Here is a 288358-nt window from a genome sequence, read left to right as displayed (position 1 = left end):
CTAGTCACGACTGTTTCCCGAATTCGTAGTAACTATGTCTCACATCGATCGTTCTAACCACATTGTTTCATCAATATAAAGCTGTTGTTAATGACGTTACGCAGGGGTGGAGTAATGGCTCATTTACATGTGCTCCAGAAGGCATGAAAGCTGCGTAAATGCGACAGATACAGCACATTGCTCTGCAATAGTGGGGTTTCCCTTTACATCAGACTTCGGGGGTTCCCCCCATGCACTTGAGCACATATGCACATGCACACTCTTCAAAAACATATAAGAAATGGAAGCGCAGAGTTGTTCTAGCGGGAAGACTAGCAGCTGTACATCATCACATCATTAGCTGGGTAACTCCTAGCCAATCGCATGTAAGCCTTTGCTTTATAAGTCTGCTCACAATCTATCACATTGCTGTTTCAGTGTGCTAACACGGCAACCTCCACCACCCCACCACCACCAGTTGAGCCCCGTCCCGCATGGGGGTAGGCTCCTCGCCCCTGCCTCCTATCTCCGGCAGGATATGATGGTTCTGAGTACAACTGCCTCGGACCGCCAGACTGGGCCTACGCCAAAGAGAGACATTACTTTTCTGTTTTACATTCATCAAATAAATGGCATCTTTAACCTCACTCAAGCCTGCGTTAACATGGACACATAAGCTGTGTTCTCCAACAGAAACCGTATGCGTTAAAGCACGTTCTCTTAACAGATTTGAATCCTTAAACGGCTGCATTTGCCTTTACGTGACGTTTCCGAACGCCTCTTTCTGCAAAACCCTGGAATAAGTTGTTTTCTTAACTGCATGTAAACAATGTCAAAGTCTTAAATGAAATATATCTATTGAATAAAAGATATAGAAGACTCAGCAAAGTAAAATGATGTCCACACAGCAAACTAACAGGGAACTATGATTCTAACCACAGGGGGAGAGCTGTAGTTCCAACCACACAACTTTGCAATGCTGTTTGCGAATGTTCGTTGGAACTAGTTTCGGGAAACATCAAAATGTTAAACTGTGTTGGTAACCATTGAATTGGGACCACAGTTGACCAACGCTGCTTTTGGGAAACACACCCCCGGTCAGGATAAAAATGGATTTAGGGTACCTCCTAAAGGCACCCCTTAAGGAATTTTTGTTCATGTCACAAATTGTCTCAAGATTGGAGAAATAATTGTCCTTTTATTGAAAATTGAAAGAGCAACATAATTAGTGTGAAAAGAAATAATAATGGAAGGTTGTTTAAAGGTGCATACAGTAAGGGCCCAGAGTTCCTAGCCTTGGCCCGGATTGCAAGTGATCAACACTTGGAATCTCAATAGACAGAGTCATAACAGACAGCAGCAGTAACAAAACTGACACTTCGATGCTGTTAAACATATGCCAGGAAACATCTACAGTATTTTTGTTAAGAAATACAGTAGTATTAGTCTACGTGAATGACCATTCCCAGGAACCCCAGGTGTCTGAGCGAGTCTTGACAGATGGATTTATGGCTTTCACACTCTCATCTGTTAACCTTGTTTCACAGAGTGTGTGGGACTGAGTTAAGGGTCAGAGACACGTAGACCTGACTGCACAAGTGTGAAGAGAAAGCACCTGACACAACTGACATGCCAGTTCCTCTGAGTCCTCCCCAGTCACAGGGTTAAAAACAGACTGGCCACAGAGAGCCGCAATATCAGTGATTAAAGGTCACCTACATCAGTGGCGTGTGGTGTACTTCTGAAATAGGGAGGCAAAGTCCTCTCTCTAGACTGATCTCACAGTGAATTCAGTGACAGTAGGTTGAAAGTTCTTCAGATAAAACCGGACTGTGCTTACCAAAGTACAGTAGCAACTACTGGCCCCATTTGGCCAAAGTGGGAAATGTTTTTGAACATACGGGCATGTATGATCTCCAGTTTCTGGCTAAAATGTCCACAGAGGGGCGACAAAAGCGAGGTGTTTTTAGTTATAAATGATTTGATACAGTGAAGAGAAATGCATATTTTATTAACTATAACCCAAAGTCTTAACCCAAACCCCATAACTAAACCTAAACCTAAAAACGTAATCTTGGAAGGAAAAAAACCTGAAAGCATAGATATATCTATGATTGACAAGGTAGTCAGCCTGTCAGCATTGTAGAGGCACCGCTTTCTCTCACGTGACTTTTCGTCTGAATTTTTATGTTACCCTCTCATATTCACGCCTTGCATTAGTTCTAAGAAAGCAAAAGAGATGCTGCTTTATCCAATGGTGCCACTGTTGGACGTTAGAAAAACAAATGCTTTACACATTACTAGATGCCATATTTAGTAGCCTAATATTTCTCATTTCATTTTTTGTACATTGATTATTTTCATTTATCAGATTTTTTGGGATGAACGCTCCTGCTATGATTATGTTATGCAAGTTCTGATTGTGTTGAGAATTGATCTGCTTTATAAGGATTCAAAGATGCTTGAATAATAAAAGATGAAGCCATTGTCAACCCTGAAGAGACATTTAATACAGTTTCAGATATTAAAAGTTTAAACAAGTCCCACTTATGCATAAAACAGTCATGGCAGGAGCTGATAAAGTTGTTGTTGACTGCGCTGTCAGATGTGTGATGAGAAGGGAACTCTCCAGCCTGTCTGTTGCTGTTCTGCAAATATGAGCATGTGTTGAGACAATCATTTCAGATGGGAAAGATCAGCTCCCTTTGCAAATAGCAATTTTATTGCCTGTCTGCTTTATCTTTTTATTTACTCAGATCCTGGTGGCTGTACTGTCTTATCAAAACTGAGTGTAACACACCATTATACATTAAGCACCACAACTGGGTTGCATGGGGGGAAACAAATTCCAGTGACCATACTTCCCATTCATTTCTTTGATTAAAAATGAAGAGAAATATCAGGAACGCTGGAGAAGAGCTTGTGCGCATTCTTGTGATGCACAGATAGACCCCAGGTGATGCTCAAGCATCTGCCCTTTTGGCCTCTGACTAGATAATGCCCTTTTCCCCCCTTTTTTCTATTTCTTTTAAAATTTTATATTTTCATTTTTAAATTTGGCCAATGACATCAGTTCTCAATTAAAAGTGTGTTGTAATGCCCGACAAATGCATTTGAGTTCTTATTCTGTGAGACCACATGAGCCCATGCACCTCCCTCTTCGACTCCACTTGTCACAGCCACCAAAGTAAACGCACACAAATCGAGCGCTCTGCGGAGCAGCGTCCACGTCTCCCTGACCTGCCTTCATTGGTGACAGCCAGGTAACAATAGTGTTTGCCCTAAGCTTTGGCATTGTTTGTCACTGTTGTGAAATTAAACCACTATTTCAATACAGCCAGACTAACTTTATACCCCTCCATTAAGCTTAACAACAAGCAAGCTAGTCTGGTATTTGTGTAAAATAGTGCTGTGATGCCATCGTCAATGAAAAACAAGTGAACTCCGGTAGGCTAGTTCCTTCGTCAGGCAACTGAAACAAATGAACATACATCGCTTGGTTAATAGTCAATCATATTTGGATATCAGAAATGTTAGCCGACCTGTCACCCACCCATTTTCCACTGTTTACATGCTAATAATGATTAGCAAAAGCTTTAAGATATTGCCTAGCAAATGATCGATTCTTACTCCTGTGACACAAAATGAACTGGTTATTGTAGGCAAACCAACTGATTATCATTTTAATACAATAGTCTACGGCCTTTACAAGCTCAGATTTGAAAGTTTAACTGTTCATCTCATTTTAATTCTAAAAGCAGGTAGAATGATCATGCTCCCTTCACCTAAGTACAGTACACAGAACGCAATTAGCCTAATTGTTGCAACTGAACATAGGCCTACTTTGTAGATTAGAGGGTAGATTGGTTGGTTTATTCTTTTATTTATTCAGAGAACAGCCCTTTTCAATTTTGTGTAAAGATTTTATAGACCACTATAGCATGCGCAATGTGGCATTGCTTCTTTGTTGTTGCCTGTTCTTGTGATAAATGTAGAAATAGCAGTGTTTCACAATAATTACCTAAACTCTGGCTGCCCGTAGCATCGGCAAAGCATCTCTCACTCCCAGTCAGCATCTGAGGAGCAAGTTCAACACAGGTAACCACTTTTGCTCAACAAAATATGTTGAGTATCAAACATTTGCATGAGTGTATGAGTGTTGAAATAAAAAATTATGTAAGTAAAAGATGTGCTACTGTATGTGACATTATTTTTTTTATGAATAATTATGAGAAGGATGCTTTTTTTTCCTCTCGCTTGTGCACCTTCTCCCCAAAATATCTGTGCATTACTATGGAATCAAAATCCTGTCAAAAGTATTGCGGTCACAGATCAAAAAAATAATAAGCGCAGATCAAAAAATAACAAGCATGAATCAAAAATATATAAACACATTTAAAATATGCTGCAAAAAACAAACAAAAAAAACAAAACACAAAAATTAAAGCAAAGTCATCAGAATTGCAAACAAAATCATGTTTTCCTTGGTTATATTACTGTTTTTGTGCTCATATTTTCATTTTTTTGTATACTTCTGCTGTATTTTTCTTTGCTTTAGTTTCCAAGTTCTGCTCTTGGTTTTCCAAAACTTGTGAGTATAGTTTCATGTAAATCAGGTGGCATTTTGCATTCCTACTGGTCCACTAGTTCTTGATGGATAGCTCCTCCTCTAGCCAGTCATTCGAACAGGGGAGGTGATGTCACTCCAATGCGACTCTGATGGCTGCTGCTCAATATTATATTATTTGTGGTTTATAGATCTACAGTGCATCTGGAAAGTATTCACAGCGCTTCACTTTTTCCACTTTTTGTTATGTTACAGCCTTATTCCAAAATGGATTAATTTAATTATTTTCCTCAAAATTCTACAAACAATACCCCATAATGACAACGTGAAAGAAGTTTGTTTGAAATCTTTGCACATTTATTAAAAAAAAAAAAAAAATCACATGTACATAAGTATTCACAGCCTTCGCCATGACACTCAAAATTGAGTACAGGTGCATCCTGTTTCAAATGATCATCCTTGAGATGTTTCTACAACTTGATTGAAGTCCACCTGTGGTAAATTTAGTTGATTGGACGTGATTTGGAAAGGCACACACCTTCACGAAGCTATGAAGTCCGAGGAATTGTCTGTAGACCTCCGAGACAGGATTGTATCGAGGCACAGATCTGGGGAAGGGTATAGAACACTTTCTGCAGCATTGAAGGTCCCAATGAGCACAGTGGCCTCCATCATCCGTGGAGGAAGAAGTTTGGAACCACCAGAACTCTTCCTAGTGCTGGCCGCCCAGCCAAACTGAGCGATCGGGGGAGAAGGGCCTTAGTCAGCGAGGTGACCAAGAACCCGATGGTCACTCTGGTTGATCTCCAGAGATCATGTGTGGAGATGGTAGAAATTTGCAGATGGACAACCATCACTGCAACACTCCACCGATCTAGGCTTTAAGAAAAACTGATGACTTTGCTTTAATTTTTCTATAGTTTTTTGCAGCATATTTGAACTGTGTTTATATATTTTAATTAATGTTTGTTATTTTTTGATCTGCACTAATTATTTTGATCTGCGATTTTTATTTATTTTTGCACTTATTTTTTTATCTGCTCTTATTATTTTCTGATTCACACTTATTATTTTGATTCACACATATTATTTTTGGATCCGTGACCGCAACTTTTGACAGGATTTTGATCCCATACTACATGACCCTTTTGTGATGCCATCAGCGAACTAGCATTGGCGGTATGTGGCTCTAGATTGATTAGAGAAAGAAGGCATCATTTAAATTGTGTTCTTCCAGGTCGTCATTCACCAGCCGTTGATGAATGGGAATGTTTACAAATAGCTTTCTATTTAAATTGTAGATGCATCCTCATTATCATCTTTCTGCTGAATTGCTTGTATTCACTGCAGTCTTCTTTTACCTTTTTTATTAAAGTGGCTGGTGAAAAAAAGTTATTTACATTATATAAATTGCAAAAACCACAAACAAACATTTTGAGTGCTTCTTTTTTTTTTTTAAGTCTCATGGATGGGCTGGGCCTCATAGCAGACTGTATAGAAACAGGTCAAAGGGTGTGCACTCTGCCATGGAAACAGTAAATATGCGGCTTTAGTTGGTGGTTATTAGAGAAACTGATAACCAGGGGCTGACTTGAGCTCGGGATGTCATTATCTTTAATGAGACCCACTATTTGTCTTGCTCTTTTCTCAAAGGCTATTTAGTTTAATTGTGTTTACTTTTGGTTCTGGTCATACAGTGGTTGAGAATAAACAATCCACTGTTTACTCAAAACAAATTTCACAATTTCAAACTGTGAAGTGTTATTATTGTTATAATGTAATATGTAGACATAAGGAGGCAAATAAAAGAATATTGTGTGGGGAAAAATCCATACATATTATAGCCTATGGCGTATATAATACTTCAAAAGAATTTTACACAATATCAACTGCTGCATAAAATATAATCTCCTCATTGCTGTGACTGATTATGCTCTCAAATGTGACCTGTCTAGTTTCAGAAAAAAAGCAATATCAATGTAATTTCATCTAATTCTATATGAGAGGACTTTATGTCCCCCAAAGTTTGCACATTTACTGTTTGTTTGCTTTATATGTCTTGGAATTGTGCTTTATTTATTGTCTTGATATCAGAGCAATGTGAAAGCGCTTAGCCCAACAGAAATAGGATGAAACCAGAATTAACTGTTATTTAGGAATGAATTGTCCATGGTGTGAGAAAAATGCGGTGTGACATGCTAAACTTAATCTAAAACTATGTTAAACAACATTTAAAAATTCTTGTATAATTATAATACATGTTGTTTTTATGTCCAGATATTAATTGAACAAATACATGACATATTTGTACTTTAATAAATGTCATGCTGTGAAAAACCTCTGCTCGTTTGGGAAGAAAGTAGAGCTACGTACACATCCAAATGTAAGACATTTATTTTCACACTTTTCTGTGTCTTCCGATTCACACATTGCTTTTCAGCATCTCACACCCTAGTGGCTTTTCAGCTCACTGACAACGCAGTTGCTCTGCTTTTCAGCAACAGCGCTCAACCACACACACAGCTTAATTGCATCTCTCTCTCTCTCTCTGTCTCTCCTAACTGCAGCTCTGTTTGCTGCTTTATCTCTCACTCGCCAACACTCGCCCGGCTCAGGCCGGAGAACTCTCCGGCTTGTGCCTTACCCCCCCTCCTATTTCTGGAGAGGAACTGCTGCCCTTTCAACTGAGCCAGTGCTGGATGGTTTTCCCCATGTCCAGGAAATAGGATCAGCTCTAGGGGAAGGAGAGGGGAAGGAGAGAGAGAGAGGAAAACAATTGTCCGCACCCGAACGCGCTGCCCACCTAGTCCTCAACCAATTGGAACACCTCAGCCTGCTGGAACACCTCTGTCAGCGATACCGGGTGATGGCACTGTACTCGCTTATCTGACCCTTTTGGTAGCCTGCTGATGAACCACTCCAGGACCACCAGATCGTGTATCCTCTGCGTCATGTTCTTGAGCCATCAGCAAGGTTCCAGGACAGCGTAGTCTTCCTCCAAAGTCCTGGGTTTCGGCACCAATGTGAAAGTCCTCTTCTCATTTGGGAAGAAGAAAGCCAGAGCCGGGTGCACATCCAAATGTACAACACTTATTTTCACATTTTTCAGTGTCTTTCCATTCACACTCTGCTTTTCAGCATCACACACCCTAGTGGCTTTTCAGCTCACTGACCACGCAGTTGATCTGTTTTTCAGCATTAGCTCTCAACCACACACACACAACTTTGTTGCACTCTGTCTCTCTGTGTCTCCCCAGACTGCAGCTCTGGTTGTGGTTTAATCCCTCGCCCACTAACACCACAATCACCAACAGCTGGCCAAATCAATTCGCCCCAGGTATCCATCCCAGCCTTACTCCACACCATCGTCGCTTGGCCCCGCCCCGCTTGCCACACATGCAACTTCAGTAAAGCTATAAAATGATTAACATTGGTGAAAAACTTACCAGCCCCCTAAATTTTACAGTGCATATATTATCTTACACAGTACATTCATACACAGTGTATTCAGAATGTACTCAGACCCCTTCATTTTTTTCACATGTTGTTATGTTGCAGACTTATGCTAAAATTATTAAAATATTTTTTTTACACTCCATACCCCATAATGACAAAGGAAAAACCAGATTTGTGATAACTTTGCAAATTTAATCAAAATAAAAATCTGAAATATCACATAAGTATTCAGACCCTTTGCTATGACACTTGAAATTTAGGTGCATCCCATTCCTCTGGATCATCTTTGAGATGTTTCTACACTTTGATTGGAGTCCACCGGTGGCAAATTCAAAAGATTGGACATGATTTTGAAAGGCACACACTTGTCTATATGAGATCTCACAGCTGAAAATGCATATCAGATCAAAAACCAAGCCATGAGGTCAAAGGAACTGCCTGCAGAGCTCAGAGACAGGATTGTGTCGAGGCACAGATATGGGGAAGGCTACAAAAATATTTTGGCTGAATTGAAGGTTCCCAAGAGCACAGTGGCCTCCATAATTCTTAAATGGAAGAAGTTTGGAACAACCAGGACTCTTCCTAGAGCTGTCAACCTGGCCAAACTGAACACTCAGGGGAGAAGGGCCTTAGTAAGAGAGGTGACCAAGAACCCAATGGTCACTCTGTTTGAGCTCCAGAGATCATGTGTGGAGATGGTAGAAATTTGCAGATGGACAACCATCACTGCAACAATCCACCGATCTAGGCTTTATGGCAGAGTGGCCAGACGGTAGCCTCGCCTCAGTGCAAGACATGCAAAAAAGCACCTAAGGACTCTCATACTGTGAGAATCAAGATTCTCTGGTCTGACGGTCAAACAAAGATTGAACTGTTTGGTCTCAATTTCAAGCGTCATGTCTAGAAGAAACCAGGTACCTCTCATTACCTGTGCAATATCATCCCAACGGTGAAGTATGGTGATCATCATGCTGTGGGGGTGTTTTTCAGCGGCATGGACTGGGGGATTGGTCAGGGTTGAAGGAAAGCAAAATTCAGAGATATCCTTAATAAGTGGTGGTGGCATAGTGGGCTAAAGCACATAACTGCTAATCAGAAGGTCGCTGGTCCGATTCCCACAGCTACCACCATTGTGTCCTTGAGCAAGGCACTTAACTCCAGGTTGCTCCAGGGGGATTGTCCCTGTAATAAGTGCATTGTAAGTCACTTTGGATAAAGTGTCTGCCAAATCCATAAATGTAAAATGTAAATGTAATTAAAACCTGGTCCAGAGTGCTCAGGACCTAAGACTGGGCCGAAGGTTCAATCAAACATCTCTGGAGAGACCTGAAAATGGCGGTCCACCGGTGGTCCCCATCAAACCTGACAGAGCTTGAGGGGATTTGCAGAGAAGAATGTCAGAAAATTCCCAATTTCAGGTGTGCAAAGCTTGTCGCATCATAACCAAAAAGACTTGAGGCTGTAATCGCTGCCAAAGGTGCTTCAACTAATACTTATGTCTATGTGATATTTCAGTTTTTCCTTTTTAATAAATTTGCAAAGTTTAACACAAGGCTACAACATAAAAAATTTGGGAAAAAATGAAGAGTTATGAAAAGGGAATACTTTCTTGATGCAGAAAAAATTCATTTCTTTTGTAAAAAATAATAAGAGTTGTGATAAAATATTCTTTTAAAAAATAAATGCAAGCAGCAAAAAAAACATTTCTAAAAACTATAAAGTAGACATGTGGGTAGGTTGCCACCTTGGCCCTGAAAAAATCCTGGACACTAGATCAATGACCAAATAACTTGTAGCAAGAAAAATTTTGTTTTTTCATGTAGGCCTCATACAAGAAATAAAACATATAATTTACGATTGTTTACTCTTTGTTTGATATATAAATTACCACATATATAGCACATCATTCAATCAAACAACATCAATACACTGCAGTATTATACATGCAGACGAATTGAAATTACATGATTTAAATCTAGGAAAAACCCAATGCTTTTAATCCTGGAATTCCTCAGCATCATAAATTAATGGACCAAGCATCAACTTCCTACTGAAGGCCTGTCTTTGGACAATAAAATGGTCAAGACACTCTAAACAACATAATTTAAAGCAAATTGGTCAGAAAGGCCCCTCAGCATGACCTTCTGAACTTCCACACAGAGTTAAAGAAGACTTTTCTTTGAAAGGTTTCCAAAAGACCATCAGATTTGCACGACTCCAATACTAACACATTTAATCTTAATTCTGGATCATTCTACACAATGTCACAGTACTTTACCGATTTAACCTTCTAAAATGTACAGAATGCATTTAAATCCACGATTTACACAATACCTAGTCTTGCTAGATAATTCTGACAATTGCTTTGAACTGTGGTAACTTGTATAACTGACAAATGAATGATTATAGACTGATGTACCTCTTTAAAATGTGTGTAATGTTTTATCCTTGTTGTATAACCAAGGAATTAACCAGTATGATTTGTAACCAGGGATTTTCATGTTTTGTTACCTACATATATAATAGTCGTGAAAGAATGGAAAATTTGGTATGCAAACACTCGCTTGGTTACATGGAGGAAGCTGACGACAACGAATACTATGAATATAACCATTCTCAAGATATAAAAGTTCATGATTAAATATGCACTATTTTTGAGCGGGAGATTTGTAAGATTCAGAAACAAAGGACCATAAAATCAACTGTCGAAAAAGACAGCCCAGTTGACCATGTGACTCTGAAAAGTCACTTCTGATTGGCGCAGGACACCTTTGGGGATACAGCCAATTTCAGTTAAAATGTTTCCAAACAGAAAGAACATGCTCTCTCTCTTCTCTCATCTCGTCTCTTTTGCTCTTCTGACTGCTCAGACTTCGCTCTGACTCTTCCCTTGTGGTCTTCTCTGGATCTCTTCGGAACCAGATCCATGCCATGTGAAGTCCAATGAAGCTCGGGACTCAAAGGCCCGAGGAAGCCTCTCACTCTCCATAATAAGGCCTTGCTTCAAAGCAAACCTCATCATTCCTACAGACAATAACTCTCCGATTTTACAGAGGTCCATAACATAGACGGAACAAACTTTCAACCAAGAGCCAAGAACCAAGCAACACAAAGAATGCAAGGAAACAGAAAGACACGCAAGTACATCTCCAATTTTGTTAGTCAAAGTGCTGGTGTATTAGTTAAATAATTTGGGTAATCCGATAGCAAATCGATGTCGACTCAAAGAAGGATAAATGGTTCTTAAGGCATTGTCAGCATAAAGTTCATTTTCACTGTATTGATAATTAATTTCACATTCTGTCACTCTTCTCACCAACCTGTCTCATGTATATATCTGTTAGATTAGCTTTATGTTTAGAATAGCAATAAAGTTAGTCTGTATTCAAAGAAGATCAGAAGATATGTGGTATATTTTGATAAATAATCTCATCCCTGTTTCTAAAAGATTTTGCTTCAAAGATGTACCTAAATACATGTGATATTATTTTCAATAAGCCATGAGAATAATATTAATCCAATAAGTGAATTAATCAGAATTCCCTTACAGTAGAAATTGTGACATTGTATAACGAATTTAATGGTGGAGAATTTTATTTAGACATATAATCTAGTTATTTGTCATTTATCTAATTTATCTAATGGGTGTCGAATGCGTTGCTGAATCCATTATAAATTGCCTTACATAATAATGTAGAATCAGGACAGTTTAATTTAGTTCATAGCTCACATATTCCGAGATCCTAAATTCTCTTACATATAATGGTGTGAGAATGAGGGCACCTTAACTGTTCTCTTCTAAATTTAGCATACCAAATACCCCTACATATAATGGTGTGAGAATGCAGGCACTTTAATGGTTCCTGTCTAAATTCATCAGTACCAAATATCCTACAACACCCAAAAAGGAGAAAAAAGTAGCCTATTTTTAAGATTTCAATTTCATTACAAAAATTTATTCAAATGAATTTAACAAAATTAACCCTTTTTTATTTATTTATTTTGTTTAAGATTTAGCAATCCAATTTGAAGGAATTTTGTAATAAATTTGAAATATGTAAAAAAAAGTATTTATTTATTTATTTATTATTTTTTATGTGTGTACAGTTTAACATATTTACTTATTCTGGCCCTTAGCAGTTTTCTTGAGTTTGCAGTGACGGATCCTTTTTCTGTGAAGCAATAATCTGAGAACGGGTAGTTTAAAGAATTAAAACTCTCCGACACCCTCTCTGAGTTTTTGAGGCTAGACTTTTGTATAGACTTCAACATTACCTTAGGTTCAGAAATCAACACACCATTAACAAAACTTTCTCCCACACAAGTGTCAGCCAAAGTGACAACGCCTGTCATTTTTGATGCCTGAGCATGCGTAACTGCGCATGCGGGGAAAACTTCAGGACACTTACTAGATACATCACCTGAAAATAAGCATGCACGTGGAGTGTCTGTTACTTTAGGAATTGGTATGACTTTGCCTCCCGCCAAGGCATTCCCCAAAATAAAGGTGATTCCTTTCACAGGAAGTGAATTACGGACACCGACCTTTAGAAAACCAGTAACTAGTGTACAGTCTAAGTGTACACAATGCAAAGGAACTTGTATCACTTGCATTTCGATGCCTCAAACTAGGATACTTCAGCCGCAATATGACTCATTAGAAAATGGCAGAACATCAGACACCATCAATGACTGTGCAGCCCCCGTATCCCTTAGAATGTGTACTTCTCTCTGATCAACTGCCTCACCAGACAGAGAAACAAGTTCTGTCATAACAAAAGGTTTGTAATTTGCATCAAGAACATCACTAGATGCTTCGGGTATCTGAACGGTCTTCACTAGTGCAACACTTTTAGAATGCTGTGTCTGCTGTTTGCGCTTTAGCACGAGACAATCAGGGAGCAAATGTCCCTGTTTATGGCAGTAAAAACACTCTCTTACCTCTTTTGTCAGTGAAGGTCCAGACTTTAAGCAGGTGCTTTGACTTTGTGATGGGGTACCGGTTACTTTGTTCTCAGAACACGCTACTGAAAATACACTCTTATGTGTAAGCACAAACTCATCCGCCAAGACAGCGGCTTGGGAAAATGAGTTTACTTTTTGCTCATTGATGTATACAACCACACACTCAGGTGAACATTCCTTAAATTCCTCAAGCAAGATTAACCCTCTCAGTTACTCAAAATCGTTAGCTTTACTCGTGCTGCACCATTTATCAAACAAGACACTTTTCTCTTGTGCAAAATCTACAAATGTCTGACTGGAATTCTTCTTATGGCCCCTGAATTTTTGTCTATATGCCTCCGGAACAAGCTCATATGCACGCAATATTGCTAATTTCACAGTTTCATACTTCAAACTGTCCTCTATCGAAAGAGTGGCAAAAACTTCTTGCGCCTTTCAAACCAGCCTGCACTGAAGTAAAAGAGCCCAAACATCTTTTGGCCAGCGAAGCGACGTAGCAATGCGCTCGAAAGCAAGAAATAGGAGTCAACCTCGGTCTCTCTAAAATGTGGAACCAACGTAATATGTTTACTAACATCAAATGACTCAGTTGATAGCGATGGAACAATGGCTGGTAAGACATTAGGAATTCGAGGGAGACCTGGCTGCACAGGCGAGCCACCCACAATCCTCATTGCCTCAAGCTCCAACTGCGTTACACTGAACATTTAAATGTTTTAAAGTGTATAAACATGTATGTATAATGTATAAAATTATGTATAAAAAACATTAGGACATTTAAACCAAAGAAATTCAAATAAATACACATTTCCTCAAAAAATATTTTCAACTTATTGTATGCATTTCAATTTCATAAAAAATTTCCATCAAATTAAATTAAGTAATCTTTAACAAAGTAAAAAAATAAAATAATGTATGTCATTTAGTTAAGGATCACACAAAATTTAAATGTGAACATTTTTAAAATAGGCATTTTTTATTTTGTGTTCGGTGTTATGAAATTCAGGGAGATTTTGCATCCCAGAATATAAAAATAATAAAAAAAAACTCTGGAATATCCTGGACTGGTGGTAACCTTATGTGGGCCTACTGTGTGTGTGTGTGTGTGTGTGTGTGTGTGTGTGTGTGTGTGTGTGTGTGTCAAGTCAATTTTATTTGTATAGCGCCTTTCACAACACACATCGTTTCAAAGCAGCTTTACAGAATATTAGCATTAACAGATGATAAGAACTGTAATGTCTATAAAGTCTATTAATCATCATTGTGTAATTTAGATAAAATACGATTTTTAATAGTGTTTATAAATAATTAAATGATAATTGTATTAATAACCCCAGTGAGCAAGCTGTAGGCGACTGTGGCAAGGAACACAAAACTCCATAAGATGTAGATTAATGGAGAAAAATAACCTTGGGAGAAACCAGACTCACCGTGGGGGCCAGTTCCCCTCTGGCTAACATTATGAATGTAATGTAAATATTAATTATGCATAGGTAAAATCATGATTTAAAATTCTTAAACTAAGTGATAAGGGTCATTGATTAAACATAGATTGTGTTTGAACTGTAAGATTAATGACCAAAGTCTTTGAAGTCCATCTTGATTAATTGCAGAAGTTCACATAGATGCAATTGTCCTTGTTAATTGGCTGATGAAGGCTTTTGTTGGCAATTGTTAGTCTAAGCATTTCATTTCAGGATCGTAGTCCATAAATAGACCGAGGTGATGCAGGTTGGAGTTGGCATAATTTCATCCTCTGAAGTCCGTCATAATAGATTGAAGTGATGTTTGGCTGGCACCGGCTGCATTTAGTCATCATCATTCTGCGACATGTAGCAGTGGAGTTCAACATGAAGCAGGAATGGTGCTGGATCCAGCCGGTTCTGGTGACCTCAGGATAGGAGTCCCGAGGTTGAGACAGGGAAACAAATAAAAAGATGTAAGCGTAGATGCCATTGAATTTATTGCAGAGTTAGAGATCATGCTCAATGTTTCTGGTTTCTGGTTCCGCAGACCCAACTAAAGCAGCCTAATTGTGGGATAAATTAGGTGTATGCCTGGCTAAATAGATGAGTCTTTAGTCTAGACTTAAACTGAGAGAGTGTGTCTGCATCTCGAACAGTGTTTGGGGAGACTATTCCATAGTTTAGGAGCCAAATATGAAAAGGATCTTCCTCCTTTAGTGGATTTTGATATTCTAGGAACTATTAATAGGCCAGAATTTTGCGATCTTAATGCACGTGTTGGAATATAGCGTGTTAGAAGATCACTTAAGTACTGCGGAGCTAGACCATTCAAAGCTTTGTACGTAGTTAACAGAATTTTAAAATCAATACGGAATTTAACAGGTAGCCAATGTAACGATGATAAAATGGGGCTAATATGATCATATTTCTTGGTTCTCGTCAGCACTCTGGCTGCTGCATTTTGAACCAATTGAAGTTTATTTATTGATCTTGCTGGACATCCTCCCAGTAATGCATTACAATAATCTAGTCTTGAGGTCATGAACGCATGAATTAGTTTTTCGGCATCAGCAACCGAGAGCATATGCCTTAATTTAGCAATATTTCTTAGGTGGAAGAATGCTGTTCTACAAACATTTGTAATTTGATTTTCAAAGGACAGATTGGTATCAAATATAACACCTAAGTTCTTTGCTGTTGAAGATGATGTAACAGTACATCCATCTAGAGTCAAATTATATTTTAGTGGCTTATTTTTAGAGTTTTTGGTCCAATAATTAGAACCTCTGTTTTGTCAGAATTGAGTAGAAGGAAATTTCTGGCCATCCAATATTTTATTTCATTGATACACTCTGCTAATTTTGAGAATTGTGAAATCTCATCAGGTTTTGAAGAAATATAAAGTTGTGTATCGTCAGCATAGCAGTGGAAACTTATTCCACGATTCCTGATAATATCTCCCAGGGGAAGCATATACATGGAGAAAAGCAGAGGCCCTAAAACTGATCCCTGTGGCACTCCATACTTTACTTTTGTTTGGTTTGACAATTCCTCATTTAAATAGACAAAGTGGTAGCGGTCTGCTAAATATGACCTAAACCATGCTAATGCCACTCCACAAATTTCAACATAATTCTCCAGCCTATTCAAGAGAATGTCGTGATCTATCGTGTCGAATGCAGCACTAAGATCTAAAAGCACTAGAAGAGAAATGCAGCCGCGATCAGATGATAAGAGCAAGTCATTTGTAACTCTGATAAGTGCAGTCTCTGTACTGTGATGAGGCCTAAATCCTGATTGAAATTCTTCATATATACTATTTCTCTGTAGAAATGAACATATTTGGGAAGATACTACCTTTTCTAGTATTTTTGACATAAAGGGGAGATTTGAAATCGGTCTATAATTAGCAAGTTCTCCAGGATCAAGTTGTGGCTTCTTAATTAGTGGTTTGATAATTGCCATTTTAAAGTTTCTTGGGACATGTCCTAAGCATAGCGAGGAGTTAACGATATTAAGAAGAGGTTCTGATATTACAGGAGATACCTCTTTTAAGAGCTTAGTTGGTATAGGATCTAACAAACAAGTTGTGGCTTTTGATGTTTCGATAAGTTTTGTTAGCTCTTCATGACCTATGATAGCTGAAGGATTGAAGTTGCACATGAGGGAAATTATTCGACACTGTTTTCTGAGGTGCTATGACAGATGATTGCATAATTCCAATTTTATTTCTGATTATTTCAATTTTATCTGTAAAGAAATTCATGAAGTCATTACTCTTGAGCTGTGACGTAATATCTGGTTCGGTTGAGGCTTTATTCCTAACCAATTTAGCCACAGTACTGAATAAACATCTAGGATTGTTGTGGTTATTTTCTATGAGTTTACTAAAATATGCTGACCTGGCAGCTTTGAGTGCGTGTTTGTAGCATCTTTCCATGCACCCTGAAATACTTCTAATTTTGTATTTTTCCACATGTGCTCCATTTTCTGAGCTGCTCTCTTGAGAGCATGAGTGTGATCATTGTACCATGGTGCAGGGCTTATTTCTTTAATTTTCTTTCATCGAAGTGGGGCGACAACATCAAGGGTGCTAGAGAAGACTGCATTTCAATTTTTTGTTATTTCATCAAGTTCTTCTGGGCTTTGGGGTTTATTGAGTATATGAGATAGATCTGGAAGAGTATTAGTGAAGTCATCTTTAGTGGTCGAAAGAATAGTTCTACCTGAACGATAGCGTGGTGTAGATTGAGTAACATTAGCTGATTGCAGCATGCAAGAGACGAGGTAATGATCCGAGATGTCATCGCTCTGCTGCAGAATTTCTATATTATCAACATCAACTCCATATGAAAGAATTAAATCTAGCGTATGATTATGGCGATGAGTTGGTCCTGTTACATTTTGTTTGACTCCAAGAGAGTTTAGAATATCGATAAATGCTAATCCCAATGTATCATTTTCATTATCTATGTGAATGTTGAAGTCACCAACAATTAAGGCTCTATCTACAGTAACTACAAGATCTGATAAAAAATTTGCAAATTCACTAAGGAAATCTGAATAAGGCCCGGGTGATCTATACACTGTAGCAAGGGTAAAGGACGACAGAGATTTTTATTTATATTTTATTTGACGGTGTCACATTAAGCATTATTAGTTCAAAAGACTTACATTTATATCCTGTCCTCTGAGTAACACCAAAAACTTCACTGTAAATTGTAGCAACACCTCCTCCTCGACCCTTCAGACGAGGTTCATGTTTATAACAATAACCTGGGGAGTAGATTCATTTAAACTAATATATTCATCCGGTTTAAGCCAGGTTTCAGTCAAACAGAGCGCATCCAATCTATGATCTGTAATCATTTCATTGACAATTAGTGCTTTGTTAGCAAGAGATCTAATGTTTAGTAGCCCTATTTTTATATGATGTTTATTTTTAATTTGTTTGTTTTGTTCAAGTTTGACCTTAATCAAATTTTTTCTAAATGATTTAGTGAGGGTATTGTGTTTGGTAGTTCGGGGAACAGACACAGTCTCTATGAGATATCTAGGTGATACAGTCTCTATGTGTTGTAGTTTATGTGACCTGTGTGACGTCTCATGGCAGCTAGCAGACGTTTGGATTAACCAGTTTGTCTGCTTCCTGACCTGGGCCCCATTTAGTCAATTAATATCATTATTAAGTCTATGAGCCAAATTACTAGAGAGGAGAGCGGCACCTTCCCTGGAGGGATGGAGTCCGTCTCTTTTAGCAGGTCAGGTCTACCCCAAAAACTTTTCCAATTGTCTATAAATCCTATTTTATTCTGCAGACACCACTCAGACATCCAGCCATTCAGTGACACTAATCTACTATAAACCTTGTCACCACGACGAGCAGGGAGGGGACCAGAGCATATTACAGTGTCTGATATCGTTTTTGCAAATTTGCACACCTCTTTAACATTATCTTTAGTGATCTCTGACTGGCGAAGCCGGACATCGTTAGTGCCGACATGGATAACAATTTTAGAAAATCTACGTTTAGCATTAGCCAGCACTTGTAAATTTGATTTTATGTCAGACGCTCTGGCCCCCGAAATGCAATTAACAATAGTGGCTGGAGTCTCTATTTCCACGTTCCTTACAATAGAATCACCGATAACAAGGGCTCTTTCAATATGATTCTCAGTGGGTGTATCACTGAGTGGGGAGAATTTATTGGAAACCCTAACAGGAACGGGACAGTGGTATCTCTTTGCTGAACGAGTATGCCACCGAGACGTCACCCAAATGCCCTGCTGCAGGGGCTCTATAGCCGGAACCAAAGTGTGTGTGTTGCTCTCTGTACTGCCCGCATCCGAAACAGTATCTACCGGCTTCTCTTTCTCACTGACCTCTACTAGCGTTCGGATGCGAGTCTCTAACTCATTAACCTTCTCCGTCAGCCTGACTAATTCCTTACATTTATCACAAGTGAATCCCTCACTGCTGACGGAGGAGGCTATTTTAAACATGTGACATGCAATGCATGAACAAATAACATGAGCCGATGCCATGACTTACCGCAAATTGTTCGTTGTTCCTGAGCGGTGAGGGTTTTGAGGTTGATTTGAATCCCTCACAAAATTGTTTGTTGTTGGTGGTGGTTGTTCTTGGTAAGCGGTGCTTTGAGATCGATGCAATAATCTGTGTACCGCAGAGGAGAAAAAACGGGTGCGTGCTGAAAAAATACATGCAGTTTAATCGCGATAAAAATAGAACGTGGATGCAGGTGGAATATACGCGCAGTTGAATCCCGATAAGAGAATAATACGGGAAGACCTGATGCGTGCTTAAAAATGGCAGATGTTTAAGGATTAAAGGCTACAAACACAGACTCTCAAGACTCTCAATACACACAGACTGTGTGTGTATGTGTGTGTGTGTGTCAGAGAGAGAGAGAAAGAGCGAGAGAGAGAGAGAGAGAGAGAGAGAGAGAGAGAGAGAGAGAGAGAGAGAGAGAGAGAGAGAGCGAGTGAGTGAGTGTGCTCCTCACAATTGTCTCATGAACAGAAAGCGGGCACCTCCTTTAATCACTGTTATTCATCAATCCGGTTGGCTACTGCTTCACTGTGACTTTCTTTGAAGTTGGTCCATAATGCTGTTGTTTACACAAAATGGCCTCATGTCATAGATGGTTGTCATTGGAACACCACATTCAGCCCTGAGGCTTTGTATTATGAAGATGAAGGACTAGAGTATAAGCTGTGTTGTTAGGACTGTCTCTTACATAAATGGATTATGCTCTGAATAAAACAAAAAATTGATTACATTCGCTCCACAGCTAGAAAACCAATCACAAAACATGAAGGAAATCGCTCAAGTAATCATGCCGCAAGCTAATAATATTTTCACGCAGTTCATTTTGGAATCGATTGTGATGGAGTCAGTTTTTGAATCGTCCTCAGATGAGACTGTTCCCTGAATATATATGTTCTAAAAGTGAGTCTAATACTGCATGTGTCTTACCTGAAATCCGGCAGTTACACAACCAGAATGATCCTCTTTAAAGATGACAGCTATATGTTTCTCCTTTCTTAGTCATTATTTTCAAATCACACCACAAATAACACATTATGTCAGAGATGTCAGTCAAAATGACAGAACGCATCAGAAATATTAATCTAGCACTCAACATTCTCAAAATATTCAGCATTTAGAAAGTTTTGCTAAAGCTAGACTTGAAATCAATACACATTATACAGAGAAAGGACACACTGTTTCTTTTGTTCCCATTTTTGGCATAAAATGATGTATCAGCAATTCAACAGTAAAATGTATTCTACAATTTATTTTAAGTTTTGACTTATTTTGACATTTAAGTTATGAACTTACAGGCACGACTCCTGAAAGTCTGACAAACACTAATTTTCTCCACAAAGGCAACTGATCAAAACTTTTCTCATGATATGTTTTTTTTAAAACATGCAATGTTTTCCCCTAGGAAAGGAATACGACAAATGAGATCTCTTTAACATCTTACTTATCTCTCCTAGACAGCAATGAGATGACATGGAGAGCAAATTAAGGCTTTTGCTGAAGTCTCCTACTTTTTCATGCATCAATAATTGGAAGATTTTCCTGATGATTATCAATATATGTATCAGCATTTTCCAGATATAAATTGGGCTGCTAGTTACTCAATAGTTTTTGTGTTTTTTAATATATTTCTCAACACAACTTTGGTACAGTGTGAGCAGCAGGGTAAATTGAAGTTGGTCGCTCACCGTTGGACGACAAGGCGCATTCTCAAATTCAACCAATAATTTTCTATGAAGGTACGCACATCGCAGCTGCCGCCACTTGCCGTCTCTGGCGGCTGCTCGAAATTCTGCATCACCATGGAGTGTAACTCATATAGTTTTCCAATTAAATTTGACCCAAATCATTATCAAAGGACAAAGATTATTTACTCTAGCCATCACTTGATGATATATTGTGTATATGTATCTTTCATACACAATGTATTTTCAGTTACAAATATGTCTACAATAAAAAAAATTGTATAATAACATTGCCATTTTTAATCATTCCATTTGCGCAATTACACCAGTTTCATACACTAACCTGCAAATTCATCAACGCCGCATTGTTCATTCTTGAAGAAGAACAAAATCTTCATAACTTTGGACTACCATCTGCTGTACTGCATCAACACATCGTGTGTGTGATACCTGTGCCATTACGACCTTCAATGGCTTCAGTAAATGTTATATCACCCTCTTGTGGTCTCCCAACGCTATTACATCAGCCTGTTTAACAGAAAGCCAATTGAATTGGAAAGCATGCAAATTAGGCTTCTAATTTAAATGTCAGTTAATATTTGTGACAGCGGGGGCGTGATCGAGCATCCATCCGGAGAGAAAGCGGAAAGGGTGCTTACACCTGAGGTAAATTGTGTCTAACACCTGTCTCTAATTCCAGTGAGCATGGGTAGAGCAGCATATAAACAGCCACGCCACCGCCAGAAGGCAGAGAGAGAGAGAGAGCAAGTTAGAATGCAAGTCTGGGGTATCTACTGCAAACAGACTGATTCACTGTGTGGCCATGAAGCCTGATTATTATTATAGATTAATTTACTGTGTGGCCGTGGAGCCCGTGTTTTCTTTAAATAAATAAGCGACTGACCTTGAGAGAACCTGTGTCCTGGGCCCTCCTTCCTTAAACTTCACAATGTTAAAATATCAATATCTTGAAAATATATTGTATAAAATAACGTGCAATCAATAATCAATATCTCAATATTTTATGACATCCCAATTGGAGAGGCATATGGAATACTATTGCTACACAGAAAATCAATGTGATACAGTAGTCATTTTTATGAATATTGTAAATTGTCTTGTAATAAACAAAGAAATAGATTTTCTCTGATAGCAAACTTTTAAAAAGATGACACAGGCAAAAAATATGATTTAAGGAAGCAAAAAAAAAAAAAAAAAATTGCATTATTATTATTATTATTATTACTTGCAATTTTGCTTTTGTTCTGTGGTATAATTAAAAACATTAGCTAAGAGAGTATTTATTTAATATGTTAGCAAAGTGGACATTATAACTGAAATATACCTACATTAATCACATCAAACTTTTGCGAATATAATAAAACATTCCTCTGGAATCAAATGATAATCACATTCTGTGATTGTACCTTCACCACATGACAAAAACTATCACAAGATTTATGCAACAGTTGATTGACATTTTTAGTTAGTTTGTTTTTCATGTAGTAAATACTCCAACTGGCTTGAAGTGGATGTAAAGGTTCAGTGATCAGGGGACAAATAGAGTCCGAATGGTCACCTTTCATGTAGTCACTTGAGGGCTGCTCTCTCGCTGATTATGTGCTACACTGACACACTTAATGGCAACTCCAGCATTCACTTTGATTGCAAATTGAGGACATTGTGACCCTCATCAGCACCATATGCCACGTAGGATCAACAAGTCATCCTTGAGAGATTAAAAACATGACCGTAAAAACAGAACAGGTCCATATAAGTGGCCTCACATTTAGAAAACTTTAGTTTTTTCATATATAAGGAAGGATGACCATTGTCACAATTATTAATCCAGTGACTATTTCTCAGTAGGTTTATTTTTGAAAGTCAATTTCTGCATAGCCACAAACCTTGAAGTCTTGGCTTGAAAAAAGGTATTGAATATTTTCACTGTTATTGCTTAGACAAAAAGATACAGTTCACTGAACACACAGTGACCTTCTTTGACAACATAAGAGCAGGGCATATAGTCACAGAATATGGGGCAAGTTGTCACCATGGAACTTGCCTCTAAAACATTGGTTTAGGTTTCATGTAAAAGTTCATCATAAAAGTATTATAAAATTATCTGAATAGCATACTTCAGATGAGTTGATATTGTAAGAATTGAATGAATCTGTTTGAGGATTATATCTATATCTAAAAACTATAGAGGATTCACATGTGACATTACTGGGGATAAAAATCTAAGAAGGAGTAGACTTTAACAAAGCCATTTCCTTTCTATTTAATCTCATTGCTGTAGGAGAAACAATTGAAAGATATGGGATTTTTCTATTCTATGGGCTATGCACACAAGGAATGTAGCGTGTGTATTTGAACATTTTGATATCTCAAATACACACGCTATTGTGACTGATACTCAGGATGTCTCAGTAAATGACAAACTGTCATGTCACATTTCACACTTTGTTAGTGCTGCTGCCAACATCTTTAAGATGGAGAGAGGGCATGATTGAGATCAGATATATACTGCAGGCTGTCTTGATTTTGTGGTAGACGCATATCTGCATGTTGTTATTTAGGTCTAGCATACCCCTTTATAGAGTAAAATGATTCTAACCACATTCTTTTTGCGGTTTAAAGAGCACAGACACAATTTAATTACTGCTATATTTCTTTTTTTCCACTGGGTTGATTGACATTTCTTATTTATGCATGGGAAACTTAAAAGTATGTATGCCCCTTCCCTGGACATATGGATATAAAATGTGGGGACGTGCATACCGCTCATTAGGTTTTGTGCTGAGGAGCCGAGAATAAGGTCTCGGCCATTTCAGCGGGTAGTTCAGTGTTGTGGCAGGAGGGACACAACATCTCATTCCCTCCATCAGGGAACGGAGGTTACGGAAGTAACCAGGACGTTCCCTATCTGTCACTCACTCGATGTTGTGTCGATGTACTTACACTAGGGGTCCCCTACAAAAATGCCACAACTAGCTGAATTGAGTAACGTGGGCCAGCGGTGTGAGATGTGCTGTTGTGTGCCGCATAGCCAGTGTACCGGGCCGGCCTGTAACCTCCCCTGACGCTAGTCTGAGTGTTGAACAACCCTTTGTGCGACGAGTCGACTACCCAAAAGGATAGGGACAGGCTTCTCCCCAGAAAAAGAGAAAATTTGCTAACCGACCGGGATGCCAGTGTCCACACTCCCAAAATTCAAGGAAGACAGGAGCCTGCAAGGGCACAGGTGCACCACGACCACCTTATCCACTGGGGGCATCACCGAGTAACCCCTGGCCGCTCCGCCATCGAGGGTAGTGAGAGTGGAGGAGCTGAGTGATCAGGAAAACGGGCAGCTGTTTCCTCGTCAGACAGGATGAGCCGACTCTCTGATGCTGCGCTCGAGGGCTCACCACCTTCACGGGCACCGAATAAGAGGTCGAACATGCCCTGGGACGATCATCCGAATGCCTAACCGGAGCAAACGAGTGTGCCGGGGAATGGGAGGTCCACAGGGATTTAACCGGCGGAGGTGGTCCTATTGTGGTTCCCAAATCGCCCCAGTGTTCTCTGCACTGTCATTCTCTGCTCCTCTTCGTCACAAAGGCTTTTATTCTTTTTTTAAAGGGATACAAGGGATAGTGCACTTAAAAATTACTGCTTTGGAACAACATGCGGGTGAGTAAATGATGACAGAACTGTATTTTTGGGTGAACTGTTCTTTTAAAACAATATAGGCTGAAATAGAAAGGCAAGTGAGGGAAACTGGGTTTATGTAAGGCTCATCATTGACACTAGAAGCAAACCTCTCTAATTTCACTCTTTCTACTGTCATTTCATGCTGAATTATTAGTGAGAAACCAGAGTATGCAGTGTTGTTGCTCTCACACACAGCTGCACATATTTGGGGAAGGTTGCGTAACCTTATTTTGCCACTCAAGCAGATATATTCCCTCTCTATGTGCTCCTGTTCTCAATTTAATGATGGTAGAAAAGAGTTTGGATCAATTTCATTAAACGCTTTTGCCGCAGATATTTCTTAAAGCAACAGCACATTGTTTTCTCGTCACCTCATACCCCAAGGGCTTTCCCCACTGAATTATTTAATCATTGAGCAGGGCAGCGTGGGTAGCAGTAAGTTGCTAAAAAAAGACGCCCACCCCTCTCTGTTTTCTACCTGAGTGATTACTTGCTTCCTGTGTTAGGACTCACTCAGGCAAATTGACTTATTCTTCTGACCGGTCTGACCCTATACTCCCTCCTGCAGTTTCAAACCCCTGATGTTTCTCACAGCTAGTACACATCACTGACCATTGGACATGGCCTCTTCACTCTCAACAGAACTGCAGACAAAGCACTTTGATTAAAGTGAAGTGCAACGCCCACTGAAACCCTTTGAATTTGGTCACAGTGTTAAAGTTAGTATCTGAAAGTAGCTTCCAGAGCTCAACCATGGATCCACAAAGCTAAACTCTCAGTGGAGGACTTGTTTAAAGACGAAGTATGTCATTTTATGATTAATTTAGAACTGTTAATCAGTTACTATTTCTAATTGAATTAATTACATGACATGCCAATTAATTAATCAAATTAATCACAATTAATCACATTCAATATCTGCAAAGAAAGGCTGCAAATGTTAATAGTAATTATACACAAAATAACAAGAATTCCATATATAATGATTAAATAATTAAATTTTAATAATTATATATATTATAAATAACAATAAAAAATACCAGATAATTAAAATCAATTACATTATTGTGGCAGATGAGTAAAGCAATGACTAGCTAATACATTACGTGACTTTAGAAGGCAATATATTGTTTATATCCATTAAACATAAGCCTGTCATTGGCCTACAGTCCACAGCAAACCATTTTGCAAGTGAATTTGTCAATCTGTCCGAGGTAGGTTTATAACAAGGGCTTTTAAGGATGCATATGTACACATATTCCATATAGTCACTTTTGGAGAATACCACTTTGGTTGCATCATTTCATAAACACAATGTTTCTAGGACACTGTGTCAAGTTAAACATAGTTTGAAACTAAGAAAAACATGTCTTGAAACTCCTGCATTCGCAGTTGTGCTCCAGCTGTGTTAGAACGCAAGAACACATCTTTGTCTTGTGCTGTCTGCTGTAAGTAAGGCTGCGTTCCACTTCACTTTAAACTTGCTAACTTCCCTAAGCACTTTCCCCCGGGAGAATCCCAGACACCATTTTGGAAGTCCGTTTCACTTCATTAAGTGGGCGAGGAAAATTTCTGCTGGCCGACCCTCAAACCCTTAATTTTGACAGAGGGAGCGAGCCTACTCTGATGTGCACATCAGGCAGCTCTATATCCCACAATGCAACTTGATTGTGACGTCACAGCAGATCACGCTTCATCAACCCTAACCCCACACAACATTAGTGAATGATATAACAGAATGCTGTTTACAGCTGTAAGTGAAACTTGGTTTAACCACATAATACTTGTAGCTACCTCAAACTGAAACAGTCCTAGCCTATGTATTAATTGATATGTTACCATTTTTGTTTGTGTAATACTTGATTAATCTAACAATCAATTCGAATTAAAAGTTAATTAATACAAAACACGTTTATACATAAGCATCTGAAATTACAACTAAACTTTATCTCTGAAAACGTTGTTTTCTCAGGTGCAAAAATTGCCACATAATTCCACATAATGACATTAGCTCTATTGCAAGAACGACAACGAGCTCCAAGTGATAAAAGGTCATGTGAGACAAGTCTGTCAGATGGTAGTTCTTGAATTAGAAATAGATAAGTGTGATCTGTTGTTTGTACAGATGCACATACAACCGGAGCTGTGCTTACCGCCCCCTGCTGACTGGGACTCTCAAAATAAATGAAGGTGATGCTTGAATTTCTCAGATGGTAAGAATATTCCTTATCAACATTGGGTCAATCAGGGGTGTGAGTTGAGGGCAGGAATATCTGTTGGACTGCCAATGACAAACTGAACAGTGTTTGGGAAATCTGTTTGAAAAGTCATAATTTTTGCAGTTTTCCTTGATGAAGCCCAAAAATGACACCTTACGAGTTTTTGTTTTGTTTTTTTATGTGAAACACAAAATGAGGAATATTTGAAGAATAACATAAATGACATCAAACCTGCATTAATATGATTTCATCTCAGATCCATTGCTAAATTAAAACCGTTTCTCTCACTGAAGGTCTTGGAAATAGTGATTCATGCTCTTATTATATCCCAGCTAGATTACTGCAATGTCTTATATGTGTTTGTCTCAGTCTTATTCACGTCTGCAAGTAGTCCAAAATGCAGCAGCTAGACTTCTAATAGGTACTATGAAAAGAGAGCATATCACTCTGGTTCTTGCTTCCCTACATTGGTTAACAGTTAGTTATAGAGTTAAATTCAAGGATGTGCTGTATGTTTATAAGGCCTTGCATGGTTTAGCCCCTCAGTATATTGCTGATCTACTTCAACTTCATTCCGCACCTAGTTCTCTTCGATCATCAAATCAGTTACTCTTCTCTGTTCCTCAGTCACGTTTGAAAACCAAAGGTGATCGGGCGTTTGTAGTTGCGGCCCCCAGGTTGTGGAATGCACTTCTATTTGCTGTTAGGTCTTCTTCCTCATGGGCTATATTTAAATCTAGATTGAAGACAATTTTTTTTCTCTATAGCCTATGATGTTGTTTGAGAATTTTAGGGGTTTCAATATGTATGTTTTACATGTTTTATTGTTTGTTCTGATATTAATGTTTTTTTCTAGCACTTTGGTTAAAACATTGTTGTTTTTAAATATGCTTTATAAATATCTTTTTCTCAAGTTAGAAAATAAGAAAAGTGTCCATCCATCCATCGTCAACCGCTTATCCTGTGTACAGGGTCGCGGGGGGCTGGAGCCTATCCCAGCTAACATTGGGCGAAAGGCGGGGGACACCCTGGACAGGTCGCCAGTCCATCGCAGGGCATAAGAAAAGTGTACTTAAGAAAAATTTAATGTAGAATGTTTCGTGAATCTGGCCCCCAAAATGTCAGCAAATATGATATTAAGTGAATAATGACTTAACATTTCTCACATTTATGGTAGCTTTATGGCTGGGTTTTTTGGGAGCTTGAGAGCAGTGTCCACTAAGAACAGTTCTTTTATTGATTCTTATACAGATTTCCCAATTTGATTAGATTTTATGTGGGTATATTTCAGTTATAATATCCATTTTACTTACGTATGAAAATTCTCTATTAGATAATGTGTTAATTATGGGGATCTTCTTACATGGTATATTACGAAAATATTAATTTCATAACATTTTATTTTCTCATTCATTTTGCATCAGTTTGATCACATTTTAGCTTTTTAAAAATACACAGATTTCATGTAATCCATCTGTATGATGACATGAAATTGCATATATTATATTACATAGACTAAATATATTTTGCTACATGTTTATTGGTGTTCCACAGAAAATATAACAGTATAAGGATTTGGAACAACCTGAAGGTGAGTAAATAATGAATTATTTTTGTTATATGGGTGAACTATTCCTTTAAGGACTTTGTCTAAAAGCAAACTTGTGTTTGATGGCATTGTGCTACCATGCCATGTGCACCTACTGATACTTGTAGGAATGATTTATTGCCGAGCAACTGCAAATGCAAGAGGACACAAGGCAGTTAAGGACACTGGTACAACAAGGCCAAGTAATGCAGTGAGTTTTACAAAAAAGAAGAAAATAACCATTAGATGCTTGAGAACTTGGGAGCAATGACATGGTTCAAGTAGGTCTAACGTCAACTATATATTATTTTGATAGCTCATATTTGCATACTTGTACACTTAAATCTGTTAGATTCTGCATTTGTCGACCAGTGAGAGCTTGCCATTGATGTGATGACAGACAAATGCGAACCACAACAGATTTTAAAACCAAGGACTCCTCTCCAGTCTAGCTTCTATGTTTCAGGTGTCTGGTTTGTGAAATAAAAATGTATTTTCTGTTGGTGAGTTTTAGGTTGCTAAGTGACAACTGGCTGAAGTGTTTGCAATTAACAGTGCACTCTCAAATTGAACCTCACAGCAGAACTGGCAGTGATTTTGCTAGAAGCTATTTAATTTGACCCCTTTCTTTAGTCTGTACTCTGACTCTTTCTGATCTATGGGTGGTGCATGTGCAGCTGACCCTCTATCCCATTTATTTATGTAAATGTTTCTGTTCTATAGTGGAATCAGTGTACTGAACAGTTGATGAATTTTTAAATTTTTTCAATGTAGAGTTTGACAGGGTAGATATTGTCCCTGTATGGGCATGTTGTGGAACTTAAGGGGGTTTATTATTCAATTATTAAAGGAAATCAAATTGAAATTCATCATACTGGTCAAACTGACCCTACACTCCATTGTTTGAACTCTGCTAACTGTCCATAATGGATTAGAGCAGCAGGTTTGTACAGTGCCATATCCCAAATGTTTGTAGAACACTTTCTCAGTCAAATTCGCTAACTGGAAGTCATTTTGTTCTATTTCTCTATCTTTTCCTATGCAGACTCGCAGATAATAAAAATAACATCTCCCCACTCTTCTTATAATTGCTTTTGTTTTTGGAGTTAGACGGTAAGCCTACAAATGACAGTTTCTCATTTGCTGCAGCCTTTCAGAATAAATTTGCTAAGAGCTGTTGTGTGGAGTTGTATTACATTTTAAAGGCCAAAAGATCAGACTTTCTTTGAATTTTCTCCACTGTATTATCGTAAAAAGTCCCTTTTTAGAGTGTTCCTCTTTATTGTATTAATCGTATTATTCTAAGAATTAATTTAAATAGATTTAATTTGAAGTACATCAAATTAAATCTATTTAAATTAATTCTTACAATAATACGATTAATGTAATGTGAGCACAGCGTATAGTTCTAGCGGGTAGACTAGCAGCTGTACATCATCGCACCATTAGCTGGGTAATTCCTAGCCAATCACATGTAAGCCATTGCTTTATATGTCTGCTCACAATCTATCACATTGCTGTTTCAGTGTGCTAACAAGGCAACCTCCACCACCCCACCACCACCAGTTGAGTCCCGTCCTGCATGGGGATAGGCTCCTCACCCTACCGCCTATCTCCGGTTCTGAGTACAACATCTTCGGACGACCAGACGGGACTTAAACCAAAGAGAGACATTACTTTTCTGTTCCCCTTCTGTCGCTCTCTCCACGTTGTGTCAGAGAAGCGACACTAGGGGTCTCTCTTGAGCGCCGATATTCACCTCTGAACTATGAAAAAAGGCCAATGAGAGTTGGCAACCAGTATTTGCATGTCCCGCCCCCGAACATACGGGTATTTAAGCGGCGCAAATACGGGAGTTCATTCAGAAAATTTCTTCGGAGCCGATGGTCGTGTCTGCAACTGCTGCGTACTATACACCGAGTTCCTGTCATCCCTCTGCTGCATAATTGTTGGATTCCATGGCGCACAACAGCGGCTTTCTCCTGTTTGCACGGCTGTGCATTCCTGCCCCTGGGCGCATCGACAGTGCAGATTTAAAAACTCTCACGAGTTTTTTCCCTAAAAGAGTGATTTTATTTAAAAGAGTAATTTCCTCTAAAAGAGCAAAACACAGCGTCCTTTTAAGGACGCGTCTTTATAAAGATGCCTTCCGCCCCTGTGTTGTTTCTGGATGCGGTAGAGTGCTCTCCGCTTCCGACGGCCACAGGCGCTGTCTCGTGTGTCTGGGTAGCGATCACACCGAGGCTGCGTTTGTGGACGGTTCATGTTCTCACTGCGAGAACATGACCATGACAATGTTGTGGTCGCGGCTTGCTTACAGCCGTGAGCAAGCCACTCTAGCCGCCCCCCGTATTGCTCCTTCTTCCCACGGGATTGAGGACGATGCGGCTGGCGATGGAGGCGATTTGGGGATGGCTGCGGGTGCAGCTCCGCCGGGTATGCACCCTCGGACCACCCGCGCCCCAGCACGCACGTTGATTCCCGTCGTTCGCCTCACAGCCAGTCAGCCGACCCTCTTGCGATGGCAGCCGATGAGCTCGCCGCGACATCGGAGGGCGCGGCATCTGATGCAGAGGACTCCCCTGGGCTGCCGCCTTCGGGCTTGCACGCCCAGGCTGAGGCTGACGCACAGATGTCCGACATGCTTTCCCGGGCAGCCAACAGCGTGGGCTTGGATTGGAACCCTCCATCCTCCCCACAGCCATCACGGCTGACTGACTGGTTCCTGGGGTCTGCGCGCCGCTCACAGCCTCACCCCCCCCCCCGGTTCCGTTTTTCCCGGAAGTGCATGACGAGCTGACGTCTTCGTGGAGAGCACCCCTCTCCACTCGTCACACTGCCACAGGCTCGTCCGCCCTCGCCACCCTCGACGGCGGAGCGTGCCACGGGTACGCGGCGATTCCCCAGGTGGATAGGGCGGTTGCGAGCCATCTATGCCCCGGTAGAGCAACCTCCTCGCTGACAGCGAAGGCCTACAGTGCCACCGGACGCGCCGCTTCTGCCCTGCATGCCATGGCTCTCCTGCAGGTCCACCAAGCCAAGTCACTTCGCAACATACACGGGGGTGGCCCTGATCCCGACACGCTGCAGGAACTGCGCTCAGCGACCAACCTCGCCCTGAGAGCGACGAAGGTCACAGCGCAAGCGCTCGGGCAGGCGATGGCCACGCTAGTGGTCCAGGAACGTCAACTGTGGCTGAACATGGTCGAGATGCGTGACGCCGACAAGACTTCCTCAACGCCCCTGTCTCCCAGTTCAGCCTCTTCGGCAACACCATCGAGGACTTTGCCCAGCAGTTCTCCACAGTAAAGAAGCAGACGGAGGCCATCTCTCACATCATGCCTCGCCGCAAGCCTGCCGCCACGGCCCATGCCCCGTCTGCTCGCCGAGGGCGTCCTCCCGCGGCCAGAAGACAAGCTCCTGCTCCGCCTCAACCCGGGCCCAGCTCTCAGCCCCAGCGTCGAGCAAACCGCGGGAAGCGCACGCCCCCTGTCTCACGGACCCCTACGAGGACCCGGAAGTCTCCCAGGCGCTCCTGAGACAACGCACCCAGAGTCCAAGAAGTTAGCTCCAGAGGTGGTAAGACCGCTCCGTCCCCCGGTGGAGGGCTGGGAGGAGAATCCTTTGTTTTTTCATTTGCCGCACCCCTTAACGGGGGCTGCGGTACCCAAATTCTCAATAAAAGAGCTATTTCCTTTGTCTCTGGGGCATATGGCCTGCAAATGCCGTTCTCACAGCACTCTGCTTTCAGGCCTCAACAGTCCCGGCTCCATGGACGCGGTGTCCCCGCCTTCAGCCCCACGACTGTTCCCCGGCCGGCCGGTTCAGACGAGTCCAGAGGACGCCAGCATCAGACCTCCTCCTCAGTCACGAACCCACCCCCTGCCGGGTGCGCGGAGCAAGGTAAGTGCTTTGAGTTTATTCTCAGCACCAGAGTCTCGGGACGCCACAGCGCCTCCCGATGCCACGTTACCTGTTCCGCACCGCTGCGAAGCCCTGCCGGGTACGTCCAAAAAACCCGTCCCTTTGGTGCCCCTAGCACGGAGTTTAGAGGCGTGGCTTTCACTGCCCAACCCGTCACGCTGGCTGCAGCGGACCATTCGACTCGGTTACGCAATTCAGTTTGCCAGGTCTCCGCCCCCCTTCGTGGGCGTACATTTTTCCGCAGTACACGGCCAACATGCCCATTCCCTGCACGAAGAAATCGCCTCCCTTCTATTAAAGGACGCGATAGAGCCTGTCCCTCCAACCGAAACGAAGAAGGGTTTCTACAGCCCTTACTTTGTTGTACCCAAGAAAGGCGGCGGCTTACGACCGATCTTGGACCTGCAAGTTTTCAATCGGACCTTGTCCAAACTCCCGTTCAAAATGCTTACCCAGAAACAAATTCTATCTGGCGTCCGGCATCTAGATTGGTTCGCAGCGGTAGACCTGAAGGACGCGTACTTGTCAAATAAATGTCATCGTAAATTTCACTTAAGTCTGCAAGTCTTCCTGATATAAATTATTTTCTGTGGCAGATCTGACTTGGTCTTTGAGTTATAGAATTTTACTACACTAAGACTTTAAACCAAACCGATTACACAAGATAATAAGTGCACTCAAAAAATCTGTAAAATCAGCAAAAACTATTTCTCATGACCTGAAAAAGGCAAAAAATTATTGGCAGACTCTTACTACTTCATGTTAATGAATTATGCCTTTGAGCATTCAAGCTGCTGTCTGTATCTTAAGTAATTTGCTTACTACATCCAGTATGCTTTCTAACTTGATTGATGACCAGTCGTTGCCTGCACTCAGGATGCTGACTAGAGAACACTAGGATGAAAATAGAAAGACAAGCTATCCACATTTACCCTTTTTTCCTCCAGGGGAGAAATATTACTGGACTAACAAGCAGTGTAATAGAGCACTCAGGCCTTATTGTATTTTCCTCTGTTAGCAGTTTCTCATGTTACCATTTCATTCATGTATTTGTCTACGTTTAGCCACACTCTGCCCTCGTCTTTCCTCTGATCCACTGAGTATCTTTATGAAAAAAGAAAGGCCGCAGGGTCAAACCCAAAATCCATTTCAATGAAATATGATGAATCCATCCTAGATGATACCGCTTGATCTGTTCGGTCTAAAGTCAATCTCAAATAGACTATCATTTTATTAAGCTTCTAACAGGCCAGCTAGATCACATCCAAACAGGCAGTTAAAAGCATTAAAATCTGAGGTGTTATTTGAAGCCCTGATCCTCCTGACATGCAGAAGTCTTCTCTTTCGTCAATCAAGTTGAAGAGGAAGAGTGCAAAATTCTCAGCATGAGAAAAAAGATAGCTTTGAGGAAACATACCATAACAGAAAGGAGTCAAACCAAGCCTACATTCTAATCAAATACTGTCATAGACAGAGATGTCTTTTCAATATGTTGTATTCCTTTTAAAAAGTGTCTCCTCACAACTATATTTTATGCTTATGGTTTCTGCTCAGGGAAGATGATTAAACAGACAGCAGTGCATCCATTCAAAGCAATGGTGTCTTTTCATTAAATGATACATAAGTTTTCCCAATTTGTAATACAAATCTATCGAAGTTTACACTTTTATATTCAAGTATTTGTGCCTCCCTATCTCTCAAAGACAAGTTTGAGATTTATAATTACATTTCCTAATGTGCCAGCAGAAGAACTCACTATTGAAACATGAAGTTGAGGACGGCCGCATTCTTGCGCAAATTTTTTTTATAAAATCGAAAATTAGATACAGCACAACAAATAAATAATGCATGTGTCAAGTGACCCGCTTTTAAAAGTTGACGTTCTTCTTGCCTTACACAGCATTTTAAAAACGTTCCGCTCTTGTTCAAGATGGTGCAAAAACAGCTGGATGTGGCGCAATTGTCCATCTACAGTAGCAGATGTTTTTTACTTATAAGAACAATGGGGAAAGAGAGCAGACGGACACAAAACCAGTTCTGTGTGAACAGCCCCTTGTGTTATGAGATGCTGATACGAGAGCAGGACGCAACGACCAAAGAATCAATGTCTAAAATTCGAATGCAGTTTTTGCTTTCAAACAAAGTCTCTCTAGCAAGTCAGTCCACCGATGGCCATTTTTGGAATGCTCCTGGGAAGCTATTTCCAGTCATGAGAGTGGAGCTCCTTTCTACTTGAATGATGGAACACCGAAATCTCAATAATGGTTGAGAGTTACTCTCTACATTCGTTGACCGTTGGGCGTTCTAATTTCTCCCATTCATTTTAAAGGGGACCTATTATGCAAAATTAATTTTTACATGGTGTTTGTACATAAATGTGAGTCACTCCTCTTTCTTATATTTCTATTAATCAAAAACGGTTTTCGTTTCTGCTCTAACGTGACGTCACTTTGGCGCAGGCCTTGCCCATGACTGGTGACGGACTCCACCCTATCATCATAGATCCTTCCCTGAGTGATCTACACATGTCCGCCATTTTTTCCACTAGAACAAATACAGTGAGAAGAATAATGTCTCAGCTTCGCAAGCGTCAAGTGTTCTGTTGTTGGCTGTAAAAGTGAACATAAGTGTCTTTATGTACTCCCAGCATCAGAGCCACTGAAGACGCAGTGGACAAGTTTTGTTTTTGAAGGAAATGTGCCCCAAAACATACAAAAATGTGTGAATGTTTGTGCAAATCATTTTACACTGGACTGCATTGTGAATGTGTGTCAATATAAAGCATTATTTAAAAAGAAATGTGATTCTCAAGCATGGATCAGTAGCAACTGTTCGTGTTCCAGCTTTATATCCTGAAGATGTAAGTATTGCACTTTATATTTTGTGAATGTTTGCAAATCGCCTTTCCGAATGTGCTTGTTAGCTGATTCCACGTCTAATGCAGCTAAAGTTACCATTGACTCTGATTGTATTCACAGAGACCAGAGCTACGTTGGGCAGGGAGCAACAGTTCATTTGCATTTAAAGAGACACACAGAAAAACTGTGTTTTTGATTCCACTCAAAAAGAGGCATTTACAACATAGTATAATAAATGATCCGTGGGGTATTTTGAGCTGAAACTTCACAGACACATTCTGGGGACACCTGAGACTTATATTACATCTTGTAAAAAGGGGCATAATGGGTCTCCTCTAATAGAAGTGGCCCATCTCTGCTATGTAGTATCTGATTCATTTTTTATTTTAAATTTGATGAATATTCAAATTTCTAATTTATAGCTTACATCACAGCCATGCAAAACCTCACTTGACAGTCTCCATCATGGACGAAATCAATGAAAACACTTTCAGTATGAATACATTTCAGCCACTTCCTCAGAAATAATGGATGTTTGGATAGAAAATGAAGTACTATGGGTATAATTGCAGTTGAAGACAACCAAACAAACCATGTTTTGCTTCCTGCTATTGCTCGTCAGAAAAAGGCGGTACTTAAAAATTAGGGGATGGAGCGTTTTCATTCTAGAGTACTTTATTGGTCAAATATGTATAGTGCAAGGTGAGCCATCAATATTTTCATTTTCCTGGAAGTGAAAACTGTACATTTTAAATGTGCTAAATGTTTGCCAAAGTACACTAGCATATTGTCATGTTCATTGTTGTCCTTTGTTCTTTTGTGTACTTTTATTTTGAAAATTCCTGTTCAGTTCCTAGTTTTGTCACATCCTGTTTTCCCTCCATGTTTTGTATCTGGGTTTTATTGGTTCATTGTTTGATTACCTTGATTCAGTTCTTGTTTGTCATTGGTTTTAGTTAATTATCTTGTTATCCTGTTTCAGAGTTCTGTTTGTTGATTGGCCTTGTTACCCTTGTCCTTGTGTATTTAAACCCTGTTTGTTCCTTCATTCCCTTGTCGGTCGTTGAATGTTGTTGTATGTGAATGTTATGGTTGTTTCTCCTGCCTGTGGATGTTTTTCATGTTGTCTTCCCCTCGTGGATATTTCTTTGTTCCTGTTTGTTTGCCCTCACTTTGATTTATAATAAAGAACCTGCTTTTGGATCCGCACCTCCTCGTCTGCCTTCACTCCTACATTTTTTTTACACATATAAAAAAGCTAATAGGCATAGACTAAAAGTAAAAAAAAGAGTTTGGGCTTTATGGAGCCAATAAGCTACGACAAGTTTATGGAAAATGGCACTGGAAACACAGTCATCTTTCAAGAACAAAATAAACATGTGTCACTACTAAGCACTCCTGCTGATTAATGCTTAATTATTTATTGTTTTGTGCAAATGAAAATCTCCACTCAGTCACTTTGATTTAAATGCACAGTAGAAATTACATACACTTTGACGAAATTATGCTGTCTCTGAGGTGAAAAAACAACAATGTAGTCAATCTTATTGAATGAAAAAGGTAAAATAGAGGTATTTTCCTGTGAGCAGCTGTCTATGGATATGTGCTCCAGTCTACAAACTTGCGTACCTTTCTGCAGTAGTTTTCACAGTTGAACGATTGCACCCTTAGACCCCACGGAGGCAGGTTTCTGAAGTATTGTTTTGTTTCCTTCTTTGATGTTTACTTCTGAGCAGTCAGACAGCAAATAATTGTTCCCTCTGAAATTGGCGAGCAAGTTGGCCATTTAAAAATCACTCTGCACATTATCAGTTGTCAAAACGGACAATTAAAAATCATTTCATTTTCCTGTGAGCTTTCTCAGTGGAGGATGCAACAATTTGGAAGAAACCTGCCAAAGCGAAAGAGGAGAGCCTTCATTCCTTGGGCTAAAAACATTAAAGTCATATAATACAGTAGCTTTGAATGGTGTTGTAAAGTATCAAATCTTTAGCCAGATAAAATGCCCTTTTAAACATAGTCAGAAGATGTCTGGTATTCTCTGCTTTAGCCTAGAGCTTTTTGAAAGACCTAGTCATGTTCTCTGCTTCCTAACAAAGGCATTAATTAAGCAGGGTTAATTAATGTCATACTGAAGAGAGTCAGTTTGGTTTGATAAGATGCTCTCAAAGACCAGAAGAGGATTTGGAGTGCCTTGAATCGGAACAGGAGCAGAAGGAAGGACAAAGAGGACAGAGTGAGTGAAGAAGAGAGCGAGAATGCAGATGCCCTTTTCACTCCAAAGATAAAACTCAAAGTGGCTTTCTTTTGTTCCATACTGTCGCAGTTCTTAAGAGTGACATTTTCCTGACTCGTAAACTTTTTTGGGTGGATGTCATACTTGGACACTTTCATCTCGACTGTGATTGGGGGTTTTCATTGGTGACTAAATGGTTCTTTTTATATAGAGTGGGGACATTAGGAATTTCTCAACCTACAAGTGTTGCCCATTCAACTTAAATTGTGGTCTTTTTCTCACACAAAGCTATTGTATGGCTTCAGAAGACTCTTTCAATGTGCATGAAAAAAAAGACCAGTACATTCATCATAATTTATAATCTCAATCATGATCCTAAAACATGTTTACAAACCCAAATTAAAATCTCCTTCACATTAGTCATATATAATTGGATAGACACAGCCCCTGCTTCAATGTAGCGATTGTAATTTTAGATAATTTTGCACAAATGCAGACCATAGCATTGCCAAAAGCCAGGAGAAAATCGAATTGTGTATGCACTCATATTTGTAGAATAAGACATCAAAGTAAAGGAGGGGATTATTTTGTGAATAAGAGGATTAAGGTAATTGAAGGATGTGGAGATGTTGCTGGATGAATGGTGTTGCATATCCGTGAGTAGCTGTTTCTTCTGGGTGATTGCATGAAGTTTTATTACCACAGATATTTTATTGGATGAGAGAATGACCAAAGAGAGGCAGAGGTTACATTAAACAAAAGTGCTGCTTGAGCTATGATCAACTGTTGATCTATGAACATTTGGAGCAATTCTTCTACAATGTTTTCCCAATCCTGGTCCTTGAGTTCACCAACACCACAAATTTGGATGTCTCCCTTATTTTAAATCAAGTCATGAAACCTCTAATAATGAGCTGATGAGTTAAATCAGGATTGGGAAACAATGTTCTATTAATATCTATTGAAAAATGAGGCTATGAACTACTCTTACAGTTTAACCCTGTGTGTTTGTTTTGTGCTAACACATTTTGTGTTCCTGGTCACTAATGACCAGCCCACTAAGATTATAAATCTCTCATATTACATATATTATCCAAAGATATTGCATTAGAGATTTTTTTCAACTTCTTTTTTAGTAATTATGACCAAATTTTTAACATATTTAAAAAATATACAGTATATTTTTATTGACAGAAGGATTGATTGAAGTGAGCACATAATGGGCTAGTGGGGGCACTCACTGCAGAAAACCAAAAAATATATAATGATTACATAATACATTTGTAACCAATTGCTTGATCTGAACAAAATATGGGACATTTTAAAGCTTAGAATCTGGACTTTACGATGCATTTATCTGATCTTACCAATTCTTATATAATTCATTTAATTTGCTGACAAATAAGAACTGTTTCGTTCTCGCCTTTTGCAAACTTGACATCACAACAATTATATTCAGAGTTGGTTATGTTACATGCCAGAGATGGCCACAACAAGATAAAGGGATAACAGGCAGTGATAGATCGTGTTCAGAAGTTTATTTCAACAAAACTCAAAACTTTTAAGTCAAATCAAGCCAGCCTGCGTCCTTTTTTTCGGAGCCGGTGTGGAGCTTGAGCCAAGACTGCTGTGGCATCCAGTGCGCATCTCTGCTCTGAGAGGAGGAAAAGATGATTTAAACACTCAGGAACACCTGCGCACCGGTGTTTCCAATCAAGCTCTCAGATTACAATCTCCTGCAAAAGACAATGCCAAAACAATGCAAGACGAGAGGGCATCACAATAAAAACATAAAAAAGGAGATAGCCATGTGTTATACAGTATATCATTGGGAAGGTCTCAATTTGTAAAATGCAGTTAGTAATTGTCTGTATGAAAGTCCCACAGGCGCATATACACATATACTGTATGAATGCCTTTTTGTCATGTTTTTCCATATTACTTCCTGAAACGTACATGTGGGGATGGGGGCGTGGTCGTGTGTCTGTTTGCGGGAGAGAGGTAGTGGTGTGGCTCGTCAGGCTGGTTGGCATAATTTCTAACAGTTGTTTCTCATTACAGTGATGGCGGAGAGAGACCTTAAAAACAGCCAAATACATCAGAGAAGGGAGAGAGAGAACGAGTTGAGTGTGCCGCGCTCGTGTCTATTATCCATTGAGTGTTTCATCTATTTGAGTGTTATTAAGAATTTTACATTTAATTTGAGAGAGAAATGTAAAGCGACTCTTTACAGTTCGTGTTTATGCGCTGTTTAGAGGTGGGGTTGTCTATATCACAATAATATAGGCTACCACATTGTACCACAATAATAGACTAGTGTTTAGAAAAACACTTGTTCAGAAAACTGGAACCAAAAAATGCGGAGAAGTGCTGATTATTTCTCAGAAACAAAGAAAGAGGGAAGGAGGGGTGTAGTCTCACCTAGGACCAATAGGTAAATTGTTATCCTTTACTAGGTCTAAACATATTCCTCGGTCCAGGTATAGAATTGTAAGAACGATGCATTGAAGTGTGAAATTGCTTGTGTATGTTTAATTGCAGTGACACATGTATTGATCCATCCCATGACAATGGAGTTTTTCTCTTTGTTTTTTTATTTTTTACTTGAAATGGTCATGTGTGAAAAAAGCCATTAACCCACCAATTAATGTTATAGTTTTTGGGGGAATTCAAAAGGACACTGACACTCTTTAACTAAAATGTTGTAGGGTTTATCAGTTGGGTAAAGTCTTTAAGGTCCAGAATCATGTTTGAACTAGAACAAGAGAAACAATTTTGCTCTTTTATTTACTTATTCAAATTCTTAAGAAGTACAGTAAGAATAGAAGAAAACTTTCATTATTACACATCTATGCCCTGAACTCATCACACAGTTATGCAGCTAGTAAAAAGACTGAATGCAAGAGCAGTCAGTTATAGAAAGCTCCCTGCATGATTGCCATGCACTTTATTCATCAGCTTCATTATGAAACATGGTAATCATATAATTACATATCAGGCACTGTGTGGATTGGGCATCAATCCAAGAGGGACTCTGGTTCCACTATTTGCATTTTCATAGTTCTATTAACAGCATAAAAGGTTGATCAGATTAAATATAGTGTGTTGTGTGTATTTTTCATCACTAAACAATAAACCTAGAGTGCTGATTAGAGGAATTTATCTCCCAAAAAAGAACATTCTTTCATAATTTACTCACCTTCATGTCGTTCCAACCCGCATGACTTAATTGTCTACGTGGAATACAAAAGGAGATGTTTTAATGAATATTATGGTCAGTCTTTTAATACAGTGGGAGTGGATATGCCTTCATAAGACTTGCGATATGATGCACAAATCTCAAGGATTGTTTTTTATAATACATTTTGTTCATTTCTTTAAGCTTTAAAGGGGACCTATTATGCAAAATTCACTTTTACATGGTGTTTGTACTTAAATGTGAGTTGGCAGTGTGTGTACACAACCACCCTACAATGTTAAAAGTCCACCCACTCCACTTTCTTATATTTCTATTAATCAAAAACAGTGTGTCAACATGAACCGTTTTCGTTTTTGCTCTAAAATGACATCACGTTAGAGCAGGACTCGCCCACGACTGGTGACGGACTCCACCCTATTATCCTCTTCTGAGTGATCTACACAGAGTCCGCCATTTTTTTCCTTGCTGGAGAAAATACAGTGAGAAGAATAATGTCTCGGCTTTGTAAGCATCATAAGAGTTCTGTTGTTGACTGTAAAAGTGAACATAAGAGTCTTCATGTACTCCCGGCAGCAGAGCCACTGATGACGCAGTGGGCCAGTTTCGTTTTTGAAGGAAATGTGCCCCAAAACATACAAAAATGTGTGAATGTTTGTGCAAATCATTTTACACCGGACTGCTTTATGAATGAGTGTCAATATAAAGCAGGAATTTCAACAAAAAAAAATATTCTCAAGCATGGATCAGTAGCAACTGTTCGTGTTCCAGCTTTATATCCTGAAGATGTAAGTATTGCACTTTATATTTTGTGAATGTTTGCAAATCGCCTTTCCGAATGTGCTTGTTAGCTGATTCCACAGCTAATGCAGCTAAAGTTACCATTTTCTCTGATGCAAAAACGTGCTTGATGTAGTAATAGCAATTTTGATGGCGCTGAAGATAATTTCTAACTATTTTTCAAAACCCTCAAAAAAGTATTAATAACTACCACAGAGACTGTGCATCACCCGCCTACCTGTGAGAAGGTTAGCAGAGATTTATGCAACCCAATGTCTTAGTTTTTGGTGAGTCTCACAACATGACAACAGAGACTTTGGGATTAGGAAAGAGTGGCCCATCAGGTGTACACCTGATGGGCCACTCTTTCCTAATCACGAAGCCTTCTCAGCCCAACATTTCTTTTCTAACCAGAAGATTTGAAACAGAATAGTTTGGCAAAGTGTTTTGTTGGAGGACTACACCCACAAAGGAGAGTACTTTTAGAGTAGATCGAAAAGTTTATCCAACTTTGTGATTCTCTACCTGTTTCTGTTGCCTCTGCAGAAATGTCTTTCTCTATAAAGTAGCTTGAGCCAGCAAAGACTCACACATGTTGGATTAATTTACATACACAAAGAGATCATTGACACCTTGAAAATTGAACATCTCATCATGACATTTATTAGCAACACCCCTGAGAGCAAGGTCACATTTGGGGTCTTCAAGTGACAGGTAGGACATTTCTTAATAGCTCAAAGGTGCAGTATGTAAGATTCAGAAACCCTTGTTATTGATGACACCTGTGGCCATTAAGTGAACTGAAGCCAGCTACCTGTTGCTCGTGCTCGCGCTTGTGCACACACTCCACAGGGACTCAAGCGAGCGAGCATCGGCCAAAACAATGACATATGGTTCAAAGAGAACGTGATTCTCTGGCATCATGCTGACAGATGAGGTAGCATAATTATAATTACACAGTTATGATTGTTTTACTACAAACTTTTATACTAAACTAAAACTACTTATCAGCTAACATAGCATACAGCTACATACTGCCAAACTGTTCTAGACAGTTTTCAATTGCACTGCACTGTTATTTTGCACTATTGTATGTTTTGTATGTCATATGTTTACTACGATCAAGAAACCAGTGTATTTGCCTAAATTTATCCTGTATATCTGACTTTTAGTATAAAGAGAAGATCTTTGAAATTATTTGAAAGTTACGAAGCAAGATAGCTTGCAATTCGTCAGCATTAGCAGGCAAGATCAAGTTAGCTAGTATACTCAGATCAATCGTTATGGCACTATAATTCACATGCTTTGACGTTAAGTAAGCTTAACTGTCCAATAAGAAGAATGCCAATTCAGGGTCGGTTTTGATCCCCAAAACCAAACGAAGGTTCCTCCAAGGATCAAATGCCCTGCTGATGTTCACTCTAGTTTTCGCTCGACCGTGATCATGTTCCTGCTTAGCCAGATGGGATTCAGTAGATTTTTTATTATTTTTATTTTTTTTGGCTTAGTCTGATTTTGTGCGGGAGCCGGATGCTTGCTGGATTCCATCTCTAAGATAACAAATGAAAATTGTTACATACTGCACCTTTAATATTTTAGCATATGGCTTAATTTCAATTTTGTCTGAACAATTATATTGTGTTTTATGGTTATTTCTCATTCACACTGACACAACAACAGTTTTGAACATGTTAGAATGTAATGTAGAAGGCATTGGGTGGCTTAATTGCTGGTGACAATGTTACATTGCATTTTGTGTGTGTGTGTGTACGGTGATATACATGATACCCAGGGAGACACGTGGCTCTCTGATGCCCTCGTTGCGCGTGCATTATGTGAATATTGTCTACCTAAACTGCAAAACCCCTATTTCCTACGCCTATGCTTTTAATTTTTCTGGATTGAAAACTTTATATTTAAATGTTGGTAACCAGTTATTAAGTGGTTTATTTTTATCCTGATGACCACCAGAGGTCACCACATTGTTTCGTTGTCTTCAGTTGGTTTATGGGTTTTGTAGTTCTTATTAATTGTATTTGTTCATTGGTCCTGAACTATTATGAGAACACTGATTGGCCTGAGATGGGAGAACACACATGGAGGGACTACACTGACATCTCTCTGGAGAGTGAATACACTACAAGTGAGAATAATAATGCTTTGACTGCTGCGTTCCCAGCTCCAGTGGTCTTAACCTCAGTGGTCCCAGATCCAGTGGTCCCGGTGGTCTCATCTTTGGTGGTTCAGCTGACAACGCCCTATACATTGGCTGTTCCTCTTATCACGCTCCCAGCGTCCACGCCTGCCACTGTCCACAAATCAGCGTCTACACCTGCCCCTTGAAATTTTATAAATTTGCCCTTCAAGCTCTTCATGACTCTTCCCCTTGAGTTTCCCATGGCTCTGTTCCTTGAATCCTCAGCTTCCCTGGCCTATGTGCTCTCTATGTCCCCTAGTGCCTTACTCTCTGAGTGCCATAGTGCCTTGCTCTCTGAGTCTCCAGCTTTCAAACCACTGAGCTCTCAGCATCTCTATTGCCTGGACCCTGCCAGCTGACTCTGGCATGGCTGTGACATGGCATGGAGCTGACTCTGGCGTGGCTGGGACATGGTCTGGAGCTGACTCTGACGTGGCTGTGACATGGCCTGGAGATGACTCTGGCCGGGCTGTGACATGGCCTGGAGATGACTCTGGTGTGGCTGTGACATGGCCTGGAGCTGAATCTGGCTTGGCTTCCATGACTTGGAATTCAGGCTTGGCGGCCATGACGTGGGGCCAAGTCGTGGAAGGTGGAGCTTTGGTAGGCTCGAAACTATGTGTCCTAGATGACTGGGGAAAGACCTCAGTGTTCATGAACATGAGTAGAGTCTTGGGAGTGACCTCTGTGGTCGTGGGTATGGACTGAGACTTGGAAACGACCTCCGTGGTCATGAACATGGGCAGAGACTTGGAAACAACCTCCGTGGACGTGTACATGGGCAGAGACTTGGAAACGACCTCCGTGGTCGGATACATGGGCAGAGACTTGGAAACAAAAGCCCCTGAATCAGGACATGAAACAGGAACTAGAATCTCAAAATAAAAGACATGAAAACAAAACATGAACAAAAACACATCAAGATATGACATTAAGACATCACAAAGCTCCATTGCCCAATCTAGTGTGTGTAACATTTTATTTAGTAATAAACTTGTTTTTAATGTGTAACTGCTATTTTTTCAATAATTTTTGCTGAATGCTCTTACACTGACTAGGAGTATCTGGGTAACAAAAGGGAGAGAGAAAGGAGTGAGAGAGACGGGCTTGCCGGACCCGGACACGCATCGACTGCCCCTCAGCTCGCTGTCCTGCTTCCGTCTGTGATGTCGGGTGATGGCACTGGACCCTTCAGTCATCTGTTCCAGTTGCCGTTTGATGCAGTGTTCCAGAGCCTTCGGATCGAGCACTCCCTCGCCGTTGCGATCCTCAGTCAGCGCCGTGGACTCCTTGACAACGTGTCCATCCTTCCCAGGTTTCGGCCCCAATCTAACACTTAAAGATGGGAAAGGAGGAAGCTGGGACCGGCTTGACAAACACATAGACATTTAATAACATTTTCAGCATACAAAGAATCAAAAATACTTTGCTTTTCACGGCTACATCAAATCATAAAGACATTCAGACACGCGGACAAGCTTCGTACATCTCTCTCCTGTCTGCCACTGTCTCTTTCTCTTTAAATACTCCTGCCTCCCCTCGCTCTGCCCAGATGCGGCTCGGCTCCGGACTGCTTACCACATGGAGATTTATAGTAAAAACAAAAAGTTAAATATTGATCTGTTTCTCACCCATACCTATCATATCACTTCTGAAAATATGGATTTAACCATTCTGGCACACCCATTTCAGGTCTTGGAGTTTCCAATAATGCGCTGATTAGTTGAATCAAGTGTGTTTGATAAGGGAGATATTCAAAACGTGTAGTGTTGGGGGGCTCCAGGAATAGCGTTGGGAACCACCGCTAGCCAATAGTTACATGAATGCTACACATACTCGAGAGCAAAAAAAAATCGCTTCTCATATAGTCACCAGAACTGAATATTTAGGTGTTTTTGCAAAAAATTAAAAATAATAATAATAATTTGAGTATGCCCCCGGACACGCCTAGATACACAGTAAGTGTATATTAGTCAGATTTCTGTGCGTACCCGCTGATGAAATCCTGCAGGCACCCATGCCCTTGTTTGTGACTCCCTCTGCATCCTTAAAGCCTAGTTACATGTGAACTCTCCCAACCAGCACACTCTCATTCTTGTACATTAATTATATCAATTATTATTATTTAATTTATTTATTTAAATTTATTCTGGGATCCGCCATCGTTACAGCAGACACTCATTAAAACCTATTTACCTCAAAATGCCTTGACAGAACTCAATAAAAGATTTGTCAACTACATGACAAAAACAAATTGTCATATGAGGTAAGTTTTCATTTATACTCATATTCATGTTGTTCCAAACCCAAACAACTGACTTTCTTTTGTGGGTGGAACTCAAAAGGAGATGTCATGAATAATGATAGGGACTGACAGCCTTGCTTTTATTTAAACCTCATTAACAGCATCTACATTTTACAATGTATTCTCATATTCCACAGGAGAAACTAAATAATACAGGTTTTAAAAAAATATGAGGGTGAGTAAATGACACACTTTTCATTTTTAAGTCAACCAAAAGATAATGTTATGGTTTATTTAAATGTTGTATTGCACTTTCGTTTCAAGACATGACACTGTAACTTAAACTAAATCTGACATGACAGAAAAATAAAGAATCTAGCTGGAACCACTGAGTTTTGGAGCAGGTGATTCAAGTGCTCAAAGTTGATGGGCAGTACACATCTGAAAAAGATGGCAATAACTAATGAGTTATCACTGTCAGAACATGATGCTGTATTTTAGAAAGGGACCTCATAATAGTACCATCTAAAAAATTCTAATGAATATTACCTTACAACGGCTTTTATTAAATATATTAACATAATGTGAAGCCAAATTATTTGCAGAGCATATTTTGTAAACTGTGTAATATAGGGTATTCATTTATGGTTTGTGCTCTTAAGATCACAACTACTATGATTTTTTTTTTTTTTTTTTGTAAAAAGACTCTATCTGTACTACTGATCTTTTGTAGTGTCTAGTAGTATGTCTGTTTGGATCTGCCATGTAACATTAAGAGTAAAGGTTTTGATGACACATTTCGGTCAAGAAACTTGGTTCAAATTAAAATGGCAGACTCATACAGTCAGCCAGGTTAAAGCTAATGCTCAGGACACTCTACAAATGTGCAATTTTCAGCTGTTGACATTTAACAAGACACTAAACATGTTAATAACTGAGAAAAAATAATACGAACCTTAAGTCACAGTATTCATCTGATGGCGTCTGTTTCTTTAAAAGTTTAATTATTTGTGAATTCACTTTATTTTTGTGAATATTTTTACATTTAATTGTGGATCTTCTTTCTAATTGTAAATCTATTTCCATTTGTATGTTAATATGCAACAATTCTCAAATATCTCCATACATTACAGTTCCACTAATTTCTTTCATGAAACCAAACCCTAAAAGGATTACATTTTCTTAATAACACCACTTTCTTAAAATGAGGCTTCTCTATTTTTAGTTGAACATGTTAAGCATGTGCTTTGATTTAAAAAGAAACTGCTGCATCACACATTTCTTTGCCTGAATCTACGTTGTGGATGTATTCTTACATTGTGTGAATGACTCAAAATGAAAAATATTTCATTTTTAGTCCCTATAAATTATCCTCTGCCATTGAAGAGACAAACCATGATATTCATTAAAACCCAAAAGTTATACGGGTTTGGAATTACATGAAGATACATACCTTCTTTTAATACAGAATACATTGTGCTCAGCGAATAAAACCCATCTAAGGTTGTGTATGAAGCCAAAACATTGCTGGTGAAGCGAATAACATTGATCATCTCCTAACAAGGCCACTTATCAAAGTATGGGTAGATTAGATGGAAAGCGAACAATCAGTTCTTGTACTCAACAAGTTGAATGCAAGAGAAATGAGCAGGAGAAAAGACCTGAGTGACCTTAAGAAGGGCCAAATTGTTATGGCCAGACGACTGGGTCAGAGCATCTCTGAAATGGCAAGGCTTGTGGGGTGCTCCCAGTCAGCAGTGGTGAGTACCTACCAACAGTGGTTCAAGGAGGGGTAAACCACAAACTGGTGACAGGGTGTTGGGCACCCGAGGCTCATCGACGCACGAGGGCAATGAAGGCTGTCCCGTCTGGTCCTATCCGACCAAAGGTCTACTGTTGCACAAGTCACAGAACATTTAAATGATGGTTATGGGCGGTATATGTCACAACACACTGTGCATCACACCTTGCTGTGTATGGGACTGCGTAGCTGTAGACTGGTAAGAGCACCCATGATGACCCCTGTCCACCGTCGAATGCCTACAATGGGTGTGCGTGCATTGGAACTGGACCTTGGACAGCTTGTACATAATTTACCTTGGGGAGTGATGGCACCAGGATGCACTGTGGGAAGGCGACAAGCCGGTGAAGGGAGTGTGATCAATTTGACACGTGCCACCTACCTAAACATCATAGCAGACCAGGTACACCTCTTCATGGCAATGGTATTCCCTGATGGCAGTGGCCTCTTTCAACAGGAGAATGCGCTCTGCCACACTGCACATATTTTCCGGAAATGGTTTGATAAGCACGATGAAGAGTTCAAGGTGTTGGCTTGGCCTCCAAATTCCCCAGATCTCAATCCGATTGAGCATCTGTGGGATATGCTGGACCAACATGTCTGCGGATCCACCTCGCAACTTACAGGACTTGAAGGATCTGCTGCTAATGTCTTGGTGCCAGATACCACAGGACAACAACAGCATATAAAGCAGATGGTCATAATGTTTTGGTTCATCAGTGTATGTGCTATGTATTCTGCTTATTAGAGTATCAAATGGTTAGCTTAGCAACATGCTAATGTCAAACTCTTTTTAAATCAATTGTGAATCAGGTTGTATGTCCTCTGATGTTCAAATGAAAGACATGTAAATGTTGTGTGGCCTAAAGATCAAAGAATTCCAATAAATAAGGCTTTAAATAACTTAATTACAACAGGCAAACATCGTTGCAGTAGTGAAAGAGCTGGTGTGATTCTGTTGTATTGTAAAGAATCACAGTCTCTTAATGCTTTCAATACTGTTTCACCTCACTTGGATATCGACAACTCCCCTGCAGCTCATGCTAATTACTAATCAGAAATCTCATGAAGCTGTTGATTGATTTACTTAAGAGGGTGGGAAATGACGGCACAGTGTGTTCTGTGAGCTCTGATTGTTTGTTTGCGTTTCCTTAAAGCTGTAATTGGGTTCTCGATCAGAGGAAGGGAACACAAAGTAAAGAGGGAGATTCACGACAAGCTTTGTCAAGCACACACACTGTGCTTCAAGAGTGGAAAGGTTTCTGATTAACTGGGCTAATAATCCCTCTCGAGTTTGATGCAAGGCCACAGGCTTTTGGTCCGGACCCAGCTGTGGTGTTGTGGTTCTGGAGCAAACACAGAGATATTGCAGAAACAGTGAAAAGGAAACCATCTATGGTGAAAAATGAAGAGAGCAAAGGCAGTTATTGAAGCAACAGCAAGGAACCAGAAAAAAAGAGACAAAGGAAGGGAAGGGAAGAGTGATTTTGAGTGACACACGAATGAGTCAGGCTTATGGAGAGGGTCAAACAAGAACTGACGGTAAACACAAATGTAGTTTTTGCAAAGACAAGGTGGCTTTACATGTAAGATTTCCAGCAGACATGCAGTTCTCAGCATATTCCATTATATCATGTTGAACCATGTCAGCAAAGTTTAAACTGTAAGCTAATAAAATAGATAGAAATTCATAAAGTGTCTTAAAGCAGTAGTAGTGAACTACACTTATGAAATATCTGGCCTTTCGTAGGATACTAGGATCTCCCAAAACATAAGCCATCTAAACACATCAGGTTAATCTGCAACAAGGGTCATGTCAAGTGGTTCACCAAGAGTCATACCTGATATAGAGAGTTTCCTTCAACTTGACTGTGTGAGGACTAGAATGCTTATGTGTAATAGTGTGCTTTTGTGGATATTCACAGGAGGACTTGTTCTCTGCTATCCGCTTTAAGCCTGTGAAGAGCTCGCTAAAATGTGAAAAAGTCGCTCTGTGAAAACTGACACCACACACTGTGCTTTCCAGAATCTGATTGTGCTGTAGATTACTTTAAATGCTTGTGTACAGGAGAAATTCTAGGCTTGAACTTGGCCCTAAAGGATTGTTTTATTTGAGAGGTTGCTTTGAGTTCAATTACTTTCTGCCTCTAACAGAATTTAGAGAACCTTTACTAAGTCCATTCTCTAAGTATTATCAGTGAAAACCCCCATTGTAGCAGGCATTGCTGATCAGCTTTAATAAAAAAGAAGAAACAATATAAACACAAGCAGCAATTATCATCCGAAGCATGAGAGAAAATGACCAAAATTGCAAACAAACAAAAAAAAGAAAAAGAAAACGGATCTGTCAGGGTTACTTTTTAGGTATGGCATTGCATTACAAAGGATTAGCAAAACAAAATGTATATCTCCAGTTTAATTATGGCACTTTTCCACTGCACGTTACAGCCTCATCTCTACTCCACGTTTCTGAGCTTGCATTTCCATTGCAGTTTAGTGCCATCTCAACGTGGGTGGGATTATAGACTAATCGTCAGAGTTGCACCGCCACTACTGCCTTGACATCATCTTAAACACAAAACAAACTGACCAAAACAATAACACAACCGCTAGCTGTTAGCTACTAGCTCATTATGCTGCATAAAGCTGTTGTTGCATGGTGATATTTTTACACTAGTGTAACAGTTAAATTGTCCTGGTTGTTTTAGAAGCAAACTTCCAGTAGCTGGTCAACTAAATAAAGTGCATTTTTCAAGCAGAGTATAACGTAACAATAAATACCATCCTCCATCGTGGTCCAGGGCACTCTCCCTCTGATTGCTCGTTTAGATAGCGTCCATTTGGTCTAACCACTTCCACTTTTTCTTGATGGTTCTGTAGTCACTTTTAAGTTTTTTTTACTTTTCCCTACACTGTTGGTAGGTCCGGTGGTAGCCGTGTGCGGCCAATAGCTAAGATACTTCCTGAGAGACTTTATCGTTTAGCTCATCGCTAACAATTGGACAGTCTGCACCTCGTTTGTTGACAACGGCGTGGTTTTGCACACAGCAATTTCTTTTTTCACAATTCAAAAGTCATGTGAACAAATGATACTGTTATTGCTGTTGCTAACTTTAAAACTAGCGTGTCGGAAATTCAGTGACGCTGATAGTGTCGCTTCTCCCTGACCAATCAGTGATCTGCAAGATGTTGACGTCACATTTAGTATCGGCTCGGCTCGCTTGGAACCTTGACTGAGGTGGTACTAAAAATGGTATCAGGTACCAGGTACTATCCACGGTGGAAAACCCCAAAAAAGCAAGCATAATCGAGTTGAGTTGTACCGTGTAGTGAAAAAGCCCCTTTAGAGTCTAGACCACTCTTCCAAGACCATATCTGATTCAGATTAAATTTGGCATGTATCATTTACAGAACTTCATGACAAAAAAGTATCAAAATAATTTGGATCCTTGAAACTGCTTAGGCAGCAAAAAACGTCCTAGACACACCAAATTTGGTAGGATGGTCCCAAATCTGTAGGTAGCGGTGTAATACACACTTTCATAGTTTTTGAACTGTGTGGGCTAATATTTAAATCGGATTAAACCCTCTGATTCACTGTATCAATTGAAACAAAACTTTTATTCACACAAACTTTTGCAAGTATCATCTAGAGGCCCTCATGACAAAAGTTCAAAATAAAAATCAAAATAATTTTAATTAATTAAATCATTCAGAAGATATAGGCTGATAAGTGAATTTGGGCCATGGCCAAGCAATGTATTGGCTTTTATCTTCTAAACACTTTTAGGGCAGAAGAAAAAGACAAAGAAGAAGTATTAGTAGAAGAAGATATACATTAGAGTTCCAGCATCTTCAGTACTTTTAACCCTAATTTGACTCACTCTGCTGGAAGATAAACAGCTCAAGTGGTTTTGTGTGTTTTGGACACCTTTTGGCTAGTCAGGCTGAGATATGCCAGCTAGATAAACTAAGCGATAGCTTGGCCAGACTATGAGACCAGTTTCAATGAGTTAAGACCAGCAAACCAGATAGGGCTAATTTAATGTTTGCTATTTAACAGGGCAGTCCAAATACATAGTCAAACATTGACCAGAAATTAGGGGTTCAAGAAGTTGTGCACCACTGAAATTTAGGCAAGTCTTCTAATTATCCTAACAATTCAACATCCTCCTACATTTACAGTCAATATATGCTATCTCTCTGAATCTTCTCACTACAATTCTCGTAAAACGCTCTGGCAAAAATCAAGGCGATTGCACTCCTAGTTACACACTGATTCTCCTACCGCTCGCTGCAACCCTCTATTTGTCACTAACAGCAGGAAAACAGATTGTTTTGTGCATAGCATGGGACAAAAGGCTTTATTGTGAGAGTTCAGCATGATGGAGTAGAACGGTCGTGACAGGCCAAAAAATGACTTTTTTCTAGTGCACGTCTTTCATGTTGCGATGACAGCTTGTCGATATGTACTCTTATTCTATTTGCAAAAGTATATTTTATTTTTTTTTGCCAGCAGAAATATTGGCGAAATGTCTGTGGTCAGTGCGGATGTGTCATCCATTCACAGTAAACCTTTGTTTTGTTGAAAGGAGAAGTAGTGTATAGTTTTATTGTGGTATTTGCAGTGATGACAGGGAAAGTGACCTTTTGTATTGGAAAGGAGATTCCAAGAATTTTGTACTTGAGTTTCTGAGCAAATATAAAACCAAAACATTCAAACTAGACATTGCTTTGAAACTATGAACTCTTAATCTTAGGTAATTTCAATTTAACTTGGATTGAAGATATCGATAAAAAAAATCAACAATCGATTTAATTTTTACGAATCAAGTGAATAAATATGCAAAATCTGATGTCATTAAACTGGATATATCCGATAATTTCCTAACATATACTATTAGGAAAATAAGAAGAACAGGAAGGCACTTGAAACATAAACCGCAACTATCCTCAAGAATTCCTAAACGCAAATTAATGGCTTATAATAATGACATTAATTCAATAAATTGGACTGAAATAGTGAACAGTGAGAATCCAGATGAAATACATCTGGAATACATATTTTGTTTATGACACAATTGATACTGAAAAATGTGTAAAGTCTACAAAAGACATACTACACTGAAAAAATAACTTATTCTCAATCTCTTATTACAAATGCTGCAATGAATCCCCAAAATTTGTGGCAAATATTAAATTAGATTACTGGAAATTCTAAACAAGTAAATATTGAAATAAAAAGACGGAATAATATTATCTACGATCCTCAGTTAGTAGCAAATGTATAACATAATAAATGTATTTCTTCATTGGAGGAATTAGCTAGTAAAGTGGTTGAATCCAAACATCTACCAATTAACCCTTTAGGCTCTGAAGGTGTTTTTTCTTTTTTCTTTATTAAAGATTTCCTGTTTCAGTAGCATACCCCAAATTAAAAGGGCCATTGCTGCTGAAAACAAAAACAAAACAAATTAGCCAAACATTTTCTTATTTTACATGTTTTATCTCTGGGTGTAAATAAGGTTTCTTTAAAGAAAAAGAAAAAAACTGCTTTTGTTTTGTTCTCAATCATGTCAAAAGTATCGTCTAGGTTACGTATGTAACCTCAGTTCCCCGATGGAGGGAACGAGACGTTGTGTCAGAGAACGACACTAGGGGTCTCTCTTGAGCGCCGATATTCACCTCTGTACTATGAAAAAAGGCCAATGAGAGTTGGCAGCCAGTATTTGCATGTCCCGCCCCCGGACATACGGGTATTTAAGCGGCGCAAATACGGGAGTTCATTCAGGATTTTTCTGAGGAGCCGGAAATGGTCCGGCCACAACAGGGGCTCGGCTCAGCGACGTGGCAAGGGGGACACAACGCCTCGCTCCTCCATCGGGAACTGAGGTTACATACGTAACCTAGACGTTCCCCTTCTGTCGCTCTCTTACGCTTGTGTCAGAGAACGCACACTAGGGGTCCGCTTAAAAGCGCTATGCGCTGAGCCGCGTACGCGGATCCGCTGATACAGGAGCGAGCAGGTATTCCTACGTGCAGAACGACCAACTGTATCAGGCCGCACGCACTCTTCCCCAATGCCCCATTTAAGCCATCAGGATTCCTTATCGTTACCCTGGAGGGGGAACAAGGTGACGGCCGCCAACATGGGAACGGGCCAGCCTGGCTGGGCCTCTTTTCTCTCTATGTTTCTCGCGATAGAGCAACTACGGCCGGGCCCTTACACGCATTGAGGGAAGGGGGTCTTAGCCCTTATTAGGGTGGAGAAGACCCTGCGGAGGCCACACCTACCCGGAGGGGAGGCAAATTTTGAGTGGCAAATACATCGCATGGCCTATACTTAGGTCTTATGTGAACAGTAGTGCGGTGGTAGATCCAGCCTCGCAGAGGGGGAAGCATACAGCACGGCACCCGAGGCAGCTGTAACTGCCTAAGGGAAACACGGAGTCAACTCTCGTGAGGGGACAGAACCGTGGTTTTACATACAGGGGAGTCCGAACAGGAGGCCTTACCTGTGGGGCCCCTATACCAGTACAGGGTAGCTAGTGGTACCCGCAGTGGTTTGGGTCGGCGAGTTCCTCCAAGAGAACTGCGACCACGAGGGCTAGGGAGGAGCCAACCAGTGTCCCAAGCCTGGGATCTCCTGGGAAGAAGGCGCACTGTTTCCCTGGTTAGGGGAAGGGCGCTGGGTGCAAGCGATCCACCCGGTCAGATCGTCGGCGTGCCACCGAAGTTCTACGGGCTCGGTACCTGAGAGAACACGGGATCTAAACTGACTCAACTCGGAGATTGTAGAATCTCGCAAAAGTGTTAGGTGTTGCCCAGCCGGCAGCTCTACAAATGTCTGCTAGGGCAGTGCCCCTAGCCAGTACCCATGAGGACGCCGACACTCCTTGTGGAGTGGGCTCGGACCCGCAAAGGGGGGCACGGCCTGGGTGTGATAAGCCAGGGAAATGGCGTCGACAACCCAGTGGGCGAGTCTCTGCTTGGAGACAGCATTCCCTTTCTGCTGTCCCCAAAGCAGACCGAAGAGCTGCTCAGAGTGTCTGGCTTGCTCTGTGTGCGGTCCAGGTAAATACGTAAGGCACGTACTGGACACAGCAGTGAAAGGGCTGGGTCTGCCTCCTCCGGGCAGCGCTTGCAGGTTCACCACCTGAACCCTGAAGGGTGTGGTAGGAACCTTGGGCACGTAGCCCGGTCAGCGGTCTTAGGATCACGAAGTGTCTGCCGGACCGAACTCCAGGCAGGCGTCGCTAACAGAGAACGCATGCAGGTCCCCGACCCTCTTGATGGAAGCGAGCGCGATCAGCAGGGCGGTCTTGAGAGAGAGGGCCCTGAGTCCAACTGAGTCAAGCGGCTCGAAGGGGGTCTCCGGAGTCCCATCAGGACGACCGAGAGATCCCAGGAGGGAAATAGGTTAGGCCGGGAGGGAATCATCCTCCGGGCACCTTTTAGGAACCTGACGATTAAGTCGCGTGCTTGCCAAGAGACTTGCCGCCTACCGTGTCATGGTGGGCTGCGATAGCAGCGACATACACCTTGAGGGTGGAGGGGACAGCCTCCTCTCCAGCCTCTCCTGAAGAAACACGAGCACTGACCTAACTGCGCACTTCTGCGGTCTTCGGCTCGGAAGAACACCAGTTCATGAACAGACGCCACTTCAGGGCGTAAAGATGCCTGGTCGAAGGGGCTCTGGCTTGGTTAATAGTGTCTATGACGGCTAAAGGTAGGCCGGCTAGACCCTCCGCGTCCCGCCCAGGGACCAGACGTGGAGTTTCCAGAGGTCTGGGCACGGGTGCCAGAGCGTGCCCCGTCCCTGAGAAAGAAGGTCCTTCCTCAGGGAATTCGCCAGGGAGGGGCTGTCATAAGGAGCGTGAGATCCGAAACCCACGTCCGGTTGGGCCAGTAGGGGGCCACCAGAGTGACTTGCTCCTTGTCCTCCCTGACCTTGCATAGCACCTGTGCAAGAAGGCTCACTGGGGAAAAGCGTACTTGCGCAGCCCCACGGGCCAGCTGTGTGCCAGAGCATCTGTCCCCAGGGGAGCCTCTATGAGGGCATACCAGAGTGGACAGTGGGAGGTTTCCTGGGAGGCTAACAGGTCTACCTGGGCCTTGCCGAACCTGTCCCAAATCAGCTGGACCGATTGGGGGTGGAGCCTCCACTCTCCGCCAGGCAAGGTTTGTCTTGACAGCGCGTCCGCTATCACATTGAGGTTGCCGGGATGTGAGTGGCGCGCAGCTACTCCAGTCGCTGCTGACTCCAAAGGAGGAGACGACGGGCGAGCTGTGACATGTGGGGAGCGTACTCGCCTTGGCGGTTTATGTAAGTCACCACCGTGGTGCTGTCTGTCCTGACCAGGACATGTTTGCCACGTAATCATCGGAAGAAATTTCTTCAGGGCAAGACGAACGACCAGCAGCTCTAGGCAGTTGATGTGCCAGCGCAGCGGCCTCGGTTCCACCGGCCTGTGGCTGCGCCCGTTGCACACGGCGCCCAACCCAACTTGGAGGCGCCGGTTGTAACCAGAACGCGACGGGACACCTGCTGCAAGGGTACCCCTGCCCGTAGAAAGCAGAGGTCTGTCCAGGGTTTGAAGGTTTGGAGGCAGGCAGTGGTAATTTCCACGCCGCGTGTGCCGTGGCGCCATGCTCGCCTCGGGACTCGAAGTCTGGAGCCAATGCTGAAGTGGTCTCATATGCATCAACCCCAGTGGCGCGACCGCCGCGGAGGATGCCATATGCCCCAGGAGCTGTTGGAAACGTTTCAACGGGACCACGGTGCCTGGCTTGAAGGAAGCGAGGCATTTCAGCACTGACTGAGCACGCTCGTTGGAGAGACGTGCTGTCATTGAGACTGAGTCTAACTCCAAACCGAGAAAAGAGATGCTCTGGACTGGGGTGAGCTTGCTCTTCTCCCAGTTGACCTGAAGCCCCAGCGGCCGTGGTGCTCGAGCACCTGGTCTCTGTGTGCGCATAGTAATTCCTGCGAGGGGCCAGAATGAACCAATCGTCAAGGTAATTGAGTATGCGTATGCCCGCCCTCATGAGCGGGCAAGAGCCGCCTCAGCGACCTTCGTGAAGACGCGAGGGACAGAGACAGGCCGAAGGGAGGACCTTGTACTGATACGCCTGGCCGTCGAACGCGAACCGTAGAAAGGGTCGGTGCCGAGGGCGAATTGAGACGCGAAAGTACGCTGGCCCTTCAGGTCTACCGCTGCGAACCAATCTAGATGCCGAACGCCAGATAGGATTTGTTTCTGGGTGAGCATTTTGAACGGGAGTTTGGACAGGGTCCGATTGAAAACTCGCGAGGTCCAAGATCAGTCGTATGCCGCCACCTTTCTTGGGTACAACGGTAAGGGCTGTAGAAACCCTTCTTCGCTTTCGGTTGGAGGGACAGGCTCTATCGCGTCCTTGATTAGAAGGGAGGCGATTTCTCAGCGCAGGGAGAGGGCATGTTCGCCGTGCACTGCGGAGGAACGAACGCCCAGGAAGGGGGCGGAGACCTGGCAAACTGAATTGCGTGAATCGAAGTCGAATGGTCCGGTGCAGCCAGCGTGACGAGCTGGGCAGTGAAAGCCATGCCTCTAAGCTCCGTGCTAGGGGCACCAAAGGGACGAGTATTTTAGACGTACTCGGCGGGCTTCGCGAGCGGTGCGGAACAGGTAACGCGGCGTCGTGAGGCGCTGTGGCGTCCCGAGGCTCTGGTGCTGAGAATAAACTCAAAGCACTTACCTTGTTCCGCGCACCGGCAGGGGCGGGTTCGTGACTGAGGAGGAGGTCTGCTGGCGTCCTCTGGACTCGCCTGAACCGGCCGTCCGGGGAACAGTCGTGGGCTGAGGGCGGGGACACCGCGTCCAGGAAGCCAGGACTGTCGAGGCCTGAAGCAGAGTGCCGTGAGAACGGCATTTTGCGGGCCAGGTGACCCAGAGACAACAAGGAAATAGCTCTATAGTGTGTAAAGAATTTAACAAAAAATAAATTCTCCTTCCGGCCCTCCACCGGGGACGGAGTGGTCTTACCAGCTCCGGAGCTGTTGTCTCGGTCTCTGGGTCGGTCATCTCAGGGGTGCCTGGGAGCCTTCTGGGTCCACAAGGGGGCCCGTGAGACGATGGGCGCCCAACTTCTGCGGGGAGCTCGACGCTGGGGCTGAGAGCTGGGCCCACTCACTTGTTAGTTGAGGCGGAGCACCACTTTCTTTCTTCCTTGAAAGCCGCAGGAGGGCCCTCGGCGAGCAGACAGGGCATGGCCCCTGGCGCAGGTTTGCGCCAGGGCAGGATGTGTGAAAAATAGCCCTCGCCTGTTTCTTCACCACTGAGGACTGCCTTTTTGGGCGAAGTCGCCACGCGGCGTCGCCGAATGGACGGAACTGGGAGACGGGGCGTTTGAGAAAGCGTGCTTCGTCTGCCTCCTGTACTGCCTGTCCATCGTTGTGTTTCTGGACCACGGAGTGTGCATCGCCTGTTTGAGTGTAGTTCCTGCCGCACGTCAAAAACAGGACTACCCAAGTGCAAATTTTGAAGTGCCCTGGCCCGGTGGACTTGCAGGAGGGGCCATGGCGTGCAGGGGAGCGGTCAGGGACCGTTCTACCACCGAGGGTAGCGAGGCGAGGAGCGAGGAAGCTGGGCTTGCTCAGCTCGTCATGCACATCCGGGAAGGGTCCCAGGGGCGCGGCTGTGAGCGGCGCACATGCCCGCGGAACCAATTACCCGGGAAGCATAGCGGACCTTCGTGCGTCAGGCTCAGACTGGGCGGGGACCCGAAGGTGGCGGCCCAGGCGAAGTTATCCGCCTCGGCGCCGCTGTTACGCTCTCCGATGCAGCGGTGATGTCATCATCCAATGCCAGGGAGCTCGAGGGATCGGACGGCAGGCCGTTAAGCCGGCCGCACTAATCCAGAGCTCGCGGGAAGCCGGCAAGCGTGCCGGGAGGCGGGAGGTTTCGAGGGATTTACCCGGCAAAGCGTCCCGTTATTCTCCCCAGATCGTTCTTCATCGCCAGCGCCTGCCTCAATCCCGTAGGAAGGAGGCGAGGCGCGAGGGCGGCTGAAGTGGCTCTCTCACTACAAGAGAAAGCAGGGATCGCAACGCTGCCGCGGTTATGTTCTCGCACTGAAAACATAACCCATTGGAGAGAATGCTCATCCCGAGCTCGGACGGAAACAAGCAAGCGTCGCGGGGAGGCGGGGGTTTCGAGGGGTTCACCCGACGCAAACGGAGCCCGTCATTGCCCCCAGATCGTTTTCATCGCCACGGCGCCTGCCTCAATCCCGTAGGAAGGAGGCGAGGCGCGGCTGAAGCGGTTTTTCTCACTACAAGAAAAAGCCTACGACCGCAATGCTGTCATGGTTATGCACTCGCACTGAGAACATAGACCATTCATAAAAACGCTGCCTGCGTGTAATCGCAACCCAGGAATGCAAGGCAGTTTTTATGACCGTCAGAGGTGGGGAGAATCACCGCATCCAGAAACTACACAGAGGCGGAAAACCGTCTTTAAAAAGACGCGCCCTGAGAAGGACGCTCAACGCCGCTGTGTTTTGCTCTTTAGAGGAAATTACTCTTTTAAATAAAATCACTCTTTTATGAATGAAAGACTCGTGAGAGATCTTTCTTATCTGCAACTGTCGATGCGCTCAGGGGCAGGAAGTGCACAGCCGTGCAAACAGGAGAAAGCCGCTGTTGTGCGCCGTAGAATCCAACAGCATGCAGCAGAGGATAGCAGGAACTCGGTGTGTAATACGCAGCAGTCTGCAAACACGCACCATCGGCTCGAAGAAATTTTCTGAATGAACTCCCGTATTTGCGCCGCTTAAATACCCGTATGTCCGGGGGCGGGACATGCAAATACTGGCTGCCAACTCTCATTGGCCTTTTTTCATAGTACAGAGGTGAATATCGGCGCTCAAGAGAGACCCCTAGTGTCGTTCTCTGACACAACGTAAGAGAGCGACAGAAGCGGAACTGAGAAACATCTTGATACGACAAAGCAATAAAAATTATAGCATTTCAAAAATAATTTATTCTAGTGTCCAAAAACGTCTCTATGTGTCCAAAAATGTCTCCAAACAAATGAAACATAATAACTGTAGATAACAACAAATTACACATGCAAACACAACAATGACTAAAGGTCTGCATAGCATGGAGACATGATTTTATTAATGATTTATTAACAATAAGTTTAATTCTGTGCCATTTGTGACATCATTGAGTCTGTGTCATGTACTTTGCGGCATCTCCTGGGGGCCATATGTAACACTGAGCGTCGTATGGATTATCTAATTATCTATGCATCCAATTACCTTGTTTGATGCCTCGTTTGAAAGATAATCACTAAGTAATGATATGTGACATTGTATGTTCCATTTATATTTCATGAAGTTATAAGCAAAAACGTGGTATATAAGCAATTTCAATATAATTGCAAATTATATTTACTAAGCTATTACTCACTATATTTGATCAGTTTGGTGTTTTTACTGATTGCAATAATATGTTATTATAATTTATTTAAATAAATTATCAAAATGGAACATTTCTGTTCCCTTTACAAAAAGCTTCACTTTGATGCTGCACTTTTGCTAAGCGCTACGGGGAACAACTCTAGCTGTGAACCGAGCTGAATAATGTGTGAAACACGTCAATGAACATTGACCGGAATTTATAGCCTCGGCTGATGTAATCATTAGATGCACCTGCGGCCAGGCTATAAATGGATACGTCACCAGGTGTCGTCAGAAATTCTTTTTTCAGAGCGATTCTGTTTCTGTGTGTTTCACAAACCCTGTCAAAACTTTCTTTCCTCTGTTAGAAGTTAGAATCAGTTAGGCAGTGTGCAGTGAACATTGTTCTCTTTTGTTTAGAAAAAGTGAGAATGACTGAAAGCCGCAAACGGTGCGTGTTCCCCTCTTCTCGCTCTATAGCTGAAGAGGACACACATCAGTTTTTGCTCTGTTTGTTTGGGGGTAAGAGCACGCTGCTCTCGCGTTGCAGCAGGGCGGGTGCGAGCACTGCGATTTGCTTTAACAGGCAGAGTGCATCGTGCTCGCCTCGCTTGCTTCCAGGAGTCAGCACTCACGAAAAAAAAAAAAAATAGTTCGTGGGGCTCTTGCATGGATTTGGCTGAGGAGCAAGAGACGGGTTGATCCCTTTCTCTCACTCTCTCCCCAAACCCAGCTGGTCCTTCACACATGATCTCGACGCTTCTTCGGATCATGAGGTGGATCGCGATTCTCTTCCCGCCTCCGAGCTTTCCGTCTGCGATAAAATGTTGTTACTCGTGCGGTTGCCAGATTGGACTGGCCACGCGAAAAAGAGACCCCCCAAAGCTCCAAATTAGGGGATATATTTTATCTTCCAGTCTAAGAAAGGGAACGCCTCATGGGTCCCTTCCCTTCTTTGATAACCTCCATGAAGAGCTTTTTCGCTCATGGAGAACCCCTAAAAAAAAAAAAATAAAAATAAATATTATATATGTATATATATATATATATATATATATATATATATATATATATATATTCTTCCCGTGTTCGCATACCCTCGACGTCATTATATTCGACTATCGTGGGTGCTGAGGCACGGCGGTATTCAGTGATGCCGCCGGTCGAAGAGACGCTTGCGGGCTATCTCTCGCTGGGCTCGGCATCATCACTTAAGAAGCCCTCTCTCCCCTCAAAGCCTTGTAGGACAACCTCCACTTTAGGGGAAGGGCTTATCAAGCAGCAGGTCAGGCTGGTGCTGCTCTGCACACTATGCTGTTTTACAGGCGTACCAGGCTGACCCCCTGGATGACCTGAGTGTGGGTTCTGCGCTTGACGAGCAAGCCTCAGACCCGCCTCGGTCCTGGCTCAGAAGCAAAGCGTGGCGAGTCGTGCTCCTCCTCCCAGGGATTGGGGACAGTCTCGCCGCCCTCGCCAGCCCCCGAAGCAAGACAAAAAAAGAAAACCCTGATGGTCTTGCACCTAGATTAGGGGGTAGCTCCCCTCAGGACGGGGCGCGTGCTTCACTTCACCCCTCCCGGTACCCCCTCAAAGCCCCTCCATTCCCGCCACCTCTTGGTGTTTCGGGTTGCAGAGGCTTCCATCAAAATTGGGTGTTTTCGCTGTTCCTGCATTTTATTCAGGACGCGAAACACCCGACAACCCCTCAACAGGAAGCGTTAAAATATAATACCCATCTCAGAGATCCTGGCAGCGTGGAAACTTCTGCTGGATATATTCTTTTCTGTGGGTATTATAAGGGCGTCAGGATTTAATTCACTCGCCGCTTTTCCGTGTTTCAACGGCGTGTTCTCACTACCGTAAACCGGATTTCTTTTTTTGTAAAAACAAAAAACTCAATCTCCTGGTTAAAGGGGCCATGGTATGTGTTCCCCTTCCAGAGAGAGAGTTAGGTTATTACACTAAATACTTCCCGTTACCCATGGAGGGTGAGGGGTGGCGTCTGGCTTAGATCTTAAAGCTTGAACTACCCATGGGTGTTCAAGTCCAAGATGATGCCTGTCAAGACGGTCGTGTCTCAAGCCCTACAACTCGTTTGGCTGGTCACCATCGATCTTATGACGCACTTCTATACTTCATTTAGAAGTTCTGCCACAACATGGAAAGTTCCTGAGGTTCACTTCTGGGGGCGAAGCCTTCCAGGGTCAGGTTCTTTCACCCAGCCTAGCCCTTTTTACCCGCACATTCACAATGCATGATGTAGCGCTGGCTACCGGGGCATCTGCATTCTGAATTATGTAGACGACTGGCTGATCGTAGCGCAGTTCCAGGAACTGGCAGTTCAGCACAGGGACATCGTCTTAGCTCATCTGTTTCTCTGGGGTTGAGGCTCAACGCCAAGAAAAGCATCCTCTCTCCCACTCAGAACACTGGCAATCGGGGCATCGTATGGAGTTCAATCACAATGCGGGCACAACTGTCTCCCGCTAGTATTGAGTCCATTCAGATCACCCTGAGCAAAGTCAGGCTAGGTCAAGGTTGCACTGTTATCAGTATCAACGATTTCCAGGTCTCAGGGCGAACGCGTCCACGGTGATCCCTCTGGACCTTCTGCTCATGAGACCGTTTTTGTTGTGGCCAAAAGCCAGGGATTTCTTCCAAGGGCCAAAACCCCTAGGTTAAATAGGGTTCACGCCTCAGGCTTCGTTCCCTTTCTATGTGGTTCAGACCCCGGTTTTCTGCCTTGGGTCGCACTCTAGGTGCGTCTTGTTGTCGCAGGCTGCTAACGACAGACGCCTCCCTGATGGGCGGGTAGCGGCCTTAAGTGGTCGTCCAGCTTAAGGGGATAGGAGGGTCAGTCAGCTCGGTTGTCACAGTCACTGTCTCGGGTTGATGGCTGTATTTCTGGCCCTGAAATACCTCCTCCTGAGGCTGCCATGTCTTGGTGCGGGTGGAGAATACAGCGGTAGCCTCTTACATAAATCATCAAGGAGACCCACGTTCTTGTCAGCTGTATTTCTGACACGTTGGGTTCTCCTTAGGGCCCAGGGCAAGCTCCTGTCACTCAGGTCAGTTATATCCCTGGATGCCCGTATATGGGAGCAGATTTACGGTCCAGACAGCAAATACCAACGGGGGAGTTAAGAACTCCACCCTAAGGTAGTAGTTGCCCAGAGTTCGCTGGCCGAACAGGGCTTGGTTCTCGGAGCTTATCTCTTCCCTCAACGGCTCGCCTTGGGCGATTCCGAACAGGAAGGATCTTCTATCTCAGGCACAGGGCAATATTTCATCCCTGCCCCAAATTGTGGAATCTTTCATGTTTGGCCCCTAAGGGTACCAACTGAGGGACACAGGGCTCTCTCCTGAGGTTATCGAGACCTTTTTAAATGCTGGGCTTTTTCCACTTGGAACAAGTTTGGGTGAGATCTTAGGGCAGAAGAGGACCTCTTCGCCTCTATGAATAGCGCAATGTCTCCTCTACTTCTCCCTGAGTCACCCAGCCCCCCTTGGGTCTGGAAGTTAAGTCACATACATGACCCACGCGCATCTGTATGCGTTTCTTTCCCCGGTTTCTCTGCTCCCAGGAGTCTTGGCCAATGTTCACCAGCAACAGTCTTGCCTCCTACTTATGGCGCTATGCTGGCCGAACAGGATATGGTTCTCGGAGTTAATATCTCTCCTCTACGGTTCGCCTTGGTCGATTCCGAACAGGGAGGACCTTCTTTCTCAGGCTCAGGGGACATATTCATCCCAGGCCCGAATTGTGAAACCTTTCATGCTTGGCCCCTGTAGGGTACCAACTGAGGTTCGCAGGGCTTTCTCCTGAGGTTATCGAGACCATTTCAAGTGCTAGGGCTCCCTCCACTTGGAACTGATCTGGGTAGATTTTACAGGGCAGAAGAGGACCTCTTCGCCTATGTTGATAGCGCAATGTCTCCTCTACTTCTCCCTGAGTCAATATCCCCCGGGGGGCTGATCGTGGTGGCGCATACACGGCACTAATGTGCCTGCATGCGTTTCCTTCTAATAAGTTCATATTACAGAACCAGCTAACTGCCAGTTTGCTTCAGTTTTGGAGTCTCTGTAGAAAGAACTGTCAGCGGGCACTTGCCTCACCACTGCCAGGTTCTATGTGGCCGCCACTTAGGTTTGCCACGCCTCGGTGGGCGGGTGGGCATCCTTGCTAGGACCTCTTCATAGGGGAAGACCCCCCCTTTTTTAAAACCTCTAGAGTCAGCGTTTGGTAGACTTCTGACTCTCAAGATGGTTTTTCATATGGCAATTACGTCTCTAAGTAGACTTGGGTACCTACAGGCTCTGTCTCTTTTGCTGGCCTGTTTTGAGTTGCCCCAGGTAGGACCAAAAGCATTCTTCACACCCTCACCCTGACTACATGCCCAAGGTGCCTTTCGCGACCCTTGGCCAGTCATTCTCTAAGCCTTCTGCTCCCTGCCGTTTGTAATGCTGGAGCAGCTAAAGACTACTCAGACTTTGTCCAGTCTGTGCCCTTCAGAATTATGTCCACCGCATTTGCTAGTGGCGTAAAGTCAGGGCAGCAGTTCTTCACTTTGAAGCTGTGACCGGGTTGTCACTTTGGGTGAGGGACCTTACTGCCCGGGCCTACGAGGCGTGCGGTCAAGCTTCGCCAGTAGGTTTTAGGGCACACTCTACCAGAGGGCTCTCCTCCTCTAAAGCCTTGGCTAGAGGTCTCCCTCTGCAGCAAGTTTGTGGTGCGGCAGGTTGGTCCTCTCCGCGCACATTCATTAAACTTTTATAGTTTGGATGTTCTTGCCACTCTGGGCTCTTACACCCTTGAGTTGACACCGAACAAGTTTGTGGTGCAGCAGGTTGGTCCTCTCCGCACACATTAATCAAATTTTATGGTTTAGATGTTTATGCTACTCCGGGCTCTTACGCCCTTGAGTCAACATCTCAGCTCATGCCTGAACAAGTTTGTGATGCGGCAGGCTGGTCCTTTCTGCTCACATTCATCAGTTTTTATGACAAGTTTGTGTTGCGATAGGGTTCCCTTTGCACACATTCATCGAACTTTATGGGTTAGATGCTTTGCTACTCCGGGCTCTTATGTCCTTGAGTCGACATCTCAGCCCATGCCTAAACAAGTTTGTGATGCGGCAGGCTGATCCTCTCCGCGCACATTCATTAAACTTTAATAGTTTGGATGTTCTTGCCACTCTGGGCTCTTACGCCCTTGAGTTGACACCGAACAAGTTTGTGGTGCGGCAGGTTGGTCCTCTCCGCACACATTAATACAATTTTACGGTTTAGATGTTTATGCTACTCCGGGCTCTTACGCCCTTGAGTCGAAGTCTCAAGCTCATGTCTGAGACCTCTCGTGTTCTTGTGAGCACACCACAACGGTAGGGGTCTGGACAGCCCCAGTGCGGCGGCGTGGGTATTGCGTTCCCCGTAGCGCTTAGCAAAAGCGCAGCATCAAAGTGTAGCTTTTTGTAAAGGGAACGTCTCGGGTTACATGTGTAACCCTTGTTCCCTGAAAAAAGCGGAACGAGATGCTGCGCTTCTTTGCCGCACTGGGACGTCCCAGGACTGCTCTTCAAAAAGAAGTATCTGACGACACCTGGTGACGTATCCATTTATAGCCTGGCCGCAGGTGCATCTAATGATTACATCAGCTGAGGCTATAAATTCCGGTCAATGTTCATTGACGTGTTTCACACATTATTCAGCTCGTTTCATAGCTAGAGTTGTTCCCCGTAGCGCTTAGCAAAAGCGCAGCATCTCGTTCCGCTTTTTTCAGGGAACAAGGGTTACACATGTAACCCGAGACGATTTGTTTGCAAAGCACTTTTTCAGTTTTGGCCACAATGTCATCTTGCATTGTAATGTAGAGCTTCTAAACTTTCAAACGATACATATTTTGTGTTGGTCAAGACTGTAGTTATTAGTATTTTGAGGATTATTTTAATTTCTTGCCCATTAAACCCCTATTTGAGTTTAAAGGGTATATAAGCAAGATTGCTTAATATCAGATGCACCCTTTTCCTTTTTTGAGATGTCAGTTAGTGAGGTTGCAAAAGTACTGACATCGTTAAAAAATTCAAACGCTAAATATTTTCATAATCAGACTGTATTATTTGTTGTCTTATTATGATATTTTTGTCCCCCTTATGCATAAATGGTTAAATCTTTGTTTACATAAGGCAGTTTCCCCACAATCTATTTCTCCTATCTTTAAGTCTGGTGACAAACAGTTTGAATGAAATGATCAACCTGTTAGTATTATGCCTATATTGTCTACAGTATTTGATAAAATTCTCACAAACAATTAACTGGATTTCCCCGTCTGTCGCTCACTTCGACGTGGTGTCAAAGAAGTGACACTAGAAGAAGCAACACTAGGGGTCTCAATTCAGAGCCTCGCGCATTTCTGAACTTGAGAAAAGGCCAATGAGAAATTGGCAGACAGAATTACATCCTGCCCCTGAACATACAGGTATAAAGGGTGGAAATGTGTCTGTCCATTCAGAATTTTTCTTCGGATCTGACCGGTTTTGTGATCAACGAACTGTATTCACAAGACTGTTCACTTCATCTCTAAAAAGAGCGTATGCTGTTGGATCTACGGTGCATATCAGCTTCTTTCTCCTTCTCTGCATGGCAGTGCAGCTGGGCGCTTCAACAGTGCTTTTATAAAAGAGAATATTTTCTTACAAGTTTATTTCTCTAAAAGAGCAATACACAGCAGCGTTGAAAGTCCTTTTCAGGACGCGTCTTTATAAAGATGCCCTTCCGCCCCTGTGTAGTTCCTGGGTGTGGTCAAGTTCTCTCTGCTCCTGACGGTCACAGGCGCTGCCTTGTGTGTCTGGGCCGTGATCACACCGAGGCAGCGTTTGTGGATGGTTCGTGTTCTCACTGCGAGAACCTTACCATGGCAACTAAACAGGAATGCTACTCCAGCCGTCCCCAGCGTCACTTCTTCTTCCCACGGGATTGAGGACGACCCGGTTGGCGATGGAGGCAATTTGGTGATGGCAACGGGCTCGGTTTTGCCGGGTACATCCCCACAAACCACCCGCCCCCGACACACTCGTTGACTTCCGCCGGGCTTGTGGTGACAGTGGCTCGCCTCACAGCCAGTCTGCCTATCCTCTTGAGCCCCCCGAGCTGAATGATGAGCTCACCGCTGCATCGGAGAGTGTTCAGGCTTTGTAACTGACCTCCAAAGCCTACAGCGCTGCCGGACAGGCCACTTCTGCCTTGCACGCCATGGCCCTCCTGCAAATTCACCAGGCCAAGGCACTTAAAGATCTGCACATGGGTAGTCCTGACCCCGATGTGTTGCAGGAACTGCGCTCAGCGACCGACCTCGCCCTCAGGGCCACGAAGATCACAGTGCGGACACTTGGGCAGATGATGGTCACCCTCGTGGTTCAGGAACAACATCCATTTCTCACATCATATCCCGTTGCGCTACCAGCACGGGCCGTGCTCCGTCTGCCCACAAGTCTTTGGGTAAGCACGACTTGATTATCAGGTTCCTTAGAGGCACCCGGAGGTTGAACCCTCCCCGGCCAAGCCTGTTCCCCTCATGTGATCTCTCAGTGGTCCTTTCGGGCCTTCAGAGATCACCCATGTGATGTATTTCACCACCCTTTACCTCCCCCAGCCTGGGCAGGTGTGGTCTCTGCGGGGTCTTTTCCCCCTGAAAGAATAGGAATTAGAAAAGAACACCTTCCCTGATGTGTGTAATAACGTTAAGATAGCCCCAGCCGCTTTAACCTCTATGTGAGAAACATAGAGAGAGAAAAGGCACGGCTGGCATGGCTTGCTCCCATGCTTGGCACGTCGTCTTGTTCCCCCCTTCGGGGTGTAGGGAACCAGAAGGTTATGACGATATTATGGGGCGTTGGGGAATGGTACGTGCGGTCTGACGCAGCCTGTCGCCTTGGCACGCAACTGCCTGCCCGCACCTGCGTCAGCAGCACACGTACACGGTTCAGCAAATGGCGTGATTAAATATAGACCCCTACTGTTGCTTCTACGACACAAAGTGAGACTTTGTGTCCTCCCGGCCATGTCGCTGAACCAAGCCACTGTTATGGCCGAACCTCATTCTCGGCTCCTATAGGGCAAAATCTTGAATGGACGGGCATGGACATGCAAATTCTGTCTGCCAATTTCTCATTGGCCTTTTCTCAAGTTCAGAGATATGCGAGGCTCTCAAGAGAGACCCCTAGTGTCGCTTCTTCGACACAACGTCTCGTTCCCTCCATCAATGAACGGAGGTTACAATAGTAACTTAGATGATTTTGAATGAGAGAACCTGTTAAATGAACATCAGTTTGGTTTTCATAAGAAATTCTCAACAGCTTCTGCTGTTCTTCTTTTCACAGAACATATTTGCACAACCCTAACTGGTGCAGTATTTATAGATTTCCATAAAGCTTCTGATACAGTTAATCACACACTTTTTAGTTTTTAAAAGTTTTTAACTAAACTTTTAATTTCTCAATAAATAGTATTACCATTATATCATTGTATTTAAGCAATCATATACAATAAATAAAAATATGTCCAACAATCTCTCAGAGTACATTCAGAGATCCACAAGGCTCAATACTCCTTCTTTTTATTCTATAAATAAATTATTTACCTTTAGCTTCAAACTCTTATATGCTAATGACACTGTCATCTTTACATCCCATAATAACTTGGAACAAATAAGAACCACACTGAATGAAGACATTAATTTGCATACATGGTTAAATCACAATCATCTCTCATTAAATATGAAGAAAACAGAAGCTATGCTTTTTTCATACATCTCCTAAACATATTTTAGTTCAAAATGCCATTGCTATTGCCAATCAACCCCTTACTATTACACAACATTATAAATGCCTTGGTCTTACTCTTGATACACACCTAACATACAAACCACAAATAAAAAAAATAAAAAATAGTGAATCAATTCAATAAAAATTATTAGTCTTTAGAAGAATACACTCTTTTCGTTCTTAAACTGTAGCTCATTTATATCTTAATTAAATTATATTGTCATCTATTTCTTACTGTTTACCTGTCATGATGCATGATGCTCTAGATCTCATTACACAAATTTATAATAAAGTTCATAAAATATTATTTGTACTCCCTCATTACAACTATCATCATTTGGTTTTTACAAAACTCAGATTCACTTAATTTTGAAAATGATTGCAACTTATTTGCAATTAAATTATATTATCAAATTTAAAATAGACTATTTCTTCCTGTAATTTGTACTTTATTGCAGACGTATACTCATGTAAGATGATAAAGAATTACAAGATCAATCACTAACTAATGAAATCCTGTACAAAGTTTATTATTTCACTGTAATATGGAATTCTATTCCTCAGTCCATAAGATCATTGTCATCTTTGCATTCATTCAAACATAAACTTATACACACACATCGGTTGAATAATCAATCATGTACTCTATTCTTTGTTTTTTCATTTTTAGTGTTTTTATTTTTTGTCTTTTGTTTCATTTTTGCTTTTTTCTGCCAACAAACTTGTAATCTTTTTTCCCACTTTTTATTATCGATCCTTATTCTTGCTACTTCTATTTCTTTCTCTTTTTTTCCCTCTTCTTTGTGTTTGTGGGATAGGAACCCATTGGAAATCAGATCTTCTGAACTGGGCCAGAAAAACATTGTTTTTTTCTTTTAAACTCCACTGTATAAATATATAAACTCATACTACAGTACATGTCGATGGTTCTGTATAAATGGTTCTTAATTGGTTTTAAAATATATTTTTATGCATCTTTATGTATTAATTTCTATTCATTTAAATATTTGGTGGAAACATCTGGTCGAAAAAGGTAGGGGATATTACAGACTATATAGGAGAGTGGTCGCTTTAAGATCACAGGGTGAACACATGTTAGGACCTCAGAAAGGTGGTTAATAAAGGTCATGGGGGTGGCCACTTCAATATCACGGGCCGATCCCTGGGACACCTATTAAGTGTTTCTACTCAGATAAGCAGCATCAAAACTCAATGTCTAAATTTGTTATTTTCATCTCTTATTCTTACTGATTGCTCTGTGCCATTTTTTTTTTTCATTTAAATACCTGGTGGATACACGTGGGGGAAGGTGGGCGGTTATTAAAGACTACGGAGATAGTCACTTCAAGATCACGGGGTGACAGACGTTAGGATCTCATGAAGGTGGTTATTAAAGGTCATGGGGGGTGGCCGCTTCAATGTCATGGGTTGATCGATGTTCGGATCCCAGGAGCACCTGTTCAGAATTTCATGAGTTTTAAATGATTATTCTCACTTTTTAGTAAAGAAAACAAAACAATATGTAACAATATAATGCTTTATCAACATTTTCCAAACAAAGACATCCAAAGTATAAAAGGTATAAATGCACTAAAATAGCACCAATTCAAGTAACATTAAATGTTCAAGTCCAGTTGGGAGGTTGACTAACTGAAAGAACTAGTCCCCACATAGGTTGAATTTTCATAGCAATGGGCATTAAATCTCTTAAACTCTTATCTTTCACAATAATAATCTGCTGGCAGACTGTGGCTAAACCACTGTGCTACATCAATTGTAAAGCCACGTTCATAATTTACGTCAGGGCGTCAGCGCCAGCTTCAATTGCCACTCTGAACTCCACATGAAAGCCCTTGCAGAGAAAAACATCTAATTTTGCATTTTGGTGACAGCTAAGATTTGGCATGCGTCTGTGGTAATTAAAATGCTTCTTACATAGGCTGAGAAATACTTGATTTCAGTTACAAGTTCCATCTATGCTTGTTTTGTACAACAAATAGCATTAAGAGCTTCTTTCACCATCACTTCATCACTGACACCGAATCACTGCAGTGTGTGTTTGTGGTGTGTGCGTCAGTGTAATGACTCCAGGCGGACACAACGCAAAGGTTCCATCCACCTAAACAGTGTTTATGCAGGTTTATGCTGTATTAATGGTGCGTTAATCAAGATTAAGAGAAATTAACATGTTAAACTTATTTAATTAATCGCATGTGTTAATTCTGACAGCTTTAGTAAATACACTTAAATGCCACTTCAGATGCAGATTCTGTGCCACCTTTGCAGTATAAAGATGGCTTATATTTCATCTGAACATCTTTCCGAGCTGCAGAAATCTATCCATCCACCCATCCATCATGTACATTCTTCCACCCACATATCATCCAAAGGGATTCCAAACTTTTTGATCAATGAATTTCCATGACTTTTTAATGCATTTTTCAGTTGTTTGTAATGCCTGGATACCTTTTTTTTTTTTTTTTTTTTAATCATTCAAATTCAAACTGCTTGGTTGATAAATCATTTGTAAATCCGTTTAACTTTCATTGAAAAGAATCGATTCAATTAGAACAATAACTTTACAAATTGGATATAACTTTGTGAGTTTTACTCTACACATATCTTGCTAGAAAATATGTTAGGGCAGAGCATACAACTAGAAATATCTGTATTCACTATAGAAATTTCAATTACTTTTAACATGTTATTCATTTCTGTGACTCTTCCAGCAATATTTCTGATATTTCCATGTTTTCCATGACAGAGGAAAACCTGCAATGTATATTTTAATTTGAAGCAAAGATTAACAGAGAAATTCATGACATTTTACTTTTTTGTGGCATATTTGCAAGTCAGATACACTCATCTATTACTTCTCTCTCTCTCTCTCTCTCTCTTTGTGTGTGTGTGTGTGTGTGTGTGTGTGTGTGTAAAGTGCCCCACTTGGCCAGTAAAAGCTGTCCCCTGACTGAATTGGCTTCACGCTGAAGGTCTAATGCATCTGCTAGGGAGTTTTTTACTGATCGTTTGAAACTCTGAGAGGTGGTAATGAGATACAGGAATACGAATGGCCATCTGCCTCCATCTGCCATGACATTCCACAACTCTGATAGTTCTCTCAGAGACTCCCTACACCAAGAATATGGTAACGTGCCTCTTACCGTCTACTTTTGCCAAGAGCTTCCCCAACTCACTTTACCAAGTGTCCATTCCACTGCCAAATCCTAAGTGTCAATGTTAAAACTACTGATATGACATTGTGCTGAAAAGAAATGCTTAATTAAAGTGCCAAGTACAGTATGTGCGTGCCAGTGTTCTTGAGGACAGAGGCAGCTGGATGATACATTGAGGCTTTAAGAGGTTTGAATATTTTATCACTCAAATGATGTGTCAAAATTTTGGCTATATAAAAATTGTAAAAAATTGCACTGTCCTCTTAAAATGTGCTCTATAATGACAGTTTCCAGCAAGATAACTTTCATATAATAAAACTAAAATTAAAGCTGCATATCAATTTATATTCAAATAAAAGCACATTTTATCCCAGGTAAAGCCAACTTCAGAGAAGTTTGGAAAGTACTAGTCATCCACTTTAAGTGTCCTTGTTGGACCCCACACTGTGCTTGGGGTGTGCTAATGCTAATGGAGCACTTGGGTAGTGAGATGCCCTTGTCCATCCAGCATTTCCTCTACTGCATTGCAGGGCTTTTAAAGACGCCTCCTGGCCCTGTTCTTGCCCCAGTCCTGCTAGCCTCATTAAAGGGAGTTTGACGGAGTTCAGGGTTAGACAACCATGTCATGCGTCCGGATCCAGCTGAGCTAGTGCTGTGATGTACCTTTCAGTGTTTCCCATATTTTCACTCTTATGGAAAGTTATGTGTGTCTCTGGCAGTAGCACACAGTTGGTGGAAATGGGAGCATGAAACTGCAAATACACACACAGATCTACTGGAGAGAGAAATAGAAAATGTACAAGATAGATAAAGTGTTTTTTTTTTGTGTGCCTGTAATCAGACATGTGTGAATGAGTAATTTCTGTTCAGGGTCTGCTTACTGCTTGTGCGTTTAGATGATTAAAGTTGCATTTGTGAAGTCATGTGACATACAGTACGACTATGTCTGGCTCTTTCTCATATGTGTTATACTCCCTCCATTCTTTCTGAAAAACATCATAGAATTAGGAAACAGTATCAGACATCTTTTACTTAAGTGCTTAAACTGTCGTTCCTATTTGTGCTTTGAGAGTGTCTGAGTTTATAGGGGGTAATGCTGTTTTTTTACTTCATTATTTTCCTTGAGGTTCACTAATTATATTAGTAAAGGTTTTTGCACAAAAAAAAACATTCATACTATAGTATTAAATTACCTTTTGCCACCTGTCTCTGGCCCTCTGTCTGAAACGCATGGTTTTCTGTGCTGTCCCCTTTAAGACTTCAATATGCACGCCCACAATGTTATCATTGGCTAACATCATTGAAATGCAAACACCCCCCGCCAACTCTCATGGAACTGTTTTATCCAAGAATAAAAGAGTGAAAATGGCCAAGCTATTTACAAAATCTACTGAAAGCACTCGGTCCAGGCAATTATAAAGAGCTTTACTGTATATCCCAATTTTTGTGAAGCGTGCAATCAAACTACTACAGTTATTCTGACTGCAAAACAATCGAAAACTGAGCAAAGTTGACTTAATGTTGCTCCCGAATACTTAAATTATCAGGCATACGAGATATAGCGATACAATAGTGCTATAAAAAGCTGAGACCAGTAAAAATAGTCCAGACTAAAACAAGATGTGAATGTGAAGGGTTAATTAATCTGTGTCCAGCTGTAATGGGCGGTTGACCCGGGTGTTCGCCTCCCTAGTGTGGCTGCTTCACATCCTGTGCAATGGGAAATAAGGGATGTTCGCAGGTTGAACTGGGGGAAGGGATCGGCCTCGACAGTTTTGCTGCTTGTTTTGCAGTACAATGGGTGGGATAATGTGTTCATTTCCACAATGAGTCCTGGCTAAAACAAGAGATATGATATGGCAGCCAAGTACTATACCAATGACTTTCATTGCACACTGTAACAACAGTTCTGTCAGAAAAACGTAAGATTATTGGAATTAATACAAATTAAAATGTACTTATATTAGTTGGACTAAGCTCTGTCTTACAGTTCAGCGCTCAGATGCTGCTTGAACCACCAGATCCTGACGGAGGCGATGATGGCAGGGGAACGGAACTTACAAGACCTAAACTGGTGGAGATGGGGTGGGAAGGGTTGGTGGAAAAAAACAGAAAGTATGCGAACAATGAGAGACAGCTGTCCTGCTTTTAAAGCGGGCTGTATTGTGATTGGATGAGATGCCTAATAGATGAATCCAGAGGTCTTCCTGCTAGGAAGTGTTCAGCAACACTGAAGCTTACATTTCCACCTTCAGTGTTGAAGTAGCCCCACTTCCACAACATCAACACAACATCAACACAACAAGCAATCGCTGTGGCTTAGGGCTCACAGCAAAGATAATGTATGTTGTGGATATGGGGCTGTTCAAATGACACAGGTATAAAACACAGTTTTTTGCAACAAGAGCCTTGCCTTAAATAAGAAAGATGCCATAATATGAGAAGCTTATTAATAGATATGCAAGTCTGACTGTCTGATGCATATTGTATATAAATATGGATGGGAATTGTAAGGAATTTAACGATTCTGGTTCTGATTCATTTGAACTATTCCTGTTCTTTAACAGTTCCACTAATGATTCCAGTAACAATTATTTTAGTACTTTTGCAAAATAATTATGTGAAAATGAGACATGCAATTTGTATTGCATTTTCTGCCCTTAGCAGCCTGTTGCCAAATTATGAGATAATGTCAAATTTTATAGAGCAGATATAACAAATCAGAAATACATTTGAAAAAATTTGTGTAAAAGGTGTGTTTGCAGACTTTATAGAGTTTGCAGACTTTATAAACAAACTGTAATTTATGCATTTAATATTTTATAAAATTCCACTTGTTAAAATATGTATCTTTAACAACACATTGTCATATAAACATGCAGTCAGTAACACCGGTCTGAAGTAACATGACACAGTTGTGTTATGTAGTCTAATGTTGTACTTTAGGCTTGTGAGACTTCAACTGACATGTATAACTCACGCATCAGAAAGAGAATAATTCAGTAACCACTCCAATTGATGTATGAGTGTTTTGATTCACCAAAATTTTTAAAATTGAAATATAAAATAAATCAGAATTTAAAAAAAATTTAACTGGTTCAAGACAAGAACCATTTCTCAGTACTCATGTTATGGTTACCCTGTCTTGTTTCACTGTTGCCCTCTTGTTTTCCATCTTGTCACTTTTGCACTTCTTAGTTTTCACTTTAGTCCCTTATGTAACTCCATAGTCCTCTGTTAGCGTTCGTGTTCCCTGTCATTGTTTTCACCTGCCCTCATTAGTTTGCCGTTTGCTTCTGTTAATCACCTTATTATCTTGTTTGAGTTCTGTTCGTTCATTGGCCCCTTTTTCCCTTGTTTATGTATTTATACCCCGTGTCTTTGTCCAGTCTTCGTCGATCGTTTTTTGATGTCAACCTGGTGTGTGTTTCCTCCTCGAGTCCCCTGTTTGCTTACGTCGTGTTTAGTTTGCTATTTTATGTTTCATTTCCCCATCGTGGGTTGTTCCTTTGTGTTTTCCTGTTTTGTTCATCTAATAAAGTTCAAACTGCGTTTGGATCCGCATTTCCTCGTCTGCCTCGTTACTCAAGCGTTACAACTCAACCTTAGTTATTACTGACCAATTGAAGCATCCCCCAATGATTACTGTGCAGTTTGCATCCACAAAGTATTTTGTTTTAAATGACATACAACTTTACAGTGATTTTCACAGTGAGGTCTTTGCCACGCTTGCAAAGAAAATATTTAACAACTGTCCAACTTTCTGAAGAGATATTGAATGTTATTTTTCATTTATTAATACATTTTTACCTTAGTTTCTGAGCATCCAGAAACATCTGTTCTTGAACTAATTTAAATGCATCAAAGAACTTCGTAAGACCTTAATGTAAATTAGTCCTCTTATTACTTTCTGCAATGAATGTATCAAAGACAGGACCTTTTTTTTCTCTTCTCCAAATGCATGTTTTCAAAGTTTACTTAGCACATCTCCCACTTTCTTGCTTATATACTCATATAATTGGCCCTCCATGGTGCTTTTTTCACTTGTCATGTGGAGAGTAAAGAGGATGATGCTGAGCTTGATGCTGGTGTTAAGCAGAGCATTGATACCTGACAAAAGTCATGAGGAGGCTGCTTTAGGTGTTTAATGTACAGCTAGTTGTGAGCCAACACTGCTGTGAAACTTTGAATCAATGTTTGACATGCAATTTTGTTATTGTGGCATGTCATATTTTAGGCTATTAATTAACGTCCATTAACATATGAAAATTCTTAAATCACCTAACATCGCTGTTCCATGTACGTTGTAAAACGTATTTGTCCGCGTGTTCTGTTGCCGGGCAGCAATTCTGAGTAAACTTCCTGTCGCCTTTAAAGGAATGCAATTTGAAGGTTGTACAAAGTAACATTTACCTTTAACAACACTATCAAAGTGAACATCGGGCACAACAACTGCGCTACAGTATGGGCCGCCATCTTGATTGATTAGGGTTGAATGGTTCACATGACTGCATCACATGACAACAAATACGTCATCATTTTTATATATATATATACTTTTCCCCTGTCCACACTACAATGCGAAGATACCGTTTTCAAATGTATCCACTTTGGAAACAAATCTGTTTTCATACAAAAACATATTAGTGTGGACGTGGCCTAGTCGTTTACATGTTAATTTTGCTTTGTATATTTGCTATGTATAAATTTGCTCAATTTTGTACATTATTGATAGGGTATGTTTATAGAGTGAGTCTCAGGTCTTTGATCAAGGGGTCAAATGTTAAAGATAGCCATTAACAGTCTCACGATCACACCAGGGACGCATCAAATATTCAGCACTTGTCTGGACATGGGCAAGCATACTCCCCCAGGGATATTTGCTTTATCACATAAGGCACAAGAAGAGAGCGGGATATAGGTGGACAGTCCTGAGAGAGAAAGAAACAGCCCCCGCACCACCTCCAAGAGATGATCAATACTCCTCTCTCTCGGCAAACAGCTGTCAACAAACTGATCACTTTCACAGCTCGCCGAAAAATCCCCATGTGGGTGTGAAGCAGGTGCTACATGGGTGGTTGTGCTGTCTGTGTTTGACCAGGGCTCCTGGTGCTCTTGTGCAACTCTGCGTTTTCTGGAGCATAAAGAGCTTTGCTGTGTGGCGTATGTCTGTGGCCGCCCGGCTGACAATAATGGCTTCTGACTGCTCACTGAAAAAGAGCACAGTGTGCGGAGAGAGAACTGCAGATATGACTCGGGCAACAGACTGTAATGTTGGTATGACCTCTGACCACTGACTGGACTGAGGAGGAACTACTTATAATTTCCTGATGCTCCAAACAAACACACACACACACACACACACGCACACACGCACACGCACACACACGCACGCACGCACACACACGCACACGCACGCACACGCACACACACACACGCACGCACACGCACACACACTGTACATAGCTGTTGGTGCAGCTATCCATATGTGGACTCTCCACAGACATAATGATTTTGTACTGTATGAACTATAGATTCTAACCCTCACAAAAAAACATATGTTTAGTAAGTTTTTAAGCTGTTTTAATCATGGGGACATTAGAAATGTCCTCATAAACAACATGTATAGTATAATACCCTTGTAATTACCAGTTTGTAACCAAAAACGATTTCCTCGTAAACCACCCAAACCCGGATGCATGCACGCACACACACACACACGATAACAAGAAAGGCCCTGTCCTCCAGATGCAGCACTGACAGGCCCATATGGCAAGAAATCACAGTCACCCTCTGATATCTACTGCTCACCTTGGATTAGTACAGAAACTTCCTAACTGTACTTGAACTTGCTTTCTTGTCTTGTGGATCTCTAGCAGAGCTGTTTGTCTATATTTCCCTCTGGTGTGAAAGTACTGTTGACTGGCCTGCTGATAGATGAGTTATTTGTTGTGCCATCTTTTTGTCTGATGAAACTGGTTGTCAATCACACCTTTTATACCGGAAAGAATTTGATTGTCTATCAGCATAACCCTATGTACCAGAGTGAATTTGGTTGTCTGTCAGCATCACCTATTGTACCATCATAAATGTGTTTGTCTATCAGTGTCACCTATTGTATTGCCGTAAATTTGGTTGTCTCTCAGCACCACCTATTGTACCAGCATGGATTTTATTGTCTATCAGCATCACCTATTTCACGATGTCAATTTAGTTGTCTGTCAGGGCAACTTGTGTGTCAATGCCACCTGATTTTTGGTTGCAGACTTTTGTAACTTTGGCGAATCTGAGCACAGTTTGCAAGTAACATTGTTTAGATTCTTAGAATCTTAAGAAACGTCTCTATTTGCTTAACATTTATTCTCATTGCTGTCTAGGAGAGGCAATTGAGATTCTAAAAAGATCTAATTTGTGATTTTCCTTTATGGGCATGCTAAACTTCACGTCACCTCAAATCAACAAATCAAATCTCTGTCAGTATAAATGCCCCTTAAGAAAACAAATCATGTTATTCATATAGAACTAATGAGACCACCCTACCCATCATATGAAAGCAACATTTTAACACATTTTAAAAACATTAAAAAAAAAAATCATTTTAAATGAACATTTTGTGGAGTCTTTGCCAGACTGCCTCTGTCCTTTTTGAAAACCTGACTTTTAGTGTTTTCCCGTGCATTAGTCCATCCAGTGTAATACAGTATCAAGTGTACAGTATAATGTGGCAGTGTTAGTGCATGAGAGAGGGGGTAGAGAGTGGAGGCAGGCATGTGGGCAGAGACTTCACTCTAATTGGCTGAAGACAAAGGGAGGGCAAAGGGAGGGACACAGAAAGGGCTGGATTAGCTGAGATGGGGGAGGTGCTTTGCTTGCTCTGTACCTTTCAGCTGCAGATGAGAGCACAACGGCAATAGATTAACAATATTCACAAGCCTCGAGACGTGAGAAAGACGGAAGAGGACAGAGAATGTGGCTGGGCAAGTGGTAGAAGGTGGTTTAAGGGATGCTTTACACTCGTTGCTTTCTTGAGCTGGTCTTTGCATGAGTAGGAGGACTCTATGCACACTGGCCCCGTCTCTCTGTTTTAAGAAGGTCTCCGATCCTTTGAGGCACGTACTCTGTCATTTCAACCTTCATTGGACTTTTCCTCTAAGATTCTGGAGCATCTTATATCACCTTGTTTTGTCCAAAAGATTAAGGGATATTTGTGTCAAGCAATGATTTCATCACCACTAAAGGGTTTCAATTGAGAGTTGCTTCAGGTTTCTCAGTCTTCTCTCTCTCTCCATATTTTTGTGGTCATGCATTGAAATCATTAGTTCGTACATTGAGGGCACACCTGTCTCTTGAATTCACTCACTTGGATCTAACCAGAATTCTGTGGTCAGGATTTTAAAAAACCTTTGTAATTTTTCCAGCATGGATATTGGGATTGTTGCATACTTGCTTTCACACTGAAACTAAAGCTGAAAGCTGCCCGCACAAGCCAAGGTGAAAAGGGTGAGAACTTTTTTATCTGTCTTACTTTGTTCATGCCCCCCCCCATATATTATAATGTCATAAATAAAATTAGCCTCTTTTTTTTTTTGAAGATAAGGAATGTTAGCATTAATTTCTCCTGCATTAAAATGAAACCTTTTGAAACCAACAGAGATGAATCATCTCTTATATTATATATTATAAATGTCATAATGCAAATGGGTATTTGACATGAAATGTCAATACACATGGTACATGTTAAATACTAATACTAAAACTATTTTAAACAAACATTTTTCAATTGTTCTATATACAAAAAAAATAAAAATACTATTATTTTTGAAATCCAGTTGTATAGTATATTATTATCCGTGCAGTTTTATGACCTCATATTAATTGAGAGATTACATGGAATATTTATATTTTTAAACATGTAACACTGCAGGACCTTTTTAAAATGAACCAATAAAGGCAAAAAGGTGATTCAAATGTGATTTAAAAAATGTAAAAGACATACACTTTTTCTTATACATACAGCTTCAATTTGAGCCTAAAGTCTTTATGTTGAATAAAATAAAAAGTTAATGTACATATTATATGTAAGCTACTCATGCTGTACATGTATATATCTAAGGAAATGATTTTGTTAACCCACTTACAGTAGTAGGATCCACGTGAGTCTTTGTGATTTTCAAAGTGCTTAGTCATAGAAGGGACCGTCTATTGTGAGAGACACAATTTTCTTTCTTGTAAATATAAACTCACCTTTACGCCAGTTGCTGGTTGTCACATTAAACATTTTTGTATTTGTGTTCGACGGAGGATGACTGCTCTTTAACTGTGTGTGTGTGTGTGTGTACACAAGGAGACTCTGGTCTCTGGATAATGGAAAGGTTACTGCCAATTGAACCACATTTCTCTCCACTGAAGCAAAAAATGTAGGGTTCCCTCTGTGATCCTCCCAGCAGCTGTTATTCTCTTAACACACTCCACTATCTCTCTCTCCAATCTGTAACTCAGCATTTAACAATCTCACACTCGCAGCTCTCTGTACAGCACTGTCCCTATTTCATATCACACAACCTGAGCAATCTTCAATCAGTGTGTGTGTTTGTACACATTTAGGGAGGGTTTTATGAACTGTATGTTAGAGTAGTGCGTATGTTCTCAGGGGAGTGATTTGTGAGAAATTGTGTTCATGTTTATGAAATGGGTGTGTTTATTGTCCTTTTGTTAGTGACAATGAGTCACTAACAAATGTGGGGCATTAAGTATTTTAAACCTGTCTCCTCATTTATCAAATCAAGCTTAAGTCAGGCTCTTTAGTGTCTTTGCACCGGTACAAGATTTGTTTTTTAAGGATCTTTGCTGCTTGTTAAATTTACTTCATTAAAATAAACTAAAGCAACACAATTCTTGAACATTTTGTTACGACTTGATTTCATTGTGGTCCATCCATTTAAATTTGTAAAATGGGAGTTTACTTATTGCATTTGAGTTGGGACTACATGAATACTTTTTGTGGTGTTAATGTAGCATTGATTTCCCATCATGCTTTGCACAAGAGTCGATAGGGAGAGTAAATGTTATGTGTTTTTGTGCAAGGTGAATGTAAAGGGGCATACTTGTTTGTGCTTAATGTTTTGTTATGTTGAGATTTAGAAGAGTTTCTGTTATTTTGGAGATTTGGGGGTTACCATTATAGTGAAGAGTGCGACTTGAGCTAATAATTAGGATTGGTTGAAGACACAGATTCAATTGTTTGCTCGCTTTATTGAGCAATTTCTGTGCTAACCATAGTATAGTTACTAAACTGCACTCTGAAGTGCTTTCAGCCATCATGCATTTAGCATGCTAGCATTCACTTTCACTACTTAGTACATAAAGAAATAAAGGAGATTTATTTGAGTTACACTGACACATCTAATTTCGTTGAGTTTACCCAATTCAACTCAATTCTCTCTACACAAAGTGTTTGTGTAGATATTACATACTAATTTTAAACTAATTTTAAACATGTCCACTGTCTACAATTGCATCAAGTTCAGCCAAATAACTTTTCTTTTGAGTGTGAGATTGTTGCATTTGGGTAGGTGAAACTTAATCAACATCAAGATTTTAGGTTAAAATGTAGGCTATGTGAATGTATAAGGGAAAGTGTATATTTTAGGTGCTTTGGCTTTGGCCGTTTTAATAATCTTTTAACTTCACAGGTTGATTATTTTTGTAATTCTGTTTGTTGCTGCTAGTGCCGCAGAAATTGTCTACTTTGACAACATAGCATTAAAGGTAAATCACAATACACTATCTTACTGTCTCTGTGCATTTCCAATCATATGTGGAGACGCCATTCCCACTTAACTCATTTTCTGAGGTAGCTGCTCTGCACAGCTTATGTAGCTTTTCCACTGCATGGTACGACTCGACTCAACTCTGCTCGCTTTTTTTGGGTTTTCCACTGTGGATAGTACCTGGTACCTGATACTTTTTTAGCACCACCTCGGTCGAGGTTCCAAGCGAGCCGAGCCGATACTAAATGTGACGTCAAAATCCTGCAGATCACTGATTGGTCAGAGAGAATCTTCACTACCAGCGTCACTGAATTTCCAATACCACCCACTAGTTTTAATATAGTAACAACAATAGCAGTATCATTTGTTAACGCAATTTTCGCATTGTGAAAAAAGAAATGGCTGTGCGCAAAACCACTCCGTGGTCAATAAACGGTCTACTCGTTAGTGACGAGCGAATCGGAAAAGCCTTTCAGGAAGTGTCTCAGCTATTGGCCGTGGCTAACACCAGACCTACCAATAGTGCAGGGAAAAGTAAAAAAAACTTCAGAACCATCACGGAAAAGTGGAAGTGGTTCGATCAATTCGCTATCTAAACAGGTGAGCAATGGGAGGGAGAGTGCCCTGGACACAGCCACAGCGTTGATCCTCTATGGAGGATGGTACATTTTGTTACGTTAACTCTGTACTCTGCTTGAAAAATGCACTTTATTTAGTTGACCAACTACTGGAAAGCTTGCTTCTGAAACAACCAGACAAATTTATCTGTTACACTTGTGTAAAATCACTACGCAACAACGGCTTTATGCAGCACAATGAGCTAGTAGCTCACAGCTAGCGGTTGTGTTATTGTTTACGGTCAGTCATTTTTGTGTCGCGTTTAAGATGATGTCATGGCAGTAGAGGCAGGGCAACTATGATGATCAGTCTATAATCCCACCCACGTTGAGGCGGCACTAAACTGCAATGGAAAAGCAAGCTTATTAAAGTAAAGTGAGTAGAGTCGAACCGTAATGTGCAGTGGAAAAGTGCCATAGAGATGTATGTGCAAGAGAATAAAGGGTAGTTTTAAACGCTTCCTCGGAGCCTGGCCAAAGCTTTCCTCCTGCTATAGTGCTGACGGTATTGCAGGACATTTACACCCATTTTACAGCCTGCCAGAAAGGGCCGTATACTGACAGTGCTGGTGCAAAATGCTTCACTCATTCATATGTCTCTGAAGTTGTCGTTACCTCGTGAAAAAGCTCTGTGTTTGGTTGTGGTGGTGGTCACCAACTGTGTACACACACATGGCCAATGCTTGGCTTAGGGTGATTAGATGCCTGCTCTTTATCCTTCTAAACCACACATACAGTACACACAGACAAGGTCTAACAGATGGCCTTCCATGGGAGGAAGACAGTGATCCTTTAGCACCTTGTCCTGTGTTATTTCATTTGAAGAAATGAAACACGATGCCTGATTGCACCAAAAGGGCAGTTTAATTGGGATAGTGACCCCGAACCTCTCCACACTTTAATATCAGACCAGTGTGTTCAACTGAATTCTTTATTTTCTCCTCAATTTGCATTCAGATGGCCCATTTTCATACTTTCCTGCTTATTCAATTTGTGTACTTCCTTCATATCTCTCTCTCTTTCATTCTGAGTGCATCACAAATGTGATGTGTTACACATTAACGGGGGCCGAATTGATTGTAAGTGTTCAGGTTTTGGATGAAATGTCCTTAGTTACACACATGGGTGCTTCTGAAGGGGTCTCAGTCTAACAGGATGAACCTCATGAAAACTGCCAAGGTCATATTTCACCCCAAAATCAAAATAACTTTTTTTTAAGACCATGCTGATTATTTACACTGTGACAAAAATACTTAATTGTCATAAGGTCACTCTTAAAGGAATGGGGGACACAGAAATGAAACCTTTTATGCTCTATATATGATGCATGACTTGCTTGTTAAGTTCCTTGACAGAACTGCCGGTGTGTTGACAAGTTTATTTACAGGCTGGATAATATATAAAATGTTCCCCCTCACAGGTACACACACAAATCTGTATGACCTCTGAGTCTTAATGGAAAACCTTGCCACAGGTCTCATTGCTAACACTAGAGGCCTCTCTTTGTTGTGAGATGAATTATGCAATTCAAGAGTCCACAATGCAGTTTTTAGCATTGAGGTCAGTTTCAGCAATGGTGCTTTTGATGGTGTTGTAAAGGACTGGGTTTTAGGTGCTGTAACCCATAATCCCACACTCACGTCTGTTGAATCATGCGAATAAAGATTGCAGGTTTATTGTGAAAAATGTTACACAAGACTTGGAGATTAACTCGACCCGCCCTGAATAAGGATTGACCTTACCACCCACATCCTTTTTCAATGTACACAGATAAACACACAGAAAGTATTAATTACTAGAGGGTCAACACCCACAGCACTGAAGCAGTTTTTTAAATTGATTTTCTACATTCACATAGAGGTAGTAAGGAAATTAGTATCATTTTGTTTTCCATTCATTTTACTAATTATGAACCTTACCATCCAAAATCCATTTAAGGCATTGGTTGCCAACCTTATCGTGACAGAAAGAGGTATCTGAAGGAATAAAACCATTATTTCAAAAATAGGTGCACTCAGGTTAAGGAATGTTGTGCCGCATCTCATGTGAGCTATTTGAACATACCCTTCGTTGCTGGGTTACTGTGCTTTAAAATCTTTAAAAAACATTTATTAAACTCACAACTCTTTGTTGTGGAAATGTATCTCTTGTGATATGAACTACCAGTCAGTAATTAGACTAAGTTTCACTAACCTCACCTTGCAACATATTATTTTAACACTGCTTTAAAAAGCAATACAGTAACGGTTCTAAGATAAGTCGGAAATAGTAACCTGTGGTTCAGTGAGTTATCTGAGCCGATGCAGTAAGGAAGTGAGTTATTTGACTGATTTGGTCCAATTCAGTCTTAAGGCGCTTTCCATTGCGCTGTTCCATACTGTTCTAGGCATGGTCACAGTTTATTTTTCCATTGTTGTGAGGCAAAATCAAGATTAGCATGGAAAGACTGGGCAAGTGATCAATGACGTGGAGTCACCACATCACAAACATTTTTCCACAAGCACCGAACCGTGCACAAGTACAAATGCTACTTGATTTTGACTGTCCTTGCATTAATTTTTTGGCCTTTTGCCTTAAGATAAAGTATTTTGACCAGGGCTGTGCGATATGGCCAAAAATATTATAAAACATTTTCTGATATTGATATTTCTAAGCATATACATGTCATAACTTTAATGGTAATCAAAAATGTTTGTTAGACCTGATGAATGAATGTAAACATAACTTGTTTGTTTACAAGAAAGCATTCCACAGGGTAAGCTACCGTAAAGGAATCTTTCACCCAAAAATACAAAATTGCTGATAGTTTACTTACTGTACCCTCAGGCCATCCAAGATGTATCTGATTTTCTTTCTTCATCAAAACAGAATTTGTGACATGCACTCTTGAGAGGAATGAGGAAAGATCATTGGTAAGGCCACGGGTCACATGGAGGAGGCAGCAGGAAGCGTGTCATTGTTTACAAGAAAATCTTGAGCAGACCACAGACCAAACGCTGTTTACAATACAAAACAGTCCAAAACTATTTCAAATCAATAGAAAAATAATAATAATTTCCAAATAATAATAATTAATAAAACATTACTGCAGTAAATAACCATCCTTTATTTCAGAGCAATGCAGTTGCATTATCTACTTGTGCTTTTTCTTTAGCAGAAATATATAGGCGATATGACTGTCAGGAATTCAAGCCACACAAGTTGTTGTGAAACCAAGTGTGAGAGAGTTTTCTGAGATTCACAGGATTTACAGGGTTCACACAGTGAGATCAATGGTACAGGTGATATCACACAGAAGACAAGCTTCACAAACTTAAGAGGGATTTACAAGGTTGATGTCCATAGAACTGAAGAAGAGGTAACAGGCGAAACAGCAGGGTAAGCGCTAAACAGATATCGACAAAGATCAAGAGCAAATACAGACAGGTAAATAAACACTGCGTGAGAGCAAACTAGATTCCTTTGTGTGAGACTTGACAGTGAAGGAGATTTATTTAGGCAGGCAGTGATGAGCGAGTGAATTGAGTGCTGGTGCGGTGAATTAGAAATCGGGTGATGAGGAGCAGAGTGCTGAGGGAGGTGCAGAGCCCGAGGGAGGCGTGACAACGACAAAGATTTCACACATTCCTGAGTTCGCTGGAAAAACAGCATGGGCATAGCCGATGAATTCAGATATTGACCCTTTGTTTCTTTCGATGGTCTGAAATCCTCATGGGTTAAATGTACGCTGCACACCCTCCAATATTTGAGAGAATGTAGGAGTGTACTGATATCCAGGTTCAGCACGATAAGCCAGGGCTTCAATCGCACATGATCATGTATAGGCAATCGATGAAAAGTTTATATTTTTACCGGCTTGCATTTTCTTGGGGTTTTTGAAGGTTGAAGCATCCATACCACACCAAACGACCATTTTGGATACACGTATTCAAATCTACAGCAAAGACAATTCAACTTTTGTACAGCTCTCCTTCTCTTGTATACAATGACACACTTCCTGCCTCCTCCTCCATGTGACGCGTGACCTTACCTATGAGCTTACGTCATTCCTCTCATGAGCGCGCATCACATAGATGTATGGAAGCGGACATTTGTAGTTAAAAAGTATTGTTTTGTTTCTAAAAATAATCAATTGTTTGTGTTCAGAAGAACTTTATTTGTCGTGTGGATTATTTTGATGCACCCTAAATATGCATTTTTGACCATCAAAAAATGGAGTACATTCACTTGCATTGTTTAAAGGAGGAGGCCTGAAATGAAATTCTTAAAGTCTTAAGTTGGGAGTGGTGGTGGCATAGTGGCTAAAGCACAGGGCTGTTAATCAGAAGGTCACAGGTTCTAACCCCACGGCCACCACCATTGTGTCCTTGAGCAAGGCACTTAACTCCAGGTTGTTCCGGGGGGATTGTCCCTGTAATAATTGCACTGTAAGTCGCTTTGGATAAAAGCGTCTGCCAAATGCATAAATGTAAATGTAAGTTCTGTTCTGATGAAGAAAGAAACTCAGATACATCTTGGATGTCCTGAGGGTGAGTAAACTATCAGCAATGTTTCGTTTTAGGGTGAACTATTCCTTTAAGTTTGACTCTCCTCATGATCATTAATTTTTACGTCTTTGACAATGTTCTTGTTCCTGGTTTTGGCTCGATGTGTGTCAGCTACATAACCTTGACATGAAATAATTGCTGTAGCCTAACAATCATTATGTCCACTGAAAGATTTTCTTTTTTGTATCAACACCTTATAAAAAAATCTAGATTTCTGGTAAACTAGCAACACATTTGCCACTCCATATTTTCACATGCAAATGTTTGGCAGAAGTTTGCAGATCTTCACTCGTAGTGGAAAACCTGCAGCAAACAATGGACAAATTTCTGCAAGCTCGTTTGCATGTGAATATAATCAGTGGCGAATTTTCGGCAAGTGTGCCATGAACTCTCGATTCTTGTAATGGTGTTGATGTCGGAGTTGCTGTTGTGTTCATTCGATAGGTGTATTGCATTGTCTGTGCTGTGTTGTTCTGTATACAGCAATATTATATCCAGATAGGCTAAATTCACATTTTGAGGTATGAAAGTGTGTACATTTATGTTCTAGAACAAAACGTCCACGTATAGTCAAGTAATGTTTACCACAGACCTTATTTTACTCATAATCTGAAAAACCCATTTATAAAAAATTAGAGGAAATTCCAGAGGGAACCCATGGCGAATTAGTCTTCTGGGTTCGGCAACAAATTGACGCCATGGCTGAACAGCTCTATTGTTGTAGTCATTACCTATACCAGTGAATCTTAATAATTCTCAATTCCAAAACTAATACTAACTAATTTGTTAATTAGGTAAACATTGTTTCAAGTTCTCAAGTAATTATCCAAGACAAGGACACAGTCAGTAATAAAATTAGAACAAAGAAACAAATTAAGAAAACAGTGCTAAAAGTTTCTTATAGCAGTATCAATGTGTTTTCTGGTAAACGTTCAGGAATTGAAATATATATATATATATATACCATAAAACGACATAGATTACAGGTCTTCACTACATGATTATAATAATATTTTTTTAAAGCTACTATATTTATCCAGCCAAGAGCAATGAAAGTTTGCCTTGTTTTCTTATTATTGTTATTTGATTAATTATGAATCAAACAACATTAACAAGAAAACAAGGATACGTGCACTTTGAAATGCCTGTCTTGGCAAAGTATTAATAGAAACAGTTATACCTATAGTAAATATAAACACCGGAACAAAAAAGTGGATTTGTCTCAAAACATCAGATCTGAGCATTAGGACTTGCAGTGTAATTGCAGCTAGCATAAACAATGGAAGGTCTATCAGGCTGCATTTACACTGCAATTCCTAATGCTCAGATCTGATGTTTTGAGACAAGTTCGCTTTTTTTGTGTTTCTATGGTACCTTGCCAAGACATGCATTTTGAAGTGTATTTTACCATCACACAGGCATGTATACGCACACATATACATTAGCACGCAATTAAAACATAAGATTCCCCTAAACAGTATATATTTTGTTGCAAAATGCCCTTTTTCCTCACTGTAATATGACAATAAAGCAATATCAAGTCTTAATAGAAACCTTGTCAGAACTCAGATTTCATCTAACAATAAAATAGCATCATCTGCACCTTAAAGAAAAATATTTGCTGAAGAATTCTTTACTTTAGTTGTAGAGTCCCAGTAGTCACACTTAACTGATTTGCATGAGAGACAGACCTTGGTAGGCACTAGACTTTTGTTCAGTCCACTGCTGATTCTATTGGTTGGCTAAGACTTCTGCTTGGTTGTTGTTGTACTTGACAATTTGTTATACTGGAACTGCAGCAAAACAAAGCCAAACTCTTAGAAAAGAATCAACCAAATTTGAATGGGGGTTTTCCCTGATATAATGGTTGCTATGCCTTAAATAAAACATTCTAAATTCTACTTTTGAGACTGTAATTCATCTCTCCCTGCTAGTCTTACGTAGCCAGACTTTTGATGATTAGCATACAGTCTGGTACAATTATTATGAGATTATATAACGGAATTATTTGAAAAGTTCAGGTAAATCTAAAATCATATAAAACCGAAATAATCCACATTCTTCCAAATTACAGACAAGCTCCATCCACTTTAAAAAAAATTGGCATCAATTCAAGCATCAAAGTATTTCCACATAGCACTACTGATAGCATGTTGCATGAGCAACCCCCTTGTGGTCCCATGGGAACCAGAAAGTAAGATTTTATTTTTACTCCACTGATGGTTAGGTTTAGGGATGGGATTTGTATTAGGGCGCATGATCAATAAAATATGCATTTATGTTGACTGTATCATTTACTTCCAAAAACACAACTCAATTTTGGCATCACTCTGTGGACACTGGAGCATACAAGTGCCTATACATTCAAAAACACCTCCAGCTTCGGTCACTGTGGGGACAGTGATTTGAATTTTGGGAGGGACAGACCGATTTCAGCAGCAAAATCTTCAACCTGCTGTTGATTAATTCACAGTGTGATCAGTCTGAATATACAGATGAGATGTTAACTTTCTACAAAGTGTCTTAAATAAAACTCATTTATATAAATATGTATATATATATATATATATATATATATATATATATATATATATATATATATATATATATATATATTGCATCATCACCGATCCTCCACCAAATTTCACAGTGGGTGCAAGACACTGTTGCTTGAAAACCTCTCTAGGTCTCCATCTAACCATTAGACGATCAGGTGGAGGATCGGTGATGATCTGGGGGTGCTTCAGCAAGGCTGGAATCAGGCAGATTCATCTTTGTGAAGGATGCATGAATCAGGCCACATACAAGGTTATCCTGGAAGAAAACTTCCTTCCTTCTGCTCTTACTATGTTACCCCTCTCTGAGGATCTTTCCAGCAGGACAATGCTCAATGCCACACAGCCGGGTCAATCAAGGTGTGGATGGAGGACCACCAGAGCAAGACCCTGTCATGGTCAGCCCAATCTCCAGACCTGAACCCCATTGAAACTCTCTGGAATGTGATCAAGAGGAAGATGGATGGCCACAAACTGCTTGAATTTTTGCACCAGGAGTGGCATAAAGTCTCCCAAACAGCAACGTGAAAGACTGGTTGAGAGCATGATAAGACGCATTGAAAATCAGGGTTATTCCACCAAATATTGATTTCTGAAGTTAAAACTTTTGTATTTTGTTGTTTAAAAATGAAAATGAACTTTTTTGCATTATTGGAGGTCTGAAAACACTGCATCTTTATGCATGTTGCAGTGGTCTCTAATTTTTGCAGAGATGTGTGTATATATATATATATATATATATATATATATATATATATATATATATATATATATATATATATATATATATATGCTATGAAAGCATTGGCAAAACAGGCAACTAGTTCTTCCTCGGACACACTCATTGTAGCAGCCTGGTATCTTGTAAACATGACTTCAATACAGCCTATTCCACAACGGCCTGTTAAAACCTTTCAACTTCCCTCCAGAACTCCATGGGCATTCTGTCTGAGGCTGAGACTAGTTCCCTGCAGATTAAGAGTGTTCTGCAATGTTTAACCCACAATAACTGGGTAATGTTTTACTCTATTGTGCTTAAACTCCCAATGAATGTGATATTTTTTCTCTTTTCATGAGACAGGGTAGGATATGAAAGAAGCACAATGTTAAACAAAAGGCCTCCACATCCCTACTTATCTCATAATCCCTCCTTTTTTATATATCACTCAGGTCAAAGGAGGTAATGAGAAAACAAAATGGCTAATGCCAAAGGTCTTTATAATTTTTTTATCAAAATTTGGGGTTTGGGTACCATTTTATCATTTTTGAGGAAACAAGTATCTGTATCCCTTTTACTTAATGTATTTGGATGTGTTATTACGTAGTTGTGATGACTCTTCAGCTAAATGTGTGATTACTAGTGACACACACTTAAGCTTCTGAATTCACATTTGTAACCCCCACTGGTTTAGTCTCCAACACATTTACACATATAAAGGCGTATTGTGTCTGTTTAAGTGAGGGCTGATCACAATCTTGTGCTATTTGACTTCTAGTAGGAGGTAATGAGAAATGTTCCTCATCAGCTTCTGTAGGTGTGAACGGTGTGTGATGTTTGCACTACAACACATTATCTGCTTAAATGATAGCTATTTTCAAAAGGTCTGTTTTCCATACTGAATGCTGTTCAAGTAGTTTTGCTGGTCAGCCAACAGGTCTCCAAACTTGACAGGTTGACAAGTTTCCAAAACCCCTCTAAAACCATAAAAACAGACCAGCTTCACTAGTTGGGAGACCAACTAACCACCTTCAACTGGTTTAAGTGGTTTTTCAGCAGGGTGTGTGTGTGTGTGTGTGTGTGTGTATGTGCACAGTTTTACTTAGCACCTTATTTTGTCTCAGTGGAAAAAAAACCATCTTAAACTATTCTAAGGTGGTTTGCTGGTATTAGCTGGTTTGACTGGTCTTGCAGCCTGGCTAAGCTGAAGCTGAGCTGGTTTAGCTGTTCGGCCAGCTTGTCTCCCAGCCAAAACACCCCATAAAACCATAAAAACAGACCAACTTTACCTTCTTGGCCAAACTTGGAGACCAACTAACCACCTTCGGTTTTTCAGCTGCGTTTGTGTGTATTTGGTCTTACATAGCACTTAACTCTTGACTTTTTTTTTAGCCTACTGCATATTATTAACTTGTATTTGAAGCACCTCCACTTCATTAAATGTTTAGCATGACAATAAGTGTGTGATGAAGCCTTCCAGGCTCTTTTAAATCTGTGTACAATCACAGGTCTGTAGTCAAAATCTTTCATCCCCCACAATGCGCCAAATTGGAGCTATATTAAGCCATATTCATTGGTTTTCTCTACATGTGAATGGAGATGAATGAGAATAGAGAATATGGCTGTCCTGGGGGATGAGGAACGGGGCCCGGCCCCTGCAGTGAGCTCTGAAAGGACAGGACGGAGGGTTATCTACAAACCTCAATGGCCAAATCTCTCTGCACAGGGAGAGCTCCCACGAGTCTTGAGAAAAAGCATTTCATGTGCCTATTGTTCAAGGCTAGTCAACTGTGATCTGGTGTTACATGCAGCTTTTGCTTTGGCGTGTACCTTCATTGTAGAACTATCCTGCTGAAAAATCAGCATATTTGGCCAAAAGCAAATATTTTGTGTTTTAATGCTGGTCCACAAGATGGGATGTTGCAGTTCTGGTGTTCCAACAAGGCTTTTTGAATAGTTTTACAAGAAAACAATTATTGGTCAACTAGCTTCATCAGCTAAGTTTTGCTGGTCAACAACATGAGGGCCAGACCAGCAATTACGAGCTGGTATTTAAGAACTGCTTGTAGAATGTCCATTCTTTTAGGTCTGTCATGTGATTGTGTGTCTGCCTGATAGACTGTTTGAAATGGATGGTGCATTACCCAGAATCCCTCATGGTATTTAGTTTGCCAGACTGATCACAGACTCTGCCTCTCTATCTCTGCCTGGAGATCACATTGGGCCAAATTCTTGGAAGTGTTGGATTGCTGACTAAGCACTCAGCTGACAAGCTGAGGGAGTGGAGGAAAGAAAATGAGGGGAAAAAAGGGAAAATATTGTTAAATATTCAGAAGTTCAGTTGCTTTGCTGCTGCAATGTTGTCTGTTTGTGAGACCCCATTTACACTTGAAATTAAAATCTGCCTGGTTGATTCGATCACTTGTGCATGCAAACTAAGTCCAAAATGTTGATCAGATCAGTAGTCGAAAACGCATGTGACCACATGACATTTGTAGTGTAAAAGCTAATCCGTCCTGATGCGTCCTGGACAATATCAAATGACCGCCTGCTCACCTGTCAATCAACCATTTCTCTAAAACTAGATTTTAATATTAGCTGGATTCATGTGGCTTTAAATGAAAAGGTCAGAAATCACACACACACACACACACACACACACACACACACATATATATATAAACAATTGTGCATAAGCTGGCAGAATCTGCTATATGTTCATAATTATAATGTGTTTTAAATTGTATTTAGTACTGCCCTGGTGAAGCTTTTTGATGTAACAGATATTTACTTATAATCCACAAGTCAAAATAATAACTGAATTCACACAAATTATCCTGAACAAACATTTACATCCCATTGGTCCTTAACTGAAATGACTAATTGACTTCTTCCCAACAGTGGCAATATGATGTTGAGATTCAGCTTTCACACTTAGGACAACTGAGTGTGACATAGACAAATATTTCAAAAGGTGCAAACAATCGCAGATACTCAAGAAGGCAACATACTGTATATTAAGATCCATGAGGATGTACATTTTGAACAGGATGATTTATGTAAATTCAGTTATTATTTTGTCATCCCTCTGTCAAATATAATGGTTATGCATGCCTAATATCACCTAATAAATAAAAAAATATATCAGTTGCTTCACACACGCTGTGCTTGTTTTCCATTCTAATTGTGTTTACATATGCATCAACAGCACTTGCTGTTAATGAACATTACCTGCTAATTCATCCTGTTGCTTTTTCCCTTGAGAGGTGTGATGTGATTTCAAAGATTTGCTGTTTGTTATAGCCATTGCACAGGACATTGATGTGCTTATGAACTTTATTTACTCCTCTTGGTACAATTATTGAGGACAGTGGATCTAATTTAAACAGATCTTTTCCTTAAATGTAGTAGAAAATGTAAATAATCTGCTATATTCAGAATGTAATATTAGCATAATGCTCATTGTAGTCTGATTATTCACTGTATACTGTATATGAAATATCATTTTCTTATATGAGTATGTAAAACAGTATGCATTATAAACATTTCAAACAGCAGTATGTTTGTCGTTGCATGACCATAATACATGTATAATCAAAGGCCCATTTAAACAATGCTGCAGTGCAAGCATTTGTGCTACAGCTGTATGATTATCAAAATAATAATAATAATAATCCTTACATATAAATAGCAATTTTCTAGGCACTCAAAGCACTTTACATAGTATAGGGGTTAATCTCCTCATCCTCAAGCGATTTTATTCATGGTAATGTACGCACACAAAATGTTCCTTCTCCCTGAAAGAAATTAATGAATTAAGTGTAGTAAGATATCTCAGCTTTCTCTGTGACAGCACTGGTCTCTGTAAACAGCAAATAAAAATGTGTCCGCAATACGCTTTTGACCTGTCAATCATTTTGCGTGTTCTCATGGTATTGTAATTGCAGCGAATTATTGAGACTTACTGCCATTTTTAATCCATATTGTTCATAACAGTTGTCTGTTGAGAGCACTATTTAGCTACTGTTTTACAGTTACAGTTGTTTTAAACAACTGTTTCTGCATGATGTTGTCTCAGTAAAGCTATTTTGTTATCTATGGAGTGTGGGTTTTGGAAAGAGAGGGCGTGGCTAATTCAATAGCTCAAATTATTTTGCGATATTTGAGTAGTGTTTTTAATACTTGAGTAGCTGGTGCAGAACTAGTACTCGATTACTCGATTACTTGTGCACATCCCTTGGAGTAACACATCTGGGTATTCCATGTGTACAACACTGTCTGCACAGCATACTGCATATTCTGGATATTGCAAAAATAGTATAATGCTATTCTCAAGTCAAGTCAAGTCAACTTTTATTTATAGAGCACATTTAAAAACAACAGAAGTTGACACAAAGAGCTTTACAAAGAGCTTTACATAAATCATAATTTTAAAATCGAATTTCATACGAAGCATGTGTAGAGATGCTAAAACAGTGGTAATGTGATCTCTCTTTCTTGACCCTGTTAACAGCCTAGCTGCCGCGTTTTGAACTAGCTGTTGGCAGAATAACACAGTTTGTGGGAGACCAATGTACAGTGAGTTATAATAGTCTAACCTGATGAAATAAGTGAGTGGATCACAATTTCCAAGTCTTAATGGGAAATAATTTTTTTTATTTTAGTGATAGATCTAAGGTGGAAAAAGCTACCCATGACAACAGCACTGATCTACTTCAAAAGTAAAGAGGAGTCTAAAATCCCTTTCTAAAACCCCCATTTAGTATGGTAGTATGCTATTCTGGATGTAGTGGCAGTAATGGAGAGGGAAGTGGAATTTCATACTCTCAAATCAACCTCTTAAGATGGATAGCAGCTAGAGGGCCTAAAGAGATATGTGGCAGTATTTGTGTGTGCTTTTGTTTGCCACACTATTTATTTTTTGTTCTAAATTATTCAGTTTCCATTTTGCCCACCGCTGTTGAATCAGTGTTAGAGGTGTGTTTTGGACAGAAGGGAAATTAGGGCTGGTTATCACCAGCCACCTCACGATAAGATACGTATTGGAATATACATGTCATGATTCGATATATCACGATACATCATAATTTCATGGTTCGATTTCGCTTTTAATTTCAGTAAATTTTGGTATAGTTCAGTTGTATTGTCCATTTTGCTTGCATACAGTAATCTATACTAATACTAAACAGTATCTTTCAGCTAATACTGTTATTCAATAAACAGGGGAACTTTTACAGACATGTCAGTTTTACAAATGTAATTTTATCATTAGTTTTTCATAATTTTGGTGACATTTGACCTTTTTTTTTTTTTTTTTTAGAAATGTAGTCCATGTATTACATCAATAAATATGGTATATAGAAATTGCATACATTAAATTGCATCTACACGGTATACTTTATATGTTTGTTTTTTACATGCCTAATTTGTACTATTTACAAGTATTTACTTGGATATGTCTCTTTAGGACCTGTGGGTGTTAGCTTGGTCGAATGGCATCTTTACAGCATCCATGCTATGTGTGATTAAAATTAAATGTTTCTTTTATTGGCAAGAAATCAGAAATAAATTAGACATAATATTTATTTATGTATTTTTGCATCAGGTACAGAAAAATCCCTCGTCGTATTGGCGAACTACCCAATATTTCATGGGGCAAATAACAACTGCACAAACAATGCCTTGATGTAGGCTACTTAAAAAAAATAGCCTTGTACTCTCTGCCCTTTTTGGACTTGTTATTATTTATTGGTTATTTTATATGGGGACATGGGGTAATGTAACTGCCTTATTACCAGAGCTTATCATTGAATTGAATCCTGTGCTAATCGTTCATGTTATTCATTTTTCTGGACTTTTTGCAGGCTACGCAATAATACCGTCATTTACCTATCTAACGCACTATAAAAATAACCTGTTATATTTATCCCATGCGAATTGACATGTACATAAAAAGCCAGTGAATCTGCACTGTCCAGCCTGTGAACCCTTTCTAAAGTTCACTAAGTGTCTGAATTGGTTGTTGGTCATTGAGAAGACACTAGAAAATCTAAGACGCTCTTCAAACCTTCATCTAACGCTGGCTGTTGCATTTGGACTGATGCGCGAGAAACAAACGAGCACGATTTCTTTTGATTAGGAAAATTAGAAACGGACACAAGTAGTAATTTTGTGATTTCAGGAGATTGAATGGGAAAAATATGTTGAGCCCGCATTTGGCAAAATATTTTTTGGAGTGTCAGATAAAAATAAGAATGCGAAAAGATTGTTTAGAATTCTAATTCAAGAGTGTATTGTAGGATTACAGACTTGCTAATGTAACCAGTTCTGTTGCCAGATATTCCAGTAATTTCCTTCTAATAATCTCTGAAACAGCATATGCATGTGTAATACTTCATAATCAGCACAGCTTCTGATGGGTCAGTGTGTAAATGCAGTCGAAACGCTCATCTCTGTGATTTATACAGACATCACTTATCCCGTGCGAATCGACGATAAACCTTACAGACGTCCGCATTTGCCAAATAAAATTATTTTAATTTAAAGACATATGTCCGGGAAACCAATCTGTGTTTTTGAACTGCGCTGTTACCCCACTGTAGTGTGTTGTTAAATTCAGCCCCATCATCCTCAGCTCGCGAATCACACCGAGTTTAAATGCTCATCTCTGATAATCCAGTAGGTTTAAAATATTAGACCTAATACAGCCACCATCACCAGATATTTGTTAGTGTAGAAGCACACACATATTAATGTGGCCACACGAGAAATGTAGCATATTCTGGTAGGAGCAGAAAGCTGCTGCTTTGCTACCATCACATGCTCTGATCTTGGCATTTTAAGAATCGACACTGGTATTGTACAAATGAAGATTAAGTCAAAAATCTATATTTTTGCCCGGCCGTAGATGCAAACTCATGAGAGAGGTCCAGCATGCCCATGATGGAAACCGTGAATCCTGCAAGATCAGTTTGTCTCTTTTGTTCCACTTATAAGCATCTCTGATTTCACTGAAAATATCACAAAATATCACGATACATGGATCTAAGTATCAATACATTATTGTGAGAAAAATATTGTGATATATATTGATATTTGATTGTATCGACACAGCACTTCTTCTAAAAATCTTCCTTTGTGTTGAACAGAAGAAAGAAAATCATTCACATCTGTGTATTTTGGTTAAACTGTAATGTGTATGTTTTCTGTATTTTTGTGTGTTTCCTTTGAAGCCGTTTTATTTATCTTCCTCCAGGGATTTTAGATGTTCCTTCCACTTTTGTGAACCTCAGTCCACTGGGTTTTTCTTTCTTGAAATCAGATTAATTCACAAATTCCTTTGTCTTAAAGATTTCCCTTCATTTAAATGGAAAGTACAGCCAAAAATCTATCATTTTTTACTCAGTTTCTTCCGTGGAACACAAGAGAAGGTTTTAGGCAGAATGTTACCCTCGGTCACAATTCAGTTTCATTGCATCGTTTTATCTCTCACAATAAAAGTGAATAGTTTCTGAGGCTGTCATTCTGCCTAGCATCTCATTTTGTGTTCCACACAAGAGGGTGAGTACTACACCTTTAAAGCTGAGCAAAAGTTATATGACTATTGTAATTCAAAATAACAAATACTCACCTTTACGTCTTCAGACACCCCGTCACCATGATAAGCGTAAGTTTAATGAGTGTGAAAATGTTGACTTTTATGCTTTAACGGCAGAGTGAACTTTACTCAACCTCCCAGCGCTATGCAGCCATATACCGATGTGTCATAAAACTGCATAGACTCTGGATGGACAATGGCACCATTTGGTTTTTTAATCCTCATGGGTCAAATCAATGCCTTTTGTTACAGCTCCTTATCGGATTGGGGCAGAAGCCTGTCTTGCTGCGTTAAGGCTTCGGAGGGGGTTTAAAGTCTTGCCTATGGTCTGAATGGACACGAAACAAAGGAGAGTGCTCCATTAAAAGCACGATAAAACTCAATAATCTCCCCATCAGAGTGCAGTATGGCCACAGGCTAAACACAGACAGGCAGCATAATTAACTCTAAGCAGCCCTCATGACTACATAGATCTCTTTAAATAGAGCTAATGGCTATTGGGTGCTGATCTGATGTTGCCATTGGGAGCGGTTTGAATTTTGTTTTTTGTGGGGGGGGGGGTGAAGGAGGTGAGGAGACGAAAGAGGCAGAGAGAGTGGGAGAGAGACAATTATGATATGATATGATTTTCATATTGCGACAATATGAAGTCAAATGTTCAAAGACTGTGGAACAAACATTCATCACTGTAGTGCAGAGAAATGGAAGCTGAGAAGTGCCAAATAGGTTTTATTACAGCTGTTTTTGCAGAAGATTTTGAAGTAATCATTTTTGTTCATTTTACCTCTCTACACAAATTTGAACAGGAATTGAGTGTGCTGTCTACTCTTTTACTCTTTGTGTAAATGTCAGCATTTAATGAATAGTTCATTCAAAATTGATAGTTCTGTAATCATTTGCTTACCCTCATGAGGCTTCAAACCTGTATGATTTTCTATAATTCTTTGGTACAACACTATTGGCCACTCTATTCAATGTAGTAAAAGAGAAAGGAAACTAGGTCTGGAAGCTCCAAAAGGAATTTAGACCCCAAACTAACTTGGGTGAAGATGGGGCAAGGTACCCTCTAGGGTAAGACTCCCCCTACCCCATCTTGAATTATTCCTCCTCAACCTAGATCTCACAAAACCTCATCTTGCCACATTTATTAAATGGCTATTCTCTGATTACTTTCAACATTTCTTCTGCACATCAACATTTGTGAGATTTATTCTATCTGAACAGTTTTGATGTTAATTGATCAAATTGTTTGTTATTGGACAGTTGTGATATTAAGTAACTGAATGCTTCCATGATTAAAAATACGTATCAAACATGTATTATTAGTCATAACAGAGTAATAAAGTAGAATCATTAAATCTGAATGTCATTGTTGGTGTGACAACCTTTCCATGTTTCACAGAGCTAAGTTTTACACTTCTTTAAGATTTATTTCTTTGACTTTGGTTCAGCGTTTGGATTTTTAATTGTCATTGTTAGTCATTATATTTTAATCCATTTGTGTTAACTAAATTGTTAAGATGCATGATTTTTTATAAAATATTTGATTAAGGATTTACATTAATAACATCACAATACAATGATAATGGATGTATTTTATACAATAAAAATAAAATAAAAATCAGATGACAGCCTGTACAAGATGCCCCTCAGGGCTTCAAACCCCAGATAGTAACAACTAGATTAGCAAATGTTTCCATTGGTTTGCCCTAATAATATATTAAGCAACACATTATCATCCTGTATGTGCTAAACCCATATCTATATAAAATATGTACAATTTATCAGTAAATGTACATTGTTCTTTAAGGAATAGTTCACCCAGATATTAAAATTCTCTCATCATTTACTCATCCTCAAGCCATCCCTGATTTGTATGACTTTCTTCAGCAGAAAACAAATGGAGATTTATTTTAAAGAATATTTCAGCTCTGTAGGTGCATACAGTACAAGTGAAGGGGTAACACATTTTTGAAGCTCCAAAAAGCACATAAAGCCATCATAAAATTAATCCATACAGATATCAATTCTGGAGAAAAGATGGGTGTGTAAGGAATAGATCAATAGTAAAAACTTTTTTACCAAAAAATCACGAGGGTCGTGGTCATGCAGCCTCTCGCGTGACGTATGAGCGTTGGCAAGTTCACGTGAGAACTGACGTGTGAAATATGAAAAAAATATGGAAGTGCGGTGTTGTTTGCAACAGAGGAGTGTAGATATTCATACATATATGCCTTTCTCAGCTGGTTTGGATACCTCATCTGCGGCGCCATCTTGGAATGTTCAACAAGGAGAACTGTTTGAATTCGTTTGAATGCAAGGACGAGGAGATACCTCGGACGAGCTCTTTGCTCAGACCATTGCATAAACTGTTTTTGTGTGGAAACAGTATCGTGGTCCATAGGAACAGCAGCTTATAAGGTATCTACATATGAATATATATATGCCGAGAAGTCTTACGTGCTTTGTCACATGAGAGGCATTTTGAACTCCACCCTTGTCAACGAGCTGGGTGGAAGTGAACATTATTAGTAAAAAAATGTTTATATTGATCTATTTCATACACCTAGTATTTCACAAGACATGAATTAATCTACCGAAGTTGTATGGATTACTTTTATAATGGCTATATGTGTCTTTTGGTGCTTTAAAAAAATGGCATCCATTACTTAAGTTTTAATGACCTACAGAGCTGAAAAATTCTTCTTAAAATCTTTGTTTATGTTCTGCTGAAAAAAGACTGTCATACACATCTGGGATGGCATAAGGGTGAGTAAATAATGAGAGAATTTTCATTTTTGGGTGAACTATTCCTTTAACCCTTCTGTGGTGTTGAAGACCTAATTGATTCCATTCATTATCATTTTTAGAACAGGTCAAAATTACCCACAACACCATGAACAGTTTAAGGGAGGTATCTTACTACATCTTCCACTGTTCTGGGCAGAGGACAGGGTTGTAGGCCAATTTTCAGATCAAATCAGCATAGTTTCACGCAGCGCAAAGTCAACTTCACCTGCCTGTGATGTTATTTCAAAGGGAAATGGGGGATGACTCCACTGCAGATATGTTCACATACTTTCACTGTTGACAACTGTATATAATAACAACATAAAGGTCTAGAGAAAATGGCAGAAAAAGGCTTCATACCCCCAAGCAGTTCTACCTGTAGCACTGGTAAGCTCTTCTGTACTTTTTATGCCCTGTGGCGTATACTCATGACAATAATTTCAGTGCTGCTGTAGATTGCTATTTCGGCACAGCTCTTCATTGAGTTTTGTCATGAATCGCATTAGCGCCATGGGAAGATAAAGCCATGTAATGGTGCATAAAGCGATGCTGATACGTTCATTAACCCAAGGGTCGATCCTGAAAAGAGAACAGCCGTTATCTAATGATGGTATTGTTCTACTTGAAGGCTGGGGCTGTCGTTTGTTGTTTAGCATTATTCACCAGAGCGTACCTCTTTTTTCACTCTCTGTGTTTTTTTTGTTTCTTTTCTTCTTTGGGCAATTTCCTCCTAGTGCAGCTATATATAGCAGGGGAGAATGCAGAGAAACACTGAGGCATGTTCATGCCATGATATGTTGTAATTTCCACACACAAACACAGAGTCATACACACATTTTGGTAACACTTTATTTTACGTAGTCCTTGATACAGAGTAATTACTTAGTTAATTACTTAGTAATAAACGTTGTAATTACATGTACCAAAATGTAATTAACATGTAACTAAGTTATGGTACAGCCTGTACTTACAGATTGTAATTACACACATGTAATAGGCAGCTACTGTTACACATATGTAACAAGCCGAGTCTGTTACATACGTGTTACAAATATGTAACAAGCCGAGTCTGTTACGTACGTGTTACAAACTTGGTACACTGTAATTATGTAAGAAAGTACTTAGTACCACACAAGGTAACAAGAAGTACTTAAATATATTAGGCTACTAAGGTCTGCAGTTACATATGGCAAATGTGTACGTTTTGTAGCATTACATGTATGTAACATAAAATAAAGTGAATCAAGATTGTACTTAAGTGGACTTCATGTGTATCTACATACCTTATCCATCTTAAATAACCCACTAGTTCACCGCTAAAATACATGCATTAGCTTCTTTATTACATTAAAATTACAGAAAATTACACAGGTATAAGCTACGTAAAATAAAGTGTATCAAGACTGTACTTAAGTGGACTTCATGTGTATCTACATACCTTGTCCATATGTACCTTAGTTTGAATTAACTCTCTAGTTCACAGCTTAAATACATGCATTAGCTTCCTAATTACATTGCAACTACAGAATATTACACAGGTATAAGCTACGTAAAATAAAGTGTATCAAGACTGTACTTAAGTGGACTTCATGTGTATCTACATACCTTGTCCATATGTACCTTAGTTTGGGTAAACTCACTAGTTCACAGCATAAATACAAGCAGTAGCTTCCCAACTACATTACAATTACAGAATACTGTATTTTAACTCAATAGTGTAGAGTTGAATTGATGTGGTTACACTTTCCATCCACCTGCCTGCACACAAAAGGTGACATTATCAAAATGACAAGTCAAATTGTAAATTTATTTTTCCCTTCAAATACAACATATAATTAGCAATGTAATTAGGAAGCTAATGCATGTATTTAAGCTGTGAACTAGAGAGTTAATTCAAACTAAGGTACATATGGACAAGGTATGTAGATACACATGAAGTCCACTTAAGTACAGTCTTGATACACTTTATTTTACGTAGCTTATACCTGTGTAATTTTCTGTAATTGTAATGTAATAAAGAAGCTAATGCATGTATTTAAGCTGTGAACTAGAGAGTTAATTCAAACTAAGGTACATATGGACAAGGTATGTAGATGCACATGAAGTCCACTTAAGTACAGTCTTGATACACTTTATTTTACGTAGCTTATACCTGTGTAATATTCTGTAATTTTAATGTAATAAAGAAGCTAATTAGGGCTGGGATAAACAATTATTTTTTAAACGATTAATCTAGCGATTATTTTTCCGATGCATCGATTAATCTAACGATTAATTTTCCCAGTCCGATTCGATTTCGATTCGATTATCTACCCATGAATTGACTAATAGCAATTTATACATGTCGATTTACATATCTGAATGAAAAAAAACATTAATTCCTTAACATTGCAATATATGTTTATTGCTCTTAAAATTCCAAAATAAAAGACTATACAAGTGCAAAGTAATGCATTCTTAGTCAGAGTTAGCATTCAATAAAACCTTGAAGCCTTGAAAACACATAGGCCTAGCTTACTGAAAAAGTGCATCTTGTAATTCTTCTTTCAGATTAAAATAACAACTTAATGTCTAGCATTCAATAAAAAAATAAAGGTCACCCAAAATACTTGTTTAGAGCAATTGAAAGAATACAGTAACCAATGTAAACTTGAGGGCTTTAAGCTAATACAGAAAGTGCTTTTCCAACAAAAAATAAACACTGAAAATAAACATTCAGAATTCAACATTTATGGGCCTAGCTTACTGAAAAATACCATCACATGCAAATAACAACTTACACTTTCCTTTCACCTTAAGAATAGTGTGTGTGTGTGTGTGCGTGCGTGCGCGCGCGCGCCGGGTGGCGCCTCTTCAGGTGCTGGTGCATTGCCGTGGCGCCAGAATGGAAGGCCATCTCCATTTTGCAAAGACGACATATCACGGAATTGTTTACTTTTAAATGAAAGAATTCCCATACTTTTGAGGAGCGAGTGCGTGCCGCCTTGCACTTCTGATAGTCTGAGGAGCTACTCGTGTTGCTACTACGCTCCGGCGCCGCCATCTTTGTTTTGGGTCTGACGAATCGACGTGCATATTTTGCGTCGACGTATTTTTTGCGTCGACGTCATCGCGTTGTCCCAGCCCTAAAGCTAATGCATGTATTTAAGCTGTAAACTAGTGAGTTAATTCAAACTAAGGTACATATGGACAAGGTATGTAGATACACATGAAGTCCACTTAAGTACAGTCTTGATACACTTTATTTACGTAGCTTATACCTGTGTAATTTTCTGTAATTTTAATGTAATAAAGAAGCTAATGCATGTATTTTAGCAGTGAACTAGTGGGTTATTTAAGATGGATAAGGTATGTAGATACACATGAATTGCACTCAAGTACAATCTTGATACACTTTATTTTATGTTACATACATGTAATGCTACAAAACGTACACATTTGCCATGTGTAACTGCAGACCTTAGTAGCCTAATATATTTAAGTACTTCTTGTTACATTGTGTGGTACTAAGTACTTTCTTACATAATTACAGTGTACCAAGTTTGTAACACGTATGTAACAGACTCGGCTTGTTACATATGTGTAACAGTAGCTGCCTATTACATGTGTGTAATTACAATCTGTAAGTACAGGCTGTACCATAACTTAGTTACATGTTAATTACATTTTGGTACATGTAATTACAACGTTTATTACTAAGTAATTAACTAAGTAATTACTCTGTATCAAGGACTACGTAAAATAAAGTGTTACCCACATTTTTTATATTCTATAGCGCTATTACAGAAACTCCTAGCAAGCTTCCTAGTTTGATGTTCTATTGAATCCAAAACACCATTGCAAATATGTAAATATATCCTGCTCACAGATTCATCTCGTGAGTTAAAAGTTGATCTAGTTTAATCTGGTGGAGATGAGTTTTTCTGCATCTTAAATGCAGTGATGTGCAGTAGCTTAGCTACAAATAGCGAGGTGGTAATATGTTAGCAAGGTGGTAACTTTTCAGTAGCGAAGCAAATTTTTTTTACTAAGTAGCGGCATAGCATTGAGAAAAGCTACACCGCTACATTATGCCTTGTACCCGGTGTTTACTATCGGCAGTTTTGAATCAAAATGTAAGATATCTGATCACAAATTAATCATTCATCCGATTTGGTTCTTTAAAAGGAATTGGTCACACGTGATAGGAAAGCAGTCCGAATCAGTTCGTGATTCAATCTGAATGACTCAGTAAGCTTGCGCGCATAATACTGAATCGTTTATGTGCACTCTCACTTGCCAATAAGCTCACGGAGTGTTTTATAACACAGAAAATGTAAATAACGCTGGTTGCAGTGGATCTACACTCAATAGAAACGAAACTTGCATATGCGTCCAATAGTTTGCCAGGGAAAGCTCAACACATTTGCAGCTTGTAAACAACTTCTGCAGTTAAATATATTTCCAACCAAAAGTGTATCAAACACATCTTAGCCTACACAGAAACACTTAAAAATGTACCATACATACATACATTACCATATTTTTTGAACATGTACCATTACCTGGATGTTAATATAATGGTAGGCTATATGAATATGGTAATCAAATAGCAAAGTACCATGGTATACTGTAAAGTACACTGAAGCACCATGCAACTACAGAATGGTACATAAATATGGTAATTTTATATCAAAGTACCATGGTATTACCATCTGATACCACCAGATATCACATTATTTTTCCCAGATGTGCTCTCTCACACACACACACACACACACACACACACACACACACACACACACACACACACACACACACACACACGTTGGACTAGCTATCATTATGAGGACTTTCCATAGACATAATGATTTTTCTACTGTACAAACTATAGATTATATCCCTAAACCTAACACAACCCCTAAACCTAAACCTCACATAAAACTTTATGCATTTTTACATTTTCAATAAAACATAGTTTAATATTTGAATTATGGGGACACTAGAAATGTCCTCATAAACCACATTTATAGCATAACACCCACAGTAATTACAGTTTGTAACCTAAGAAATTGTCCTCGTAAACCACATAAACATACCCTCACACATACACACACACACACACACGCACACATAGAAATTGTGTTAACGCTTTAGATTACAGCCAGCAATTTACAGTGTAAGTACACAGAATTTACAGCGTACATTTTTTAGAATAGTTACACATTAGTTATAAAATACTTACAGAATAAATAATTTTTAATTTTCCATGTTGTTTAGCATAGTAGGTCATACATACATACCACATAATATTAGAATAGTTACCCTTAGTTATAAAATATTACAGTATCAATTATTTGTAATTTTCCAGGTTGTTACCCCTTTATTCCCCAAACTTTGCATATTGTTCCCTTATACCTACACATAAGTAATTTATAGGTACACTATTATTACAAAAAGTTATGCTGTAAATTTGGTGTACTTACTTTGTAAATTACGGGCTGTAATCTAAAGCGCTACCGAAATTTGACCTCTGATGATATATCCTGTTATAGTTATGGATCGTTCTTGAACGATTCGTAAATTATGAATGAATCTTTTATGTGACTCAGAAGAACTAGTAGTCTCAGAGAGTGATAAGTTCATTTTGTGTTGGCTGTGCGTGTGCATTGCACAACCTCCGTTTGTTTGTTACGTGAAAACCGCATAGGTGCTGCACAAGGAACAGAAATTAGTTCACCTTTCAACTCTTTTGATCTGAGTCGTTCGTTCTTTTGTCACATGACAGCCGTATACGCTATGCATTGCTCTCACAGGAAACAGAAATAATATAGTTCACCTCTCGAGTTTTCTGGTCCGAGTTGTCACTTGACAACCGTAGAATTTTTTATGCGCACATACCGGTACATATTGCACCATGCTGTACACGTGTGTACTGTATTGCTCTAATCTGTAATGTACTGTACCAAAGCTTTGATAAACTTCATGTGAATACATTTTTTAGATGCTTTGTCTATGACGGTATGCTCCGTGCATCTGCGGTTGAAAAAATATGAAGTAGCTTAAATGTAGCAAGCTACTTTTGGCGTGTAGCTTGTAGCTTGTAGGACAAAGGCGAACAATGCTGTGAAGGTGTAGAAATGAGGCCTTGTAGTTGCTTGCCATTTAGTTAGCTTACTTTCATTGGAACAGGGCAGCTTATCTGATTAGAGTCTGTTTGCCTGACCTCTACCTCTCTAATGTATTCCATGGTGAGGTATCATTGATAGAGAGCGTGCTCTGGCATAGCTGCATAATGTGGAGTAGTGCTGGGTGCCTGCACACACACACACACACCAGACTAACACACACACACACACACACACACACACACACACACCTACAGATGTGCTGTTTGATTATGAGATTAATCGCCCTCTCCCCAGTTGCCCAGAATCAGCAGAGTTTAATTTGCCATGGCAAGTCTTTGATTGACTAAAGATTGATTCGATGGATAGGAGCAGCCATGTCAGGTAACTAATAGAATCTAGCAGAAACTTACATAAATCTATACTCTGGCGGCCAAAAGTTTGGAATACTGTACAGATTTTTACTTTCATTCATCAAAGTGGCATTCAACTGATCACAAAGTATAGTCAAGGCATTACTGATGTAAAAAACAGCACCATCACTATTTGAAACAAAAGTCATTTTTGATCAAATCTGGACAAGCCCTATTTCTGGCAGAGTAATCATGCTACATTGCTAATTTGGAACTAGGAAATCACTTACCATTATAGCAAACACAGCTAAATGGTATTTGGTGTTTGTTTTTGAGTTGCCACTGTATGCAATAGACTGGCATGTCTTAAGGTCAATTTAAGGTAAAACATGGCACAAAACAAACAGCTAGAAACTTGTCAGTCAATCATTGAATTACAAAGGTGTACACTACAGTCTTCAAAGACAAAGGACAACTGGCTCTAACAAGGACAGAAAGAGATGTGGAAGTCCAGGTGTACAAAAAAAAGAAGTGGGTATGTACAAATTAAGTTTTTCAAACTAGAGTCTCTAGTTTAAGAAATAGATGTCCAACATGTCCTCAGCTGACAGCTTCATTGAATTCTACCCGCTCAACACCAGTTTTATGTACAACAGTAAAAAGAAGACTCAGGGGTGCAGGCCTTATGGAAATTATAGCAAAGAAAAGCCACTTTTGAAACAGAAAAACAAAAATAAATGTTTAGAGTGGGAAAAGAAACACAGAAATTGGACAACAGATGATTGTAAAAGAGTGTTATGGATCTTAACCCCATTGAGCTTTTGTGGGATCAGCTAGACTGTAAAGTGTGTGAGTAGTGTCCACAAGACATCCACATCTATGGCAAGTGCTACAGGAAGTGTGGAGGTGAAATGTCACCTGAGTATCTGGACAAACAATTATTGCCCTGGCACATCTGCAGTCCTCATGCCTCCATGCAGCATGCGTAAGGCACATTCATGCACATGAGCAGGGACCCTGGGCATCTTACTTTTAGTGTTTTTCAGAGTCAGTAGAAAGGTCTCTTTAGTGTCCTAAGTTTTCATAATTGTGACCTCAATTGCCTACCACCTGTAGGCTGTTAGAATCTTAATGACCGTTACACAAGTGCATGTTCATTAGTTGTTTATGGTTCATTGAACAAGCATGGAAAACATTAAACCCTTTACAATTAATATCTGTAAGTTTATTACACAGTAAAACAGTATCGGGATATTTATGACTACAGCGCTGAATACACTGTAAATTTACCTACAGTCAACAGTTTTGAGAGGTAATTTTGAGAAATTTCAACTAGAGCTATATCATGTGAACAAGGGACTGTTCAAATTGAACGTGTTTTTTCATTCGCTAGTGCTGTTTTTCAATTGTTTTCCATGTAAAAATTTGCTAGATAGATGTCTTTTGATAGCTGTGTCATGGTTCACTATGTTTGTAGCATTTCCCACAGGAACGCTGCTTTTTTAGATGCTGTGTCAAGTAAAAAAATGTCTTCAACTGATAAAAACGTGTCTCGAGCCTGCGTTCTGCTCTATTCGTTGTGGTGTGTTTTGCTTTTTTAGCCCAAAAACGCGTCTGCCTGAACAGTTACTGGAAGAAATGCTTTAGCCAATAATTACATAAATGCTACTTATACTCGAGAAAATAAATAGATGCTTGTCTCAAAGGCACCAGAATTGAACGACTTAGTGTTGTTTTTTGGTCCGCAGAACTGCCGCACAATGGATGTTTTTTGCTTTTGACACAATTCTGAGTAAACTCTGGAGACAGTTGTGTGTGAAAATCCCAGATGTGTATACTGTATAATATATTACACTAATATATATCACACACACACACACACACACACACACACACACACACACACACACACACACACACACACTACCACACTCATTATGGTCATCTCTTCAGAGCAATAGGCTACCTGTCCTCCTCGCTTTGTGGAGAGACACCATTTCCCTTGGGTTTTAATGACTCTTTTATTTTGTCCCACTATGATCTAGTAAGGACCTCTTATTATGCTGTTTGGACACAAACTGAAGTGACAGCACAGCAATTAAGAGCCAAAGAAGCCTTAGAATATACGCCCATCCACCGTAGACCCAACCTGCTGCACAAACCCTTCCCCCCAGACATTGCTCTCCACAGATCCCTGTCACAGCCCTACTGCTGGTCCCAAGTCCTGCGATTAGGGGACAGGCTGGAATTTTGAGGCAGACGGTCCCTTTGTTTCACTGAGATGTAGTTTGACTTGTGTGTTGTATAGCTTCTCATCACATTGTCAGAATGAATCAGTTGTTTTTATGTGATTAATAATACAGATTTTATGTAAAGTCCCTGGCTTAAAGGCCTAATGTGTTGATATAGACATTGTGTGGAGCCCAAAGTTTTATTTTGTATTTTTTTACGGTAACGTCTGATCTCCAAATGATTTGTTACTTTGGCTGCTATTAAAAAAAAACATCTGCTGAAACTTTACACTGTGATAGTGATATATTATGTCAATTATAAATCAATATACAACATTTAGTTCTGGTCCTTGAAGCTGATTGGACGAGAGACGTTCCATGAGCTCTGATGGTCTCACACATCAGTACTCGGACGCTTCACTGTGTGTGTGTATCACTCCGCTTGTGTTCGTGCTGTTATAAACTAAAGTGTAAGAGCAGTGCAGATCTGTTAAGAGCTATAGTTTATCTTTTTTTTTTACATTACATATGTTTGCCAGCAGGTGGTGGCTAAAGATAATTTTTGTGTGTAATATGAACAGTTAGGTGACGTGAAGTGAATCGTCAGTCATTTGTTTACATAGAACAGTGCTCCGTGATCTCTCGTATTACTACTACACAACTACAGCTAGAAAACAGCTTTAAACGGCTTTAAACTAACAACTTCAGGATTATGGCTCATCACAGCTGAGAGACACAACAGACAGATTAATTACACAACTCATTACTTACCTCTTTCTGGAGTTTCCACATAGGATAAAAAGTACTGTTCAAAATGGCGGAGGACATTGTGGTTTCTATAGTGAAAGAATCTTTCACCGGCTACCACGAAATAGGGAGAATTACCCCAGCTTGGATGGCTATTTTTCCACTGAGAAAGCTGATCTACAGAAATCTGACAGCATCTCTGCTTGGGTGTGGCAAAAGGTGGTCACACATGCTCCGTCTGTCTCTCTCTCGCTCTCTCTCTCTCACACACACATTCTCTCACACACACACACACTCACTCACATCCATCCTTGTTTATTCAATAACTTGTTCAAAACAGCACAAGCCATGATATATTTCTGAAGTGATATTTTTGAATTATTAACGAAGGCTTGGACACATCATTTGTTTTGAACCAGCAACGGCAGATTCTGATTGTAGAGATGGGAAGTTCGGATCATTTTACTGACTCGGATCTTTGAGTCTCGTTCAGCAAAATGAACGAATCTTTTTTCGAGTCATTTCGTTCATTTCAGCAGAATATAATTAAATGTCATGTTAAATAGCCCAAAACATCAAGTAGTCTACTTACGAAAATGTTGATTCAATTTGAAATAAATAAATAAAAATAAACTATAGGGTAATGCAGCCAAAGCCAATTTATAAGAAACCGAAATGTTAATTTATTAATTGGGTCTTAAGTTTAAGCTATTGCAGTTAGTTCACCTCACCTCCTTTTTCTCCGCCTCTTGTGTCATCGGGTTCGAACTTCAAAACGTTAAAAATACTTAGTTGTCGATGTCGACTCGTCAGTGTCTGTGTGTGGGCCGTGTGGTGTGACACAGCAGCCAATGCACTCACTGACTGCATGCACATGCAGCATACCGGTCCGGATCCGGAAAGATAAATGATTAGTTCAAGTCTCGACTCTCGAGTCTTCGGGTTTGGGTTCGGCCGGGTCCGAGTCTTTCGTTCTTCCTGTCAGTCCCATAGAGACTATGCTGTCAGTACCGGAAAGAGAAATGATTAGTTCGTCTCTTCGGTTCGAGTCGTTCGTTCTTCAAGTCAGACTCACAAACCCATAGCACAGCACTATGCAGAGACAGAAATGATTAGTTCATCTTTCGAGTCTGAGTCCTTCGTTCATTTGTCACGTGACAGCCCTATTAAATACTTAACCTAGTTCATAATTCACATCATTCTTACAAACATGTTGTAGTTAGTTTTTTATTTGATTTTTACTTTTACAGTTACATGTTACGTTTCTGGTCTCAAATTGTATCTTTTTTCATATGTATTTGTGAATTTCTGTCATGAAGATTCTTTTCTATAACATTGAATGTAGTAATGTAGAATGTAGTATTCATGCATTTTTCCATTCACTATGTTTTTAGTCCACAAAAATCACCTAAAAAGTCTACGAGTTGTTTTGTGAAAAGTCACAGTATATAACTTAAATATGCAGTTATTTAATAAACCTATGAAACCTACACCTTTGTAACATAGCTTATTACAACACTGTACACACTATATTGACTGGATGTTTATTGTTTGTTTATTTTTTGCCAACAATGCTTTAAAAAAATTGGATAACTATCCAAAAAGGAATTAAATAAAAATAAATAAAAAATAAATAAGAATGAAAAGGACACTATAAAGCCACAGAGCATAACCATATAACTTAAATCACAATATGCAAAATGCATAGTGCTATGGGTTTGTGAGTCTGACTTGAAGAACGAACGACTCGAAACCGAAGAGACGAACTAATCATTTCTCTTTCCGGTACTGACAGCATAGTCTCTATGGGACTGACAGGAAGAACGAAAGACTCGCGACCCGGCCGAAACCGAACCAGACGAACTAATCATTTCTCTTTCCGGTACTGACAGCAGCATAGTCTCTATGGGACTGACAGGAAGAACGAAAGACTCGGACCCGGCCGAACCCGAAGACTCGCGAAAGATGAACTAATCATTTATGACTTCATGTACCTTATGCGATGTTGCGCGCATGCGCGGTCAACACAAAATGAACGAATCACTCTCTGAGACAACTCGGTAGTCCCGAGTCATATTAAAGTTTCGCTCAAAATGAACGAATCGTTCATGAACGACACATCACTATCTGATTGGTCACGTAAGAAAGAAAGTGATTACCTGCCTCCGAATCACAGCAGTGCTGATGTAGGGCCATATCGCACTCTTGCTCGTGTGATATTGCTTAAGTATTTTATGGTTAAAACAGGCGTACATTGTTGGATTGGCATTCCTCCAATTCATATTCAATGTGTCCAGTTTGTGTCCACTGAATTTGTCCACAACAATGGCAGACTTATACTAGTTGTTAGATAAGTTAATAAGTAAAAACAATTCTTATTTTTCAGGCTGGTCCAGCTAATATGCATGTACGTTTTAGATTGAACAAACAGGCAATGCCTCTATCAAAAAGGCCATTGGTTCTTTTAACTGAGAAGCAGGATTCTATTCCAACATGAGCTGTACTGAGCGTTGTGAATTTTCCAATTCATCCTATTCACTGAGTTATCCATCTCCTCCTCTTTATACTGTCAATAAGCTCTGAGATCTCTGCTATTCTCAGTCTATGGCTCTTTTTTTGGGTAGGAGTAAACAGTATGCTAGCGATGATCTACAAATAGAGAGACAGTGAAAGATAAAGCACATTTAATATACAGCCAAACAAACATTTGAATCAGAGCTTTGTGCTGAAACAATGATCCCACAGAGCAAAGACTCCACTGTATCGACTCCAGATTTTGTTTACTCAATTACCACATTGTGTTGCAGCTCACGTGTCTCTCGGTTCATGCGGTCAGACCTGATCAGTCTCTCTCGTCCATTCAACCTCAATCAAGCCAATGATCTTACCTATTAAGCTGCATCTCAACAAATGTAATAAAATGTAACAAACTGCATGTGCTAAATATGATTCTCTTACACTGTTTATTTCCATATGTTACAGATTTCGAAGAGGTTGGGAATAAAGCTTTCTCGCTAATTGCTCAGTGTGGATCATCAGGCACATTTTCTCTGCATCGTTAGAAGTTCCAGAAAGCATTTTGGTGAGTCATCAATGGAGGTTTATTTTTATAATTTGTAGCAATATAAAGGTCATTTCACATGATTTGTGTCCCCAATGTATTTTTGAAGCTAAATCTACCTTTGGTGCCATGTTACCCTGGTCAAGCAACATAGTGGTTAATAAGCATGATATGGTTATGTGGTGCATATCATGAAAATGAACAAAATAGAAGAGAGACTAATCCTGTTAAAATTAAGTTGTAAAATGCATTTTTATTTTATGTTTTTATTTTTTTGCAAAACCTGTCAATGGTGAATTGAGAAAATGTACCTGACAGAAGGATTTCTTACTGGCCATGACATTTTATTTGGGTTATTACATTTGAAATTAATTAATTTCACAACTTTGCAGATGTTAATTTCTGAAATGAGTCATTGTATTTACTTGCAAAAGCTCATATTTACTTGCATTTGCCACTTGGCGAGTATTCATTTGCAGCCCTGTGTACATCACATCATTGACGGCATATAATTTATATTCTTTCTACAAAGCAATCACATTGAAGTCCTGGCATATATGAAAGGGCCTTAACACCCCCACCCAACCGACCCAAAAATGACAAAGGAAACAAGCTGTACCATGTTAGTACTGCAGTGTTACCTAGAGCCTTCATTTATTTGCTCTGAATCAACCTCGAAATCTTCCTACCTTAAGTGGTTGTCAGGGAAACAAATCACTGCAATGCTAAAGCCCTGAATAACTCACTTAAATGTTATGTTTCTGGCATCTAAAGGGCACAGATGTATGCTTATATACTTTTATGTCCACAAACAAACTATGTCTGGTATTTGTAACTGGAACATTTAAGAGGATGCATTAGCTGAGCTCATGAAATATTGATTGCTTGGGTTATTTAGTTTTATCCGTGGTAATAGCATTTGGTTGCTCTGCCATCAGGCTTTGTAGAGGATCCGTCAGGTCTCCGGTCGAACTGTAGCAGCTTTCGAGATTTCTGATTGGAGTTCAAGTTACATCCGCTTTCAGGATGTGGCTATGGAAATGTTCGGGTGGATAATATTTCGTGCTAATCTAATAGCAGCAGATGACCGTTTCTCAAATGTGACTGTTATTTCACGACATGCACTAGTGATTGTCTTTGTGCTGGAACATGACTGCTGATGGATGCTCGAGTGTGTGTAGGCAGGTTGTTGTGAGCATCAGCTTGTGTGTAGGTTGTATGGACTAGAACCCACAGACTGGCCTTGGCTTAGCGAAGGCTAAGAAAGGATAAAGAGCTCCTGAGAGAGACAGAGCTCTCCAGCCCCAAAGCAGCTTACACCAGCACAAATTCATATGCTGGTCGAGGTTGGTTTATGTTGTTAGTGCTGGTTTGGTGGTGGTAATGAAAGAGCAACCTGTGGGCAATAAAAGTATACCCTGGGAACCAGTGAGACTTCCAGATAAGAACTAGTCAAATTTAAAACTACAAAAACAAATATTGCTCAAATGTTCTGTCCAAGGAAAATTCACAAACAAGGCCACTTCTGGGGAATGAAAATTAAAGTTGAAGCCACTGTGGCTTTTCAATGAAATATCATGCTGAACCATGCTCAATTGGAAAAGCTACTGGAACTGTTCCGACCCATCCTCAGAACCATTTGGGCTGATGGAGGAAAAGCAGCTATTGTGTCTCTGTTGCTCTATAAATATATTTCTATGTTTGTTTGATTGTCCCAAATGCCTGACACAGCAACAATGATTACATTTACATGGAAACCAGAAAGTGGCTTATTGCGAGAAAGCAGCGTTCCAGTTTCGTATACACTGGATAAGCAACATACTCTTTACTCCCATATACATATGAATCGGTCAGCAAGCAGCTTTCTCCACAGCAACGTAATTTAATTGAGTAAATAACAAATATGGTTTCCGAGGAAGACTTCAATATTTTCTTCTCTGTTGCTTTGCTTTATTTCCAGATGTTCCAGAGTTGTTGCTTTGTTTATTTCCTTAACTGTCTATTGCGACCTGCACAAATTCCGTCTAGTAAGGACACCAGCACACCTGTAGTGACCAGCGACACAGCACATGCTTTTAAGCAGGGTAGGGATGCCTGGTATACTAAGGCAGGTCAAGTTCCTTAACCCAGACCACCTATTGCAGCTTAACCTCTGCCTGCTCTAAATTTCACCTTCACCTGTGAGTCAGCAACTCCTCCTGCTCACCCACGAGGCTTACTGTGCAAGTAAGAAAGGCTCTTCACAAAATGGACAATAGCTTCACCAAATAAATCATGTTCAGTCTCAGAGCCCTGAGGGTTCAGAACAAAATATGCTGTTTTAGGTGTGTTTTATAGTCATTTCTTGCTGTTAAAAGAAAAATTAATCCCAGTCTCCTGCTAGTACACCCCGTGTTAATATCTTATGGTGCTCGCTTTTAACTACGATTGGATTGCATAGGCCTTCGGCAGCAAAACTCGGATAAGTGTGGCAGATGGAAGCAGTAAAGAGTGTCCCAGGGCCTGTGCTGGTGTGGAGCAGAGCTGTCTTTGACAGAATGAGAGATTGCACTCGCTACTTCAGATGAGCCTACTGGAGATCACTTTGTTTTGAAGGGCAGTGAAGAGGAGGGGAGCACACTGTGATTCATGCTCCCCTGATGGAAAGCTCTCAGTGCCCTGGAGTACACACTTCAGTACAACACACGTCCACTTTTTCATCCACCCGAGAAAAAAAAAAGTCCTCTTCCTCATCCCCTTTTAGTTGGCAAAAGAAGATATGGGAGTTTGGGAAAAAAGATAACAGTGCCATTTCTCAGATGCAGGGCTCATAAACATCAACTGATCTTTTGTCACCCTGTTACCTGTCACCACCTTTTGTAAACTGAAGTGGCCCGCCGCGGTTTGGCCGAGGCTGCTGCAGTCATCCTTCATCATAATTTGATGAAAGTTAAGGAAGCACAGGAACACCACTGACTTGAAATGCATCTCTGATTGAATCAAAAGGAGTTCAAACAGAAAGGCTTATGCAAGTGCATTCTGTTTGATGGAGAGAAGAGAGTGAAGCAGAGGTCTTTGTAGCTCTGTCAGGTCAATTTATGGGCTGTTTCAGCCCCACTGTTAGCCCTTCTCCACCGAAATGGTGATGTTTGCATGCCGAACCTGTGGTCAGCTGGTTCACGGCTGGGGCAATCTGGAGCCTTTCGTAAGCTGGCCGTGCTTTTCCACTGACTTCAGAACTGAACAGTGACGTAATGGGTTACGTGACTACTTTACCTGGCCATAAACAAACATGGCATGTCACAACAGTGCATACATGCATTACAGCTTTTAATCTTGTTTTTGAGGACACATTTAAATGTACAGAGTAATGCAATCCAACGTTACTACATTGCTTAAAAAGATTATCAGAGACGACATCTATGCTAAAAATGACAGGTTTACATTACATTATATTGTATGAACTATGGCTTGCTAAATTCTGTAAACTGTAACAGTGGTATCATTATTAATAGAGATGCATCGATACCACTTTTTCTCTTCCGATCCGATTCAGATACCGGTGTTGTTGTTTTTAATAATCAGTTAAGAATATCTTTACATTTTGTGTTGAACAAATTGGGAGTTCTCTGTAATATGTAAAGAAACACAAAACTCTAACTACACATTATTTCAATATAAATGTACAAACTATTAAGAAAAACGTTATTGTTAACTAGTATACTGGATAATGTAGCAGCAAAATTAACAGTAATTTTTTTTTTTTTTCAGAAATGTTTCAACTTACATCTGGACTTTATCAGCCCACTTTTCATTCACACAGTTATTTTTGGAACCTATGCAACTTAAATATTGTTATAAATTGTAAAAAAAAAATACTTATGATGACAATAATAGTAATAATGAATTGTTAATAATATTATTATTATTGACTTTTAATTTGAAATACAACAGTAATATATCTAAATTGTGCACTTTTAACCCCTCACGCTTTTATTTTGACATTCTAAACTCTCCAGGAATTCCTGTATGTGTCTCTTTGTAGGAAAGATCACAGTAGTTTCATTCGCTTCTTATTAAAATTGTGGTCAAATGCACCTCCAGTGCTGTTCTAAATGCATATTAAAAGTGAACCAAACTATTGAGTATCTGCATCTGAGATGCTGTTTGTGAGTAGCGCTCAAATATTGTGCAGCATTTGAAAGATAAAAATAGCCGTGAGTGTGTGTGTAAACAGAGCAGCGCCATTCACTGACACGCTGGAGCTGCGCATACTATATATTTACTTATTAAACACAGCCTTTTGTGATTCACAGAGCTAGCGCACATCTTCAAGAGGCTTTGAAGAGTCATTTGAACTGCTTTAATCCAGAGCGGATCGGTGCATCCCTAATTATTAACATTGGTGTAGCAGATGGTTATATTTGGAGTTCTGCCATATTATTATGTTTACATCTTGATTGAGAATCCCTAAGTTTACTTAACAGATAGCCGCAATCTTCCGTAGTTAGTGAGTAGCTGGTCAAAAATTCCATTACTAAACAAAACAGTGCACAAAATAAGAGAACAACAGTGTAAGGAAAGCTAACAAAGTTGGCAATATAATAACTTACTGAGATCATCAGCAGAGGACACCGCGATTCTGTGTTTCTCGAGCCTGAATTGAATATCCTATTTTGATAGCTGGCTGGTCAGTGTCTGAGTCTAAAACATTGTTGCTCTGTCCACTGACACTTTTGTTTAGGTCCTTCTTACTGTCCCTGCACTCCCTTAAGTGTTTTTCAATTTGTTTATGATTTGGTCAATTGTCTGATTGATGCAGGCGCACATCATTTCGTGCTGTATGTTCTCGTAGGCGATTTCTTTCCCTTTGCGATCTCTATAGTTAATCTTGAATCTCCGTAAAGCCCATATCACAAGTAGAGTGCACGATTCATCCGGGTTACCTGAACGCTTTTGATGTCTGATAATTTTGTGGAGTTTTTATTGTTTTTATAGAGTGAAGAAATACTCTTTGCTGCAGACGGTAACTACTGATGTTGTTTGGGAAAAATTTGGTGATGAAACATTATCCCGCCCTCCTCCCCCTGACATAATAGGTTCCTAAGTGGAGACCAGCAAGCTTTTGGGGCCGGTGTCAATCCAGATTTTTGGCCCTGGAATGACATTTCCTGTGGTGAAAACATACACAGAACAGTTCAAGAATTTCCCAGAAACCCGTCCCCAAACCATGTCGGTGGAAAGACCGTTTCTTCCTGTCTCACACAATCGATGAACAATCTCCATACATGTGCTTTATATAGCAGCTTAAACATAAATAAACCTGTATTTCTTTCTTTTTTTCTTTTCTTTTCATGTTTTCAAAAATACTGTCAATTTCTTTCTGTTTTAAAGTTTGGAATTATCAAAAAAATGACATAGGAGGGCATCTGAAGACTTCGGTATGAACACACCCTGTCTAATTTGGTACTGATATTGTTTATCCTCTTCCTTAAAAATGAGAAACTATCCTTTACTGTCTGAGTAAGAGTGTGTGTGCTATTGATGTGGATTGGTGAAAGGGAGTTAGACATGCTGTTTGTAAATGACAGATGATAGTGTGAGACATGGCAGCTCTCTCGCTTTTTATTCTATTCTAATTTTTTGGAGGAAGACAGGCTCATGAATAATGCAAAGGTAGGTTAAATGATGTCAAGGATTCCGAATAAGCTTAGTGTTTGTTATGGATCTACATGTGCCGTTTCGCTGTATGTGGGTGTGTTTACTGTGGGGGGTAAGTGAGCACTTGCTGCTATTATGTGGGGAAATGTGAGAGGTTTGGCATCTAAACTGGGAGATAGACGTGTTTCAGTCAACTGGTGTTACTAGATTTAAGAAAGGAGTTACGCAGCAGCCAGACTCCAAAGATAGTATATATTAGGGGTGTAACGTACGGTTCGCCACCCACGGTTCGGTAAGCATTTGCACCGCGGTTCATCTCAAGTTTAATGACGCATCTGGATCATACACTTTGGCGAAGAAAATAAAGTGCCAAATAGACATGCGCAGTTAAAACCTCCGCTAATGCACCTGTATTGCTCTGTAGACACGCTCTGCCTGTTTCAAGTGCGTCAACTTTCTACAGAGAGAAGCTGTCTTTTAATGGTAAGTATAAGTTGAAAACGGCATGCTTAGAAACAAGCCACAAGATAGAGAAGCATGTTTAAATGTATTCTACATAAATAATATTATTTTAGAAATCTGTAACCCTAGTAATGTACTTGAAAGTAAATACATTTATTGAAAGTCAAACATTTACATTTAAAAATGCTATTTATTACAGTACTTAGATTACAGTTACTAATTAATTTGTAATCAGATTACACCCAGTATGTCATGTTAATAATTGTACGTAATTGTGGGCTTACTCAGTTTATGGTAACATTGAGGATACTTTTGGTGTGTTGGCATTTGTAATCCAGAGTAAATTATGGGTCCTGAAGCAAAACCAGTTGAGAACTGATCTAACAGACAGCGTGAACCTAAGGCCTGTTTCACACCGAATTTTTTTTTTTGCATCCATATAAAAAGGTTAGAGTATTCACACTGGGCATGTGAGCAGTGTGTTGGTAGTTAGATGGAGCATTTCCAGACAGTGAGACGTGTATTTCAGCACTGAACTCAGAAAATACAACTGAAATGTATGACAAACCTATTTAACAACATTATCTTTTGTATTATAGCCTTTAATGAAGCAAAAGTAAATAATTGAACGAACAGCTCCCATTGTTTGAAACAAGACATCGGTTATGCTTGATGCAAATTCCACAATCAGTGACAGGTACACAAACACACTCTCTGTTCAGAAAAACTGAATGGATCCAGATGACTTAAGTAGTTGAAATCTAAACTTTTGTGGGGTTTTGTGTTTTCTTTTATTTAGATTAATCACCATTTGCATTTAATGTGATCCCTCACCCAGAATTCATTTTTTTTCCCTGAATAGAGCTTCAGCTCTCTAATGCAGTAAAATCACAGCCAGTGTGTAAGCTCATCACAAGCCTCTGCTGCATTTATGCTACAGCTTCAAGTACGCACTACTTGGTAAACAATGCTGATGTTTACCAAGTTGAAGGCTATGCTGCTTGTGCAAACTCCCAGGTTCAAAAGTTGTTATGTGGAAACAGTTTCAATTTTTCTTTGTGGAAAATGAATACATAAGAATATAGATTAAGGGCTTCTCAGGGCAAGCTATAAAGACCTCTGACCTTCGAGGCAGCAGACTCATTCTTATACAATAGAGTTTTTAAACAGCTTGTGAATGGATGTATTGACTTTCACTATGAAGCCTGGTTAGTCTGATTGGATCTCCCACTGGACCATCATGAACCAGAACAAAAGGTATTCCCTGCAAGTAGTTGAGGTTAATTCTCAGAAGGTCACGGCAGGCGTCCTGCAGAGCTCGAGCACTGGACTTGAGGTGTTAGTACTTCCGATCTTTCACAAGAATTCACAGCCACTGTCATAATATGTGTTCAGATACTGGTGGTTTTCATTTCTCTGCCGGCCTGCTATTGGTTATTAGCATGCATTTTCTGATTGGATTTCAAGGGGAGGGTCTCTGATATTGTGACTACATACATCATTTACTAGGTTTTGTGTTTTACAGCATGTTGCCTACCAGTTGCTTGAGATAAAGCATCTGCCAAATGAATAAATTTAAATGTTACATTTTTACAAGTTTTAAAATACAAGTTTTACCTTTTGTATTAAGCCATGCGATAGTAAAGGCTTTTTAATTAATAAGAGTCCCATGGCTATCTAGCTTTTTGGTTTTTGGACTGTTAAGCTACATACTTGATTAGTCTAATGGTTGAATGCACTGCTGAAATGTCTCATACTCGACACCCTGCGGCTTAGCGACATGTGACCTTTAACCCTTTAGTGGTGGGGCGTGAGAAAGTCAGAAAATTTGTATTACCAATAACAATACCAAAAACTCACCACTTCCATCTGTCATATTCGAGTCATTCTATGAAATGGGTGGCCTTTAACATGTTTTAAAGTTTTTAGTAGTCAACAATATGACTTCTATAAATTATAGAAAAATACATAAAGAATAAATACTGTTATTTCTGTCTATTTTGTGTTACAGGGTGGATATGTTATGCTTGACAAATCTTGAAAATCATCTAATTTAAAATTATTGTTCACTATTATTTTAAGTTAAATAATGAATAATCAAAATTCTGAGACACAGATAAATTATCCCATTTCAATTCAAATGTAATTTTTTTACGTATAAATGTGTTCCCTTTACAAAAGGCTTCACTACGATGTTGCGCTGCTAAGCGCTACGGGGAACAGCTTTCGCTGTGAGCCGAGCTGAAATATTGTGTGAAACACGTCAATGAACATTGACCGGAATTTATAGCCTCGGCTGATGTAATCATTAGATGCACCTGAGGCCAGGCTATAAATGGATACGTCACCAGGTGTCATCAGAAACTCTTTTTTCAGAGCGATTCTGTTTCTGTGTGTTTCACACACCCTGTCAAAACTTTCTTTCCTCTGTTAGGAGTTAGAATCAGTTAAACAGTGTGCAGTGAACTTTGTTCTTTGTTCTCTTTTCTCTTCTGTTTAGAAAATATTATATATATATATTTCTAAAAAGAGAGAATGACTGAAAGCCGCAAACGGTGCGTGTTCCCCTCTTCTCGCTCTATAGCTGAAGACGACACACATCAGTTTTTGCTGTTTGTTTGGGAGCACGCTGCTCTCGCGTTGCAGCAGGGGCGGGTGCGAGCACTGCGATTTGGTTTAACAGGCAGAGTGCATCATGCTCGCCTCGCTTGCTTCTCTCCCCAAACCCAGCTGTTTCTTCACATGATCTCGACGCTTCTCGGATCATGAGGTGGATCGCTATTCTCTTCCCGCCTCGAGCTTTCCGTCCTCGATAAAAAAATCTACGGAGGAATTGCTCGATGTTGTTACTCGTGCAATTGGTCTGGCCACGCGAAAAAGAGACCCCCAAACGCTCCAAATTAGGGGATAGATTTTATCTTCCAGTCTAAGACAGGGAACGCCTCATGGGTTCCTTCCCTTCTTTGATAAACCTCCATTAAGAGCTTTTTCGCTCATGGAGAACCCCTAAAAAAAAAAAAAAACAATATATGCATTTTCTTCCTGTGTTCACATACCCTCGACGTCATTATATTCGACTGTCGTGGGTGCTGAGGCACGGCGGTATTCAGTGATGCCGCCGGTCGAAGAGACGCTTATGGGCTATCTCTCGCCGGGCTCGGCATCGTCACTTAAGTAGCCCTCTCTCCCTCAAAGCCTTGTAGGACAACCTCCACTTTAGTGGGAAGGGCTTATCAAGCAGCAGGTCAGGCTGGTGCTGCTCTGCACACTATGCTGTTTTACAGGCGTACCAGGCTGACCCCCTGGGCGACCTGAGTGTGGGTTCTGCGCTTGACGAGCAAGCCGCAGACCCGCCTCGGTCCTGACTGAAGGGAGGCTCAAAAACAAAGCGTGGCGAGTCGTGCTCCTCCTCCCAGGGATTGGGGACAGTCTCGCCGCCCTCGCCAGCCCCGAAGCAAGACCCAAGAGAAAACCCTGACGGTCTTGCACCTAGATTAGGGGGTAGCTCCCCTCGGGACGGGGCGCGTGCTTCACTTCACCCCTCCCGGTACCCCCTCGAAGCCCCCCATTCCCGCCACCTCTTGGTGTTTCGGGTTGCAGAGGCTTCCACCAAAATTGGGTGTTTTCGCTGTTCCTGCATCTTATTCAGGACGCGAAGCACCCGACAACCCCTCAACAGGAAGTGTTAAAATATAATACCCATCTCAGAGATCCTGGCAGCGTGGAAACTCCTGCCGGATATATTCTTTTTGTGGGTCTTATAAGGGCATCAGGATTTAATTCACTCACCGTTTTTCCGTGTTTCAACGGCGTTCTCACTACCGTAAACCAGATTTCTTTTTTTGTAAAAACGAAAACTCATTCTCCTGGTTAAAGGGGCCACGGTATGTGTTCCCCTTCCAGAGAGAGAGTTAGGTTATTACACTAAATACTTCCCGTTACCCATGGAGGGTGAGGGGTGGCGTCTGGCTTAGATCTTAAAGCTTGAACTACCCGTGGGTGTTCAAGTCCAAGATGATGCCTGTCAAGACGGTCGTGTCTCAAGCCCTACAACTCGTTTGGCTGGTCACCATCGATCTTATGACGCACTTCTGGACTTCATTTAGAAGTTCTGCCACAACATGGAAAGTTCCTGAGGTTCACTTCCGGGGGCAAAGTCTTCCAGGGTCAGGTTCTTTCACTCAGCCTAGCCATTTTTACCCGCACATTCACAATGCATGATGTAGCGCTGGCTCCTTGCGACTCCGGGGCATCTGCATTCTGAATTATGTAGACGACTGGCTGATCCTAGCGCAGTTCCAGGAACTGGCAGTTCAGCACAGGGACATCATCTTAGCTCATCTGTTTCTCTGGGGTTGAGGCTCAACGCCAAGAAAAGCGTCCTCTCTCCCACTCAGAACACTGTCTATCGGGGCATCGTATGGAGTTCAATCTCAATGCGGGCACAACTGTCTCCCGCTAGGATTGAGTCCATTTAGATCACCCTGAGCAAAGTCAGGCTAGGTCAAGGTTGCACTGTTATCAGTATCTATGATTTCCAGGTCTCAGGGCGAATGCGTCCACAGTGATCCCTCTGGACCTTCTGCTCATGAGACCGTTTTTGTTGTGGCCAAAAGCCAGGGGATTCTTCCAAGGGCCAAAACCCCTAGGCTAAATAGGGTTACGCGCCTCAGGCTTCATTCCCTTTCTATGTGGTTCAGACCCCGGTTTTCTGCCTTGGGTCCCACTCTAGGTGCGTCTTGTTGTCGCAGGTTGCTAACGACAGACGCCTCCCTGATGGGCGGGGTAGCGGCCTTAAGTGGTCGTCCAGCATAAGGGGATAGGAGGGTCGTCAGCTCGGTTGTCACAGTCACTGTCTCGGGTTGATGGCTGTATTTCTGGCCCTGAAATACCTCCTCCTGAGGCTGCCATGTCTTGGTGCGGGTGGACAATGCAGCGGTAGCCTCTTACATAAATCATCAAGGAGACCCACGTTCTTGTCAGCTGTATTTCTGACACGTTGGGTTCTCCTTAGGGCCCAGGGCAAGCTCCTGTCACTCAGGTCATTTATATCCCTGGATGCCCGTATATGGGAGCAGATTTACGGTCCAGACAGAAAATACCAACGGGGGAGTTAAGAACTCCACCCTAAGGTAGTAGTTGCCCAGAGTTCGCCAGCAAGGGTTTTTGCCTCTTACTGATAGCACCGCGCTGGCCGAACAGGGCTTGGTTCTCGGAGCTAATCTCTTCCCTTGACGGCTCACCTTTGGCGATGCCGAACAGGAAGGATCTTCTGTCTCAGGCACAGGGCAATATTTCATCCCTGCCCCAAATTGTGGAATCTTTCATGTTTGGCCCCTAAGGGTACCAACTGAAGGACACAGGGCTCTCTCCTGAGGTTATCGAGACCTTTTTAAATGCCGGGCTTTTTCCACTTGGAACAAGTTTAGGTGAGATCTTAGGGCAGAAGAGGACCTCTTCGCCTCTATGAATAGCGCAATGTCTCCTCTAATTCTCCCTGAAATCACCCAGCCCCCTTGGGTCTGGACGTTAAGACACATACATGACCCAGAATGCATCTATATGCGTTTCTTTCCCCAGTTTCTCTGCTCCCGGGAGTCTTGGCAATGTTCACCAGCAAGGGTCTTGCCTCCTATTAATGGCGCTGCGCTGGCTGAACAGGATATGGTTCTCGGAGTTAATATCTCTCCTCGACGGCTCGCCTTGGGCGATTCCGAACAGGTAGGACCTTCTTTCTCAGGCTCGGGGGACATATTCATCCCCGGCCCGAATTGTGAAACCTTTCATGCTTGGCCCCTGTAGGGTACCAACTGAGGTTCACAGGGCTTTCTCCTGAAGTTATCGAGACCATTTCAAGTGCTAGGGCTCCCTCCCTTGGAACTGATCTGGGTAGATTTTACAGGGCAGAAGAGGACCTCTTCGCCTCTGTTGATAGCGCAATGTCTCCTCTACTTCTCCCCGAGTCACCCAGTCCCCCCTCGGGGTGCTGATCGTGGTGGCGCATACATGGCACAAATGCTCCTGCATGCGTTTCCTTCTAATAAGTTCAAATTACAGAACCAGCTAACTGCCAGTTTGCTTCAGTTCTGGATTTTCTGTGGAAAGAACTGTCAGCGGGCACTTGCCTCGCCACTGCCAGGTTCTATGTGGCTCCCACTTCGGCTTGCCACGCCTTGGTGGGCGGGGTGCCCTCTAAGAGGCATCCTTGCTAGGACCTCTTCATAGGGTAAGACCCCCCTTTTTAAAACCTCTAGAGTCAGCGTTTGTTAGACTTCTGACTCTCAAGATGGTTTTTCATATGGCAATTACGTCTCTAAGGAGACTTGGGTACCTACAGGCTCTGTCTCTTTTGCTGGCCTGTTTTGAGTTGCCCCAGGTAGGACCAAGAGCATTCTTTGCACCCTCACCCTGACTACCTGCCCAAGGTGCCTTTCTCGACCCTTGGCCAGTCATTCTCTAAGCCTTCTGCTCCCTGCCGTTTGTAATGCCGGAGCAGCTAAAGACTACTCAGACTTTGTCCACTCTGTGCCCTTCAGAATTATGTCCACCGCATTTGCTAGTGGCGTAAAGTCAGGGCAGCAGTTCTTCACTTCGAAGCCGTGACCGGGTTGTCACTTTGGGTGAGGGACCTTACTGCCCGGGCCTACGAGGCGCGTTCGAGCTTCGCCAATAGGTTTTAGGGCGCACTCTTCCAGAGGGCTCTCCTCCTCTAAAGCCTTGGCTAGAGGTCTCCCTCTGCAGCAAGTTTGTGGTGCGGCAGGTTGGTCCTCTCCGCGCACATTCATTAAACTTTTATAGTTTGGATGTTCTTGCCACTCTTGGCTCTTACGCCCTTGAGTTGACACCGAACAAGTTTGTGGTGTGGCAGGTTGGCACTCTCCGCACACACTAATCACATTTTATGGTTTAGATGCTTTGCTACTCCGGACTCTTATGTCCTTGAGTCGACATCTCAGCCCATGCCTAAACAAGTTTGTGATGCGGCAGGCTGGTCCTCTCCGCTCACATTCATCAGTTTTTATGACAAGTTTGTGTTGCGATAGGGTTCTCTTCGCACACATTCATCGAACTTTATGGGTTAGATGCTTTGCTACTCTGGGCTCTTATGCCCTTGAGTCGACATCTCAGCTCATGCCTGAACAGGTTTGTGATGCGGCAGACTGGTCCTCTCCGCACACATTCATCAAAAAATTTATGGTTTAGATGTTTATGCTACTCCGGGCTCTTATGCCCTTGAGTTGACATCTCAAGCTCATGTCTGAGACCTCTCGCGTTTTTGTGAGTACACTGCACAACCGTAGGGGTCCGGACAGCCCCAAGTGCAGCGGCGTGGGTATTGCGTTCCCCGTAGCGTTTAGCAGCGCAACATCGTAGTGAAGCCTTTTGTAAAGGGAACGTCTCGGGTTACATGTGTAACCCTTGTTCCCTGAAAAAGGCGGAACGAGATGTTGCGCTGCTTTGCCGCACTGGGACATCCCAGGACTGCTCTTCAAAAAGAAGTATCTGACGACACCTGGTGACGTATCCATTTATAGCCTGGCCTCAGGTGCATCTAATGATTACATCAGCCGAGGCTATAAATTCCGGTCAATGTTCATTGACGTGTTTCACACAATATTTCAGCTCGACTCACAGCGAAAGCTGTTCCCCATAGCGCTTAGCAGCGCAACATCTCGTTCCGCCTTTTTCAGGGAACAAGGGTTACACATGTAACCCGAGACGATTCCTGTGATTGATTTGATTGAACCAATACACATATTGTTATGGTAAAATATTTACATTAATGCACTTTTAAAACATATTTATATAGAATTTCTATACATTGGACATATAAATACATATACAGTATTTATACAAAAAACACAACATGAAATAATATTTAGCTTCATGGTCATCTATATGCTAGTGTTCTTCTAAATGTTGACAAAATTCATTTTCAGAAGATATAAGGATTTCAAATCTGCCGTCTCTCTCTTCCTGCTAAAAATACTCAGGAGCATCCATGACATCACATAGAGGTTGAGAACCCTTGTCCAAATCAAATTATTTCTAGAACAAGAATGTACTCTACCCCTACAACTGTTCAGCACTCTGGCTGTGTTCTAACTGATGCTGATCATGCCTTCGCAGGCACTTTGAAGGGAGCACAATCCATGCCATAGGGTCATTCCAACCAAAATTTCCAATAGGAATTACTTACAAAGTTTTAACTGACAGTTATCACCTTTCAACCTTCTGAAGCACAGAGGAGGGTAATTGTCTTCAAAGGGAATAGGGCATAGGAATGATCACTTCAGAATGGTACGCACCAGCACAGGAGTGGGATAAGAGCAAAGTTGCCATAGTTTATTTATATTTTTGTAAATATATGTACAATTCCAGAAAAAACAAAGTGTTTTTCGTTTTATTCTTTATGCTTAGTTACCTGTGATTAAGCAGCATGGTGTAAAGGGGTATGTGTGTGTGTGTGGCTGTAAGCTAAAGCCTACTGGCTATTATTTTTAAGTCGTTCAACATGTCCTGTTCCCACTTTATGTTTCAGTAGGAAATGTGTCAAAACACCAAATGGAACTGCGCTCGTCGAGGCACAGAGAGAGCCACACGCAGTTGCTGTGTGTGTTTGTCTTTTTAAGTTTTCATTAAACATTATTTTGTCTGTCCAGCTGGTTCCCGCCCCCATTTTAACCTTGTTACAGACACTTAGTTGCATCTTTGTCAAAGCAAATTCTGACATGAGACATATTCAGCAAGTTTTCTTATAACAAGCAAAGGGGATGGAAATGTACTGCTTTGCCAACAGTGTATTTTGGCCTTGAAGGGAGACATAACCCTTTTTCACTTGTGGAGATTATACAGTTAATTCAGGATAACTCTCATTAAGATTTAGCATGTTAATGTGGCTATGACATATTGATAGGATATTCGTTTTGGAGGAGTAGAGCTTCTATGGTGCTGCTGCTGGTGCTGCAGAGCATGTACAGAGACTTGCTACTGCTAGACATACACAGAACCCCCAATAATCAAGACTAGCAAAACCCTCTCAATAATCAAGACTAGCAAGTACAAGCACACCACCCGCTTCACAGTACACCCGCCCCCCCAATGTTTCAACCAAATCTATGCCAATGAATCTCAGTGTAGCAGATGGAGGTTAACTCAGATGACCACTCTGTACTATTGTAGTGAGCAGAATAGCATCTCAGAATGCACATGTCGAACCTTGAGACGGATGGGCTACAACAGCAGACCACATTGGGCCCTTTATTAAGACCATACTGAGTGAGTGTATGTAAAATAATTTCATAGAGATAAGGCATAAAGTCTTATAATTAATGGCAGAAGCTTGCTGTTTGCTTAATGTGACTTTTCATCTTTTTTAAGAGTATAATAAGATTCTGTATGTGGTGTTGATGTGTGGGTGTATGAAGAACTGAATAAGTTCTCTCAGCAGAGTGCAGGCGGTCTCAGCAAATACTGCCAGTTTTATTTTAGTCATGTCTGAGTTCTCAGATATAGTCGGCGTTCAGGATGCAGGCAGCAGACGCTGTGATGGGGTGAACTCTATTTAGAAAAGCTGTCTGGAGCCAGAGATAGGGGTGACCGCAGACTGACCAGAAAGCGCTTAGTGAAGTTTGCTAACGCTAAAACTAACCTTTTCTTGCTTCACATCCAGCACTTGTCAGAACTAAAATTCAAATTTTCTATTAGGTTTGTGTATGTGTTTAGGGTGTGTGTGTAGTGTCAGTATTGATCATTTTTATTCACACCCATAACAACACTTCTTAGCCATCACTCAATAGGGGATATGGGGCTATTTGTCACACTTTTTAGTCCAGTCAATATTTCTCAGGGTAGGTTTATTTTTTGTATAGACATATACCTTAATGCCTTGGCTTAACATAAAGCTACAAGAATTCTCACTGTTATTTCCCAGGAAAAAATATGCAGTTAAATAAATGCCCCATGTGACGAGGAAGAGTGTGTGGCCAGGCCGTAACGATGGATGCTTGGTGCTGAATCAGCCAATTAGTGGGAGAGGGATTAAGGGGAGCTGGGGATGCCAGTTGGAGAGAGATGCATGTGGCCACGCTGTCTGTGTTTAATGTCATGTTTAAGTTTGTGGATGTCATTAAAAGTATCCCGGGAAGGTGGACAGATGCGCTGTTGTCGAGTCCTCGCCGCTGCCGTCCACTGGGTAGCGAAGCTGTGTCCATCCGCCAGGGGATGGAGAAGTCGCTCTTCCCCACTCCCCTCTCCTTCCCTTCATCTCTCCCAGGGCTCCAGAGAGGTGGGGAAGACCTACCGGGAGAGTACGTCATGCTGGAGTTTTTCTCAACCTGAATCAGGCAACAAAGGAGTGTGAAAAGGAGGAGGGAGTGGCCGGGCCGTAATGATGGAAGCCCAGTACTGAATCAGCCCAATCAGCGGGAGAGAGATGCCAGTTCGAGAGAGATAGAGAGATGACCACTGCCACGCTGTCTGTGTGTTTTATGATATGCTTAAGTTTGTGTATGTCATAAAAAGTTTGTTGACTGCTCAGCCAGTTCCCGCCTCCTCCTTGCCCATCCTTACACGTTACACCCCACGTGTGTTGTTACACTTTATGGGATAAGTTGTCACATCAGGTTAATCAAGCCTCAGAGAGGCATAAAGGCAGACTGGAAGCTGCGGTGCGACAGAGAGAGAGAGAGAGAGAGAGATTTATGGACAGCTGTCCGACACCTTTGTGTGTTTGTCTTTTTGTTTCAGTTTTATATTAAAACTATTATTTATATTGTCAAGCCTGTTCTAGCCTCCATTAATCCCTTTACACTGGTGCCGAAACCCGGGAAGGAGGGGTTCCCAACCAACCGACTGGACCGGTTATCACTGCCAGGGGCTGGGGAGACCCCTATTATCCACCAAAAACGCGGGGCGTTACGTCCGCCAGAGGCCAGAGGTCTGCCTCCGATCTGTCCAGGGAGGCGTGGCTATCGTCGATTAGAGGGTGGAGGAGTGGCCGGGGACCAAGCTATGGCATATCGGAGAACTGGCGAGTACGTTTTTTTTTTTTCTCTCTCTCTCTTCCACTGCCGCTCCGTGTTGGCCTATCTCTCTTTTTAAAATGTTTTTGTTAATTTGGCACGATCACCGTTACGGCGTGTGGGTGCCACACATTTTTTTTTTGGTTTCCCCCCCCTAATCCAGGTAGACAGGGATGACCTGCCAGGGATGTTAGGGGGCTCCCCAGCCTGGGAGAAGAAGGGAGGAATGTAACAGGGTGGAGGGTGCACACCCGGGCCCTAATCAGACTAATCAAGCCGTAGAGATGGATAAAGGCCAACTGGAAGCTGCGGTGCAGAGATAGAGTGTTTTACGGACAGCTGTCCGACCAGTATGGTTTTATTATGTTGCCACTTGTTTACACTATAGCTACAACAAAAATATGATGATATTGACATTTTAAACTGAATAAACGTCAGTCTGTTATTCTATTTTAAGTGGGTTTTGAACTAGGTATATGAAGCCATTACACAAAACCACTGCCAGAGGAAACACACTCAAAACCTTGTGAGTTGACTCTATTAGCCTAAAAATCCCATAATTTGGCTAAAATGAAGACTCGAAAAATGCTTTTTAAGTGTTCAAAATATTCAGATGCGCTATTGTGATCTTTTGACCTCTGGATCCATGCAAATCCTCTGGTGTTGGGCTGGGTATTATATTTCTTGTTTTCTTGTAGTGGTCATGTCCAAGCCCCCAATCATGACAGCGCACACAGTGTATTCACACTCAGGGAGGAGGATTAGAGAGTGTTTTTACTGCATGTTGCCATTGTTAACATAATTTCCTACATGACCCCATGAGTCATAAAATGCGCTGGTATCTATTTTGAGAATCAGATGAAGAGAGAGAAAGTAAGATGGGGGTGGGCTGGTTAGTAGCAGGAACATTTTTCTGACAGCAGTCGGGCATACTTTTGTGTTTTAGGGGATATAGCAGTGGACAACAGAGAAAACTCTCCAGACGTTTGAATGTTTAGCCCTCACACAATAGATACAGTGAAGCTTAAACGCTAAGCTCTAGGTTTATAAAACCATTATCTTTCAATGAATTTGCCACAGAGATTGTGATATTTTGTTTACAAGGATTAGAAAGACCGCCATCACAGTCTAGCGGTTAGCACACATGCTCCAACACATTGCAAGAGTGGCACAACTCAGAATCTGGCTTGTGTCATTTCCTAGTCCCATTTCCTAGGCGCTGTAAAAAAACAAAAATCCTTTACTGCAAATGTACAGCACACTTAATGTAAAGCTCAAATGCAGTTTTTTTTATTATTTTTTTACAATATTTATCAAATACTGGAAGCTACTGTTTTTCAAAGTAATTAGAGTACTTCTGGCACCAGTGTTGTAAAGAATATTACTGGCAGCAGTTTCACAATTTATTATTATATATATATATTTATATATATATATATATATATATTTTTTTACTGCTCTGTAGCTCTTACTGTTGTAGAGAATTTCAGTTCAGTTTAAGTTCATTTTGCCAAGATGGAACTTGGATTATGGAATATTTATTATACATTTTTCCCAAATTTACTTTGCAAATTATGTCTCGGGTTATTTAACTGTAACCCCTGTTCCCTGATAAAAGTGGAACAAGATGCTGCGCTGATTTAGCACTTTGGGAACAACTTTAGGTGTGACCAGCTGTGAATATGTGTACAACATGTCAATGAAATTTACCAGAATTTATAGCCTCTGCTGGTGACATCATTGGATGCACCTGTAGCAGGGCTATAAAAAGATGCGTCACAGGTGCATCGTCAGGTATTTTGTCTGAAGAGCAGTCCTGGGGCATCCCAGTGCGGCAATGAAGCGCAGCATCTCGTTCCGCTTTTATCAGGGAACAGGAGTTACAGTTAAGTAACCCGAGACGTTCCCTGTCAAAAAGCTACACTTTGATGCTGCGCTGATTTAGTGATTTGAGAATGAGAATACCCACGCCGCCACACTGTGGATGTCCGGACCCCTTACGGTTGCGTAGTTGTGCTCACAAGAGCGCGAGAGGTCTCAGACATGAGCTTGTGATGTTGACCCAAGGACATACGAGTGGCATGAACATCCGAACTATAAAATCTTATGAATGTGTGTGGAGAGGACCAGCCTGCCGCATCACAAACAAAAGGTAGAGTGAGCCCTGATACCTAATGGTGAAGCTTGACCGTCATCTTGATAATATCAGTGGTAACCATTTATTTACATCTGGCAAGTAGGCTATTGTTCTGAAAGAAAAAAGCAACTAATAATAAAAGAAACGGTAGGCTATCATCTGCTCAACCACACAGCACGACCAACGTAAAGCGTACACTTTTACTTACGCATCCCTCTACTGAAGCGCCACTAAACCTGATGTGTGTCACGCTTTGAGTGGCTTGTGATGAGCATGGGTTTGTGAATGGTTAGTCCGGCCTGCGCACTTCTGCTGACTAGCGATGTTTAGTCAAACTTTAAGATTTGGCATGCGAGGGACTTTAACATGTCGATGGATTAAAATACATTCTCCTCTCTCTTGCTATCGCTCACAAGTGAGTGATTATTACAAATGCCAATGGTGCATCAAACAATAAATTTAATTAAATAGTAAAGTATTTTCATGTCATGGTAGTGTTTTTTGTACTGCCTTATGTATGCTGATTTTTTTTTTTAATCGTTGGAGTAATTAAATACAGTATTTACACTTCACATAAAGGTTGTATTCATTAACATTAGTTATGAACATGAACTAACAATGAACAATACTTTTAAAGCATTTATTAATACTATATTATTTTAATTAAAAGTTGTATATGTTAACAATGCAAAATTAACTAACAATGAACAATTGTTTTTTTAAACTACATAGTGTACATGGTCGTGCGGTTCATCAGTTGTAGCCAAGTGCTGTTTTGTGTGTGTGTTAGAGGATGTGTAAACATACAGGGTGTCTTAAACAGTTGTTAGAGAAACATAATGCTCCCTGTGCTACCTCACTCCCGTTGCTGCACCCCCTCGCTCCCCAAGCACGGGACTCCCTCTGAGTGATAGATTACTGTATCTCCCTCCATGGTGTCCTGGTTTACCCTCACCTCCCCCGGCAAGCCTCTCCAGTGACCTTTAATACCTTAACGAGGAGAAAACATGAGGTGTTAACTATCCTGAATAAAAATGGGAAGGGCAAACATGCTTGTTTATCAGAATGCAAGCTTTATTGTGAGGAAGTATTCCATGTTTAAAAACAACAGGAAACAGCATTTGCAGTTCATTTAGCAAATGTGGCATTTGTGGCATATTTCTGAGCAGTTGTTGACCAATATGGTTTTTTAAATGGCAGAAACTAGTACCTAGTACTAGTACCGTACTGAGTTTGTGGGCAATGGAGGAGTCAGGAGACAATGAAACAGGTTCAAGTTCAGAGTTTATTTGTGATCCCGTTGTACACTCCTAGTCTTAGGATTCTCAGACACTCTTTAGACTCTTTAACAATGTTGACTTCTCAGGTATATAAGTTCACACTAGACACTTGTGTTGCTCTCTCTCCCACACTGATGCTCTAGTGTGCCTTATCAGGTCTCCCTCGCCATCACAATAATGAGAGACAGGTGTTAGAGTAATCATAACCCAGGTGACAAGCCTTACTGCTCTCCCTCTCCCAACATTTCTGGAGAGAAAGTCAGCCGCAACCATCTGCGCCTCTAGTCTGTGGATCACCTCGAATTTAAAGGGCCACACATTAGTATCCTTCATGCGGTGGAGCCATTGCAGATGAACAGAGAGTGAATGGAACAGAGAGTGAAGGCCCGCCCCAGCAGGTAGTAGAGGAGGGTAAGAACAGCCCACTTAATCACAAAACACTCCTTGATGGTACTGTACTTTGTCTCCCTGAAAGAGAGAACTAATAAACAGCACCGGACATTCCTCCCATCGCAGCTCCTTGAGAGCACTGCTCCCAGTCCCCTGTCAGATGCAACTGTCTGCAAAACAAAAAGGAGAGAGAGAAGTCAGGAGCATGTGAAAGCGGCCCCCCACAAAGTGGTGATCTAAAAGCACAGAAAGTCCCATACACAAGCACACACATGCGCACACATGCGCTCACAGACAGTGGCTTGAGTCAATGTAAGTGAGTGTAATCAAGCATTCTTATCAGATAATGCTTGCTTTGTCATTTATATTTCAACAGGCTCTCATTATGAGGTCTTATCACAGTGATGAGGAGCACAGCAGACAGTCTGGAGAGGTTTTAAATGAAACACACTGTTTACACTGTAGTCTGTCCCTGATTCAACATTACTGAGAGCATCCCCAATTTCCAACATTTTTACAATTAGCAAGAAGAGTTGAGGGGCAAATCTAAACTTTAAGGTTCAAAGAACAATTGAGTCCATGTAAGAGATTCAGAATTGCCCCCACAAAGTGCGGACTTTACTTTCAGGAATGCCTGTCAGCAAGACTCGGCTCGGGGGTCCCTTTTTAGTAACTTGGCACAAACCTCCGGTAGTAGCCGGCCAGCCCCAAAAACTGCCATACCTCCTTGATGGACTTGGGTGTCGGCATGCCGTGATCACTGCGGTTTTGTTAACATTTGGATGCACCTTCCTGTGACACAAGAGAAACCGCAGATACTTAACTTTCACCCGCCCAATTGCTCACTTCTTCGGGTTGGCCGTGAGTCCCGCCTGTCGCAGGGCTCTCAGGACAGCCCTCAGATGTGGCATACGCCGCCGCCAGTCATTACTATAAATTATAATATCGTCTAGATATGCGGTGCCATAAGCCATATGCGGACTGAAGATCTTGCACATGAGGTGCTGAAATGTGGCCGGGGCCCCGTACAAACCAGACGGAAGCGTCATGTATTTGTGTTATCCGAACGGTGTGACAAAAGCTGTGTTTTTCCCTACAGCCCTTGCTCTGCCAGGTTCGTGTGACCGGGAAGGGGTGACAACACGTAGGCAAATGCCCACTGATTGGGAAATGCTAATTTTAGTTCGGCAGAGACACAAGTCTTGATAAGTGGGTACATATATTTTACTTGGATTGGCCAATGAATCAAACTGTATGCCTTAAAAAATATTAAAATAATGTGCTGTATTGTTGGTCACAATTATAATTGTGGTGGGAAACTACAAAGTAAAATTTTTACAAAAAATGAAGTAACAATTTATTTATTTTTACTATTAAGCAAGTGTAAGGAAAAGGAAGATGGTCAACCAAGAGTAAATGCACATTCCTTTTTCATTTTACTTTGTTTCATGTTTTGTAACAATACTAGTGGTCAACCAATATGTTTTTTTAAATGGTCGATAACGATATCTAAAGAGCTGGATCATCAGTTACAGAAACACTCAATCCAGCCCATCTGGCACCAACAATCATACCACAGTCCAAATCACTGAGATCACATCTATCGTGTGGGTGTAGCACAGTGCATATAGTTATGCATATACGGGTCACATCAACCATCGGAATGGGGATAAAATGTTATCTCATTGATTTCGACCGTGGTGATTGTTGGTGCCAGATGGGCTGGTTTGAGTATTTCTGTAACTGCTTATATCCTTGGATTTTCATGCACAACAGTCTCTAGAGTTTATTCAGAATGGTGCCAAAAATAAAAAAACATCCAGTGAGCTGCAGTTCTGCTGACAGACGCGCCTTGTTGATGAGAGAGGTCAATGTAGAATGGTCAGACTGGTTCAAGCTGACAGAAAGGCTACTGTAACTCAGATAACCACTCTGTACAATTGTAGTGAACAGAATAACATTTCAGATTGCATAACACGTCGAACCTTGAGGCGGATGGGCTACAACAGCAGAAGACAATGTCAGGTTCAACTTCTGTCAGCCAAGAACAGAAAGCTGAGGCTGCAGTGGGCACAGGCTCACCAAAACTGGACAGTTGTACACTGGAAAAATTAAGCCTGGTCTGATGAATCCCTATTTCTGCTGAAACACACAGATGGTATGGTCAGAATTTGGCACCAATAGCATGAATCCATGGACCCAACCTGCCTAGTGTTAACAGTCGAGGCTGGTGGTGGTGGTGTAATGGGGTGGGGAATGGCTTGGCACACTTTGGGCCTGTTAATACCAATCAATCATCACTTGAGTGCCATAGCCTATTTGAGTATTGTTGCTGACAATGTGCATGACCACAATTTAACCATCTCCTAATGGCTGCTTCCATCATGATAATGCACCATGCCACAAAGAAAAGGTAATCTCAAACTGGTTTCGCGAACATGACAATGAGTTCACTGTTCTTCAGTACCTTTCCCAGTCACCGTATCTGAATCCATTAGAACACCTTTTGGATGTGCTAGAACGGGAGATTCATAGCATAAATGTACAGCTGACAAATCTGCAGAAATTGCCTGATGCAATCATGTCAATATGGACCAGAATCTCAAAGGAATGTTTCCAAGATCTTGTGGAATCCATGTCACAAAGAATTGAGGCTTTTTTGAGAGCAAAGGTAGACCCTAACCAGTATTAGTATAGTGTTCCTAATAAAGTTCTCAGGAAGTGTATATAAGCCACAGCTTATCATCTTATTAGTGAATCAGTATTAAACCATTATACTGTAAATACTAAATATGATGGATGCATATATATTAAAACAGGTTTGACTCAGAAAATCATCTTTCAGAAGTCATGTGAGTGTTTTTACCAATTTTAGCAATTCCTGAGAAAGACTGTTGATATTTGAACTCAACAGCTAAAACAAACCTTCCCTTCAGTGCTCCTTCAGAAGACCCACCCTTAAATTAATGCACGTGCAATAGCTCCGATCCACTTTGTTTATTATCCCATTTACAGAGCCATGGCTGTGTACAAACACAGGATTTTGTTTTCAGAGCACACACAAAACAGACAGCCAGCGGACCGTGACAAGATATTCAAGGAATTTGACAAACACTGTATTGGATTAAAATGACTTCAAATCAAATTAGATCAATCAAATCACTTTATTGTCACACTACCATGTACACAAGTGCCACAGTAGGTGAAAGTCTTGTGCGCAGTTCCAAGCAACATAGCAGTCATGACAGTGACGAGACATATACCAATTACAATAAACAACACATTTACATAACACAATTTACATATCAAATGTACACATAATTACACAATAATAATATACAATGTACAGTAAACAATACACACAATATAGAATACACATACAATACAAATTTAAAATAAGAGTATATAAAAAAATATATATACAGTAGTTGTATTGTGGACAATATATTTGACAGTCCAGTGTGAGATATAAGATTAATAAAGTGCAGTGCTGATTATTGATCGTGAGAGTGTTCAAAAGTCTGATTGTTTGGGGGAAGAAGCTGTCATGTAGTCGGCTGGAGCGGGTCCTGATGCTGCGATACCGCCTGCCTGATGGTAGCAATGAGAGCCTGGTATTGCCGTATCAGGCAGTGATGCAGCCAGTCAGGATGCTCTCTACTGTACTGGTTTAGAACCGTGTGAGGATGTGGTGGTTCATTCCAAACTTCCTCAGCCATCACAGGAAGAAGAGGCGCTTGTGAGCCTTCTTCACAACGGCCTCAGTGTGGACGGACCATGTGAGTTCCTCAGTGATGAGGACACAGAGGAACTTGAAGCTGTGCGTGTCAGCGTGTCAGAGTGTGCACCTCCTCTCTGTAGGCTGTTTCATCATTGTCAGTGATCAGACCTACCACCATCGTATTGTCAGCAAACTTAATGATGGCATTGGAGCTATGTGTTGCCACACAGTCATGTGTGTACAAGGAATACAGGAGTGGGGGGCTCCAGTGTTGAGGGTCAGTGATGAGGAGATGTTGCTGCCCATTCTAACCACCTGACATCTTCCTGACATGAAGTCCAGGATCCAGCTGCACAGTGAGCTGTTTAAGCCTAGAGCCTGGAGTTTCACATCAAGCTTGGAGGGCACTATGGTGTTGAATGCCGAGCTGCAGTCTTCAAACAGCATTCTCACATATGTGTTCCTTTTTTACAGGTGGGAGAAAGCAGCATGTATTTTAGATGCAATGGCATCATCAGTGGAGCGGTTGTTGCGGTAGGCAAACTGCAATGGGTCCAGAGGTGGGCAGCACAGAGCAGATGTGATCTCTGATTTGCCTCTCAAAGCATTTGCTGATGATGGGGGTCAGAGCAACATGACGCCAGTCATTTAAACAATTGATTTTTGATTGCTTTTGTACAGGCATGTATGGAGGACATTTTGAAGCATGTGGGGACTAGGACATCCTCCTATAACTGTACAATACATCAACAACTATGTTTAGACCCTTCAAATTTCAGACAAATGTTTGATCTTAAATGTAACTAGTGGGATTAAATTGGTAAGACAATAAATAGGGTCAATTCTGATTTCATTTTATTTCTTAGATTGACTCAAATTGTTCTTTGAACCTTAAAGTTTAGATTTGCCCCTCAACTCTTCTTGCTAATTGTAAAAATTTTGGAAATTGGGGATGCTCTCAGTAATGTTGAATCAGGGACAGAGTACAGTGTAAACAGTGTGTTTCATTTAAAACCTCTCCAGACTGTCTGCTGTGCTGCTCATCACTGTGATAAGACCTCATAATGAGAGCCTGTTGAAATATAAATGACAACGCAAGCATTATCTGATAAGAATGCTTGATTACACTCACTTACATTGACTCAAGGCACTGTCTGTGAGCACATGCGTGCGCATGCATGTGCTTGTGTATGGGACTTTCTGTGCTTCTAGATCATGTTGCTTTCCAGTGGAGAGGAAGAGCTTCCCAGACCCCTGCATTCCTCCACACCCCATCTTTTGTCATGCAGCAAGGTATTTAGAAGGTGACACCCTCCCCCCTCCTTTTCTCCCAAGTCATCCCAGTCATCTCTCAAGAATGGAAGAGAGGGCGGAATGGAGGAGGAGAGACTGAATAAGCCAAATGGGGTGCGGGCATTGAGTAAATCAGGTGAAGCAGTACTTCTGAGTGCACACAGACTTGCAGGTTTCACCGTCATGCTAAAGTCAGCAGTATTGAAGCAACTTTAAAAGCAATTACACTATACTTTAGAGTATAAAAGGAGATTTGAAGAAAGAGTGAAAGAGGGAGGCTGAGAGGTGCCTTTGATCCAAATGCAAGACGCAAACCTGCTGTGGCACGCTAGGAGAGCGGTGGAGAGAAAGAAGGCGGAGTTAATTCTCCTTCAGACACGCATGAACAAACACAGGTAGGAAAGTTCAAAGTTTGCCACTAGCAATTCACATCATCCCAAAAAATGTCCATGTTGGGTGCTGTGGTTTTTATTTAGCTGTCAAACAACCATCAAGTCTGTTCAAGCTGGACAGAAGATGAAAAAGTAAAAGAGAGAAAGAGGGAGGGAGAGAGAGAGCTGGCCTTGGCGCTGAGCAGAGGTAAAGATAAGTGTGTTCTTTCAGCCCTGTGAATGCAGGCTTTGTGTATATGGCTCCTCTTTCTTGCTCTGTATTTCTCCTTGTTGATATGACTCTCTGTCTGCTATTGTAGGATAAGGTATTGTCCCAATTTTTCTTTTATACTCTCCACTTTGTAAAATTTGCAGTGTCATTTGGGGGGTTTGTTGTAATTATAATTATCTTTGTATAAAACAGAAGTCTGCATTATGTCCCCATTTAGAGGAAGTGTTTGTGTCATGGCTATGTAAAGAAAGCAGAGTAGTATTTTACACAGACATCCTGTGTAAGCATATGAATCGCCACCTGTGAAAGCATATACATGGTAATGTTTAAAATAATGGCTTAGTCATTTATATTTTAATTAACATTAGCTCAGTAGACTTTTGTCATGTGACTTTAAGCTGGCCATTTTTATTTAAAAAAAAGGGCTTTCAGGCCAGTCTGGATTTCCTCAATATGGAGAACAGAGACTGTAATGTTAAAAATACAACAACCGTGAAATCTTTAAAAAAAAATCTAGCTTAAAACGCACTTCATGGTCATGGAAATGTATCCATTCATTTTTGAAAAACATTTAAAGTATTTTCTACAAAAATGATTTAATGATTTTAAAAATGTAATGTGGAGTAACCGTTAATTATTAAATGTTTTAAAGTATTTTCCTTGCACACTGAAGACATGAGAGCGTACACAACTTAATGATTCGTTAAAAAAAAAAAAAGTTGAAGGGAGAATAACAAAAAGAATCCCCCTTTCAGGGTAAACGCTTTTGTGTATAGAACAACTTTTTAAACCACTGTTTAAGTATCCTTCATAGAAACAGCCCAAACGTCCTTTACTAGTTCAGTTAATGGAGTAGAAAAAACATTTGAGACTGTGATCAAGCGATCTAGAGAAAACCATTTTCATGACATAACATGGATTCTTTTCAACTAATTCATCATAAAATACAATAATAAAGGGTAACAGGTGCATATTATGACAATGTGTAAGGGTCAAAGAAGTGATGCTCATGTTTGTCCAGATCTATTAAATTAAAAATACATGAAAAAAATAAAATAAATGCAGTTGACACAAACCATTTACTTGAATATACCTCTTCTATGATGTGCATACTGCATTTTCAATTCTTGAGTTTTAAGTTATATTGATAATTTTTCTGGGGTTTAATGTAAAAAATGTCATGTGTTGTCCAAGTACAGCAAAAAGTAAAAGCCTCATTAAAAGCTGAAATACCTGAAAAAAGAAATGTTGGCAGGACTAGTGCCTTTCTTTATTTCTTAAAAATAAACAAGTAAATAGCAGTGAAACGCTGAAATGCTTTTGTACACCAAATCAAAGTCATTTGGGGTAACCAACATGCAGGTAGCCATTTTGTAGTTTATGTTGACAATAAAAACCACAAAACAGCATAAAACCTTTAGACCCTCAAGACTGAGCGTGGTTTAAAAAAACATCTGATTGTCATTTTGACATTTTTATGAAACTGAACATTTTGTTCAAGTTATGTTGTGGAACCCTGTGAAACTTCTTGACATTTTTGACTAAAAAATGCATATTATTTATAAAAACATTTTTTTCGTTTAAATAATTTTTTTTTCATCAATAACGAAGTTGTTTAAACTGTCATGTATTCATGGTGCAAAGAAAGTATTAGAATACGTTTTACTTGATGGTTACTCCACATGACAATTTTAAAGTTTAATTTTTGTTTTTAATAAAATTTTATAAAGGTAACAAAACCAAATTTGCCACAAAGGTTACATTTCTAAGAACTGACACACATGTTTTAAACAAGATTTTTAAAAGATGTATCATTTTAACACCTCAACCATTTTTGTCATTAACCCATAAGCATTAGACCCCCCCCGACTTTTCATAAGCCGACCACTGACTGCTTTTCCATGCAAATCTCGCCACCACAATGCTAGGGTGTTTTTGTTTGTTGCCAGGGTGATGTTGTGCAGTTACTAAGGTGTTCAGCAGTACGTTTTCCATACAACGATGTAACTCACTGCGTAACCACCATAGTATGATGCATCATTGTAGAAATTAACTAGCTAGTCACTACTGTTTCCCAAAACTTTAGTAACTATGTCGCACATCTAGCATTTGAGCTGTCCTTAATGACGTTACTAAGGGGGTGGAGTAATAACTTCCGCAAATATTAAATTGTAATAGCTCATTTACACGTGCACCAGAAAGCTGTTTAATATGAGATAGCTTGTGCAGATGAAAGCAGTATGCACTTTGTAATGCAACATTAAAAAATTATAATTTACATTGCACTGCAATTATATGGGTTTCCCTCTACATTAGACGTTGGTGTTCCCCTGAAGCACTTGAGCACATATGCACATGCACACTCTTCAAAAACATATTAACGGTGGTTATGTGTTAACATTAACACATAAAAGCAGTATTCTCTGACAGAAACTGGGTGTGATAAAGCGCTCGTGTTTATGTGACATTTCAGAACGCACTTTCAGCAAAATCCCGGAATAAATCATCTTAAATGCATGTAAATGTGGTCAAAGAATGAAATCCAGAATGAAAGATATATATGGCAGTGTTGTAGTTGCGACCAGCTTATCCGAGTCCAAGTTCTAGTTCGAGTCAAGACCAAGACCGAAGAGGGACAGTCCGAGTCGATACTGAGACCATTAAAGGCTGAGTCTAAGGCAATTTATGAATGTATATTTCAAAGAACAATTAACTTTTGGTGCAAAAATCATATAAACCTCATTTATTATTTGCTAAGCTTATGTTGGTTAAACAATATTACCAGTTGAACACATAAAATAAATTGAATAAAATGATACAAATCATAGAGATTACAATTACGACATGTCAGTGTCAGTAAAACATTCTAATTCAAGGTTCAAAGTGCCAAAGTGGCTTGTAATGGCGATACAATCTACAAGCTTCATTCAAGTCAAGTAAACATTTCTGCTGTATAACTAAAGTGGGCCTGAAAACCAAACAATAATTTACAGTATTAAATATGACAATGTTTACACAGAAAGTGAAGATAAATATTTACATTCAATTTGTTAACAATTTCCTCAGTCGCACAACTATATTTAATTCATTGTAAGTCAAGTAAGCATTTCTGCTTACTTTTGCCTGCAAGATTTTGTCTCGGGGTACACACAGATTTTTGTTCAAATTTTTTTTTTTCAGAAACCATTAAGTTCTGATGAGATTCAGAGAAGTATTTAAAATTGTCTTTAGTATGTGTAGCATTCATGTAATTAATTGCAAAAGCATTTTTAAAAGACTCATCCGAGACATCCTTATAGACATATGTCTTATAACAAACAATGTAAAACAGACATCTTCCAAATGTAAACAAACACATCAAATTGAAGTCTGGGTGTTATATGTGTGCTATTAGGGAATAGAATTGTAACGGTTACCCTGTCTTGTCTCACTGTTGCCCTTTGTTTGTGATTTTGTCACTTTTGGTATTCCTTAGTTTTCACTTTTGTCACGCTTGTACCTCCATAGTCTTGTGTTCACTGTTCATTGTTTGCACCTGCCCTTGTTAATTTGCCTTTGGTTTCTGTTAATCACCTTGTTATCTTGTTTGAGTTCTGTTCTTTCATTGGCCCCTTTTCCCATGTTTGTGTATTTATACCCCGTGTCTTTGTTCAGTCTTCGTCGATCGTCGTTTATGTTAACCTGATGTATCTTTCCTTCCCGAGTTCCCTGTTCGTGTCTACCTTGGTCAGCTTATTCAGTTTATGTTTCATTTCCCCATCGTGGGTTGTTCCTTTGTGTTTTCCTGTTTTATTCATTTAATAAAGTTCAACTGCGTTTGGATCCGCATCTCCTCGTCTGTCTCGTTACTCAAGCGTAACAGAACGATCGACCACCCATGGATCCAGCAGTTCAACGTGCGAACTACCATCTGCTCTGTTTAAAGCAAGAGGACCGCCCTATTGAAGACCACATCCACGACTTCCTGAACCTGGCGAGTGTCTCAGACTTCCCGGACTCAGCCTTGGTGGCCTTCTTTAGGGGCAATCTGAACGCGGCGCTGAGAGAGCGGTTGCCATAGGCAACGCACGGCTGGACGCTCTGCGACTTCCTGGAGGCGACCCTACTAGTTTGTGGCTCACAGCTCACCGTGGGTGTCGTAGAGGAGGAGGACCCTACCCCTCCACCCACTGTGGAGACCCTTCAGCTGTCCGGGGCTCTTCCTGTCACGCCTGCCCCGGTCTGCAAGCCAGAGCCCACGCCTGCCCCGGTCTGCGAGCCAGAACCCACGCCTGCCCCGGTCTGCAAACCAGAGCCCACGCCAGCCCCGGTCTGCAAGCCAGGGCTCACGCATGTCACAGTGAGCGAGCCAGCAGCCACGCATGTCACAGTGAGCGAGCCAACAGCCACGCATGTCACAGTGAGCGAGCCAGCGGCCACGCATGTCACAGTGAGCGAGCCAGCAGCCACGCATGTCACAGTGAGCGAGCCAGCGGCCACGTATGTCACAGTGAGCGAACCAGCGCCTACGGCCTCTACCATCAGCAAGCCTGAGCCCTCGTCAACCACGGCCAGCGAGCCTGAACCCACGCTGACCAGGAACAGCATCCCAGCCTCCCCAGTCGCATCAGCCCGGAGGAAGAGGAGAAAGGGAGTGGTCTCTGCGCTCCAGCCTCCGCCTGCCGCAGCCCCATGCCCTAAACCCCCCTTGACTCTGCCCTCAGCGCCCGGCGAACCTAAGCCGGCACATACCATGGTAACCCAGCCAGAGCCAGTAGCCTCAGACGTCAGTGAGCCAGTGCCGTTAGCCTCAGACGTCAGTGAGCCAGTGCCGTTAGCCTCAGACATCAGTGAGCCAGTGCCGTTAGCCTCAGACATCAGTGAGCCAGCACCTGTAGCCTCGACCGTCCCAGAGCCAGCGCCTGTAGCCTCGACCGTCCCTGAGCCAGCGCCTGTAGCCCCGACCGTCCCTGAGCCAGCGCCTGTAGCCCCGACCGTCCCTGAGCCAGCGCCTGTAGCCCCGACCGTCCCAGAGCCAGTGCCTGTAGCCTCGACCGTCCCAGAGCCAGCGCCTGTAGCCTCGACCGTCCCAGCGCCTGTAGCCATGACCATCCCAGAGCCAGTGCCAGTAGCCATGACCGTCCCAGAGCCAGTGCCAGTAGCCATGACCGTCCAAGAGCCAGAGCCAGTAGCCGTGACCGTCCAAGAGCCAGTGCCTAAAGCCATGACCGTCCAGGAGCCAGTGCCAGTAGCCATGACCGTCCACGAGCCAGTGCCAGTAGCCATGACCGTCCAAGAGCCAGTGCCAGTAGCCGTGACCGTCCAAGAGCCAGTGCCTAAAGCCATGACCGTCCAGGAGCCAGTGCCAGTAGCCATGACCGTCCACGAGCCAGTGCCAGTAGCCATGACCGTCCACGAGCCAGTGCCAGTAGCCATGACCGTCCACGAGCCAGTGCCAGTAGCCATGACCGTCCAAGAGCCTGCACCAGAAGCCTCGATCATCCAAGAGCCAGCACCTCTCGAGTCTCCCAGGGCTCCTCCTCCCGAGCTTTCCAGAGCTCCGCCATCCGAGTTTCCCGAGCTTTCCAGAGCTCCGCCATCCGAGTTTCCCCGAGCTTTCCAGAGCTCCGCCATCCGAGTTTCCCGAGCTTTCCAGAGCTCCGCCTTCCGAGTTTCCCGAGCTTTCCAGAGCTCCGCCGTCCGAGTTTCCCGAGCTTTCCAGAGCTCCGCCCTCCGAGCTTCCCAGAGCTCCGCCTCTCAAGCCTCTCGGGCCTTCTAGGGCTCTGCCTCTCAAGCCTCTTGAGCCTACCAGGGCTCCGCCCCTCAAGCCCCTCGAGCCTTCCAGGGCTCCGCCTCTCAAGCCTCCCAAGCTTTCCAGAGCTCCGCCCTCCGAGCTTCCCAGAGCTCCGCCTCTCAAGCCTCTCGAGCCTACCAGGGCTCCGCCTCTCAAGCCCTCTCGAGCCTACCAGGGCTCCGCCCCTCAAGCCCCTCGAGCCTTCCAGGGCTCCGCCCCTCAAATCTCTCGAGTCTTCCAGGGCTCCGCCCCTCAAGTCTCTCGAGTCTTCCAGGGCTCCGTCTCTCAAGCCTCCCAAGCTTTCCAGAGCTCCGCCCCCTGAGCTTCCCAGAGCTCCACCTCTCAAGCCTTTCAGGGCTCCGCCCCTCAAGCCTCTCGAGCCTGCCAGGGCTCCGCCCCTCAAGCCTCTCGAGCCTGCCAGGGCTCCGCCCCTCAAGCCTCTCGAGCCTGCCAGGGCTCTGCCCCTCAAGCCTCTCGAGCCTTACAGGGCTCCGCCTCCTGAACCTCTCGAGCCTTCCAGGGCTCCGCCTCTCGAGCCTTCCAGGGCTCCGCCCCCCCCGAGCCTCCTACTGCTCCGCCCCCAGAGCCTCTCGAGCCTCCTGCAGCTCCGCCTACGGGGCCTCCTGCTGCTCCGCCCCCAGAGCCTCCTACGGCTCTGCCTCCAGAGCCTCCTATTGCTCCGCCTCTCGATCCACTCAAGCCTTTGACGGCTCCGCCCCCAGAGCCTCTTGAGCCTCCTACGGCTCCGTCTCTCGATCCACTCAAGCCTTCGACAGCTCCGCCCTCAGAGCCTCCCGAGCCTCCCACGGCTCCGCCTCTCGAACCACTCAAGCCTTTGACGGCTCCGCCCTCAGAGCCTCCCGAGCCTCCCACGGCTCCGCCTCTCGAGCCACTCAAGCCTTCGACGGCACCGCCCTCCGAGGCTCCCGAGCCTCCTACGGCTCCGCCGCTCGAGCCACTCAAGCCTTCGACGGCTCCGCCCTCAGAGCCTCCCGAGCCTCCTATGGCTCCGCCTCCCGAGCCTCCTCCGGCACCGCCTCTCAAGCCACTCAAGCCTTCGACGGCTCCACCCTCAGAGCCTCCTACGTCTCTGCCCCCAGAGACTCCAGAGTCTTCCTGGTCTCCGCTCCTAGAGCCTCCCACGGCGCCGCCTACCCCGGCTCCGCCTCCTGAGCCTCCTTCGGTTCCACCTCCTGAGCCTCCCTCAGCTCCGCCTTCTGTGCCATCACCTCCCTCGGCTCCGCCTCAGAGGTCCTCCTTGGCTCCGCCTCACGCGGCTCCGCCAGCCTCCCATGTGGCCACTCCATCTCCTAGGCCACCAAAACCGGCCTCTGTCCTGTGGTCATCTCCCAGGTCCCCTGAACCGGCCCTTGGCCCACGACCACCTCCCAGGCCACCAAAGCCGGCCTCTATCCTGTGGCCTCCTCCCGGGGCTTCTGACCCTGTTCCCGTCCTGTGGCCTCTTCCCAGGCCCCCTGACCCAGTCCCTGTCCTGTGGCTTCTCCCCAGACCTCCTGACCCAGCCCCAGTCCCGTGGCCTCTCCCCAGGCCCCCTGATCCAGTCCCTGTCCTGTGGCCTCCACCCAGGCCTCCTGACCCTGTTCCCGTCCTGAGTCCTCCCTCCTGGCCTCCTGACCCAGTCCCTGTCCAGTGGCCTCCTCCCAGGTTCCCCAAACCTGTCCTTGCCCGGTGGCCAGCTCCCAGACCATCAAAACCTGTCCCTGCCCGGTCGATACCTCCCTGGCCCCCTAACCCTCATCTCCACTTGTGCCCCCGTGGACTGTCTCACCTTCATTCGTGCCCTCGTGGACTGTCTCATTTCCCCCCCGGACTTCCTATCTGCCCCTGGCACCTCCCGGACCTGCCTGTCTTGCCCTCTGTGCCACCGGACTTCCTGCCAGCCCAGTGTGCCCCCCTGGTCTGCCTGTCTGCCCATGTGCCCACTTGTACTGTCTGTTTGGCCCTGGTGCCCTCATGTTGTTCTTGTGGATTTTTGTCTTTTGTTGTTTGTTGTCAAGGATCGTCTGGTATCCGATCCTTGAAGGGGGGGGGGCTATGTAACGGTTACCCTGTCTTGTCTCACTGTTGCCCTTTGTTTGTGATTTTGTCACTTTTGGTATTCCTTAGTTTTCACTTTTGTCACGCTTGTACCTCCATAGTCTTGTGTTCACTGTTCATTGTTTGCACCTGCCCTTGTTAATTTGCCTTTGGTTTCTGTTAATCACCTTGTTATCTTGTTTGAGTTCTGTTCTTTCATTGGCCCCTTTTCCCATGTTTGTGTATTTATACTCCGTGTCTTTGTTCAGTCTTCGTCGATCGTCGTTTATGTTAACCTGATGTATCTTTCCTTCCTGAGTTCCCTGTTCGTGTCTACCTTGGTCAGCTTATTCAGTTTATGTTTCATTTCCCCATCGTGGGTTGTTCCTTTGTGTTTTTCCTGTTTTATTCATTTAATAAAGTTCAACTGCGTTTGGATCCGCATCTCCTCGTCTGTCTCGTTACTCAAGCGTAACAAGAATATAACACAGTTGTCTCGAGTCATGTTTTTAACAGATGATGTTCTTTTTTAACTTGACAAAAGAACATAAAACATTTGTGACACTCCTGCAAGAGACGTCAAAAACACAGCAATACGTAATGCAATGGTCAAAGACATCCGTTTAGCATGTTTACATAGAAAAAAGTATGGATGGATGCAACAAAGCATTTGGTGTGAACAACCCCTTATTAACAAGACACCATTTGTTTTCTGTTTTCTAAAATATCCCAATGCTGTTTTAATAAGTGAGAAACTACTGCAAATTATTCAGTTAGATACCAGTCCAAACTAATCTGACTAAATAGCCAATCAATTCAGACCTTTTTGCTAACCTGCTTGACAAATTCACTGAAAAGAACCAACTCAGCAAAATTATGTATGCGGGATTAAATGTGGGACAAATGTGAAGATCTCTGATATTGTCACTCAAAAAGTTTGTCAAATAAGTCAAAGCTTTCATTTATATTGTATTGTATTTATGTATATTTTTAGAAAAGGGACTCGACTGGAATCGGGGTTAAGTCCGAGCGCATACTTGTTGAAGTTCGAGTCAAGACCGAATTGACCACGACCATTAAAATATCTGAGTCTGGTTTCGATTACTACAACACCACAGGCAAAGAGCTGTAGTTTGCGAATGTTCATTGGAACTGTTTCGAGAAACACCATATGATTGATCTATGGTGGTATTGTTGGAACTTGCGACCATAGTTGGCTAACGATGCTTTCGGGAAACACACCCCTAGATGGTTTTTAGCACATTGCCGTGTAGTTGCCAGGGTGTTCTGGGTGATTGCTAGGGTGTTGCTTTGTGGCTGCTATGTGGTTTAAAGGTCATTGTTTACTGTCCAAAGTCAAGAAAGTCCATCCACAAGACTCTTAAGATATTCCAGTCCCCAGAATGGCTGAAGTTCCCACTTTCAATGTAAGTCTATAAGGGATTTATTAATTTTTTCCAGCTTTATTTTCTGCCAGGTAAATTGCAAGTTCAATAAAAAAAACAACATTCCTCAACAAACCACATGATTCGATGTAGCATTCGTGTCCAAAGAACAAACAGCACAGGATGACTTGTTGACCTCAGAGTCAATGTCAGCTTTTGAGGAAAGAAGGCTGCCAAGGTAGGGGAAGTGGTCCACGTTTTCAAGAGTGGTGTTGTCCAATTTTATGGTCTTTTGCCTTGAACCTGTTAAGGTTGAAGGGATTGCTATCAGTTCTTTACAGGATTGGAATCCCCTGTGGAAGTTCTTCACCAATGAGGTGGAGTATAGCAGCAATGAAGATGGCAAACAGGATGGGTGCGATGATGCATCCCTGTTTGATCCCCATTTCCACAGTGAAAGGCTAGGACTCAGACCTGCTGTTGCTGAGCACTGTGACTGACATGCCATCATGTAGAAGCCTCAGTATTCTAATGTACTTGTCATGACAGCTGTACATTGATAGTATTCTCCACAGAACCCGGCGGTCTACCATGTCAAAAGCCTTTGTCATGTCTATGAATGTACAAAGGCTGCCTTTGTTCACAGCATTTTTCCTGTAGTTGGCGGGCTGTGAATATCATGTCTATTGTACCTCTGTGATTCTGGTAGTACTTCCTCAGAGCAGTCAGTTTGCGAGGAAATGAGCAAGGTCTTTGCCCTTTGTTGACAGGAGAAAGATGCTCCTGTAATTTCCACATTAAGCCTTGTCCCCTTCTTGAATATGGTCACTATTAGAACGTCTTTGAGCTCTGAGGGAAATTCTTATTTTTCCTAGACATTGATGAGTAGGGAATGGATGTGGTACAGGAGCTCTGATCCACCTTCCTTTAAGATCTCAACTGGGATCCCATCTGAACTTAGACTGGTGGCCTTGTTGTTCTTAAGGCTCCTGATGGCATCTTGAACCTCTGTTATAGTTGGAGGTTCCCCCATGTCACCACCCTTTTGGCCTTGCAGGTTACATCATTTTGCCAGGCACGAAAGGCTTTCCTTTTCTTGGAGATGAGTTGTTCTATCTCTGTGTCATTCTCATCAAACCAGTCCAGTTTTCTGGACTTGTACCCAAGAATGGTTTTGCAGGTTGTGATGTGATTTGAGCAGGCTCCAGTGCTCTTCAATGTCATCAGGGTATTCCTTTTGGAGGCTTTCCCCAAGAGAGGCCTGAATTCACTGCTGTATGGCAGTTTCATCCAGGCTTTCAAGGTTCAGTATTGGTCAGATCTGCTTCTTTTGAACTCTCCTCTTCCTTTAATGATATGTCCAGCAGACATCTGCATCGATCATGGCCCTTGTGATGTTCACGTCACGGTGGTCACTGGCTTGTACAATGACATAGTCAATGAGATGCCACTGTTTGGAGCGGGGGTGTCTCCAAGATGCCTTAAGTTTGTTAGTGATGATGAGGTCATACTGAGCACACTTGCTGAGAAGCTTAACTCCATTTGATGTTGCCGATGCCTTCCTTTCCTATAGTGCCCTTCCAGAGGTGTTAGTCCTGGCCAACCCTGGCATTATAATAACCCAAGAATAATCTTATCCTCCCTGGGGATTCTTGACAGTGTCTCATATAAGCAGGTGTAGAAGGTCTCTTTTACTTCCTCTTCAGGGTCTAAAGTAGGGGCATAGGCACACACAACTGTTGCTATCTGGTTGTTGGCAAGCACCAAATGGATGGTCATGAGATGCTCACTGATCCCCACAGGAAGTTCAAAGAGGTGGCTCATGAGCTGGTTTCTAATGGCAAATCCAACACCATGGATACTGGGCTCATCAGCAGCTTTTCCTTTTGAGAAGAAAGTGTATAGGCACAGATGTATAGGCTGCATAGTTGTGGTCACAATGAACTACTCTGTGGAAACAAAATTAACTGAACTCAAAGCACCTCTTGAGCTGAGATGTTTGAGGTAATTTGCAAAAAAAAAAAAAGAAAAAAGACAGAAAACAGAAACAAAGAAAGAGTGAGAACCTTTTAGTTGGCCAACAACTAAACATTTTAAGCATGCTAGGTGCCTCCAAATCCAAAAAGGAATAATACAATTTTATGCATTGCCATGTCAATGTCATGCCAATATTTAAGAGAGCAAATATCCCTTGATAATTTTACACCAGCAGTGTCTTGACATTAAGCAGTTCATGTAAACATAAAATGGCTATTTCAAAGTCTGTGAAAAGTTCCATACTTCCTGCTGCCAGTTGGTGGTACTATGACTGTGACCCATAATAGCCACATCAATGTGACCAGCCTCAATTACCAAACATACAGGCAGAATTTTCATAAAAATCACAATGCACACAGAAGATAGAATGCACTTCCTGTTTCCCATTTATCATCATAAATGAATTGCTTCACCATGATGACACCGTTCAAAATATAAAAAATCTGTTCACCATTTAGTATCTACAAAATGTTGGCATGATGTTGCACAAATTTAAATCCCCTAGGAGGAGCATTTAAAATATTGTATTTTCTGAAAATCCAAAATGACCGACTTCCTGTTGGGCGAGCTAATGACTGTAAGATGATAGTTGTTCAGCTTGATGAGAACAATATATGTAGCAAGATTGGTGACTGTAGTTTAAAAATGGGGGTGCTACAGAGGAAGTCTTGCTGCCTAGCCCTAATGCCCAACAACTCTAATGTGTGTGCAGAATTTCATGAAATTGTAAGCATGCCAAGTGCCTCAAAAACACCCAAATATGGGAAGAAAGGAATAATAAGAATGATTGTGTTGTCATGGCAACAGTATTTAAGATATTTTATTAGAAGAACAATAGGGTCTCCACACGATCAGTGCTTGAGCCCTAATAATCCTTTGAAGAACAATAGGGTCTCCGCATTTTCAGTGCTTGGGCCATAATAATAATACAAGTATGACATATCACCAGCACAAATTTCAAGATACAACATTTTAGAAAAATTCAAAATTGGTGATAGGTAATTTATTTGAAAATAAATAATAAAGTCACAATTTAAAAAAGTACAATTGAAGAAAAGGAGATAATATGTCTGTTATGCATTATTAAAATAACTGGAAAAAAATGAAAAAATTAAGTTTCAAACAGTTTTTCCCATTTTTCCATTTGTATTGTATGGTCTGAAACTGAACTGTAAAGCGGACGTCCGTGCTTAAAAAAAGGCCATATTGCTTTTTTATTATGACTTTGCCCAAGTCCACTAATAATGTTAGTAAAAGTTTTTTGCACCAAAAAATGTATTTCTTCATGATAATTTTCCACCCCCTCTCTGCATTAAAATGTAGCCAGGATGTTTTGGCTGTACCTTTATGACTTGTATATGTAAATGATCACTGTTATGAATGGCCAGCCTCAGTATACCAGCCTAGTCATTTATCAGGACGAATCATATATTAATGCGCTCATGGTTTTGACATTATAACCATTATAGTCACAATGTGACAACGCTAGATTGCTCACATTAATCAACAAACCTTTAGTATAGTTTTGGTGAACTATGACAGTTATAATGTCATAACCATGAGAACATTAACATATGTCTGCACAAATTTACATATCGATGCATATTTAGCAACTTAGCGCACTTCCAGTGTAGAATGTGTTACCCCCCTCCATGTTTTAAATAGATACACATTGTTCATTTCACTGCATAAATGTTAATAAACTTTATTTTGTGAAATAAGAGTTGATTATAAAATAGCAATAAAAGTGACTTGTGGGCCACCAATTTATTCCCAGATATCTTGAGGGAGCCGTATGGATTCATACATTTTGAAGCATTTTCTCTGTGCCTTCAGCAACACAAACCTTAAGCTTAAATCTTTTTAAAGTGCTAGTTGTCTTATGGTTGGCAGTTTTCTATCTATTTCTCCATCTCTATCTGTATCTCTATCTCACGCTCACGCACAGATGTATGATTGAGGCTTTGAGGTTTTTTGAGGCCTATAAGACGCTGAATGATAGAAGCTGATTTGGTTTCCTTACTGGGAAGAGAGAAAGATTAGCCGGGATTTAGGCCTCAAAGGGACAACTATAGCATGTCAGGAGATATTAAGTGGAAAGAGAGGGATTGGGTAAGGGAGGGAGAGTGCAGTGTTTTTGAAGATTATCCCCCCAATGCACCTAGTATAAGATGCAGGACAGACTCACACACAGAGACTTTATGAGTGATATCCCATGATTCCTTGCTGCAAAGTCACAGGAGAAAAGTTCTTAATGTCTGTCAGTTCTCCTCCAGTGGCTTAAGGTTGGAACGAGACATTTCAAACCTGTGTGGCTCACTCTTCAAACCTTTGAAGATCACACATGCCGAGATATTTTCTGTAGTTAGTTTGAGACGATAATGATCAGACAGTTGGTTAGTAATTGTGTGATGTTGTTGGTGTTTTATTAATCTGGCATCCAAAAGATCTGTGTGTTTGTGCTCATAGAGAGGAAGAAATTCAAATAATTTACTTCTTTTGGTCCAATATAAGTTGAAACTCCATTTTAAACCTTCAAAGAACCTCACAAATGTCTGATTTGGAACATTCAACATAGGAAGAAACTCTCTTAATGATCACTCGTGCACCCAAATAATGCTCCTTGTATGAAGCACACAGCAAACTTAGCATGTTGCTAAGCTAATGACACAATCCTCTAATAAGTAGCTACAAAAATACGTAGCACACATAAATATCGTGTAGAATACTCAAAATATGGGTAATTTTATATTAGATTGAGCTATATTTTAGCCATCTTTTTGGCTAAAGTATCACTATGAATGTTCAGACACATGCAATGCTGCATTAGATTTGGGTTCTGCATTTATAGGAGCATTCAAATACGAGACGCACACTGTCATGTCAACAGACTACATGACAAACATTGACGAATGTGAAATCCACATGAGATCAGTAAAAGGATGATGATTTACAATAAATACTGTACATGCAGAAAATAATGTGTAATTTGTCATGTTTTCTGTCTGGATTTATGGTGCTAATGCTACTGCTCACATGCTTAAAGTGGCCATATGCACCAGTTATATTGAATTTTATGAATGGAATCAACATAAGATCATGAAAAAGAGCTTTTATACTTATACAATTAAACTTATTTTTTAAAGAAGTGCATTGATATCTGCCAAGTTAATAAATGTAAATGTATTACTGCAAAAATATGTGTATAAAAGGGTGGAAACTGTTCTGATCTCAACTGAGAAAAGAAAAATATGTTGGTGGACTAATGTCGTTAAGGAGGTTTTTAACAGCCGGTACAAACTTTTCCTGATGGTTTGTGCTGACAAGCTGTTTTGAACCACCGCAACACCATTAAATGCACTTTCATTTTGTTTAGATTTTTTCTAAACGTTGTCAACCCCATTTTTTCTTCGATTTAGCTAGAATTCACTTAGCTTGTTGCAATGCATTCAGAAATTGCCTTATGCATGAAGTATACATTTGAAGCATACTTAGATTTAGCCAAAACAAAGTATGATTTTTTGTCTGTGATGCCTTAAATGACTGACTCAGTGATCAGAGCAACACTAGATGGGACAGACATCCAACAGAAGCCCTACACACAGAATTCTGTAAATTAATGTTGAAATTACAAAGGAAAACACCCAATAATGCATGCAGGGCAGAATTAGGACGATTCCCATTGATCATTAACATACAAAAAAGATCTCTAAATTTTTGGATGCATTTAAAATCAAGTCCCACAGAGTCGCTTCATTATAAAGCGCTACAAACCCAAGAACTGAACCCTGAAAACAGTCCCCTCAGTCAGCTGGTTCTGAGACTCACTAACCCGGTTAACAGTACTAACAGTAACCAGCCTCAGACCAGCACTGCTTTACAACCAAACATCAGAATAAATCAGATCATCAAACAATCTCAAATCACCTATCTGGAACATTGGGTTCAAGAAACTAAAACACAAAGCAAATTACAATTCTATCGGACTCTAAAATCTAAGTATGAATTGGAAGAGTATCTCCTGACTGTCAGAGATACAAAGCAGAGACAGATCCTGAGCAAGTACAGGCTGAGTGAGCACAGTCTCGCCATCGAGAGAGGCAGACACAGAAAAACATGGTTACCCAGAGAAGAAAGGGTGTGTGCTCACTGTACGACAGGTGAGGTTGAGACAGAGGTGCACTTTCTCCTTCACTGCCCAAAATTTTAAATACAAGGGACATTTATATGGATAAATTAACACACAGCATAGACAAATTTATAACAATGACAGAACAAGAACAAATGAACATAATACTTGGAGAGGGACACACAGCAGCACTGGCTGCAAGATACGTTTTAACGTGTCACAGCCTGAGAGACAGTGTGTGAATCTGTGTTGTGTTTTACCCCCGTGTGTCACCCCAATGTTCACCACAGTGACCCTCAGTTTATGTGTGTATATTCATTTATGTGTAAGTATATGTCAGTTCTCTTCAGTTATTTAAACACTGTGGTCTTCAGCAGTTCTGAACCTGTTTTATATTTATTTTTATTATTTATTTTTATATGTGTTAAATTTGTTAAACTAAATGTATAGATTAAGATGTAGTTCTGCTTTGGCAATATTGTATTGTTTACATTCATGCCAATAAAGCCCCTTTGAATTGAATTGAATTGAATTGAATTGAATTGAATTGACTGCCTAGTTAGGCATACTAGGCAACTTAAAAGGGTTTGGAATATAGATTAAGTCTGAAAGGAAGATTAAAGGAAAGGACTTTAGTGCATCGTCATTGAGGGTCATTTGCAGTTTCAGTTTTGATCTGGGAAGTCTTAAGTGTGAGTGGAGTTTTCTAGTCAGAAACTAGAAATGTATAACTGTCCGTAAAAATACGGTGTGTGGATGTACAGACGTGCTTTGAAGTGATTGTGCTTTATTCAGAGATACCTTGTCCCTGATTATATTCACAGTTACAAAGTCCTTCATTTAAAAAGGCTATGCCATTTTACTTCTGCTTCCTCTCCACAAAGATTACACAAAGATACAGTGGAGCCCTGGTCTTATCCACCTGTGCTTCATTGCACTAATGGAACATAAGCATGACAAAGCTGCAGATGAATATGTTAAATGTCCCTCTAAGTAAGTAGTCATGTAGTAGACATTTTAATTTTAAATGGCTTACAGTATTGCCAGAAAAACTCCCCTGGAGCTATGGGATGAATGTAGTATCAAAATGATTCACAAATGCGTAAACACTTATCCATCAATTCGATAAATTTCATGCATGTTACTATCCACACGCAAATGCCTTTCAACCTGTCTCTGTGAAATTCCAAATTAAATAAAAGTGCAGTGATTTGTACAAATAGAGACATATTTGTGAATACAACTGTTCCCTTTTCTATAAATGTAACACAATTTGTGTGTTTACCCAAAGGAATACGTTCCAAATTAAACACAAAATGGCCTTGTGAAGCACTGAACGTGCATTTGTAGATCAAGAACGTTTTTGCGTCTATTCTGTTTTATTTATTTCAATTTTGAAACTTTTGTTTAGCTGTTTGTATCATGGCCGACCCACACACAAACAACTAACAATGAACAAGTCCATAAGTGTGGGCACATCTACCCACCAATTTGGGAAAAATTTACAAATACGTTTTATTAGTCTTATACAAATGTCTTTTTACTTGTGTCTGTGTAATTTATTATTTAATGAATGTGCACCTATTTGTACAAATACAAACATATTTGTGAATATAAATGTTCTCTTTTGTACAAATAAATCACAGTTTGTGGATGCAACCAAATGGTGATTTTCCAAATGAAACACAAAATGGTCTTGTGAAGTATGGAATGTGGATTTTGGATGAAGTGACACGTGGATACATTGACGTCTTTTTGTGTGTTTTCTGTTTCATTCATTAGCATTTTGAGACTTCCTTTCTGCTGATTTTGCATTGCATTATCCATATGTAATTTTTTGTAATATTAGCTGCTACTACTAGATTGTGGTCTCATTTTACAGATGTGCCATCAGGCAGGGCATGGTTTATCCACAAGGTCACTCAGCATGCGCAGTTTACAAGCGCCATTTCAAACAAACAGCGTCTGAGATCAGCAGAATGAATCAAAGGTTTTTCTAAATTTTTCTCATATAAAACCAAGGATAATGTCCTGTCACACTGTAAAAGGCGAAGAAAGCAGTGTAAGTCCTGGTGACAATATGTTTGTGTTACATGTCAGAAGCTTTCTAGTTTCTATATTTCTAAGAGGATTCCAACACCTGGCTCACCGGGTCTTCATTCCGGGTCAGCTTTAAAGTCTGCTACTTCAAACTTAACCAAGTTTCTAAACTGAAATTCCTGTCTACACAATGGTAAATATCTGTTTGTGTAGTCAAAGCATGAGTACAATTCTTATTGTTGTAGTATCCAATAGGGCTGGGTGGAATGGCCACATATACTGTGGTGATGGAATAAAGTGTCAGTCGGTAGAAATGTTTCTATATTGTGGCATGCAATGCTATGCTTGGCTGAAGGTGAGGCTGATAGTTAGAGAGACAAACAAACAAACATGGAGATAGATGAACAAACTGAATGCAGGACAACTCTGAAACAAGTCAAATGCTTATTTTTGCATTAAATGGTGCAGTCTCACGTTATTGGACGAGAGCCTTGTTTATGACACGCATGTAAACAGCGCGCCTCAGCTGCTTTTAATTACCACTGACACCTTCAAGCTTTCCTATTGACTGTTCTCCTGCAAGCACAGAGAGAGAAGCGATCCCAATTACATCACAAGTTAATAAATAACACATTTGTCAACAGTGCATTTATATCAAGTACACTATATAGTTACCAAAACGGTTTCCAGTATCTAATGGAAGACAAAATCCAAAACAAAACAGTGATTGAGGGCTTTGCTTCAGAATCAAAGCAAATGCTTATATTCAAATTGAAAAGCCTATTTGTGCTTGTATTGAAAATTGATGCAGAGTAGATAAAACAGATCAAATATTATTTTAAATATTTATTTATTGTTTTTCATTGTAATGGACATGACAAGTCTTCCAATAGGCTACATTGGGCACAATTTTAAATAAAAAAAGGAAATTATAATTTTTTCATAAGTTTTTGAATCAACTACACATCAAAATGTGTAGTCTATATTCCATATCATACATATCATTATTGACCAAAAATTTTAATACTATTGCCATATACTATATTTCCCACTCCTATCACGTTGTTATATAACCTTTTTTTCCCTGGAAAACATATTATATTGTGATATACAGCTCTGGATAAAATTAAGAGACCACTGCAAAATTATCAGTTTCTCAGCATTTACTATTTACAGGTATGTGTTTGAGTAAACTGAACATTTTTGTTTTATTCTATGAATTACTGACCACATTTCTCCCAAATTCCAAATAAAAATATTGTCATTTAGATTATTTAATTGCAGAAAATGACAACTGGTCAAAATACCAAAAAAGATGTAGTGTTTTCAGCCCTCGAATAATGCAATCAAAACAAGTTCATATTAATTTTTAAACAATAAAATACTAATGTTTTAACATAAGAAGAGTTCAGAAATCAATATTTGGTGGAATAACCAAATTCCACTCATTGCTCTCATCCAATAACATGAGACCGCACCTTTTAGTGCAAAAATATATTCCTCCTGCATTTGACTTGTTTCTGAGTCATCCTGAATTCAGTTTGTTCGTCTCTTTCACTATCAGTCTGTGGAGGTGAGTGTGTGGTCGAGCGCCCGTATGGGGAGGGAGGTGGGTAGACTGCATGTCTGTTTCATAGAGTGTTTACGGTGAAAGCAAGATCCTGTGTGTTTATGCTAAAAAGCAGTATTTTGGTTCCGTTTAATTTGAAAAGCGAGTTCTGTTTTGTTTGTAATAAATGTGACTCACGTTGCCCGTGGAAACTGGCTCCCGCATCCTTCTTTATCTGCTCCAAACACGAACTTTGCCACACAGTCTCACCTTCAGCCAATGGAGTGTTGCATGCACAGATATTTGCAAACCACGATATTGAAACATTTCTACTGATTGACACATTATTCCATCACCATGATATACAGGATACCACCATTCTGCCCAGCCCTATGGGATACTACAACATTAAGGATTGTAATCATGCTATGACTACACAAATAGATATTTCCCATTGTATATTCACAAATATGTCTCTATTTGTACAAATAGGTGCACATTCATTTAATAAAAAATTACAGAGACACAAGTAAAAAGACATTTGTGTAAGGCTAATAACATGCATTTGTGAATTGTTCCCAAATTGGTGGGTAGATGTGCTCACACCTATGGATGATTTTAGGACTTATTCATTGTTAGTTGTTTGTTTGTGGGTCGGCCATGGTAAAAACAACTAAACCAAAGTCTCAATATTCTAATAAATAGAACAGAATAGAAAATTCTAGTAAAATTCTAGTAATAATAGTGCGCTTGTCTTTCAAGAGTTTAACGTAAAAAGCAGAGCAGTCCAGTCCAAAATTAAGACATATGAAAAGTATTGCCTTCATGACTGTTACACTGAGCCGAGATTTATCAGGTGTCCATGCTGCGTTCATTAATGAGAGCAAACGCTCCACAGATGCAGATGTCCCAGGCAGGCATAAAACAAATTCTACGACCTTGGCTATTACTCTGAAGTTGATGGTCGTGCTCTCCAGCTCACGAAAAACATCTGTCCATATCTCAGATATGGCCATCTTGTTCATGTTCCACTCAGTCATGTGACGAGTGACAATATTTTTCATGCAAGACCACTCAAGAGCGTGGTTTCGTCAATCAAACTGAGAGCAGATATTTTGGAGTAGAAGTGTTCGATGCTGCTCTGGATGCTTTTCCACTCTGGGATGTCTTTCAGTAAGGCCCTCTCAAGTTTTTCTGTGTTCTCCAATGAGCGGCTCCAATTTTGGAGGTAATCCACCGATGCTAAATAAAAGTTTCTGACAGCACAAAAGAAATCATCCAGCATGTCACCTGCTTCAACCAGGGCATCCAACTGCTTTTTAATGAGAGAGGGTGTGAATGATTCCTACAGCCTGTCCTGCAAGACTTATCTCAGGTCATGAATGTGCAAAGCTATGACCGTGCACAACAGAATGATAAACACTTAGTGTGGCACAATTACTTTTAGCAGCATCCACATGCTTTTTTGTATGAACATGCTGCACGATGAGCCTCCATGAGGAATGGAAAAGCAAGCTACACAAATCTCACACCTCACTTTACTAGGCTCTGTCTGTTTTTCCTTTTTTAGAAATGTAAACTCTTTTTGAAGATCCTCATTAAATGTACATGCACACTTTACATTTTTCCAGCAGCAATTTCATCTGTGTGCTCTTTTAAACTGACTCTTCAATTAGTTCACTAACTGGATGTCTATTGATAGGGGATTGTGATTGGATAGATTAATCCAGTCATGTACTTCAAATAACATGGTGTGATGTTATTGGTGTTACAAGACGTATCCTTGGCTACCTTTGATTAGAATACTCACGTGACTGAGAAAGCCTCATAGGTGAGAGAGACATTTTAGGAGAGAGGAAATGCGGGACAAAACACGATTTTTCCATATTAAGTCGGGACACTAGAAAAGGTGCTTGCATGCAGGACTGTCCTAGGAAAAATGGGACGTCTGGCCACCCTACAGATAAGTGGAATCGGCCTCATAGCTGCACAATGTTTTCTGTTGAAGTCTTGTGGAAATCAACACACTTGTCTTTTAAAAACATAATTTTATTATCTTGATAGTCCCTGTAATAAGTGCACTGTAAGTCGCTTTGGATAAAAGCGTCTGCCAAATGCATAAATATAAATATAAATATGTTTTACTTTCTGTTAAGAGATTTTCAAACATGTAGTTAACCATAAGCACCAGCCATTAAAAACATTATCCTACTAAAGGTTTGCGAAAAGACATTGTGTTTAGGTAAGTATGCAATTATGTTCAAATATTTAAATTATTCATAATTAAATCCAGATTTGTTTTTTTTAATGTCTGATGATTAAATGGAAAAAATGTAGGAACAAACACTTGAGTATTCATTACTAAGTGACAAGTAATGCCTCTGTGTTTTTATGTATATAATGTGTTTTCACTTTATAATAATGGTCCAGATACCCTTTAACTCCCAAGGAAGGAAACAGTAAGATCTCATTAATAAATAATGTGTTACCATGACCTTCACTTTAAAATAATTGTCCAGATCATTAGTAATTCCTTTATATTTATGTGATAACACTTGACTTATTACTTATTACTTATTATTATGGGTCACCAAAATTATTAAAAAAGACCTCCAGCAATATCTAACATGCCAAAGTTAATAATTTGTAATGAACAGAAGAGATATCCCAAGGAATACACAGGTTGGGCACATACATCCCTATATTTATGTAGAGTAAGCTGACTATGATACTGTATCAGACACCATTGCATTGATTTAGAGAGCTATACGTTCATAAATTCCATACGTGAGGCATATGTTTCTTTGAAGGTGCATTGATCTTAAAACATAATCATTCACATTTTAGACACGTTAATCTTTTTATTAGTAATTCATTAGTAGTTATTTTAAATTAGCCATTGTTAGGTAATAATTCTCAATGAGGCAAATCAAATTCAGTAATTATTGATTACCTAACAGTGACCTCAGTCATCTGTTCACTATTACTTACTGATTAGTTAATCGTGTTTCCATATTAGTTCATTGCAGTAACTAGTGGTAATGTAGTACTACTCATTTGTCATTTCCTGCATAATTACCTGTTAATGACAGACTATTTTTATAAATAGCTTCCAATATATTATATCCAAAAAAAATGCTTCATTAATTAGATGTTGTGTAGAGGCATGTAAGCTATTATAAGGTGTCTATTGTGTCCTCTTATACATTTATGAAACATTCATATAGGTTGATGAGTGGAATTTGCAGATTAGAGGGAGTATGGACTGTTAATTCACCCCGATCAATAATGGAGTGCACTAAAAGGAGCTCACTGGTTTAATGTGTAAAGCCCGACAGCAGATGAAATGAGTGTGTAGGCTATAAAGGCTACTGGGGGCTCAGTGTTATGTGTAGTATTTCACTCCCCCATCCACCCAACCTCCGTATTTCTGTTTTACTAGTGCACCTGTCCCTGTAGAACAGGACAGTGAGGTCTCGCTGCTTGTTTGACTAAAACTTATGAAAGTTGCCCAGCTAGACTGCCTTGACCCTGCCGTCTCCTTCTTTCTCACTTGCTTTGTTTGCTATTTTACTTCACTCTCTTTTAATGGATGCTTTGGGTGGAGACCTATCACCCCTTAAAAGCCCTGCATCATAAAATCCCTCCACAAAGTGACCTAATAAAAGGCACCTTAAACAGAAGCTACAAACTGCATGCATTTCCTGTTTGGAAAGATTAACCGGGCAAATACAGTGGTATTTCAATGTTTAAAGTGTCATCATTTACATTTATTTTAGGGTTACTATCCCTTTAAAGACCTCAAGAGAATTTGAGAATACTTTTCTTCCCTGTGTCATCTTTAAGGTCATCTAAATGCTTTTAGCAGAAATTTGCACTCATCAGGCAAATTCACAGGGTTTTTAGGATGAGATATTTAACCATTTCAATCTGCCAGAGAGCAAGAAAAGGCAGATTTTGTAATATAAGACACAAAAGTGAGAGCAAAAGCCCAGTGTGACCTCATCTCAGGAGCATTTCAGCTGCTTTACTCCCACACACAGTACACTGTAAAAAAAACATGCAGCTGTGGTTGCCAGAATAATTATGTAAAAATACAGTAAAATGTTACTGAAAAAAACGTTACTGAACAACCTGCAAATTTTACAGTTTAAAAAGTTTGTAACTGTATATTTTATGGTTCAATTGTTTATATTATTAAGTGATAAAATTAATAAATAAACCTTCTGAAACTTTATAATGTACAGAAGGGCACATGATGACATAAAGTTAATCAATAGTGGCCATTCAGGGAGTACTAACCAATAAACATGTAGAGACAGTGCTCAGTGTCAGTCACACAAACACTAAACACCATCAGGGTAACACATGTGAGATTAAAATAATGTAAAAGTACATTGCATCTAAAACAGAACATCACAATGTACGTAACTGATATTAAAAATAAGAAGAAACATAACTATTCCCATAAAATGTTATGAAATATGTTGGATCATGCAGGGAATTGTGGGAACATCCGATAATTTTATTTACTGTAATTTTAACAATAATTTACTGTAAAAAGTACATGTACTCTCTTGTTAAACATAACATACATTTTAACCATTAATTATATGGGAAAATCATACTTTTTACATCTAAATGTTTTTTTTTTTTTTTGTACAACATTATGTATTGTCTTTTTAATATAAAAAACAATTTTTACTTATATTTTACGGTAACTAATTAACAAATTTACGTTTTTACTGTAGCATTTTTACAGTCTTTTACCTTTACAACTATGGGCATTTTTTACAGTGAAGAGACAAACCCTGAGGTGTTGTCTCATGTGTGGTTTCTCTCCCTGCTCGCTCTGTTCAGAGAATATTAATAAGCAGCAGATGAGAGATACGAGGCAGATAGATTTATGTGCTGATGATTAGACCGCCAGCCATGGAAAAGGCAGGTGTCAGCTTACCTCTGCCAGAACAAACTGAGAGGAGATGTTTTTTTCTGCTGGGACTTAAACTAGATCAAACTAGATGCGATCTGTTAAATGCTGGTAAACAATTTAAGAAGAAACAAGTCAAGAATATTTGCTGCCAAAAATAAAGCAAGGTAGTTATAAATAAATAAAGGCTTCTTAATGTTTTAGATCAAGATAAGAAAACCTAAAAATGTAAGAGTTTTCTGAATCTGAGTTTTATTGGTAAGCGTATGATTTCTGTACCACTAGTGTCAGCAAACGGAATTGCAGAAATAATGACTTAAGGCTTGATTACACTACAGGACTTTTAAAATCTGAACAATGACTTGGCGTTGTACTCTTACCAACTTGAAAAATGCTACAGACAAAAACTGGGCCTAACACACCAAACAACTGGTGGTCACTTACAACTTGACTGTCTAGTCAATCCGATCCTATCATAAACTCATGCAGAAACTCACACCCTAGAGGGTGGGGTTACTCCAAAATGGGGCAGGGTTACTCCAACAGGGGGGTTGCGGCAACTCCAAAAGAGGACGTCACTTCTACACATTTAAGGTTAGGGAAAGGGTTAGGTTAGGGGCTCCATATATCTTTAATGACTCCCACTCCTTTTTGGACCTCTATGCCTGCAGCTATATTCTTCTCTGCAATTTTTTTGAAAATTGGGGCTAAAACTGTTGTTAAAGTTGTGCAGTTTAATCGAGCTTTACATTAAATTCAGTTTACCGCCTGCTTTCCTTGGGCGGTTATAGCACAGTTATTGCTCAAGCTTTTCAAATAGCACAGTCAATAAAGTTCAATCTATAATGAGCCTAATTTACATAGGAAGGAAATCTGTTTGCACAGAAAAGAATGACATTTACTACTGGATTACAGTGAGTTAGGTTTATTTATTTTTTGACATTTGGAGTTTGAATAGTCTTGACCCGTTTGAACATTCGCCAATGTAAGTATGTGTTTTTTTTCTTTCTAATTTTTTATTGTCTGCTGTGCTAAAAACCACTAAGTCCACTCAGTCTGAAAGTCTGTACCAGATATGTTGGATGTAGTTTGAAAGCTCTAGGATGAGTTAGTGTTTGAAAGTTTGGTCTTGATTTAGGGATTTTTAAAGAACCCTAAATTAAGCTTGTAGAATAACATAAAACAGATAAAATCCCAATAGGGACACTTACAATAAATGATATAATAAAAAGCCAAGATTAACCAAAAAATGTATGTTTCATCTAAAATGCTTTTTAATAATTTGTAAAAGCCCATATAGAAATATCAGTTTTGAATTATGCAGACATTCCAGTCATATTATATCAGCTTACCTAACGTCACACGATTACCACTGATTCCAATTCAGAACCAAAGGGGTCTAATGAGGGTGTGAGGGGTAATTAGCTGAAGGGGAGCTCTAAGGAAGCAGCTTGTTGGCAGCAGTTAAAAGACATGCTCTGACTGCGAGGGGGAACGTAGTGGGAACCCGACCATTTGGAATTGTGACCAACTGACCTTTAATGCTGGACAACCACCACCAGTGGGCCTGTGAAGTCTGAGAGCCCAGGAGAGGAGGGGAGAGGGAACGAGGTGAGTGTAAGATTGAAATGTAATTAGGTGTGTGGTCAGGGAGATCTGTCCAATCACATTTTCATGCAGATGAAGCAGAAAATTGCAGAAAATCACCCTGATTTTGTGTCAGAGTAAAACTGCTGTGTGTGCCTGAAATAATCCATTTTAACCATTTTTTGTCAGGGTATTGCGGCACTATAATCACTTTCTCCATGTCCAGTGCTCCTGTGTGCATAGGGGTCAATCACAAATAAGGATTTTCAATGCAATGAAAAGAACATTTATTGGAAAATCTAGTTCATAAAACGATTAGTTCAGACACTAAATGCTCTGCATGAGCCACGTTCAAAGCCATGGAAAAATGTCTGTAAGCGCATACCTGTGACCACCACACATTCTATATGTGACAAGTTGCTATGTTGCTTGACAGCAGTAAACAGCCTACAGTTAAGCTAGTGACCTATGTTACTTGACAGAAAAATATATTTGGTTACAGTTTGCAAAAAGGTTCCATTCGTTTATCATAAATCTATTATTATAAATGTATGGATGTTGAGTGGTGCGGCAACAATTCCACCTCTGCATTAAGGTCTGTTAACAGGTGTTTTGCCCATGATAGAGCATTAGTGGAGCGCACTTGGAGTGAGAGAAAACAATGACGCTTCCATTTTTGAAAAATCCGCTGCTCGCTCCAGGCAAAATCATGCTGCTTCACTCCTTGCTCTGCTACACTCTCATACTCTGCTGAACACAGTGAATGGTTTAACATTACAGGGGTCCTCCACTTTGACATTTTTGACCTTGCCCCACAAATAGGCTATATACAATATGCATATAGCCTGGCCCAAAATTTTTAAGTTGCATACTCAATTTCGTTGGACTGCTTTTACCTTTGATTTCGGCAGGCATTCATCGTGGCATTGTTTTGAAAACCATATGCAACATCACAACATTTATTTCCTTCCAGAGTTGCATATATTTTTCTCCAAGATATAGTATTGATGACAGGAGTCTTCTCCAGCACATCCCAAAGACTTTCAATGGGGTTAAGGTCAGGAATCTGTGGTGGCCAATTCATATTCTCATGCTTAATGAACCACTATTTTACAATTTGAGCCCGATGAATCTTGGCATTTTCATCCTGGAATATGCCCGTGCCGTCAGGGAAGAAAAAACCATTGATGGGATTGCACGGTCATTCAGTACATTCAGGTAGTCAGCTGACTTCATTTTGTTGCCACATAATGTTGCTGAGTCTGGACCTGACCAACTGAAGCAACCTCAGATCATAAAACTGTCTCCAGAGGCTTGTACAGTGGGCACTATGCATGGTGGGCACATCGCTTCATGAGCTTCCCTTCTTTCCCTGATGCGCCCATCGCTTTGGAATAGGATACAACTGGATTCATCAGACCACATGACCTTTTTCCATTGCTCCACTGTCCAATCTTTATGTTCACTATAAAATTGAAGTCATTTTTTTGTGATTAGCTTCACCAACAAGTGGCTTTCTTGTGACCAGCTGTTTAGCCCCAATCCTGTTCTCGTCACATTGTGTGGAAATGCGCTTACTTTCACTTTTAAACATAGCCGTGAGTTCTACTGTCAATTTTTATGATGTGACTCATCAAGCATTTTAGTAATCTCCGATCACGATCATTCAATAATTTTTTCTGACCACATTTCTTTTTCACCACTATACTTCCAGGTTTTAATAATGTGTTGGACAGTTCTTAACCCAATTCCAGTGATATCAGCAATCTCCTATGTTGTTTTCTTTGCTTGATGCAGGCAACAATTTGCCCCTTCTGAAACACACAGTCACAGGATACAACTTCCGACATGGTCGTTTAAGAAATGAGAAGATACACACTGCATCAGTTAGGGTTAAAATAATTGCTGCCAGCTGAAACACATTAATCACCGCAAAACAAAAAACTATGACTAATTTGAATATACCTATTCTATGATATACAGTTTCAATGTAAATACTTTCTTGACCTAGTAATATATATACAGTATACACTGGCAGACAAATGTTTGGAAAGATGTGCAGATTTTGCTGTTTCGGAAGGAAATTGGTACTTTAATTCACCAAAGTGACATTCAGCTGATCACAAAGTATAGTCAGGACAAGGCTATACAATGCTTGAAATTGCCAAAAGAATTCATACAAAGGTGTACACTACAGTCTTCAAAGACAAAGGACAACGGGCTCTAACAACGACAGAAAGAGATGTGGGCCAGACGTACAACTAAACAAGAGGATAGGTACATCAGAGTCTCTAGTTTGATAAATAGATGTCTTACATGTCCTCAGCTGACAGTTTCATTGGATTCTACCCGCTCACCACCAGTTTCATGTACAAGAGTAAAGAGAAGACTCAGGGGTGAAGGCCTTATGGGAAGAACTTTAGAACAACAGATAATTGGAAAAGAGTGTTATGGATCTTAACCCCATTGAGCTTTTGTGGGATCAGCTAGACTGTAAAGTGTGTGAGTAGTGTCCTACAAGACATCCACATCACAAGTGCTACAGCAAGTGTGGAGGTGAAATGTCACCTGATTATCTGGGCAGTCTGAGAGCTAGAATGCCAAGGATCTGCAAAGCTGTCATTTAAAGTACATTTGGAGGATTTTTTTTGATGAGAACACTTTGAATTAGTTTAAGAATATACATATATTTTTTTAAATTGTAATAGCAATTTTTCACATTATTAATGTCCTGACTATACATTGTGATCAGCTGAATGCCACTTTGGTGAATAAACATACCAGTTTCTTTCTATAAGAGCAACATTTTTACATTATTCCAAACTTTTGGCCACCAGTGTGTGTGTGTGTGTGTGTGTGTGTGTGTGTTTGTGTGTATATGTAACAGGCCTTGGTTGCCCCACTCTGAACAGGACTCGAACCGGTGTAGGAGGCGTTGGAGGCGGGTGCGCTAACAATGAGGCTAAAGGCTACAGCCTCTAGCATCAGCTGCTAGTGTACCTGTTGAGGTCAGGATAATGAGGTTTACACACAGCACAGCTATCTACCAGCTGGCGCCCGCTTTATATATATATATATATATATATATATATATAGGGCAAGAAAGTATATACATTGAAACTATAGAAGAGGTATATTCAAGTTATAGTTGTGTATGAATTGCATTTTTATTGTTTGTTTTTTTAATTAATTCATAAAGTTGGACACAAAATGAGTGTCATGTTAGTGACCCATATGCAGATTTGTTGGATGACTACACAGTTAACAAACAAATGAATAAGCCACATTGCATCGTCGATTGTTCATTCGTCATATACAACTGAGGGAGACAGCATATTTTCTCCAGTTAACCTCTTTGCATTTCTGTCAGTGTGGATTTGTCTGTGTAATGAAGAGAATGTTTCAGTGATGTTGTTGATTTTACAGTTGTTGTTCAATGCATTCAAGAAACTGCTGCCTCATTTGTGGGTTAAGTGCTTGAAGTTACATTTTATAAGGTCCATTAATAAAGGCTGACAATGTGTCTATAGGGTTATGGTCTGTTTGTAGAGACCAATGACCAAGTACATTTATGCTTTAACTCATTTGCCCTCTTTTAAATAGCTCTGACTCAAGTTGAGTGCAATTAAAACCTCTGCTAGCACTTTCTCAGTAAACATGAATTCTTTCCACACCTTTTCTTCTTTTTCCTATTTCTACACTAACCGTACACACTTGGCATATCCCTTTTGTTTGAGAAAGTGTTTTGCTGCCTTGGCAAGTGTGTGTGTAGGCTATATGTGTGTGGGTGTTTATAATCGGGTAATGAGCAGTGGAGAGCTCAGGAAGGCCTTAAGTGTGTGAGAGGCACTCTGAGTGCACTTAGAAGAAGACTAACAAACAAATAAACAAACCAGGTCTGGTGTCAGCAGAGTCAGGTGATGAAGGACATAATTTATCAAATAGAGTTAAAGTGGTGACCACACAGGACAGCTCAAAACAAGCTTGGAAAGAGGGACGCAGAAAAACTGGACTAAAAATTGATTTATTGACCACAGTGAAACTGTCGACTATAAGCAAAATAATTTCTATGCAGTAAAGACAGGCTATAGATTCAAGGAGCAACAAAGGACACAAAAATACAAAATTTGTCATCATTTACTAAGTTTGTTCCAAACTTGTTTGATTTTCATTCTTCTGTGGAACACAAAAAAGATATTGAAGGATATTTGTGACAATAAGTTTTCCATAAATCAAACAAAGGCCAGTGATTTTTTTACAGCCAAAAGGACAAAAAAGCACCATAAAATGAAACCCCATCATAGAATCATGTAGCTATTAGGGCTGTCAGTCGATTTATATTTTTAATTGTGATTAATTGCATAATTTTTCAGAGTTAATGTCGATTGGTAAATGGAAAACTTATATAGCACTATTTTAACCTTAGAGGTTACCAAAGCACTTTACACTGTGTCCTAATCACCCATTCACACACACATTCACACACACATTCACACTCATACACATGCAAGGTGCTAGCCTGCCATTGGGAGCGACTTGGGGTTCAGTGTCTTGTCCAAGGACACTTCGGCATATGGAGTCATGTGGGCCAGGAATTGAACCGCCAACCCTGCAATTGGCAGCCGACCTGCTCTACCACCTGAGCCACAGCCACCCCTGCTTAGATTTTGAACGCAGTGAGATTTCACTCTGTATATACCTTTTTTTCATATCAAAATGTATTTATTTGCTTTTTAGGATATAAAACAAAACAACATGCAACATAATGCTTTACTAATAAAAGTAACTTTAAACATTTCCTAAAGTCAAAGTGGGAGTTCGAGGTTGAGGTTGTCCCCACATACTATAGGTTTAGTGCTAGGGGTTTTAAATCTTAAATATTGTAGAGGATCTTAAACTCTCATCCTCCACAATATTAATCAGCTGGCAGGCTGTGGCTATCCTCTTTGCTACAGGAATTGTGAAGCCGCGTTTATGATTTGCATCAGAGTGTCAATGCAAGCACCATAAACGACGCTTTGAATTTCACATGAAAAGTGCTTGCAGACAATGTTTGGTGATAGTTAAGACTTGAAACGCTTCTGTGATCATTAAATTGCACAGAACAGTGACCATAAAGTACCATAAAGATTTCTGTCACCACCCCATATGGGCTTGTTTTGTACAACAAATAGCATTAAGAGGTCCTTTCTCCATCATTTTATCACTGAAAGGGAATATCTTTTGTAATGACTCGTGGCGGACTCATCGACACATTACAAAGGTTCTGCTCTGGTCCGACCAGTGTTTATGCTGGTTCATGCTTTATTTACAGTAAATGTGTTAATCGCGATTAAGAAAAATGTATGTGTTAAACTTTTTTAATAAATCACATGTGTTAAAGCATTCATTTTGACAGATACTACAGATATACTGTATATACATTTTTACGTACCTTGTTGAACATATTGTGGCAGTTTCCTGGTGAAATCAGCACTAGAGGCACAAAAACAAATCAGAATCAGAATGAGCTTTATAGCCAAGTATGCTTACACATTCAAGGAATATTATATATACAAAATACACTCACCTAAAGGATTATTAGGAACACCTGTTCAATTTTTCATTAATGCAATTATCTAATCAACCAATCACATGGCAGTTGCTTCAATGCATTTAGGGGTGTGGTCCTGGTCAAGACAATCTCCTGAACTCCAAACTGAATGTCAGAATGGGAAAGAAAGGTGATTTAAGCAATTTTGAGCGTGGCATGGTTGTTGGTGCCAGACGGGCCGGTCTGAGTATTTCACAATCTGCTCAGTTACTGGGATTTTCACGCACAACCATTTCTAGGGTTTACAAAGAATGGTGTGAAAAGGAAAAACATCCAGTATGCGGCAGTCCTGTGGGCTGAAAATGCCTTGTTGATGCTAGAGGTCAGAGGAGAATGGGCCGACTGATTCAAGCTGATAGAAGAGCAACTTTGCATGAAATAACCACTCGTTACAACCGAGGTATGCAGCAAAGCATTTGTGAAGCCACAACACGAACAACCTTGAGGCGGATGGGCTACAACAGCAGAAGACCCCACCGGGTACCACTCATCTCCACTACAAATAGGAAAAAGAGGCTACAATTTGCAAGAGCTCACCAAAATTGGACAGTTGAAGACTGGAAAAATGTTGCCTGGTCTGATGAGTCTCGATTTCTGTTGAGACATTCAGATGGTAGAGTCAGAATTTGGCGTAAACAGAATGAGAACATGGATCCATCATGCCTTGTTACCACTGTGCAGGCTGGTGGTGGTGGTGTAATGGTGTGGGGGATGTTTTCTTGGCACACTTTAGGCCCCTTAGTGCCAATTGGGCATCGTTTAAATGCCACGGCCTACCTGAGTATTGTTTCTGACCATGTCCATCCCTTTATGGCCACCATGTACCCATCCTCTGATGGCTACTTCCAGCAGGATAATGCACTATGTCACAAAGCTCGAATCATTTCAAATTGGTTTCTTGAACATGACAATGAGTTCACTGTACTAAAATTGCCCCCACAGTCACCAGATCTCAACCCAATAGAGCATCTTTGGGATGTGGTGGAACGGGAGCTTCGTGCCCTGGATGTGCATCCCACAAATCTCCATCAACTGCAAGATGCTATCCTATCAATATGGACCAACATTTCTAAAGAATGCTTTCAGCACCTTGTTGAATCAATGCCACGTAGAATTAAGGCAGTTCTGAAGGCGAAAGGGGGTCAAACACAGTATTAGTATGGTGTTCCTAATAATCCTTAGGAAGTGTGAGTGTAAAAGCCAATAGAAAATATAAGTAAATATAGAAATACACAACAAGACAAAAGAAATATATAATATATAATAATAATTATAATAATGTATATATATATATATATATATATATATATATACATAAGTACAAAAAAATCTGTTATATACATTGCAAGGGAATGTAATGCAGAAGAGGTAGGATATTTAAATATCCGGTAGTTAAATAAGAGGTAGTTAAATAAATATAATTGATAAAGATGTGTATTGCACAAAATTATTGCACAATGGGGCAGTTTTAACTGTTCATGAGATGGATGGCCTGAGGGAAAAAAAGTGTTCTTGTGTCTGATGGTTCTGGTGTTCAGAGCTCTGTAGCGCCGGCCAGAAGGCAACAGTTCCAAAAGGTACTGGGCAAGTTGGGTGAGGTCCAGAGTGAGTTTTCCAGCCCTTTTCCTCACTCTGGAAGTGTACAGTTCTTGAAGGGAAGGCAGGGGGCAACCAATACATTTTAACATTTGCATTACACAACCAACTGCATTTACAAGCTTGTTGAGCATAAACCTTAAAAACCTCATCTGTTTGAGATAACATTCATATATCTTTTATCACCACACAGCGGACAATTCACATTGGAAATGCCACGATATGTTTTATTAACCACATAATATCAATTTGCAAAATGGTCTACACAGTAATGTATTTTTCATGAGAAGAAAAGTTGTCAAAGTAGTCAATATGACTCTGAACTATATTGTATAAGTATTTGCAGTATACTGTATATATATAGATGGAGGACAAGATTTTTTTATGAATAATGGCCTCAACATCCACTTTCATTGTATGGAATACAGTGACATGGACATTCAGTTAAATATTTCCCATTATGTTCCATAATAAAGTAATTCAGGTGTGAAAGAAAAAAGGAGTGATTTCCCAGGACACATATTGTAGTTATATCTGTCAAGTAGAGGCATTTTATGAGCTTAAAAAAAAACAACTTACACAATACATAATTGGATCATTTTTGAAGTTTTTAAAGCACTGGATGGCAAAATAATAGTAAGCTAAACAATCGAATCAGCACTGGACAGCAGAAAACAGCACAGAACTGAGTGAGGTTTTTATTAAGACATGAAAGTGGTTGCAGTCAGCACCTGAAATACCAGGGGGTAATGGGTAATAATCTGAAAAACGTTGCACGCACACACACAACTCTCTCTCTCTCTCTCTCTCTCTCTCTGTCTTTCAAAATCCCCTCTTTTAGTAACTTAAAAAAAAATATTGGCAGCATCCAATCTTGTTTCCTGCAGGCACATGTCTAATTATACAAAAGCGTGATTAATTAAGCTCATAATAAAATAAAGACAATTTCATCTCTTACCATGTCCTTCCCCCTCTCTCTTTTCTGTTTTTCTTTTTTCCCTGTCTGCTGGGGTGACTGAGAGCCTCTCACCACTTACTCTTTAATTAAGTGTGGTGTATACACAATGGCTATCGTGTGCGTGAGAAGTGCCTGACAAGACATCTATGGCAAGTGCTACAGGGGTGAAATGTCACCTAAAAATATCTGGACAAACGGTCAGCTAGAATGCCAAGGATCTGCAAAGCTGTCATTGCTGATGAGAACTCTTTGTAGTAAAGAAGTTCTGATAATTTTTTATTTTATTTTTTTCAAATTGTAATAGTAATTTTTCATGTTATTAATGACCTGACTACACATTGTGATCAGTTGAATGCCACTTTGGTATATAAAAGTAAGAGCAAAATCTGTACATTATTCCAAACTTTAGGCTGCCAGTGTATAGATATATTTAAAGTATATATACATACATACATACAGTATATATTAATATATTATGTAATAATAATGCAAATTTACAGAATTGATCATATCCCATGACCATACGTAAATTTCATAATACGGAATTTTCCTACTAACAGAGCAATTCAAGCTTGATGTACCACCTCCATGTTTTTGCGAGTCACCGCCAGCAGGGGTCAGCCATCGCAACTCTAGATGAACAGACAACAAACTGACTCCTGATTAAAGACAGCTAGATGAAGAAGAGTTGTGGTCCCAATCCTTTGGGGGGCATCAGATTTCACCAGGGGGGTGTGGAACTACATATGCTTTAATGCGGCCAAATATCTAAAAATAATTTATACCTGTAATACAGCGTAACAACATCCTTGACTAACTCACCAAAATCTCAACATAAATATTATCCTAATACCACAGACCTTCTGTAATATCTGTCAAGTATTAGGGACTTATAGCTATTTTAAAAAACAATCAAGCAAGGAGTAGGGATGTGATGAACTTTGTGAATGATGGGCATTTAAGTTCACCAATCTACAGAGTTCTGTAGACACAGATACCATGTGGGCCTGTGTGTTACTGTACTAACAAATTACCTCTCTCTTTCTTCTCCAGACTAGAGGATGCTGCAGGAGGCCAGTGTTAGAGTGAGCCCAACCTGATTGCTCTACTCCCCTTCCCCTGCCCGGTCCTCCACAATCCCAGGATGCTCTGTCCATGCCGAGGGAAGCTGAAGTTGCTGGTGGTGTCTCTGAGTTTTGTCATCCTGTTCACCTGGCTCTACCTGCTCGTTGGGAACTCAGAGAGTGAGTGTTGACAGGTTTCACATCACATCTTTAGATCTCTAGAAAGAATTCTACAACTCTCTTTTTTTCAGATGTAGTGTTGAATTGAGACTCCGGGAATTTCCGAATTCTTGCAGACCACTGAAAAAAAGGGTTTCATCATAGATATCTATTAAATATATATAAAATTGTATTTATTATATAATTTATTATGAATATTATTATTGATTTGTGTTTAGTAGGCAACGTTGCACATAAATAGAACAGCTCTGTGCGTCATGACACACTGATTGATATAATTGACGACTCATTGAAATTGTTATAATACATGACACAACCTAATTTCCCCTCAAAATATTCTCTCAAGTGCATCTCTGCAAGAACTGGAGGGTAAATAGGCTACTACTGTAGCAATAATGTAAATGTGATTAGTTATTTAATAACAAAAAAATTAATTATTCGCAACAATCAAAATTATTTTCATCACAGTGTTATGGAGATCAACATCATTATTTTCCGTAAAGGCAGAAACATATACATTGCTTGTTTTTTTGCATCTGTCCGCACTGTTTTTCTGTTAATTTGCTACGTAAATGTCTTCGACCAGTGCACTGAAGGAGCACCGTGTTTTAAAAAAAGTTAAAAATGCATCTCTAGGGTTCCCACACGTCCATTTCACAATTTTCCAGTCATGGAAAATTAGTGGGGGAAAATTGTAAAAATACCTAAATGCCCTGTAAAATAATTGTTTGTCCTGGAAAATGTTTGAATATAATAAAACTAGCAACTATGTAGCTAACAAGGTACAAAAACATGATAATGATCAGCACTTGGGATAGGTGTCAAATATCAAAATCTTTTATAATTTTGTCCTTGTTGGCGGCAACAAGGACAAAACAAGGGCAAATTGTGAAACAAAATCAACGGTTGACCTTCTTGAACGTAGCACTTTCACATATATTCTCTGCCCACCTGCTGTCATTTTTGCTTTTTCTGTAGGGAAATAGTTGGAATATATTCCAAAATATTATTTATTTGTTTCAACATTGCTGCTGTTAACTACAAAAACGTTTGAGTTGTAAGCATTAGGCAATGATGATTGTCGGATCGCTGATGTTTTTGAAAATTAATTCACACTGGTTGTGGTGGTTGCGTGGTGATGCATCCTTTACACCTCGGGGTGTGAATATATTTTTATACCAAGGTTACCACTTGTAGGGCCCTATGATTTTGGCGATGGAATCATGGAATCCAGTCATAAAAATGGCATTAGATATAAATCATGGAATGTCACGGAATTTTAAATATTTGGGACTAAAATGAACATTTAATTGCACAATGCACAATTAATCAAATACATTTTTTATTTGATTACTAAATTGGAAAAGGCTGCAATTTAATGAAATAAATATATATTGTGCATGTGCTGAGTCATTCAAAATAAATATGTGAAGCCTGAAGCTCAAAACACTGAAAACACTGCATCATGATCATCACACACACTCTCAGTGTGTGTGTAGTAGATGACAGAAAGCATAGCGCTCTGAAGCACATATAGAATACATATTTATTTAATTGAATCATAGATTTTTGATGTTTAATATTCACACTGGGCTATTCAGCAAACTGCTTAAGAAACTAAGAAGTGAGAAAATAACATCAGAAACTCACATAAGCGCTAAAATAAAAGCTTGATTTAAATGAGGGTAAAATGGGGGAAAAATACCAAAAAAACATAGTACTGATGTAATGTAATGTTTACCATACTGTAATTAAATAATCTGTGATGTTCTGTTGTGCAGCAATTCATTTGATATCTCCAGTGTTGTTTTGGATTGTTCTGTGAGGATTTTGTATAATAGCACTTCATTTGAGAAAAGTAATGCAGTGTTATTTTAAATAAAATAATTATATTTTCTTAATTAATTAATTTGATTAGAAACCATTTTGATAGTTAGACTGTAAACTGATCAATGGAAAGGAGGAGGCGAGAACCGGCTTTTCAATATAGATAATAGTTTAATGATAAACTTAAAAGACAACATAAACACACACATGATGGACATGTCCATTAATGATCTCTCTCTCTTGCACGATCCCCTGCAGTCGACCTTTAACCCTCACGGAGGCTTAATTAGCCTAATATGGGACCGGGTGTGTAGGATCACGACCTGGCCCCGCCCTTCGCCCTGCCACATAGACATTTTATTAAACTGTTTAATATGGAATTAAGAAAAAAAAGATTATTTATTACATTTACACTTAAATAAATGTCTCAGTGAAAACTGATATAAATCCTATCTAATACTCCCTTGATATATATATATATATATATATATATATATATATATATATATATATATATATATATATTAGGGCTGTCGATTTAACGCGTTAATTCAGTGCGATTAATTTTATAGTGTGATTAATAAGGAAGATTCCTGAGAAATGCAAGCTTGCAGTACCACCTGTTTACTCCAGAGGGCAGTAAGTGAAACTTCAGCTTTATGAGCAACACACAGTTTATACAGTGAAGAAAACACTTCAGTAGGCAGAACAACAAAAACATGCGTTAAGATCTTGCGGTCAAAACACTCAAAGGAGCGCAAATGCGATCTAAGGGATCTCAAGATGTGTTTACAGATTGAGTATTAAACTAGATTTAACTTGACACAGTGACCTAAACATTTTATGTTTATGACGCAACACACCCTAGACGTCTGACGTAGGTGTAAATTGACGGGCCCTTAAACAAGCCCTCATAATAAATCTCCAACTGATTGACAAATTCACTTGTGAAATGGATTGCTGTGAACTGTATGCCAATGATTGACTTATGATCAATAATATGGTAGTAAACAATACATTCTATTCTAAAGCCACTTTTTGTATTGTCTTATCAATGATGAACTCTTCTGCCACAAGAATGTAATGCATTTTAATTATCTGAATATTTATATATATATATATATATATATATATATATATATATATATATATATATATATATATATATATATACACACTCACCTAAAGGATTATTAGGAACACCATACTAATACTGTGTTTGACCCCTTTCAGCCTTCAGAACTGCCTTAATTCTTTGTGGCATTGATTCAACAAGGTGCTGAAAGCATTCTTTAGAAATGTTGGCCCATATTGATAGGATAGGATCTTGCAGTTGATGGAGATTTGTGGGATGCACATCCAGGGCACAAAGCTCCCGTTCCACCACATCCCAAAGATGCTCTATTGGGTTGAGATCTGGTGACTGTGGGGGCCATTTTAATACAGTGTTTGATTCGAGCTTTGTGACATGGTGCATTATCCTGCTGGAAGTAGCCATCAGAGGATGGGTACATGGTGGCCATAAAGGGATGGACATGGTCAGAAACAATGCTCAGGTAGGCCGTGGCATTTAAACGATGCCCAATTGGCACTAAGGGGCCTAAAGTGTGCCAAGAAAACATCCCCCACACCATTACACCACCACCACCAGCCTGCACAGTGGTAACAAGGCATGATGGATCCATGTTCTCATTCTGTTTATGCCAAATTCTGACTCTACCATCTGAATGTCTCAACAGAAATCGAGACTCATCAGACCAGGCAACATTTTTCCAGTCTTCAACTGTCCAATTTTGGTGAGCTCTTGCAAATTGTATCCTCTTTTTCCTATTTGTAATGGAGATGAGTGGTACCCGGTGGGGTCTTCTGCTGTTGTAGCCCATCCGCCTCAAGGTTGTGCGTGTTGTGGCTTCACAAATGCTTTGCTGCATACCTCGGTTGGAACGAGTGGTTATTTCAGGCAAAGTTGCTCTTCTATCAGCTTGAATCAGTCGGCCCATTCTCCTCTGACCTCTAGCATCAACAAGGCATTTTTGCCCACAGGACTGCCGCATACTGGATGTTTTTCCTTTTCACACCATTCTTTGTAAACCCTAGAAATGGTTGTGGGTGAAAATCCCAGTAACTGAGCAGATTGTGAAATACTCAGACCGGCCCGTCTGGCACCAACAACCATGCCACGCTCAAAATTGCTTAAATCACCTTTCTTTCCCATTCTGACATTCAGTTTGGAGTTCAGGAGATTGTCTTGACCAGGACCACACCCCTAAATGCATTGAAGCAACTGCCATGTGATTGGTTGATTAGATAATTGCATTAATGAGAAATTGAACAGGTGTTCCTAATAATCCTTTAGGTGAGTGTATATATATACAGGTATATATAATTTTTAAATATTTAAAGATAACTACTTATAATTATATATTGATATAAATATGTATAATCATTATATATTGAGTTATTGTTATATGAGGGGCTTATTTGTATATGCGATTAATCGCGATTAATTAATCGGGACACCATGTAATGAATTAGATTAAAAATTGTAATCGATTGACAGCCCTAATATATATATATATATATATATTGCAGGTCAGTGAAATTTTGTTGCACTTTATGTGGTTCATAACAACTAAAATCAGATGTAACATAATGATGCAAAATGTAACTCTTAAATGTGGGTCGCAAGGCTTCCAAATTTCTGTATGCCGATATAGATCAGATTAGGTGGAGTAAAGTTTGTGGCCTGAACAACCAGATGCACGTACACTTGGCCGAGTTGTGTCTTGTATGTACCTCAAACCTCTGGAGGTGGTGTGAGTGTTCGGATTGTTAACGGTCTTGAATGCTTCTTGAAGGGCATATTAAACTTGGTCTTTTCATGATCAGATAGTTATGCAATCTGTAAAAATGCCTGAAGTTACAATGTAAATACCCCAAAAGAGTGTTCCCCTTAAGCTGGATTGACATGGTGGTTGAGAGTGTCATTCATAGCCTTATCTCAGACCACACATTAAAATCCTTCTCTGATGGATCTGTCATCCTCAGAGATGCACAATAACGCTGCAGAGTGCTGATAACACTGCTGATCTGCTACCAGATCTCAGAAAGCTAATCATTATAAAAGCTCTTTCTCTCTTTATCCATCTCACATGCTCTATGCCCCATTTACTATCTGTAATCTTGACAACATTCCCACATACACACACGCACACATCGCCAACCGCACACATACACCGCACACAGAGAGGAAGATTATCAGAGCATGATCATCAGTTTTCATAAAACTGAGAGTTTAACAAAAGACATGTCATTTCCTTTGGAAAAAAGCATGAGCAGTTACTCAGAGATGTATTTCTGCAAGTGTTTTATGGGTCATTCTATGAAATAGATGCCTTCCCTATTTTAAAAAGGTGTTTTTTAAAATACGTTTCAGTATGGTTTAAAACATTAAAACATGTCAGCTTCTTACAGAAGCCCTCCTCCTTCCTGTCTAGTATCCTTTTCAACAGCTCCCTCTAATGTGTGTGTGTGTGTGTGTGTGTGTGTGTGTGTGTGTGTGTGTGTGTGTGTGTGTGTGTGTGTGTGTTCTATATATAAGTGTGAGCTGTATCTGAGATGTGTTAATGCTGCTGAAAAGAGTGATCTTGTGTGAATCTTGCCATGTGTGTGAATGTGTGTGCATGTGGTTTATGTGGGGGTGTGCAGTGTGGACTGTGCAAGCAAGCAAAGACACAGTTGCTTTCCAACACTTGTCAATAGGGATGTGTGGTATGCAATCGTAAATACTTAAGTACAACCTATCAAATATTTCAGATAAATTCAATGCCTGCTACTTTGTTCTCCCCAATCACACCCAATTTTCTGCTACTTCAATCATTCCAACAGGCAGGAGTGTGTAGATTGAGGCAGACTCTGTCTTAAGTCTTAACGCAAATTCTCACTCTGTAAATTTGACCTTAGTTTCATCTTTCCCTTATATTTATCTGGGGTATAATCTGTCAAAATTACTCCAAATTAAAGTAGGGGAAACTAGGGAGCCACAAACCTCCGGAGGTGTAAAAAATATAAAGGTTTTTCTTGATGTAAATAAAAAAAACAACAACTACCACAATTTCTTGTCTGATTTTTATTTTGAATTGCAGTCATGTTAGGAGAGATTATGGGGGATGGCATAACAACTATTTTGAACAAGTAGCCTACATTTGATTACCATAATAATTACATGCACAACCTTTTAAATGTCCAGATTTTCTTTTAGTGTTACTATCCACCAGTTCATCCCAAAGTTGTAGATTTCTAAACTGTTACTTTGTATCAGACCAATATGGAAATATCGTAAAAATATCACTCTCTGCTAAATATGTTTTGCTGTATCAGATGGGCGTTCCCTGCTCCTCTCTGCATGCCTGGTGGAGTCTACAGAAGCTCGACTGTTGGAACGGGATGTCCTGGCATCGCGGGTTCGAGAGGTGGAGGAAGAGAACCGGCAGATCCGACTCCAGCTGAGCCAATCGCAGGGCCTGGCTGTCCAGCCTGCTGAGGGTAACTATGGCAACCAGCAATGGGTGGCATCGGCAGACACCGGTCCAGAGGATGTGGAAAACACAGCCGAGGAACGGGCCAATCACAGCGAATGCATTCGCTCACCCACTGCGGAGAAGTGTGAGGTGAGACAGCATCTTAGATCCCATTAGAGGAAATCTTTAGAGGAACATATACAGTGGCCCCACCTGTGTGAACTTAGGGTAGGGTAACCTACATCAGACATGCACTAAAATGACACTGGGATCAGTTGCTGTGAAGTAAATGCAAAAAAGTTTTAGTAAAGTTAGTACTTAGAAAAGGTCTAGTATCATTTGGAAATTCCATTTGATTTAAAATTTTGCTTGTAATGCAGTGACATCAATATATTTTTAAGTGTGACCTAAGTGTCCAAATACTTTTTAGGGGACCAATGTGTAATAGAAGCTGTTCAAAGTCAAAAGTCTACACAGACCACAACATAAGCCTCTAGAATAGCTCAACAATGCTGAAATCTCTCAATCCAGTCTAAAATGATGGCTCTTCTCCCTACACACAGTTGATTCACGTGGCATGTGTGTGTGCGGGTCACAATGCCAGTCGGGACGTGGTCACTCTGGTCAAATCCATCCTTTTCCACAGGTAAGAACAGAGGTCTGTTACAATTTGGGTTGTGCTCTGGCAAATTAACAAGTACATAAATTAATAGCAATGAAATATTATATTAACACTATGAGTGAGAATATATATACATGTACATTCTGCATATCATTTTATATTTACCAAACATATATTCAGTTTCGCCATTTGAAATTTGAAGTTTAAAATGTAAGTTTGAAATGTACAATTTGATGTTTGAAATGTTAACATTAAATATGGAGTTTGAAATATTGACATTTGAAATTCAATTTCAGTTTGAAATTTTGTTTGCAATTTGAAGTTTGAAATTTCAGTTTGAAATGTTCTGTTTGCAATTTGAAGTTTGAAATGTAAAATATAAAATTTCAATTTAAAATTTTCCATAAAGTCATAAAGACTGTAAGGTACAGTTAATTACCTTAACACTTTCTCTCTTTACAGGAGAAACCCCCTGCATTTTCATTTCATTACTGACACAGTGGCCAATCAGATCCTCAGCACGCTGTTCCAGTCGTGGATGGTGCCATCAGTTCAAGTCAGCTTCTATGATGCTGATGAACTCAAAGTAAGCACCTGCCTTAGACTCAGAGATAATAACCATGTCACAGAGCATCAGTATCGCTTGCATTGAAGCTCAGTGGGAGGTCATAAGCAGCAAAAGTTTTAAAATCATTCAGGCAGCAATGACATATCCAAATGCAACACTCTCCGAGCTTGTCCAGGCACACACAACTCCAATGACTGACGCGTCACATGTGCTTACAGATTGTAATGAGAGGGCAAAGGTCCCCTAGGGATAAATTGTCATGTCGGTGATAGTGGAAACAATGAGGTTGTTTACACTTCAGCAATCTCAAGAGCGTTTGCTCTCTGAGAGTTACTCCACGCTCCACGGGAGAAGGAAGCAGAAAATTATTTAGTTTTGTTTGTAAATTTAAAGTGACAGTGCACCTCTTTTTTTAAGACTAGGCATGTTAGCTCTGCCTTTGCTGTGCCTTTGAATGATTCTCTGTGTGTTTTATGTATGCAGCACATGGTAGGCTGAAAGAGTGAAGTGACAATCAAAAAGAGCACTCCTCCTCTAACACACATTGAAAGAGACTGCATTTTATCACAATCTACTGCACACACACTAGTACACAAAGAAATACACACAAACTCAAGGACACTTGCATGAATGCACACACCCACACGTGTGCACAATAACACAAATACATTCATTCTTGCTCTCTCAAGCTTCTCCCCTTTTGAGTTTACCTCTGATTGTCAGCTGTTTGGCTTGGAGCCCTCTCTAATCACAGCTAATTTACATCCTGCGTCTCTGCTGTGTATAGAGACCTCTTTTGCTCTCCTGAGTATATGAAAACTAAACTACAGGAAATCCAGTCTTATCAATCAACCCCTCTCTAGCAAATTATTATTAAACCTAAGTTCAGGTCATTAAGGGGGCAAGCTGAAATATTAATCACACAATATGGTGTGTAGAGGGTTATTTCCTATGGAAGCTGAGGAGTGCCATTAAAAAAGAATAAAGGAATAAATGATCAATCTATTAATTTGAAAATAACATTTTTAATAAATAAACTAATTTATAAATGGACAAATAAATAGATACATTTAAATGTGTTTGTTTCATTTATGTTTAAAATAGTATTTATATTTAGCAATAAAACAGCATAATAATAAGTCATTTTTAATGCACTTTTAAAGTGCATTTTAAAAAACATTTGGCAATTTCTTTTCTTCGTTCAAATGCTTCTCTGTGCGGCCAGACCTTCCAGTTATTAATCTATTTCATATGACTTTATGACCACTCTCTCTGCATATACCCCATATACTGTACCTGGATCATCATCATCAATAAACTGTTTCTGTTTTCATAGCTTGATAAAGTGATGCTGCTGTTCGCTTACACAACCAGAATATTTTATTTCTTTAAATTAAAGTTATACCTTTTAAGTAGCATGGCTTCATTTCAAACAATTTAGCAGTGGGGGGGGGGACGACACTTGTTGATTTTTGATAATTTTTATTCAGAAAGCAGCGTTTCTTAAACTATGGGGCACGACCCAAATTGGGTTGCATAGCCATACATGTTGGGTTGCAACAAATTTTAATATTAATGTAGTCATTTCCTTAGTAAGTGCATCTGAAATTGCTAAGAGCACATGAGCTCTGTTCAGAGCACACTTCCACGCTGTTGCGCTTAAAAAAAGCCTTTCGGCTTTTTCCACAAAATAATTTCTCCACTAAATCTGGCGAGGCGAGAGTGCTGTCAGATGCTGCAGTCAACGGGTTACTCAACTCGACATTTTTCATGACACCGGGGATAACGTGTACAACTAACCACACATAAAGATGATAACTTCCACGATTAATTAGTTCGTCTTGCTTTTATATTAAGAATAAGAAAGGTGAGGAGAGGAGTGCCAACAATGCATTTTATGTGCAAGTTCAAAGTAATAAGTTGCTCATAATAAATGGCATCCTCACGCAGCACTCGCAGTTTAAGAGAACACTGAACATGAGCAAAAATATGTGAGTACTGTCTATCAAAGTGTTGCTTACATATAAATGCCCTGCAGCCTATTATTGTATGTTATGCATTTAATTATTCGCAGTCCAATCCTAAATAAATATGAAGACATCAGTATGATGAATAATGTCAGCTTGACTAATATATAGATTTTTTTCTGTTCTGTTGAAACTTTTATTCACAAATGAATGAACCATACCATGGTAACCATAGTTTCTGCTAAAATACCACAGTTGCTGCAATCCAGACCTACTATAAAAGCATTCAGAATCATTCTACTTTTCCTGACTATATGGTAACCATTAGTTCCCCGTCTGTCGCTCACTTCGACGTTGTGTCGAAGAATCGACACTAGGGTCTCTCTTGAGCGGCGAATATAGCTCTGATCTATGAAAAAAGGCCAATGAGAAGAAGACATACGGGTACAAAGGCAGGGAAATGCGTCTGTTTCATTCAGAAATTTTCTTCGGAGCCGATGGTCGTGTATGCAGCGAGCTGCGAGTCACACACCTGTTCCCTCTCACCTCTGAGCGAGCAGCTGTTGGATCTACGGCGCACTTCAGTGGCTTTCTCCTTCTCTGCACGGCAATGCAGCTTGCCCCTGGGTGCTTCGACAGCGCAAACTAAAAGAGTGTTTGTAAAAAAGAGTGATTTTCTCTAAAAGAGCAAATACACAGCTGGCGTTGAACGTCCTTTTCATGACGTGTCTTTTTAAAGATGTCTTTCCAGCTCTGTGTAGTTTCTGGATGCGGTTGAATCCTTTCCACTTCTGACGGTCATAAATGCTGCCTCGCGACCCTGGGCTGCGATCACACGCAGGCAACGTTTTATGAATGGTTTATGTTCTCAGTGCGAGAACATAGCCATGGCAGCATTGTGGTTGCGGCTTTCTTTTGTCACGAGAGAAAGCCACTTCATCCACCCTACGGGATTGGGGCAGGTGCCGCGGGCGATGAATGCGATTTGGGGATAATGATGGGCTCGGTTTTGCCGGGTAAATCCCCGCAAACCACCCGCCTCCCCGGCATGCTTGCATGTTTCCGTACGAGCTCGGGATGAGTGCGGCTCGCTTCACGGCCAGCCGGCATTCTCGCTTGAGCCCCCGGAATTGGATGATGACATCACCATTGCATCGGAGAGCGTCACGGCGTCTGATGCCAATGACTCGCCTGGGCCGCCACCTTCGGGTATGCTCGCCCAGTCTGAGGCTGACGCGCAGAGGTCCGCTATGGTTTCCCGGGCTGCCGCGAACGCGCTACTTGATTGGTTCCTCGGGCATGTGCGCCGCTCACAGCCGCGCCCCCCACGGTTCCTTTCTTCCCGGACCGGCATGACGAGTTGAGTTAGCCGTAAAGGGCACATTTTACTGCCCTAAACCGGCTTACTTGCTCCTCCGCTCTCACTACCCTCAGCGCATGGCGTGATTTAAATTGGACCCCTAGTGTTGCTTCTTCAACACAACGTTGAAGTGAGCGACAGACGGGGAAGGTCTAGGTTACGTATGTAACCTCTGTTACCTGACGGAGGGAATGAGACGTTGTGTCCTCCCGGCCACGTCGCTGAGCCGAGCCACTGTGGTGGCCGGACCATTTCCGGCTCCTCAGAAAACTCCTGAATGAACTCGACATATTTCTCCGCTTTTATACCCGTATGTCCGAGGGCGGGTATGCAAATACTGTCTGCCTATTTCTCATTGGCCTTTTTTCATAGATCAGAGGCATATTCGGCGCTCAAGAGAGAGACCCCTAGTGTCGCTTCTTCGACACACGTCTCGTTCCCTCCATCAGGGAACGGAGGTTACATACGAACCTAGACGTTTTGTGTATATATATATATATATATATATATATATATATATATATATATATATATATATATAGTGTTATATATACATACTAAATCAGGGAGTAAAAATGTATTTTCTTAATAGTAATAATATTTTTATTTTGTATGGTTTTTTCTCATTTGATTGAAGAATTTTTTAAATCCTTAAGGAGAAAATTAATGGGGAAAATTATTCGGGAACCAAGGCCACTGAAAAAGTGTCCGGTCACTATTGTGTTTGTTTCTAAGGGATGCATGTTTCAAAAAGATTTCTCTCTCTTTTTCTCATTCTCTTTGACTCTCTCTCCCTCTGTGGTGTAGTCGGAAGTGTCATGGATACCAAACAAACACTATTCAGGAATTTATGGCCTGATGAAGCTCACCCTAACCAAAGCTCTGCCATCCTACCTTACAAAGGTCATCGTCCTTGATACAGACATCACATTTGCCACTGACATCGCCGAGCTATGGGCCATCTTCCGGAAGTTCACAGGTAATCAGTCAGTTTGCTTCATGTGTCAGATAAAATGCCTTAAGGATACAAGATGTGTTAGCATTAATGTTGATGTAACATTGATGTTGTGATTGCAGAGAAACAGGTGATTGGATTGGTGGAGAATCAGAGTGACTGGTACCTCGGTAATCTGTGGAAGAACCACAAACCCTGGCCAGCTCTTGGACGTGGGTTTAACACAGGTTAGGACATTTAGAAATGAACAAGGAAAGCAGTTTGCAACCCATTTTACTTCTCTAATCTGACTTATGTATGAGTGAAATGGGACATTAATTGAAAAACATGTAGGGTGGTACTTCACTGTATCCAACAGGACTTGAATGGATTGTGAAAAGTAGGTGTTGGATACAAGTGTGGAGATAGGTTGTATATAAATAAGAGTGATTTGTGATATCAAGTGAAAAGGAAATTAATTTATGAAAATGTTATAATAAAATAGGAAAAGTATTACAAATGTATAACATTTTAATACATTTTGATATAAGATTGGGTTCCCATGGTTATAGAAATCTTGGCTATATAATGTAATTTTAAAATTGGGATTTATGGGACAGGAGAACACATGGAAAGTAATAAGTTCTTAAAAAGTCATGCAAAGTTCTACACTGAATATATATTTTCTCTAGTGTTCTAGCTCTAAAATATTCAATCAATAAATCTTTGTGAGTGCAACCACTATAAAATATATATTTTTTAAATGCTTACCCAAATAATCCAGAGGTGTGGGGACCCTGAAATATAATTTTTTTGAACTTGCAATGTCAAGGGACATGCTAAAATAGGTTACATTTTTGATGTTCTTTGAGGTTAATTTATAATGTTAGTAAAGTTTCTTTGCACAAAAATCTTTCATACATTTGTAAAACACAATAATTTTCTACACTCATTCTGACCCCCTGTCAGAAACACTTGGTTTTGGTGTTGCTTGTCCTTTAAGACTTGAAAGTAAATGCCCACTGTTATGATTGGCTCTCTGCTCTTGACTGATCTTCTCTTTCCTTGCCATCTCACTGCCCACTGCTATTGTACGGGCTATGGAAGTGATAAGTTAGAGTAGGCATTGATGTGTTGTTGTGGAGGTGGTCTGATGTAAATGTTTTTCACAGTGTGACATCACAATGTGGAGGAAGTAGAGTCATTTTGACTGGTTGCTTTCAACAAATGCTCGTCTTGCAGGAAATTTTGAGTTCTGAAACTTACATTATGTTTTTATAGAACAATGACCTCTTATATGTCAAAGATCAAGGACAATTTGATTCCTCATGACCCCTTTAAACTCCACCGATTATCCATATGCCACACTGAAGGACTCATTTTGTGGATATGAAAACAGAGCTTGGTTTGCACTGGGCTGCACTGACAACTGGTGTTTCCCTTTTGGGCTGCAGGTGTGATTTTACTTTACCTGGAGAAGCTGCGCAAGATTGGCTGGGAACAGATGTGGAGGCTGACGGCAGAGAGAGAGCTAATGAGCATGCTGTCAACATCCCTGGCAGACCAGGTCCATGCCTTTAATGAATACTTCATAAAAAGGGTTTTGTTTCATAGCTCTTATGAGATTCCGCTTTGACAAACAGTATATTAAATAATAATTAAATCTAATTGAACCATGGCTGAATAATGTTATGTATGCAGCACAATATTATATAATTTTTTTATGTGTGCACAGGATATATTCAATGCATTCATAAAGCAGAACCCAGTTTTTGTACATCAGCTTCCCTGCTTCTGGAATGTACAGTTATCGGATCACACTCGCTCTGAACAGTGCTACACAGAGGTGTCAGACCTAAAAGTAAGAATATATTTTGAATATTTTGGGTAAATTATGTATACTTGACCAAGCTGAGCCAAAATAATTAAGACAGACAATTTTAAGTTACAAGAGCCCCCTTCATTGGTTTTAGCTTTGCTTTAGTCATTTACAAATTAATTGAGTGTTTTTACACATTTATGCAAATGTTCACCCAACCTTCACATTCATTACCTGTACAATTTCCAATTTGGTATGCAAATTAAGTCTTTCAGGTTGTTTATTCCTCCGTGTTATTACTTTCTCCTGCAGGTCATTCACTGGAACTCTCCCAAAAAGCTGCGAGTAAAAAACAAGCATGTGGAATTTTTCCGTAATCTTTACTTGACGTTCTTAGAGTATGATGGGAATCTTCTGCGACGAGAACTCTTCGGTTGCCCCAGTCAGGCCAGCTCAAAGAGCACTCTGGTGAGTTTGTCAATAGTATGTGTAAAATGTTTCAAAAAACAAGCTAAGAAAAAACGAGAGAAAATTATGTAACACACATAATATAACACATCTTATCATAAACAAGTGTTACATAGTATACCAGTCATGTTCCTGACTTAAGAGAAACAGAAAGATAGAGGGATTTAAAATTCTTTAGCCAGATAATTCTAAGGGAAGATGTACATTTTTAGCCAATGCAATGTATGCAGTCCTGTTGAACAAACTTAACGGCCATTCTCTCTGCCGGTATCAAATTTCAGTACTCAAGTTGAGGGCGAGAGAGGAACCTCCTAATGTCTAGTCTAATAACATTGTGTTATAATGCAGGTAGATAGTTAAAAACATGTTGGAAACTGTTGCTCTGCCTTAACTGTGGTGATTTGATGTCAACACTGAGAATACAATACTTACTTATGTTGTGATATTAATTAGGGTTTGACACACTTCGGAAACCAACAATGCATGCAGTCAAAATTGTGTGGCAAGAATAATTTGCATGAACTTGTACTTGAATAGAATCTGTTAAACTAGAGTTTAATTTATGGTAAAGGCAACCCTGTCCAAGGTGTCCAAAAGCTGTTCAGTTTTGGTATCTCAAAGTCTCGAAGGGCAGCACAGCTAGATCTGTTTGAAATTCAAATATTCCAGAATTCTTTGTCATTTTATTTCCAGCTTCAGCAAGCACTAGAGGAGTTAGATGAAGATGACCAGTGCTATGATTTTCGGAGGGAGCGAATCATGGTGCACAGGGTACACCTGTACTTTCTGCAGTATGAATACACACCTACTGAGGATGGCACAGACATAACACTGGTCGCACAGCTCTCCATGGATAGGTAAGGATGACTCACTACCTGATGACTCTGCAGTCAGTTTTGGGCCACACTGCTCTTGTCAATGAACTATAACCATTAAACTGTTGAATGTTGGGTTTATGCAAAACTTCTTTGAAATCAGTTGTGAGACACATTTTCTGTGCACTATTTGTAAGATTCTCAGAATTTATGCCTATGAATTGCAGTACACAGCAAGGCAACTTACTAAGTTTTGGAACAAAGCTATTTTCTTGCCTTCATTTCACCAAAGACACTATGTATTTGTGCACAGACTGCAGATGTTGGAGGCGATCTGTAAACACTGGGAGGGCCCCATTAGTTTGGCCCTGTACATGTCTGATGCTGAGGCCCAGCAGTTCCTACGCTATGCCCAGGCCTCTGAAGTCCTCAAGAATCACAAGAACGTGGGTTATCATATTGTTTATAAGGAAGGCCAATTCTACCCTGTCAATCTGGTGCGAAACGTGGCTCTCCGCAATGTCAACACACCCTACGTTTTTCTGACTGATGTAGATTTTCTGCCCATGTACGGCCTCTATGATTACCTCAGGTAAACTACTTATCTGAATTGTTTAGGAATAGCTCACTCAAAAAAATTGTATTCTGCCATTATTTATTCACCCTCATGTCATTTCAAATTTATGCAGTTATTTTTATCCTTAGAACACAAAAGGATGATTTTAATCTACGTGTTTTTCCTTCTCTGTATAGAAAAAGTATTGTTCAATTGGACATGGCCAATACCAAGAAGGCTTTGGTTGTGCCTGCCTTCGAGACTTTGAGATACCGCCTTTCCTTCCCTAAATCTAAGGCCGAGCTGCTGTCTATGCTGGACTTGGGTACACTTTACACCTTCAGGTACAGTGGAAATCCAAAATAACCATAATTCCAGAATGTTCATTATCAGTCCTATTGAAAGGCCACTCATGATACATAATGTGTCAAGACAGTTAAGACTTTTCTGAACTGTAGGTATCATGTCTGGACAAAAGGTCATGCCCCAACCAATTATGCCAAATGGAGGACAGCCACAACGCCATACAAAGTGGAGTGGGAGGCAGATTTTGAACCGTATGTTGTTGTACGGCGGGACTGTCCTGAGTATGACCAGAGATTTGTAGGCTTTGGCTGGAACAAAGTGTCCCATATCATGGAGCTAGATGCTCAGGTAAGGAGTCTTAGATTATCGTAGGCCTAATTTATTGGTGCTTCAAGTGACCTTTATTTCTAATCTGTCAAATATTTCCCCTTTCACAGGAGTTTGATCTCATTGTGCTACCAAATGCCTTCATGATCCACATGCCACATGCACCAAGCTTTGACATTTCAAAGTTTCGATCCAGTCCCAGTTACCGTTACTGCTTGACGACTCTAAAGGACGAGTTCCACCAAGATCTTTCTCGAAAGTATGGTTCTGCTGCTCTCAAGTACCTTACAGCACAGAGGACCATCTGAAACCATCTGAAATGTTTAAAATGTACTTTAGCACACAAAAGAATAGCTTGATCCAGTCCTTTGAGGCTCAAAGGCCAACATGCTGCTCTGCCACATGTTAAGGTGTCTCGCGTTACAAACTAAACTGCCCTGCTACAAACCCATGACTCTGCTCAATATAGACTGTAAAACCTGAGCTTTAATTCTTGTTTTGATGCAATTCATCAATTCTTAAACCAATGCCATCAGTACTACACCCATCTCAGACTGGATTGAAACACTAAACAGGGTGGCAAAAACTTGACCGAACATTTAAACTGCACAAAACAGCAAACACTATACGTGCTGGAACGTTTGTGATGACTCACACAATGCACACTGCTTTATAGCCTAAAGATAATGATAATGTTCAAGACCTTTTTTTGACAATCAGGGCCTTTTCTTCACTTCACAAAGACCTATGGCTGGTGGTATATGGCGCTACGTTGATTTGAACCTGGCTATAACCATTAATTTGTGTATTGATGGAGCAGAGAAAGACAAGAGATGAATGAGCTTTCCAAAGACTCTTCTGCTGGACTGAAGTGTTGGGGAGGCCAACAAGACAAGAGGAACATTTAAGCCTTATAATTTCCTTGATATTTAAAATATTTAAAGTATTTTTCTTTGTTTTTAATGAAGATGAAACATTTATTATGAACAACGACCTACAGCCTATGTATGTTTTACAATATAAAAAGAAAATCACATTATTTTTTAATTTAGAAACACTGATTTGACTTGAATGCTTGATTGGGCTGTAAAGAGAATATTTTGTGTGGTCTTGAGGTCCTGAATGTTAGAAAGATGTTTTGCATTCCGTTAGGAATGATTAGTCTTCTGGTGTGTAACTCCTGCATTTATAATGGTCACATAAAAAATTCTGCATATGCTTAAATGAACGTAAACATCCAACATCATAGCGTTTGTGGTTCCATGAAACATTTTTTGCCCTGAATTCATATCTTAAACTTTTTTTTTGATCACATTTATCACTGTTAAAGGTTTGCACTACATATGTTTACTCAATAACATTATCAAAACATAGCATATCATTATGTGTACATTTGCATTGAGATCAACACAAGGGACCATAAAGAAAAGGGGTATCCATTTAAAACTAAGTATATTTGTTCTCAGTGAAAAAAATCAACTAATGTTTGGTTCTATGGAACTGGCAAACAAAATATTTGATGTAAAATGTGTCATATTCTGGTCAGCCCGACTGGTCAAAATCATCAAATGTCCAACTGAGCATCAACTATTTGACAGGCTGTTTGTAAAAAAAAAAAAAAAAACATCCCAGACATTGGTCCTGTCTTTATATAACATTCATGTCCTGCCACTCCACAAGACTGTGCAGATTTAAGGTAAATACCCGTGCCTTTGCTGTGTTGCGAAAACTGGATATTGATTGTACTACTGTACGGATCAGCGGGGCCTGCAAATATACAGGTACTCTATTTATTATTGTTGACTTAAATCAATCATATTTTTCTATGTAGGGGACAAAGTGCTTTAAATAAAATTTCCCTGTTTCTATACTTTGTCAGTTCTTTTGCTTATTTAATAAGCTACATGATTTAGACCTTACACTGTGGTTCTTTTAATGTTCCAGTTTTAAGACCCAGTGGGGACTCGTAGTTCATAAAGGGTCTTATTTCAGGACAAGGTTGATGAGGGAAAAAACATCAACTTAAAATGTTTTTCATTCTTTCCACTCTAATCTCACAAAGAAAGACCATGTAAAATTTTGCTGCTTTTAGTCCAACTATATTAGCTTAAAGGTCATCTATATGCTAGTGTACTTCTAAACATTGAAACATTTGTTTTCAGGATATTTAAGCATTTATAATCTGCAATCTCTCTCTTCAACAAACCCAGGGACAACCATGACATCACATAATGGTTGAGAATCTTTGTCCAATCAAATGTTTTTAAAACAAAAAGCACCCTGCCTCTACATCTGATCTGCACACATGGCTGTGTTCTAACACGTGTTGATGATGCCTTCACAGGGTACTTTTAAGGGAGCACAATCCATGCTGTAGGTATGTTCCAAACAGAATTACCAAGAAGAATTGCTTAAAAAGTTCGTTTTGAATGTCTGTTCTCACTATTCAGACCCCTGAAGAACACACAGTGGAGGATATTTGTCTTTGAAGGGAATATGAGATAGGGATGATCACTTCTGAAATGAACATGCATACGAACTATAGATTATTGGCTATTTAAAAAAAAGGAATGGGTCATTCAACAAGTCCTGGGCCCTAACCAAATGTTTCAGTCAGAAATATATTGAACCGGCCAAAAAATAAAAAACTGCAATCATCAAGGCACTTCAAGGGGCCTTTAAAGGAATCACACAAACATTTAAATTCTACCATTCTACAATCATTCTGCAGTTTTTTACATTTACATTTATGCATTTGGCAGACACTTTTATCCAAAGCAACTTACAGTGCACTTATTACAGGGACAATCCCCCCGGAGCAACCTGGAGTTAAGTGCCTTGCTCAAGGACACAACAGTGGCATCTTGGTGGTGCTGGGGCTTGAACCCCCGACCTTCTGGTCAGTAACCCTGAGCCTCAACCACTGAGCCACCACTTTTGCAATTACAGTTCCGAGTGCTTTCAAATTCCAAAAAGGACATCATAAGATAGCTTTGTAAGGAACAAACCAACATTTTGGTCATAATACACTTATCTGCTTCTGCTTTCAGCTTCAAAACCAAACACCATTGGTTCTTGTAGTCCGTATCAGTTTGGCATGACATGAGGGTGTGTAAATTACAGAATTTCTCATTTTTGGGTGAACTATTCCTTTAATGTGAGTGACAACAATCGGTCCTTTGAATCACAATCATAAAATATGAAGTATAACAGGGATTATTAACCAAATAACATTAATATATTTTTATCAGAAATATATGAAATTACATTTTCTCCTATAGAGAAAATATTGTCTCCTACTTGTCATTAAAAATAGTTGGGAGCTTCTCATTCTCTTTTCCCCATAAGGGAAGAAAAATTGCTTTCCATTAGGTATCAAAAGACTCCTAGAGTGTCCATTAAGTACAGAGATGGCACTGTGTTAATTTCCCAAAAGCTTATTTTAAGCAAACCAATCAGTGATGACAAGCATTCAACAGACTGCAGATATTACAGTACATATGTTGTTAATGTTGATTGCAAATAACTTGAGCCAATCCAGCTGTGACAAGAAGATGAGGCTGATCTATTGTTTTCCAAACAGATGTTAAAACTGTGTTAATTCCAGCAACTGCAAGAGAGAGAGAGAGAGAGAGAGAGAGAGAGAGAGAGAGAGAGAGAGAGAGAGAGAGAGAGAGCATGGTAACCGGAACACTGAGAGTGAGTGGAGGACTGTTTCCTGCACTGTGTGGTTCTAATGCATGTGTAATTGCCTGAATTGGCCCTTTATAACATCATAAATCAGAATCCATTGCACACAGGGAAAGAGTTTCAAGCCACTTTCTCAGCATTCATTCATTCTAACAAGCAGCATATTCCAGGAAAGGGCATGCAGGGAGTCTCGGTTCACAGTATGAGTGGTGAAGCTTGTGACGATTTCGGGATGAACCCGCACTTTAATTATTGTATGAATGAATGAGACTAACCAATCAGGAGACAGACAGAGGATGAAGCAACGGGTATAAAAAGGAAGCGGAAAGGAAATGAAGGGAGTTCGGTAGGCAGAAGTGGAACAGTCAGCAGTCATAGCTTAAGTTATCTTCGTTCATGCTTGAATCTTCCTCTTGCTACTAAGAGTTATGTGTGGAAGGAACGTTACGGGTGAAGCTGGTTGACTCGGATCACCTGTGTGGAGCGTCTGCAGCGCACGCTGTTTCCAAGTTGGTCAACGGAGAGAGAACGAGCCAAAGAGGGTTTTCCTGCCGCGTATCTTTGGAACCTTTCTGATATCAACTGCCACGCGTTGATCGTCCCTAAAGCCTTGCCGTCTCAGGTACTCACACCAAACTCAAGCCCTGAAATCCTCGACTGTTGGGGTGTGCATTCACGACAGTGACTGATGAACATAACATTATACACGCCCACACCATACACCTCCACACGACCGCACACACACACACACACACACATACGAGCTCACTCAATCCACGCACAGTGTGTGCGCTTTTGTTTTGTTGTTGTTTGGTTACATGATTCTGTTTTTGAGAATGGCGATCTGCATTTGAATGTAAATGTGCGTGCTCTTGCGGTACTAACACACACACACCCATACGAGCTCACTCAATCCACGCACAGTGCGTGCGCTTTTGTTTTTGTTGTTGTTTGGTTACATGATTATGTTTTTGAGAATGGCAATCTGCATTTGAATGTAAATGTGCGTGCTCTTGCGGTACTAATTTGGATTTGTGGACTCTTTTCGAAATCTTGGACTAATCATTAATGTGAACCTACACCACACAACCTTCATTCATTGTGAACTGTTAATATACCAAACTTCATGTGTGAAATGTTACTACTTCTGTTTGTTTTGTACAAGACGAAGAATATAAATATTTACTTCAAACCCCTTTGGTAATGTTTTTGTATGGGTTTATTATACCTTTTGTTTTGTGTGTAACTGGTGGCCTTTGAGCTATCCGGACTAAACCATTGAATGTGGTAGAATAAATCTACCTGGCACCCGAACTAATTAAATTAAAATTTAAAGAATCTTTTTGCAAGGGTGTGCCACCATTACATAAGTGGCACCCGAACAGGGACCTGAACTTTTCTTTTGTTCTTTTGTAGATAACTCAGACTCAGATATTTTTTATACTTGTGTGGTTATATTGTTTGACTTTTGAATGTGAATTCGAATATTTTTTGTGAAAATGTGTGACTATTATTCTGTGAAAAAAGGTGTTCAAAGGAACTGATATATTTTGCTTTTGGTTATTTGTTTTTTTTCTTTTTTCCCTCATGCTAGGAAATGTGAAGGCTAGGCCTATGTTAAATCACTGTGGGGGATATTGAACATTGTGAGGTTTGTTTTGATAATTGTGTATTTTGTGTGACTTACATACACACCACACCCGTACTTTTATTCAACATTCTATACATTGACTGATATATATACTATACCTATGGCCACAAAACCACCCTCTCCATCCACTTTGGTGGATATCGACTCTCCTCTGGACATCCCTACTCCAAGTGGACTAACAGGGCAACAGCAAAATGTGCAACAATTCAGTCAACCGCCAAGCACTTCCATGTTCTACTCTTCACCCATACTGCCCCCCAAAGCTCCACAGGAATGGAATGTCCGTTTTGCTTCTACACCACCTACTGATAACCTTCGGGTCCAAGGCCAATCCTGGGGGCTGGAACTAGATCCTATGCATCTGTGCACCCCATCTGAAACCTCTTCTCCAGAAATACAACATGGCTTACCTGGTTTCTTTCCCACGCCTGGAAAAGAAATACAGCATCTCACCACACATCTACAAGGGAATTGGGATCGTCTATTTGAAGGTCAAAAAAATCAAGAAAAGACTGTGAGTGAACTTACCCATGAAATAAAACAACTAACTTCTCACACTGGTGGGCAACTGGATGTTTTGACTTCAAAAATGGATTCCAACCATCACCAACTCTTCACCACCTTAACTGCAACAAAACAACAAGAAGAAACTGAGACTGATCAATTAATTAAAACCATGCGAATACTAGAAACTACAAAAAACTGAAGCTACCATGAGTACTGAATTCCGCTTTATGATGGAACAACTACAACTGGAGTCACAGCAGGACATCAAGACTACCCAGAGAATTTTGCAACAAGATCATGAGCAACTTTCTGCAGGAGTTACCAGAGGTAATATCAAGTTAAACGAACTGGACAACAAGGTCACTGAACTTCAACTTGAAATGAACAGTTTAAAAACAATTAAGGAAGATAGAGAAAGGCAAAGTGAGTCCTCCTCTACAACCACCCCCCCTTCCGTACCCGCTCTACCAACAGTAAGCCTGCACATCTACTAACTCCTGCCATTAAAAGTGACCATTTAAGATTGACTTTTCCTACCTTTGGAAGATCATCTGATGACACAGACCCACTACTATATCTAGCACGATGTCAAGACTTCCTAGCATTGCACCCTCTTGCCGACATTGACATTTTAGCAACTTTTCGCACAGTCCTACATGGCACAGCACGAGACTGTTGGGAGGTCGCCAGATCTTCCATAACCACTTGGGATGAATTTGAAACTGCTTTTCTTTCTGCTTTTCTATCAGAAGATTATGAGGATGAATTGGCGGAACGAGTCCGTACTCGAACACAAGGAGAAAAAGAGACAATTCGAGATTTTGCTTTCACATATCGAGCCCTGTGTAAACGGTGGAAACCAACCTTAACAGAAACCGAGGTGGTTAAATTGATTCTCAAAAACATAAAACCTCACCTGGCCAACCAGTTACGTAGCCGTGTCACCACAGTGGGAGAACTCGTAAAGTTGGGTCATCAACTGGAGAAAGACTATGAGCAACAACAGCAATAAGGAACTCGTGTGAGTAATCCATCATTTCCAGTTGTGGCACAAAAATCCACCAACAGAACTGCTGACAAATCATCTTCTGTACGATGTTGGAGATGTAAAGGATATCACGCACCGGGAAACTGTCCTCATTTTTCATCCACTTCTGAGAATCAACAGCACCTACTGGGTAATGGAAGGACATTTCAACCCCACAAACATGGCAGTCAACCAACCAGTAATGCTGTAACTGCTACAACCTTACCTAAAAAGCAAACAACCACAAACTTACCTTCACCACCTCCTCCTATCATTCCGCCACAGTTAGTAGTACCTGTCTGCATTGGTGTTTGGGCAGGAAAAGCTATTGTAGACACAGGAGCAAGTTATACTATGGTGCATGAAAATGTATGGAGAAAACTTACCTCACATGATAAACTGCAACCTTGGACTTTAGGACCTCTGTATCTGGCCAATGGTGAAGCTGAAGTACCTTTGGGATGGATACATCAGCAAATTTCTCTACACGATTATTCATTTACGTTACCCATTGCTGTCTTGTCTTCCAAAGCCCTCGCCTATTCTGCAGTTTTGGGTTTGGACTTCATATTTTTCAGTGGCATGCAAATCAACGTCATTGACCGACAGTACTTCTTCAAGTCAAATCCAGAAGAACAATATTCATTTCAACCTGGAAATGCCAATGTTCCTTCAAGTAGCTCACAACGACAAAAAAAACGTAAGGCTGCGGAGTTTGTCCCTATTAAGTGCCATACCTCCTCAACCCACACTTGTATTGCCATCTTTTGAGAACACTGATTTAAGTCTGTTTGGAAATGCTGTGAATAAAGCTCACTTACCTCCAGATGGTAAACGTCAGCTACAGTAACTCCTGAAGATGAACTCTCAAGTATGCATACTTCAACTTGGTCGCACTAATGTTCTGCAACATTTCATCTACACAAGTCAACAAGTACCCGTTAAACAGAAACCTTACCGCATGTCTCCTGTCAAGCAAGCTTTGGTAAAGGAACAGCTGGAAGAAATGCTCAAGACAGGAATTGTAGAACCTTCACACTCAGGTTGGGCCTCTCCAGTCGTTCTTGTTCACAAGAAGGACGGGAGCATGAGATTTTGTGTGGATTACAGGAAGTTAAATGCCATAACCGAAATAGATGCTTACCCTCTGCCAAACATTGCAGAGATCCTTGAATCACTTTCAGGGGCAGCCATTTTTTCCACAGTAGACCTCAACAGTGGGTACTGGCAAGTGGCTATGGACCCCTCAAGTAAACACAATCTGCTTTCATCACTCCTTTAGGACTCTTCCAATTTAACGTTATGCCTTTTGGGCTCAGAAACGCCCCAGTGACCTTCCAAAGGTTAATGGAGACGGTTTTGGGAAAGTTGCGAGGAGAACTGTCTTTTGTCTACATAGATGATATAATCATTTATTCATCAAACCTAACTCTGCATCTACAAGACCTACAGACTGTCTTCCACAGGCTACACGAAGCGGGATTGACTGTCAACTTAAACAAGAGTAAATTCTGCCTCCAAGAGATTTCGTTCCTTGGGCATGTTGTGAGTACGCAAGGTATTATGGCGGACCCAAGCAAAGTTGAGGCCATACGGTCTTATCCAGTACCTACCAACCTCAAAGATGTACAGCGGTTTCTTGGACTAGCCGGATGGTACCATCGATTTGTGGCGAATTTCTCACAAATTGCAGAACCCATTAATGCCCTGAAAAAGAAAGGGAAGAAATTTCATTGGTCATATCAATGTCAACAGGCATTTGAACAGCTCAAGATATGTTTGTCCTCCCCCCCCATCCTTTGTCATCCAAATCTGCAGTATCCTTTCACAGTATACACAGATGCTAGTGACACAGGCTTAGGAGCTGTGTTAACTCAAAGAAAGGAACAAGGAATGGAAGAAGTCATAGCTTACACAAGCAGAAGTTTAAACCCAGCAGAAACGAACTACTCAGTCACAGAAAAAGAGTGTCTGACAGTCATCTGGGCGTTAGAGAAGTGGCAACATTACCTTGAGTACAGGATGTTCACAGTAGTGTCGTCTCATCCGATGGGCCCTGCGGTTACAAAAGTTTGACTTTGTCATAGAATATAGAAAAGGAAAATTAAATGCAGCACCTGATGCCCTTTCCAGAATCACCAACTTGCCTGCATGCAATGTGTTCACCAGCCTGAAGAAGGAAGTTGACTTTCCACTTACTGCAATGGACCTATGGGTAGAACAACATAAGGATCCTGAAATTCAAAAGATTTTCAAAAGAATCTCAGAGAACAAGCATGATACACCTGAACAATTTGAGATTGTGGAAGACAAGTTGCATCTCAAGACTCAACTGGGCAAAGAACAAGTTCAGTACCGAATGTACTTACCTAAAAGCCTTATTCCTGAAATTCTCCAGCATTACCATTCAGATCCTTTGAGTGGACATGGGGGTATCTTTAAAACTTACAAACGTCTACAAGATGTTGTCTTTTGGCCTAAAATGTCAAGAATTATGTTAAACGTTGTAAGAAGTGTCAAACCTACAAATATGATAATCGTTACAACCTATCACTGTCACACGACCCATTGAAATGTTGGGAGTGGATATTATGGGACCATTGCCCAGCAGCAGCCCACACCGTCACGAATATCTTCTAGTCTGTGTAGACTATTTCTCTCGGTGGGTGGAAATGTTCCCAGTGCGTAAAGCAAATGCACAAATCGATCGAGGAACCCAATTCGTCTCATCACTTTTCAAGGAATTGTGTTTAAAGTGGAACATTGCACAGAAATTGACGACAGCGTACCATCCACAGACAAACATGACGGAGAGAGTAAACCACACATTAAAATGTATGATTGCCTCTTACCTGGAGGAAAACCACAAGAAATGGGACCAATACATACCCGAGCTTCGTTTTGTTGTCAACTCTGCCGTCCAAGAGAGTATTGGAATGTCACCGGCAGAATTACAAATGGGCCGAAAGCTCCAAGGTCCGATGGACAAACTGCTTCAGCCTCAAGGAAACAACCTCTCACCATCTGACCCATCTTACGATGTCGTAACCCACATAGCTCAGCAGAAGGATAGAGCTAAAGAGAATTGCATACGAGCGAAGAAACGCCAACTACGAAACTACAATAAAAACAGACGAGAAGTGCTGTTCAAGGAACAGGATCGCGTTTGACTGAGGAACTTTCCCTAATCCAGCGCTCAACACAGTTTCAGTGCTAAATTGGCACCCAAGTGGAAGGACCATATCGTGTAATCCAGCAGATGGGTCCCATTAACTATCAAATAGTTCTGGAATCTACAGGCGAAGATGTTCGAGTTACTCATGTCTGTAATTTGAAACCATGCTATCCCACCGCTGCTGATTTAGAGTTCTATGGTAAACAAAGACTCCAGGAACTTTTTCAAGAATCCTCAGATGAAGATACAGAATTCCGGGGATTTGAAAGCATATAACTCCCACAAACCTTGAGGTCGTTTTTCCCAGCGGGGGGGGGGGGGGGATGTGACGATTTCGGGACGAACCCGCACTTTAATTATTGTATGAATGAATGAGACTAACCAATCAGGAGACAGACAGAGGATGAAGCAACGGGTATAAAAAGGAAGCGGAAAGGAAATGAAGGGAGTTCGGTAAACGAGAAGGCAGAAGTGGAACAGTCAGCAGTCATAGCTCAAGTTATCTTCGTTCCCTCTTGAATCTTCCTCTTGCTACTAAGAGTTATGTGTGGAAGGAACGTTACGGGTGAAGCTGGTTGACTCGGATCACCTGTGTGGAGCGTCTGCAGTGCACGCTGTTTCCAAGTTGGTCAACGGAGAGAGAACGAGCCAAAGAGGGTTTTCCTGCCGCGTATCTTTGGAACCTTTCTGATATCAACTGCCACGCGTTGATCATCCCTAAAGCCTTGCCGTCTCAGGTACTCACACCAAACTCAAGCCCTGAAATCCTCGACTGTGGGGGTGCGCATTCACGACAGTGACTGATGAACATAACATTATACACGCCCACACCATACACCTCCACACGACTGCACACACACACACATACGAGCTCACTCAATCCACGCACAGTGCGTGCGCTTTTATTTTGTTGTTGTTTGGTTACATGATTATGTTTTTGAGAATGGCGATCTGCATTTGAATGTAAATGTGCGTGCTCTTGCGGTACTAACACACACACACCCATACGAGCTCACTCAATCCACGCACAGTGCGTGCGCTTTTGTTTTTGTTGTTGTTTGGTTACATGATTATGTTTTTGAGAATGGCGATCTGCATTTGAATGTAAATGTGCGTGCTCTTGCGGTACTAATTTGGATTTGTGGACTCTTTTCGAAATCTTGGACTAATCATTAATGTGAACCTTCACCACACAACCTTCATTCATTGTGAACTGTTAATATACCAAACTTCATGTGTGAAATGTTACTACTTCTGTTTGTTTTGTACAAGACGAAGAATATAAATATTTACTTCGAACCCCTTTGGTAATGTTTTTGTATGGGTTTATTATATCTTTTGTTTTGTGTGTAACTGGTGGCCTTTGAGCTATCCGGCCTAAACCATTGAATGTGGTAGACTAAATCTACCTGGTACCCGAACTAATTAATTTAAAATTTAAAGAATCTTTTTACAAGGGTGTGCCACCGTTACAAGCTCAGGATGTCCCAGAGACCAAGTTAAGAAAATGGATTCACATAAGGAAACATGGTCATGCTTGAATAATTAATTCGATACAAAAGTTTGTAACTTTGATGCTGCGTCAGATGCTGTGGGAGCTCCTCCTAGGGGCTGTGACTTTGAGACCCTATTCCATCATGGCAATTTGATTTGCTGGTGATGCTTGCCGCTCCTTCCCACAACCTTTTCCCTATTTTACTGTTGTTGACGTCATCCCAGAAGACTGCCATGTCAAAAAAAATAAAATTTAAGGTGACTCCATGTCACCTAGCAGCCCACTCAGTTTCCCTGCAGGACTTCTCTCCATGCAAACACCCTCTGATCAGCAGATTTCTGTATGGTGCGAGATGGCTAAGACCCTTTTGCACCGCTACAATCCCGGTCTGGAACTTAGCGCTGGTGTTAAAAGAGGTTCCCTGTTTGAGCCACTAAAGTTGGTAAGCTTATGCAAACTCTCTTTGAAGACTGTACTGCTACACGCTTTGGCATCAGTCAAACATGTTGGGAACTTCAAGCCTTGTTTGGAGTTCAGACTGGGCCTGTTGATGACCAGTTTCAAGCCCAAAGAGGGTTATATGCCCAAATGGCTGGCAACCTCCTTTAGGGCTCAGGTTGTTACCCTGTGGCCATTCTCTCTACCGCCCTTTAAGTTGGAAAAATCTAGGAGACTGCACATGCGCTGCCCTGTGAGGGCATTACGCATTTACATTGATAGAACGAGTCAATTCAGGGTGTCTGAACAACTCTTTGTTTGCTTTGGAGGCCATTCACAGGGTTGAACTCCAAGCAAATATTTTCCCATTGGATCATGGTATAGGGTTTCAAGTTCACCATCACTAGGAGAAGCTTCCAATGTGTCAGCTACTGCACAGCATCTCGTTCCCTCCTTTTAGGGAACGAAACATTGCCATCCCAAATCTGTTCTTCCAACTGTCTTATTTATCTGGGGCAGTGGTGGCTCAGTTGTTGAGGCTCAGGGTTACTGACCAGAAGGTTGGAGGTTCAAGCCCCAGCACCACCAAGATGCCACTGTTGGGCCCTTGAGCAAGGCACTTAACTCCAGATTGCTCCGGGGGGATTGTTCCTGTAATAAGTGCACTATAAGTCGCTTTGGTGCGATCTAAGACTTTTGATTCTTAGATCATGGACTGCCCACAGTCCATTTATTGACTTCCTAAAGCATATTGCACACAAAATGAAAAGCACTTTTTAGATCTAGGAAGGCTCTAATCTGATTGGTTAACTTTACACAACGTTCAGAAGTAAGAGCCGTCTTGAACCAAAGTTGTGTAAACAAGGTACCCTGTTCAATAAATGAATGCTTTCATTGGAGGCCTAATCACTGGATTTGCCAGTGCTTGCTAGGTGAGTAACATTTAAAGTTTTGATTGAGGAACACATAAACTAAGTTAAATATCCATCAACAGAACAGAATATTTCTGTTTTCTGAGTTGTTTGGCTGTAAAATAATCAGTTCCTATTACTTTTTCAATGTTTTCTGTACAACCATTGCAGAGACTGACACATTGTGTATATTTGTTTTTCATGCAGTTTTATTATTGTGGAATAATTTAATATAAGCCCACCCTTAAACCCGTGATTGGTCATCAATAACAATCTGCTTGACAAAGTGGGCATTTCTTGGTCAGAATAAACTGCAATGTGGACCAGACCTCAGTCAAAGTTTGCTGTAAAAAAAGGTCTGGCTCAGCAAGGCTACATGCTTTTCAAATTACTTTCACATGTCCCTCTTGCATTACTAGGAAATAAGCTTTTCATTAAACCATCTATAAAGTGCTCTTGAAATGCAATAATTTGCATGTATTTGTTTGTACTTAAAATTAAGATAATGTATATATAAATAAATAAATAAATATATATATATATATATATATATATATATATATATATATATATATATATATATATATATATATATATAGATATAGATATATATATATATAACTTTTTATTTAAAAAATAAATATCTGAAATTGTTGTTTATTTTAATGTTTTCTCCATCTCAGGTCACTTTCACAACAGTCAGACCAAGCATGCAGTTTGTCATTAGTAACTGCATTAGTAATTGCTAGAACATAATTTTCTCTGTCTTTCCACTTCATGAAATGTACATTTCTATAGGAAATTGGCTTAATGAATCCAGACCATTCTATTTTAATTCCATGATCATTATGGAGAATTGTTTGGGATTAATGTAATGGATTAAAGCAGACTGAGAGAAACAGAGAGAAAGATCAGAGACGGAAAATCTCATTAATGATGTCATCATCTGAATCAGTTACAGGGGGTTGGAATAATTTCTTTAGATAGGCACATTGGGGTCACTCACAGATCAATACCAGTAGCCCATTGCACTTTTTATTATCTCATTAGTCAATGACGGGAATCAAATTATGTAATTTATCTGGTAGCAGCCTCCAAATATCTCAAATCATCTTCAGTTATGGCTGTTCGATATCACTCTCTATTGTTGTTCAGCAGTCATCACCACCCCAAACAATGTTTAATACAGGTAGTAAATATGGCTCTATAGATCAGAATCACCCAGATGCCATTGCTCAGTTAGTAGATCTTGATCAAGTCAAAAGAGTTATATATATACTACACACTACCAATCTCGTATGTGGAAGCACTGGTATAACTGTCTTTTGGTAGAACAATGACTCTCTATTATTATTTTGTTTTGTTTTGTTTGTTTTTAAGTGTAGGTATGTAGGCATGTGTGTTATGGTATATTCATGTATTGTTGTGGGTAAGATTTGGACCTTGAGTCTGTAATAAAGTTTTTGATTGATATATATATATATATATATAAAACTCTTATGACTTTTGGATGGATGGATGGATGGATGATGGATAAGGCAATTAATCTTTTATGCCAAATTATGCAGATGCCAACATGAATAGTTGGCTTGACATGCCCTCGTCTTCAAAACTATGAACAAAACTATGCAAGATACAAGAGATTTCGACAAACTAAAATGTCAATTGAAAAGTTTGTTAAATCTTGGTAATGTTAATTAAGTCCAGACAGATACACTATACTAAATGTTCCTCATTATCTTTAAAATCTTTTGATCTGAAGGCGTATGCTTAAATGTTTGAAATTAGTTTTGAAGACAAAAATATAATTGTGCCATCATATACATTTATTTAATTATAAAACAAAAATGTAATAAAAAAAAAGAAGTTTTGAAATTGATGACTTGGACCAAATAATAAAGAAAAGCAGCCAATAAGTGCCCAACATAGATGGGAACTCCTTAAAAAAAAAAAAGCCTCCCAGGGTGATACCTCAATAAGTTGGTTAAGAAAATGTCAAAATGTCTCTGTAAATACTTTGAAGATGCTAAAATATAACACAGTTTTGATTTATTTTGGATTTGGTTTAGTCACAACATAAATCCCATAGTTCCATTTATGTTATTCCATAGCTCCCTATCTGTCACTCACTCAAAGTTTTGTCGATGTAGTGACACTAGGGGTCAAACTTGGGAGCCCCAATCACTTTTGCTATTTGAGAAAAGGCCAATGAAAATTGGGGAGTGGAATTTGCTTGCCACTCCCCCGGACATACGGGTATAAAAGGAGCTGGTTTGCATTCACTAACTCGGATTTGTTCTTCGGAGCCGATCAGTGTGAAGCTAAAATGCCACTGGCATTCCTTTCACCTCTGCAGTGCTAGGCTGTTGGATATATGGTGCATTTTACAGCGGGTTCTCTTCTTCTCGCACAGATAAGTGAAGAGAACCCTCTGGGTACTTCGGCAGCCATACTAAAAGAGTTTATTTCTCTAAAAGAGTAAGCACTAGGGATGGGAAGATTAACCGATATGTATCGATACGCGGTCATGCGCGTGCACGATGCGAGTGCATCGGTAGAGCAGCAGAGGATGAATTACATTTTGGAAGCAAATCGAGATGCATCGGTTTTTGCGAGATGCATCGGTTTTTCCGAGATACAGCTTATCCTTTTAATACAGAATGTATTTCTTTATTTATTAACAAGTGTTGTCAACTTGTTTTTGGCACATAATTTAATCGACCTACATAAAGTAGGCCTCAGCAACGGACTTGCGGATGTGTAGTGTACACTACAACTCAATGTATCAGCTGCGCGGATGAAGCCAGTGATGCGCCCAAAGGTAGCTGTCGGGAAGCGCGAGGAGTAAGCAAAACAAACATGTCGGATGCCGAGAAAATGTATCCTCCACTGAGTTTTAAATCTAAAGTTTGGAAACACTATGGATTTTACAAGATAGATGGACGACTTGACAAGACAGATGCAATTTATAAATTGTGTCGCGCATCTGTAAAATACACGGGCAGTACGACTAATCTGATATCTCACTTGAAGCAGCGCCACGGTGTTGTTGTGGAGGAAGCATCTGCCAGCGCCCCTGCATCCCCTGCCTCCTGCTCTGATTCACCTGTAGCTACCAGCTCCAAAAGTGGTAAGAAATAATATGTGCCATGTGTTCTAAAATGGCCCTCTACTGTAAACCGACACTCAGGCTCTGAGAGAAAAGCCAGTTTGTAAAAAAGTCTTGGTTTTACTTGGTTAATAAATAATCAAACTCATTCAATGGCACCGCATCCTCTTTCACATCACCACATAAACTTGATCTAATTAGCTAGTGATGAAGTATCGCATCGTATCGTGATATGACTGTGAATCGTATCGTATTGCATCGCAAAATGCCACACATGTATCGTTAATATATCGGATCGGATACTTTGTATCGAGATGCATATTGGATCGGCATTATACCTTAGATGCCCAACCCTAGTAAGCACTGGTGGAAAGCGTATTTTTAAAGATGCCTTTCTGTTTATGTGCAGTTCCTGGGTTGGTCACTATCTTTCTGCTCCTGACGGCCATGATCGCTGTCTCACGTGTATGGGTCATATTCAGCTGAGACAGCGTTTATTTTTGTTTAAGGACCCGTCAATGTACACCTGCGTCAGACTTGTTTGTGTAGCATCTCTGGTGTGTTGCATCATAAACATAAAATTTGTAGGTCACTGTCAACTTAAATATAGTTTCCCTTAGATCGAATTGGCGCTCCATCAAGTGTTTTGAATGCAAGAACGGAACGTGTTTTCTTCACTGTATAAACTGTGCATTGCCACACAGTTGAAGTTTCACTTACTGCCCTCTGGAGTAAACAGGTGGTACTACAAGCTTGCATTTCTCAGGAATCTTCCTTAATATGGTCCGGGGGCATTGCGATTAATTGTGTTAATTATTTTAACAGGTTATTTTTTTTATAAAATTAATCGCACACTGAAATAAAGCGTTAAGTCGACAGCCCTAATATATATATATATATATATATATATATATATATATATATATATATATCAGTGTTGTGGCAGGAGGGACGCTTTCATTTTCACTTAGGGGTTTATTCACTTTTTTGCCAGCGGTATAGATATTAATGGCTGTGTGTCCAGTTATTTTTAGGGGACAGCAAATTTACACTGCTATACACTCACTATTTTACATTGTAGCAAAGTGTCATTTCTTCAGTGCTGTCACATAAAAAGATATAATCAAATATTTACAAACATGTGAGGGGTGTACTCACTTTTGTGAAATACTGTGTGTGTGTGTGTGTGTGTATATATACACTCACCTAAAGGATTATTAGGAACACCACACTAATACTGTGTTTGACCCCCTTTCGCCTTCAGAACTGCCTTAATTCTATGTGGCATTGATTCAACAAGGTGCTGAATGCATTCTTTAGAAATGTTGGCCCATATTGATAGGATAGCATCTTGCAGTTGATGGAGATTTGTGGGATGCACATCCAGGGCACGAAGCTCCCGTTCCACCACATCCCAAAGATGCTCTATTGGGTTGAGATCTGGTGACTGTGGGGGCCATTTTAGTACAGTGAACTCATTGTCATGATCAAGAAACCAATTTGAAATGATTCGAGCTTTGTGACATGGTGCATTATCCTGCTGGAAGTAGCCATCAGAGGATGGGTACATGGTGGCCATAAAGGGATGGACATGGTCAGAAACAATGCTCAGGTAGGCCGTGGCATTTAAACGATGCCCAATTGGCACTAAGGGGCCTAAAGTGTGCCAAGAAAACATCCCCCACACCATTACACCACCACCACGCATGATGGATCCATGTTCTCATTCTGTTTACGCCAAATTCTGACTCTACCATCTGAACGTCTCAACAGAAATCGAGACTCATCAGACCAGGCAACATTTTTCCAGTCTTCAACTGTCCAATTTTGGTGAGCTCTTGCAAATTGTAGCCTCTTTTTCCTATTTGTAGTGGAGATGAGTGGTACCGGTGGGGTCTTCTGCTGTTGTAGCCCATCCGCCTCAAGGTTGTGCATGTTGTGGCTTCACAAATGCTTTGCTGCATACCTCGGTTGTAGCAGTGGTTATTTCAGGCAAAGTTGCTCTTCTATCAGCTTGAATAAGTCGGCCCATTCTCCTCTGACCTCTAGCATCAACAAGGCATTTTTGCCCACAGGACTGCCGCATACTGGATGTTTTTCCTTTTCACACCATTCTTTGTAAACCATAGAAATGGTTGTGCGTGAAAATCCCAGTAACTGAGCAGATTGTGAAATACTCAGACCGGCCCGTCTGGCACCAACAACCATGCCACGCTCAAAATTGCTTAAATCACCTTTCTTTCCCATTCTGACATTCAGATTGGAGTTCAGGAGCTTGTCTTGACCAGGACCACACCCCTAAATGCATTGAAGCAACTGCCATGTGATTGGTTGATTAGATAATTGCATTAATGAGAAATTGAACAGGTGTTCCTAATAATCCTTTAGGTGAGTGTATATATATATATATATATACACACACACAGTACATCCGGAAAGTATTCACAGCGCTTCACTTTTTCCACATTTTGTTAAGTTACAGCCTTATTCCAAAATTGATTAAATTCAATATTTTCCTCAATTCTGCAAACAATACCCCATAATGACAACGTGAAAGAAGTTTGTTTGAAATCTTTGCAAATTTATTAAAAATAAAAATGACAGCCATTTTCAGATCTCTCCAGAGATGTTAAATCGGGTTCAAGTCTGGGCTCTGGCTGGGCCACTCAAGGACATTCACAGAGTTGTCCTTAAGCCACTCCTTTGTTATCTTGGCTGTGTGCTTAGGGTCGTTGTCCTGTTGGAAGATGAACCTTCACCCCAGTCTGAGGTCCAGAGTGCTCTGGAGCAGGTTTTCATCAAGGATGTCTCTGTACATTGCTGCATTCATCTTTCCCTCGATCCTGACTAGTCTCCCAGTTCCTGCTGTTGAAAAACATCCCCACAGCATGATGCTGCCAACACCATGCTTCACTGTAGTGATGGTATTGGCCAGGTGATGAGCGGTGCCTGGTTTCCTCCAGACATGATGCTTGCCATTCAGCCCAAAGGTTTCAATCTTTGTTTTATCAGACCAGAGAATTTATTTAGTTTCTCATGGTCTGAGAGTCCTTCAGGTACCTTTTGGCAAACTCCAGGCGGGCTGTCATCTGCCTTTTACTGAGGAGCTTCTATCTGGCCACTCTACCATACAGGCCTGATTGGTGGAGTGCTGCAGAGATGGTTGTTCTTCTGGAAGGTTCTCATCTCTCCACAGAGAAATGCTGGAGTTCTATCAGAGTGACCATTGGGTTCTTGGTCACCTCCCTGACTAAGGAACTTGTCCCCGCTCGCTCAGTTTGGTCGGGCGGCCAGCTCTAGGCAGAGTTCTGGTGGTTCCAGACTTCCATTTACGGATAATGGGACCTTCAATGCTGCAGAAATGTTTCTGTTCCCTTCCCCAGATCTGTACCTCGATACAATCCTGTCCCTGTGTGGAACCTTATATAGACAAGTGTGTGCCTTTCCAAATCATGTCCAATCAACTGAATTTACCACAGGTGGACTAAAATCAAGTTGTAGAAACATCTCAAGGATGATCAGTGGAAACAGGATGCACCTGAGCTCAATTTTGATTGTCATGACAAAGGCTGTGAATACTTATGTACATGTGATTTATTAGTTTTTCATTTTTAATACATTTGCAAAGATTTCAAACACACTTCTTTCATGTTGTCATTATGGGGTATTGTTTGTAGAATTTTGAGGTAAATAATGAATTTAATCCATTTTGGAATAAGACTGTAACATAACAAAATGTGGAAAAAGTGAAGCGCTGTGAATACTTTCCGGATGCAATGTATGCATTAAAAGTGGCCATGGGATTTTTTTCCTGTCTCATCATCTGCCATGCAAAAATCACACGTTAGATCACTTTGAAAAGTATTTGAAGAACTTTTCGCCTATCAAGCCGTAAGATTTGAGGAGTCATTTACGTTCATCACACGAGTGGTAACATGCTGAAGTTTAGTTTTTTTTTTTCAAAATCCCTATACCTAGGTATGAGTGATAGTAATAGTGATACATGCATTAGCAAACACCACTAATTAGAGACAGTAAATATGTTAAATTGGTTTAACCGTTTTAAACATATTGAATTAATCTCACTTAATGTGTTAACTCTGGCAACCATGATATTTTAACCTTCCAGCAGAAAACAGGAAGACAAGATGAAAGATTACAAGAGAGAAAAAAGAAGAATACAATCAGAAACAAAAACATCTCGCCAGCACATCTTGTATCCCCAGGGAGAAGAGGACGGAGCTCTGTAATAAATCTCTCTTGCTCTTCACCCAGGAGACTCTGAATGAAGTTATTTGATATAACGTACTGCTCTCTGCACTTCTGTCTTTCCTGAGGGCATAAAATTCACTGTCAGAGTGAACCTCCCTCTCAAAGATTTCCAGCCCACTCCTGAATGTTTGTCAAGCCTTTCCCTGCTGGACAATGTTATGTGTACCATGATGAAGAAAAATAAAAACAAAGCACTCAAGCTGGTTTCATGCATCATTGCATTCTTAAATGTGTCAGAATGTAATGTATACTGTACAGCAACTCGTTACATTCTCAGCATTGCCACAAGTGGCACTATAGTGGGATTAAAGTCTGAAGTGAATCTTGTTTCCAAGCAAGTAAGTTAAAGGTAGATAAAATGTTAACTACAACTGTCATGTTTAGTGCTAGCTTCCAGAATACTAACATCCAGTTTAATGGCACAGATATTTGAGGATAATTTTAATGTTCCTTGAGTACTGTTGATTCTTAATGCTTCTGCAACACAATCATACATAAAAGTAGCCTAGAGTGGCCAGTTTTGTTTGATGCCTGCACAGCTGCACGTTACCTGTATAGCTGCAGCTGTGCTTCCTCCCCATGCTGACTGAGACTAGTTAAAACATGAAGGTGATCCTTCAAACCTGAATTCCTCCTATGGTAGAAAAATTCCTTATTATGGTCCGGGGGCAGGATTAATTAAAAAATTTTTATGCGTTATTTTTATTTTCATGAATTTTAATTAAATAAACTTTTTTTTGTGTGTGTGTGTAAAATTTTGCCTGAAACGTGTGCTTGTGCAGTCTTTCTTAAAAATAAATGCCTCTTGGTTTGATATTTATTAAAGAAATCCCTGCTAAAAAAAAAACAACAATAGAAATTCTAATGGTTTTCACTACAAATACCATTACAAGTCTAGTGTGTTTCTGGTCATATTCCATTAGGAAATAATGGTACTGGTTCCCATTATAGATATGTATTGGTCTCTAATGGTATCCACTATCCATCAGGTTGTCCGACCCACCCGGACCATTATAGTTTCCATTGTTTTGGGGCACATTTCCTTCAAAAACAAAACTTGACAAATGAGTCTTCAGTGGCCTGCTCTAATGTGACGAAATACATTTATTTTGACACAATGTTTTTGATTAATAGAAATTTAAGAAAGAGGAGTGAGTGGACTTTTAACATTGTAGGGCGGTTGTGTACACACACTGCCGACTCACATTTATGTACAAACACCAAGGAAAAGTACATTTTGCTTAATAGGTCCCCTTTAAGCCGGCGCCGTACAAGCAGACTCCAAACAACTTGATTTTGGCCGAAGGTGTCACACTTGTTGACTGTTTGCTGAGATCTCACTTTCTTCAGTCGGAGGTATGACGCACTTGCCAATACAAAATGGTGGAGGGGTGATAGACATAAAGACTCCCCCCCGACTCTCTCTGCGATTCCATGTAACATGGAGCTCGCTGTGATAACAACAGGAGTACAGCGTGAACATAAACAATTGCAAAAGAGTGATTTAGGAATTGATTCACGGAGTAACTTTACCTTGTGATTGTTTGTAATTATGTTTTTATCCCCTTGAGGCTTGCAGTAGAATGCGTAAGTCCATATGCAGCTTCCATTGAATAAAGAAATTCCTTTCTTTAAAAACAGACTGTAGTGTAATTTTAGTGTGGGAGAACCCCAGGAAAAATCCTTGGAAATCACTTTGGGTTACAATCTGCATTTGTGATGATATGCTAAGTGCAAGTGCAGCTTAAAACATTCAGATCAGCATGACGTCTTGTCAGTTCTTCAGTAAAAAAAAGGCACTTAACCAGAAGTCATTTTGAAGGTGAAGGAACCATTAACTCCACAGGGAGTCCCGACGGTCAAGGGATTAACAACCTCATGCTGGCAGATGCTAATGAGCACTCCGTCTCTCACCAACTGGCTGGCGATTATGTAAATAAAGCTTACACCTACAAATCGCTGAAAGAATCAACTAGTGTGGAGCAAGCTTAAGAATCAAAATTATTTTTGCAAAAACTCTATGAACAACGGGAATGCACATTTGCAATGTGCTGGTCAGGTATTCACATCTGTATTTGTGTACTTGTGTGAAGTATGTTTCTGGCCTCATACTGTTTTGGCACAGCGGAATCCAGAAACAATTGCAGTGAAAACCTTTATTAGACTTAAAATTAATAACATTAACCAATGTGTTTCGGCATGTCGGCCGTCATCAAGATAGAACTCAAGCTGGCGCCGAGTATGGCTGCTGCGTTGCAAGCTCTGACACAACACTGCAGTTTATTGTTTGTTTTGTTTACAGTTTTTAGTTTTTTTGTCTTGGATGTTGTCTACCTTATTGTATATGACAGATAAATGCTTTTGCATATTGGTTCTGCAATAAAACACCGAAAACCAGACTTTAAATTCCTCAATGCCGACCTGCTGTTTACAAACACGCCAGCGGAGCCCTTTGTCTGGGCTGCCTGGCCACGGAAACGCAGAAGGAAAAGGGAAAAAGCCGATGTTCTCATCATAGTAAAAGGTCGCGAAATCAACCCCCGCTACCCAGTATACTTCTGGCAAATGTTCAGTCTCTGGACAACTAGCTCTGCAAGCTGAGAGCACAGATCTCTTTCCAAAGAGAGACGAGGGACTGCTGCATATCTGCCTTACGGAAACCTGGATGTCTGCAGAGATTCCAGACTCGGCCATCAAACCCGCAGGTTTCTCTGTGCACCGAGCAGACAGAGCAAAAGACCTCTCAGGTAAAAGCAGAGGTGGTGGTGTATGTTTTATGATCAACAAATCATGGTGTGTTCAGAGGAACATACATTTTATCAAGTCTTTTTGCTCTCCTGATCTGGAATTTCTCATGATTCTGTTTCGACCATTCTGGCTCCTGAGGGAATTCACAGTGGTCATTATCACTGCTGTGTACATCCCACCACAAGCCAACACAGATTGGCACTCAAGGAACTGTATGGGAATTTAAATGAGCAGGAAACTGCCCACCCTGAGGCCGCGTTCATTGTTACCGGGGACTTTAACAAAACTTTAAAACAATCACACCAAAATACCACCAACGCATCAGCTTCAACACACAAGGGGACCGGGTTTTGAATCAATGCTATTCTCCTTTCTGGGATGGCTACAAATCCCTCCCCCGCCCACCATTTGGCAAATCAGACCACTCTTCCGTTCTGCTTCTGCCTGCTTACAAGCAGAAACTGAAACAGGAAGCACCCACCCTCAAAACGATCCAGTGCTGGTCGGACCAATCAGACTCTATGCTATAAGACTGTTTTGATCACGTGGACTGGGAGATGTTCAGGTCCGCCTCTGATGACAACATCGAGGTTTATGCTGAAAGCGTAACGTGTTTCATCAGGAAGTGCGTAGAGGACTTTGTTCCGACTAAAACAATACGGATCTACCCCAACCAGAAACCATGAGTTAACGGCGATGTTCACTCGGCACTTAATGCTTGGACCTCTGCTTTTAATTCCGGTAATGCTTAGGAGCATAAACAAGACAGTTATGCCCTACGTAACACTATCAGAGCAGCCAAACGCCAGTACAGGCACAAAATTGAAGGACAGTTCAACACCACCGATTCTAGAAGTATGTGGCAGGGAATAAACATCATCACGGACAACAAGGGAATAAAAACTCCGTCGTAAACACCGCTGCCTCTCTCCCGGATGAGCTTAATAACTCACGGCTGACGCTACAGAGTATGGTTCACTCTCCGTCTCTGTTGCTGTTGTAACCAGATCCTTCCGACGGTGAACATCTGTAAAGCCGCGGGTCCAGAAGGCATTCCGGGCTGCGTCATCAAAGCGTGCGCGAACCAACCAGCTGGTGTTTTTACGAACATTTTCAACCTGTCCCTCTCCCTGTCTGTAGTCCCCACATGCTTCAAAACGTCCACCATTGTGCCTGTACAAAAGCAATCAAAGATCACTTGCTTAAATGACTGGCATCATGTTGCTCTGACCCCCATCATCAGCAAATGGTTTGAGAGGCTAATCAGAGAATACATCTGCTCTGTGCTGCCCACTTCTGGACCCATTGCATTTTGCCTACCGCAACAACCGCTCCACTGATGATGCCATTGCATCTACAATACACACTGCTCTCTCCCATCTGGAAAAAAGGAACACATATGTGAGAATGCTGTTTGTAGACTACAGCTCAGCATTCAACACAATAGTGCCCTCCAAGGTTGATGTGAAACTCCAGGCTCTGGGCTTAAACAGCTCGCTGTGCAGCTGGATCCTGGACTTCCTGTCAGGCAGACATCAGGTGGTTAGAATGGGTAGCAACATCTCCTCATCACTGACCCTCAACACTGGAGCCCCACAGGGCTGTGTTCTCAGCCCACTCCTGTATTCCCTATACACACACGACTGTGTGGCAACACATAGCTCCAATGCCATCATTGAGTTGCTGACAATACGACGGTGTAGGTCTGATCACTGACAATGATGGAACAGCCTACAGAGAGGAGGTGCACACTCTGACATGCTGGTGTCAGGAGCACAACCTCTCCCTCAACGTCAGTAAGACCAAGGAGCTTGTAGTGGACTTCAGGAGGAAAGACACAGCCCCATCACCATTAATTGAGCAGCGGTGGAGAGAGTCAGCAGCTTCAAGATCCTCTGTGTCCTCACTGAGGAACTCACATGGTCTGTCCACACTGAGGCCATTGTGAAGAAGGCTCACCAGCACCTCTTCTTCCTGAGACAGCTGAGGAAGTTTGGAATGAACCACCACATCCTCATACAGTTCTACACTAGCACTGTAGAGAGCATCCTGACTGGCTGCATCGATGCCTGGTACAGCAATAGCACCGCCCACAACCGCAAAGACCTGCAAAGGGTTGTGCGAACTGCCAGAAACATCATCAGAGGTGAGCTTTCCTCCCTCCAGGACATATATAACAGGCGGTGTGTGAAAAAAGCTCGGAGGATCATCAGAGACTCCAGCCACCCGAGTCATGGTCTGTTCTCACTGCTACCATCAGGCAGGCAGTATCGCAGCATCAGGACCCGCACCAGCCGGCTACATGACAGATTCTTCCCCAAGCAATCACACTTCTGAACACTTGATCTCTCATGAACAATATACACCAGCACTGCACTTTATTAATCTATTATCTCACACTGGACTGTCATAATTATATTCTCCACAATAAAACTACAGCATATATATATTTTTTATATACTTTTTATTAAATTATTTTTATTGTATGTGCATTCTATATTGTATATTATTATTGTGTTGTGTAATTATGTGTACATTTAATATGTAAATTTTGTTGTGTAAATATGTTGTTTATTGTAAATTGTTATATGTCTCATCACTGTCATGACTGCTATGTTGCTCGGAACTGCACAAAAGACTTTCACCTACTGTTGCACTTGTGTATATGGTCGTGTGACAATAAAGTGATTTGATTTGATTTGATCAGGGTTAAGATAAAAATACACAACATGCTCATTTAAAACAACTCTGACCAATGCAAGCACACTTAAACAACTAATCATATTGGGCTGTGAAATTTAATCCCTGTTAGTTATTAGGTTAATTAGGGATGTGCATTACCTCAATAATTCTATAAGTCAAGATACTTAACTAATCACAGTGTCAGAATGGTGTATCAAATAGATAACAATTTATAGTACACCTCACAAATGACCATATTAAAAATATGTAATATATCCAGGAGCCAGCGGCTGCGTGCCTGTTGCACACGGCGCCTCAGCCTGACTGGGGGCATCTGTAGTAACTTTGACGCCTCTGAACACCTGCTGTAGGAGGACTCCTGCCCATAGAAAACAGAGGTCTGTCTAAGGGCTGAAGAAGTGATGGCAGGAAGGGGTGTGGGTCACTGGGTATGTGCCGCAGCACCATGCCCATCTCGGGACTCAAGTCTGAGCTAGTGCCGCAGCAGTCTCATATCATCAACCCAAGTGGCACGACCGCCCCTGAGGATGCCATATTCCCCAGGAGCATCTGAAATAGTTTCAGGGGAACCACTGTGTCCAGTCTGAACGTACTCAGGCAGTTCAGTGCCGACTGCGCGTGCTCGCTTGTGAGGCTCGCTGTCATTGAGGCAGAGTCTAACTCCATGCTGAGAAAAGAGATGCTCTGAACCGGGGAGAGCTTGCTCTTTTCCCAGTTGACCCGAAGCCCGAAACAGTTGAGGTGCCTGAGCACCATGTCCCTGTGTGCACAGAAAAACTGTCGAGAGTGTGCAATTCTCTTAACTTTCGTGAAGATGCAAGGGAACAGGGACAGATCGAAGTGGAGGACCTTTTACTGATACGCCTGGCCGTCGAAAGCGAACCGTAGAAAGGGTCTGTGATGGGGTAATATTGAGACGTGAAAGTATGCATCCTTCAGGTCTACCGCCGCAAAACAATCTTGATGCCGGACGCATGTCAGAATAAGTTTCTGCATCAGCATCTTGAACGGGTGTCTGTGTCAGGCTGGTTCAGAACCCGCAACCCACCGCCTTTCTTGGGTACAATGAAGTAGGGGCTGTAGAACCCCTTCTCCATCTCCGCTGGAGGGTCAGGTTCTATCGCGTCCTTGCGTAGAAGGGTTGCAATCTCCGCACGTAGGGTGGAGGCATTTTCGCCCTGCACTGAGGTGCAGCGGATGCCGCTGATGCGGGACGGGCGCATGGTGAAATGAATCATATAGCTGAATTGGATGGTCCTGGCCAGCCACCGCGTCGGGTTGGAAAGCGTAAGCCATACGTCCAAGCTCCGGTCGAGGGGCACTAAGAGGACGATCACATGTGACGTACCTGGAGGTGAGGTATCGCTGCGGGGGGAGCAGGCAACGTCACGTTGGGGAACGTTGCTTCATCTCAAGGTGGTTGTGCTAAGGAGAAGCTCGAAGCACTTATCTACCTCCGCGTACCTGGCCTGGGGCAGGTAGGCGACTGAGGAGGAGGTTCTGTAGAGACCAACTCTAGACTTGTAACCATCTGCCAGTCTGAGGTGTGAGTGTGGTGCAGTTGGGCACGTGAAGGCGGAAGGTCCGCGCTCATGGGTGCCGAACTGCAAGTGCTCGCTAAGTGACCCAGGGAGTGAGGAAACTGCTTTTTAGTGACAATGTGGGTACCGCAGCCCATTGGGGGTGAGGCAAACAAAGAAAAGGAAACTCATTCCTCATTCATACCTCTTGGAAATACACTTTTAAAGTAAAAAAAATACAAAAAGCTTCTCTCTTTTTCCTCTTAAGATCAATATCCTCAACTCTCTTACTCAGTTTTGTATGTTCAATATCCAAATAGAAACTGGATGATAAGATAAATTAAAGTGCCTTGAAACAGGACAGTTTCTGAATGGCGCTACTATGTTCTGTCATTCGCTACTTTAAAGGGCGAGATGTTTCTCTAACATAAAGCTTCTTAAATGGACATTGCATAATATAGATCACATTTCTAGTTTTATATGTAAAAAAAAGTTTTATGTCTATACATTTATCATTTATAGAATGATTGATGATTATTTTTTTTTTATGGTAAATTGACAGTTAGTACAATTGCCACATTTAAAATTACCTGTTGGAATTTGACCTGTGAGAGTATTAAACGAAGTATCCTTTGATGGACAGCCTTCTACAACTCTATATTTTTTGGCCCTTTTATAGTTAAGCATTGATATATTTAGGGGTTCAAGTGCTTAGCGCTGAAACCCTATTGTAATTGTTAAGATTTTTATTATTATGGGTTCAAGCGCCTAGCGCTGAAACCCCATTGTAATTGTTACAATTTTTATTATTAGGGGTTCAAGCGCTTAGCACTGAAAGCCTATTGTAATTGTTATGATTTTTATTATTAGGGGTTCAAGCGCTTAGTGCTGAAACGAAATCATTTTCATTTAATTTCAAAAAATTTAATTTCCTCCTATAAAAAGTTTGGATTTTTCATAAAACCTACTTTTGCAAACTAATCCAATGTTTTTTTGTCTGATCGGGGCCAATCCAGTGCCAAATGATTCTATGGAGTCTCAAAATCAAAAGTTATCAAAAAAAGTTTGAACTTTCGACTCGAGCTAGCTAAGGTATGCAAAAACATCAGAATTTTATGTAAATTGCTATAACTCTTGAAGGAAATTAGATATCTTGACCAAACATGGCATGCTTATGTAAGATGTCAATATTTGGTTGCCTAGAAAAGTTGGCATAGTTTTGCCACATAGTGTAATGGTGTATAATACCAAAAACATGAAAACCGTTAATCCTATTGACTTCAAAATTAGCATACATTGTCTTTGTCTCAGCTGCCATCATTGTCTATATGGACATTCACGTATTTTGAAAAACATGGCCACCATCAGCCAATCAGCTATCGGATTTTGTAGGTGTTAATGGTTGTATATAATGCAAGTAATATATATATATATATATATATATATATATATATATATATATATATATATATATATATATATATATATATATATATATATAGTAATATATATATATATATATATATATATATATATATATATATATATATATATATATATATATATATATATATATATATATATATATATATGTCACCTGATGGCTCTTCTCATTCTAAACAACTTTGCCTCAAAAAGCATTGGTGTCTGTCAAACACTTTGGTAAATATTTCAGATAAAGTTAAAAACCTACTTTTGCAAACTAGTCCTAGGTTTTTCATTCGATCCGAACCAAACCAGTGCAGAAATATAGTCTGGAGTCTGATTATCAATAATTATAAAAAAAGGTTGAAATGTCGACTGTTTTTACTCAAATGGCTATAACGCCCTTATGAAATGAGATATTTTCACCAAACTCGGTACACATGTGTATGTGTCTGAAAAACGGAAACATCCGTTTCTATAACTGGAAAAAAACATGAAAAGAGCTCTAACTACGCAACCATTAGTCTGATTGAGTTGAAAATCGTCATGCAGTGTCTTTTTCCAAGGTGCCATGACTGTCTATGAGGACATTGGCGTATCTCAAAAAACATGGCCGTCATTGCAAATGAAGTTTTGCAGAACCTATAAGGTTCTCTGAGGCCGATTGGCACAAAACTTAGTGGGCCTGTTCGAATCCTGGCCCTAGAGGTCTGTTAAAACTCGTTAGCGCCATCCATTGGCCGATTTCTTTCAAATTTCTATTTTTTTTTTTAATTTTATTATTGACCTAGAGAGTCCAGAGAATTGTACTTCTGGGACTGCCAGTTGCAGTCCCAGAGACCTGAAGGTATGGAGTGTCATCAACAAACATCATTTTTAAGACATGATTTGTCTTAAAAGACAAGATTTGTCATTTTTAAGACATGATTTGTCCAGATTGACTAGAAATGCAGAAGATTTTGGTATTGTTCTATTATTCCAATAATATTCCAATATATCAAGGTCAATGTTGGTGTAAAATGTGTCAAGGGTACATAACAGAACCTCTTGATTAAGGGATGGAAAACTCTTAAGAGACAATAAAAATTGGGTTCTATCTTTAATATATGATCTTAAGTTAGGAACAAAATCATTTATTTGGTGATCCACAAAACTAGATATTCTCTCTGTAATGCTACCTAAACCAGACACAATAGGTCTGCCCGGAGGGTAGTTTTGAAACTGAAAAACTGAGACCAGCATGCACAGGACTAATGAGAAGCAATTTCTTGGCTGGAACACAAATACTTCCGCAGATACACAAGAGACTCCCATGTACCTGCATGGGAAGTCTTTGCTGTAGTGCCAGAGGCCAAAACAACCCTTGCAGTGTCTTCTCTAGAAGAAGATCATGCTTCTTCCTTTTAAGTGGAGTGATATTAATTTGTCTCGCTGAATTTTTCACATTAAGAGGCTGTAGCAGCAGGTGTCTTGCAGGGAGAGCAACAGAGACAAAGAGAGGGTGGGGCTTTAATCTGCCATTGGATGTGGCTTTGCACCATAAGAGGCAGATGAGATCATTACTATAATTAAACCCTCTGTGATGTTTATCAAAGAGCTTATATGATTTGACATTGTGAGATGAGGCATTATGAGGGGACTAGTACAGCTGCTTTTTGATCAGACTGGCATGCTCTCCTCCAGCTGGAAGTAAATGCTTTTTTCTGCTAATTTAATTTGTCTGAGCGACAGTCATTTATGTCTTCGAAAAGGAAAAATGTGTTGATGGCTTACCTTGAGATGTGTTCCCACAACATGCCTAAAATCATCTTTAACCCCTTTGCTCTGGTACATTTTTTCTACTTCAAATTTAAAAGCTCACCATTCACACATACAGTGGACTAATTGCAAAAAAATTGTCTTTTTTTTTTTTGTTATTTTACATAACATTAATCTCTGAAAAGTTTAGATTCTAAGCTTTCATATGATACCTTATGTGCCTGACTTGTGTATATGTGGATGTAGGGACTTCAAGGAGGACACAGGTTCCTTCAACTCAGGTACGTGAGCTTTTATTGGCTTTTACAGGGGCACCACACCAGCTTCACAATACATTTTAGCTTCACACTAGACTTCAGCTTCACAATAAACTTTAGCTTCACACTTGACTTCAGCTTCACAATAAACTTTAGCTTCACACTAGGCTTCCAGACCCCGACTCTCTCTCCCCTCTGCTGGCGCTGTGACTCTTTTTATGCCGCTCTCCCCGTGCTCACTTTAATTAGAGACAGGTGTTAATCATAATTTATCTCAGGTGTAAGTGCCCTTACCGCTTCTCTTTTTCCAGATGGGCAATTGACTACACTCCGCCGCCACAGAGGACTTTAAATATTTAAACTTTTTCCGTGATATAGGGCCCCCCTTTGGCCCACCGGTGGATCCATAGAGTTTAGAGTAGTTTACCCAGGGGCATCGTTAGATTTTGTGGGCACCCTGGCAACTTTGTTCTCTTTGTTCTCTATCTTATAGCATTTTTTTCATGATCATTAATGTACATTGTTGTATTATTATTAATAAACATTAAATAAGAGATACTTAAAAAAAAAAGTTTGAATAGGTTATTAAAAATCTTAAATTCTTAATTTGTTTGTGTCATTTTAGTGAGCTGATGAATAATAATGTTGGCTTTTTATGTTTTAAATGTTGATTTAAATCATATATTGGAATATCTGAATGCAAATTAATTATAATAAAGTTTTTCCCCCCTACAGTCAGAGAGCATTAAAACAGCAGATTTTACACAGGAGGAAAACTGATAGCTTGGTCCATAATTCATAGAGGTCCAGGCTTTGAATCCCTTGACTTTACGTTTTTAAGCGCATTATCACAAAATCATATAGGAAAGGTGTCTGGGTTCTGCTGGGCCCTATGTCTGTCCAGGGCCCTTAGAATCGTCCCAACCTTTATTTTGCTTATTTTTTCTTTTCTTTTTTTCTTTCCTTTTTTTTTTTTATCTTTACAGCCATGGTCACTGTTCTGTGCACCATAAAAAGCATAAAGCAGTCCATTACTTCAGAAGTCTTCAGAAGCACCATTCTTTATTTGAATATAAAGGTGAATTGTAGAGATTTCAAAGCTTTGTCAGAATATATAGGCTGTCTGCATCAGTTGGATTTTCTCTTATAAATGCTACAACAGACTTAGAGTTTAGCATAGAGTTTACACAACATACATTGTGTGGTCATGCAGCAATTGCCAGTGGATTTAAGTTTTGCACAAGTACTTTAGTGGTCATTTATTCTTAAATGTGAAGTAAGTAATTTCTGTGCTACAAGTGGCACCAAACAGATTTACAAAAATAAACTGTTTTCAAACAACCTTTGCCAACATCCATTAGACTCGTCACGCCCTTTCGCTCTCTCTGATTCCCTATGAACAAATAGGCCATACTAAATAAAAGGTGATAAACGTTTAACGTCATAACATCATAATGACCAACACTGTATACACACCAGACAGAAAGCGTGGCAGAGGAATGGGGTCGTGCAAAAACATCGCTGGATAGAATGGCAACTGGGTGTGCTGGGGATCCAGAACATAAGGTACAAAACTTCTTCTGGTAACTAGTAAGTGCAACGACAGCGCAGTTACCTGACCATTTTGGTCCCCTAGACTAGGTCGCTGTTGTTGACGGGGGAGGCTGCAGTGTATTAGTGACTTGCACAGCGATCTCGTCATTGGTAGCTCCCTCTAAGTGCCGCTTGTTCGCAAGTTGGTGTTCTTCCTGATCTGAAGACCCACAGAGATGCTCAGTCGGATCAGTGCTCTTGTTTCTGCATGAGAGGTTGGAGGGGAGCCTGTCCCCCTCCACCCTGAAGGTCTATGTAGCCGCCATATCAGCTCACCATGACGCAGTGGACGTTAAGTTCCTAGGAAAGCACAATCTGATTATCAGGTTGCTTAGAGGCACCTGGAGGCTGAACCCTCCCAGGCCATGCCTGTTCCCCTCATGGGATCTCTTTGTGGTCGAGCCGCTAGAATAAGTCCAGCACAAAGCCCTCTCCTTGAAGATGTCCCTCCTGATCGCACTCACTTCCATCAAGAGGGTTGGGGACCTGCAAGCGTTCTCTGTCAGCGTCAATTGCCTGGAGTTCGTTCCAGCAGACACCCATGTCGTCCTAAGACCGCGACCAGGCCACGGTTCCTACGACCCCCTTCAGGGACCAGGTAGTGAACCTGCAAGCGAAGCTGCCCCGGAAGGAGGCAGACCCAGCCTTGTACCTATGTGGACCCCATGCAGAGCTATAGATGTCTAGCTCTTTGTCTACTTTGGTGGACAGCGGAAAGGGAACGTTGATGCCTATCACACCCAGGCCGTGCCCTGGGTTCAAGCACACTCGACAAGAAGTGTGTCATCCTCGTGGGCACTGGCCAACGGCTCCTCCCTAGCAGACATCTGCAGAGCAGAGGGCTGGGCAACACCCAATACCTTTACGAGATTCTACAATCTCAGGGTTGAGTCGGTCTCGTCCCATGTTCTCTCAGGTCCGAGCAAGTAGAACTCAGGAATGCAGAATGTCTGACCGGGTGTTTCCGCTTGCACATAGCGCCCTTCCCCTCCACTGAGGTGATCACGTGCTCTCTTTCCCCCAGGAGAGTCCACTAGATTTGCGCTCCCTGGATGTTCCTCCTCCCTAGCCCTCTGGTTCCCCGACCAGACCCACTACAGGTACTAAAATTACTCTGTACTGGAATAGGTGCTCCACAGAATGGGCCCTTGTGGATTAATACCCCTGTGTGTATTTTCTGCGGTATGGTCCCCCCTACTGGCGGACCCGCATCTCCCTTGGGCACTACCTGCTCCTCCCCGGTCGGCGTGTTTGTAGCAACTCCTCCCTCTCAGCAGGTAGAATCTACCTCCGTGCCATTTCCACATGTGGACTGAAAACCCATGTGACGTAGTTCACCACTCTTTATCTCCCCCACAGCCTGGGCAGGTAGTGGTCTCCGTAGGGTCTTTTCTCCTGAAAGAATAGGAGTTGGAAAAGAATGCCTTCCCCGATGTGTGTGATAGCGTTAAGATGGCCCCAGGCGCTTTAACCTCTATGCGAGAAACATAGAGAGAGAAAAGCAGCCAAGCATGCTGGCGCAGCCTGCTCCCATGCTTGGCACGTCGCTTTGTTCCCCTCTTCGGGGTGCTGGGAACCTAAAAAGTCTATGGGGAAGGGTCCATGCAGGGAAGGGTCTGTGCAGTCTGACGCAGCCTGTCACTTTGGCACGCAACTGCCTGTCTGCACCTGCATCAGCAGAGCATGTACACTGTTCAGCACATGGCATGATTGAATAGGGATCCCTAGTGTCGCTTCACTCGACACAACAGCGAAGTGAGCGACAGATGGGGAACATCTAATTTACTGTTGTAACCTATGTTCCCTGATGGAGGGAATGAGACGTTGTGTCCCCCTGGCCACGATGCTGAACCGAGCCACTGTAATGGCCGATCCTTATTCTTGGCTCCTCTGAAAAACCTGAATGTACAGAGGCACGATTCCCTCCCTTAATACCCGTATGTCTGGGGAAATTACATGCAAATTCTGTCTGCCAAATTTTCATTGGCCTTTTCTCAAGTTCAGAGGTAACCGAAGCCTTCAAGAAAGTCCCCTAGTGTTGCTTCACTCGACACAACGTCTCGTTCCCTCCATCAGGGAACGGAGGTTACAACAGTAACCTGGACATTTCTTTCAAAACCATCTTTACAGAACTCAGCTGTTTGAAATTTGCACCCAAAATAAAGGTGGACCTCAAAATGTCATTGATTTAATTTTGTAATAGAAATTATGAGAAAACTTTGCTTACATTCCTGTTTTTCTCCTTCTCGGGTCACTCTCACAATCGGCAGACCAAGCATGCAATTTCTCAATAGTAACTGTCTTTCCCCTTCATAATGAAATGTACATTTCTATGGAAATTTGTCTTAATGAATCCAGACCACAATCTCTTGCTATTCCATCATCATCATTATGGATAATTGTTTGGGTTTAATGTAATAGACTGAAACAGAAAGAGATAATCAGAGAGAAAGATCAGAGTTGGAAGCTCTCATTAATGATGTCACTACCTGAATCGATCACTTTCTGTTGTAGGACTCCAACAAAAGGAAATAATTTCTTCAGACTGACACACTGGGGTCCCTCATGGATCAATGCCTATAGCCCATTGCACCTTTTATTGTCTCTTAAGTCAATATCGGGAATCATAACACTCCATTTATCAGCTGGTGGCAGCCTTCAAACATCTCTTAAAATCAACAATGTTTGCTCGATATTGATATTGCAAGAAATCTTCATATCCTGGGTGTGCATGTATTTGATTGTTTTGCTTAACTTCCAAAATACTGCCACATTTCTGAAAATGTCCTCAAAAATATACTGCAGATGACCAATCAGCTTTCAGTTTCATGCAGTGACACTCTCATTCTCCTCATTAAACTCTCTGGCCTGGATTTCAGGGCTGCCCCATTAATCTGTTATTGGAAGAGAGGGTGTTTCTGATGGCAATACTTGGCAAACAGAATGGCCCACAATCCAAGTCATGCTGTAGAACATTTCAACTGTAAGTGGCTGCAAATTAATCTAAATTATGAAATGCAATCTGCATGCTTCAAAATTAACTTTGAACAATGTGAATATGCTATATTGACATATACTATATACACACATACACAAATCTTTACACACAACCTAATATTATTCTTTGGTTTCAAAACAGGGATCTCTGCACACTATGAGTTCTGTGCTGAACTACATCTCTCTCTCTCTCTCTCTCTCTCTCTCTCTCTCTCTCTCTCTCTCTCTCTCTCTCTCTCTCTTTCTCGGTTTTGATGCCATATTGACAGATGGCACTTCCCAGGGTGTTGGTTTCATGCCATGCCACAGCCTTTAGAGGGAAGAGAAGGTAGAAGAAGAACCTTACTGTCTGTTCAAAGTGCACAAAAGCTTAACGACAAAAAACACCACTGTATTAACAGAGCTAAATGGCTTTTCAGGACAAAACACACTTTCAAAGGCATGCTGACAAAGTCAGTTCCCTTTCAATTGTTAATTGCAGGTTACATACATGGCTATTGTAGAGCATTCACCCAATGCTCGCTGGTAGTTGAATGTGCCTCTGTAGCCACCATCCGGGTTACCAAACAGCGCATGCGCAGGAGGTGGTGTAAAAGGTTTATACCAGGATAGGCTACTGGTGACTGTACAAGCAAGCTAATAAACAGAGTTCGGTTTATAAAGTATTCAGTCTAAATGATCATTATACATGGTGTCAGAAGTGAAAACGGACACATTTGATCGTGCAGTTCATTCATCACGGAGTGCACGACTGCTTGCCGGTCAAATAAGGACAATAACAAGCTTTTAACGTTGCTACCGGCTATCCTGCCAACGGACATAAAGTGCGTCATGTCGGACGGATTTCGCAGACCAGACCCCCTTGCAAATGCCTGCACGACTGCAACGCATGATGCTGCAGCTCCAAAAATACAACATCGACCTAGTCTACAAAAAAGGTAAACACATGTACCTGGCCGATACCCTGTCACGCGCACCCAGAGCGTCCACACTTCAACATGTAAACGAGCTGAACGATTTTGAGGTCATGTCAGTCAACCGAGTCTCATCCAGCCGCTTAGATGAACTCAAGAGGCACACAGCAGAAGACGGACTACTGCAAACCCTGTCATCTGTCATCAAACACGGATGGCCCGTCAAACAGCATAATGCTCCACCATCCATCAGTTCCTTTTTCCCATTCAGAGATGAGCTTACCATCGAGGAGGGCGTCGTCATGAAAGGTCACAGACTTGTCGTTCCCAAGTCACTGCAGAAAGCGTACACAGACATCGTGCACAGAGGACATCCAGGAGTGGAGTCCACCAAACGCAGAGCCCGAGACATAGTGTTCTGGCCCACTATGAGCAGTGACATTGACAGAACAGTACTCTCATGCTCTGTTTGCAACAGTCAGAAGCACCATCAGCAGAGAGAACCACTACAGTCACACCCAGTTCCGGACTTACCATGGTCTACAGTAGCAACTGACATCTTCAAATGGGATGGCAAGCATTTTCAGGTACTTGTAGACTCGTACTCTGGTTGGTACGAGATTGACCTCCTCAAGGACATCACTTCCACAACAGTCCTCACAAAACTGAAAAGACACTTTTCTGTGCATGGCTCCCCACATCTTCTCATCTCAGATAATGCCAGACAGTACACTAGCCAGAAATTCAGAGATTTTGCTACACAGTGGGACTTCAAGCATGTAACCAGCAGTCCTGAGTTCCCACAGGGCAACGGCTTGGCTGAAAGGGCAGTGCAAAGTGCCAAGCAACTGATGGAGAAGTCGAAAAGAGATGGTACTGACGTGTTCCTCAACCTTTTAAACATGAGAAACATCCCTCGCGATCGCAGCTTGGCTCACCTGCACAAAGACTAATGTCAAGGCAGACCCGTACTACCCTCCCAGTCTGCAAACAGTTATTGCAGCCAGCATCCCTCAACACCCAACAAGTCACAGCCCAGCTCCAGAAGAAGAGGCTCTCCCAGAAGCTGAGCTATGACAAGTCCAGCCGTCCTCTTCAACCACTGCTGGAAGGCTGAAGTGGTCCGGATGCAGACCCCTGGGGTATGATCGCATGGGCACAGTAGGAAAGATCTGTATGGAGCAGCGGTCTTACATCATCCAGTCTGGAGGCAAAGACTACAGGAGAAACCGCAGACACCTCCTGCCTGTAGCCGAGCGATCTCCAAATCAGCCTGACTGCGTCGACCTACAACCCCTCAACCCAGCTGCCGGTGAAACGCTTCCCATTTACGGGGAGGAACAGCGGGATCCCACGGACACTATACCACCGCCAGTCCAGGTACCCGTAGCTACTTCGCCTGCCCACGTTGGTAAGAGCCCCTACACAACACGCTTTGGTCGTACAGTCAGACCAAACCCCAAATACAAAGATTGAATATTGGACTATGAATGGACCATTTAATGTTCAGTACTGACGACACTAAAAAAAAAAAAAACAAAAAGGCAGTCATGCCTTCCTTGGTTACATTGGTTATTTTGTCTATGTTTCAGTCAGTTTAAACATTGAAGTTCTTATGTTAAAATTGAATATGGTTATATGTTGTTGATGATACCATAAGCTAAAGAAAGGGGATGTAGAGCATTCACTCAATGCTCGCTGGTAGTTGAATGTGCCTCTGTAGCCACCATCCGGGTTACCAAACAGCGCATGCGCAGGAGGTGGTGTAAAAGGTTTATACCAGGATAGGCTACTGGTGACAGAGTTCGGTTTATAAAGTATTCAGTCTAAATGATCATTATACAGCTATTATATTTTAACTTAAAGGAATAGTTCCTTAAAAAAATGAAACTTCTGTCATTATTTACTCACCTTCATGTGTTCCGAACCTCTATGCTGTTATTTTTTTCTTTCCATACAATGACAGTTTAGTGACCGTGTCTGTCAAGCTCAATAAAGAACAAAAAACAGCATCAAAGTAGTCCATATAACTTGTGTGCAATACAATTGTTTTACAGTGAAAATACAATCTTCATGCAACCCCACGTCCACATCCCCTGATAAACATTTCTCCACATACGTGGAAACTCATACTGCATTTCCTCATAAGTAGAAAAATCATGTTAATTATTTTGAAAAACTTTCAACTCTAACACATCTATGAGTCATTTAGCTTCTTTTTAATATACCTTTTGTTATATTATATTTTGTTATCTCTGTGCAATACGATTTTATTCATTAACATTAGTTAATTCATTTACTATGCATTTTCACACTGAGAATAAATGGGTTCATCCAAAAACTGAAACATTTTGCTTTCAGAGGTTTTACAGTATATGGAAAATAAGGTGCATTTTAAACTGTTTTGAGACCATTGAAGACAGACAGCACACTGGGTGTTAAGTCATTAACTTAATAGGGAACAAGGGAGCATCCTATAGCTTTCTATGCAGCTAAGTGCATAGAATCCTAAAATCCAAACATAAATTAAGTTTCAGGCTGCAGATGATGTTTGGACCACTCAACATGTGATGGATAATAAGTATATAGATTCAGAGTTTTCAATCAAAATTTTATTTTAACATGATTGGCAGTGATTGGATGATGCTGTCCATTACTTTGAATAAGAATTAATTATGCAGCTTTACAGAAAATCAGCTGTAATGTCTGTAACGTCTCAAAAAAGAAAAAAAGAAAGAATAACCAACACTCCTGGAAATATTATAACAAATTTTATGAAAAAAAAATCGGACTGTCTATAGCTTAGTGTTATTTAAAATGTCACAATGTAGTCTCGCTCACAGCAGTCACGTGGGTGCCTCAGGAGGTTAAGACACAGTCTCAGTTTAGGTCACCATTAACTGAAAATTGCATATTCAAACTAGCACCTCTTGTTTAGTTATATGATACCTGCAAGAACCAATGATGTTTGGGCTTAGCAATGTCAAACCTAGTTCAACACTTTGGTTTGCTATTTTTTAATCTGAACACAGAAGTACAGTATGGTTTAATGGTCATCAGGCTTTATTATATTGTACAGTATGCAGTAAACTGTGAATGAGTTTGAAGACCAAAATGTTTTATTTTTTTTTTGGCATATAACCTTAGGTAATTAGGACTAGGTTATTTAAGACACAGCTGGGTGTTAAGTCATTCTTTTGACATCAACATAACAAGGATAGTGACAACACAAGTGAGTCAAGACCTTACATTTATTAATATAAACTCAAAGTAGACAGCAAAATTATATAATCCCTCCTTTTAATCTCTCTATGTTTGCTGGATTGTGATATAAATCAGAAATTATAGTATAAAATGTTTTTGATTAATGTAAGTATGAATAAGTATATTCATTAAGCATTTATAACATGTAAGTTAATAGTCCTTTTTGGAGCTTGAGAGATGTCGTCACTGTGTACTTTTGTTGTATGGAAAACTGCAAAGATTCTTGGGAGAAACAACAATGGGAGTGAAAAATTATGAGGGTGAATAAATATTTTAAAAATGAAACTTTGTAGTGTATTCCTTTAGTAAATTATATATGCCTATATCTAAAACCCTCTAAGGACACTTTGGAGAAAGATTCATTATTGGCTAATATATTTTTGTTTTACTTGCCAGACTTTTGACAACAGATATAAGCGTAAAGCAACTGAAAAGTATAAGTATTTAACATTCGTATATACGTATTTCTTCACACGCTATATTATGTGAGAGTGTTTTATATCAAATTCTTTTTAAATAAAACTTTTTATCATTTTAACATTTTAGCTTTTTAAAAATGCACACATTTCAAATTGTATCAATTTATATGATGTCATGAAATTCCATTTATAATAATGATACAAGATGTTGTCACTGTTTGAAATTTCAAACACATTTTTAACACAATATATTCACAAAGTTGGAACCTAATAATGAGAATAGAATTCCATATATAATTGCTACTACTGTATAATACAATTTCTATGAAAAAAAAAATAGGGTTATGAACTGATCGGTTTCATGTTAATTGTTGCATAGGTTATCTTTCTATATGACTTTAACATGTTTATTTAACATGCTCTTGTTATGTTTAACATTTTGTAATAATTTGTGTATAAAGCTGTTCATTTGTAGCTAAACTTTGTGGAATCCATATTTGAAATTTCAAGTGGCATGCTGTAATATATACAAAGGAAAACAAATTGCTATCAAGAAATGTTTATATTTAAGCATAAAACTAAAAAATTTAAGCAAAGAAATAGACCTAAAAGTGCACCATGATGTTCTTATTACTTAGCATTTTTTAAAGCTACACTTACCCAAAAATAAAAATGTGTCATTCTCTCTTCCATGGAACATAAAATTAGATGTTTGGCAGAAATGCAGTTGCCCTTCAATTGTATTTTTTTTTCTCTCCATATAATAAAAATTGCATGGTGACTAAGGCTTCAGTCCCTAGTACTTTTTTGTCTAACATCTCCTTTTGTATTTAATGAGAAAATCATATGGGTTTGGTACATCATAAGGGTGTGTAAATGATTGGCCATTTTTAAGTGAATCTCTTTATTATTTTCCTCTTTGACAAGGTAAGGTGCACAATTGTAAAGCAACTATGCAACATTATTTCAGATGGCTGGATAGTGTTTCATACATTTACATTTACATTTAGTCATTTAGCAGACGCTTTTATCCAAAGCGACTTACAAGCGAGTCACATTTTTCATACTTAAACCTAAGTTTAATATCCAGTAGTTTAGTATTATTATTTAATATGGATGCCAAGTTTTATACCCATCTTTGCATGATTGCAAAAAAGCAAATATAAACAATCAAATATTGACAGAAAACTCCTTGTTAAAATAGGAAGCAGACATGGTTTATATTGATAATTTTCTATATTTGTATTCACTTTCCACTTATTTACAATATGAACATTCACTAAATAACACAACAAGCAGCATTCATGTAGGCTATGTTCTGAATCTATGAACAGCAACAATAGGTTCAGATAGGCAGCATCTTCTTTTACAAGGATCAGTTAAAAGAAAATGTCCAGGAGCAATGCTCTTGATGTCTGTGAAAGTTAAACCATGTAAGCACCAGTTAAACATGATAAATACAGTATTAGCAAGTACTCTACCAGTCAAATTGTGTACTCAAAATTAAGCGCATGACAATTACAGTATTGGCAGCACCTTAAAGATGTAGCATGATTGTCCGTAGTCTTGTGAGTTAACAGCTGATACTATAAGAGAGAGAAAGACAGAGAGAGAGAGAGAGAGAGAGAGAGAGAGAGAACAAACCACCACTTACTGTAGATAATAGTTCACATAGCTAAAAAAAAACAACATAAAAACACCATCAAGTAACCATCAAGTGGTACATACAACTTGTGTGCTTTATTCTAAGTGTTCGGAAACCATCTGATAACTGATATTATGTTTTTGAAAAATAACAGCAAACAGGTCTGGAGCAACATGAAACACAGCATGCAGTGAAAGGATCTCGGTGCTAAAGTTGTTCTTCGCCACTACACAACTCAGTCTGAATTGAGTGAATATTTAAAACTGAATATTTACCAGCCAGCGGCTAATAACAGACATTTTTAGTTGCCTATAGCAAAATTTGGTTGCATATGCAAGTGATTTATTTGCAATGATGAGGACTGTTTTAATGCCACTGAATATCCTGCATCCATAACTAGAGCAACTGCTATGACTAATATTTTATATAAACCTTTCATTATACTGGATAAAATAATGGTCAGCCCACAGTGTCATTCAATGCCTGTTCTTCATGTTAGAATTGACAATAATGATGTGGCACGTTACTGTGGTGTTGTTTTATTTGTAATTTGTTTTGGCTGCCTTATCAAGCATGTCATTTTCATGAAAATGACCTTCAGTGTAAAGCACAATGTGAAATTGGATGAAACAGTCCCATGACCGGATATGAGGATTTGACAGAGTGAAATTGCCAAACGTTACATATCCATGTTGTTTGAACAGGATTAGAAAACAATTTAAGGCTGTAATCATTTGGAATCCCATTAGCTGAAGAGAAGAGATTACAAAGAGAGTGAATTTTTAACTTTTGTGTTATGCATAGAATAGACAGTGTCATAAAAGCACAGAAATATATTGCACTGTGCCACTAAACAATTTTATACAGACTAATCATTTTATAAAGTGCTTTATGGAGTTTTGTTCTTTGCTCTGCCTCAGCGATAACACTGAGTTTATTAAATGGAAGGTAATGGGGATTCACTCTGCAATATTTTATAATGAAAATTTACACTTGATTTCTTTTGTCATTTTGCAGTACTCTGCAATCATTTTTTATGTTTTTTTGTCTGCTTAGTTAGCTGTCTTTTAAGTGTGAACATGTCACAAAATGTCAGAGACACATCTTTCTTCTTGAATTATTTCCACGGTAAGATATTTTTCTTCACCATTGTAAATCAGTCCCTGTCACATTCCTTTGGAAATGTATTTATCATTTAGTTTTGCAGATGAAAATTTTGTTACAACCAATTTGTCTTTTGAATGTAATTGCTTTCTTTTCTCAAATGTAAATGTAACTCTGCAAAATGAAAGGGGGCAATTATCATTGCATATTCTTGATAGCTGCATTTAGTATGTATAGGTCAGGGTTTAATTTTACTGCATCAAGTGGTGTCAGACTTCCTCTGTGAAAAATAATATTAAATGTTCTTTGATGTTGAGGGGATCACTGTGGATCTCTAAACAAACCAATGCACTTTAATTTCCACTTGTCTCAAATAAGTTTGAAATGAATGCTTATTAATGCTCTTGTGCAAACCATATTGAATAGTAATAGATTTTCATTGTTGAAAGAATCCCCAGTTGTTGTTAAGGAGTATGCTTAGGTCTCTGGTTCATCATCTATGTCTTCTTGTTGCCACACACGTCAATCCTCTCCTTGTTATGATCAAAGTCAGAGGCATGAGTTGGACATGAATGGCCCCAATTAGGTGGAGCCAGACTCAACAATCATCCTGTGCACCATATCATGTAAAGAATAGATATTTGTATTCCTTTTTCAAAAGGCACTACATGCTGCAACATTGCTCAAAGCATTAGCCTGTTGGATAATGCTTCTGTTTGGAACCAAAATAAAAATTCAGACAGTTTCCTAGGAGTGGGATAACTGGTTAAACTATGTTGAATACACGCTTCCTTTAAATGATCTTTATACTTCATAATCAGTGATGCATTTGACTAATTTCATCTATGAGATGTGTCTCGTCAGGGAAGGAGCAAGAAAATATTTGGTAGCCAGTGCTATGAGGGTGCCAGATCATTGACAAGGGGAGCTGAGCTGTACTCAGTACAGTAAGGATGTGCAAATTAAACTAGGCATGGACACATGATTTTAATAGCTGTGTTGACAAGAAATCACTGCACCACTACCTGTCTGTAGCTCAATATAACAGCCAACACATTTCTAGAGGAAGAGCTCCCGCATAAGAATATAGTGTACCACTATTGTCTAGGGGGATACACTACTGTTTACCGTATGGTTGAGAAGTCAGTTAAAGGGATACTATGTCTATCTTTTTTCATTATAGAAGGCTACAGAAGTCATGTGCTTAATTGTCATGAAAATAATGTCACAAAGCTTAAAAATCATAATGGTCTTAAATATAGATTTTTAAAAAGACCCATAAACTACAGACCCATTAGACTTTTAAATATAGACCAGAAATAATATTGGTGTTTCCTGATTAGGGTCAAGACAACATGTACATTTTGGGTCATTTCAAGTTAGGATTATGTACACTAGGGCTGCACAAAACATCTAAAACAAAATCTAAAACTTTATATGACCTTGTGCGATTATTTAACCACAATGAACTGGGATTTAATTACATAAATAAATAGTCTGCTTGTGCTGCTCACTTTAAAGTTGTATGTTTGCTGCTTTGTCCTGTCTTTATTGTGTTTATTGCATTATAGCAGTGTTTTCAGAGTGGTTCTGTGCTCCACAACGCCATTTTGTGCTCAGAGCAACAGATTTGCTTCCAGTTTGGTTCCATTTGCTTACGTGCACTGACTGTGTTATATTTAGAGTGCTCTAGATTCACTTTTGCTTAATTACAAATATGTTTGACTGCTTCAAGAATATACAAATAATACACCCCATGGCACTGGATATTTGTGGACAGAGGAGGAGATGATAAAATGAGGAGCACATTATATTGCTGTTTTAAATGTGAACTCAGATACACACAAACTCTTCAGGCAGATGTCGGCAAAATAAAAACTTGATGGTTTAGAACTCACTGTTTTAACTGAACCGCAAAGCAATGAACAGATTCTCAGTGCAAGTTTTTTACAGTAATATCACATAATATTACAGAGAGATATTACAATTGTATAGTAATAATAGTAATCATTATCATCATCATCATTATCTTCATTAATATAGTAATATTAGAATAATATAATATTAAAGTTGACTGGGTTTCCAAAAATAATGATGATGAATAGTGGTATGTGTATTAATGCGTTGGCAATATTGTATGTAAACACAATCATGCCAATAAAGTACTTTCAAATTGAAAAATTTAAATAGTGGGCTAAGACCCTATCACAAAGTAGACTAAAACAGCTACACAGTGGAAAGTTATAATGTAAATATAATATAAAGAAGACAGTGTTTTATTTTGTTTGTTTTTTGCTTTGTTTGTTTTTTGCTTTATTTATTTATTTGTTTGTGGCTGAAGTGAAAAGGTCCAAATTTGGTTTGTTTTGTTTTTTTTGTAAGAGGACTGAAGTGTGAAAGTGTGAAAGAGTAGCCTTTTTATTGGCAGTAGAACATGGGCAAAACAATAAAAAAAAATTGTTTCAAAAGGAATCACTTTTTATAATATTTTTATAATATCAGTTTAAATTGCAATATTTTTCGCAATCTGACTTTTTGTCTTAATCGTGCAGCCCTAATGTTCACTAACAAAACATTTACAATGGTTAGATAATAAATGTCCTGTAATTCATTCTCCAGATGTTTGTTACATTCCAAGCCTAAAGTCATTAACCATCATGCATTGGAATTGGTGATCAGTTGACTGTTCAAGATGCCAAGACATCTGTTATGCTTGTCTAGCTTACTGCAATAAATGACTGAACTACAGAACTGTGTTCCCTTGTTGTCCATTGTAATATTGCTTTCTCTTAATTGTAATTATCTAATTATTATGCACTGAAGATGATCTTGAGCACAGAGTGTCAAGAATAATCTTTAAAAAGGTTTGACCCCGGACAGTCTTTCTCAATACTAATTACTAAGCAGCCTTTGGCCTAATGATGTTGTCACAAACCTCTTGCTCTTAGCAAGAATGAACTAGACACCAGTTTTGTTACAAAACCTAGTTAGCTTCCATGCTGTCTACTGCCTTCTAAGGCAGCATCCTAACTGAAATTAAACCTCATATGTCCCAGAATTGCGACACTCTACATAACCAGCAACTCTTATACAAATAGTGCTCCTCACACAATCCACACAAGAGACTCAGCTCATGACTGATTCCAAAAATTTGCCATTAAATATACACAAACAAAGATATTGTGAAAGATATATGATGTGTTTTTGTCTATGCAATGTAAGTCAATGGGGTCCAAAATTTTGAAGATCCAAAAAGGACATAAAGACAGCAAAAAAGTACAATTTTAGGGGTTTAATCTCTTCTCTTAATGTCTTCTGAAGTGATACAATCGGTCCTCACACTTGACACATGTAGAGAACATGTGCACATGCGTAGAGCACATGTACAGCAGTGCTCTGTGCATGCGTCAAGTGCGAGGAAGTGTGAACAAGCTTCTCTCACAAGGAGACTGCGAATGTCAAGATTTATAGTGAAAAAGGACTTAAATTTAGGTCTGTTTCTCCCCCAAAACCGAATGTTTCACTTCAGAAGACATGGATTAAACCACTCGATTACTTTTATGCTATCTTTATGTTCTTTTTGGAGCTTCAAAGTTTTGGACCCTAGTGACATATTGTATAGACAAAAATACTTTTTTATACTTTAAAAAAGACAGTCATATGACTTTGAAATTGCATAATGGTGAATAAATGATGAGAGAATAATGATTTTTGGGTTAACTATTGCTTTAATATGTTGCTAAGCTAATGTAGCAAATGAAAGGTATATACATTACACATGTTCAGTTACATTTGAACACACATTCTGAGAATATTTCCCTTTTATTATTATTTGTCTATAGCTCTATAGACATATAGAAAAGGGAGTGCTTCAATTAATACTATTATTCCTTGAAGATTCCTATAACTATGTTTTATGGGTTATAAAAGTCCATATAAGTACAGTATAAGGGTGTTCAAGAGTGTATGCCCTTTAAGAAATTTGACAGTCTTTACCATCATATTTGGTTTCTTTTTATTTCATTGGATGTAGTGTTTAGACCGGCCCTCAACCAGGTTCTTTATGTGGGTTGAAGGTAACCCCCAGTTTCCTAAAGTCTCATGAAAGCCACATTTAATGTTCACACGCTGTGTTTTTTGTGTGTTTTTTAGAGTCCTACAGAAACCCTACACCTAACGCTAAACTAAATGAGACTATCATGAGACTTAGGCTGCTGGGGTGTTACCTTCTAGACACAGCCATTATTGGTTAGAGTTTTGAGATTCAGTCAAATGAGAGTGAAGAACAGATCAGAACAAGAAGCAGAATCATTCCGCCATGGAAAATGGGTTAATTAACTGTGTAAAAAGCATGGGTGTAAAGTAACAAATTACAAATACTCTCATTACTGTAATTAACTACTTTTTCCCAAGATTTTCATTTTTTAAGTAGTTGGTATACATTTAATTTTAAGTGCTGTAACTTTTAATATGCTATTTTCCCACCGTCTGTGTTAGCTAATTCCCTGTCCTGATTTTATTTTTATGATTGGCTAGGAAGAGTCTCATGAATCTCATCAAATCAAATCACACCTTAAAAACTTGAACAGCAGCTGTAGATCTGGTGCCAACTGTGGAGAACCCTCAAGCACAGTTCAACATCTGAACATCACAGCTGCACCTGAAAGGGCTTTTCGCAGTGAAAAAGGCCAATTGCTTGACTGTGTCATGTGAGTTTAACTTGCTCAAGCCAGATATCAGCATTAATCCTGCCTCTAATTTGAAGAAACATATCGAGGTAAATTTCATATCTCTGTTTACTAGATTCTGTGTCTATAATGTGGCCTGTAACTTAGATTTCTATCACTGAGTCTACATGAGATTATTGGGTTTGATGTGAGAGATTAAGCCAATGTTATTAATGGGGCTGCGCGATAAAACAGTCTTGATGTTTATCTGGAAAAATAAAGAGAGGTGTCCGCGATATCGATGATACATTTTTGAGTAATTTTCTATACTTAGCCTATATTCTACATCTATATATGTAGAATATATTTATACATAAATGTCTATAAATGAGGGCTCATTTGGCTTTTCAGTGCTTCTTGTAGCACAATGGCACAAAAGCCTTGAAAATCAAAGTGCTCAAAGCGTATGTTATTCATGTGAGGACATTTCTAATTGGTTTGATTTTCCTCTTCTGTTTGATTGACAGGTGGCTGATGTTTCAGTGCTATTGCGAGTTTGTGCCTAAACGATCAAATACACTTTATAATTGTTTATAATTAATGATGAAGCATTAATGTAAACGCAGTCGGTTTGGTCGAAAGTGAACGCATGTTGTTGGACATATCAGATGTTGGACTTGAAGTGTACATGTAACTGAATAGAGGACTGTTTAGTAGGCAATGTCATATAAAGGCTATTAATCAAACAACAATAACAAGGAAAAGAGAAAACCACTCACTAGATTTGGCTGAATAACTTCAGTAGCTTTAAAAGTATTAATGTAATATAATACATTTATTAACAATATTTTTATTAATATTGTTATTTTTTTTTTATATAATGCTGACCCTTGATATAGAGAGTGTGTTAATTTGTATAATAAATTTATAATTATGCTTAGCCTTTATCAAGTTTTTTCTAATGCCTTAACATTTGCGGAGCAGTACTTCAGGTAGAACATTCTACCAGTCATAAACTTCAGAAATTTGTTCATCATGCATTAGAATGAGAACATAACTATTACTGGGCTTAATATATTCAAGAACTAAGTCAATGTGGAACATTGCATCTCAAAAGGAGGACAAGGTTGCCCCCCATGTGCTACTTAAAGAAATAAATCACTAAAAAATGAAAATTTGAGTGATAACGCAGTCTTTGTAAGCTTCCGTCTGCACATTTACTGCTTATCAACGGACTGCTTGTGAGTCATGTCTACTGATTGCTTTGAAATCAGTGCGTGTTTGTATGGCACAACTTATTCCTCTAGAGACGTAGAGGCGTGAGCAGAGAAACCAGATAGCACTCTGAGGCTCAGCTGCCTAGAGGTTTAGAGTTCCTCTGGCTGTGTGGGAGAGTGACGAGATGCCCCAGATAGCACTCCGAGTCGGTGAGAGGCTGGGGGTTCAGCCCCATTCACACTGCCAGTGACATTGTGCCTGGCTGTTGCTAGTCTCTGTACTCTGTGTCGCTAGTGGGTGTTCCTACTGCTGTCGCTTTAACGTTATTGGTTGACTGCACAACTGGCCATGGTTTAGAAAATCTGATCACAGATAAAATGTACTGCCAGTAAAACTAAGATATCATTTGAATTTGACAAGGAAACAGTTCTCTTGCCACTAAAAATTATCATTCTGCAGCGGAGACTGTTTTATATAACCTGCAGCAATGCTCATTGCATCAAATTATTCACAAGATGAATGACAAGGGAGTGTTTTTTATATAAACTGAAGCAATGCTCAATGCATCATATAATGAACAAGATTAACAATCTTTCAACATATGAATTAAACTCACTCAGAATGTGGACAGTTTCTGAACACATATCATAGCTTATTATATCCATGCTTGTGGTTACAGACAAATGATTCAGAACAATGAAATCCATTACAACATTTAATCATCTGCACTCGAGACCAGTCAATCAAAGGGGATGGATGATGCAAGCTTCTGCCTTCTCTTCCATTGGTAGTCACTCCCGAATTTCGCTCGTCATTTGCATTAAGTTATATGTTTCTCAACTTTGTCATTTCGCTAGCCAAACACACACCCACTTGTTATCAGTGGTCTCTGCCGCTCGTGCCATGACATGAGAACAGAATGGGGACAAAACAGGATACGTGACTATGTGGTAGTACATGGTGAATCACAGTGTTTGTGTACAGCTTTTACTCCTGTTTTTAAGGGCATATTTAATCATACAGAGAATTGCAATACAACATTATTACATTGCTCAGCAAGATTGCAAGAAACAACATATACACTAAAGGGAACAGGTAGCATACATTATTTTGTATGAACTTTTTATTGTGGCTTAACTAGCTAAGTACTATAACACTGGAATCGTTATTAACATTAGTGTAGTTGATGGTTACATATGGATTTATCCCATAGCATATAATATTATGTTTACGTCTTGATTGAGAATTCTATCAATTTACTTTTTATGTTTTTGTTTTATTATTTATGATTTGGTCAATCATCAGGTTAAAATCAGCATTCAAATTTTTTTAACATATCTCCTCGTAAACTCTTTTTTTCCCTTTGCGAGCTCTTTAATTTATCTTGGATCTCCATAGAAGACCCTGTCGCAAAGTAAGTGTTGGTTTCCTCCATTGACCACTGCTGAATGCTTTTGTGGTTTTTGTTGTTGTTAAAGTGTGAAATAGTAATCCTTGATGCAGATGATAGCTAGCAAAACTGTTCTTGTTTGGAAAACTTTACCTGGTGACGACACATTATTCTGCACTTCGCCCCCTGGCATAATTGGTTCCTGCTTAAAGAACAGCCAGCTTTTGGGGTTGGTGCGAACCAGTTTTTGCACCTCGAAACTGTCTTTTTTGTGGTGGAATTGCACCAAACGGTTCAAGATTTTGCCCTGGCCCAGGGTTTGAGTGTGTGTTGGCCCAGATTGAATTGTATTATTGGTTAACCCCATTCATTCCAGTAAGAGTTTACTGTTATATTTTTCATACTGTGAAGTTGTGTTCGAGGGTTCTACTATAATATTGTCACACTAATTATTTATTATTATTATTATTATTATTATTAAATAAATGGGAATATTATATGAGAATATAATAGTAGGGTGTTATCATTTGAGGATAATACAGTATATATAGTCAGGAGACTAGTCAGGAGTAATAGAAATGGTGCTTTACCCTTAGAGCTATGGGTGGTGGTGGCGTAGTGGCTAAAGCACAGGTCTGTTAATCAGCAAGGTTGCTGGTTCGAACCCCACAGCCACCACCATTGTGTGCTCGAGCAAGGCACTTAACTCCAGGTTGCTCCGGGAGGATTGTCCCTGTAATAAGTGCACTGTAAGTCGCTTTGGATAAAAGCGTCTGCCAAATGCATAAAATGTAAAATGTAGAGCTTAAGGTAAGGCATGTGCAAAGAAGAGGGAATGGGCACTACACAGCCATGTGATAACAAAGGCTTTTTAATAAGAGTGCCATTGATATTTTGCTTTTTTGGACTAATTTGTACCTTTGACCATAGTACAACTTGACTTTAAACCCCACTTTTGCAGCAGTACTTTTGGATATTTTTTTAAGGCAGTAGGCCTTCCTTTTAGAACAGCCTTTGCATCAGAAAGATGACTATGTTACCTTTAAATAGGCAGCTCACTAGGTTTGTAATAGAGGCACTTTAGTCCCACTCATGCTGCAATGATGAACTAATTTTAGCACAAAATACATGGAATTATGTAAAATATATGCCAAAATCTGGAGTTTTTAACTTTGAAATCTGTGAATGCAAATTAAAAAAAAAACTGGGTTATTTCTGCCATTAGAATTAATTCACTTATACAATTATTGCATACATATTTCAGAGGAGGTTTAGCAATTTCCTCCTGAATCATCGCTGTGTTGTTCAGGTGTTGCTTTCGTGGCTATAAACACTACCAGAGTTGTCATAGATATCTTCCTGTTGAAATGACACCCGATCCGGGTTTTTGTTTCCACAGCCTTGTGACAAACCTGAATAATATTGTGTAAGCTTCAAAGCACTGTGAGCCGCTGCCAGGAAACAAGAATTGTGATATTAGTATTCAATGTGTTACCCCCCTCTCGCATGTAAAATGAGTTCAAACACAGCTCCCACCGGAAGGAGAGCCACCTCAGTAAATACTTCGAAATTAGATCTGTTTAATAATGAATTCTTACTCCATGCCTCCCACTCTGTAGATTGGAGAGAGCTGCTGGAGCCGAATCAAAGGAAAAGTGTATTTCTCATTCCTATGGTCTCCTCTCTGCTCCAGACTCTAAAAGCTGACTCAGTCTGAAGGCTCATTTGGCTTTTCAGTGCTTCTTGTAGCACAATGGCACAAAAGCCTTGAAAATCAAAGTGCTCAAAGCGTATGTTATTCATGTGAGGACATTTCTAATTGGTTTGATTTTCCTCTTCTAATGTTTTACTAATATGGTAATCAATTAGCTTACTGGCTCTCTTGACTTGCAAGTGATCGTACGGCGGTTAAACGAGGTAAACACTCAACAATCATGACATCACAGGCAGCACAGGTCTCAAATGATGACTGTTGACAACTGCAGTAAATCATGTTTTTACAAAAAAAAAAATGTAATTATAAATAATTATGTAAAAATTTTATGTTTAAACAACTTTACAGAACATTTTAGTTTAAAATGGTTGTAATTTATAAGGCCAGGCTGGCACTGTAAAAAAAAAATATATATATATATATATATATATAATTATGTTAAATTGACAGTACAAAATTTCATAAACTTGATATTAGTCTTCTGAAACTGTAAAAATCTGTTGTTTACTTTATATGGTATTTCTTAATCACTGTAGTAACTACAGAAGGGCACATGATGACACAAAGTTCATCAATAGTGGCTCTTCCAGGAGCAATGACCAATAAACATGTAGAGACAGTGCTCTGGGTAACACATGTGAAATTAAAATAATGCAGTAAACATAAACTAAATTACATCAAATATAAAACAGAATAATAAAAAAATAAGATGAAACATAACTACTCCCATAAAATATAATGACATGTAATGGGTCATGCAGGGATTTCTGGGAACACCCGATTGTTTTTTTCTGTAATTTTAACAATAATTTACTATACATGTACTCTTTTGTTAAACATAATGTACATTTTTACCATTAATTATACAGGAAAATCTTAGTTTTTACATCTAAACAATGTCATTTTTAAACATTTTATTTGAAAATTACTGTATAGTCTTTTAAAATATATTAAAACATTTTACTGTATATTTTACACTTAATATTCGTTAATCAATTAACATTTTATTTTTATAAATACTACAAAAGTATATATTACTGTTAAAATTACAGACATTTTTGTAGAACATGGTGCTCACAACACCAAGCTCATGGGTTTGATTCCCAGGGAACACATATATTGATAAAATGTATACCTTGTAAGACGTGTCTGGCAAAACAGAGGTATCTCTTTACATTTAGGTTCCCTTTATAAGGGTTAACAAAGAGATTTATTGAGGACTAATTAATTAATTAATGCATTACAAATCATTGATATGCAGTGATAAAATGTGTATGTAATTTCGCTACAGTCCATTTTGTTGTTTATATTCCTTACTGTATTATATCTTCACTCCTGTCACTTTCTTTGTTGCGTTGGTGTCAAAACAATAGCAAATGGATTGCATAGGTTCATGCACTAGGTTAGTAAAATTTACTTTGGCAAGTATAAAATGCTTGGTGAGATAAAATTTTGATAATATAAAATTAGTTCAGTTCAAATCAAACGTCTGCTAAAGAAAACGTCTAATGAAGAAAATATATTTTGCGACTTGCGAATCGTCTAACAATTTTGTTAAACAGAACACAGATCAAAGTGTTTTGTATTTGTCACATGACCAGTTCATTACAATCACATCCAGTCAAAACCATTTACCTCTGGGAATCACGCAGACAACAGTAGACAAACACAGGATGTGGTTTGCAGAGATTACAGTGATATTAGTGTGATCAAGAACATGCTTTGCCAATTTGCATAAGAAAAATTGTGTCAGGATCCTGCCATCTTGGTTTGTTTTTTATTTTTGTAGTAGGATCCTGACAACTCTAGTTTTGCTTAATTTTTTTGATTGTTTTGATTTCCTGTGATTATCCCTGTCCCCCTTGTTCTTGGTGTTATGTGCTGTGGTGTCTTTGTTAAGCAGGTGGATATGTTTTTGTTTTGCCATGTGCACTTCTTGCTCTTCCTGCTCCCAGGCCACACCCCCTTGTAGGCCCCGATTTTTCAATTGTTCCTACCTGTTCCCTATTACCTATTGTTTAATATACCAGTTTTCTCTCTTGGTAACCCACTCTTGTTCCTTGTCCAGTAGGTCTGTAGTTTTTGTTTCCCTTTTGGTTTGTCACTTTGTATTATTTTTCATTGTATTATTATAACTTTTGGATCCCGTTTGGGTCTCCATGCCAAGGTACCTCAGTTTTGTTTAGACTTTCAGAGTGTTACAGGAATATAGTGACATTGACAGTCAAAGTGGAAGTCATTTAGTTTAACTGTTATAATTGAGCTCACTGTGGACATAGACAAGGCTGATGACCCAATTGCATGAACTGAGTTTTAATACTCTTATGTGTTTCATGGAAATTAAATGTGTGTGCTTAAATGCCAGCAAGTGCACCCCACAACAGAATACGTTAAGGACAAGGGTAGAAAAACATGGCTTCAGCCAATCAATAAGCATTGTGCACTGGGGAGATGTATCCATGGATACATGCATTGTTTTCAGCAATTATATACATCTGCAAGCAACCCAACCGCTAACTACCCATCAAACTAATGACACTAGCCAGATTGCTTCCCCTGCACTCTAGTACAATGCTGGCACTAACGAGAGAGAGAAGATGAATCATTACAAATGGAAAGCCAACATTCAGTGTACAAATATATTGCATAACAGCAAAACTGACAGATAAATTGTAGTTCACATATTCCTCAATTTAAGGTGAAGTGCACATTGTTAAAATTTAGGGCTGTCATTTTGTGTGGCACTTCGGTAAACCATATTTTTATGATTATTTAATATCTTTATTAGTTTACTATCACAGAATATATATTTCTTTGTTTATTTCAAGACAAACGATACTATATTCATTCAAATTACTATATCATGTTGAAATTATCAGTATCCCATATGTGTGAATACACATATTATATTTGTTGCTTAAGGTGGCACTGTTGTTTCCGTGATTTACATTTGACATGGAAGTAAACTATAGCAAGTACAAGTTTGTCTATTTAGACTCAACAAGTGCCTGAGAAAATGCACATGTGTAGCTTATGTGTTTGTGATGAATTTGGTTATTTGGGCAATGGAGTCAGGAGACAACAAAGCATTAACAACACTCAATTCACATAGATTCTTCACATCACTCAGTAAGACAACATAAACTTTTAATGCACTCAGTACATGCAGTCACTTGATGTCATGCAAGGTTTGGATGTGTGAAAGGCAAGCTCTGTGCACTTTGTTATTTTTAACACTATTAATGACATAAACAGGTGAGATTTGATACACTCTGTTCCATAACTGTTCTAGGAGGATAATATGTCAAATAATTAAAAATCCTCGGGCACTGGAGACATAAAAAGACACTTATGTGCTCATGCTGACACCCCATAACAGGCCCCAATCCAGGGAGCCGATTTTATTGGAGAAAAAAGGGAAATTCGGTGAGAAATGTTGAACATGTCGGCAATGCTGAAGAAGGTCATTGCTAACATGGAGGATCTTGCTGTAATACGTTGATCGATCAATGCCATGGAGGGGAAATTCTCTGAGGTGGTTTCCAGATTGGGTGATTATCTGGAGTGATCGGAGAGGGAATTATCTGCTAATTCGCTATCGACCAAGGTGGATTTTGAGCATGTCTGGAAGAAGTTGGAGGACATGGAGAACCGTAACATCAGTGGAATAACATCCAAATCATCAGAATTCCTGAAGCAGTTTCCGAATCTGTTTAACATAACAGGCCATAATCTGGAAATCGAGCGAGCTCACATGGTTCTGGCTCAGTAATCTGCTAAGACTTAAGAAATTTCTGAGATCATCCGATACAGATCTTGGGTTACGCGAGGCGAGGAGTAAAGGAAGGTGAAGGCATTTTTGGAAGAACCACTGCATTTTCTTGTTCCTAGACTTTGCAAATTCGACAAGAGAGAAACGTGATTGAGTCAAGGAATGCAAGAGACACTTACATTAACGGAAGTTTGCTTTTGCACTGATATTCCCAGCCAAATTGAGAATAGATGCTAAGAATGGCCCTAAAACATTCACATGCCCACAGCAAGCGATGTCCTTCACATCAAGTCAGTGGAGTAAGTTATTTTGTGGTACTCACATCGCAGCCGAATGAGCCGGCTCACTGAACATTCATTTGATTGCCTGAGGAAACTGAGTGCCTATTTTTCTTTTTGTGCTGGTTCACCTTTGGGACAGTTATGTGGATGCATCTACATATTCTTTGTGTTTATTCTGCCTCACAGGATGTGTAAATATCTTGGTCTTACAGATATTTGGAGACTTTTGAACCCACCTGGTAGTGACTATACATTTTTATTCATCGGTCCATAAGATTTATTCTAGAATATATTTTCTTTTTATATCCAAGTCCCTCATTTCATCTGTTGTTGATTACTCAATTGGAAACATTTTAGTTTCAGATCATGCCCTGTTGAGTTTAGAGGTGTTGCCATATATGGAGAAAAGGAAATCATATAGTTGCGCTTTAATGTATACATGTTTAATGTAAACAAATGTTAAAGGCTGAAATCAGTGTTTAAATGGATATGCAACTGTTGGCGTCCTCTGGACTCGTCTGAACCAGCCGGCCGGGGAACAGTCGTGGAGCTGAGGGCGGAGGTACCACGTTTAGGAAGCTGGAACTGTTGAGATCTGGAAGCAAAGTGCTGTGAGAATGGCATTTGCGGGCCAGGTGACCCAGAGACAAAGGAAATAGTTCTATTTTTGAGAATGAGGGTACCGCAGCCCCCGCTAGGAGGTGCGGCAAATAAAAAAACACAGGATTCTCCTCCCGGCCCTCCAACGGGGGACGGAGCGATCTTACCACCTCCGGAGCTAACGTCTTGGACTCTGGGTCAGATGTCTCAGGAGCGCCTGGGAGCCTTCCGGGTCCGTGAGACAGGGGGCTTGTGCCTCCTGCAGAGTGCTCGACGCTGGGGCTGGGAGCTGGGCCCGGGTTGAGGCGGAGCAGGGTGTTTCTTAGCTACAGGGGGACGCCATCGGCGAGCAGATGGGGCATGGCCCTTGGCGGCAGGTTTGCAGCGGGGCATGATGTGAGAGATAGCATAGGTGGAGCGCAACGGCCCACCTGGGGAATCGCGTGTATCCGTGGCGCACTCCGCCGTCGAGGGTTGCGAGAGCGGATGAGCGAGTGGCGCTGTTTGGCCACGAACAAACCGAAGAGAAGTGTCACAAAATTGGTGTAAGCCGAACAGAATGGAATATGCTGTTTTTTTTCAGGAGATTGGAGTTAAAGGGATCTGCCAATAACACTTTGTTTAGTCCAGTGTCAAATAAAATTGAGCCGTGCTCAACCAATCGAGCAACTCATCAATCCGAGGCATTGGGTACACGTCAAATTTGGACACCACATTGACTTTGTTATAGTCTACATAGAACCAGACCGACTCGTCGCTCTTAGGTACCAGAACCACCGAGCTGGTCCAATCGCTATGCGACTCTTCTATTACACCCATATCAAGCATTAACTTTAATTCTTCCCTAACAACCTCTTTTTCATGTTCAGAGACTCTGCTTCGCTGCCTCCCGCAAACGCCATCATGTTGTCCTCTGCCAGCTGGATGGCCTCTTCCAGAGATGCCGGGCGGTGGCTCTGGATCCACTTGGCCAAACCACGAGGATACTGGGAGATGAACTGCTCCAGTACCACCAGGTCGATGATGTCCATGGCGCCTCGGGTCCCCTCAGCCAGCAACCATTTACTGCACGCATCCCGGAGCTGTTGGGCAAAGGCAAACAAGTGTCTTAATTAAGCCTTATCCATTTTTAAAGCTCAATGAACCATCTTTCCATTTAAAATTCAGCTCATCATTTTGTATACAGTATGACTAATGCTAAAAATAGTATAAATCACTTAAAATAAAATTGCCTTCCAGGATCACTGTCAGTTCAAGTCTTTTTACTGTTTTAAGCAAGCATGCATGGATTTTTATTGGAGAGAAAATGCTTCACATGAAATAATGTGTTTTTCCTTATATGTAGTGTATCAGAAAGGAAATTAAAGAAAATCACATTAACCATTTTAACTAAGCCTGTACTGTATTGTTCTTTTGTACTAAATGCTGCTGTTTTTCTCACCGGCATTTAGCTCAGTCTTTCCAGATCGAGCACTGATCATGCAATGTCATGAATTACTGGTGTTTTACTGGTGATCTTTTCCCCCAGCCTCTTCTGTCAAGTGTGGTGTCCGTGTAACATTTAACATCTAACTCATGAGAAAGTTGTGTGTTTGGGTACATTTCTCTCAGTTTAAGAAACATTCACAGCAGTTTGGTTGTGAGATGATAAAATATGGGACAAACGGCATCCCGTATGGATTTCATACGGAAAGAATCTTTGTTCCCTCAAATACGGGACGATTCATTCTGCGATATACGATTCCATATAATACGGGATGGTTGGCTACCCTATACGCAAACAAAGTGAGACGCTCGAAAAGTGCCCATCCGATGCATGTGTACATCTTTAGAAAAGCCCTTATAATAAGTCTGTCTCGGACAGATTGACAAATTCAATTGCAGAATGAATTGCTGTGGACTGGCTTACAGTATATTCAGTGATATGGAAAAAAATATATTGCCTTTTAAAGCCACTACTTGTATTGTCTAATTAATGCTCTACTCGACTGCCACAATATTGTAATTTATTTTCATTATCTGAATTATTATTTTATATATATATATATATATATATATATATATATATATATATATATATATATATATATATATATATATATATATATTATATTTCTAATTATTTAATCTTTAATTATAATTATTTTAATTTCGGTCCTTTCTCTGTAAATATTGATATTTGATAAATTATTTAATTAATCGGCATATCATCTAATTAATTTCATTAACATTTTTTATAGATTAACAGCCTTAGTTAAATACTTTCTCCTAATATGCAGAGACAACAATAACTATATGTAATAAGTCATTAGGTTGATTTTCCCCTAAAAGTGCCAATACTGTGGCTCTTTCACACAGCAAGATTGGAGCATCCAATGATGTGAATTTGGGCTGGACTATCTGTTTAAATGACTGATGGAAGACAGGGGAAGTGTTCAGGAAACCTGTTAGTACCTGTTTTTTCCATTTGGTTCAGCTTTAAGCTGCATGCATAATAATTGTAAAAGCAAAATGCTATTTAAATAGTTTTAGATGAGGTATATTATTTCACACCGCAGGACATGACAACAACTACCCATATGCAAATTCTTAAAGATTCACTTTTGTCATAGAAAGGGTCTGTCTCCTTTGTTGCACGTGTTTTTGAAATGATAACTCCACTGTCAGCCTGCATCAATCACTGATATTCATTTCTGAAATGAACTGTAAAGAGAGTTTTCGGACTACTGGTCAGGAACAGCAGGGTGACAGAATGGCTGTAGTGTTTTCAAGCATGCACAGACAGCGGAAAAAAGGATGAAATGAGAAGACACAGCAGCTTGAGTCCCTCAAGACTCTATGATGGACCAGATACGGTGCTTAGAACCCTGAAATAAATGTAAAAAAGCACAAATATATGTGTTATTCCCAGAATAGTAACCAATGGCACACTGCATTCCACAATATTGGAATTTTGAAAAATAAAGGAATAGTTTGCCAAAAAATGTAAATGTTATCATGTACTGTCATCATGTACTGAATGACATAGAGGTGAGTTTTAAATTGGTCATGAATGCTCTTTTTTTAATAGTTTTATTATGTTCCCTGAGGTCCACTAATAATGTTAGTAAAGTTTTTTTTTTTCACCAAAACTAATTAATAATCATTTTCCACCCTTTCTCTGGCCCTCTGTCTGAAATGCTTGGTTTTGGCCCAAGCGCCTACTTTATACGTCATTGTTAACACCCACCATAATGATTGGCTAACAGCGTGCAGCCACTTGAAATCAGCCATTTTTGAAACTCATTCTGAAGAGAATGAACAAGAACCAAATCTATAAATGTCACGGTTTACATGTAACGCACATCCAACACATTGCATCCAAATATATTAAACTTTTCATCTCAAGCGCCACTGTTAACTCCTGTTCCATTTTGTGCTGGCACTAGTTCTGCTGTAACCAACAACACAAAGAAACATTTTATAAAGTTTGTGTCGATTTGCCCGGTATAGACAGCCTCAAGCCGCTGTGTTGCGACAACGGACATGCCTGATATAGACAGTGTGTCAGCATCATAAATAATTAAACAAACATGACGTTTGAAATTTTAAAGAGTCCATATTATGCTAATTAACAGGTTCATGATTTTATTTTGGGGGTCTACCAGAATAGGTTTACATGCTTTAATGTTCAAAAAACATCATTTTTCTCATACTTTACAATTCTGCGAAACCTACTTTCATCATCTGGCTCAAAAGATATGATTTAGGTCATGTCTCTTTAAAGTCCACTTTCCGAAAAGCCCAGTCTGCTCTGATTAGTCAGCTGGCCTAGTCTGTTGTGATTGTTCAACCACGTAGAGAGTGTCGGAAATGTTACTCCCCTTACCATAACTTATTTTCAGGCTTCCCAAGCAGCTGTAAACACTATTGTAATTATGGTAACAATGGTGTCGGTTTTTGCCATACCAGTTCTAGCCCAATCAAATAATGAATGTTTGGAAGAACAAGCTGATCGACCCGAACCACCTTCGCAAGCACAACTTGAGCAGGACGTTTCACAGTGGTAAGTTTTAATTTTGTAGCTTTCTTACAAGTACACTGTTGATAATTGCAAACCTAACAAAGCTTGAAGTAAAAGATGCATAGTGCATCAAAGTTAGTCATCTTTTTCTGGAATGGGTGTAGCCAAACTTTTTCGCCCGAGCTATGAACAGAGAATGTCTTGGTTATTGGTGTAACCCCTGTTCCCAAATGGAGGGAACGAGATGTTGTGTCGATGTAGTGACACTAGGGGTTTGATCTTGAGAGCCCCAATCACCTATGCTTAAAATAGAAAAGGCCAATGATAATTGGTGAGTGGAATTTGCATGCCACTTTCCGCCCCGGACATACGGGAAGAAAAGGAGATGGCGTGCATCACTCATTCAGATATGCTGATGAGCTGATACAGTCCTGGCCATGTCAGTGGCTGGTTCAGCACCGCAGCAGGAGGGACACAACGCCTTGTTCCCTCCATCAGGGAACAGGGGTTACACTAGTAACCCAGACATTCCCTGTCTGTCACTCACTCGAAGTTGTGTCAATATAGTGACACTAGGGGATCCTATAAGAAACACCATAGGCGCTGAACTGTGTCATGAGGTACAGAAGAGTGGACATGGGCAAGCTGCTGCAGTGAGCGTTCGACCACATCGTGACCTTCCAGCGAGTTTAGGTAAGGCATCTCCCTATTCCCATTAAGGGGGGGAGCCACTTACCCAAGGAGGATACAGCGGTGGCCTTTCCTGATATTTGCTGTTTAGCAATTTCCCGCTGAGCACCTTCTAGAAAAATGCTGGGAAGTGCTCTTTCCTCTCCAGGAGGGAGGGCACTATGGAGACTACATCCTATCGGAGGGAGGTTAACATGTGGAGAATACCTCACATGGATTTACCAGTGGGGAAGTTAACATATGAAATGATACCACGGGAGAACCCTATCTATGAAGAGGGCACACAACAACAGTGGCCGAAGCAGAGCAAGGCTCTGATGAGTGGAAACACAGGGTTCACCAGAGGGGAAACCTGAACAGTGGAAATGAGTCACACAGGATTACCCAGAGGGGAATCACCACATATAGTGGACTGAGCCCAAGTACACAGGCTCACCTGAAAAGGGGCATACCATGAGTACTGGGCACTCCTCCGCTGAGTTTGTCACTGAACAGTGCTTAAGATTTAAAGAGGTGTCTTGGGTTCACAAGTTATGGGAAAATGTTAAGGACAAAATCACGCACATTATCACCTTGAAAAAGTGGAAAGGCCTAATGCAAGTGGTACACCCAACTGGCTGCCCAGCCAACCTGCTGTTACACCGTAACACTCGGGATGAAACCGGTTCTATGGGTAGGTTGTAAAACCTTGCAAAGGTATTGTGTGTAGCCCAACCCGCAGCTCTGTTAGAGAGGCCCCCCTTGCCAGTGCCCAGGAGGACGCAACACCTCTAGTGGAGTGCGACCACACTCCCAAATGGCACGGCAGGTATTGTGATTGGTAAGCCAAGGATATGGCAACCACAATCCAATGGGCGAGCTTTCCCCTTCGCGATGAGTACATGACCCCTCCATGAAAGCTGCCTCGGCATGCTGGGGCCCCAAGCACTCGAGACAGATCTCATGGTAATCTGGAGGGGAGAGATAACGGCCACATCCACCTCCTCGTACACTTGAGGAACCTGGTGATCAGGTCGTGCTGCTGTGAGTGTCTCCCATCCAGTGTATCGTGATATGCTGCTATTGCAGCCACATATACCTTCAGGGTTGGAAAGACAGCACAGACCCAGCCGTGCACCTCTGTGGTCTTCCCCATGGGAATCACCGAGCTGGTGTATAATGAGTGATCATATTTACCACTGCTTGCAGAAGATTCGCTAGGTCTTCCGTGTCCCATCCAGGAGCCAGACGTGGAGATTCCAGAGTTCTGGATGTGGGTGCCCGAGTGTGCCCTGCCCCTGAGTGAGAAGGTCCTGCCTTAGGAGAATGTGCCATGGAGGGGAACATGCCAGGAGCACCAGGTCTGAGAACCAGGTCAGGTTGGGCCAGTATAGTGCAACAAACAGGACTTTCTGCCCATCCTCCCTGACTTTGCACAGTGTCTGTGTATTAAGGTTCACTGAAGGAATCGCATACTTGCATAGCCCCCGAGGCCAGCTGTGTGCCAGGGCATCCTTGTCAAGGGGGGCCTCGGAGACGGAGTAACAAAGGGTGCAGTGAGAGGTCTCTCGGGGGCAAACAGGTCTACCAGTGCCTCCCCGAATCTCTCCCAAATAAGCTGGACTAAGTGGGGGCTCCACTCCCCGCGGAGCGTTACCTGTCGTAAGATTACATCCGCTGTACAGTTGAGGACACCCAGATGGTGAGTGGCTCGCAAAGACTGACTCCAAAGGAGGAGGTGGCGGGCATACGCCAGTCGTCGAGATAATTGAGGATGTGTATGCCCTTCTCTTAACAGGGCCAGGGCAGCCTCTGCGACCTTGGTAAAGATGCAAGGGGACAGACCGAAGAGGAAGAACTTGTACTGGTATGCTCGTCCCTTGAAGGCAAACCAAAGAAATGGTCTGTGTCGAGGAAGGATGGATACATTAAAGTATGCATCTTTTAGGTCGATGGCCGCGAACCAATCCTGATGTCGTACTCACGCCAGGATGCGCTTCTGCGTTAACATCCTAAACAGAAGCCTGTGTAAGGCCTTCGTTCAAGGTACGCATGTCCAATATTGGGCACAACCCTCCCCCTCTCTTGGGCACAATACAATAAGGGCTGTAAAAGCCCTTGTGTGACTCGGCTACGGGGATAGGTTCTATTTCTCCCTTCGCCAGAAGGGTGGAAACCTCTGCCCAGAGGACGGAGGTACCCTCAACCCACACCGCAATAGAGAGGATGCCACTGAACCTGGGTGGGGGTCTGGCGAATTGGATTGTGTAGCCAAGGCAATCGTCATGATGAGCCACTGCGAGGGGCTGGAAAGCTCTAACCAGGCCTCCAGACTCCGTGCCAGCGGCACCAAGGGGATGATTGGATTTATCGTGCCCGGTAAGGGTGGTTCATGGCAAAGCAGAGCAGGTGCCCCACCTGGAAGACAACACAGGGGGGAGGTGCTGCGGCCCCAGAGAACAGCACACTTACCTGTTCACCAGTCATCTCTCGACGGAGAACGAGGGAACACGAGATACTTATGTCCGACTGGTTGATCGGAAAGTCTTCCTGCGCTTGGCCATTGTGAGCACGATAACCCAGTGAATGAGTAAACTGCTCTTTTATTGACAATGTTGGTGTCGAGGCCCAGAGGGCACCCGGCGAAGTTATACTCACCACAGACTGGTCAGATTCAGTTGTCTTGAAACCCATCCGGGTTCTTGGGGGGGCGGGTGGAGCCGCCTTCCAACGGGAGTATCTTCCTCGCTGTGCTGGTGCCCCACGCACTTGAGATCTCATGGGAATCTGGAGGGGAGAGATAACAGCCACATCTAGTGGCACAAAGGAGAAAGGTCATCTTCAAAAAGACTGCAATCGTTTGAGTGAGCTCTTTTAGAAGAAAATATTTCTTTAGAATAGACTCAGATGCCGAAGCGCCCAGGGGAAGCACAACACTTGACCGTGCGAGGGTGACTGCTGATATGTGGCGTAAATCCAGCAGTGTAAGCAACGTAATGGGACGAACACACATGCGTTCGGGCGGATATCCGGGCGGAGAGTGGCATGCAAATTCCACTCGCCAATTCTCGTTGGCCTTTTCTATTTTAAGCAAAGGGGATTGGGGCTCTCAAGATAATTGTTGGTAATTTAAATTATTGTACCAATATTTTATATTACAGAGTTGAGAGTAAACAACTGTTTTGGGATATAGATAGTTTCTCCATATGGGTGTTTCTTGTTTGTTTAGTTTTTTTGCCCTTGCTTTGCACCCTGTACTGTACATTAACATATGACTGAGGCCATCAGGGCTTCTATTGATTGAAGAGGCTTGACTCCTTTAATATTAGTAGGTTCCTTATGACAGTGTTTTTACGATTTATATTTTGTTTGTACTTTTCTTTTCTAGTTGCTGCATGAATGAAAATATAAACATGAATCACAAATTCATTAAATTACATTGCAGAATGTAGAAAAGTCACGGGTACAAGCAAAATTCCTCAAAATGCCCTACTGCTCTCTTTACAGTTGGTTCTGCAGACATCTTTATAGCTCCCCATATAGATGAATCTACAGTATTGATTTCAGCCGGTATCTAATAAGAGTTTATTTTATTCTCACTACAGAATTGTAACTGGCTACATCAAGGGCATTTTCATACCTGGCTCATTTGAGCATTTGTTTTGGAACCTGGTATGTTTTCTCTCTTGGTTTGGTTTGTTTAGGCATATATGAAAACAGCAATCACACTCGGATTCACACCAAAAATATTGCCCTGAGACCGCCTGAACGAGGTGGTCTTGGACCGATTGCAAACGAACTCTGGAGTGGTTCACTTGTGGTGAGAATGCAAACCGATCCAACGGACCAATGAACCAAACAATATTCCTATAAAAACCATGAACATAACTGAGGGATCTTTGGAGAAGACATGCAGATCAGCACTTCTCTATAATTCATCATCAAAACGTGGATGTAGTCTTTTGGCATTTATATTATATACACTGCAAAAAATGATTTTCTAGACAAGTATTTTTGTCTTGTATTCCTGTCAAATTATCTACGAGAAAAAAAATCTGCCAATGGGATAAGCAAAATAAACTTGTTTTCCTTTTAAATTAAGTTTATTTTGCTTACCACATTGGCAGATTTTTTCTTGTTTTGAGTCTAAAGTTCACAAAATTTAGTCAGATTTATCTTAAAACAAGACTTAATATCTTATCCCATTTTGCTTGACAAGTAAATAAATCGTGTTTTAAGAAAGTTTAGATAATTTGACAGGAATACAAGACAAAAATACTTGTCAAGAAAATCATTTTTTGCAGTGTATAATTGAACATTTAAAATAGGAGCTTTATTAATCCAGAGGTAATTTTTGTATGATTGTTTTTCTCTTTTGGATAGCGGCAGAACACAGTTAGGATGGCTTTAGCAACTTTTTGACAAATAAAAAACATTTTTACATGCTTTACTCTGCTGTTTGTGTGTGAGCGCATGTGTATGCGCGAGAGAGGTAAAGAGAGAGATCTGTGAGAACAGGCATGTTTCAATGGAGAAATAATGCAACAGCAACTAATGATGGATAAAAAAACATGATGGAAACTTTACAATTCATCCATCCAAGTTATGGATAATTTGTTTTTGGAGCACAATCTCTAATTTGTAATAATACAGGCATATAATTTTAATCTGTATATCAATGGATGAGCTTAATCCTGGAACAGCGAACAAACATAGTGACCAATAAGGGGACAGCTTGCTCACATGTGACTTTTATTGAGTTTTGGTAGGTTTTGAAATGTTGCCTTGTGAAAGCAAACCAAACCAAGAAGAAATTGCAACAATTTAGTCCCTGTTTCGGAACAAAGCAAATGGTTTACAGGTCTGAAAACGCCCTAAGGGCGCTTTCACACTAGAACATTTGGTGTGCACCCGGGGATGAATGGCATCATAGTTCGGTTAGTTTGGATAATGTGAACAGTTTTATCTCAGATGCGGACCTGCGAACTGCACACTGTCCACTTCAAAAGGTGGTCTAGAGTACAGTTCATGTGAACTCTGGTACGGTTTGCAGCTGATAAAGTGCAATTGTACCAAATCGCGGAAGTGAACCGCTTCTGAAGACATAAAAGTTGTGTCTTTGAAGGCTTGTGATCACAATTATCATGGTATAATATATTTCTCATACCTATTAATGTCCAAATAAATCCCCTTTATAGAGCAGATCACATTCTTCACATCTCTTAAAAGGCATCTATGAGCTTGCTAATCTATGAACAAACGCCAATATTCATCACATCATTTCAAATTCTATTCTAAATCTAAAGAGACAAACTTTAATACTTCACTTAACACAGTGATGTTTTCTCATGTTGTTACCTAGTTAGAGTGGTAAACAACTGCCACTTTAACTCATGTTGATGATGTAATCGGGCCGCGGTTTGGACCTAAATATTATGATTTGAACATAGACCAGTGGGGGTTGTATGTTTTCTGAAAAGTCTCAATGAGCAGAATGCATTTTCACTTATTGCATGAAATATGACAGAATATGAAAACACACACAGTTACATAAAGCACATGCTCCTGGTTAAAATGAGCCAAATATGCAATATGCAGAGCTTGTTATAATCTCCACCGATTGATTTGTATCTCCAAATGGCTAGAGAAAATTCTGCTCCCCAGGCCCAGGGTCCTATCACCTCTTTGAAATATGCAGTGTTCCACTAACTGTAAAAAGTACAGTTGTTGTTTTAGAGCTTTCCTTTTCACCTTGCTCTTTCAGGAGCACCTTTTACTATTCTGTCATGTTTAAGCCACTCTCACAGCTGTGCTTTAACTCTGTTCCTCAAGTGGAATTTTAAACTTTTAAGGGAAACTCAAGCCAAGCCTCATGCAAGATAAATTTGTTTACCTTTAAAAATCAGGACTACATTGACATGCAAACTTGTAAAATTTATTTTATTTTATAGATTGAGAGGAATCCTTCCCCCATCTTTACTCATACAGAAGACCTTGAGAAATCAGTCAGCTGACAAACAAGTTTTGAAATGAAGATAAAGTCTCTCACTCTTTCCACTCTCAGGATCCTGTTTTTTTTTTTTTTGTACTATCATGCTATTCTTCAGCATTAGGTCAAGTATATAATTTTTGTCTCTTTTGACATTTCCCTCCTCATCATGCTCTTCCTTTCACAGAAAGTCAACCTCCAGCTTTTTCTCTCATGCTCCTCCACCTGTTTTACAAATGTTTGGTTAGAGCTGTGTCTCTCAACTTTACTGTTGTCCTATTACCAGCCAGAGCAAATCATCAAGCTACTTTAATACAGTCTTCCTGAACAGTTCTATCAGAAAGACTCGTAGACTTGGTAAAGTTGACAAGACATTTATTTGATAAAATGATATTGAACCACAGAATATTTTTTCTATTTTGGCGTAGGCCCTGTCTGGTGGTCCAATGAGATTGCTACTCGAACCATCAGATCCTGCTGGAGATAGGAGGCAGGGGGCTAGGGGCCTACCCCTGTGCAGGACGGAACTTGACTGGTGGCGGTGGGGAGGTGGAGGTTGCCGTGTTTGCACACTGAAACAGCAAAGAGGTAGATTGAAAGCAGGCTTTTAAAGCAATGGCTGATGTATGATTGGCTAGGTGCTAACTAGATAATGGCGTGATGATGTACAGCTGTGAATCTCCCACTAGAACTACGCTTATGCTTACATTTCTATTAGAAAGACTTGCAGACTTGGTAAAGTTGGCATGATATTTATTTAATTAAATGATACTGAACCAATGAATATGTTTTATCTTTTGGTATAAGCCCCGTCTGGCAGTCCGATGAGATTGCTACTCAAACCGTCAGATCCTGCTGGAGACAGCAGGCAGAGGGTGAGGAGCCTACCCAAAAAGGAGAAACCATATACTATCCCAAAGTATGGGATAGTGTGTGATATTCTTCCTTGAGGATAGCCATGCTTGCGAATGAATGTTAATTATATGATATATTTCAGAGGATGGACAATGTCTCGTCTTAGCCCTATGATGGGTGACATTGCTGTGCAATCCCTTTGCTGAAGATAATTAATATATATTGTATGATCCCTCCGACAAGGGCGGTTATTGCCATTTGGTTATTGACAAATGATTATGAGGAGGGTGACCGTTGCTTGTGCGATAGCTTTGCCAGAAGATGAACAATGTGCATAAAGACCTACGATAAGGGTGGCGTTGTTGTGCAATACCTTTTGTCGAAAGATCAACAACGTTTGATTATGAGCACACCGACGAGGGAAAATGTTGTTTGTGGAATATCTTTACCAAAAGATGAACAAATTAGCACAATGCCCTAAGATAAAGGCAATGTTGTTGTGCAATACCCTTTGTTGAAATATAAACAATGTTTGATTATGAGCGCTCTGACCAGTGTGGATGTTGTTTGTGGAATATCTTTTCCAAAAGATGAACAACGTAGCATAAAGCCATATGATGAGGGCGATGTTGTTGTGAAATACCCTTTGGTGAAAGATGAACAACACTTGATTATGAGCCCTCCGACAAGTGCAGACAGTGTTAGTGGGATATCTTTTCCCAAAAAATTTACAAAGTAGCATAAAGCCCTGTAATAAGTGTGATGTTGTTGTGTAATACCTTTTTTTGAAAGATGAAAGTTGAACTGAGTTGAGCATATGTGATGATTTGAGGGTTGGGTCAAATATATTTCTGGTATGATGAGGAAGGCCAGGGGCCAAGCATCTGATAATCCTTGATGAGTAGCAGTCATGTGTGCATCAATTCTGAACAAGTGCCCCGAGAGACTTGGTGGGGAGACTGCAATGTCTGAGGGGTCAGATGCAAAATGTGAACTAGTTTGCAGATATATAACTGTGGAGGTGTATAGGTGTATGCTACGACCACAACCCAAGTGGTCTGTTTTCGAGTGTTTGAGAAAAAGCGAGAAATTAGTGTGGACTGGGCGAGTCCTTTCTGCATGAGTTTTAGTGGAATCTAAAAGGGGAGGAGTGAGGGGCTGAATCCAGCAGAAAGTCCAAAAGTTGCAGGCAGGGGACGGAAAGTATGCTGGTGGAGGAAGATAGTTGATGAAACTCCTGAAAACAAGAGTGAGAAATTAGTCTGGCCATTCCCCTGCAAACCATGCTCCTATAAATTAGCTTCCAAGACCTTCAGAGGGTTCGCGTCCATGAAAAAGGACATGCTATCTGAGGTTTCAGGGTTTTCGTTATGGAAAAGGGAAATTCCATTCCACTGATTTAGTAACGGTGACCAAAATTGGAGGTCCAATCAGCAGCCGTCATCAATAGATATATTATCAGTGGGTTATTGATGATATGGGCTATCATGAGGAGGCAAGAGATGGAGTGGTCTTGATGAATGATGCGCATGGTGAAATAAGGTGACCTAAAGCGACAGGAGATCCCATATGGAAACTGAAACTGGCGGGAGGAAGGAATTGAGAACTAATGATCTGTCTAATTTATAGAGCGGCAGGGAAGCTTGCGTCTTGGGGGAAATCGAGCGTGATGCCAGAAAATTCAAGAGACGTAGATGGGCTTATGGTTTTTTCACTGGAGAGGGAATGCCCAGCTTGTAAGAAAATTTGTTTCAGTTCTTCTTCAAGTTCAAGTACTTTTATTTATATAGCACATTTAAAAACAGCATCAAGGCTGACCAAAGTGCTGTGCAGTACAAAATTATAAAAAAACACAACAATTTAAGACCAGGACATTACATGCAATTAAAAGCCAGTGAAAAGAGATGAGTTTTAAGAGAAGATTTAAAAACAGATAATGAAGGTGACAATCTGATACGAGTTCGCTGTCCTTTTCTGCATATCGCAGCACCGTTTTTTGGTCCGTTCTGCATAACGTGGCGGTACGTTTCACGGCCGAACCACCGGCCCGCTCGGTTCTCCCGATGGCCATTACGCCCCTGATCGGCCCAAAGGTGCGGCGGCCCACTGGGAAAATGCCTGGTATGCCAGATTACCAGTCCAGGCAAACTATTCCATAAAATAGGACCCACAACCGAAAAGGATCTCCCTCCTCTATGCTTTAGCCTTGTGCATGGGATATCGAGGAGATATTGATCACTGGATCTCAGACTTCTAGGTGGATTGTAAGGATGTAGTATGTCTGTTAAGTAACTGGGAGCTTGGTTGTGTAATGATTTATAAACAAACAATAGAATTTTAAAATAAATTCTAGCTTGAACCGGCAGCCAGTGAAGTGATTTTAAAATGGGGGTAACATAATCGTACTTTCGACCTCCTTTTAGAAATTTTCCTGCTGCATCTTGAACTAACTGAAGTCGAGCAATAAGAGATTTGGAAATTCCATGATAGAGAGAATTACAGTAATCCAGACGAGAAGTGATGAACTGCTATCTCTAATGTTTTCTCAGACAAAAAGGGTTTAACTTTAGAGAGTAGATGCAGCTGAAAGAAACTGGAACCTATGACAGCACTAATATGTTTGTCAAATTTGAGCTGGCTATCAAACTGGTCACCTAGGTTCCGTACTTGAGGAGAGAGGAAAGCATTGAGATTTCCGCAATCAGCATTACTGACATCAAAATAATCTGTAGGACCAAATATAATCACTTCTGTCTTATCTTTGTTCAAAAACAAAACGTTTTTGGCTAGCCAATCTTTTATTTCCTCCAGGCAAGCTAGAAGAGATTGTAATGCAATATGATCAGTTTATTTAACCGGTAAGTAGATTTGTCATCAGCGTAGAAGTGGTAGGAGATACCATGCTTTCTTATAATGGAACCCAGAGGGAGCATGTAAAGAGACAAAAGTACTGGTGCAAGAATAGAGCCCTGAGGCACACCACAGGGGAGGTGGGCCACAGAAGAAGTAAATTTGCCGAGCTTAACAGAGAACGTTATATCTATTAAATAGGATTTAAACCATTTAAAAACATTCCCTTTTAATCCCACACACGATTCTAGTCTGGAGAGCAGTATAGCGTGATCAACAGTATCAAATGCTGAGGTCAGATCTAAAAGAACTAAAATCACAGTATCACCTGTATCTGTAGCTACTAGGATATCATTTAAAACTCTAAGAAGAGCAGATTCTGTGCAATATGAAGATTTAAAACTAGACTGAAAGGTTTTAAAGATTTGGTTGTTCTTAAGAAATACCTGAAGCTGCATAAGCACAATTTTTTCCATTGTTTTGGAAATAAAGTGTAAGACAGAGATTGGTCGGAAATTATTTAAAACAGATGCATCTAGTGAAGGCTTCTTGAGCAAAGGAGTAACAGATGCAATTTTGAGGGAGTGTGGGATGGACCCTGTAAACAGACATTTACTCAAAAAGGATACCAAACCAGGACCTACTGAGTCTACTATTTGTTTGAAGTACCGAGGATGAATAGTATAAAGGGGCAAAAGGAAGATTTAAGACTGGCAGTTATTTGTATAACTGTGTGTAATGTGATAGTGTCAAAGGCATCCCATGAGGCTAGTGACTGCATAGAATTGAACTGATCCTCAATGCAAGGCATTAACTGTGATCTTAAGTTAGTAATTTTGTCACAAAAAAATCTCAAGAAACCTTCACATAGTACAACAGAAGGATTAGGTATAGTACTAACAGGGGGGGTGGGGGTTGAAATAGAAGTTATAACAGAAAACAAAACCTTTAGACGATGGTGATTATTTGTAATTAAATTTGAAAAGTAAGCAGCTTTTGCTAATTTAACAGTTCTCTGATACACCAATAAGCAGTCTTTCAGTTTTTTGAAAGAAACTTAAAGTTTGTCCTTTTTACATTTTCACTCAGCTCTTCTACACACGTCTAGAAGAGCGAGAAAAGGGAGTTGAGCCATGGTTCAGATCTACATTTCGATTTACATTGTTTTAGTGGTGCAGTATCATTTAAAACATCCAATCATACAGAGTTTAGCAACCTGAGGTGGTGGTCAGCATCCAGATCTGGTAACAGAGATTCGAGGGACAGTGATGTACTGGTCATATTATAACGCTGATTAAACTCCTCACAGAAATGAGGGGAGTAATAACGGACCAGTTCTTCTGCTAGAGTTGCTCTTTGAGTGAGCATAGGGAGAGATATATAAAATAATATTGGCAGGAGATCGGATAACAACGGATTGGAGACTTCTATATCAGCAATGGACAAACCGTATGAAAGAACCAATGATGTTTAAACGTCAAGAGTGGAGCTGTGAGTGGCACGGGAATAGAGGAGCAGAGAATCAGAGTGGGTGCATCTAGACATGAGCTTAAAATAGTGGAAGGATCCAGCATAAGCCTTCTGACAGAGAATTAAATGTGCGGACTATCCTACACTCAATTGTGATCTGGACAGTAAAGTAACATTTTTCCCATGATGCCGAAATGGGCCAGTCAGTGGGGTTAAAGGGCATGACTTTTGGAAGTGCGTTATGTCTGCTTGGTGAGGAGGGCACCGTGCCCAGCATTAGATGGGATTGAAGTATGTAGATGAGAAAGATTTGATGTTTAAAGCTGAAGCTCCAGATAAAACCCATAAAACCAGCAACACAACGCATGGTCCATGACATGTAAAGATTCAGCTGACTGAATATTCAGTATCTGCTTTGCAAGAAAACCTAATCCTGCACAGGTTTTATCCAAGAGTGAACAAACCTACTTACCTGCTGCTAAATGTAGCTGCCCTGACCATTAATCTATTAACAGTGAATGGAGCAGAGAGCAAAATGCATTGTAACAAAAAATAAAAATGTAATGTGTTTAGACAAACATATTTGTAGAACTAACATAGAAAGCATTATGAGGAAGCCTATGTTTTACCAGTAGATACTAAAAATGAACTGTAGCCGAAATTAAATAATGGGCTTTGGAATTTCAAACACTGTGAAAAAACGAATCCAGCACCGGCACAGGTTTTATCCAATGAGTAAACAAAACATTTCGGGTTACTTAACTGTAACTCATGTTCCCTGATAAAAGCGGAACGAGATGCTGCGCTGATTTAGCACTTTGGGAACAACTTTAGGTGTGACCAGCTGTGAATATGTGTGAAATGAAATTGACTAGAATTTATAGCCTCTGCTGGTGACATCATTGGATGCACCTGTAGCAGGGCTATAAATAGATGCGTCACAGGTGCATCGTCAGGTATTTTGTCTGAAGATCAGTCCTGGGACATCCCAGTGCGGCAATGAAGCGCAGCAACTCGTTCTGCTTTCATCAGGGAACAGGGGTTACAGTTAAGTAACCCGAGACGTTCCCTATCAAAAAGCTACACTTTGATGCTGCGCTGATTTAGCGCTTTGGGAACGAGAATACCCACACCGCCGCATTGTGGATGTCCAGACCCCTTACGGTTGTGTAGTTGTGCTCACAAGAGCGCGAGAGGTCTCAGACATGAGCTTGTGATGTTGACTCAAGGACATAAGAGCCCGGAGTGGCATGAACATCCAAACTATAATATCTTATGAATTGTGCGAAGAGGACCAGCCTGCCGCCTCACAAACATGCTGCAGAGGAGGCGATCCCTCTGGTGGAGTGAGCCCTGATACATACTGGCGAAGCTTGACCCCATGCCCCGTAGGCCAGGGCAATAGCGTCCCTCACCCAATGCGACATTGTCTGCTTGGTGGAGGCTGGCCCCGTGTTGCGGCCCCCATGGCAAACGAATAGTTGCCCTGACTTACGCCACTGGCTAGTGCGGTGGACATAAGTCTGAAGGACACGGACTGGACAAAGTCTCTGAAGTCTTTCCCGTCTCTGGCATTGTAAACGGCCGGGAGCAGAAGGCTTCGAGAGTGACCAGATGTACAGTTGAGAAAGGAACCTTAGGCAGGTAGTCAGGATTAGGGTGCAAAATTGCTTTAGCTATTCCTGGGGCAAAATCTAAGCAGGATGGCAAGATGGACAGAGCCTGCAAATCCCCAATTCTTTTTAGGAAGTAATTGCCATAAGAAAAACCATCTTGAGAGTCAGAAGTTTATCAGACGCTAGAGGTTCGAAGGGGGTCTCAACCAGACCCTCAAGGACTATTGTTAAGTCCCATGAAGGGATCATGGTCCTAGCAGGAGGTCCCAGTCTCATGGCTCCATGAATGAAGCGAGCGAGCAGAGGATGTCTCCCCAACGGCACCCCGTCAATCAAAGCGTGGCAAGCCGATAGAGCGGCCACGTAAACCTTGAGAGTGGCAGGGCATGTGCCTGCTGATAATTTTCCTGCAGAAATTCAGAACTGAAGCAATCTGGCAGATAGCATGTGAATACAATGTACATGCCATATTCAGATTCATATAGTTGTATTTCAGTTGAGGGCGCTAATTTTCTACTTTGGGAATGCGCACATTTGCAGCTCTTCTGGTCTGTGTTGGTCTCAATGCCATTTTTGTGTCATTGTGAACATTCTCAAAGTCCAGGGGTACCAGATATTAAAGATTAGCCTAAATTGAGCAAAACAACAAAGCCGAGGTGGCAGCTGTATCGTCTGATTCTCTCATTCAAAGCTTACTTATTTATGCACTTCTGTTTTCACACATTACCTTATAAGCACACCCCTCCTGTTATCTTAGCCAATAAGCATGCTTCTCCACTCTCCTTGTTCGCCACCATTATTTCACAGACTCTCTGACTACTTTTTAATGGTGGAATTCTGGCAGTTAGTCTATATAAAAAAAGTTTTTTTATAGTTTAAATTCATTTATTATGAAAGTATACATTTTTCATAATACAATAAATTGGACTATTGGCTGTGCTTATTTTTAACTATTGTCTGTGCCATTCAGTGCTAGGAAGAGTATTCTCCCCTTAGTACTTTTCTGTCATGGCTGCATGCCCAGGTTTCTCTCAGCAAGGTCACAAAATCCTTACAGTCTCATCTTTATTTTCCTGGATTAAAATAAAGCTCAAACTATTCTATATAAGCCCTTTTTCTATGTTTGATATATAAAAATATACAATATAATCTAATAGTTATTCTGACATAGTCAGAATAAGCATATTCTGACTATGTCAGCATCACTGCGCAGGCCAGTCGTTTATTAAAAGTATTTTCTCCAATTTACTTCAATAATTTTGAGGTGCTCATAATTCTTCTCAGATATCCTATTCTTCACTCTGGCCAAAATATAAGTTAAATATTTATTTTTGCAAGCCTTTTATCAAAGAAGTCTGATTAGTAAACCCAATAGCCTCTCACACAGTACACTGTCAGTATGCAAATTATGGATGGGCTTTTTGGTAATTTTCTCTACTTAAGTACTCGTTGTGTACTTGAGGGGCAATTACATGTATATAACTGTATATAGAATAACATGTCTGACAAACATCTTTGGCTGATGCATTGAGTCTTCTTGTTCCAGTGTATATCTATTAATTTTTATAGACTGTTACAATATGTACAAAGGATTGCATAATCAAAATATAATGCATCATATTTTGTCATTATGTGAAGATTCGCTGCCCAGCCCAATGAAAGAATGGGCACAACGCATGTCTGTCTGTTCTTCCTTCAGTTTAATGTAGTAATCTTAGTACGCACCAGTTTTTTAGTGACTGTCTGAACCATCTATTTTCAAATCATGGTTGGTTTAACAGGAGGCACCATAACCATCATGTTTTTAATATGCGTGTGTGGCAGGGCAGAGGGTGGGAGTAGTAAGTATTACATACCTTGTGACAAAAAATGATTTATGGCCCTGATTTATGGCTTAATTGCTGTACCTTTGACCTTTCCCCTTCCGCTCACCCCGCCCCGCACCGCCCCACCCGCCCCGCCCGCCCTCTTTAATTTAACGTCTGAATGACCTATAGTAAACCCTTATGTGTATTGATAGGGCTGTGTCAGTCTTTTAACTTTCAGAAAATACTCTTGAACTAACACTGTTAATTTTACATCGTTCTTCTATTTCTATTGCATTATTTTATAATAGTTTATTCAGTTTTTAAAATACTAAAGTAATATTTTGAAATTCATGGCATTTCAGTAAACATCAACAGTTTTGACATCTAGACTGTTTAAATATATCATGTTTGTTGGAATCACTATAGTTTTTCCATGAAGACCAATAAGAAGGGTTGTTTTACAAGTATTTGTTAAAAGTATCTAGTTGTGTGTAATGGTTGTATCGGAACATCACACCATACAAACACTTTACTAACTACACACATGCACAAACAAACGCTGTACTGACACACTATTTGTGCTTTAGATGTGTATAAGTAAATTACATTTTGCAGTCATTGTCCTGCAGATCGATACCGCGTTAAGTGACTGAAGATCTTTGTGAAAGTGAACTTTCTTAAAAGAACAAGTAACATCAAGCTGTGGTTATTAAGTAAATCAAAGTGATAAAACATCTGACTGAGCTCTCTGTCATTTTATTCTGAATTGAAGGGTCTGTGTCCAGATTTGAGTGTAAACACTGATGACAAATGTAAAAGAAGTGATACTATGTCCACACAATAGCAAAAATAAGAGATAAACTCATCATAGAAAAACCCTCAACCATGAAGTTTCGCTATTTTACTATTTTTTATTCATATGCAACATTCTGTAGTCATATGTCACATGCCATTAAAACCCAGAACTGTATTGTGATTTAAGTAATATTTAAAATACTTCAACATTTGTTCAAAATTGACCCAGATGTTTGTTGGCTAATAAATAAATCTGGTACTCTGGCAAATTATTTTATTCCAGGTTTGGAGTAACATTTATTGTGGTTCAGTCAACGCATCGACAAAGTTAATGTACTTACATTAGTGTAATGTATAGAAGGACTGATCGTTGTGAATTTGATATTATAATGATACTTACCTGTGTGTGTGTGTGTGTGTGTGTGTGTGTGTGTGTGTGTGTGTGTGAGTGTGTGTGTGTGTGTGTGTGTGTGTGTGTTAAAACTGACATCTTTGTAAACTAGAAAATATCGCAACATTTAAACAAACAACTATTTACAAATGAGGATAACTCTACAACAAACAAAAATCCAATTGTGGCAATAGAGGAACTTTTGTGAGTAAATGCACACCTGTAAACATGTTACTTCATCAGTTATTGGTAGACTTTGTGGTTTTATTGAAATAAAAATCAGTAAAGCGATGATCAGTTGGCATCACAACAGTACACATTTTTGTTCATGTACACGTTTCTGAGTGTGAGGTTTGATCCAGTAATGAGTAAATTAATACCAAAAATATGAGTGTCAAAGTAAACTCAGCCTTTGCATTTGTGTTTGACACCCCACTGACGTAACAGTACCATGAATGTAGTTTCAGGGTGTGAATTAGTGTTAAAATATCTTGTGTGTGTATATCACAAGTCATTTGATTGTTGTCCAGTATGCCATCACCCCATTTCTTTGAAATGTTCACACTTGAATTGACATGGGTTTTATGATAACTGTGTACAGCATACTATAAAAACCTCTGAATTTGAACTATTGATTTAGCAAATGATTTCTAAAAACTTTCTATTCTTTTAAGTAATTATATTTAATTGCTGCCTGTATTACAAAGAGCAATACTTCTTTAACCACATCTCTACCATGTTTCACAATGTTACATGGAGCACTTGATGGGTAAAAAGAAAAACTTTTATAACAAAATAAACCCTTTTATCCCCCTTCTTTCACACTTTTGGTTGTCACCATGCTTTTCAATGAAAGCAAGCCATAAAACACCAGGAAACTCATGGCACCATATTGTTTTGCTGAACAGAATTACACAAGACCCCATCAGGCCTGATCAGGGGGGTGTGTGCGTATTCTGAAAAAACCTCCCTACCCCAGACCTCTGACTTCCTGTAAGAGCTCAGTATCGATTGAAAGACTTTGGGTGGAAAAATGAGGCTTTGAGTGGAAAAATGTAAGAATCTTTGTTACATTTTACAATGAATGTATGGTATTTCATTTAAAATGATCATTGTTGAAATAAAAATGTTAAATACATTTTATGGTAAAGTTTTTGTTCAGCATCTTTAAAGCGTCATTGCTAAAGATGTATTAGACCACCTAATGTTTAAAAACATTTCTCTTTGTCAAAAAGTAAAAATGCAAGACAACATGAAGAATTACGTGAAATGTTTATCGTGTTTTAGTAATATAAATCAAAACACAAAACTTTATTTTTGTTAAAATATTTGTTCATATTTAAACTGAATGTGTGTTTTGCTGCATAACCGTAGACTTTGTTTTAGAATCTCATGTTTAAATTAAAAATGTAACAAACCTTTGTATTAAAGATATCGTCAGAATTCTTTAAAAACATTATTGCGTTTTAGTCAAATAAACCTGTTTGCTAAAATACTGTATTGCCTAGTGAATGTCGATTTAATTTGCAGCACACCCTTTACACATCGTTTTAGAAAGATACTTTTCTTGTCTTTAATAAATGTAAGATTCTTTGTGCTAAAGATGCATCTAAATTAGCATTTAAATGTGTTACTGCAATTTAGTAACATAACCGTGTTTGTTAAACTAATGTTAAACGTAATCTTTCGTAACACCATTTATTCCTTATCTTTAAAAGTGAAAATCTGAATGAGTTTGCTTCACAACCAATATCCACTGATTTGGAAACATTGTTAAAGGTAAAAATTTAAGATATTTGTTGTTAGAGCTATAGCTAAAAAAATATATATTATTGTGTTTTCGTGAAATAAAAGTGTTTGCTAAACTAATGCCAAACATTCGCTTGGAAAAATATCATTTTAAAAGAGTAATGCACTTGTTAAACACCCGCTGCCGTCTCGCACACAAACGTGTCTCATCGGTGACATTTGCACACAAAATACACTAGACAGTCTGTTTTAAATGGGTTGTGTTTTCAAATCTGAAGATCACATGTAATGTAATGAGTTTTTTACTATGGCTTAAAATAAAATATTTTTAGATTGACTACCGAATAATACACGTGTATAAACCTCGTATTACCTAATGAAACGGTTTAACCCCTTACAGAAGTAAACAAACATATGGTTTGAATGTGTAAACAACACACCGTTCAGCCTGCTTTTTACAACGAAAAGAAGAAATAGTTATATCATTTGTAGCTGTTTGATATTGGCATACATCTGTCGCTCTGTTCTTTTATGTTGATACGATGTTGCTTGTTGGTTGCATAGTTCTGAGCATTGTACTTTTTTAAGTTTAATTCTATCATTTTCAGTCACATATCGAGAACTTGCACTTTGTTTGGCATTCTCTCTCTATAACGCTTCAGATTCAATTCAATGGTCTCATGTCTCCATTGCTTTTATAACCGCCTTTGTCTCTCATGTTTAAGACGTGTTGTTAAACGTACATTGCATTTGTCAAATCTTTTGCAAGTGTAACAGTTATGATATTTCATTAGGCCTACTTGTCAATGCCAGAAGATAAATCACACAACCACTCAGACTATTTCACAAAGACAGTTTACTTTATTAAACATCAGATTAATAAGTCCAGGCTGCAAATAAATCAACAGATCCTCGTCCTCTCTTTTGCCCGCGTTCCACTTCCTTTCCGCAACAACACCCAGGTGGAGGCAATCAAGTCCGGCTGCTCTCTCATAGCCAATCTTGCATTTGCTCATTTTCCCCATTAGTATTCAACAGTTCACACAAGTATGAGCACAATCATCAGAATGTATTATTTTGGTACACATCAATTTTAAATGTATACCACTCATTGATTTAAGTAAATTGCTCTATTGTTTGAGTTTATATCGGATGTGCATTTTTTATGTCACTTGTTATGACTGTAGGTAAATATAGATGTGACAAATCTGCAGCAGATGAATGCTCGTGAAGAAACGCACCCATGGATATTTACAATATTAATAGTAGCCTGCAAATATAATTTGTGTAAACTATTTCTTGGATGTATGTTTAGTTACACTCTTTTAGAACTGAATAAATCAACATTAGTATGTTTGATAGTTTAATGCCTGAATAATTTGAAAGGACTGTCCAGACTATACCAAAATCCCTGACACTTCGAAATCTTGGCGCGTCTTCACCCCCCGCCACAAAACATTTGTCGATCGTCGCCTTAAAGTCTGGATCAAAAACGCCTTATTAATTTGATTGGAAAAATGCAATACAACACGTGTTAAAGTTACAATTTATAATGCATACTATTTCAACGGCAATATTGTGTTTGCCAATCTGAACATTTGGTTTAAAATACGTTTTAGTCTCTGGTAAAAATAAATAGCCTAACCCTTGTTAATAAAGTGTCCGTCTAAATGAGTTTGCTCTGCCAGTATCGTCTGTTTGAGTAAAATAAACTAATATCATTCAATATCCACTGTTTTAGAATCTCATGGTTAAAAAAAAAATAATAATAAAAAGTAACAAACTTTTGTATTAAAGATATTTCGTCAGAATTCTATATAAAATAAACCTGTTTACCAAAATACTGACGGTACTCATTTGTAGTGACAAAGCACATGTTTTGTCAAAGCGCAATTTCCACACACATACCGTGCTCATTCCCCCCCCCCCGCATGTGTAACGATTACCCTGTCTTGTTTCTCTGTTGCCCTTTTGTTTACCATTTGTTGTCACTTTTGCATTTCTCAGTTTTCACTTTAGTCCCTTATGTAATTCCATAGTCTCTTTGTTAGCGTTCGTGTTTCCCTCTGTTCATTGTTTTCACCTGCCCTTGTTAATTTGCCTTTGGTTTCTGTTAATCACATTGTTATCTTGTTTGAGTTCTGTTCTTTCATTGGTCCCTTCTTTCCCTGTCTGTGTATTTATACCCCGTGTCTTTGTTCAGTCTTTGTCAATCGTTGTTTGATGTTAACCCGGTGTATCTTTCCCTCCCGAGTTCCCTATTCGTGTCAACCCTGGTCAGCTTTCTCTAGTTTATGTTTCATCTCCCCATCGTGGGTTGTTACTTTGTGTTTTTCCTTTGTTCTTTAACAAATAAAGTTTAAACTGCGTTTGGATCCGCACCTCCTCGTCTGCCTCGTTGCTCAAACGTTACAGAACGATTGACCACACATGGATCCAGCAGCTATTCGGGCCAAATGTCGGCTGCTCAACTTGCAGCAAGAACACTACCCACTTGTAGACCACGCTCACTACTTCCTCCTCCTGGCGAACGCTACTGACTTCCCGGACTCTGCACTGATGATCTTTTTCAGGGACAGCTTAAATCCCTCGCTGAGGGAGCGGGTGCCACAGGCAACGCCCGGCAGCACTCTCCGCGACTACCTGGAGATGACCCTACTAGCGTGCAGCTCACCGCACCCTGTCACACCAGCCTCACCTGTCAGCGAGCAACCCCCCATGACAGTGGCTCCCCTTGAACCTGCACAGTCCACTTTGTCCGCCCGGAGGAGGAGGAGAAGACAGGCTTCCGCCTCCCGACCCACGCCGGCCCCGGTCTGCGAGCCAGAGCCCACGCCTGCCCCGGTCTGCGAGCCAGAGCCCACGCCTGCCCCGGTCTGCGAGCCAGAGCCCACGCATGTCACGGTGAGCGAGCTAAAGCCCACGCATGTCACTGTGAGCGAGCCTGAGCCCTCGACCGTCCCCGAGCCAGTGCCTGTAGCCTCGACCGTCCCTGAGCCAGCACCTGTAGCCTCGACCGTCCCTGAGCCAGCGCCTGTAGCCTCGACCGTCCCTGAGCCAGCGCCTGTAGCCTCGACCGTCCCTGAGCCAGCGCCTGTAGCCTCGACCGTCCCTGAGCCAGCGCCTGTAGCCTCGACCGTCCCTGAGCCAGCGCCTGTAGCCTCGACCGTCCCTGAGCCAGCGCCAGTAGCCATGACCGTCCAAGAGCCAGTGCCAGAGCTCAGCCATCCGAGTTTCCCGAGCATTCCAGAGCTCAGCCATCCGAGTTTCCCGAGCTTTCCAGAGCTCAGCCATCCGAGTTTCCCGAGCTTTCCAGAGCTCCGCCTTCCGAAGCTTCCCGAGCTTTCCAGAGCTCCGCCTTCCGAGTTTCCCGAGCTTTCCAGAGCTCCGCCTCCCGAGCTTTCCAGAGCTCCGCCTCTCAAGCCTCTCGAGCCTTCCAGGGCTCCGCCTCTCAAGCCTCTCGAGCCTACCAGGGGCCCGCCCCTCAAGCCTCTCGAGCCTCCTAGGGCTCCGCCTCTCAAGTCTCTCGAGTCTTCCAGGGCTCCGTCTCTCAAGCCTCCCGAGGCTTTCCAGAGCTCCGCCTCCCGAGCTTTCCAGAGCTCCGCCTCCCGAGCTTTCCAGAGCTTCGCCTCTCAAGCCTCTCGAGCCTTCCAGGGCTCCGCCTCTCAAGCCTCTCGAGCCTACCAGGGGTCCGCCCCTCAAGCCTCTCGAGCCTCCTAGGGCTCCGCCTCTCAAGTCTCTCGAGTCTTCCAGGGCTCCGTCTCTCAAGCCTCCTGAGCTTTCCAGAGCTCCGCCCTCCGAGCTTCCCAGAGCCCCGCCTCTCAAGCCTTTCGAGCCTTCCAGGGCTCCGCCTCTCAACCCTCTTGAGTCTTCCAGGGCTCCGTCTCTCAAGCCTCCCAAGCTTTCCAGAACTCCGCCTCTCGAGCCTGCCAGGGCTCCGCCCCTCAAGCCTCTCGAGCCTGCCAGGGCTCCGCCCCGCAAGCCTCTCGAGCCTGCCAGGGCTCCGCCCCTCAAGCCTCTCGAGCCTGCCAGGGCTCCGCCCCTCAAGCCTCTCGAGCCTGCCAGGGCTCCGCCCCTCAAGCCTCTCGAGCCTCCCAGGGCTCCGCCCCTCGAGCCTCCCAGGGCTCCGCCTCCTGAACCTCTTGAGCCTTCCAGGGCTCCGCCCCCCGAGTCTCCTACGGCTCCGCCCCCAGAACTTCTTGAGCCTCCTACGGCTCCGCCCCCAGAGCCTCTCGAGCCTCCTGCAGCTCCGCCTACGGGGCCTCCTACGGCTCCGCCTCCAGAGCCTCCGATTGCTCCGCCTCTCGATCCACTCAAGCCTTTGACTGGCTCCGCCCCCAGAGCCTCTTGAGCCTCCTACGGCTCCGCCTCTCGAGCCACTCAAGCCTTTGACGGCTCCGCCCCCAGAGCCTCTTGAGCCTCCTACGGCTCCGCCTCTCGAGCCACTCAAGCCTACGACGGCACCGCCCTCGGAGCCTCCCGAGCCTCCTATGGCTCCGCCTCCCGAGACTCCTCCGGCTTCCCCTCTCGAGCCACTCAAGCCTTCGATGGCACCGCCTCCCGAGCCTCCTACGGCTCCGCCGCTCGAGCCACTCAAGCCTTCGACGGCTCCGCCCTCAGAGCCTCCTATGGCTCCGCCTCCCGAGCCTCCTCCGGCACCGCCTCCCAAGCCACTCAAGCCCATGGTGGCTCCACCCTCAGAGCCTCCTACGTCTCTACCCCCAGAGACTCCAGAGTCTTCCTGGTCTCCGCTCCTAGAGCCTCCCACGTTGCCGCCTACCTCGGCTCCGCCTCCTGAGCCTCTTTCAGCTCCACCTCCTGAGCCTCCCGAGCCTCTCCCGGCTCCGCCTCCGAAGCCTCCATTGGCTCCTTCTTCAGAGCCTTCATCGCCCTCGCCTCCTTCGGCTCCGCCTCCTGAACCTCCTTCAATTCCTCCTCCGGAGCCTCCCGAGCCTCTCCCGGCCCCGCCTCCGAAGCCTCCATTGGCTCCTTCTTCAGAGCCTTCTTAGCCCTCGCCACCTTCGGCTCCACCTCCAGTGGCTCCGCCTTTTGAGCCTTCTACACCATCGCCTCCCTTGGCTCCGCCCAACACTGTTCCGCCTCCTGACCTGCCCAAGGCCTTACCACCTGTGTCTGCCATGGCCCTGCCTAAGCCTCCTTTGGCTCCGCCTCCTAAGTCTTCTATGGCTCCGCCTCCGAAGTCCTCCTTGGCTCCGCCTCACTGCGGCTCTGCCAGCCTCAGTCCCGTGGCCTCTTCCCAGGCCCCCTGACCCAGTCCCTGTCCGGTGGCCTCCACCCAGGCCTCCTGACCCTGTTCCCATCCTGAGGCCTTCCCCAGGCCTCCTGACCCAGTCCCTGTCCATTGGCCTCCTCCCGGTCCCCCAAACCTGTCCTTGCCCTTTGGCCAGCTCCCAGACCACTGAAACCTGTCCCCACCGGTTGATACCACCCCGGCCTCCCAAACCTGTCCCTTTGTGCCCCCATGGACTGTCTGGTTGTCCCTTGTGCCCCCGTGGACTGTCTCATCTCTCTTTGCGCCCGTGGACTGTTGCATCTCCCTTTCGCCCCGTGGACTGTCTCATTTCCCCTCGTGGCCCCCCGGACTTCCTGCCTGCCCTCTGTGCCCCTTGGACTGCCTCCTTGTTCTTGTGCCCCCCTGGTCTGCCTGTCTGCCCCGGATTTCCTGCCTGCCCAGTGTTCCCCCTGGTCTGCCTGTCTACCTATGTGCCCACTTGTACTGTCTGTTTGCCCCTGGTGCCCTCATGTTGTTCTTATGGACTTTTGTCTTTTGTTGTGTGTTTTTAGGATCGTCTGGAATCCGATCTTTAAAGGGGGGGCTATGTAACGATTACCCTGTCTTGTTTCTCTGTTGCCCTTTTGTTTACCATTTGTTGTCACTTTTGCATTTCTCAGTTTTCACTTTAGTCCCTTATGTAATTCCATAGTCTCTTTGTTAGCGTTCGTGTTTCCCTCTGTTCATTGTTTTCACCTGCCCTTGTTAATTTGCCTTTGGTTTCTGTTAATCACATTGTTATCTTGTTTGAGTTCTGTTCTTTCATTGGTCCCTTCTTTCCCTGTCTGTGTATTTATACCCCGTGTCTTTGTTCAGTCTTTGTCAATCGTTGTTTGATGTTAACCCGGTGTATCTTTCCCTCCTGAGTTCCCTATTCGTGTCAACCCTGGTCAGCTTTCTCTAGTTTATGTTTCATCTCCCCATCGTGGGTTGTTACTTTGTGTTTTTCCTTTGTTCTTTAACAAATAAAGTTTAAACTGCGTTTGGATCCGCACCTCCTCGTCTGCCTCGTTGCTCAAACGTTACAGCATGGAAGCCCAATTTTGACACAAAGTTTAGGTAGTTATCTATCCATCAACCCTCTATAGGCCACACACACACACACACACACACACACACACACACACACACACACACACACACACACACACACACACACACACACACACACACACACACACACACACACATGTTTAGGTAGTTATCTATCCATCAACCCTCTATAGGGCACACATACACACACACACACACACACACACATATCTCCTAAGAGAAATGATGATATGAAATTAACACAGGTTTTAGGACTGTCTTGCATTTGTCACTGTTCTTAAACCATTATCGCAACCCCTCACTCATGAAAGGACTGCATGAGAACTAATGTAAGATTTTTGTGTTAAATCTGTATTTTATAAAGCTGAACTATTTTGTTTTTAAAATGTAAGACCTTTTGTTAGTGTTACAGATAAAATTAATTATTGTGTTTGTTAATCTAATATCAAAGATTAAGGATGATAAACTATTTTCAATATTTTTAAAAATGTCTTTGATGTGTTTTGACAATCTGATCCTTTGATCTATAAAAAAGGTCACTGATAAAATACCACATATGCATTTGCTAACGATTTATTTATTATTTTTAAAAATGACTAGCATCCTTTGATTTTGATCAGTCAATATCCACTGTTTAGAAACATCTGTTGTTAGAACTACAATTAAATGAAATATTGTTTTTAATAATACGTGTATTTGTTAAACCAATATCAAAGATTATAGTTGTTGAAAACCACGTCATTGTGCCGAGAATGCCACTGAATTGCCTTTGTTTTTGCAACAGCTCCGCGTAGATCAGAGCTCAGTGGATTACCATGCCACACCTCTCCCATACCGGGAGTCGAACCCGGGCGCCTGGGTGAAAACCAGGAATCCTAACCTCTAGACCATATGGGAGTCTGAGAGGTGTTTAAAACACATTTTCTCCTCTGTTAAAAAGTAAATAACAATCATTAACCATTAAATCCTTATTTTAAAGCTGACCATCTGAATGTTTTTGTCTTATCCAATATCCACTGTTTTAGAAAACACATTTTCACCCTTTTGTTAATAAAAAACTTGTACCATGTTTGACACCAAGCATTACACGCTCATTAAAGATGTCATTTAAACACATTTTAAACATAATACTGCTTTTTATGTCTTACAATAATAATAATAAATCCAAATGAACCCCACACACACATTAATTTAACATGTTTCTGAAAAACAACTCGATGATTACAACAATGAATTATTTCATCATGAACCATACATTATCTTGACATCTCATTTTCAAACCTAAACTCTTTTTAAATACACAGTTGTGGGGGCGGATACCTCTGCAGACATATAACATCAGATATGACCAAACACGTCACACTACAACACACACACCGGAATGGGGGAAGGCGGGTGGGAGGGAAAGAGGGCGGGCGGGGCGGGTGGGGCGGTGCGGGGCGGGGTGAGCGGAAGGGGAAAGGTCAAAGGTACAGCAATTAAGCCATAAATCAGGGCCATAAATCATTTTTTGTCACAAGGTATGTAATACTTACTACTGGTGGGTCCGGGTCGTGATTCCACGCATCAGCCCCTAATCAGGCTTATCAAGCCTCAGAGAGGGATAAAGGCCGACTGGAAGCTGCAGTGCGAAAGAGAGAGAGATTTATGGACAGCTGTCCGACACTTTTGTGTGTTTATCTTTTTGTTTAAGTTGCTTACTAAACTATTATTTATATAATCAAGCCGGTGCTCGCCTCCTCCTTTCCATTAATCCCTTTACAGTGTGTTAAGTTGAAGTTTAGTTTTGAAGATGCTGCATTCTGTTCCATTTAGCTGCGCACTGTCTAGCTGTTTGAAACACTCGCCTGCTGTATATGCGCTGCTTCAGCATGTTGAGTCCACTGCCACACGCCTGGTGTGTGTGTCCCCAAGATGCTCCATATTGTTGTTGCTGTGATGATTAATTAATGTGCATAAAGTGCAATGGAATGACACTTTATGTCAGACTTTTAACTTGAAAACTCATATGGAAATCTTACATTTTATTTCGTTGAGATGCAGGTGTGTGTTACATCATGCAAACAATTCAGCACCCAGGGCAGGAAGTTTTACAGTCAGTGACAAATATTTCTTGTCAAATTGACATCCACATGAATAGCCGAACCCAGGGTTTCCCAGCAGAATATTGGCCAGATCATCACACTCCCTCCACCTCTACTTACTGTCTTCCTACAGTGCATCCTGGAAAATGGCGCACACGTACATAGCTGTCCACGTGATGTAAAAGAAAACAGGACTCATCGGAACAGGCGATCTTTTTCCACTGTTCCAAGGGTCAGTTCCGACGCTTACGTGCCCATTGTAGGCACTTTAACGGTGATAATGTGCATTCTGACCGGTCTGTGGCTATGCAGCCCCATTCGCAGCAGGGTGTGATGCACTGTGTGTTGTGACACATTCCTCCCGTAACCATCATTAAAATGTTCTGTACTTGTGTCACTGTAAACCATCTGTTGGTTCGGATCAGACGGGATAGACTTTGTTGCCCTCGCACATCGATGAGCCTTGGGTGCCCAACACCCTGTCACCGTTTTGTGGTTTGTCCCTCCTCTGACCACTGTCAGTAGGTACTCACCACTGCTGACCTTGAGCACCCTACAAGCCTTGCCGTTTCAGAGATGCTCTGACCAGGTCATCTGGCCATAACAATTTGGCTCTTGTAAAAGTCACTCAGGTCTTTACTCCTACCAATTTCTCTTGCATTCATCACATTGATTATGAGAACTGTTTGTTTGCTTACCATCTAATCTAACCAGACATTGGCATGTGGCCTTGTTAGGAGATGATCAATGTTATTCAATTCACCTGTGAGTGGTCATAATGTTTTGGCTCATAATTGTTTGTGTCCACGTATGAGTGGCCATATTGTTTATGTAAACCATTTTTCCTTCCTTATCAAATTTGATTTTACAATAAATGTTGCTATCCAAACAATGTTTGATTAAATATTTACTTTCATTTTAAGCAACAGTTGTTATTTTTACTATTCCCTTTGGCACAGAAATTACATGCAGCAATTCAATTCCTAATCGATCTCTCAATGATCTGTGCAATGTTGTACACAATAAAGCAGAAAACAGACCATCTACACATAATGTTCCCTCTCCATCTCTATATATATCTCTCTGCATTCTTTTACTCTGTTGGCTTTGCAGCAGCAGTCAGAGGTCAGCGGGCATTTTATTGACTTGCATCTGCAGGAGTAGTATCCATTGTGTAGATTGGCTGTCAGCGATGATCTTTACTAAAAGGCGACTACACATAGTGAGGGTCTGGCAAGACACTATCAAGCTGCTGTTTGCTGTGGAGGGGATGCATGTTTAAATTCTCCAACCCATTTATCATGTCATAAGCCTTTTTCATCGCCATATGTTTCTGTTGTCTAAGCGGAGGGCTATCTGTATGTGTATTCTTTTGACAAGCTCAGGTTGCAAATATCCCTCATATACTTAAGATACAAGAAACATGCTGCTGAGTTTGTAATGGATTTGTCCCATAAATGATGGGATTTTTTTTAGTATAGACAGAATTTTTCATTCTGCAAAATCTCTCTTTCCTCTTACTTTCTTATAAGACAGTTTTGGTTATCATTCACTACTTGGCTTTGGCAACATTTACATTTTACATTTATTCATTTGGCAGACGCTTTTATCCAAAGCGACTTACAAAAGAGGCTTACAATAGCAACATGTTGCTATTTTAACCCCACTGATCAACATATGTGTGATGTGAAAAAAGTCTGATTATAGCATGAACACCAGCCCCGCAAGCACAAAAAGTTTTTTTTTATTTTTTTTTTTTATGTTTTTCGAAAAAGTTACATTTTAGTCGCAAATGTGTGATTGTTTTAAACCTACATAAATCTACGTTAAATGTTGTAAAAATATCTACCTGGTAGTTTTTCTTCACGTAGCCTCAAAATGTAAATATAACATTTACCTTACGCTTCTGCAATGTTGAAAATACTATTATTACGTAAAAAAAAAAGACATCTGTTGTATTATGTGCGCAGTATAAAAACTGCGCACATAACATTCACTAATACAAATGTCCATTAAAATACAAAAAGGTCTTTAATTAAAGTTTTTAGTTATTATCAACTTATAATAATTAAAAAAATACAAATCATAGTTTATAGTTAAGTTTCATTAAAGGAGGAAGCTTTAACCATCAGAATCATAATAAAGATTTACACTTAGAAAGAACTTGACTTGGGGGATTACTCTAAAAATGACAGTAAACATGGCATATTCCAATCAGTTATTCATTACATTCATTACATTATATGTAATATACAATATATACATAAAGTATTTCATATATGTACAGAATACATATATTATACAACATATCATCAACTAAATTCTGCTTGAATGAACCAGGTTTGATGGTAAACAGCCTAAATTTTATCTAATGAACTGAAAGTTTAGGCTAATGAACATATAACTCAAGACCCTGAGTTAAGGGGGTTTTAGACAACACCCCTTACCCATGGTAAAATCACTGTAATTACTGCCTTTCATGAATTATAGGGCTGTAAATCGATTACAATTTTTAAGGAAAATTAATTAAATTATGTGCCTATCAATTAATCAAAATAATCACAATTAGCTATATATATACTGTATATATATATATATATATATATATATATATATATATATATATATATATATATATATACATACATATATTTACTGATAAAGGCCCTTAAATAAAGAAAAGGTAGCATTTAATAATCAATTATTAATGATAATAATAATATATTAATAATATTTTAAACTGTAAATATCCTAATTCAGATCATTCAAATACATTACATCAAATACAGATATTGTGGTAGCAGACAATTAGGACAATATAAAAAGAGGCTTTAAAAGTCAAAATATTGTTTGTTTAGTTTCCATATCATTATATATAATCCTGCTATTAGCCCACATTCATCTACACTATTTTTTATTGTTGGTCTATGTCCTCACACGTCAGATGGCGCTTAAGTAGTGTCTCACTTTTGTTGCGTCACACTGACTTTTCAGCATCTCTGGTCATAAGCGCTGAGGTTTTGGTATGCTGTTTCAAGTTAAACGTAGTTTGAAATGTTGAAAAACACATTTTGGTCCAGCTGTTTTAAGCGCAAGAGTATTTAATCGGTGGAAGGCTGTGCTGCCTGCTCTCGTTGGTTTGACGATGCATTGCCTGTACAGCTGCAGTTGTGCTGACTGCCTCGTACTGCCACAGATTTGCAAAAATGATGGTGGTACGTCAAGCTTGAATTGCTCTGATGGTAGGAACATTAATTACATACGGGGTCAGGGGCATGATTAATTGGATTCTTTTTTTCAAGCATAATTTTACATATAATTATTCACACTAAATTTATGCATTAAATAGACAGCCCTAATTATTACTTAAATACACTACACAGTACACAATACATATACATTAACATCTTGTCAAGGTTTGGTTAAAGAGAGGGCGAGGACTCGTAGAAAGTGAGATGGTGGGCTTTATTATAATTTAAAAAATAATCAAAACAAACAGAAACAACCCCGAAGGGGAAAACTCCAAAGCCCAGGGCAGATCACTACAGGACAGACCGGGTTTGATGCTCCAGGCTGGATCCGACACACAGGAAAACCTAACAGGGTGATAAACCACAACCAACTGGCACAAGATTAAAAATACAATGGGGTTAAATAGGAAAGAAAACAAGGAGGGAAATCAGGAAAGCAGGTGAAGCAAATTAACTAATGAGGTAACGAGGGGGCGGGATCAGGACGAGAGAAAGGAGAGCACATGTCAAACAACTTAACAAAAACTATGTGCTCACAACAAACACAACAGACCGGACAGAAAGAGCACTTGGCAATGAAACAAATACAAAGACACATTAAGACATTAGACATGTGCTCAAACAAAAGACAAGACATGGAGCATGATTGTCTGGATCAGACTAGACCGAAGAGTCACGATGCAGACACCATGCCCTGAACATGAGACACAGACTAGACAGAAGAGCACATGGCCAGGAAAACAATCAACGCTGCGCTAACACAGAAACATAGAACATATATGTCAGGATCCTGTCACCACAATAAACCTGACTGACAAAGGTGACAGGATCCTGACACATATACACTCTCTTTGCACTTTATTAGGAACACCATGGCCCGATGTGGTCTTCTGCCGTTGTAGCCCATCCACCACAAGGTTTGATGTGTTGTGCATTCTGAGATGTTATTCTGTTCACTACATTTGTACAGAGTGATTCTCTGAGTTACCGTAGAATTTCTGTCAGTTTGAATCAGTCTGACTATTCTCTGTTGACCTCTCTCATTAACAAGGTGTTTCCGTCAGCAGAACTGCCCCTCACTGGATGTTTTTTGTTTTTGGCACCATTCTGAGTAAATTCTAGAGACTGTTGTGTGTGATAATCCCAGGAGATCAGCAGTAACAGAAATACTCAAACCATCCTGTCTGGCACCAACAATCATGCCACATTTGAAATTACTGAGATCAAATGTTTTCCCATTCTGATGGTGTATGTAAATTAACCTTTGAATATCACCTGTATCTGCATGATTTTATGCATTACACTGCTGCCACATGATTGGCTGATTAGATAATCACAAGAATAATTAAGGGTACAGTTGTTTCTAATAAAGTGCTCAGTGATTGTAAACCCTTAATGTAAAGTCTTACCCAGTTTGTGAATTATATATTCACAAATATAATGCACAACTGTGGGATAGGAACTTTTCAAAAGAAAACATGAATGTATTATCGCAATATTTAAAGACGTGTTGTGAAATATAGAAATTCAAATAGATTCTTTCCACTTTTAAGATGCTGGAATGATACTACAGCTGGAAAACACAGATAAATATGCACAGCCAATCAGCTGGATCAGTCACTATCAGTGCCAGAGTGGCTGCATGAGCACTAGTTTGCCAGTGACAAGCGAAAGGCTGATCAAATGTCAGAGAAATGTCAGTTTCCTTTGGAGTTAAATTATCGCTTGGGTAAAAGGGTCACCCTGAGTTCCATGCATGAGATGGTAAAGAAGGCAGAGATTGCCATGTCTTAACTAATGTGTGATGATGTGGCAAATGCCAAGCTTTTAACAGTTTGTTCAAAATCGGAGCCTTTCGCAGGCAAAGGCAAAATCAATTTCTTTTTGTGGCTGACTACCTCGCCAGTTTTCTTAGGGGATGGAACAAAACACAAACTGAAGGATTATAAAAACGACATACTCTAACTGAATTTAAAATTAAGTATTATAAGCTTGTTTTCCACCTCTGCCAGTCTCCTGCAGTAACAGATGTTTCAATAATTATCACACTGTACTGTTTGACATTTAAAACATCAAACCTTTAAAATGTCTCTAAGTCCTTGACTCACCAAACAGCTAAAACTTTTTCTTGTTTACAAATAGGTTTCCATTTGACTTCTGAAAAAAAAAATATATATATATATATTAAGTGTTTTAAGGGTGCTTTCTCAATAGAGTTTTTTTGTGCAGGCCCAAATCCATTAGACATCAGAGTTTAGATTGTTTGGTCCAGTGCAGGTCCTAGACTATTGGTGGCCAAAAGCAAAAATTTGTCAGTATGTTCTTAACACTACATATTATGTCTTTGACAGTGTTTGGGGCCCTAAGCAACTTGCTTAGTTTGCCTATAGGGAGTTTGCGTGCAAGCAGTTTTCTAAATTTGTGTGTGGTTCACTGGTTTTCAAACTAGTCTGTTTGAAAAGGTGGGCTGCGGTATAGGTAATGTGAACTCTGGTATGGTTCGCAGTTGGTATGAAAACAGTCCTTCCTAAATCGGCGAAGTGAACTGTTATTGATGTAATTTCATTTGCTAAATGGGTAGGGTGGGTTACGAGGAAATTGTTTTAGGTTACAAACTTGTAATTACAAGGGTATTATGCTATAAATGTGGTTTATGGGGACACTAGAAATTACTGTCCCCATTATTCAAATTGCTTAAAACATAATAAACAATGTTTATTTGAAAATGTAAAAATTCAGAAAGTTTTTTGTGAGGGTTAGGTTTAGGGTGAGGGGTTAGAATCAATCGTTTGTACAGTATAAATTAATTATGTCTAGGAGAGTCCTCATAAGGACTATGTGTGTGTGTGTGTGTGTGTGTGTGTGTGTGTGTGTGTGTTTGTGTGTACATGTTTATGCTACATTGTTGGGACCAAATGTCCCCACAAGGATAGTACCTGAGATCACCTTCCCCATGAGGGAAATGGCTTATTAAACTTACTAAAAAATTTTTTTTTTAAAATGTAAAAATTCAGAAAGGTTTCTTTGAGGAGTAGGTTTAGGGGTAGGGTTAGGGGATAAATATTATCGTTAGATCTGTATAAAATGGAGAGTCCCCACATTGATACAAATTAAAGTTTGTGTGTGACGTTTTGGTACTTAATAAGACAAAAACATGAAAACACTGAAGGTGACATCTCGTCCTGAGTCATTGCATAGCTACAGTGGTAAACAGTCGCCACTAGAATTCACAGTGGTATTACAGCAAACATACAGCGGTTTTGGACTAAAAAGTACAATGTGAATAGAGACCAGCGAGGACAATGGAGGTAGAACCATAGAAATACATTTACAGGACAAAACTCTGTAGTGGAAGAAAAATAGGTGAGCTGAGTGAATCGTAAGACTGCTTACAGCATCTCCATCATAGTGACGTTTAACTCAGTGTTCTTTGAAAAAGCAATTTTTTCTTCTCAGACTCAACCCTGATATTTATTGTGTTGTCAGCAAATGACTGCCTATTGAGGATCCCTCCTTTCAGTAGAAAGAACCAACAATCTTTCTTCATCTATGTATTGTGACACCAATGCGACTTCTATCTCTTTAATTTTCTTCTGGTATTTGCAGAGAAATTTTTAATGTTCCGTGTGGAGAAATGTTTACCTTTCGTGAGGGAGTCTGTCTCTGTGAATGTGCTTCAGAATTGTACCCTACTAGAGCATCATATCATCTAGCCTACAGCAAAGTCAGAAATGTTTAATTTGCAGTGTGAAACTGGAGGGATCTCATTAGATTTACCTTCAGGGCCTTCCCACTCTAATTTGTGTTTTATACTCACAGTCTTGACATTAAAGTCAACATAAAATCAAAATTACTATCCCAAAACTAAACTGTAAAACATTTTTCTTAAGGTAACCTAAAAAAAATTTAATTATGTGGTAACAAATAAAATTCTAGTTTAGAAACTGTATTTAATCTGAATAAACCAAACTGATAAATTTGGTAACATGAACTAAAGTAATTTTTATGGGTTAAATCCAGGGGCGTAGATTCCAAGTGAGATCAAAACAAGCAAGTACAAAGTGTCATTTTATAGCTTAGAATCTAGACTTTACAATGCATATAGCTGATCCTATTAATCCTTAATGCTTTTTCGTTTGCTGACAAATTGGAACTGTTTTGTTCTCATAATTTGCTAATTTTGTTATCACAGCAATTATATTCAGAGTTTTTAAAACATTAAAAAAAATGAGATAGCCATGTGTTGTATATCATTGGAAAGGTCTTCATTTGTAGATTGCAGTGAGAAATTTTGTTTCACTCAGATGCCAAACTGCAGTGAGTATTAGTGTATGAAATTCCCACTGAAACATAAATATAATAAACAGAATTGTTTTTCGATCACATTTTTCCTAATTACTTCCTGAAACATACATATAATTATAGGAAATTACATATCTTAATGCTGTTCCAATGGGGACTGTCATTTTAGACCGGGAACACAACAGGTGTAACAAAGTGAAATAAAACCAATAACATTTTATGAAAATTATCTTAAAAAAAATTGTGTGTTCAGATGCCCTGTGTGAACAAAGTAAAGTCATTGTATTCTAACTGGATGAAATAAACTACAGTTCACTATCTGTCACTCACTCGGCGTTGTGTCTATGTAGTGACACCAGGGGTCACTCTTGGGAGCCCGAGACACCTCTGATCTTTGATAAAAGGCCAATGGGAATTGGCGAGTGGTATTAGCATGCCACTCCCCCGAACATACAGGTATAAAAGGAGCTGGCATGCAAACCACTCATTCAGATTTTCTATTCAGAGATGAATGGTCAATGCTCACTGAGCTGAATTCCCATGGCTTCCATTCACCTCTGCTGGATCTGACGCCGCTGGATATCAGTGGCTTCTTCCCCCTCTGCACTGGTGCACTGCAGAGATCGCCCCTGGGTGCTTCGGCAAAACAACAAAAGACTATTTTCTAAAAAGCATATTCTAAAATAATTTATCCTAAAAGAGTATATTCTAAAAGAGTTTCAGACAAGGAAACGTATTTTTTTTAAAGAAGTGTCTTTTTAATGATGCCTTTCCGTTTGTGTGTTGTTCCTGGTTGCGGTCGTTATCTCTCACCTTCTGATGGCCACGATTGCTGTCTTTTGTGTCTGGGCACTGCCCACTCGGAGACATCGTTCATGGATGGGTCATGTCCTCATTGCTGGAACATGACCATGGCAACGTTGTGGTCGTGGTTTGCCTTCGTAAGAAAGCAAGCTACCCCACCGGCTCCCCGCCTCGGTCTTTATACCTACAGGTATGAGACAAGCGCGGCAAGCACTGGGAGCTATTTGGGGACCTCAATGGGACCACCTCTGCCGGGTATTCCCCCACGGACCTCCCATTACCCAGCACGCTTCCGATGAGTCCGCCGGCTCATCTCAGGGCAAGTTCAACCTCTTGATCGGTGCCCACGAAGGTGATGAGCTCTCGAGTGCAGCATCGGAGAGCTGGCTTGTCCAGTCGGACACGGAGGCCTCGGCTGGGCTTCCCCCCTCGGGTGCGGTCTCCCAGTCACAGGCTGATGTGGAAATGATGGACATGCTTTCCTAGGCAGCCACGAGAGTCGGGCTAGAGTGGAACCCCCCGCTCTCTGCTGAACCCTCGCGGCTAGATGATTGGTTCATGGGCCCCCGGCGGCTACGCCCCGCCCCAGTCCCTTTCTTACCAGAAGTGCACGAGTAGCTGACATGGTCGTGGGAGGCACCTTTTTCTGCCCGGTCCCAATCTTTCAGCTCCCCCACCCTCACTACCCTTGATGGTGGGGCAGCCAATGGATATTCGGTGATACCCCCCGGTGGATAAGGCGCCTGTCCAGGGCCTGTAGGTTTACATCATCCCTGATGGCCAAGGCCTACATTCCTGCTGGACAAGCCACCTCCGTCATGCACGCCATGGCTCTCCTGCAATTCCACCAAGCCAAGGCGCTAAAAAAACTGTATTAGGGTAGTTCCGCCCTGGGATTGATACAGGAATTGCGCTCGACAACTGACCTCTCCCTCCAGGCGATGAAGGTCTCTCTGGCTGGCGATGTCCACCTTGATGGTCCAGGAGCGCCACCTTTGGCTCTACCTGGTCGAGATGAGAGAGGCCGACAAGGCACGGTTTCTTGACAACCCCATTTCCCAGTTGGCCTGTTTAGTGACACCGTCGAGGACTTTGCCCGGTAGTTCTCGGCGGTGAAGCAGCAGATGCAGGCTATCCAACACATCCTGACCCGGCGTGGCTCAAGATCCTGCACCCCGTCTGCTCGTCGCCAAGGGCCTCCTCCTGCAGTGACTGCACCGACTCTGCCACAGCCTGCCTCGGCGTCAAGCCCACCGCAGGAAGCAGATGCCACCCGTCTCACGGCCGGCCATCAAGAACCCGAGGAAGGCTTCGAAGCACCCCTGAGACGGGCGACCCAGGGACGAGGAGACACGCTGTTCCGGAGCTGGTGAACAGGCCACTCCATCCCCGGTGGAAGGCCGGGAGGAGAATCTTTTGTTCCCTTTTCATTTAATTTCGCTGCATGCTCAAGTAGCTGTGGTTCCTAAAAGTTCGACAAATGAACAGTTTCCTTATTCCATGGGTCACATATCCGGTGTGTACGGCCGTCATTATCACCACTGTCCACCATTCCTTTTTGGCAGGTCCGCTTAGGTTTGCTAAGTGGTGTTCTTCCCGATGCGAAGACCCCTAGAGATGCACATACATCGGTGCTTTCCTTCATGATGGAGAGGTTGGAGGGGCGGCTGTCCCTCTCCATCTTGAAAGTGTATGTAGCCGCTATAGCGGCACACCATGACACAGTTGGTGGTAAGTCCTTAGGGAAGCATGACCTGATCATCAGTTCCTGAGAGGCGCCAGGAGGTTGAATCCCTCCAGACCATGCCTCATTCCCTCATGGGACCTCTCGGTAGTCCTTCAGGGTCTACGGGGAGCCCCCTTTGAGCCCCTGGTGTCAGCTGAGCTTAAGGAACTCTCTTTAAAGACTACCCTCATGACTGCGCTCACTTCCATCAAGAGGGTAGGAGACCTGCAAGATCAGCAAAACTTGCCTGGATTTCAGTCCGGGATGCTCTCACGTGATCTTGAGACCTATGTGACCAAGGTTCCCATGACCCCATTTAGGGATTAGGTGGTGAACCTGCAAGCGCTGCCCCAGGAGGAGGCAGACCCAGCCTTGACATTGCTGTGTCCGGTGTGGGCTTTACGCATCTATTTTGATCGCATGCAGAGCTTTAGAGTCTCTGCGCAGCTCTTTGTCTGCTTTGGTGGACAGCGGAAATTAATCACTGTCTCCAAGCAGAGGATCGCCCACTTGGTCATTGGCACCATAGCGATAGCATATCATGCCCAGCACGTGCTTCCTCCCATGGGGCTACGAGCCCATTCTACCAGGAGTGTGGCGGCCTCGACCAGTGGTGCCTCTCTAACAGACCTTTGCAGAGCAGCAGGCTGGGCAACACCCAGCACCTTTGCGAGGTTGTACAATCTCCGGGGTGAGCTTGTTTCATCCCGTGTCTTAGCGGGTACGAACAGGTAAGTCAGGGACAGCTGGCCGGGTGTGTCACTTGCGCATAGCACCTTTCACCTTCCCTGAGCCGAAGACGAGCACTGTTGACTCCCAGTGGTGTTCACAAAATGTGTTCCCTGGAGTAGTTCCTCCTAGCCCTGTGGCAGAAGAGTTTGCGGAGAATCTCGCTGCCGACTCAGTAAACGTGCTAACTAAGCCCTGTGC

General features: G+C 40.6%; 1 protein-coding gene and 1 non-coding gene across 5 annotated transcripts; one reads left to right on the top strand and one right to left on the bottom strand.

The window, feature by feature from the left end:
- The first annotated feature begins 78754 nt into the window (after nt 1-78754).
- LOC127661409 (xylosyl- and glucuronyltransferase LARGE2s-like) lies at nt 78755-192310 on the top strand. 4 transcript variants are annotated; one of them, XM_052152100.1, is made up of 16 exons: nt 78755-79366; nt 112881-112980; nt 174177-174367; nt 180575-180864; nt 181278-181360; nt 181799-181922; nt 186135-186210; nt 186309-186413; nt 187620-187732; nt 187901-188026; nt 188297-188452; nt 189146-189309; nt 189581-189859; nt 190021-190167; nt 190282-190477; nt 190567-192310. In XM_052152100.1, exons 3-16 carry the CDS (start codon nt 174268-174270, stop codon nt 190762-190764), a joined length of 2157 nt encoding a protein of 718 aa, XP_052008060.1. In that variant the 5' UTR covers nt 78755-79366; nt 112881-112980; nt 174177-174267; the 3' UTR covers nt 190765-192310. The 4 variants fall into 4 exon arrangements, with proteins under 4 accessions (XP_052008060.1, XP_052008057.1, XP_052008059.1 ...); XM_052152097.1 differs by having other exon boundaries at nt 186039-186210; XM_052152099.1 differs by lacking the exons at nt 78755-79366; nt 112881-112980 and adding an exon at nt 139173-139301 and having other exon boundaries at nt 186039-186210.
- An 83777-nt stretch (nt 192311-276087) lies between these two features.
- On the bottom strand, nt 276088-276158 carry trnae-uuc (transfer RNA glutamic acid (anticodon UUC)). Its single transcript has one exon. It is a non-coding gene; the product is annotated as a tRNA-Glu (tRNA).
- Between the last annotated feature and the right edge of the window lie 12200 nt (nt 276159-288358).

This window comes from Xyrauchen texanus, chromosome 21 (assembly GCF_025860055.1).
Source record: "Xyrauchen texanus isolate HMW12.3.18 chromosome 21, RBS_HiC_50CHRs, whole genome shotgun sequence".
NCBI classification, from domain to species: Eukaryota; Metazoa; Chordata; class Actinopteri; order Cypriniformes; family Catostomidae; genus Xyrauchen; species Xyrauchen texanus.
Note: the sequence above shows the minus strand (reverse complement) of the source record. Positions and strands in the feature narration are given on the sequence as shown.

Excerpts from the sequence above, each read along its gene's own strand:
- LOC127661409 (XM_052152097.1), top strand. The coding sequence starts at position 174,268 with ATGCTCTGTCCATGCCGAGGGAAGCTGAAGTTGCTGGTGGTGTCTCTG. Across the intron at positions 181,361-181,798 it reads AAATCCATCCTTTTCCACAG|GAGAAACCCCCTGCATTTTC; the intron begins GTAAGAACAGAG and ends CTCTCTTTACAG. Across the intron at positions 187,733-187,900 it reads CAACATCCCTGGCAGACCAG|GATATATTCAATGCATTCAT; the intron begins GTCCATGCCTTT and ends ATGTGTGCACAG.